This window comes from Copidosoma floridanum, unplaced genomic scaffold, assembly GCF_036245765.1.
Source record: "Copidosoma floridanum isolate Cflo_tuat_1 unplaced genomic scaffold, Cflo_Japanese_pri ptg000013l, whole genome shotgun sequence".
NCBI lineage: Eukaryota > Metazoa > Arthropoda > Insecta > Hymenoptera > Encyrtidae > Copidosoma > Copidosoma floridanum.
Genome location: NW_028321890.1, coordinates 20588188 through 20855782, shown reverse-complemented (window position 1 = coordinate 20855782; position 267595 = coordinate 20588188). Strand labels below are relative to the sequence as shown.

At 44.7% G+C, this 267595-nt stretch overlaps 2 protein-coding genes across 2 annotated transcripts; both read left to right on the top strand.

Annotated features, from left to right (window-relative positions):
• The first annotated feature begins 7569 nt into the window (after nucleotides 1–7569).
• Nucleotides 7570–8899, top strand: LOC106636168 (uncharacterized). Its single transcript, XM_014348488.3, has one exon. It carries the CDS (start codon nucleotides 7643–7645, stop codon nucleotides 8897–8899), a length of 1257 nt encoding a protein of 418 aa, XP_014203974.2. The 5' UTR covers nucleotides 7570–7642.
• Nucleotides 8900–93842: 84943 nt separating this feature from the next.
• Nucleotides 93843–242416, top strand: vn (membrane-bound neuregulin protein vein). Its single transcript, XM_089590743.1, has 6 exons — nucleotides 93843–94608; nucleotides 94642–94836; nucleotides 189467–189629; nucleotides 210396–210538; nucleotides 221847–221955; nucleotides 242279–242416. Exons 1-6 carry the CDS (start codon nucleotides 93924–93926, stop codon nucleotides 242403–242405), a joined length of 1422 nt encoding a protein of 473 aa, XP_089446869.1. The 5' UTR covers nucleotides 93843–93923; the 3' UTR covers nucleotides 242406–242416.
• Nucleotides 242417–267595: the final 25179 nt, after the last annotated feature.

The following is a 267595-nucleotide window of genomic DNA, read 5'->3' as shown; positions in this document are numbered from 1 at the left end:
TTGTGTCAATCGTGTAGACAAACTGTGTAATAGCTCAGATCGCGTACAATTATCGAGCATTGATTTGGTTCGCGACAAATTGACGAAAAACAAAATTACATCAAACAAAAATTCGAATATCAGGTTTTTTTTTGACTGCTAATGAAAAACGTATTATGATTCACCATTAACGAAAAGAGCAGTTAAATGTTACAAGAGGAAGACAAAAAAAAATGTTTAATTACCTGCCAACTATTTTTCCTGAACTTGAAGGAAAAAAAAAAAAAAGAAAAAAAGGTTGACGAAGCAACATCAGAGCACGTAACATAAGGAGCCTCCATTGAAAGCTGATAAACGAGCGCGCCAAAGTCATGAATAGCAACGCTGCGCCGATCAAGTATAATATATGCACACACGTACACGCTGGACTGTATTATATGCAAAGAGAACTCAGCTGCGGGCCCGACCCCCTCGGGGGTCCCAACAAGTGCCCGTGCCACGATATCCAGACCGTATGGACCGCAAGTCCTGTGTACACACCGCTTACAAACACACACACGACAGCAGTACATGGTACATCGATAGCAGGTTGCGTATTGTTCGCCGCTGCACAGAAGAAGAAGGGGTGGATAAGGGGCACCCCCCCCTCCATCCGAGTCTCCTCGGACGGGCACAGATGGGCCGTTAATCTCATTGGAAACTCATGAGGACACTTGCTGCGCGCTCCCAAAGATCCCCCGTATCCCCGAGATGCGTATCGGCCACACGAGTAGTGCAGTAGGAAAGGGAGGTTTGCCAGCGTGCCAACTACCATATGTCCCGCGTACACGCACTGGGCGCAATAATACAACAGCACGTGAATACAGAGCACGGAACGACAGTGGGTGTTTTCTTATACCCCTCCGTCTCTTTTTTCGCTTTTGCTCGGTTAGGTGCGTCGTCGATGGGAGAAAATCAGCCACGAACGCGAGATAGACTAGCCATGCGGGAAACGCGCGTTTAACTCCGGGAATATACATGGGGAAGATAGCTATCGAGGAAATCGGACGCCGTGAGGTACATCCTTTGTGGCTGGTGCTGACGAGAATAGACGTGTGGGCTGTGGTATTATCTTTTGGGGTGTAATAGTTCAGAGGTAGCATTAGAGAATTTCCAAGTTTTGACGTACATCATTACTCGTGATAATGAAGGAAATGTAACAAACGTATAACTACTTTATGAACAGCAAAGCCAATAATTTGATCAAATTTAACGCGGTAATTTCTCAGCTTAACAACCAGCAGCACCATCATCGCGCGTGTCTCACTCGAGCAATGAAAAGCGTCGCACTTAAATTCAACGAGGGAGGGGCCCAGCCCGGGCAATCTGGCCGAGTTTCGGCCGACTTTCCGAAAGCCGTCACTTGCTTCCTCAACAGGAGCACAATCGTCGTCGCCTTACAGCGAGCCAAAAACAACAACAACAACAACAACAACAACAACAACAACAACTCAGTAGCCGCGCCCTTAAGTTCCAACTCGAGGAGCAAACATTAAGATCAGCCTGGCGTAACTCTGCCTCTCTCCTCTACTTGGGCACCCGCACTCATGCATATTCCAGAGCTGCCAAGCGCAGCAGAAGCTGTAGCCGAAAGAGTCCCTCTCTCTTGGTAGCGCGGCATACCCCGGACATACGGGCTTGCTTTACGAGCGGACAACTAAGGTATGCTCTGATTGTGCGCTCTCTTTTCCGGTAGCTCTCTCCTTCTCTGGTGGTAGCCTTCTCCCAGGACTGCCATGCCCCTGTACCTGCTCCGTTTCCTCTTTGCGATGCTTATTTCTGTGCTCGCTTCGCCCGCAACGGCTCGGAGGTTTTATGTTCCGGACTTGGCAGCCGCGGGAGCACACACGGCGTGACGAAAGTTTCGTCGGCTCCCTTCGTTTTTTTCTGGCCTTTCGTCGGAATAAATTTAATCGCGTACTCGCGAAATCTTGTGTGTGTGCTTGTACTTTCATATACAGGGCGCACTATGACCAAAAAGCCTATGCACTCGCAATAATTCCACGGGTGACCCGTGTATATTTGTCCGATTGTTTTTTAATCACTTTTAGAAAGGATTTACCTACGCAGTTCCTAGAGTAAAAATCGGGAATCGAGTATAAAAATCCGGGAGGTGGTTACTGAGTTTTGGGTACTTTTTCAAATACCTTGCTACATGCAATTAAAAAAAAAAAATGATGCATCGTTTGTGCAAGTAATCTTTTTAGTGCTTATAATAAACACTTAATAATTATCTTAGTTTTATAGCAAAATTTTCATTGATTGTCGTATTTTAAGTGATGGTAAGGAATAATTTCAGCGAAAAATAGTGCATTAAATTTTCGGGGAAAAAAAATGTTGCTCTAGGATGTTTAAAAATTCGTTTGATAACTAAATCATCATTAATCCATGGTTCACGACTAGAACGTCAAAATCAATCCTCAAACGAACGAAACAAGATAAAAATCACAAAGCAAACCTGCGACAAAAACCAAATACAGTACGAGCACATTCACGTGCTCAGGTGTGGCTGCCTCATTCCTCACGTCAACCGTACAAAATCGAGTCCACGACAAATTACCAGGCGAACAGTTAATCTACCCCCAGGCGATTCTCGTGGGAATTCCGAGAGAAATCAAAGTCACATCTGTGTGATTCCTCGTGCGCTCGTTGGCCTCCCAGAAGCGAAGATCGATGAGGTGTCGCGTCTTTCGGGTGTCTCCACGCCCACTCATTCCTCCTCCACCCGTCGAACGAGCGCTTCCGGATTTTTCTCGTAGCTCGATCTCGAAAAAACATTATTACATACCCTACTCTCCGGAGCTAAACGGGGCATTCGTATGTACTTATCAACGTGTGCATTTTGATGGATGACCTAAAGTCCGCGAGCTGGGCAATAAATCACAGGCGCATCATAACAACCGAGTAAGATGGAAAAAAAACTCGGCGCATGAAACGTAAAAACTACGGCGCACCGGTAAAATACAGATGCCCCCCTCCCCTCGTTGTTTGTTTTTATCACCCACGCAAAGTTACGCGAGCGCCGAAAGCACTGTTCGATCGTCGATGATATTTCAAGCAATATTCGAGGGAATAAAGCGCGACGTTGATCGACGGGCTCTCCCAAAGCCGTGCAACCTTTCGTTTTCTCCCTTTGCGCGCGCATCCGTCGGGGCGGGAATTCACATTCGAGCAGTGCAGCATTGTTCGGTCGTTTTCCCTCCGCGTATGAATCGCACGCGCCCCGGTTTTGGCCTCGTGTATACTCTTACGCACACACTCTCGCTTGGCATCTCCGAGACGCGAGCAGCTAAGTGCGGGATTATGCAAAGCAGCGGCCATACAGTAGAAAAATACGGAGCGTCTCCGCGCCATCTTTTCCGGACCATTCTAATAACTTTGCCACTTCCTCTCGACCCTCCCTCCGTTCGTTTTCTCCTCCGTGCCGAACGTACCGCGCGTATATACACACGTAAATGGAAGAGGACTGGAGCCTACACGCCTCGTGCCTTCGCATCTGCCTGCAGATTCATTTTACGCGATTTCATGGCTCTTCTTCTTTTTTTTTCTTTTCTTTTATTTTTCGCCAACAGAGCCAGAAGAAGAAGCCGCCCCGCACCGAGGAGCGATTGCGCTCTAGTGTCATGTTAATGGTCCCGAGACTGCGCTCTTGTTTTTTTTTTTATTTTTAGTCTGCGAGGGTTTCATACGCGGGGAAGACAAGTGTCATTTGGCTGCTGTTGTTGAATTCTCGACTAATTTTTTTGCCATTGTATCTCGACGTGGAGAAAAAACAAACAAACAGATCCTCATTCCTCATCCACCGAGCACGGACAACGGCACGTCTCTTCCTCTCTTCGTCACCGACCCGGAGAGCCGAGAAGAAAAGCCAGGGTCCCAATCAGGCGTGCACCGGAGCAGCAACACAAGCTCGAAACGCTCGAGCGCCCGTAATTGTCATCATAAACGTGCACAGGATCGGGGACAAACGCGTCGCTTTAGCGTCGCGCAGTGCCAGTCACGGGGCAGCAGTGATGGATGGAGTATTGCGCGTTTAGACGCATCGTTAACTCGGCGCGAACGTGCGTATTTGTCATTCCGGTGCTGGGTAATGGCGACGGCGTTGCAGTTAATGCTTTCGTTTCGGATGCGTTAATTATGGAGCGTTTGGTCTTAGATCGGGGGAACATGATAACGCGTCGTGCTAGATTGATTTTTAATAGAATCATCGGATTGTTCCAGAGCTTTTGTTCAGCCTTAAAAGTTTACTTCATGATGCTTGAGGTGCACAAAAATAATAGTGTTGTACTTATTAAAGTTTTTTCACAAAAAATTACTTTAAAGATGAATCGAGGTATTTTTTTTTTTCAACAATGGTATTTAAAGTCGACAATGGTTTATAGTTGAGCTACACTTAAAAAAAAACTACTGAGAAAACTAAATATACTCCATTTTTACTTAACAACTTCTTCAAATACAAGTAATCAAAAAAATGTCGCATATAGCTAAAAGTGATTTAAATCGCAGAAATATCACATTATGTGTCCAGTAGTACAAACGAATATATGGTCAGACAAGGCGAAAAATGTCACTTTTGAAATAAATAAAGCTATCATTGAGATTTATTTTTTTGATAACGAGTACACAATACATAAAGCCGTCTGTTAAGCAGAAAAGCGCATGAAAAATCAGTAGTACAAATCAACGGTATAGTCAGACATAAACCAAAAATACACTTTTGAGAAGTTCCCTTATATTCTACCTTCAAAAGCAATTACGTATACCAAAGTAATGATCAAACATTTCTTGAAACACAACCCTTCCAAAAGTACAGTTCATCTCATTTGCCAATGATGGCAATCTCAAGCACAGGAGAGCGGGGCGGTGGAGGACTCTCCTAAGACGCTGACTGTTTCTCTCTCCTCGTGGCGTTATCTCTGTGCACACGGTGGCTGCGCTCCGCGAGTCGAGTTCGCTTATGTGTTACGTGAATATCTTACCGAAACGCCTTTCCGCTGGATACATGTATAATATGCGACTGCTACGCGTGAAACGTTGCGGTATATAGTGTGTTTGGTAGCGCTGCGATACATTTAGAGGAACGATTGCGGGCACACGTGTGCTCTGTTGCATATATATGGCGCGCATACGTGGCGTTGATAATAACCACGATTGAAATGCGTGTACTTACACGCAAAAGGGAGCCCGAGACCTCGTGGGCTCACATAAAGGAGAGACGGGTAGTCGAGTAAAATTGAAAAAGTCGTAACACCCGCCGCGGGCCCTCCTATTTGTCCCACGAAGCCATCACGCATTCAATTTGTCAGCGACTCAGGCGGAAGATCCAGTCTCGCGAGAGCAGGTGCGATATATTTCACGGCTAAATTCGCGCTTGGAATATGATACTACAGCGGCAGCTCTTAACTCGGAAAATATTCTTCACCCCGGAGTTATGACGACGGTAATACACTCGGCTGTTATTTTCAAACTAATTTTTTTTCCCTCTCGGCACCACACGGGGATGCTTTTATATTACTCTCTCGGGCTATCTCGCCGGCATCATAAAAGCCAGTGGGTGGGAGGGAGAAATTTTAAATCAAGGAGGAGGAAGAAGAAGAAGCAGCCGACGCCGGTAGTGGTCGTACGTATGCAAAGTATTAAGGGAAAGGGCCGTTTATCAAATATGCATTAACGCTCGCTTGATTAATGATCCCGGCTCGCCTGGAGTAGTAGAAACATCCATTTCTCACGGACCGCTGCCTTATTTCCCTCGCCGATGCCAGATTTTTCTCTTGGCTCGTCCTGCGAGCTCGGACGGTAAACAATATTGAATTTCAACGATTCACCGATAGTCACGAACGAACGGTGACCGTAGCGAGTTATCGCTTTGGAGGAGCGTATCGATGAATATACGTGGGTGCTGTGTACATCCTTGTCCCGGGAGGTTGATCCGAGAGGCGGCGCTCAAAAAGTCATTACAAGTTTTTGTCGATCCCATCGAGGAGCTTAATGTCCCTCAGCCCACAGGGGTGGGCCCCTGAAGGATTCCGCAACGGGAAACCAACCGACGGCTCTCACATGCCCCGGAGAAAAATCGATGGCCTGCGGCCGGCTTATGATTGATCACCCATTGGTTCCAGTTCATAATACCGCTGCTCCAACCTCCCCCTGCCTTTGATTCTTCCTTTTGCTCGCCACTTTGGGAAATTGTTATTTCTTTCTTGTTCCGTGTTTATGTCGATCTTGGAGCTTACAATGCGAGGCTTTGGTTAATCTATATTTTATAGTTGACTCACAACCACATTTTGGTTGAAAAAATGAAAGACTTGGATTGTTTTGAACGAGTATCATAACTACCCCTAATAACGACACATTGTAACCAAAGGCATTTGAAAAATCCTCCACCAGCCAAGTAAATCCACCATAGCGGAAAGACAAAGGCTTAGTAAAATTAGTTTCTCGGCGCGTAACAAGCAATCAGGTGCTCGGTTAACCCCCAAAGGGGGTGTAAAAACTACCTGGGAACATGAAACAAAACAAAAAATGGTTCCAGCAAAAGGCTAGAGGAGGCGGAGCTCTTGGCGCCTTTAAAACAAAAATTAGCGTAGCACAGGTATACGTCGAAAGATCGTTTTTCAGCGTAGAATTCACGCGAATCCCGAGCATCAGAGAGGAAACGCAGGAAGCAGATGAACAGAGTAGAAGGGGTGGGGGCCACCAGGTTAGCAGCGGAGCTTCGACAGGCAGCAGGGCAGAGAGAGGTGAGAGCCCATAATGGGCCGTAGCGGCCCTCTCCTGGTGGCGCGCGCATACACACATGTGTCGAACCTTAAAATATGTAGGCGTGGCTGCGTGGGAGGCAGCAGCACGGCTACCTACACTATACCACCACCGTAGGAGCAGACGCGACGCCGCGGGCACGAATATGTTCGCCACCCCCTCGGCAGCAGCTACCAAAGCGCGAGTATATGTACCCTGCGTGGGGGGACAAAGTCGTCGCTCCACCCCCCGGCGCGCCCCATTGGCGGGTCCGTACGGCTCGCCTCCACCTGCCGGTGCCAAGCAAGCTCCCAGTTACGAAGAGTGCCTTTGGATCGGCTGGCGCTCTAACCCCCTAAATACGGGGTCGCGCGAGCCCGAGGGCTCATTCGGTCGTGGCTCTCCCTGGCCGTCGCGCGTGCCTCGCTCCGGTTGTGTCCTGCGCGCGCATCTGTAACACATCCAGCAGCCGTTTGCTCGTGTAGTGCTATATACATTGTGCACTTGTGTATATGTTACTGATTTGACTGTTTCCTCGGATCGGGCGCTTCTGCTTGAGGTGACGGCGGAATTTAGTTGCTGGCACACTCGGCACGAGGTGCGACGTACGTCGGGCCTGAAGCTGTTTCCGCTGGATCCACGATGTTGCACAAGTGCTGACGGACGGTCCGTGATATTTCCCACTGTTCGACTTGTGGTATCGGATCTTCCTTCCCAAGGGTGAGTTTTTGTCACAAAAATACTTGAATTTTTCGCTTCACGGGTCGACGAATGAAACTGAGCTGATTGCCAACGTCTGTTTTAGCAGCTGAATAAATCGCGTCGTTCGAGAAAAGGGGAAAAACCAATAGAAGCTGAACGATCGAAAGCATCAATCGCCGGCACGATGACAATGGAAGAACGACCCAGCGGCATCGAAGACGGCTCTCCGGTGATCTCGACCGGCGCCCCGGTCAACTCGTCGACTCTCCTCCTCGCGAAATCGAGCTCCAAACAGTATGGGACAACGGACGCCTCGTACCCCCTCCAGCGCCCCGGCAAGCGGTCCTTCGACGTCGCCTTTCTAGTTGCGCCCGACGAGAAGTTGATCAGCCGCCGGCAGAGCGAGAAGCTCGCCAGCTTGCAGCAGTACTGCGCTAGTCGACTCATGACTGACGCGATCCGGTCGCACCAGATGGTCTCGCGCGACGAACACAGCGACGACTCCCGCGAGTGCGAGCTGAGTGACAGAGCGCCCCAGAATCTCACGATCAAGCACTTTGCGGACATCGAGCATCACCACCATCACCACAACGCCAAGTACGGCAAGACGGTCCAGAGTAGCCCTAGCCCGCCCAGCGCCTTCCAGCGCCGCAAGCTCTTCGAGGACGGCGAAGCCAAGGGCACCTGTGACGGTATCTCCTGCTCGGGTGATTCTAGGAGCGCGTTTACCAAAGTTAGCCTGGCCACCCAGAGGAGCCCGAATGGCATCGGCTTCGACGATGGAACGGCCTCGCCGAGATCCTCCTCGTCGGTCTCACCCGACGTCATAGCTTACCAGAACAGCCTCAGCCCGCCCATCGGCTCTGCCAATCCGGGAAACCACCTCAGAACTGCGGGTTGCTTTCCCAGCAAGATCGCAACGGCCTATCCCTTCCTGATGTCCTCGTCCCCCGAGAGACAACAGCAGCCGCAGCAACAGTCGCCACCACCCAAGGTCTCCAGACCCGAGCTACCGTCCGCGGTTTACCCGAGTCTGCCCTACAACCCACTGTCCGTCTTCCCACCCATCGGGGACGCCCTCGTCCGTCCCCGTCTCCTCGCTGCGGCGAGCTTGCTGCCCTCGTCCCTGGCGGCCCTCGCCCTCCCTGCCCAGAACGTCTGCGCCAAGTGCAACCTGTCCTTCCGCATGACCTCAGACCTCGTCTACCACATGCGCTCGCACCACAAGAGCGAGGGCCAGGGCGAGGCCGCGCGCCGGCGTCGCGAGGAGAAGCTGCGCTGCCCGGTCTGCGACGAGAGCTTCCGCGAGCGGCACCATCTCACCCGGCACATGACCGCTCACCAGGACAAGGAGAGCGACGCGGTCCTCGATCAGGCAGAGGTGGCCAAGAGGCGCGGCGCCGCAGCCGCCACCGCCGCCCTCGTGCACTCGGGCAAGTGACGGCAGCGCAAAGCGCTCGAGGGCCTCGCTGGCCTCAATCTCATGGCCCGGTTCGCCGAGAACGGTGAGCACGGCTTTGAGTAAATGCTGCTAGTTGAGATCGGCACCTGACCCGATCAATTTCTCCTTCAATGATAACATTATTTTATTTTATTTTTACCTCAAGTTGCAGTCTATTTGTACTGTTGTAAATACCAAAGAAACGTCTCCGACAGACACTCTCGCTCCCTCGCCCAAAGGGGGCCCATCCCGTCTAGTCAATATTAGGCTTAAGTACGCGCACACTGTACATAATATACATATTTATATCCAAACTAGAGGACTTTTTTTTTTTTTTTTTTTTTTTTTTTTTCGAGCCGATCGGTAACGAAAACGCTCGATGACACGTGATAATTTACTCATAAGCATATGATGTAAGTGTAACGATGGATTATACAAGCGACTTCTAAATGTAAGCGTAGTATTTTGCAAAATTACCTATTGTACTGCCGGGTAACTTACGCATATTATCGAATACGCATGCACGTAAGCTAAGAATATAAATTTTGCTCGAAAAACATGGGATGGCCTCTCAAATGCTTTCACGCTGTAAAAATGATATGTAATATGTCTTCCTCACCCCCGACTAAATCGGCGATTAACCCTGCGCAAGCAAGAACTGCATCGGTGGGCATGAGAGACGCGCGAGAATCCGATCGTCGGAATGCACACACCCGGAGGGTCGTAGGGGGTGGTGGGAACGAGATCAGTCGCGCGCGCACACGCCTAAATGCACCGAGGCTCGCGAGTGCCGTCGGATCGCGCGCGCCTGGCAGTAAATAGATCGTAAACCATAATAGCTACGGCGATCCTCTGGAGCGCGCATAATCGAGGTATAACACAAGCACCGGGAAACAATGAATGCCGTAATCGGAAACAGGGCCGTTGGCTTCGTTATCTGACGTTTACGCTCCATTTAACTTGAAACGCCGAATCGGACGCCCAGCGGACTTTTAAACAGAGGCGCGCTGCTCTCGAGCGGGAGACAACGACGGGAGCCGCAATAAGGTCTACCGTTGTATACTTTGCAGTGTCGGGCGAAAATTACTCCCGGCAGATTTCGACCGCGACCGCCGGCTGCTGCTTTCCCTCGTCGCTTGCCGTATTCTTTCGTGAATTAAAATGTTTTTCGTTGCACCGCTTGGCTATTGTTATCGTCGTCGTTATTGCTGGTTTTTGTTTTCCGGTAATTTTCATCGCAAGAGGCTCCCCGTCGTTTCTTCAATTGTAATTTTACATCTGTGCATTGTACTTATCTTTCAGAGGAGTCACTTACACATGTCTACAAGAATATTAAGCACACGTGAATGAGATTCGAAAATTCACATTTATATACGTGTTAGGAAATTTAATAATTCAACGTCTTTTTTAACAAAAACAAAAAAAAAAATTTAATCAAACTCGTAAGGGGACATTCAATCCCTCGGTGTATTTCACAAATATACAATATTATCATATGCGATAACGACTGTAGGTTTATAGGAAAAAACTTTGTAATATAAAGTAACGTACGAAACTTGTAGCGTATACACATTAGTATGTGATATGAACTTTTAAAAAATTTTTTGTTTCATTTAAGAAATGATTTATCGCTAGATCGAATTGTTAACGTATTTCAAATATAGGTATATGAACATTGTTATCTCTCGCATCCGTGTAAATATGTCGCACCTGTACATACATGTATGCACTCACAACAACTGTATTGTATTCATTCGAAAAACTGTTGTTGATTATTAATGATAAATAAATAAAAAAATAAAAAAACCGAAATATCAATCCTCAAAATGACGTATCGTTTTACTTTCTTCTTTCCATACATACATCCCAACAAAACAATTCATTTTCCACGAACAAGCCAATAGTATACGTACGAGGCGGCGATGCTAAAAGTTCCATCTGCGCGAGCACTTCACGTCGTACTACCCAAACTTCCGGCAAATCCTCGAATATCGAGCAAACGTTGAAACTTTCTCTCCCACTCCCGGCTCCTCGCGGCGAAACAATAAACGCGATCCCCGAAGAAAAAGCTGCTCGGCGCGCGCTCATCCTAATTTGATGCCCGGGCCAGTATGGTCGTGCCCCGATAAAACTTATTTCTCTCGGTCATTCGTTAGCACGGCAGAGAGAGAAGGAATACACTTCTTTTCCCGTTTGCGGACGCGTCCTTCCACCCGCCGATCGGTAGTAAATCACCGAAAGCCGATTACGAGCCAGCAGATTAATTTCCCGAGGAGCTGCCCGTACCCCCGTCCTTTTGAGGTCTGCTACTTACGGGGGTATGGTCGGGGGTCATTGTATTAAGAATATCATAAGCTCGCGCACCTATAGCTACTGTATGTGTGTTGCACGTAATTTCGGCCAACTCTTTGTGGTACGTTCGACACGTGCTTTTGTTAATAATAAATCGTGTTGCTCGAGTTATTGGAACGAGAAATTTTGCACGTTTGTTTCATTGGAATAAAACAAAATTGTTGTTCGGTTGATAAATATTTTTTATTTGCAAAGTGTGTAATTTGGGTCATTTTTTTTTTTTTTTTTTTACAAATATCCATGACTTTTAAACCTCAACACCGCACTACTTCTTAGTAGGTCAGAGGTGAAAGAGAGGTACAAATACGCTCTACTGAGACCTCTGGGAACTGTAAGTGGGTTCTAACCTGTGCAAACTGAAGGTGTAATAAAGCTTTTAGCCCATTGTTACACAATGATACAAACGAATACATAATAATAAATTCAAGGGGTGTGCTTACGATTCCTCCATAACACATTCAAATTTTTTTTCTTTACATCTTATATAACTGTAAAATTTAATGATACAGAAAATTAATCCATTTTTTCTGTGTATAACAAAAAAAATTTTATCTGTACTTCTCTATTGTATTTTCTGACTATTCGTGCTACTCATTCGATGGACATTTCAATATCGCGTGATTTTTCTTTTTTCTTTTTTTTTTTAAATCTGATACTTGGTAAATAAATGTTATTCTGCTGTTTGGAATATTCAAGTCACTGTACCAATTAAATTTTTCAGAATCCATATAATTTGAGATCAGGTGAGAAGTCACTGATTATATGACATTAACTTACTAAAGATAGTTTAAATCGCGAAAGAAAAAATTAATTGGTATGTTCAACGAGATACCTTTAACCGAGCCTAAACTGATATTTTGAGATAGGAATGAAAATAAAAACTCAATTGAAAAAATGTGCGAAACGAGTGTTACTCTTTTAGATAATTTACTTTGGAGATATGAAGACTCCAAGAAGTTTGCCTGAACGAAGGCATTTTAAAATTCTACATAGGCCAAAAAAAAAAGTTGAACCACATCTACAGTCAGCAACATACATGAGTAATAAAAGTAATCACAGTCGGCCACACGACTCGAAGAAGATCTCATTCATTCGCCACCGAAGGGAGCAGCCGCGAGCGGCAGATCAGCGCAGCGCCGATTTTATCGCGAGCGAAGAGAGAGAGAGAGAGAGAGAACCTCGTAAGTGAAATCACGTTTCTCGCACAAGTCAGTCGCGAAGGGATTCCTTATACTCGTATCCCCCCTTAAACGGATAATACGTAAGCCGAACGTAGGCCCTGGAACCGCAGCCAATACGACAAACAATCTCTTACCGCGCCCTCGACGAGGCTTAACTTCCAGCCCCCCACCCCCGCTCCTCGGGGGCCGAATATAAGTGTACTTACCCTCTGCCCGAGGTCCATAAAGATAAATAACACGAAGCACCCGGCACGCTGGATCCCTTTTAACCGAGGCTCTCGAAACTTTGCCCGCTCCGTTCTCCCGGCATTCCTTCTTACTCCTAATTTTTCTTCCCCCGCTCTACTGCTGTCCTCGTCATCGTCACCGGCTATCTCTACTCGGGGCTCATCTTTGCTACTTTTCTTGCTTACAAAGCCATCGCATTGCTTAATTTTTAGGGAAACTTATCATTTTGGAAAGAGAGGTCAACTTGGCTCTGCAATGAAAAGAGAGATGTATAAACTCGGACTTTTCACCCAATACGGTAACAACAACTTTTTAGTTGTCCTGGTTACCTGAATGAATAAGTTGACCCCTTTTCGCCTCGTGACTCGAGTTTGCCGTTTCTTCTTCCTGAGCGGCAAAATCTCATGAAACTCCTCCCACAACTCGTGAATTATATGTTTACATTATGAAAAGGTATGGAGGTTTTTTTGTATTTTCAATGGTATCTTTACATCTCTTGGATGTATTCCTCGAGTGTCTGCGTGGAAGAAAAAGATAAGAAAGTATATACAATTTAAAAAGAAAAAATATGGCTGGGCGGACAAATGACTTTGAGTCGGCAACATTTTTTGATCCTAAACATTTCAAAGGGTTGCAAATCACATTGTATGGTCATCCCAATAATTTTAAAGGAAACAAATAAACCCTAAAAGAATGTCAATGTTAATCCAGATGAAAATCGGTAAATGAATAACAAGTAATTGAATACCCATTCCAAGTATAACTAAAAAAGTGCCCTCTGAAAACACGATGATGGCACCGTCCCCGTGTTTTTATAACCACCGACAAGAGCGCAAATCTCCTTAATCCCTTCCGACTCTGACCTTACCCTCGCTCCTGGCCTCTCTGTCTTCTCACCCTCGTTAGCGATTCAACTTGGCTCTCATCGTGTAGGGTCGCAAGTCCTAACATACACTCACACACATATACATATACACAGCTGGCCATTTAATGTATAAATAAGCGAGAGATATGTATATGTACACGAGGCGAGCAAGCATGCTTGTTCTGTCAGTAAAATCATGACGATGTGATGTAGCGCCTAGCGCCTGTACCTGCTTATATATATATACACACGTATAATACATACAGGGCTGCGTTTCGACACGGACGCCAGTGCCACGTGGGCGACGATTGGACGCGGACATGCTAATATGGCGTCCGTTCCAAGACATTAAGCCGATCTCCTCTTGGGCCGACATGGGACTGCATATACGTGTACACACACACTTGGTGAGTATTCAGTGTATGTATGTCATCTCTCCCTAGCTCGTTCGATCGAGATAGAGACATGGCGAGGAGCATTGGTACCGTACGTCAGATTTGTCATGCGACTTCCCTTCGAGTTTTTTTTTTTTTTTTTTTTCACAGCGTATCGGGAATTTATTGAAATAAGTTTCACTATCGCGGCTTGCGAGATTTCTATTTGATTTAAGACATAACATCGTTATCGATATAAGACATAAAATCCACGTTTTTAAATTCACGGGGGTTGTTGTATTTTTTTTGTCCTGCGGAGGGATCAAGCGTTTTTTTGTTGATTCACATTTTGGTTTGCAATGTTTTTTGTTGAGCTATTATAAAAGAGTTTGATTGAAAATTTTTTTAGTTAATTACATTTAGGCTTGACTGTAAAAATATGTAGAACTTTATTTTTACTTGTACAGTAAAACCAATTCATGAGGTAAAGTAAGTCTATAGGTACTCTTACACTACAGTTGGTGATTTCTTACAAAAATTTGTTATTTTCCATATATATTGTAGCACAAAATTTTTAATGATGATAATAAGCATATCAAACACATCAGACAACAGTAATGATAATGCGTATTTATGTCCAAGAAGCATCTGTTTAAATACATGAAGATATTAAAGAAGAAAAAAAATTATTTTCTCGAGGGTAGCATGGGTCAAATTAAAAATTTAGTATTTACTTCTGCGAAATATCGTTCCATATTGTGACACTGCAGTCTCGTGTGATTTTTTTTTCAAGTCACACTCGACTACGACGCGTTCGAGGAGACCCGGAACAATTACGCTGCATTAAACACTGTCCTACTTTGTGCGACGGGAGCTAGAGTACGCAGCCCAACCCCCTGAAAAAAAAACGCGATTCGTCTCGGTCTTCGGGAATAAGGACGAGTCGACTCGCAAAAGTGACTCGACTGCGAACAAGCGGCTAACATCGGTCTCACGATAATCCCCTCATATTTCGGACCCGAGTTTTGTCCGACAACGAGCCGTGCCTAATACGATTTGCGCTGCTATACGTATGTATTCTTTCGGCGCTGCCCATCGCTATTCTCTCCCTTCGCTTATACGACGCACCGCACACTGTCGGAACAATGACAGTCATATTCTTATTTGACACATCGACAATTTTATGTCGACTATATCTTGTCCCTCTCGACAAAGGATATGGATTTCACTAACGATGAACAGATCCAAGCGTCTTATTCGAATTTCTACACATTCATCATATACGCATAGCATAAGTGCAAATAGCCATTTCATTAACAACCAAACCAAGCTATGATTGACCTGTACAGGATGCAACTATTTTCAGCGACACACAGGATATTTCAAAACACCCTTTCACATATTCAAGATACCTACAGTAAAGCCACCCAAAAATTGTTCAAATCGATGTAGATGTAGCCAAATAACATGCTAAAGATCGATTTGATTGTTTATCAACAATTTCGATAAAAAATGTATTTAAACAGACTTGAGTTAACAATCTCTACTAGTTGTGAAAATTTGGCTGATAATCCACCCAAAAGACAAAAGCTCGAAATTTCGTAGGTAACCACCTTTGCGAATAAATATACAATCCAGCGTCAAAAGTATGACAAAGCAACTTGGTATTGCCGCGTGTAATCTGCTTTGTTCGCGTACACACACACGCTTACCGTTGAGCTTGGCTGGGCGCTGAATTTAACACAATCTCGCGGTGAAAACTCGCGGGCAGTTATGCGGCCATCCAGGCGCGTGAAAGAGCGAACAGGAACCACTGCACAAGTCCGCGGCAGCCGACAAAAGAGCCGTGAAAATAGGCTGAGCTTACTCGTACACGGGTGGCTAAAAAAATGGGAGACAGGGGAGGGTGAGAGAAAAGCTCGACGGGCAAGTTTGCGGATGATAAAAAAAAAAAAAAAAAAAAAGCTACGATCCACGAACGGACGGATGGACGAACGCTGTGCATAGAGGCAGCGCGAAAAGTCCATCTTTCTCTCTCGGTGCTATAGCAGGGCTGCAATAATTCCGAAAGGAAGTGTCAGGCGACAGGGCCATTGTCGCGGGCAGCGCTCAGCCTCGCGACGAAATATCGCCCAGTAAATCAAGCTGCTGTTCTGCTCTGCTCTGCCCCGGTGAATGAGGGAGCAGGAGAGACAGAAGAGTTTGCTCGCTTCTTCCGCGGCTTTAATCATCCTCTGGTACCCCTTTCCCCCCTCCGCGCTTGGATCATAAATACGGGCCTGACCTGTGTACACATGCACGCGTAGCTCGCAAGCTCGGCTGCTGTTTTTCAGTTGCATGTGGATGCGTGTGAAGACAAGGTTGCACGTTGTTAGGCTCGAGGTGAGGTCACGGAGAGGCTTCGAAATTGTGAAATTCATTTATTATATCTCATACTATCAATAATCATCCGAATCATCAAAAAAATAAAATTCATTTATGTCAGATATCAAGTATCTCATGCTCCACGCAGATTTTATTGACCAGTACTTGGATTTTATTAGTAAAAGTCTGTGATGTGATAACAAATGTAAGCTAGTCGTATTATGCTCAATCGTTTGTTTTTAATTATAGTGTCAGAGTTTTAATTAAGATGTCCACACTAATTTTTGTTTAACTTCCTACATATTGTACAGAACTTAAAAATATTTTTTACGGTTCATTGATTACCCTGAAGGGTGAAAACAACCCCTAAAAATCTAAACCCAAAACATCATCAATATCATAATTTGTATTCGGTTTTTTCAATCAAACAAAACATAAGTTACATCTCATCACAATGTATTGAATATTCCACGTTCAAGCAAAATTTAGGGGTTGCATCCCTTATTTTTGTTAAGGTTCAACCATTATTAATTCATCATAAACTTTTATTTACAAAATTTACGAGCTTACTAAAAGTTAAAAATATAATCTCAAATGATTGTAAAATATAAAACAAAGAAAAAAAATCTTTTTACGTATATAAGACGAGGCTAAAAAATAAAAATATCCCTTAAGTGAGTAAACAACCCCTAACTGCAAATAAAATGGTGGTTGCTTTCAAGTTTACTCTATTCGTTTGCTCATCAAACACTTATTTATATTGCTTTGGTACCATTTTTAAACATTACATGTTACATACTTGTGTTGCGAAACAATAAAGTTGTAAACAAAATATTCATGACGTATACCAAAAGATATCACGATATAGAATGGCATTAAAACTATAAAATAACACGACAAAAGGTACGATATCTCGGACGAACCGCACTCGGCAATCGTTCAAATCTAAATCGCCTGCGTCTTCCGATAAAGATATCCATCGGCTCGTTCAATCAGCCGCACGCATTTCGCACGCCCATTCGAAATTCAATCCAAAGCGGGTGGCCCATCAGCGCCCCGACCCACATCGTCCGTCCCCGGTCGTTTAACCCCGCGAGCCATACGCGTGAAGAATCGCGTATGCCTGCGGGGCCTTTTACATGTACATGCGCGCCACCGATACCATCTCCCCGCTCCCAGTATCGCTAAAAAGTTTAAAGGCCAAGCCCCTACTTAAACACGTCCGACCGCTAGCGGGGCAATAAAATATATCTTTATCTCTCGGCTGGTCGGGGCCCATTATCCCCGGCGTGCGGTTGATTCGTGAAAGAGCGCCCCGGCAGACGAGCAATTTACATTCCTATCGGGAGCTTCGGAAAAGATACAAGTACATTTAAATAAATTAGTAATTCTTATCTGGGCCTCGCGATTCTGCACCCACCCCACCCCCCTCTCAGCTCGGCAAAAGCGGGGGGGATGCGAAACACATAGACAGCGCTTTTGGATTAAATAGCGCTTTATCAATTTTCGCCGCGATTCGTCGCGCACGCGCCACCAGAGACTCCCCCCCCCCGCTGGGTTGTACGTAAGCGCGGGGGGAGACAGAGGCTTGACTTGCGACCTCCTCAATATGCGCAGCACGTGCAAAGCGACTTTCTAATCTCCTCTCTCTCTCCTTTCCCTCGCGTATTATCCGCTGACTAATTGCCAAAATGTACATACATATATATACGTAGGAATCGTACATACTCGATGATGATGCGCTCACCGAGAGGGGGTGGGGTGTACTTGTACGCGTATTGCGGTGGAGATTGTAGGGATTGACGCAGCGGGAGAGCTCGATGAGAACCAGGAGCGTGCGCGGAGGACTATCGGGATCCATAATTCCTCATTATGTTACGCGGCTGACGGAGCTGCTGCTCTGGTTTTCATTAGATGCCAAGAGAAGAAGGATTCGGGGTGCACTCGCCGCTTGGTACGCACGACTTGCTCACAGGAAAAAAACTTGCTCACGTAGTTTAATAAAGTACTCTGTCTGGTAAGGTGTAATCAAATTTATTCTCAATATCGGAGCGCGGAAAATGAGATTCGGAATACAAAGTGGTGGAGAGTTACGGGCATAAGTTAAAATATACGTGGCGTGTAAATCAGAGGTAGTTTGGGGTGTACACGAGACTGGAACGGGAATGGTCCTCGCTCGGCCGAGAAACAAGATGCGAGCGTGCAAGATGACTATTAGCATTTTCGCACACGCTCACGCCAACAGGGAAATAAAAGAAAATTCGGTTGTTGCCCCATTGCGTGTATATAACTGTATGCACATTGGCTGTGTGGTATTATGTATGTGTTTTTGTGGGTGGGCAGTGGCACTCGGGTACGTGTACGTATGCACGGGACAATATAATGGGGCATAACAACGGTGTTAACACGCGGCGGTCCGACCCGGACGACCCTCCCGTCGGTGAATTACGCCGTTGATAATTACTAGGGATTAATGCGCTTTGGCTAGGTGTGTAGCCCCGTGTGTTTCACAAGGAATTTTTACGTATGTGAACCAAGCGAGGAGCATTTTATCTGATTTTGTTTGATGTAACGCTTTGTTAAATGTTTTGTTTTTGAATAACATTTTTTTGTTTAATTTAAAAGCATTAGTACTTAATGTTTGTGTGGGACGGATGGTAGAGAATCTTAAAAGCTTCGATAGCTGAGTGATTAGATTAAAAATAAAAAAAAAATAAAAAAAAAAATCAAAAGGTGCCAGAGGATCAGGACGATACTGAAAATGAGCCGTAAGCATCAAGTACACGCAATGAATAAAGTATGAATAAACAAACAGTAAAAGTTTTCGGCTTTATAATCACTCCGTATACACAGAGCGCATAGACAACCCTTCCCAAGTTCTAAAAACGAGAATTGTCAAAGTTGTTTAATGTATAAGTTAAAGTGGATAATATTATGGTTTCGGTCATTGATTTTCAACTTTACATTGCTCACATCTAACAATAGAAAAATACTGTATTGACATCTCAAAGTGTATAATTACTTCGTACTTAATGTCCATTACCGTAAGAGTACAAAAACAGAAATCATAAGAAAAAAAAAAGTCGGTTGATTCGTCTAATTTTGTTTACAGTGCAACCATCAGCTTGTCGGTTGCAGGGTGCATGAAGAATGTTATCATTCAAAGTGAAGTATCCATTCCCTTTACTATATCTTGTTTTCTATATGAGTACATTCACACCAAGATAAAAAAAATTTTGAAAACAACACTGGGTATACGTAGTCACGAAATATATTGGATGATCAAGGTAAATAATGTTGGTAAATAAAAAAAAATGTTGTTTAGATTTATGATAAATGATTGACGGTCTCCAAAAGAGGGGTGCCGTTTGATTTTTCACCCTCGAAAATCCATACAAACATTGCACCGAGCCTACACAGTAGCTGTGAGTCATAATGGCGACGTAGAAACATTAGTTGATGAAATTTTGTCTGGCTGCGTGTTATTCGATTGAACGTTCGGCTACGGCGGAAATAAGCTTTGGGATAATTTCAAGTGTGCTTTTTCCTCTCACGTAAATGTTGCTGTCAATTTCAATGCTCAAACTGTTAAGCTACTAAAAAATACTAATTGCCACAAAAAATTTATTTATTTGAAAGATTCAAAAATCATGAAACATAAATTTGCACGAAAAATCCATCAAAGCTTTCGTACGCGCTGACCCGTATTTTTTTTTTACTTCAACAAACTGATGATAAAAAGTGAAAGCTCCCGGAAAAAGTGATTCATAGGAATGGAATAATTATAGCGTAATCAAAGTCGACATGCGGCCTGGCGTGGGAGTTATATAACCAGCGGCGACGGCAGAAATCCGCAGGACCACCACCACCACCACCTCCAGCCAGGAAGAGAGATAGTTTTAATGTGAATTTATTGCCATCTAGATTGGATAGCTCGGAAAGTGCAGTCAGAGGCACACGTCTAGCGTGTGGCTCTCGACTGATACTGTGCACCCCCCCCTCCCTCTCTTTTCTCGCTCAAAACGCGAATGTATAAAAATCGAGTGCGCTCAGCAGTGCTGGAGTATGCTTCCACTCTCGGTCTGGCGAAATGGCATTTTTCACCCACATCGCGCTTTTGCACTGACCGAGCTCGCGTAGCATACACACCCGATAAACGAACATCTCGTTCGTTATTGCTAAAAAAGCTTTATTCCGTTGATTCTTTTGTCCTCTCGTGAAATGTGGCCTCTCGGCACAGTTGGTTTTGCATCGGAATGGGAGCAGATATTCCAATTGATGAATTATGTTTTACAAGTAACACGTATCGAAATTCTAATGATGGCCTCTGTTTTACACTCTTTTATCAAATAGCTTACCCCTTTTTATAGTTTATAAAATGTAATCGTATGTTGTATGATTATAAAACTACGTAGTTATACATGAATTAATGATTTTGACAATTTTAGTTACTGTTGTAATAAATACCTCCAACTGACGAGACTAGCACAGGCGAGAGCACAGGTTGCTCAGTAGAGTAGAGTCTCGTGATTATGTGCGTACTCGGCTCAAAAGATACTTGTGGCCTGAAAAAAAAAAAAAAACATAATGACTATTAAAAGGACTCAAATAAGCCAAAACGATGTAAACTAGTGGTAAATGATACTGTGACCAAAAATTTTTTTTCACTGTTTACAAATACTAGACATCAATCATCTCTGAAATTTGATGCGCAATTATAAGAAAAATTTTAACAGTACACTAAAACTTGTTGCAAAGAGGCCTGTTGGGCGAAAAATTCAATTTTTCAAATAAGTATGATAAACCTTTGAAGTATAGTAACAAACAGACCTACACAACTTTTTGTACAAACGTACATTTTTATGTTGTAAGTATTAAAATTAATTACCATGGGTTAATTTATATACGTAATCGCTCAAGAAAAAAAAACAAGCCTAGCAGTATTGCAACCGAATGCAAGTAATGTCTTATCATGCTATGTGAAGGAAAAATTTTATTTTTCAATCCATCAAACTTGCGTACATTTTTGCGTACATTAAATTTATTCATGGATATTTCCAAATCTCTTCCTTATTTATTTCCAATGCCGATTTTTTTCCATAGCCTCCTTATGTCCTCTATAATAATTCCTAGCCATGTATTATTTATTAATAGAAGAAAGGGAACCGTTAAAAGCTTGAATGGAAGCTCAAACCTAATCACGACCATTAACGCTCAATCATTTTAAAACAGCCCTGTATATACGTCCCAACAGCCATAAATCCAAGCTAATAATCAGAATCACAATACACGTCAACCGAATGACACGTGCAAAAAGTATGTGCTACGATCGCCCGTTCACGTACTCATTCGCGCGTAGTACAATTTTTCCTGGCGCACCTATATCTTCAACAGTCAGGAAAAGGCGTCGCGGAGTTTCCTCGGGCCGTATTTCACATTATACTTTAATTCATATGGTAATATCCCGAGCAGCAGAGCAACACAGCTCGGCCCGAAAACTTTTCGGGAACAATACCGAGGGACAATGCCGGAACGAGCACAGCGAATGCGATGCGGTATTGAACTCGCTCAGCGCAACCAAACTAGATAGAAGGTGGAAAGAGAGAGAGAAAGGACACGTCTCTCTCCCCGTCGTTATCGACAATGTCCGACCGCTGGACCGGAAGCCATTTGGCCCAAGCACTGTGACGAAATTTATGAAACTTTTCAGCCGCTCACGGTATAATTATTATATTGGTAACTCATCGCCCACTGCGGGTCCAAAGACCTATTCCCACCCTCTCGATGCCCGAGCGCCACCGTGTTGCACAATGGATATATGCTCTCCCTCTCTCTCTTTTTTTTCTCGTGTCACTTAACAACATACTGCAAATGAAGAGATGTCAACAATGCAGGGTCTACAGCTGATGGATGCGCAAGTGTTTCACGAAAGAATCATTCGTCATCGCGTATGAGGCGCAAGTATATATTTTATGTCATTACGCTTGTGGACACTGTGGAACACGTGACAAATCACCACATTCGTACGATGCGTGTATATGAGGATATTTGTTACACTCATCGGTAATCGGTGAAAGCACAACACAGAGAAATGTAAAAACTGTAAATCCGTCGTGAGCGAGATTTTACGACCGACTCCAAAACCAACTTCCGCGTCGGCGTTTGTTATAAACAAAGCGCGCTAGAGCATAAGGATGGAGCTCGTATAAAACTTTGGCCGCGAAACATCTCGCCGTAAATTTCCCTCAAGGAGCTCGAAGCGGAGCCGTAAAAAAAAGACACAAAAGCGCGTGTATATATCGTACGCGCAAAATATGCATGTACACCCTCGCCCACCCTTGCGCGAGTTTCGAAGCCAGATCGAGATACGATCAGAGGCAATGTTTCCGCCCGTCTGCCGTCGGACAGGAACCGTATCTCCTTGTTTTTCGCGCTCTCCTTAGCCACCGCCGACCGCATTTTTCATACGTGATAGTAAGTAGCGGCTGACTTTCCCTCTCGCGCGCGAGTGCACGTCGGCCTTGACAATATTGGCCCGTCCGGAGCCGGGCTCGGTGATATACGCGGCCGCATTTCATATATTCCATTGTTTCCAAGTTTTCGGATCCATTTGTAAGATTAAATTTGTAATGCGCCCCCGATGGCTATGAAAGGGGGGGAGGGAGCTTTCCCGCCTAAAAGCTTCGTCGCTCTTGTTGCCGCGGCGCGAGAGCAGACGCATATGGCAGCTCGGCCAATTTTGACACTCCAGCTAAATATCGTCGCGGGAGGATCGCGTTTGCGAGAGGGAAAGCTGAGGAAAATACCCTCCTGTGTACAGTGAGAAGAAACTTCTTTTCTCGAGTGTAGTTGCGGATTATGCGCAACATCGTCCGTTCGATGTCCACTCCTTGTGTTATGAATGGTGGTCCCCTTTTTTTTACGGGGAACTCTATTTTATCATTTGCGATTCTAATTTTTTACGTGTGTTTTATTTTCAGACAGATTCAAGTGAAATTTCACTCTTTTCACGACTGTTTTGACCAATTAATTTCGCACATTTTGATTTTTTCATTGTGCACGTCTCTTACGGTCTTTCGCAGATTCTGTGTTTTTGATAATTTTGAAGTCGATTTATCAAATTGCGTATTAAATAAATATGAAACTTTCTGCTGCACAATGCTTTGTATTTACATCGTTATTTGTTACAAATGTTATTATATAATATTTCATGCTCCAATTAAGCCATAAACAAAGAATTACGTTATTACGCTACGATTTTATGACTGTTTTATTAATAGTGACAACATATTTAAGAGAATAATTTTAAGATAAGATCATTGCTAATATTTCGTGTAACTTATGTGTGTGATGTACATTTAAAAAAAAAGTGGTACTCGAGTAGAAATTATTTGATCATATTTTCATACTCAATGGCAATCATCCGGATGAGATCATTCTTTATGATACAGGTTTATAAAGTAGTGTAGCAAGAAATTAATTTTATTTATACTCGGACTCAAATCAGAGTACACACAAATCCTTGAATATATATTTCATTCCCTGTTTTAATCGACCCCGCAGTCGTTATACTGTATTAATTTACACACGTAAGTCAAAATATTAACATGAAACGATAAAAATTTATAAAATCATACTTCTGTTTCTCAGAAGAAAAAAAACCTTTCGCAAAACAAAAGGTATAACTATCATACACGAATAATCAAACAAACAGCCTATTCACCAGTTGAAAACCAGAGCTCTAAATTAAGCTCGAACAATGCCACTCGGGTCGCACGAGCCCACCTTTCCTTTCCCTTTATCATCGGCAGGCAGGAATACCCATGTATACTCCAGCCCCTTGGCAGCAAGTTATTCCAGCTGACTTTGCACTCGACAACTGCACTTTGTCCATACGCGGATACAAAGACACAGTTACGCCAAAAAAGGGGATGCAGCCACTTGGAGGACAAACCCACGAGAGAGTCAAACTTTCACGGAAAAGCGATATACCTACATGCGCACGAATCAACGAGAGCTACAAGAGAAAAGAGGATGAGAGATCGTGCACGTGTTCAAGGCTGTGACAGGCCGCGAGAAGAGAGAAAGGGAGGGGGCACGCGTGGCTCTCCTCAGATTAGCATAAATATGGCGTCTTGGAGCAGGGGAGGGTGGCTCGTTTATCATCGTTAAGCAAAGCACACGCTTCCTGGGGAGCAGTCGTCTCCGCAGCCGGAGAAAGAGAATCACGCGAGCCGTATACGCGCACAGACCCCTCCCCCCCCCCCGGTACCCACCCATATCCGGGAGAATCGCACTTTCTATTCGCGCGCGACCGAGCCAGGAAGGAAACGACATCGCGCGACTCTGTGTGTTTTGTTGAATAGCTCGGCGGCGGTCTAGGTCTAAAGTAGACTACCTAGTTATTGTTGCCCGCCTACGCGTCAAGTATTATTTTCCTCGGTGTGTACCATTCTCTTCCAGCGCACACGTGCCTATATGAATGCGACACCCTCGGGTATTTAGTTGGAGATATGAGGCTAAAGAATATGATGATGATGATAATACTGTTGTGGGTGTATTGTTCGCGTGCTCGCGACGGAAATACAAAGAGTAAGTATGAGCGTCCGGAGCTCAAGAGCGACGCGGCTGTCTTCGCGCTCGACAGATTGGCCTTGGATTGTATCGTGCCAACGTTTAATGAGACAAATATTGTTGCATTGTTTTGGTTTATGAGAAATGCGAAATCTATACCTACTGATTTTTTTTTCGTGAAGGCTTACTAAATTTTTTTTTTTTTTTTTTTTATAGGTACTTGGATTTGTTTGACGTGTATTTAATCCTACAAAACAATTAGTACAACTCGTGGGTACTCCGCCCACTGTACGATACCTCCATGGTATCGTTTTAGTGTATCAACGCGATATAAAAAAGCTTGCCAGCTTCGCGTTTTCATTCGAATTCGATGAAATCTGCGTGTGTTTTCAAAAAAACATTGACCATCTTTCATTTGGTAAATTGCGCTGGTGTCAGCAGCAATCTGCCGAACTCAGCAATGCGGCGCTTAATTATAATTTGTTTCCATTAGCGGTGTATAAATGAGAGTGCCCTTGTGCATACGCTGTGCCCCCCTCCCGACTCTCGATACGCGAAGTGCGCCGATACTTATGGAATTGCGAGTTGCATCGATTCCTAATTTAGGCTCGCGTACTTACTCTGTTGGATTAGAAATTTTCATTTTGTAATGACATTTTAAACTCGTGAAGGTTTATTAAATCACCCAGTGAAGTTCCGGCGTCAATCGAAATTGTTACGTAAAAGTGTTTAATTACATTCAAACACGCTAATTACTTGTAAAATTTTACAAAAAGGTGAACAAGACAATTGATACCTGTGCTTTTCTGACGCAGTCCTTAAAATGCACTTTGACACGTTAAATCAAGAGTTATTTAATAATAAAGTTGAGTAACTACAGGTGAGCCAAGACATGACAAGCAGAAATTTAAAACATAACTATATAGTCAATACAAGACTGAATCATTTGATAACTGAAATTTTTCGGTTGTTAATGCATGCATACATGTAAAAAAAATCAGCGCTCACAAAATTTCCAAACGACTACGTTTATAAATGTATTTTAATCAATTTTTTAAGTGTTCTAAGGTAGCTCGAAATAAATGTGTACATCTATATAAAATGAAGTTTATCATAACCTCTAATCATAACATATATGTATGATACAAAGGTTCAGACAATTTTTAAAAACTCAACATTCAAGAAAAATCCTTTAAAGGCAAACAATGGAACATCCATTTGGCGATCACCTAATATATCAAGCTTTTTCGTGTTCCGGTAAAAAAAAATTCACGTGACGCAACACCCAAACAACCAACCGAAAAGCCATCCGTAACGTCAAATCGTTAAAAGGCTAAAACTAATAAGAAAGAAAGAAAAAACTTGCTACGAACGAGATACAAACTCGACTCTTCAGAGGAGCGCCGTTTCCCGTCTCTCTATCCCCTTCTCTCCCGCACTCCCGAGGGAGCGTTTACCGCGGATAATTCATATTTATGACCGAGCGCTCTATCAATCCCCTTCTAAGCTCTCGCTTCTTGTATACATTTAATTGAGTCGTTCGCGTTAGGAGCAATAGGGTGCGAACATCGGCCGGGCAGCCGTTCTGCGAGACAGGGCGTATGATGCATCATCCTGAATCGAGCGTACAGATTTTTAGGACTAGAGTTTTTTTTTTTTTTTGCTTGCGTCCACTGTCGTTTTCATACCGTTGAGTATGAATAGACTAATAAATTAGATGCTCACAAGTGCCCGTATCGAAAATTAAAGATGGACAAAAACGCCAACTTCTGAGTGGATGTTATCTGTGTATGAAAAAAATCAGGTAAGATTTAATTGATAAACATATTAGTGTTTCACTATGGGCATTTGGTGTGCACTGGTGTGCAATAGCCAAGTCAGGGGTACTACTACTCCACGGATTTTGGTTTCTAGTGTAACTCTACTTATGGTACTTATTCGGAGTATTAGCTGTTTCTCACATTTGTTTTGCATAGCGTTTTTGCCACTGATGCGCATCCGTTCACGGCGATCGCTGGGTCTGAAGTATACGAAAAAGATGCGCACTAGTGTCAGAATCTGATGTTTCATTCCTAGGGCGTTAAACACAACTCCAATATCCAAATTCTGTTGATTTGCTGTTTGTCAAGTTTACGCACAGTTGGTGTGTTGCTTTAAAAACGTGCTCAAAGGATCGATGAATAAATAAGACTTCGTATAATCTTTAGATTTCGAAAGTTATAGATTTCTCAACTCTTAAAAAATGTATTTGTTACAGAATAACAATATAACAGGGTATACGTAAATCAAATATACAAGAAAACAAAAAATATCTTAATCACTTTCACGGTGGTTTCATAAAAATATTTTAAACTCATTTCTAGAGCAGAAAGATAATAAATTCCAAGTTAACCGAAAACAACGTTTACAAAGAATGGATCTTCTTGCACCCATAGCTCCAAACATCTTCGCGGTAACCAAAAGTGCCCGACCAGCGTCTAGCCGTACACAACCGGGGGGAAAACAAATCACGAAACGCACCGCAAAAGGGCAAAATGAAAATTGACAAGCTGCCGCGCCCGTGTACTGCTAATAATTTAAAAAATCCTCAGCACCGTCGGGCTGAAAGCTCCAATTACTTATATCTATTTTCGCGCTCGCCGAAAGAGCATCGGCCATTAATTCAAGTTTTCCCCGGTTCTTATTGGCCCTCTTCGGTAAATCGCGACGCGCGCGATGGCTCCTCTCTTCCTCTCTCGCGACCCAACAACCAGTGTGATTAATGAGAAAGCTATTAAGTGAAATATTGCCGGGGCCAGCGGCCATGGCGACTTTGTTACTTTTCCAGTCTTTTTTCTTCGCAGCCTCCCCTTTCTCGAGGGCCTCCGGCCGAAGGACCACGCGGCCGGCAGGCTGACTGCAAACTATTAAACACTAATTCCATTAAAGGCACAGAAGGGGTTGTGCTGCTGCAGTGTGTGCGTAGGTGTACACTTTGTCGGGGCTTCCCCGTGGCACGCAGTCATAACTCATCGTGGAAAGCTTTTCAATCTGAGAAAATACTACTTACGCCTTCGTCCCTTTCCCCTCGCTTCTCTTTTGGCGAGCAGCGGAAGAGAGAAAGGGAGGGAGAGGTGACAATGTGCGAGAAAGTGGGTGTAAAGTAACCATGTATACTGTGATCGCAGTGTGTACGAAAGCAGAAGAAACAACCAGTCGGGCCTTTTCGTCATTCGCCTGCCTGCGTCTGTACCTACGTGAGCTTATCGCGCTCTAAAAACTTGAATTACTTTTTTTCCCGGGAGCGTGTGCCAATAAACGAGAATTTTATTGGCCCAAGGAACTTTCCTTTGAAATATGATAAGTACTTTACGAGGCTCGCTTTCGTTTCTTCTGAAAATTCAGTTGCTTTTATATTTCAGCGTTTGGGGTTGATTATTGGGGGAAACAGTACTTGAGTCAAAATAAAAACTTTATCTTATCACACAATAACATCTATATACAGCTATTTTTAACAATTAGTTGAAACTAATCCCTCCATATGCTTCACTTTTAAATAGAATCAGATATAGATGACCATGAAAACTGGAAATTACTAGCTACCGATGCTTAATATAACTATCATGTAATATTAGAATGTATATTACTCTGTATTTTTTAAAATTAGTTAATGATATACTTAAAAAAGTATCACGAGTCATACGCGTTTAAAATGAAAAAGTTTGTTTATGAATTATTTACTAGTGACAGAGTACATAGAACATGATTAAAAAATATGACATTATAAATGGCACAAAAGATTCATTGGGCAGATGTATTAATTAAAAATATACAAGCAGTATGATTAAATGTGAAAAATGATTTTTTTACTCTGTATCAAGTAAACAGTGATGTTTGTAACGAGATAATATCTTATACTTAAGTATTTTTAAGGACAACCAACATTCCTAATTCATATATGTTTTTTTATTCAAATTTTATTTTAACAATACAATGTCAATACGAAAAATTGAGTTAAACCTTATTTTTATGGATTATAATACTGTGAAAATTGCAAAAAGACAACTAAATACAAGTGAAAAAAGTCGCGTTAAAAATGTTCATTAATATACCTAATATTAGCAGTAGAATCCAATTTTGAGAATCGATATCAGCAAGATTCCACATAATGCTGAAACTTTCTCGGTTTTCCTTTGATTCTCTCGCAACCCGATCAACTAGAAACCCAGGATAATAAAGTGAATTTCAATAAATCAAGCCAACCATCCCGGAGTTGTTCTTCAGCGACTAATTATAAAACTGTCGAATCTACGAGGTCATTAATCACAACTAAACCTATTCAACTTGCACACTTCTTACGACATTCATCATAGAAATGCGAACTAACTTTCTGGCGTCAAACGGAAAGCTCGACTGTACGTAAAAAATTTATAGTTCGTATGATTTACGCACACACACACACACTGTGTCTGTAAAATCGCATATTTGTCCGACGAGAAAAAGTAGGAGCTAATAAAGATTCTTGCAACCTTAAAAACGTATTAAGTTGAAAGTTTTCGGAGCCTCTTATAATCGATCGCAAGAGTCGGGTATAACTCAAGTACGGCAGATACACGACTTTAATCGCTAAGAGGTTCTTTTCTCTTGGACGTTTCAAGGGAGCGAGGGGAGACATCGAGTTGCGACGGGAATGGCTGTGAAAAACGATTTAGTTCTACAATATTGAAAAACGTCCGTACAAGATAAATATTTTTCAGTACCATGCAGCATAAGTTTAAAAAAATGTATCGAGCGAGTTTTTTAAAATTTATTTCCTATTATTTAAACTAACAAAGTTGTTGTAACTATTGTACAATAATGTTTTTTAAAAAACCTGTTGATTCATGTTGCAGTGTATTGTATCAAATAATCATGACGGGTCGAATTTTGTACTAAAAATTGGTATCCAGCAGAAAAGTACTTTTGAAATTATAAGTAAGAAATGCTAAATTTTGTTTGATCGATATTTACCAATCAAATCTGAAACTGTTCAAACAAAGCCAAGCAAAGGCAAAAAAAATGATAACAACGAGTTTCCGCAACAAAACAAAGACCAAAGCATACTCCTCCAAGGACGCAACTGGAAGCCATTAATTCGCAAGTTTACAGCGCAGTTTGCAACCCCACGATATCCGTAATACCGTTCGAGGACATAAAGCCAAGTACACGTATGCACGGGCGAGCTACAGCGGTGAGCAAAGCTCAACGTGTGAACAAACATACTACAGCGCTACTTAGATGTATACATACGACACAAGCAGCACACCCGATTCCGCATATTGGGTGCTACTGAGAGCCGCAACTGAACCACTGCGTAGTATACTTGCGAGGACGTGCCTATATAGAACCGCAGACGTCATGCTGGCGCTTTAACGTTTGCACTTCTGGTTGTCCAATAAGCGCAATAAAGTCATTCGGCGGTTTACTGCCAATCGTTTTACAACGCAGTCGCCGACGTCGTCGCCGCCACCGCCACGACGATGATAATAAGGGGGTGGTGGCGGAAAGCTAGTTATCCAAACTGCGCTAGTTTAAATTACGAGCCCCGGCGCTTACCCTTCCGATTTATATTTCGGAGATTGTTCGCGCGGGAGGACGAAGGAGCTCGTCGATGAGCTGTACGAGATGTTAATCTCACGATCACTGGCTGGCTCTTTTTTATCGTGTTTTTTTCACTCCTTTTATTCTCATCTTTTTTTTTTTAACTATTTTTTTATTGCTCTCTAAAAATGCAAATGTTGCATTCCCTACATTTTTATACTTTTGTAGGATCTACTCTGGTTTTATTTGATGGTACGCATATTTGTTTGTATAAATTGGTTGGGCTCGATTGAAACCCAATGGAAAAAATAAAAACCGTTCCTTTACCAAAAACTAATAAGTCCAAGTGTAACACTTGAGAAACGAGTACTTTGATTTGTTTATTTACTATATCACCAATTCTACTAAACTGATTTTTCAAATAATTCATAATAGATAGATTTGATTGTTTATGGAAAGCTTATTAATATTGTTGCAATGCATTCAACACTTGAGTTTACAGTTAAGACCGGTTAAGTCGCTTGTTATAAAATTGTTTGGCAACAATCATTCATAAATTAATCACCTAGCACAAAAAGTTGTTGCAATTAAAATCGAAACAAGCTCGCGGAATTCCCGCGGATGAAGCTCGTGCATCCTCAAAGTTAATCTCGCCCCTCCCCTCCCTCCAAGCCCCTCTCTTGTGATGCTGAATCTTGTCCCAAGTGCCTCGAACGCGTTGGATTTACATGCTCCACCAGGCACGGTACACCGCAACAACAGCTACTCCGACTATAGAGTACAAGATAGATAGAGGCGGCAACGACAACAGCAGCAGCAGCAGTGGTAGTAGGGAGGGAGCTGCGCCCGAGGGCAGAATCGAAACCACCTCATTACTGGGGCGCTGCCACGGACTAGCTGGAGAATCCGTTTTGCGAATATTGGAGGTAATGTCGCGAGCGGTTTTATACGTGTATACAACACACAGCGAGAGCAACCCCGCCTCCACGTACATATACACCGTGAAACCTGCCCACGGCTATTGCCTCCTCCCTCTCCCCTGCCTTTCTATCTACTATCGTTTTCTCTCGTACGGCCGCTATTATAAGCGACGCTGATGAAAAATGGAAATAGTTATTTGTTTTGCCAGTCCCATCCAGAGAGCCACGGAGAGGGACGCTGATTCGTGGATGGTTGAGTGGCCTGGCTGACAGTAGGCAGCGGGCTTTTATATTTTATTTTGCTCTCCCACTCGGCCTGCGGTTGAGAGAATTATACGGGCGCTTGGTTATTACACGGGCATTGTCGGTCCTGCTCCGAAAGCGTTTTGACACTTTTGTAATTGCATTGGCACCCGCGTGATTGGATTCTTAGTTGACTCGGATTTGCTTCTCATTCGCTTTGGTGGGTTTTTTTTGACCTGCAGAGCTTTTTGGTATTTAGAACTGGGTTGATCATCGGTGTGGTTCGATAATGAGGCCAATAAGGCTAATTGTAAGTACACTTGGGAATATTAGGAATTATGAAAAAGGGGTTCCGGAGTGTATCTGTTTATAGTGAAAGTACAAAGATGGAATGATTTTCATTGAAATTTTTTTCATCAATTCTTCATCGTATTTTTGATGAATTTTTATTTTTATAAAAGTTGAAATTCAATTTTCGATAACTTTAAATTCATGAAAGGTGATTATATATACTTAGTATACGTCAGACGAAAATCAAGCGAAAATCTGTCCCAGTTACGGAGTGAGATGTCCTAACAATGGAATGTACATGTGTTATTAAGAAGAGTCTGAGTGTTTCGACACTCGACAATTGTACAGGTATACTACGATACATGAAAAAATCACGTACTATTTTTATCGATTGACATGTACATTATCTCTTTCATTATTCGTTTTATTTCTATTGTTTATATATTTTTTGTTTTAAGTATCGACTTAGTAAAAATAATCGTTCATCCGCACGAAAAACCAGCTCAATTAAAAACAATCGACATCAGCCATTTGTCCAAAACATCGTTCAAGACGCAATCAAACTTGGCCGAAAACCTCAAGACCGCTTGAACCAACAGCGCTCTCCGGGCGTAAGACCCAAGACGAGCTGAAGGGGTAGGCGAGGAAACATTCAATTAAAGTTGTTACGCCCCATGAGGCCAAAAGAGAGAGAGAGAGAGAGAGAGAGAGAGAGTGTCGGGGGAGGAGACCGTGCAGACAGATACTCCTTCGAGCACTCTTGTTATGCGCGCTACGTAGGAGCGCTTACGGCCGTATCACGGTGTCGTAAAGACGACGACTAGTGCTGCTCTGCTTTGCCCCGTAATGCGGGCATCTTCGCGGAGCGTGTTACAGGGGCCGCGGCGTTTCACCTTATCAGCGGCACTCTTGGCGAACGTGTCATCTGCTTCTTCGCGGGCTTGCTCCCAAGTGCGCCAAGGAGCGGGAGAGCCGACCCCCTTCCATTTGACGTGAGGAGATTCGCTGCTCTAATTAGTCGGAATTTTATCTGAACGTCTGTATCCGAGGCAGCAGCAGCAGCCAGTGGCTTTTGTAATTGCTCGGGAGCTTCCTTCTCTCCATACAACGTGCGTATATATACTTGCGGCGCTCAAGGCAGTGTTGTGGTGGTTGAGCTTGCCACGAGGCTTGATTGCGATGTTAGATGCTGGTTTTTCGAAATGTTAATTCCCCCCTCCCATTTGTTTGAAAGAGTTTTTTTTCTCGATTGTTCATGATACAGGACAGAAGATGGTGATGATAATAATTTCATCGGACAAAATTCATTGTAATATCTATTTTAACAAGGATGCTATTGGTTGCGTGAATTTTGAACAACTTTTTGATAAATTGTTAAAGAAAATGAAAAAAAATTCGCTTAAAAAATATTAAACTAGAAACCTCCAAGAGCCAGTACGTAGCTACAATGCGGAATATTTCGCGCAGCGAAAAGCCGAGGCGCCAATATTTGCCCCATTGAAATAGATAAGAAATTCATGTACACATTGCACACGCAGCCGAGGGAAAAAGCGAGAGAGAGAGAAGCCAAGGAGCAGAAGCACATTTTACGGGCACTATCTCGCCCGGTCAAGATGGCGTTGCCAACAGATATATGTATATACGGCTATCACCTTACCTTACGTATTGCACCTCCCCGCTGGCACATATATACACATAAACCCACACACGCCTGTATGCACGTACGTGCCATTTGCATACATAGTGTTAAAGCTCGATCTCCTCGGGAGAGAGCCGCAGGCGGGGACCTCCCGCATTTTGATTTATGTATTAAATATGCCTTCTCGCGGCCCAATCCACTACTTGAACGGATCGCTTGGAGGAAGGGAATAAAAAAAGAGAACAGCCTGCCACCCCCCGTGTGCCCCTCCACGAATAACCACTGAGGATGTTATTTATTTCGATGGCTGGAGGGTTCGATTGGTCCACTTAGAATTTAGGGTAATGTTTGTACAGCACGGCTATTTGAGTCACTTGTTTCGCAAGGGCAATTTGACTAACGAGTTTTCGCGTATCATTGGTTACGTTAATTAAAAGTACCGGATTTACATGTAGGTGTATGTTAAAATGTAAATACAAATGACGGGCAAAAAGAAGAGGATGAAGGAAAGCTTGCGTTGTCGCGAGGATTTCGTGCTTGCGTGTATGTGATGTCACGTGCGCAACTCCCAAAAGGAAGAGAATCAAAACACGGGGATTTAAAAGGACGGTCGATTCGTGCGTCGCGATACGCATGGTAATGTTTTTTTAATTAAAAGTCCGGTAAGCCGGTAATAATTCAAGATCCGCGTGGGTATATCGCGGGTAATAAGCATAAATGAATAATTGCGCGATAGATAATTTAATACTCGCTGTTCCGTTGGCTCTTCAACTCGGAGATTTTTAGAGCGCTGGGTGCGGCTTAGTAATTGGACAATGACAAAAATGATCAAGTACATTTTTAAACTCGTATCAGTGTGTGTGTTCTTTTTTTTCACGCAATCGTGTGATTAGGGTACTATAGATTTGTAATTTAATTAATGTTTAATAAAATTGAGCTGTGAAATCAAATAAATTTTTACTTGAAGGTGTTTGAGTGCCTTATTAGTGTTATTACGATATCAAATTTTGCGAGTTTTGTAGTAACCATATTATTTTGTTATTGGATGAAACAACACATTACTTAACACCTGGTCTTTCCAGATAACATCCCCTGCAACTGAGATGATTTTTTTTTTCTTGATTTCAATTTAATAATGTTATTGTAATGGATGAATATTTTTATCGTACGAATATTATTATAACGATAGTACGTAACTAAAGACAATAAAATTGTTAAAATATAACAACTTTAATAGATAAAGCCGGGTAAAGTATGTTATTTTGTTACAGTGTATCACTATTGTTGAAATATTAATGCAGTGACATTAAAATTTAATTGTAAACGTGGAAATGGCATAGTAACCGCTGTCACGTATCTAAGTCGTCTTTGTATTATTATTATTATTTTTATTATTATTATTATTATTATTCAAAAAATTTTATTCATAGTTGTATTTTACTGTTCATAACTTTTGTTGCTAATGTTCTATAATAAGTAGAAGATAGTTCAGTCACGATGTGTTTTAAATTGACTTACATTATAATTTAAATTATGATTTTTGAAAGTATATTTGTTATTACAGTTGGTCAGGTCATTTGACTTTAAGAGTAGTACAAGATTCCTTGAAAACATTCTCACGTATCGCAAAAAAGGACAAAAAAAAATTATAGTATATTAAACGGTGTGATGGTTTTACAAAAATTAAAGTGACTTAAACCTGTCTAAGGATATAATATGAAACAGTTATGAGAAAACTGAAAAGAAAAAGTTTCAGGAAAGGAAGAGCTAATAATGAATTTGAAGACTCGAATCAGTAGAATGAAGGAGGGGAGAAATTTTTAACAAAAACTTTGTATAGAGGGTGGAATCGGTCCTGCTTTGGGTTGAATTGATAAATTTTGAAATCGCAAACACCCAAGAGTTGAAAATATTTGCTATGCAGTAAGAAATATTATGTAAATGAATATTTGGTAAGTTCTAAAATTTCTTTTTATACCAGCAAATCTTTAGTCTTTAAGCCTTAATTACGACGTCACACTGAATAGACATATACACTATAAACAAATTTCCAAATAAGTACACAGTGAGTATAATATAAGCATATAATAGCTTACATTGGGCTGAATTACACAAAATTTTTTATATTATTGACAAGATACTCGTGTCAAATATCACTTATACAAAACGTGTGTAGTTTGTTTAGTATTAAACATAATTTTTCTGCTTAAAATTGAACAGATTTTGAAAAGATACATCAAATAGTCTTTCGTACAAGCCTTAGCACATCGACCGACAATTCTGTTACAGCTGGTACACAACGGAGATTTCAGTAACCGAAGAAAATGCGTGGCACCGCATGGACTTTTGTTACCGAATAATCATAAAAATCACTCTTGAGCGTATGCGTAAAATTTACTGTGTGTAAAAGACAAATGAGGAGGAGAGAGGGGGGAAGGCTACACAACGAGAGAAACATTTTTATGCGATTCACATTAATTTGCATAATCGAATATAAAATTTGAATAATGCGTGGATCTCTTTTGCCAGCCGAAAGCAGAGCTGCTTTTTTTCTTTCTCGTTTGCCGGTCGTATGTCATCTGAAGTTAAGAGGTAATACAAAAGTCGCTAAGGTTTTGTGGATGTTGGAAAATATTGCTCGTTGTATCGGATGTAATTAGGATTACTGCTTCTATTTATGCTCACTTTGTGGATTTCGTGCATATGATGTTTTCACAACGCTTACGTACAATAACACAATTTTTAGAGATATGTACAAATACATGTGGTATGATTATTTCTGTTGATATGAATAAAATGTACTATTACAATAAACAAAGTAAATCGTATGATGCTATAAAATATATATAAACAAATCTTTTTTGGCATAAGGTAATTATTTTTCGAGGAGCTTTATGAGTCTTCAAACGATAACATGGAAATTTCAAAGTCATTTCAGGACATACCTTTTGCCGTTACATACTGTATTATGTGCCATCTGATCATCCCTCAATCAATTTATCCGTAAACATTATCGTACAACGAAAAAGTGTACTTCTACCTATCCAAAGTAGTATAAGTTACCATCAGAGTATCTGTGTCCTGTAGTCCATGCTCAATACGTGCATATTTCTCTCCCCATTGATCTACCCAGTGTAGAGCTTCAATTCGGATACTACAGAGGTCGTAACTGTAGATTCATAGCTATCACGTCTATGTGTGGGCATGCACATCTAATATATTTTTAATGTTACGATTGTTTAATATTTGTAGTTTTAATTTTTTTTTTTTTTTTTTTTCATTAAGAAGTATTACAAATTTTCTCACCTTACAATAGTAAAATTTTAATTTATCTCAGTAACTTTTTACGTGTTTCATTTGTAAATAATTTAATTTATGGACAAACTGAAAAAAAGTAAGCAAAAAAATAGAATTTTTAAAATTTTTATCAAACGCTATCACCAAAACGTGTCACCAAAGAATCGAAAATACTCAGCAACATCAAATAATCATGAACGGATTCCCAGCAAATTGAAATGTCAAAGCTCCAGTCCTCAACATCAAACATGTAAAAAACGTAAATAAAAAATCCGATGGGGCCAAAATAACCTGATTCAATGTCAAGTTAAGAAACTCGTCTTCACTTCAAAATAAACTTTATCTATTCAATAGTTTGTTTTTATACCACGAGTGCATAATGTATTCCTACAATGAAGTGAGCGTCCACAAAACAAAGTTAAAAACAGTGATGTGAAGATACAAATTTTTAGAAAGTGTCCCATTATAATTTTACTTTACTACAAAAGAACACTTATGAAGCCCACTAAGAGAATGAGAAGGCTCACTAAACATTTTTTCAAGTAATATGTATAACGTCACCTGAATACAAGAACTCATGAAATCGTTACTGAATTCCTGTGACGATATGATTAACAAATTAACTCAATACAAGTTAATCCAAAGAAAATTTAAAGCAAATTCAGTTTCTCGTCGTATTTGGATACCACATGGGAAAGGCTTGGTTTGCCACTGCGGAATTGCGATCAATTTGACCAATTTGCGCTATACGTATACGCAACAATAAAATTTTGCATCATGAGTTGAATATGGTGTTATCTTGGTATTGACCTCACTCACACATGCACGATATATTTTGACGTGCATATCACAAGGGGAAAAAGCAAGTTTTAGCAACATTATTCTCTTGAGAAAATAAACAATTGTTTCGTAATCAAATATACGTATACATGCGTCGAATTGGATTTCAACGAAATGAAATACCTCAAAATTCCGTCTTAGAAAATCATACATATTATGCGGAACCTCGTGCGTAACACGTCTTTTATCATCGCTGTACAATACAGTAGAGCGACAAAGTATGGGTCTCGCATATCCAAGCAAGCAGACTTTTAAATCTACCAACAGGTGTATATATATACGAGAAGCAAAACCCGATGTACGTATACACACACGATGGAATCGAGTTGCTCCGCAAGCGTCTCTTCCCACATAATACCCAAGTGAAACGCACGCGCACCACGAAACGCGGGTCCACACGCACAGAAGAGCAAGTATTCGGGTCCTGCACGTACGCACACGTTAATTCGCCAATTTAAAATCCCCATTACCGATAATAAAGCAATGAAATGCCGCGCGCCGAATTCCTCGAGCGCCCGAGCCCGTGGTGGACACACACGCAGCAACGGCTGGCCGGCCGGGCGAGATATATGCCGCGCGCCTTGCATTTCGCCCATCATCTGGGCCTACCCCGCATACCACGTACTCCTCCTCCTCCTCCTCCTCCTCTGACTTTTTCCTGATGCTTACCGAGCAGTGGTGGCGGCAGCGCGTGTGTCCTCGCAACCGCACACGCGCACCTTACAGACCTGCACGTACGCGCGGGTAAAAAGTTTGCATGTTGAAGCAACATCGTTATCTCAAGAACCTTACTTGAACAGTCGGTGTAAATGAACGTCCAATCGTCGGGCGTGCACCGAGGAAGTTAGTTTCACGACTTTTATAAGAGCATTTTATCGATGTATGCTCACCGTAACCTACGCCGTCTTACTTCTCAGTGAACACACAACGGTTTGATTTCATTCACACTGACAAGACGTAATTTAAGTGATCTCACAATTCTTGTATTATGAACTGAGTGGGATTGTTCTTGCATACTGGTGATTCGCCCCAACTAGTTTATGAGGGTTGATTGACAATATGGGTACACCTCATATCTATATAAGCACGCACGTACACGCGGGGGATGGCCAGTTAGAGTCATCGTTGACTTTGTCCGTTTATAGGATGGTCACTGGAAAAAGTGCTCTCTACTCTTTGTATTTCGATGCTTGCACGTATAATACATTCGTTCGTCATCCGTGGGTATACATCACTGCAGTGGTCCGAAAAGCAGTCCAGGTGGTGGCTTCTTGGCACGCGCCAGCTAGATCCTCGTTCGGAGTCGAGTGCGCGATATCCATATTAATACGCTAAGAGCGCGAGCGTCTCCCAAGGCGGAGCCCCGCTCTCTTCTCCTTTCTGCTTGATTTTGTTCCCCAGGGCTCTTTAAGGGGGGGTTATCCCGACTTTTTGATGCCGGGGAATCCATCTCTGAAAAAAAGAGGCACGCTGCACCTCTATATGTGCACTGTACGGTTCGGTACCTTGTTCTGCCCTCCCACGGTGCAGTTTGCTCTCGGTCCTTTGCTTCATTTCTTCCTTGTTTCTCTTGCTGCTGCTGATTATGATTATGGCGATGATGGTTGGATGCGGTTACCTGAACGCGCTTACGTGCACGAGTGTTTACATTGGTATCCGTAGGGGCACGTGTATGTATTTCTGAACTATGACGTTGATTGAAACTTGCCGAGAGATTGGGATTTTAGGTATTATGTGTGTTCTGTTTGGGTGTAAGTGAAAATGGTCGCTCGTGTTACGTATAGGGTTTGGTGATGAATCGATACCTTCAGTCAAGTAGGCCTTCAGTAGGCCAGTACAATTATATTGGGATGATAAGAAATTAAGAATTTCCAATATATTGAAAGAATTTCTTCAAGTTTTAATATTTTAATATATTTTCAATGCTTAATGTAACAAATAAACTCGTAGGAAATATTGCTTACTGTATTGAAGGAAGGATTTATATAAATGATAACAATTTATAGTTTGGCTTATCTGTTCTAATATTTTGGACAAAATCTTTTATAAATATTGTGACCTACTTTTTGTAATAGAGAAATAAATAGTAACATCTCTTTAAAATACAGAGATAATAAGAGGAAAACAGCAAGAATAATAAAGAAAAGTCATTTTTCTTTATATGAAAAGATTTTAGCAGATCATACTACAAGTATTTCAAAGACCTAAGAGTTAGTCTTAGCTGAAACTTTGACACATTCAACATCTGTATAACACATCTTTATCAAGATGCTAAAGCATAACCATAAACTGGAGTTGAGTGATGACTTAATTCAATATTAATTAACAGAAATAAATAAAAATAATTCGCCAAATAAAAAGTCGAAAAATAATACATGTAATACTAAATCAATGTAATATTAAATCAAACAAAGATTTCATTATTCAGTTAGAATTTTTCTATATAATCAATTATATTTCTGATAAATAGTTTGAATTTGTTTCATGTTCAACGCCGACGAGAATCAGGTGCCACTAGCGAAGTTATTCCAGTACCGTAGTTTTTAGTTAAGTGTCGGTCTTTACTCATACTATACAAGTTGGAGTATCGGAATCTTAAATAATACCAAAATTGAGAAGTACCAGAAAGATAAATCTTTGAAAAAAATCTGACAACATGATATACCGTCTTCAAATGCACTCTAGAAATCCTGTCTGCGCTAGCATACCTACTACATCTAGTGCGCCAAGTCGCAGGATTTCAAAGCAGAGCAGTAACGATGTATCTTCTCGCGGATTTTATAGCCGGCTTCAAATTACGACACTTAACTCAAACATTAGCATAATAAAAGCCACTTGGTCCCGCAATCCCATACACTCCCCTGAAATATTAAATCGCTTAATCTCCTTCGCAAGACAAGACCCCCGTGGAATTCCACTTTAGCACGGAAAAAGAGAAATAACGGAGGCGCAAGAAAAAGCAAGTACGAGATATTTGAGGGGGAAAAAAAAGAGAAAATGATCCAATTTAAAGGGCTCAAGACGACTTATCGTCCTGACGTGCGGACGAACTTGGACTTCTCGCAAACTGAAGTTGTTTCTCGCTCGTAGAGATTTGTCCCAACAATACATACAGCAGCAAAAACTACACAGAGTGGACAGAAAGAGGAGGAGAAGATATCTCTTTCTCTATGAAATGTTTCCAGGTGCAAGAAAGCCAAACTCCCCGGACGCAACACGACCACGAGAGAGCGAGGAACAATCGGCAAACGTGGCTGAACGGAATAATACTACACGGATGGAAAACCAACGAGGCAAAAAGGAAAACTCTTGCCTCGTGTACACCACGGCTTTGTATATGCGCGAGGATGAAGGCCGGGGTAAATAATTCATCGGTACCCTTAACTGATTTCGCCTCGGCGCCAGCGTTCTTTACGGCGTCCACCTATACTCTCGATTTTCCCTTTTACCACTATCCTTTCGTTTACCCTCCATCTCTTTTGCTCGTGTTCTCGGGAAAAGCATCACCACCGCAGCCACCGAGTCTGTGTGTATATATATGTGCGCAAGGATGAGCGCGAGGAAGCATTACGCCGAGAGATACAACGCTTTTCCATCCGAGCCGAGTGGGGGAGGCGAGTTGGTATAGGGATAGAAAAACACACATCTCGCGAGCCTTATTTTCGCGCTAAAGTGATCCGAATCGATTTCCACGAGCCGTCTCCACTCGTCCTGCTCATTCGCAGGGAAAATGTTTCCCTTCTCCACCCCCCTGGTGTATATCAAAGACAGGAGATGTATAAAAGGGGGAGGAGAGCGGCGTAACATTGGTAACGCGCAGCGACAGGAAGTTTTGCGTTATAGCTCGCTCGTCTGTCTGGCCGGCTTAAGATCATGCTCTTGCGGTTTTTATGATAGGATTCACCGGACTATAAAATGACTGTAACAAAGAAGTGCGATAAAGCCGTGGTATACGTATATATTACACTCGCTCGAGGACTTGTACGTCTCTCTACTCTCATCTCGTCCTTTGTCTCTGAGACTACGCGTCTGCCAGGCCGAGCAAAACTTTTTTCCCTTCGGAGCTTTCCTGGCTTCCACTTCTAACAGCTTTTGTGTTTTTTTTTTTCCTTTTTATTACGGGCGTCCTAATGTGATCAAAGTATTATCTCGCTCGGCCAATAAATACAAAAGGGATTACAAAACAGCGTCTACTTTATATTTTGGTCAGGATTAATTTCTCAGTGCAAGACGTGTGGTAAAGGGTAGAGAAAATTTTGATTTTTCACGAGAACGAGCGAGTAAATGTATCGATAGCTTTGGGGAAAGTGATTTTGATTGTCGGTGGTCGCTGGGGAGACCCCGAAAATACCATCCGCCTAATGGATTGGCCAGCCAATTCCCCGGGCGCAGGGGTATAAGGAAGTCGATCGAAGCCCGAGACTTGCTCCCTCGCAGAGAGGAGGAGCAAGCCTCCAAGGAGTACCTCCGAGCGAGTAACTCGTCGGATTAGAAGAATACAGAGTGAAATTTGCCACGAGGCACGTTCCCTGGAAATCAATCACTGGGTATATCAATTAGAGAGCAGATACACGCGCTTCGATTTGCAGCTGAGTTTTTCAAGGATCTAACTGGCAGGTCGCACTTTAACAGTGGAGGAGAAAAAGGCTGAGCAAAGTTGACGGAGTAGCAATTTCCATTAACGATTTAGCGCTTCTTTTTTTTTTCAATCCATCCCTATACACCACTACTACGGCAAACAGGGACGATAGAGAGGGGTAACTTTGGCTACGGAGTGGCATGCTGTCTTTTAACTGGTAGAAATTGCTCTCGTCGCAGAGGCGAGTAGGAGGAAGAGGAAAAAAAAAAAAAAAAAAAAAAAAAAAAAAAAACTAAGATAAATAAAAGAGAGGGCCGGCATCAGCTTTTCACTCGCTGGTGCATAAAACCTCATCAAATAATGAAGAAGAATCCAAGATGGAGCCAGTCCGGCAGCAAATGGCCTTTCAAACGTCCGGAAATCGTCGTCACCGAGAAAGCTGCGCAGTACATCAACAGCGATGAAGAAAAGCTCGCGACTGCTGCTACCATAGTACTGTACCAGCTCAAGAAGCAAAGAAAAAGGTAATTCTATTTACACCGTCCTTTCTCCCTCTTCTCGCATTTCCACGCCCCTCCCCTATTCCTTTGCATGTACACCGTACGTATATACATATATATACATATCCGAGTCGCGTGTCCGTCTTCGTCTCATTCCTCTTCGCCTCCTCCTTCTCCTCCTCAATCTTCTCACTGACTAGCACTGCCATATACAAATGTGCTGCCGCGCAGTTGTAAGTTGGGATGCCGTAGTCTCTCTCTCTCTCTCCCTCCTTCTCAAAGTAGCGCAAGGAGAGACTGGAGCTTGCGCTGAGGCAAATAAACTTAAATAAGTAACACTCGCGCTTCGCCCGGCTTCTGCCTCCCTTCCCGGCGTAACGTCGAAACTTGCACTGCACGGCTCCTCCTCGGTCGCTACTCCATTTTTCATTTCGAAAAGTAGCTACGCCGGCTGCATTATGCAGGTATATACGGCAGCTAACGCTCCACGACGACGACGGAGCTACAGATACGCAAGCTCGTCTTATCTTCCAGACCCACTCTCCTTTGCCCCCCCCTTTTTTTTTCTCTTATCTGTACGTGTATACGTACATGCACCCGCACAGGTAACTCTTCCGGGTCACTATGCGTGTATGTGTCTCTTCTTACGTTCAGCTGTCGTCCCCGGGAGTCCCGAGTTTAGCCGTCCTCCCGTTTTTTCGGGCACCTGCCCCGTCTACACGTATATACATACACATCGGAAACATTATTCGTAAAGGCTGTCGACTGTTAAGCTCGCAGGCGCGCGAGAAGCTGCTGGACAGATTTACATAGACAGTTCGCACTTTCCTCCTCTTTGTTCCTATATATGCACATTTACGATATAGAGAATGCGCGATTTTCCGGCTCTGCTTGGCTTCCCTCTCTTTGCCGTTCGACTTTTCCCGCCTGGAGTATTTTTTTTTTTTTTTTTTTTTTTTCACCTTTTCCGAGTCTCTCCACGCTCGAGAGCACAACTTTCGCTCGATTCTCTGAAAGAATGGCTTTTTTCCTTCCCTTTCTCCAAACGATAAAAGAAAAATGTACGATACGAAGAAAGATTTTAATCATAATTCTTTTTATTACATCTCTTGTTTGATCTTCCGAAACTTTTTACGATGGAAGTTGATGATTTAGTTGGTAGGAATTTGTACGGGTGGGTGGAAAATACGTAGAGTGGACAATAAAAAAATTACAATTCCTCGTTTGATCAAACATCTATTAATGTGTATTTTTCAGCAGAATGAAGGCATTATAAAACTCCAATTGGCAGTACATGTATGTTTGATAACGTTTGTTACAGAATCTTTTACTTCAATCTCTTCGAGTGTGAATCTCTTAGTTACGACAATTTTAGCATTTCCGACATTAAACTCATCAGCAAAATTATTATTTAATTGTATACTGGATGTACAAATTTTTCTCTGAAGTAAAATTAAAAGTTTACTCTGTCAAGAAAAAGATATATTAAATGATTATTCTAACACTTTGACCATACGTAAATGTTATTGACACATCAACTTTTTAACATTTTGTTTTTGTAAAAAGTGCCATTCTGTTGTAACGATCCGAAAAAAGTACAGGGGCATACAGCATCTACAAACCGCACATGATCAATCGAGTGGCAACCAACATTTTCACTTCTCTGCGTTACATGGTTCTCCTCTATCCATTGCTGCAGTGGTAAGTGCCGAATTTTTTCTGCAGAGTCACTTCCTGCATCCCGCAGGGCTGAGCGAACGATGGCGCATTTGTTTTATCGACACTTTCGAAATGGGAAGTGGTTATAAGCTCACTCCGGGCAGAAAAAAAAAGGAAGATGTACGTACACTCACATATGTGCGAATGTGTTTTTCAAACGTAATCCTCTCCTTGCCGGCAGCGCCAACTCATCGTTCACTCGCTCAATTTCTTAGACGCGGACACGGGACTGCGATAAATCTGTCGACTGCAGCGGTGCAGGGGACGGAGGGAAACAGTCCCTCCTTATCAACCCTTTTCCACCCCCTCTTTTGACCCAGTGGAGATCGATTCGGGTGCACGAGCCCGGCTGCCGCGCCTGTTGGGCTTAACAAGGCAATCAAGGATCCATGCCCGAAGTACTGCGCCGAGTATCCGTACGTGTGTGGGTACGTGTACAGCACCCGACAGACAAGCATAGTTAAGAAGGAGGTGGGGGCGAGGCTTAACTTAATTAAGGATCGTTCTACGTCTGCCAATAACAGCGATGCCGGGCTGAATGTAGTTTGCGCAGTTTCCCGTATAAGTAGACCGTGGCACTCTGGTTCGGCATAATAAGGAGATGTACGTCAAGTTTTGCTTTGGGGAGACAAGTTGGCTAACTCCCGCGCGAACAATTGCTCGGGTAAATAATAGAAGGGGAGTAAGAATTGATTTTCTGAATAGATTACGGCAGTTGTTAGCGGGACTTGGGAAAAATTGCAAAAGTGTTGAGCAAAAAAAAAAAAAAAAAAAATCATCACGACTCTTGTTGGAATCTCACGTGAACTAATAAAGAATTATACACGAGAACTAATTCTTTAAGCAGCACAGAAATGAGTCGCAATAAACATTAATTGCTTAACGAAGATTTCTTGATCGATTAATCGACTATTCAAATATCTGAAACATCACAAATAGGCATACGTAACAACACAAGTCGTATCGATTTATAGTACCAACGTTGGACTTTGAAAAGACCACGTGACTCGTCTAATCTACGGTATTGCTAATTTTGCTACATGTCTAACCATATTACGAAAACAAACAGTTTAATATCTGAAGTTAAAGTTATTGTGCCTAAATTAACTAACTTCGATGCTGTTAAAACGTTTATTCAAAGTAACTTTTGATAGACATTGTAAAATTAGGTATGATTCATTTGGAAGTTAAATTACGTACACGGCGCCAGAGAACGACCTCGAAAAGTTTTGAAGCTGCCAGAGACACGTTATTAAAGCTTGTGTATGATGATGTTTTGTGTACTTGTCACCTACATATACGAATCGATGCAGTCGACATTTTAAGCTGACTGTTTCGTCGAAATCAATAATCTCGTAATATTGCACCTGTTTTGACGAATAATATTAATACCATTATGTTATCAATCCAGCACGATTATCAAGTTAATTAATTTGTTTCATTCCATTTGATCAATAAAATTTATTTTTAATTAATTCTTATCGAAACATCATACATAGGGTTCAAGCATTTTTTCATATGGTTAAATTTTTTTCAGAACTTTTAACTATAAATATTGTTATGTGCGATTAGGAATATGCTCCAGAAACAAAAACAGCAATTTGACTGGAGTTTTTAAATTCTGATCAAAAATTTTAGGAAATCGCTTTTTTCACTTTTTTATATTGGGTTGGCAATAATTATGAGCAGAGTTCTATAGTCACAATAGAAAAAGCTTGATACTTAAAAAAAAAAAAAAAACGTTTACGTTAAAAATTTACAAAACAAGTTCAATATATTATTTTGGGACACTAAAATATGTTTAATAATACATGTCCTTTTTTTACACGTTTTGTAAAAATGATATATTATGTCTTGTACATTAAGTATCAGATGTTTTACATTATTAAAGTTTATAAAATGTAACGAAACATGTTAAGTGTAACTAAGTAATGTTAAATCAATAAATTTTTCCAGTTTATGTTGAAGTAAGTTTTTAGTTGCGATTATATTTTTGTTTGTTAAACTGTTGCTGTTAAAAAAAAAACACAACAGTCAGTTAAACAAGCCATATTCCACTTTAATCGTTGATCTTACGTCAATTTTGTCCTGTCATATGGATAAAAAAAAAAAAAAAAAAAAAACTGATATACAGCCGATGCCCAACTATATCCAGTCTTAATGAAGTGATCCCCATAAACGTCAGTCCCACGGGATTCGCGAAATGTTAAAAAGTTTCGCATCATCGTTTATTTTCACGTCAGCAAAAACTTTGACGCAAAAAAGTATACGTCCCTCCCATCGAAAGGAATGCAAGTAAGAGAAGAAGAGACCTCGAAGACGGTGAGAAAAAAAGCACACGCACCCACGAGAGGGGCTGAGAGAGGGATAGTAAATCCCAAAAATCCGTCAGCCACGAAAATTTTCATCCCACGTGCATTAGCGGAATTTCAATGCGGTCCTCCTCCAGCTACGCCAAAAATATTCACAGCGCGCAAGAAGGAAAGGTGAACGAGAGGAAGAGAGAGGTGCTCTTCGATCGCGTACACATGAATTCAGGAGCTCCCTCCCGCAAGTAAGCAGAGCATGCGCCACAAGTTCGAAGGTGTTGTTTGCCTGTATACCGTCAAGAACATTCGCATATTTTATACACGCGTGTGCACACATGGTTGCAGGTGCACTGTAAAATCCAAGGGTTTTAAAATACACGTTTGAAAGTGTGTAATAAAAATTTCGGTTTTTTTTTTTTAATGCATTACAGTTGTGTTGACAAACGTTTCAAGAACAACCAAATCGATGATTCGTAATCTGTTTCTCCTAGTGTATTAAAGTAAACAATTTTTTTCTTTAACGGTTGACATAAGAAGGCTCTAGAGAGTAAAACATTTCTATCACAGATTTTACACTCTTGTAAGCGTATTAAATCTGTGACAGCCAAGTGTTTTTTCACTCTACAGCTTTTCTCCATTGGTTTTTTCCATTCAAAAGTGTTCAAGTTTAGTGAAACTGGTTGTAACCACTTGGTGCATCATAAATTGAGTTGTTTATAAAAAAAAAAATTTTTAACTATATATACTTTAAACGTGTACTTTAACACACTTGGGTCTACAGTGTATATACGAAAGAAGCAAAGGAGCAGTTGAATTACACTGGAGGAGCTCGAGCTTTTCTTTGGCAACAGCTCATAGAAAAGATTTCTGTTTTTCTTTCTCTAAACGACACTCGAAATAGAGGCGAGTTGTCATAACTCTAGTAAAAGACAGTAGCCGACCAATTATCGCGGCAGTGGCCTCCGCGACGAAGAAACGAAACGACGAAGCAGGAGCTGTGGTTGGAGAGTATGGGGGAGGAGAAGGTAAAGACTCAGCAGCAGCAGTGCACGGCGAGGGCGGGCTTAATAAGGACGAAGGTGGTTTCGGCGGTGAGCAACGGCGCGGGCCCCTCGATTCGAGCGACTATACTACCACGGCAGCGGCGGCGACGGCGGCGGCAACGAGTCCGAGGACACAAAGAGGAGGCCGATACAGGAGGTCAAAAATGCGCTCAAAAAATTGCCGCCAATTTGAATTGCTAATAGCCCATGCACGCGCCGGCCGACCGACCAGCCGAGCGCCCGTTTGCTACTCGCTCGAAACGACAGAGGAAGAGAAAGAGAGAGAGAGAGAGAGGCTATACTACATCGGTGGCAAAACAATGGCTGCACGGCTCCGGCGTACCTGTATAGCGGTATACGTGTATAACGACGACGACGAAACGAAGCGGTGACGAAGTCCATATAAGTGTTTCGTTTGGCTCTCGCTCCGCAGAAATGCAGTGCGTGCGGGGAAAACAGAGCGGATAAAAAACGTTCTGCAGCCTGCACACGACGAGAAGAGGCCCACTCGGCGAGAGAAAGAGGGCAAACGAAGGAAAAAAAAGTAAAAGTGCATATACACACACACACACCATTCTCTACTTTTGTGTGTAGGGAGAGAGATCGCGAGAGAGCGCACCCTAAATAATTAGTCACTGCCACGTCCGCGAGTTCCTCGCATAGAAGAAGCTGCTGCTGGTAGTGGAGCGCGCGACGAAAGAGGAGAACGACCGTGGTGGAGAGAATGAGAAAACAAACGAGCCCGGGAGTAGCTGCTGCTGCAACGATGACCAGAGAGCCGTGGGAGAGAGAAAAAAACTTATGGGGTGGGCCCCTCCCACAGTCTCGTCGCCGGCAAAGGATGCGCTGTCCGAGCTGCGGCCGTATATATATACACCACCCCCTTTCGCCGTCGTCGACCCCCAGGAGGACGTCCGAAAGAGAGCTGCTCTGCGTTCGCGGGCGATCAAACGGAGCCGCCTCTTTGGTCAAGTGCATCCATTGTCTCGCGCTTAAAGCCAGGCTATTGCGTCCCCCACCCCCCGCTTCCTCGTTTCGGCGAGCTCACCTAGTCCGCGCGCGATTGTCTCTCGCCGACGAGGCTCCGAATAATATGGCCCCTTCGGCTCCTTCCTTGCTTTTCTACTATCGGGAGGCCCTCTAACATTCCGCGATACGTTAAAACTCTCCTCTGCCCCCTTTTTTCTTCCCACGTTGATTTTCGTCCGGGAGAACCTTTTCTTCACGATACAATGATTTATTTAAACGTAGCGTATACCTATACTCAGTGATGCTGAAATTTACCCTCAGAGATTTTTCAGCGTATGTATATTCACCCTAGCGATTTATTCTCCGAAACATTATTTGAAGCCATTTTTATGAATCTTTCCCCAAGTATCGTCCAAGGTTTAAAAAAAATCTGTTAAAAGCTCACTTGATACTGGCACCCATTTTTTGACTAGATCATTTGTAACTTAATTAGCATTTATTTTTTAATTATTTCTTTCTTTTTATGCATCTACTTTTTTCACAGAATCAGCTGTTTTTTTAACTACAATTTTTATTTGGCCACGAGTCTTTAGTTTAAATAAATGGACTCAAATTCAACCATTTCAGCGAGTACAGGAAACGATTCCCGAATGACAATAAATTTAATGTCTCGAACGAGTTCTTCCGATTATTTTCCATCCGATCGAATATGCAATTTATGCAGTACAACGAATTCGCGAATCAGCAGGTGAAGCACAAAAAAAATAAAGAAAAAAAGAGCAACGGCCCTCGTTTCTCAAGCATATTCACCCGATAAAAATTAACATATCACTCCAGATTTATGTAAATCATCGGAAAGTTTGCACCGAAAAAGAAAAAAAAAAAAAAAAAAAAAGGTACATTAGAGCCGTGCCGCTGAATTCCTCGTTAAGAGAAAAAAGATGCAGCAACGGAAAAAAACCACGTCCCCAGCGTTTCCAAACAAAAAATGAAGCAAAAAAAAACAAAAAAAAAAAAACAACGCACCTCTTACTCGGTTTATTTTACCCCCACGAGACAAGTGCTGTACATACACGTGCAGCCCCGCTCGTACACGGGAGCTGAAAATATTCGAGAGAGTTGTTGTACTCCTCGGTGATGCTAAACACGATATTCACTGTAAAAATGCAAATGCCAAAGAGGGAAAAAAAAGAAAAAAAAAGAGAGCGCTCAGCTCGCTCTATCAACAGGTCTACGGAGACACAAAAGTTAAGACTATATATATGTATATTCGCCCCCGAAAACCTAGAGATTCGCTCGCGCCCCCCGAACTAAACGACGGGGACAGTTTTATGATGGCGATTCTCCCGAGGGAGGCCGTCCCACCACGCGCTAAACCACTTCGGCAAACTAATCGGGGTTTGTGGCTCCAAAGTCCCCCTTGAGCTACGGGGCTAAAGCTCCCCACCCCCCCTTCTTCTTCTTTATGCGTCGGCTCCTGTTTCAAAGCGCTTTTCTACTCCTGATCCTGCCATCGAATCCCATCGGCAAAACTCGGACTCTGCGCCTAGGCTGTGCTTTTAACGATCTTCCGTCGGTAGCCCCCTGTAATTAATGATTTTAAGCGTCAACCCTTTGACGGATGCCTGGGAGCGGCGACTGCACCGGTGAAAAGTAATCCATTGTTGAGGTGTCGAAGGGATGGTCAAAGGGTCGCGAAGAAGTGTATCATTGACACGATGACGATTTTTTTGTTTTATTTCGTAGTAAGGCCGCGAAGCACATAAATCAGATTTTGCGCATAAAATATTGTAACGATTCGAGCTACTTTTCCTGTAACGCGTAGTCCGGAGAGTAATATAGGAGAAGGAGCGGAGAGGAAAGGGGGAGCAAAGCCGGAGAATAACTCACGCTCGAGAGTCTCTTATAAATATTGATACTCCTTTTACTTCTAATGAACACATTACTGCCGTCGTTAAAAAAGAATGATTGTGCCTCCGGCGTGTGTTTGTCTAACCCGGCACGGCTGACGGCTCTCCGCAAGGCTCGATCCCGATAATAAACACGAGTCGTTTGCCGAGTCTATTGATGAATGTAAAAAGAAAGAAAAAAAAAAAAAAAAACTTTCTTGTGTACTTATTAGGCTGGAGGTCGTAATTTATAATTCAACGGGTTACGCGTTTTTTGTTCCTTAGCTAGTGCGTTTATCTTTATTTACGGAAGCAAAAGTTACGCGGGGCTGGTACACGGGGAATGGATTTCGTTATTTACAACATCAGAGAGCAATGAAAGTAAAATCCGCAAGATGTAATGATTCGTCATGCAAAAATGCTAAATTTTCTACTCTTTAAACATACAATCGAGTGAAAAGCATCTCGATTCCAAATTGTAAATTCAAGTTTTTCGTTAACATTTCTACATGATTAAAAATTGAATTATGATAGTGACAAAATGATAAAAATAGTTTGAGATACAATCAAATCAATTTTACAGTTTCTGAAGATGTTTCGTACTCTACAGTCGTTTTGCATACGGTTCAGTTTCGGACTTACTCGCACCACTGTTTTTTACTTAATGAAACAATCAATATTAACCACACGCTCTAAACCCCTGGCTCAACACGCTCGGATTCCCGGGGGTAAGATGGCTTTTTTCAATTCCTAAGCTGCACGGAACAACCACTCATCCACCCCCCGTTTAACCTAACCGTAAGCGGAGTACTATTGTTTGCATAAGCCGATCTTCTTCGGGCTAAATAAGCCAGCTCAGTTATCGATGCAGCAGAGGAGAGAACGTATACATGTAGTGAGGCAGACGTGCAATATTTGCTCGGCACATGAAGTCTCAGGTATTGCGTGGTACGTGTACGTTGATTGACATCCTCACGGGGGTGCATCACATCGACGCAAGCGCAATCCACATTGATACTTGTATGGCACGCAGCTCAAAGTAAATCAGACCGAAATTACAGTCAGGGGGGCGGGTCTTGGGGGGGGGGGGAACTGTGAGTATTAGCTGGGCATGTACACATGCATATTTACACGCATGCAGACGCTAGGCAGAAGCTACAGTAGCATAGAATGTTGTGTGCCGTCGATACTAATCAATCTCATCTCGAGTCTCGTCCTTTTGCCATTCCAGTGGGCTACATGGGATTCATACGTGGTAAGAGAAAGAGACAGAGTAATGTGAGTGTGCGTACTTGCACGTGGCTTTCGAGCATCACGGTAATTGCCCGACTTATTGGCATCGCCGATAACGAGTTTGTAGTAGAGTAAACTTACACCAGGATAGAGGATTGAGACATTTTTTGTACCATGCAATGAAAAATGCAAGAACAAGGAGATTTATTTCCATGTATTTTTTCGTAGCTTTTTTTATTATTTTGGTAATTCCAATCTGCTTATAAAAGATTCCATCGCTGTAAAAACAATTTCAATTTTGTTGTGAATCCATAACTTGGTGTAAGCCCATACTGTCACAAGAAAAATTTGTTTTACACTGTGCTTTAATTTTGATAAATATATTTGGTGAGTACCTTGTAACTAAACAGATGACACACAAAAAATATCTCTGTTATTAGGATCACTACTTAAAACCAACGACTGTTCGCACGTGATCTTGACTTGATTTTTGTGTTTCTACATGACACGGCAGTATTTACTTTGTAAGGGCTCGTGTTTGAAAATTTTTCGACAAAAAAAAAATATAAAAAAATTAAAATATTAATAATAATAATAATCAGCATTCACTGTATCATGGAACATCGCTATCATCGTCCTGAAAACAGGGTTTCACTCTGTTAAATCAAAAGTAATGAAAAGTCCTCTAAAAAACGAAACCCGGGACACTCGATCCTGTAACTGATTCGCCCATAAGCCCCTCGGGCAGTTTTCCCTGGCAGCCTAAAACTGAAAGCTCAGGCCGGCAACTTTCCAGCCACCACGAGGTGGAAAAATTAGCCGACGAAGCTGCTCTGAAAACTTTTTTCGAATTCCACCGACCACGTCCTGTCGCAGGTGAAGAGAGAGAGGGGGAAGAACTTTCTTGTCCTCCTCGCCGCAGCGCCGGTTATGGGCAAAAGTGATTCCAATTATGTTAATTAGTCGCGAGCGAGCGCCAGTCTTTTCTTCCTTCGGCGCTGAAGTTACCTCGTTCGCGCCGTCTCCTCACCAGCTGCACTTGCGGTCTCCGTCCGAGTCCTCCCTCCCCCGTTCTTTCTTCGCTCACAGCCTGCGCGAAATCTCTTCTCTTTAGCGCTTTCGTTTCGCCAATGCCCCCGTTCCGCTCCTGCCTCGGATTTTATTTCCATCGTGCCTCAATCTCATTAGGAAACTTACGCGCAATTACACGGCCCGTGTACTCGTATACCGCCGCCCCCGCATCGTCGTCGAGTTTTTTCTCGCGAAAATTCTTCCCTCCTCTCCGCTGCTTCTCCTTGTTTTTACGCTCCTTTTTTTCAGGGTTGTAGGGACAGTTGGAGGCTGTTATTCGTATTTAACTGCAGTTTTAGCAGAACTTTTTTATTGTTCTCTCGCCCTCTAAAGTGAAAAACACCTGCGAAGAAGTTTGCGGCAGCTGCCTCGTACCGCGGAAGTGAAAATGTGCTTGGAATGGCATTTTTTAGCGCCCGAAATATTTAATTTACCTTTCCTTTCGAAACTTTATTTTCGTACTTAAATTTTCCGTGGACGTAGAGAGCCGTAACATTGACATGGTCAGCTGAGGTGGAAGACATTTGGGTTAAATCTCACGAATCAAATATCCCAAAAAGCTTTCCGTGCACATCAGATTCAGAATTTTTCGATCCCACGAGAGGACACCGAATTTCCAATTCACTCGATTCACACACAATGCAGGCGAAATTCAAAGAGCTACAATAGGCGAAAAAAAGTCACCCACTCCACTTTATTATGGTAGAAGGAGCACACTCGTTCCAAAAAGATCCACTTCTGAAGGTCGAATTTAATCGAGCCGCGTGTAGCGCGATATTAACTGAAATATTTAATCACTGTCTCTCCCTCCCCATCTTCGTGGCCCAAAGAAGCCGGAAAAAGTCCCGTCCTGCAGAATAGCTAGGGTCTCATCTCCCGAGAGCTCGGCAGAAGACGTCGGATAACGAAGTGCAAAGAGATTAATGCGCCAAATTAGTATTCGTCGCCACACGCCTGAATTACCAAGTATATATTCCCTCCTCTCTCTCTGGTTTGGAGCACGAGGGAAAAGGCAGCAGCTCGCCTTTTGCCAACTCTCTTTTTATTATACCCGGGGATCTGTATTACCAGCTCCCTTTGAATAATACACGCCGATTTATTTTTCTCACGTACTCGTCGTCAATTAAAACCAGCAGCAGCAGCGGCGTCTCTCCTCTCTCGCAGTTTATAATTAGCGCAGAAATTCATAATTATCCAGCGAGCGATATTGAAGGTAATAATTCACAGCGTGATTTGTTTGACGTGGCCAAGCTCAAGTTTTAATCAATTACAAACGTGTAAACGAATAATTTAGCTCCCCCCTCCCTCGACTCCCCCCCCCCCCAATTCATAAAAGTAGGGTCTCCCTCGTCGCATTGCTGCAAGTGCGTGTGCGCACAAATCTCTTAATTCGACCCAGCGCCCCCAAATGAATCAATGCCCCGGTAATTATATCGCCCCACCGTCGCTCCCACGTGTATAATAATCATGCACTCGGTGAACTAATGCAATCGCACTTATGCTAATTTCCAATCAAGTATGCACGCCGACGCGTAAACAACGCACGGGGTTGTATTAAATTTATCAATTCACTCGTTTCCCGTGCACCACAACGCCCCCCCCCCCCTCACTGTAAGCGCTAATGCGACGCTGGAATGTGTTTTCGGTCCGCGGAATTTGTTTGACGAACTCCCTTAATCCGACTTTGTTGGGACACCGGGGTGTTTGAGTGGATTACACGCGTGGGGCTGGTGTTTTTACGTTTCGATCAACATAATCTGAGTTTTAAATCGGCAGTTTGAAGGACAAAAGTAGCTGCGTCGAGAAAGCTCTTGAGGAGGTTCGTCCCAAAAATAAAAATAACAAGAAATATAAGTAAAAAAAAGTTATTAAGTAAAGTTGTGTTGAAATTCTAAAGCGAGTTGCATCGCAGTTTTTGAGAAAATTAGTGCCAAAGTTGCGACTTTATACCCACAGGCTTTTCTGGAGATAACAAGAAACTTTACATTCAATTTAATATATTCTTTTTTCTTTTGGCAATAATAAACATCAAGTAAACAATGTATGATGGTGAATATTAAAAAAAAATTCGAAAGATTGAAAAATTTTAACGTTTTATCCTATATATTTATTACACATTTTTTTTTGTATGGTAGAGTGTATCAATAAACATAATAATAATAATAATAATTAGGCATGAATTACATTTTCAAATAATTAGATTAGTTTGAGGGGAGCGTACCCGTATAAATTTTTTCCTTTTTTCTTTCATCTTGACTGAACAACCTCGGCTACCCTCCATCACTTAATAAGGACGAAATGTGCCCAAAAACCATATAAAAGCAAAATTTTCTCCCAGATTTACAATCCCGAACGATTTGTTCAACTTTATCAAAAGTTTCTCGCAAAACTGTTACTTAGACAAAGAGCCACTAGTGGGCAGGTACTTACGGGGTGAAATTGAACATGTTCATAAGCACAAGATGATGGACAGATGATGATGACGATAAAGCTAGGGAGACGTGCGATTGAAATGCTCGGCTGCAGTCCCACTGCAGTGGAGAGTGAGAAATTGCTTCGGCTCTCAAATATATAGGTAACATCGATCGAAAACACGAATCGCAGAGGGAGACGGTCGAAGCGCCGCGTCCGTGTGTTTGCCACGGTGGAGGCAGGTCCGCGGGATGATATTTACCCGTCGACGACGACTAAACACGCGCAGCAAATTAATGGCTCGTTGTTCCATAGGGGGGGAGGCGAGAGGGAGAGCGTGTGTGCGGAAACTCGGCTACAGGTAGACCTTCTCTAGGGGTACACGGTGTATTGACCGACGTGGTAATTGAGTGACGGGCGCCGCTTCTCCCGGCTCCGTGGGTATACCTATGCGTGCTCTACCCGTATATATACGGTCGGTTAAATTAAATATACGCCGCCTCTCTCTCGCTTAACATAGAAATGCATTTATAATATATATACACGTATGAATGTGCATGTACATAGACACGAGGGCTTTAAGCTGTGTACGGTTCGTGCCACGGCGGCCAGACTTGGGTATACTGTTATGCATAATATGCGTGGCTCTGTGAAAGCTCTGTTTTGAGGTGTATGGATCCAGAGGACGAGGGAGGAAAGGAGAGAGTACAAGAATCCCTATCCACGATTTTTTTTGCGCTAAAAGGGATTATCAAAAACAAAAAAAAACTATTTAGATTAACGTTTTTGTGTTGTTTATTTAAATATAATTCAAAACTATACCAAATCTGTCTTTCATACCCCAACAAAAATAAACTCGAAAATAAACAAACTGCTTTACAAGTCATACAGCTTTTAAGAGTAATTCAGGTGAAACTTGATAGTATCACTGGAGACATCTAGAAATAAATCCTGTAAAATAATAAAAACGAAGGTATGAAAATGAGTCGCGAATGCAAGCACTATTTTTTTCACCTGCACATCCGGCTCTGCTCGAAATAAATCGGACTACGAAAGGGGGAGCATTAAAAACTTACCACTTCAAAAATGTTCCAGTGGTGGGTGGCTTTTAAAAAAATGTTCATCGCGACCGATAAATCTCCACCCCCTTCCCCTATCCCGAGGGTCGATGAAAGTCTCAATAACCAAAGTTCTCCGCAAAAATTTACATCCGACGGTAACGGGGGGCTAGCGCGGAATTCGCAATTTACACGCGGCGCGCGTATACATCGCAGCCGCAACGTAAAATTAGCCCAGCGAGAAAGGGCGCCCTGTGCTCGCTCAAGAAAGCCTCTTACCCCCTTTGGCGAGCGCGTACGTGCACTACCACTGCCAGGGGGGAGAGGGAGGGGAGCGTTTGATTGGTACTTTCGGGGCTCTTCGATCCCCTTTGATAGGACCGCCCGCGGCGAGTTACATTTTAATCGGAACGAGTGCGCCCACCGCCGCGTGCCTCTGCTCCCGCTCTTGTTACATATACTCCATACATATACGCCTCGCCTGCCTCTTTCTCTCTCTCTCTCTCTCATCGGCCTTTGTAGCTGTGTGCGTAATACGTATACCCTCTGTTTTCTTGTGCCTACGTGTACGAATACGTTTCAGGACTCTGCCTTTGCATGTATACCGAGGCACTCGCGCGTTGTTGTTGATGTTGGTTTTTTTCTTTTTTGGGATTGTCTTTTTGTTTTTTTTTGTGTGCTTTGCATACACCGTATTTACGTGTACGTGAGCGCAGTTTGCTCGACCGGTGTTTTTACTGTCGCATGGTGTATGATTACTTTTCAAGAATCCGCGTTGTTTTCTTTCTTTCTTTTTTTTTTTTTCCAAGGATTTTACTATTTATAAGTGTTTGTCAAGAAGATTGAGCATCATTGATAATCAAGAAACAGTTTTCTTTTCTCAATACATGAAAAGCAGACTGTCAAGAATCTTATTTTACAAGGGTTGAAGATGTCCACGTGTAACTCTGACCGTTTGTTTTCATACGCATCATACTTTTTGCTATTTTTACTCTACTTTAGATGAAAACATTTTAATACAAAGTTTTATACATCAAATTATTTATAAAGTACGTGCAATTATGTAAAAAATACTCCATAGTAATCTGTTGACTTATTTTGATGCCATTTAATATGAAAATCACTGCGGTGTGCGGCAAACGCTGATTAAGTTGTATATAAACATATATAAGGCCGCTTCGCTACGTAATGTCTGTCATTACCTGGAACGTGTATCGATTTGCCGCTGTTGCGTTGTGGACTTTTTACAACATAATACAAACTCTGCCACGCGACGGTCTAGTAGATTTTTTTTTTTTTTTTTTTTTCAAGAACAGCTGCTATGTACTTTCACACGTCAGACATACATCAGTAGATACAGTACGTTAACGTCAGACATCCATGCCTTGAAATGTTTGAGCATCACTAGAGCTTTTACAATTTGAGAATTGTGTTTAATTGAAGATTTTTATTTTTTATATAAAATAAAATGCTTACTTTTCATTCGTAAACAAAACTTTGTGTAAATAAAGTATTATTTTCCGAGTAAAGTATTATCTTCCACAGAATGTTAAATATTTACTGTATTTACTCGTTATGTATTAACTCGTCGAAATATGTTACATTATTTGTTTGATTTATTTCTGGTGTTTTTAAAATTTGGAAAGAAATATTCAAAAAATTGTACTGTTATTCTCTCGGATTTCGCGTGTTGTTTGTTTGAACAACAAAAATACGTGGAATTTTCCATTTGTACTTCATACCGTTCATCCGCATATGTATTCAGTTGTATCTTTCAATGCATCAAACGTAAAAACTTTGCTGTTATTTCTCCAGTCAAGACTACTTAAACATTTTCGAGCTCAAACCTACGCATGTCCTCTTTCTCCCCGAATAAAAGTTCGCGTTGGAGTAACAAAAATTTTCAATCGGTAAAAAAATTAACCATTTTTTTTTTTCGCAAACTCCCTTTAACCGCAACGAAACTTTTCCAATATCCATCATCGATTCCATCAGCCCCGCTCGCAGAGTTACATAAAACACCAGCTGAAACTTTCCAGGCCAAACTCGGGTCTGACAAATTCATAATTGAATCCAGAACGAAATCTGCGCTCCAAAAGTCAAAATGCACACCTCAACATGTATATACACTATGAAATCGCAAAATGACACTGCAGGCGCGAGAAAAGCACGAGCAAACAATTTATCGCCAACGAGATATGCTCGAGACCAGGGCTGGGGCATCAGTTTTTACACAGCCGCAAGCCACTCGACGAATAAAGAAAGCGAGCTACAGCGATTCTCGCGCGATAACACTCGTGTTTCCCTTCCGCAGGTCGAGCTTTTCGTCGGCGAGAGAGAAGCAGGCGATAGAATGGAAAGGGGGGTTGGGAAGGGAGAGAAAATAGTGACGTTTACTCTGACGTCGCGTGTCCTCCCTCCGCTTTCCACTCTCCGCTCTGCTGGTTGCGCTGTTATATTATGTGCTTGCCCGAGACTCGAGGCGCGCTCAGCAGCAGTGGCGATAAACGTTTATCTCGAACTTGTGTACAGCCGGTCTCTTCTATTTTCCTCCCTTGCCTCTCTTTCTCTCGGTAAACTACGTACGCCTCGTGGCCACCCTCACGTGTCTCGGCCGGACGAGGGATATATTTATGGGGGAGCTCCTACAGGTGCTACGTGGACTTTACAAGTGCCACGCTCACGTGTGTGGACGTGTATATGATGCGCGTGCTGCAAATGCCGTTGTTGCACGGTAATGGCTCGGGGGTGCACGGGAGGCGTTACGACGTGACTCCCGCGTCCCTCCGTCTCTGCGCGTGTAATTCACTGCCACACATATACCTGACCCTCCACCAAAGCTGCTGCTTTGTATTAACGCTTCCCAAGGCTAATAACGTTTGAAAGATCGCCGAGCAATTACGCCCGAGCTTTTAGCCCATACAATCTCGCTAAGTTGCGGTCGGTGGGCTTGAGTACTCGCGATTAATTGACCAAGATGTTTTTGGGGCCGTCATGCGGTGATCAATTTCACGCGCGATTTGCGCCTACATAAATGCTCCGCGAATCGTACACAGTTTCTAACCAGTGACACTCTATTTACTTTTTCATATTGTGTTATTGTATGTGGTCACGAAAAAAAAAAGGAAATTGGGCATTATTTCTGGCGTGGCAATTTTTTTTCTTTTTCGCTATGATTCAAATTCAGATGGGAAAGTTCCGTACGGAAAGTTTTGGCTCACGTAACGTGAGGAAACAAAATTCGACGGTGAAAACTGGGAGCTCGTTTTTGTGAGCGTGAGTTCGTTGAAACAGCCAAAGCAACGGTGGAGAGAGAGGGAGACTGTTGTAGTACTTAATTGCTTACGTGCATACAGGTGTTTTATTCGTGCTATCTCGGCAATGTCGAGCTTGCATGTTTATTTTCAGTTGTTTTTCGTGCCCCTTTAAGCTGTTGTTTTCGTGCAATAAACTAGTTGAAATATGTTTTATTCAAAAACTATTTTTTTTTTTTTTTTTTTTTTTCCATAGACTATGTCGAAAGATCTTCTTTTTATTTATCCTCCCAAGTGTACGGTTTACAACTTAACCGTATGGCTTCAATGAAACAAAGACGTCCACGTTTTGTGCCCCATTTCCATGATACTACCCCCCACGTATCAGATCTAATCTAATCTACTCAAATATCACCGCAGTAAAGGAAGGAGGGACGTAAAAAAAAGGTAGCAACAAAAGCTCGCACGCAAGTGCCGATAAAACAAGCAAGTTACGCTCGATCGCTTTATTTTACCGAGCGGTGTACGCGTGCAAAGGCAACCAGCCGGCAAAGTTGGAGTTTTTTTTTTTTTTTTTTTTTTTTTTTTTTTTTTTTTTTTTTTTTACTTTCTCAGCCACCTTTAGGACTCTAGTAGTTGTGCTGAAACATATTTTTCCGCAAACTGTAACCTAGAAAACTTTTACAAGACAGTGGTTTTTACTAGGCGAATAAAGAGATCGGAAAGAAAGCTCTTTGGCATAGAAAACAATTGCCAAAAAATGAGTAAATTTATGTTAAAATTGTGGATTTCTTCCTTTCAGTGCAGCAATGACTGATCAAAGTTTAAACAGAAAAAAATTTTGTATTTTGACGAGGTGCGCTCTTTCTTGTCTTCTCATTCAACGCTTCACCGTGTCATCAATCTTTTCGAGCCTCGTTAACTTCAGACTATTGTACACAGCAGCACCAAAAATATTCCAAAAATCGGAAAACTGCTGATGTTTTAGAAAAAATGATAAATATTTTACGGTAAAACATGTAGTGTAACTCGGGGTTTCGAGTCAAATAGCGAGTTATTATGAGTCTGGGCCAAGTGTCGCGCTCATTACGTTTGAACTTGTTTCAGCAGTGGCAGCTGGCGCGTAGCGAAACTCCAGTCTAAAGTCACGTACTTGAGGTTACCCGTGTACAATATGCACATGCATCGATGGTGTCAAAAGAGTTGGTATTCCGCTCGTGCTTTTGAAACAGAAGATGCAACATTTTTTTGAAGCAAGTGCACGTTTTCTGTCCGCCACATTTTTAAATTGCACGGATGAGGTTTTCAAAATCTTTCTTTTTTTTCAATTTCATAATGAGCACCAGCCCACTAAAAATTCCTACGAATAACCACGTCCGAAAAAGATGATCTTTTTAGGGCACAGTAACGTATTTCGCTCCAAAACTTTCCACCATAGAGAATAGCTCTGTGCAAGTCCTCGTGAAAATAAAATAAAAGTGATAACAAAAATAGTAAAATCCTGACCTAATTCCCAGACACCTCGACTCGGTAGTTTCAAAAGAGTTAAGCCATCTCCCATGCAGGTGCGTATAGAGGAAAAAAAAATACAAAAGCTCCTCCCGGAGCGTAACTTTTCGACAGCGAAAAGTTGGCCCTGTTATGAGTAGTTGGGTAATCCAGTTGCGCCGAGCCACCCCCCCCCGGGATACTAGTTGCATGCGTGCCACCAAAGAGAGACAGACGGAGCGAAAGAAAGAGGAACAAGGCTGGTTTGTCTTCAACGTGGCCGGCCAAAGAATGCATTTATATAGGACGTCAACAATGGGCCTCGCAGCTGTAGCGTGCCACAGTCGATCTCGGTATATGCACTTGCTGCCACGACGCGGAAAGGGAAGGAGAGCGTATAAAGGAGGAGAGAGAGAGAGAGGCCTCGGTAGCGCCATTAGCTCACCCACGTTGCAGCCGCGCTCTCCGGTATCAAGAGAGTCCCGCCGCCGTTCTGCTCCTGCCGACGACGACGACGTTTCTCCTCCTTTTCTCCCTAGCCCTTTCTCTCTCGCTCGTTTTGTCTTTCGCGGACGGCGGAGACTCCCCCGGCCCGTTGCATATTCGCTCGAGCGTTGCCCCTTGTAAAAAATGCTTAGGTTTCAATTTATCGCTCGCCGGTGGCTTTTTATGGGAAAACACTACCGCGAATTCCGAAAAAGAAGGGCAACCGCTGCTGCTTCTGCAGTCCTCGTCGTTTGTGTCTGCCCCACTGTAAAGGAGAAGGAAAGAGAGTCGATCACGGACGCGATTGATGGAGCCGCACGAATAATGCACCCGGAATATCTCTTTATTCCGCGCACACCCCTCCATACATACACGTGGGCTTAAATGCAGCTCTATTTTCCGTAGGTATGTGTATATATATATATAGGGGAGGTGCGCTGTGGCTTTATCGATAATTTACTACGAGAGTTATTGATAACTGGGGGCTGAAAGGCGATGAGGTACAAGGGATGAAAACTTTGAAATTTACGCCAAGTTTATCAGGGATGACATAATAATTATCTAAGAGGGTAACGGAGTGACAAACAGCGAGGATATTGTCGACTGAAGGAAGTCGATATCGATTATGCTTGTGCAATTGATAGTGTGCTGTGTATTCGTAGATAATAATAAATTTTAATATTTTATTTTTATTTTTAAATCTCCAATAGTATATTTGTGTATGTTTTGCTGATTTATTCACGCCTGTACTTCCAAATTTGTGCATCAATCTTGTTCTTGATATCACTAAATATGTTTATTTTCTATTTCCTTCACTTCATCTTTACATCTTGTCTCTTATCCTTTACATCTTCGATGCATCTACACTTATGTCTTTCTATGTTTTCATCCCCTAATCTATATATTGTCTTCTATTTCCATTTCTCTATCAAGACTTGTCCATCTTTTATCTGCATATTTTTGTGTTTCAGTTTCTATAACTTTGAATCCATATATAAGTCTGACTTTTTCCAGATCCTTTATTATACGCATCTATTTATGTGATCTAAATGAGTCTCTATTTTTCCTGCATCGAAATATGCTTCTGTATCAAAAGTACTAACATCAGAATCACATGTATTGATTTATTTCGTTCTCTTTATTTTGTCTTTATTTCTTCGATTCTATTTTAATAAAGCTTTTCTGAGGTTTTTTTGTCAAGAATCATTACCTTGCCTTAATTTCTCTACAACTTTACTCGTGTATTGTTTCTTCACTGTAATTTTGTCTGTATATGTAACTGCTCAGATGACTTTGAGTCAATCCAGTTAATATAATATGTTTTGTTACTGTCCTACCTCTACTCTGGTGTTGATATCTCCAGCGTTGTTTATGTGCATCTGTTTTATTTCAAAGTCATTGTCGTGTCAGCACTCCTGTACGGCGTTTCTATCTCTATGTCTCTATTTTCTATCCTTGACTCTTTGTTTTCGTGTTCATAACTTCTTTATGCTTTATATTTGTTTCTTAAAAAGTGGGTCTCTGTATTTGCGACCGAGTTTCTGCATTTAAGTTTCTGACGTTACCGTTTTGCTGGATATATTTGGCTTTGCTTAAATGTCTTGTTCCTGTATTTATGTTCCTACGTCTGTATCTCTGCCACTGCATCGCTTTTTTTCATTAATTTTTTTTTTTTTTTTACTTTTATTTGAGTCGCTTTTACTTTGTCCAGTTTTTATGTCTGAATTATTTCTCTCATAGCCGTTATCGCTTCTTTTCTTTTCTTATTTTCTTTCACTATATTCTTATCACTACGTCATCACTGACTTGTAATTTTTTTTTTTATCAATTTCCACTCTTTTTTCTCAATAGTGTGGTATTCATATTATTATTTTATTCTATCTCTGTGTATTTTTTTCGTACCGATTGCCTCTATATTATCTATAACTTTTCCTCTGATGCTAAATATTGATAACTTCGTATCTCTATTTGAGCTTCTGTTACTATTTATGTGATAGGGACTCATTATTCATGAATGTGTTGTTGCTTTTATCTCTATATGTCCCTCACAAATTATTCGTGTGCTCACACGTACCTCTAAGAGTCTGAGACTTCTTTTATTAAACAACAGTCATTTCATCTTTATGTTTATCAGTTTCTCTAATAATTCTTTTTTTGTTTTCGTTACATATTTTTTGACTGATTTTTATTATCAGTCTCTTTCTCTAAGCTACGCTTTCTACCCACTTCGAATCGATAGTATTCTCTTTTTTGTCTTAGTTTCCGTTTTATGTCTTTATTTTCATTTCAATGACTGTGGTTTTTATAAATCTTTGACTGTTACTGTAATTTTCGATCTCTGGGTCACAGTCTCTATGTCTCTATCTTCTCTAAATCTCTCAAATGTCCATCATTCAGTACACTACTTTGGAGTTTCATTGCCTTTGTCTCTATCTTTTACTAATTTTCATTCATTTTTTTCGCATATATTTGCATTTCTTGGCTTGCATTTCTATTTATAAATAAATCTTTTTATTTCAAGTTTCTGTCTTTGCGCTTCCAAATAAGTATCTACGCCTCTATTTCTGTATCTATTCATCTTTAATTTATTAAATTTTTTGTGTCCTGAGTATCTCAGTATCTGCATTCAAGCTTTTTTTTTTACTCTGTCTCATACAATTTTTATTGCTCTTCTGTGTCTCCATTTCTGTACTCATGGTTTGTCGTCTATTATGCCACACACTTTCCTGTTTAAATATTTATGAATTGAATCGTACATAGTTAAATATAGTAAAGATAAACCATGCAGTACTCAAAATTATAGTAAAAAAAAAAAAAAACTTTTCCATTCCAAGAAATTATTCCACGTATGTCATTACTTTAGACGTTGAATAACGAAAGCATATCAATAAACGTAAACATATGTTGATAGCCCCCTTTATTCCTCCTAAAAAAAGGGACCATTACCCTATCACCCCTCGTGAAAACAAATTTCAAGCTTAAAACAACATCATTACTCGTTACGCGTGAGGCACGCCATCACTCGTACGCGCGTGCCTAAGGAAACGAGCAATCGGGGAACTACCCTTTTCCAAATATGAGAATGAGATGGCATTGTCGAGATTAGCCGTTGATAAAAGAAGAATAAAAGCACAAGAGACAACCGAAAAAAACAAGAAAAAAGCGAAGATAGAACTCGTGTATCCCTTATATATTTCTCCATAGCGGCGTGTCGCTGATAACGTCCCTCCTTACGCAAACCACACGGTCGTAGATTCTCTCTCGGACTGACTCTCACCTTCTACAGCTACGTACACCCCTCGTCTCTCTCTCCCTCTCGAGTACTCCGATATCAAGATGCTCGCAATCTGCGGGAAGACAAGTTGGGTGCGATAGAAGAGCCATAAAAAGGAAACTAAAGTAGAAGGAACGAGCATGAAAAAAAAAAGAAAAAAGAAAAAAAAAAGGAACACGAAAAGCGTATGCGACGCGGGAGGAACAGGAGCCGTGGCAAATATAGAAAGGAGGAAAGAGAAGTTGGAGTGGGGAATCGCGAGAGGCTTTTATCTTTGAAATGCTAGTCATGAACGGAATGAAGATTTTTCCGTGCGATAAGGAGTTTTTTCATACCTTGGCGCGAGAGAGAGAGAGCGGTGTAGGAGCTGCCTGCAGGATCAAGGAGGCGAGCAGCAGCATCAGTAGGCAGTAGTAGTAAAAGGAGCGTAAAGAAACGACGAGGGGGAAGGAGAAAAAAGAGCCGCGGCAGCAGCGGGGACCGTATTGGGAGCCTAACTTCTACATAAGTCATCGGTGAAATGAAGACATGAGGAGAGAGAGAGAGAGAGAGAGAGAGAGAGAGAGGAGGGGAGATAAAGAATAACGATCTACGCCGTGAGAGAATCCTCAGCCCCCCGCCTTGCTCTTCTTCTCCTCCCGCTTCCCGTCCTCCTTCGTCCTGCGTCTCTTTCTCCCTCCCCTTTTATTTTTAAATGCATTCGCAAGACACGCGGGTGGCCGCCGTGTTTTCCTAAGTCGGCGCAAAATTACACACTGGCCGCTCCAAGCGGGCGGTGCGCGGGTCCTTCTTTTTTCTCCTCCTTCCTCCCCCCCGCCCCCCTGCCACCTCCTCTTGCTTCTCTTTCGAAGCGAGGCAGCCAAACTTCGTCTCTCGCTCGTTTTCTTCTCTTCCTCTTCTTCTGCTGCTCGGACCCCCCTTTCTCTCGTGTGCCGATGGTCAGCGGTTGCAGAGTCAGGAGGAGGAAGTCTCGCCACAGTCTTATTTTTCGGCGGTCCTTTATAGCCCTCTTCTGCCCCCCCCCACGCCCCTCTCGCTCTACCTCCCCTCGCCCAGCCTTCCCCTTCCCGCGCCAATCAAAAGCAAGTAAAACGTAAAAAATCACCGAGCGAGTCTCTCGTGGAGGGTCTCTTCTCGTGGCAAGGAGCTCGATAAAGTATTGGTCGAGAGCCACCATTTCTCTCTCTCTCTACTTCTTATTCTCCGTCTTCATCTTCCTCCTCGTCTTCGCGTCGATCGACTTTAGCTCTCCGCTCACGGTATACTCGTTATACGTACGTACACATATGGACCCCCTCCCCCCCCCAAACTCGAGAGGCTCAGAATGCCACGCCAATTTCCACGAGAATACACTTCAATTACAGGAAGCTAATGCGGCTTCCTTCGACCAGCACCACGTGTACATATGTCCGTCCTTCTTTCCACCCTCTATTTCCTCATCGCGTCGATTATCGCAGCAGCCCCGATTTTTCGCCCCGTTTAATCGACCCCCCTCCCTCGTTAACCATATAAATTCCCCACCTCACGTATGTTCGTGCAAACGAGCGAGAAAGGAGAGGAGCTGCGATTTTCGCCACCCGTGGGACCACCCCGGCGCGGAACGTACAAGTATATATATATATATATATATATATATATATATATATATATATATATATATATATATATATATACACATAAGGCCGGGGAATTTCTCCATCCGTCCGTGTTTCCATCGGCAGTGGCGGTGGCTACTGCCTTATAATACACAACGACGGGGCGTCAGGGTCAGCGTACAGCTATATACGGCTCCGAAATAGATATTGCAAATCCTACGGCGCGACCCGATGATTGTGAAGCTAACGAGAGTACACGGCCGAGGGAGAGGAGAATGATGAACGAGCGGGGGAGGGGGGACTGACTGGGCGAGAAGGAGGATGGATACGTGTGTCCGTGTATATGCATGTGGGGTCTCTCCAGCACACGGGCGTTAACGAGCTGGTAAATATGTTGACAAGCCTCGCGTCTTCCTGTGTGTGTTGGACAGACTTTTGTGAGAGAGTATGCGCGTCAAGGTACACACCGTTCAAATTGTGTGGGTTTTTGCGCGAGGGTTGGGGGGGAGGGCCCTCCTTTTACTCTCCCTTCCTCGCTCTGATGCCGATGTTTCTCTCTTCCGCGCCGAAATGATTATTACATAGTGCCTAACCGAAGGGGCCGCTCATCTTAGAACTTGTGGAAGCCGCCGTATAATTTTCCACCCACTAAAATAGCCCATCGGGGGCCTGGATCCGCTGACATCCCATCCCCGAAGGAGGAGAGGGCGGCCCCAATCGGCTCGTCATTATCAGCAAATAAGGTATAAGGGTATTGCGAAAAAAAAAAAAAAAAAAAAAAAAAAAAAACAACTCGTGCCACCGCCAACGCCGCTGCGCGCCCGACCGACCGAGCGGCTATGGCTTTTTTCTGCACCGTCTCCTCCTTCGTCTTTCCTTTGCCCACAGAGAAATTCAATCAGGCTTAATGCGTACTTTACAAATCAAATTTTATTTATTCATGGGGATCATTACATTTAAAATAGAATACAATCGGTTGTATATATCCATTTTTTTGTGTATCATATACGATTACGGTTTAATTGACTCGTCCGATGAATAATTAAAATTGGCCAAATTGTTTGTGGCACCCATTGAAGAGATAAACAATCAGTAATACGTACATTATCTGTGGCGTAAAAATGAATTATTCCGTTGGGAAAAACTTCGATATCGGGGGCGTGTTTGACGATGAAAATTTCAAACTTAACTCCCAAGACCAATTCCAGGGGCAACTTTTCGCGCAAATTCGGAGCAAAGCAGCAGAGCAAAGTTCTTTCGAGGCGCGCAAAATTCAGGCTCCCCGGGGAAGGTAAGAGTAGCGCAGCCCGATTCCATTGGCCCCCCGGGGTGGGAGGGAGGGAGGGTGTGCTACACGAGTAGCAGAAGTGGTATATAGGTATCTGGCTGATGCAGCTGCAGCATCACCAAAACGAAAGCACATATACACCCATATACTTGCACGCACACACGGAGTGATATCCGGCTTCGGACGGGAGTGGTGGTGGTGGTGGTGGTAAGATGTTAGCGCCTCGGTCAACACGAGCTAAGCCAGCGGGCTACAAAATTGTGTTTGGTAAATCTCTTAGGGAGCCCCAGCAGCAGCAGCAGCAGCAGCAGCAGCAGAGCCTGGAGGAGGCAGGCACAGAAGGGGGGCAGAGGAGGAACAGAAGGAGGTGGAGAAGAGCGACGGAAGCCTGCACAGGTAACACGATTCGGGTGGTGCTATAGGTCAACCGGTGGCGAAGGGGGGGGCAGGAACGGGGAGATTCCTTTGATATTTAAATCCTGCCGCGTGCATGGACGAACTTGTCGCGTTGGCACACACATAATAGGGACTAGGAGGCCAGTCTGGCAGGCATACGGTGACGACGACCACACGGGATCCGCTCTCTCTCTCTCTCTCTTGGATCGTCCGGTCACACTTTTACTTTTTGGACTCTTTTAGCGCCGCTCGCCACCTTACGTGGTAACGCAATTATCGCTCCGGCTGATCTCGCGCCCTGGTTGAATCAGAGCCCATTGCCTGCGCAGCCTGTTCCGTGAGTTGGTTTAGCTGCTTGTCTTCCCCCGACTCCTCCGATCGCTGCTCTCCCTCCCTCTCTCTTATATACCTATTTCTTATTCGAGCAGGCCCGATGGCGCCTTGGCTAACGAGTTCTCGTTCGTAAGGCGCGCTTAGTAATTTAGTCATTCTATAAATTGTTTGTGTGTTTTATTTTGAGGGTGTGTTTCTGAAGAATTTAATGCCTCGAGGCTCTCGTGGGGACACACGGAATTTCATTTCAGAGTTATTTATCAGCTAACTAGTTATTCTTTTTTTTTTTTCTTTTTTTTTTTGTGTGTGCATTTTTATAAGTCGTTTTATTTTAGATTATACCACAAGATTTCTTTTTCTATCTTTATTTTATTTAAGCAAGACTACATTATTAACTAAGCAAAAAGTGTTATTATACATAAATTGTTTATTTTGGATAACAATAAAATCTTATCCATGGATAATTTTTTTTTGCATAGCATGTGATAATGATTTTTTTACTCAAGGAAAATAATTTGATAAAGAAAAAAAATGTAGTTTTTTTCTACTGTAACTCTATAAATTGATCCAAGAGAAATTTTTAGGTACTGTAGAATTTGAACTTGTTTGTAACATGAATTTGATCATAAAACGCTTTAGACACTAAAAAATAAACAAAAAATAGCGAAACAATGGATGGATAATTCATTGGCGGACAGCTCGTAAGAAATAAAAAATATAATTGTATAACAAAAAAATAAAGTACGAAATTCAGATACTCTGTAACGCAATAAAATATTTTATAATTTTCACAGAAAAATCTACATTTTACGATAAAGTGTTAGTGTAAACATAAAAATTGTAGATCTTAAAAAAAAAGACTCTACTTGTATTATAAATTTTTCTCTACAATTTCATTGTAACGGACACCATTTTTAATTAACCAAAAAATTGTTTTGCAGAACTAAATATGTTAAGTTAATGTTTCAAGGACAAAGTATAAATTGAAAATCTAATATATCTCAAAAAAGTTTAATTCTTGTGTATAAAGAGTTTTTGCATTGAGGATGAAGATAATTATTAGTTTTAGCTAATATGCAAAAGTTTAGCCTTTTCCATAATTCATGCCGTTTTTTCCCGACAATAAACGAAATTTAAAATGCATAGAGCTCATTAAACGTATAGCTTTTTATTTTAATGAAACTGCAAAATTTATAAAATTCATCCCTATACGATAATCATAAATTTTACATGCAATTTAAATTCTATGAAATTATACTTAATTGTCGCCATTTCCAAGTAACGAACTATAAATAAATCACCTGATTCATTATTCAGGTGGATTTCAAAGTAAAAGGCTCTTAGATTCAATCACAATTCCAAAATAGGGAATTGCCGTGGAAATGCACGTGACATATGTGTAATATTTTATTACCGACGATGATGCACGAGTTATTAATAATACTCATCTTGACTCTACTTCATACTACTCACGGGATCGTACATTATTGATGTTTTCGAATTTAATTTTCCGATGGGTATATTCAGAATGAAATTATAGTACGCGACGAGTCAATTTTGGATCGCGTTAAGAATTGACGTACAACCAACCAACACGGTTGCACGATTTACGAAAGCAGGTAAGGAAAAAAAAAAAAAAAATTGTGTTCCGGGTCCTAAATAAATTTACAAAGTATCGGAGCCAAACGACGCCCTTCCTGCTCGTCCTGTATAGATGTCAAGGCTCCCAAAGTTGAAGCCCAAAGCTCCTCCAGACAATTCAGCGGAAAATTCCACCGGTGCCCCGCCATACCACACCGAAAACCCCGCTGATGGAAAAATCATGCGGATCGACGCTTAAATAAAATACAAGACCGCAGGCGCGCCTTGGCTCGCCAAAAAAGTTACCTGCACGCGTCCCTACACTTTTTCTCCCCCCTCCCCTCTCGTACACTCTGGCTTTTATTAGATCGTTCCGCGCCGATCCCGAGGCGCTTGCACAGTATTACAGTTTCGCCGGTTGTAATGGAATTGTGAAGCACGAACGAGCAGAGGAGGAGGAGGAAGGGTGTCCGTCGGCTATTTTTTTTCTTTTTTTTTTCGTCTCCCCTTTGAGATGGAGGGCACAGGTGCACTGTTACACGAGTAACGAGGGAGAAGGGGTCGGCTTCGTGGAACATCGCACCGGCTTCCGGTTCCCCTCTGCCTTTGTGCAAACGCGCACCTTTGCACGTATCTGAGAAATGCTTATTTCGCGACGGAGGGATGACCCCTTCGTTGCTTCTTCCTCCTCGGGGTGAGTGCGGCAGCTGACTTATCGCTGCTTGCAAGTGTTGATAGATCGGAAGGGGAGAGGGGCACAGGGCTCGTGTAAGACGAGTTTGATGCATTCCTAAGCTTCGATATTAAACTGCGCGCGTGACAGCCGGTGACTTTGAAAAATAGTTTTTCGACGATGACGCACCTGGTTGGCTGATCGAACCGCAAGGAGAAGTATGCGGATTTGTCGGCGCTGGTATTCAGAAAGGAATATACGTGTTGGGGAGTTTTTTCTTTTTTATTCCTTTTTTTTAGTAGTGCACTGGGAAATCTGTTTATAGGATCCAGACGGACAATGTTTTATTGAAGACGAAGAAGAGCAGGAAAAGGTCTTTCAATATTCTGAAGCTTTTATCGGTCGATCGAAATTAAATTGATATAGTTAGGGGATATGATACCAATGGTGACTTTTTCAAATGGAAATAATCAAGTTACTACTGGTGGACGATGAAAGGGTTTTCAGGTTTTCGGGTCTAAAAATAAAGTTTGCCGAGTTTAACTATTAGTGGAAAATAAGCGTTTCCTGTACTGACTTATTTTAAAAAAAAGTGGCAAAAATTTAGAACCCAACATCATTGGATGCTCATTAAATATCACTGAGCGACCCAAATCTTTGAATCAAAGAACATTTTTTTACCCTCATTCCGTTAAATATTTTCTTATGAACAAAAAAATTTAAGTACATTAAAAATAAATGTTTCCTGAAATACGAATTTTTTATTTAATTGTATGACATGTTTTTTTCGATCAACTAAATGTTTTTCTAAGTAAAAGACAATGCTTCACAGAAGGAGGGTAAGGAAATGTTCTTCGATTCAAAGAATAGGGTTGGTCAGTGAACGAGAAAATGGGATTATTCTATAAAATGTTTGCATTTTTTCACGCATACAAAACATCGTAGATTTTTTTCAATACCCGAAATAAAAAAATTAAAAAACTAAATACGAAACGATCACGTTGTCAAAGAATTTTTGTGCACGATCAAAATAAATTCGAAAAAAAAAAAAGGAAAATTGCAGGAAACTCGTGACTACGAACAAAGTCCCATCCCTCGCCTCGAGCGAAAACAACTTCAACTCTAGATCCACCGGATTCTCCTCGATCAACAATATCTCCTTCAGGAGCAGCAATTTATTAGCGCCATCCGATTCGATTTCATTCGCAGTCGCGAACACCCCGATAATATACACCCACTTTTTCTCGCTCTCCTCGAGGCAAGTCCGAAGCTCCTTTCCCCACGAGCAAACAACCACGAGTCCCAATACACACACACACACACACACACACCTACGTGCTGATGTAGACAGAAACGAGGCACTCGGAGGCCGCGCCGAGAGCCAAAGGAGAGTCAATCCATCAATAAAACTGCCCGATGGCTCTCCGCTTTCGGCGCGCATCGACTCCCACGATCTCCTTTCGCGATCCGGCTCGCCGCGCGGCGACAAGTGGGCCCCCCTCCCTTTCACTCGCTCCTGCTGCCCGTGACAAGCCAAATATATATACACACATATATATGTATACTCATAAAAGCCGTGGGCCCTTCTATGCCGGAGGGCGGCGATGCGGAGGAGAAGAAGAAGCACCAGAGGAGAACCCGACGCGTCCGCCCGATTCTCTGATTAACACATCAGCCCCACCCTCCTCTCTCTCGGGGCACATGGGCACCTGCCGTCCGCATCTCCCTCCATTTCCCTTGGCGCGTACGTAATACACTTTATCTCGCGTCGACTGTGTTTATTTGCTCGCAGAGGCACATTTTTACAAAGCCAAAGGAAAGAAGATGCTCTTTGTCTATAACAAGAAGCTGGTTACTCCTAGCAAATGCAAGTGAGGCCCCGCTACCTTATGCTACTCCTCTGCGAGGTGTGTGTGTGGTTGTACGTAAGCTGCACGGGAGTCCGTGGCATCGGGAGGAGGAGGAAAAGCGAGCGCGGGGGTCCGGTCAAGAGAGAGAGAGAGAGAGAGAGAGAGAAAGGCGTATATAAGGAGGTCCCCGTTGCTGGGTATACACTGCCCGGAGGCCACTGCGTCGCCGTATGCGTGAGAGCGATTACGGGCGTGTGTATATACCTACCGGGGGCCCTCTTGCCCCTCCTTCGTCTCGTTCCGCGGTGCACGCACACAGGTATATACATACAAACATACGCTCCCGTGGTCCTGCTGGTGATGCTTGAGGAACGAGCGAGAGAGCGAGAAGGATTGAGAATGATCGAGGGCAGGGGGGGGGGAAGAGGCAGTCGGTGCTGGACCACCCGAGTTCCGAGGTGAGACCTGTAATCACAGCGCCGAGCCGCGAGCCGACAAACCAAACCAAGAGAGAGAGAGAGGGAGAGAGAGATAAAGATAAACAGAGAATCGAGCCTACGAGCTGATGGGGGCATAATACAACCCGAGGAATATATAAGAGGCTGCATCGGGCTACCTCCCCCACCCCCCGCGCCTCGTTAAGTATGACGTGAGATCGCTTCCTTGACCGCGTGCTCCTTCTTCCTCCCTCTGCAGAGATATACTGCCCAGCTGCTCCACTGGCTCCTGATGCTGCGTGTATGCCTCGTGTGTCGCTCCTTCTCCTTGTGCCTCTCTCTGTGTATGTGCCTTTTTTTCTTTTTTTTCGCCACATATGGGGAGATTGCGCATCGTGTGTTCTGCTGCTCTTACGGAGTTACGGTTTGTTTTACTTACGGAGTTACGGGTAAATGGGTTTCTTATCGATACGGACCTCTTTACTCCGATTACGCTATCAATATTTTAATTTATGGTCTTTTGTTTTTGGCTTTGCTTTTCAATGCATAAGTGGGTCGTTCGTTTTGGTCAGGAAAGTTTTGCTTTTTCAATTGGGAAGATTTTTTAGTTGGTTGGTTATTTAATTGTTTCATGTTTCATGAAACAATGTCATGGGGGGGGGGGGTGAAGATTAAGTTTAAAAAATCGGTGTGAAGGAAAACTCTGAAAATCTTGAGGTTATTGTTTTTTACTTATTTATCTTGAGAAATGAACGATAGAATATGATTGTCTATGATCAGAAAGTTGAAACCTGTAATTACATTTGCAAGAAAACCCAGAGTCAAACTTATTAGCAATCAAATAAAGAAAGATATTATTACGAATATTCGCATTTTTATTGATTTGCAGCTAGTACATTGGTTTTCATGCCATTTTTGTCATTTACATTTTATAAAACTATAAAAATTTACATTTTAACAAATTATACATTATTCGGTTTAGTTTACAGGGCACAATCATTATTCTGCCCCGTAAAAAAAAAAAAAAAAAAAAAAAAAAAAAATGCGATGGGACACAGATACCATTCATCTACACACAGCTACACAGAGACAAAAGAAGTAGATGATTTTACACCCCAAAAAAAAGAAAGATGTCATTAAAGCTCACACGCCCTCCACTCGTTCTTCTCCCCTGCTCCCCTATTCCTCCCAACTTTCTCCTCACCAGAGTGTGTACACACATCATTATCACTCAACAGGATCTTTACGCGTGCCATGTGCGATGCCGGTATAATACACATAAGCCATCGCTCCTCCTCCTCCGAGACTTTTCCCCGAGAGTGCACGTTGTTCTTTCCCTCGACGCGCTCGCCGCGCTTCTGCATGTAAATCCACATGTATATGCAACACCAACACGCAACAGAGGAGAGCTCGGCGAGAAAGACGAGGCGCTCGACTGCAAAGCGGAAAAAAGAGGGTGCGACAGTAACGGCTCGGCAATTATCACCCTAAACCCCCCCCCTCTTCCTCTATAACTGCGTTATCTCCCGTGCATACCTATACACATTGTACGCGCACCCTCTCGAGAGCTCGTTCCTGTTTTCCCCGGAGAAAACGCTATGCGCTCGTCGCAACAGCCGGCTCCCGCGCTAATATTTATATATACCTATATATAGCACAAAAAGCCCACTCGAAGGAACCGTCGCAGCATCTCTCCTATCTGATACGCTGCTCATTTCTATATAAACGATTGATGACCCCTGCTGGGACCGCCGTACATCTATACCATATCTATTATTATCATCATCAAGAGCTCAAATTTATTTTTGTACGTCGTGTATACCCCGAGATTTTTTTCTTTTTTTTTTTTTTTTTTTTTTTTTTTTTTTTCATTCTCACTAATAGAATATCAGCATTCGCACATCGGCATAAAAGCAGCATTGACGTTGGAAGGTGGTAATATAAGAGGGAAGATCGCGACGACGTCGGACGTGTATAATTATCAGCCGAGAACTTGGGTTTCAGTCCCTTCTATTCATAAAACTCGCGCTACCCCGAGAAGTCACCTTTTCCCCTTGTTAAGTATAAGCGTAAGTTTGACATTTAACTACGTTTTGCATCACAATGAGAGCGCGTCCAATTAGTGCGAAGCATCGAGCGATTTTTACCTAATTTTTTTCCAACAAACTTTCTACCAAAGGAAGACGAGGGGAGTAATTAAAGTAACGAGAGTTTCCGCGATTTGGGCTATATCTACTCCCCTTGTATTGTGTATGTGTACGTACGATGATATGGGTGCCGCACAATAGAGAAAAGCTCCCTCAGAGGGTACATTGTACTTATTTATATCATTTTGCCTTTGGACGCGGGGCAATTGAAGATTGGGTATTAGTATATATTGTCGAGACACGCGATGAAAGGGAGAGAAATAGAAGAGAATACGCGAGAGGCTCATTGTTCCGAGTTTTGCGAGGGTGCGGATGCAATTTAGACCCAAAGGGTGCTTAAAGACGATGAGGGTGCATTATTGCGATACTACGGGATTAAAGGTGCAAGCAGGACGCACTTTTCTCTCGGATTACTTAGTTGTTAAACTTGTTTAATGATGTGCCAGTACACTGTTGACCATGTGTTTCATACATATAGGTACTTTCGCTAAATTTAGGAGAACTAGTACCCCAATGTACGGAACGAGGCATATGGGGTATGGGACGAGAAAACAACAGCTCACGATAGTTCAGCCAAAAAACATTACAATAAACAATTTGGGTTAGCATCTTTCGAAATAAAAAGCTTGGGGGATGTTTGTCATCTGTAATAATGATTCAACTTATGTATAAACTTTTAGGTGCTATATACAATATACTTACTGAAAATTGAAATACTGACTAATTAATAAACTTGCACAAATGATGCAAGCCATGAAATAACGACTTATTCAGATAAACTTATTTTATTGACCAAGCAATTATGTAAAAAACCTTTTTGTACAAGACAGCCTCTGGGCATTAGTTTAGATGACTTACCGTGTGTTTTTACATGGTGTTATTTGAAGTCTGTGGCTTAACTGTGAGCAAGACTCCTGATTGTAGTCAGTGCTTTGCATTCACAACTACACATACCAGCGAAATTGTACCTCACATCAATTTGTTGTTCTACTTAAAATTATTCCAGATTACCCTACTTGGAGTATGATAATTTTTATATAAACAAAGACCAAACGGTTTCTTAAAAACTCAAAGTTACCATGGCATTTGTACAAGTCAAGTACAGCAGTGATTAATTTGACGGGAGTAATTCATGATATGCATGCATATATGCATCCCTCCTACCCTAATCTTAATCATACAATTATAATTTAATTATATACAAAGGAGTGTAGGAACAAAGATACTTATTAAAAAAAAGGAAGCCAAAATGAGGCACATGATTGACTACCAGGCTTGTGAGTGCCCAGGTGAGTTAAGCTCTTCTTACCTATTTGCTGCAAGCTCTGCTGTTTAACATTATGGGAAAATGTAATATAGAAAAGGGACAGTTTTGCACAAAAATTTTGTAAGTGCTTTGCCCAAAACTTCTGATTCACACACCTAAAGTTTTACAATTGACATGATGCTTAAACTAGTGTAGTTGCACAAATTAAAATTATGTTGTCTGGTAAAAACATTATCTTAGAGAGTAAAAATAAAATTATAATAATAAATATTTAAATTTTTCAGTTACTTAAATACATACATACATGCGCACTTTTTAAAACTTAAGCTTTTAACTATGATTATTGGATCACTTACACTAAATCGTTCAAATGATGTTCACACAAAACTTATACACTTACTAGGCAATCACAATAAAACTGTAAACATGCACAAACCTTTTTAGGTGCAGTCCCTGAAATGAGGGAACGTGAGCTGCTTGGCTTTTACAAACATGGCTTCGCCAGGTCTTACAAACTTTGGTTTAGGCTCAATTTCTGACTGAAGTAGTACTTTTTGTACATCCTTGCTTTACTCATTGTGGCTTCCTAATGCTTTGAAATAAAAATCAAGTACCTAGAAAAAATACAACATTACGTTTCATCTATTTAAATGATGAATTTAAGAGAATTCAGTCTGACTAACTTTGATATCAAAGTCAGTTTGTGGATGAAGTGATGTGTGCCTTGGTTATGCAACAAAAGGACTTATTCCTTTGCACTTAGAACCAGGTATCTAGAAAAATCCAAAATAACATCTTATATATATAATGATAAAAAATATTATTGAAGTAAAAAACAAAAAATTTTGATACATTTTATACTAATAATAACTTCAAAAATATTAGATAAATACTATTAAACAGAATGATCAGAAGTTAAGGGTACAATTGAATCAAACTTGGAAAAGATTGAAAACAAGATTTTGAATCAGATGCTATAAAAGTACCACAGAGCAACTTTATTTCCATCAAGATGCAATATTAAACAGAGACCTAACGTTTGAAAGTGTAGATGCATTGTTGGCTTGGCAAACAAAAATAAACTTTCTGTATAAGGTATGATGTAGTATATTGATTGATACAATAATTTTGTTTATCCATAAATTAAAAATTGCATCGTTATTTGTTAACACAATCACATTTAATTCAAATGTGTGACACATGGCCATTCTCAAATTTCAGTAACGTGTTGTGTAAAAGTGCTCAAGAGTTTTAACGAAACAAAGAGGTCAAAGCTTTACTTGAGCAAAAGATAAATAACAAAACTTCTCTGTCCAAGGAGATAACTCCCTTGTCGAAGAAGAAGTTAAGAAGTTTCTTCATTAAAAGAGCTAAAAAGCTTTGAGTGGACAAACTCAACACAGCCCTTGCACACTGATAGATATCTTACTTAGATTCAACTGGGAATAACAATGCAAAACGGGATCTTGGTAGGTTTAATAAATCTGAGCATGTAAGAATAGTTTAGAGTATTGTAACTGCAATTGTAGAATGAAAAAATACATTTGATAAGTGAAAGAGCTCCTGAAAACGGAAGTCCAGCCCAATCTCTCCTCTCAGCAACACTCCAGGCGTAAACTCGGACCACTTTGATGGGCCTGGTGACCTGGTTTGAGTCATTTTGGAACACCAGAGGTTCATACGTATCTGCTATCCACGACCAGTCATAATCCAACCCTCAGCCTCTCGACAATCAGAGGCCTGATGTTCCACAACCACCGATTTAGATGTTCAACAAAGGTCGTCCAAGTACCTGCGTAGTATATCCCGATGAATCTAAAACGCCGTGGCAGTTTACCGGACACTGAGTTCGGGACAATGAGCGGCGCGGTGGACATGGACAACGGTCCCACATCCTCGGTAGACTCCGACCTCCGACCACTTACGTTGCGCATAACCTCAACTTTTAGTTTGCCTTATTTATCGCGAGAATAACCATACTTGTACATAGAGAATGAACAAAATACGTGCATGTACAGATCATAACCTATATTTACGGCTTTTACGGGCTATAGATCGCACTCCGCGCGGAACTGACCGGAACATGTACACGTACACCTATACACATATGTGTGCAATATGCATTACAAATCTCTAACCCCACTATACCTATATCTATACCGAACTCGTTAGAGTTGCGCTACCCTATAAAAATGCATGATTAAATGCAGATACTCACAATTGAAGTAGCTCATAGCTCTGCAGGTGATGATGATTATCGATCATACGCACTCTTTTATTGGTTATGCGTGGCTGGACTCAAGCTGCTCGAGCCGGCTATATGCGGCTGCGACGGAAAGACTACGATTTACAGTGTCCGTTGTAAATAGCATGTACTTATATGTGTGCATGCAGCATAAAAACTGTTTGTACTTACACTTTGTAAGGAAATGACTCCTGAAACCGTAGTCTCTCCCTTACGTAGTTATAACGTCAGCTCGACAGCAGCACGTACACGTATAGGTACGCGAAGCGACAACGACCCGTGGCCGTAGCCTCGACCTGGGGCTTTTCTGCCGTTGCTCGACGGAACGAAACCCTGTAGGAGGCGTCTCAAGTCCGCGAAACACCTCTAGGAATATGCCCACGTACCTTTGCAATACTTCTTAACACAACCAAACGTCCCGAGAGTCCAGCGCCGATTGAACGCCGCGATCCGCGATGGCGCCTCCCGCCCCCCCGCGTAGCCAGCCGTTGCGTTCAAAAACTCCTCCTTGCGTTCTTTCGATGATTGTTCAAAAACTCATTGATGGATTTGAAAAATTCAAGCGGCATCGTCTTCCTCGTTCAAAGACGCAACTTTTTACAATAATCACGCGCGAGGGATTAATCGCTTTACAGTACAAAACGCAAGTTGAAAATTTTCGGTTTTCACCCCCCAAGCGTATACCTTGTGATGCGGCTATCTTATGGCCCCCAGTCGGCCGCCTTACAGCCTTAATCATTTTTTAATATACCTCGCGCCTCGTCTTTTACGTTTCAAGGGATTTAGTGGCATTTTTTTTCTTGTATAGTTTATTTCGTATGATAACTTAGTATTTGTAACGAAGAATGCACAGTTGTTTTCAAATTAAAAATGAAATGGCATGTAGAGAGTAAGACCCCAGGGGTCAAGAGTCGCTCTCTAAATTTTGAGTATTTTAAACAAGACAGTTTAAAATGAAAGAAGCTTATTGCAGGAAAAAGCCTTCCGGCAAAAAACCTGATTTATTATGTCAAAGGGTTGTAACGTTAGTAAATCATGGGTGAGAATAACAAAATATACTCAAGTAAATTAATATTTGTGTAAGTATGTGGCGTTTAAAATAATAATTGTACTTTGTCAGGAGCTATGGTTGCGATGAATCTGTCGCTTCGATTCATTTAACGTGAACAAGATTGCGAGCAAGGAGCTCTGCTTTTTCGGGTCTGCTGGCCAGGCAGGACCGCTTCTTTCGTTACCACGAAATATCGTTAATGCCTCGCTGGGAGACGATGTTTGCTCACGATTGACGCAAGCTTGTATAGTCGATCTCAATTTTCTGTTTGGAGTTAAAAACGAGAGTTAAAGCGATGTGCGATCAAAGAGAGAGAGTTTCGCGAGAAGTTGTATGCCCAAAAAATCGGAGATTTTTTCATATATTCTGATCGTCTTTTCTTTACATTATTTTGTCAATTTGCGCGCACGAATCTTACGACTTTTATCAAACACCGAAATTCGTATTTTTTAAAAGAATGAACTAAGTATACACAACAGTATTGGTAATCGTAAACCTATAAAAATACTAATAGCTGGCCGTTGTTCCTCAAAAAAAGCTTTTCATTTTGTTCAGCAAATATAACGATACATGTAGTACCTGAAAATTTTAATTAAATCACGTACACAGCTGCGTGTAAGATCCACAAAAAGGTTTGTATCGCATACTTAAAAGCTTAATATAATTTCGTAATTGCAATTTTACAGGTAACATTACTGTTGCACATACTTAATAAGTTTACAATATATACGTTATGACGTCGTAAATCATTGCGCAAGTGCATGTAGTGATTGCTACACATCTGTTTTACTTTCTTAGTTCTTTTTTAAGATCGTTGTAATTTTGCACGTTTAAAATGTTTAATTTCACCGAGTGAGCATAATTTACGATGAACCAGTGGTTACTTTTTCGTGTAATCAATCTTTTAGCCAACGTTTGACAAATCTCGAGTAATGATCGATGATTTTCGCACACGTGGTGTACCTACACCATATGTTAGTAAAAAAAAAAAAAAAAAAAAAAAAAAAAAAAAAAAAAAAAGTAGCAGTGAGAAACACAAACACATTTTCATAAAAAAACAACCCACCAAAGTAGTCCTCGAATCATATTTTGTAAACTCGATACGAACTATACTTGCTCCTCGAGGAAGCAAAACGCAACATAATTTGCTTTTATCTCCGCTTGTAAATACACCATTTTCTCAAACCCTCTCTTTTTCTCTCCTCGCTGGCTTCGATCCATCTTTAATTCACTCTCCTTCGCTCTCGAATCCAAATCCCTCTTTTTCACTTTGTCCCCCCCACGACCCCTCGCCACCCTCGTATCTTCGCGTGCCGGCGTCTGTTCCTCCCTATCTCCACCCCCAACGGGTTTCAACAGCTGCTTCTTCGCGCGTTATCTCCATCCCGCACCCACCCTGCAAACACACCAAAGTTATACATTGCACGCAGGTATACATGTTATACATTGTAGAGTTTGGCTTGTATGAGCATATATGCAACTCCGGCATACGTATACGTTACAATAATAGTACACAATACATTATTTTACAGAGGCAAGAGTCGCAAAGTGCGAATGCATATAGATGTGTAACATTTCGGCACTTTGGCGAGTTACCTCTGAATGCCAACCGGCCGTCCATCGGGGCAAGATGTATATTCTGCTTTGAGTTTCGCACGCAAAAGTATAATATATAGGCTCTTCGGCAAATTCAATACTCGTATACGAAAATTCCCCGCGACTCTCTCTTTCTCTCTGTGTATAGCGAGCTTTTAATAAATTGTATGTATATATGTATACGTGTATACACAGGCGCCCGTCCACCCAAAGCGCCTTTGTGTCCACCTTTGCCCCGTGGAATTTAACTTTGTGTTTTTTCGCTGTACGTGCACGCCCTTCAACAACGCGTGTATACGTGGAACAGATTGGTCGAATTGTTCATTACGGTTTACGCGGTGCCGACGAAACGCGGGTCTTTTTCCCCCCCCTTTTGGCAATTTGCAGGAGCGCATTGCAGGATCTATATATTGGACGTAAATGAGGATTGACGCGCGGTGAGGTGAACTTTTTTTTTTCTGCCACGCTACGAGCGAGAGGAATTTCGCGCAAACAGCCGAAAATCTGTACACGTTGGTGTACACGCACCCTGTCGGAGTCGATCAGAGGACCAATAACTACTGTTGCTGGGTATACATATATGGGTACGTTTTGTATGCATGCAATTCCATCCGATAGATACGTGGTAAGCACACCGTGTCTCCTAATTGATTATTTTTAGTACATATCGTAAGTTTTTTTTTTTCTCCCCCACACGTGAACTACGAGTCCTCACTCTTGTTTTTACATAAAGATCGATATCGATGAAAAAAAAAAAAAAAAAAAAAAAAAAAATTGCAGTTTACAGGTAGGGGAATATGGAAGGGGAGATACCAACCATACTGGGGGATACAGGTAACACTATGGGAATAAAAAAAAAACCATACACAAGTTCTCGCGGTGGCTTTTTCACCGTGCATACATGTAAAACCAAAAGGCACGGACGGCGCAAAAATCGAGAGAGTCACTTGCACGTGGTTTTGATAATACAATATCGAGGGATTTTTTTTTTTTTTTTTTCCCGCCCATAATAACGTTACGTGTCGTGTAATAAGGCACTAGTGGAAAGCTACGCACATTTGTCGGAGAATCCGCGCGAGGCGTATACGATATTGTCTCTCGTCAACGTTGGACAAACAGGTGCGCGCGGAGGATGAGGATCCATTATCCTCTCCCCCCTTGTATTCTGTACAGTGCAAACACGGAGACAGAAGAAGCCGATGTACCAAACGAGCCTTCATATATACACGTGCGGATATATGTGCACACGCATCACCGAGTGTTAAACTGTATATATGGCTCTTGGATAGAGAGAGAGATGTACGTCTCGCTTGGGTAATACATACGTACGTATTTATATACACACGATTCGCCAGGGGCACATACGTTCAAGGGTATACATGTATTATACGAGCGGGGCGCGAGCACTCACTCCCTTCTGGAGTTCCTTTAGTCGTACAACCTACCCGTGTCTGTGTGTTTCAACGTGAATTCGAGCTTGCGAGCTTTTCTCTCCCTCCCTTCCTGCGAGCAGTGTGCGCCTCGTGGCAGTACTTGCGAAAACACGATACGACGGCACATACCGGGGGAAAGTAGTAGCAGTGCAAGTGCACCGGGTCGTCGTCTTCGTCTCGGATCGACACTTGGAATCGTAATTTGGCTGGTGCCGGGTGCATACCTATATGTACACACACACCCGGGGCCGCCCGAGGGGAGAGAGGACTCGGTGTTACTCTTGCGCTTTCTGCTCTCTGCGGGGGAGATGGAGCGGAACGGAGGAGGAGCTCCGGGTGCCTCGCTCGAGGGAGGCAAATACACATACGTGCCGCTGTGTAAATTTGGGGGCGAAGTGCAGTTGAGTCGCGAAAAGTCGATGGTATAAGAAGACGGGGATGAGATGCGATGGCACTGCGCGCATGGAAGGGGGTCGACGCGGGAGGAAAAGGAGCCAAAGTGTGGATGGAGCTAATGGATGCGTTAGCAGGTTGCTGTCGCGGTTTGAGCCAATGGACTACACCTATGGATGTTACTTTCTCGCTGCTCGTGTGTCTGTTTGGTTTTCAAAACTACATCGTAACAAAAAATATATTTACAACAACATTTGTGACAAGAGTGTGACATTTAAAGCGGATCTCGTTCATTGGTTCGCCTAACGCGTGGAATTGACGAGCACGAGGTTAAATCGAGATTAAAGATGAAGTAAAATTCGTACCGAGAAAAACATTCCAACACATAAGAATATTGCGTGATTAACTGTAAAAGGATCAAGTGACTCTGATGAACGTTGCATTTTTTCAATGGCCCGATACATTGCATGGAAAAATAAATCCATCCAAAAACCATACGTTCATTACCACTCCGTTTGATTAATAACCAACTTTGGTCCTCGCCGATAAGGAATAATCCGAGACGGAGGGCGATTAGTTTATCCGTCGAAATTCCGGGCTTCGGTGATAAATACCCGCAGTCTCGGGGTCCACCAGGGCAGGAGGTGCTTTTTCAAAGCAATAGAGACGTCGCGGTGGAATAGTCGGCGGGCAAATTGGTCCGTGGCGCACAGCAGCAGTCCATACGGCTCAGCAAGAACGGCAAGGGGAGAAGCAAACACACACATACGTATGTACTGGGCATGTAGCGACCAACACCGATAAACTGCAGGGCAGAAGACAGAAGGAGGAGGAGGAGGCCACGCGTGAAATTGCAAATGCAACGTAATCGTCCGCCACCCAGCACGTGACAAATCACGCGCCAGGAGCCCTGCTCTCTGTGGGTTGTGCATACAAGCATGCACCGATCGAGGTAAAAAAAAAAAAAAAAATACTTTGCGAGGGCCTCTTTGGGCGCTCTCGCTCGCGCCTATATACCCGCGGCTTCCCACGGTTTTCCTTTCCGTCTGTCCCTATTCATCTGCCTCCTTCTCTTGTGTATACGCGATTCATTGCGCGCGCACAAGTGTAACGAGCACCAGAGTACCGCGAGGATAAAACGCTTAGGTACGAGAGTGTGTGTATATACGTACACGTGGTCTCATCCCCTTGTTCCGTGGCCGCGGTAATGAGCCGCCGAGAGAACTATAGGTATATGTGTAGCGCGTGTTTCGTGGAAGCCGAAGAGCTTTTTACATATATGCTGTACCTTCGCGTGTATGTGTATACGGGCGCGCGGATCTCGTTATAAATTGAGCTTGATTTTTGGCGTTGCTTTTGCGGAAACGATGCGCAATCTTATACGTATACGGTTGTATTTGTGGGTTCGCGTTACTCCCGTGCATGAATGGCTCCTTTGTTTATTAAAGGGCCCCTTCGTCGGTAGAGAAAACACGGAAAAGAGAGTCGATGCCGGACCACTGCCCGTTACGTTTTACTTCTCCTTTCTTGTGTATAATAATATATACGCGCGTTAAGTGTACACACGGAGATGAAGACCTGGAGGTTTTGAGCGAGATTGCTTGTTTTTTTTTTTTTTTTTTTTTTTTTTTTTTTTTTTTTTTTTCTTTCTCTGCGTGTCGTCGAGGGTACGGGACTGTACTGTCTGGCTGGGATCATGCATTTTTGATGGACTTTGACGCTGTAGTACCGTACGTACACAATATTTCCAATAATTCACGTTCATACAAAAGCACGTGATGCAAAAACTGATTTTTAACATGTAGAACTACGGTTTCAGGTGGAATAGCCCGAGTTGTTACTTAATTAGTTACCTTTACTCGTTGAAACCATCAATAGTTTCTGGATAAATATTATTGTCCTGATTTGTGAAAAAAAAAAATGTATAATGATTAAATGTTCCACACCTTCTGCCTCTAAAATATACCTGGAACATATTAATTGCGTATGTTTTGAATGATGAAAGTTAATTTTATACCATTAAGACTTTCAAGTCGTACTTAGTGTTCCAGGCACGAATTAAGAAATTTCGTCACCGATGCGTCGTATCTTCTCTGTATACTTATGCGAACGCCCTCGGGCCTATACCATTTTGAAGAGAGATAAAAGAATTATTGACTCATTAGCGGGGAGTAATGCTTTTCCTACGACAACAAAGATCACAGTCATTACGCTCTGGGCCATAAGAGTTCGATCGTTCGGATTGTGCAGTTCGACGCTACTTACTGCTTAAAAATACTGGGCAAGTGTATACGTACAAGTTGGGATAATCGCATACACGCGAAAAAATGGGTGAAATTGAAGTGTTTGGTGGTAAAAAGCAAAGAGTTTACGTGTCAAAAGACGGCGGAGGGAGCAGCAACGGTCACATATTTGCAGATAAATATATTCCTGGTGAACTGATCGTCCAAATTCTATGCGGAGTGGACTGCAAAGCGTTATTCAACTGTCAATTGGTGTGCAAGAGTTGGAACGAATTGATAAAAGATTACGTGTGGAGGAAAAAAGCTGAGGTGATGATTGGCCAGTCACTGCTTGGCTACCGCACGGCTCCGTGGACCCTGTTCTCCTCGCTTACGTATTGTACAAGTACTAAAATGTTCAATTGTAACTTGATAAAATATCCGTTCTTTGACCGGATGATGAGGGATACGCCACGTCCGCTGAATCGAGCGTTAAACGATGTCTCCACGTCAGAGGGAGATTGTAACGATCATCACCCAAGAGTGGAAAGACATCTAGTTGTGGATTTGATCAATGAAGGCTTTCATGCGGATTTGTTGGACTATGTGCAGCCCACCATTCAGGTAAAGAAAAAATATAATAATTATTGATGGACAAAAAAAAAAACCGCATGAATTGGAACGGTTTCTTGAACAATATGAAAAATAAAATCATTATTTATTATGTGACGAATACGCTGGAATAGAAATCGTAAACCTATTGTATAATGTAGGATATATACGGAATTAGTAGCTAAGGCTTTTAAATGTTTGAAATCTTAATTGAAGGAAGATAAAAATGAGACGATAATGGAAGCTAGTGAAACATTGTGTTTTTGTAATGCTCTAACGACAGTTATGTGCTAGTCGTTAGTTACGGTAGAAGTTGAAGAAAAAAATACAGTATTCATGGAAAGCGTGAATATCACCGGCTAATTCTTGTACGTGGAAAAATGTATACGTAAGCTCCTGCACATATAACTTTGAATATTGTATTGGTAACTTAATTATTTAAATGTGGCGTCAATGATCTTTTTTGTAAACAGAGTCAGTTTTCTGGGCCAAGAGTAAACGAATGTGCAAGCAAGATGTAACAATTACTGGAAAAATTCAAGTTTTATTATAAATTTAGAATACCGTCATTATCCTAAAAAGAGAGCTTCAGAAATCATAGTAATTTATGCGAGAAATTTTTTTTTTTTTAGGTGAAAGACAAGTACAACACCCTCGAACGGTGTTCAACTTACTATTTTTTTCGAATTGACTTGTTGAGAGAAAACGATGAGATTATGAAGTCGTACGGTACCACGGAGGACAGCACAAAAACCGCATACTGCCCTTCTTGGTATAAAGTAAGTCAATACCTATAATTTCTAAATTTAACATAATTTGAAGTTGCGTTGACAATCAAAGCATAAAATATACTCGACAATTGCAGATAAAAGAAACATTTTCTGGATACGGCCCGGGATTAAGAAAAATTAAATTCACTCATGGAGTAACTGACAGAGAACACGCACGCACGGGTGCCAGATTTGAAGTATTAATCACAAAAACTTGTATCAAATTAAAATTTCCTTGTACCAACAACAACAATGTTAACAAACAACCAGTTCAACAGTGTTAAAAAATGTATTATTAATTATTATATCCACATGCAGATTCAAACTATAAATAACGTATTCCAATTGATAATGATTATAATTTTTCTATGCTACCTCGTAAAATGAACAAAAACCTTTTTTTTTGCTCTTGCAAAAATACTTCAGTGACTCAGTCTTACTTTGGAAAAAAAAAAAAAAAGAAATTACGTTGAACAGCTTGTTCCTTGTTCCGTATTGGTTACGAACACATCCGCAATCGCCGGTCATGACAATGGAAAGCGACATTCCAACGTCCGTCATATTAGTTTGATTTCCAATCTTTAAAAGACGCTCGTAAATTTTTACGTACATGCACGCGTTGGGTATACAGCATATAGAGTGGGGGGGGGGGGAAGGCGTAGTAAATTTTATCGCAGCAGCCCCTGCAGAGAGCGGTGCCCGTAGAAAAACGCCCAAGAAAGGAGCAGCCGGTGGAGGAAGGAGAGAGCGGAAGGTGAAGAATGGAAGGTATGCATCACGGACACACGTGTGGAGACCAACCATCAAGAGAGAGAGGGAGGGGAGGTCCGAGTTTTCCGGTGAGTAAGTAATAATATATGGTGCATATAGGTGCCTAGTTAGTCGGTGACATAATTGAAAAAGATAAACGAGCGTGCGGAGAGCGAGCCCATAAAAGCCGGGAAGGATATGCGATTGTGCGCGTCTTCGCACGTGTTGGACTCGGAAGGCGAGATCAAGAGAGAGAGAGAGAGGGGGGTAGGGAGGGAAGAAGGGACGAAGGCAAAGAAAGGAAAGGAGCAGGAGAGGCGGAAAAAGAGGAAGAAGCGAGAGAGGCTGACCCTCTCTCCTTCCGTATGCCAAGCGGCATAAAGACGTCTCAGGAGTCGGCGCGTGCCAGGTGCTTCGAGCGCACAAAAGCATCCCTGTGCCGCTTCTGCAATGTGTGCGCTCTTTACGTGTGTATATAAATATATACAAGGTACACATGGGAGGCGTTAAGGGGGAAGGAGAGAGAGAGAGAGATCAGGGAGCGAACGGATATTTGCTCGGGGACCCGTTTGCAATGGTCTGGTTCCTTATTAAGGAGTGTTGCGACGGCTACTCTGGTGCATGGCGGTGCCACAAAACCCGTGCGTGCTCCCATATATGTATACGCGATACCTACACGTCGGACAAATTTTGTCTGATGTTTGCTCGTCCGTGTGCGTTATTGGCCGAGTCCCCATGTATCCCCCCTCCCGCGGCACGTGGTAAAAACGCTACTTTTCGCTGTAAGGCCGTTGTTGTTGGGGTGCGGCGAGACGCCCCTTTATACAGATATTATTCGTCCCTCTTTGGATCTTGCCCGTTTCCGGATCTATATTCCTCTGTATGCTGGAGTTTTGCGAACCAGCTGCGAGTATCCGAAGTCGGTCGATGGGCATTTTTTTTTCTTCACTTTGCCTTTTTCACGCGGGTGTACGGGTTGTTTATTTAGAAATACGAGAGAGTCCCACTTTCCATCGGGAAAAATACCAATTTCGATGATACATTAAAAATTGAAACTCCTCAGTCAGTACTGGCACCGCATCGACAACCCATTGCCGCATTATTTATGATCTTCGAGGTTCAAAGCAGGGACATGTCCAAGGAATCCGATTGAAAACCTTCCTATACGTCCCTTTGGCGAGGTCTCATGAAATTTAATCGTCGACGCTTATAAATGCATAAAATGTGGGTCGTTGGCGCTCGCAGCTGATATTATTCCATAAGACCGAAATTTCGGAAATATGAAGGAAAGAAAGAGAGAACAGTGTAGGTTAACATGCATAATGTAAGTCGCGTGCCAGCCACGTAGCCGTGTATGAATAGTCGGGAATAAAGAAAAGGGAGGAGGAAAGGAGAGGCTGCCACCCTATACCCTCCTCCTGCCTTTGCAGCAAACGTTGTATACCACGGCGTTGCAGTGCTTTTACCTTTCGCCCTCCGATACCATCCCCCGACGAATGTACACTGTATAGCGTCTGCCGCCTGGGTCCCCTTTACTTGGCCCTTTTTTTTTTTTTTTTCTTTTTTTTTACTCCTTCGGTCGAGTTGCATCTTTAACCCGTGTCCCGTGCGCTCGTGTGTTTTTTATTCTGGACTACAACGCATTTTCGTTTCTCCCTTCGCTGCTACGAAATTTTTCATTTCAGCCCGAGTGTTTTTCAACAGTTTTAATCTTTTTTTTTTTTCGTTACGAAAGTCCCATTCGATGATTGGCTCATTTATTGACAGTTTGAAACGATTGCATTGATGTGTAACGTTGGAAACGGAGTTGGAAAATACGAGCATGAAGCAGAATTAAAAAAAAAAAAAAAAAAAAAGAAAGAAAAAACTGTATCATTATTTGATTACACAGCAATTTATCATGCGCATCCCCGGCTGGAAGTATCGAATTTGACTTTAAATCGCGTCACTCGATAGAACTCCAATAATATTGTCGATTTTTTTCATTGTAAACAATCATCTCCAGAGTATGCTCATCGAAGTGATTGTTTATCCAACAAAAATGTACGCTGTCGACGTGGCTGCATTTTTGCATTTTTCCTAAAAAAAAAAAAAAAAAAAAAAAAGGTTGAAAAAATCGGAAATTCCTTCAAAACGCAGTCCCATCGGCTTTCCCGAGTTAAAACCGTGTCCCTCAAAATTATACTGCCGGTGCGTGGCTTTTCTCGCCCATATATTTTATATATACACACACGCGCTCGTTATATATTATGTGCGCTCTGGTGCGTGCGTGGGCAAAAGGCATATATACACACACGTATAGGCACACGCTGCAGTGCGTTAGCCCGTCGGCCGATCCATAAATACCCTTCTAATGGCTCTAAACTGTCTCTTTTACCACGCCGTTTTCAAATTCACCACGGGGTACCAAACTCGGGCGCAACTCTATGTTTACGGAGGTGTGTGTGTGTGTGCTCGCCGGGTGTGAACGAGAATCTCGTTCGGTCATCTTGCCATATAATACTTCCTCTCTCCCCCCCCCGCTCAGCTCCCTCGTTCTTTTTTTCCTGTCTCTGGACGTGTGTATTATCCAAAAAGGTCCGAGAGATCATTCTTTCCTTCCTTCCTTCCTTCCTTCCTTCCCTCTCCCTTCGTCTGATGCTGCAGGCTCTAAGAGAGCAAATACCCTGGATCTGGTTATCCCATGGACGAGGACTGAGTTTTACAGTGACTCATTTAGAGTTTACGCTGCTCGACTCTGGAATCGCTTACCAATTGTTATTCGTGTGCAGTTTGATCATCCCTGTTTCAAGAGGAAACTGGCCGAATTTTTACCGCAGGACCACTTCCGTGGTTCTTAAGGGACGTGCCTGTAAATTTTATTTGTGTGTGTTACCTGTGTGTACTTAATTGTTGCTTTTAAAGACTTGTCGTCTGCCTATTTGGCTCATTTTAATTTATTTATTTATATGGTTAATTATTATTATTTATTTTATTGTTGTTTTATATTTGTTTTATGTACAGTCTCCTTGTTGTTGGTGCATACGACACCAATGTCAATTAGTAATTAACCTTACAATTGTATTAAATCATATGTAACGAGCCGAGCTATAAAGAGCGCTCTGCTCTTAGCTCTATAACAATAAATTCAATTCAATTCAATTCGTCGCTCTTTCATTTTTCGCGCTCCCAAAGCCCCTGACATCGTTTTATAATTTTCATGTGTGCACAGTTGCTCGCGTACGCCCCTTATACCTTTTTTTTTTTCTCTTTCTTTTCTTCATCGTCTGTCAAACGGTGTTACAATAATTAAGATCGATTTGATGGAAAACTGAACTTGAAATCGTACCAAGACTCGCAATCGGTAACATATTGGGTCAAGAAATGTTATTCTTCACGTGGATGGATTTCTTTAATTGTTTCGATTTGTACATCACGATAAACCCACACGCCCAAAGGGATGGAGAGATAATCCATTGGTTTATAGAGAACAACCATCAAAAGAAGCGAACAAATTGATTCGCGAATAGGTATAAGTATACTTTGCGTTAATACCTCGCATGGAAAAATCCGTCTTTCCTCCGCTTGTGCTCTCCGAATCGAATTCACGAGAATCGCGTCTGCCACCGCATATAATGTAATACCTCTATATTTTTACTGCCTTCGAATATATTCGCGTGCAAGACAGCCCCTACCCTCTTCTACTTTATTCTCCAATTCATTCGATTGCACAATTAGTCTCGAGAAAATGGGTTTTCCCCTCCCCGACTGTTACACCCACCCCTTTTTTTTTATCTACTTCGGGGCAAAACAGCGCAGCCGCATCCATCGATAAAATACACTAGTATCCACCCTATACAAATAAGCACATAGTCGTCCACCAAAAAAGTATAACTCGCTACTCACCGGGAGAGTTGATTACAAGCAGTGATCGCTTGACCCCGCTATATACCACCGTACTTCATACCTATACCCCAACTCCCCCGGCAATCGTGTTACACCCAGGAAATAAGGTAAATTAAAACGTACAACTCTCTCCCTTTTGGCCCCGATAAAAAGCAGCCGCGCGAATCGCCAGCTAAAGTGCGAACACGCGACAGCCCCATCAGATAAGCCCCCGGCCGGTGTGGGTATATAGGCTCTTATTCCCTCCTCTTTTAGTGGTGTATACTGCATCACCCATACCTCCTTGAGCCCTCTCCCACACGCAAATCAAAGGGCGCACGCATGCTACGTATATACAGGGAGGGAGAGAAAGAGGAATCAAAAAGCGTGGCCCTCGAGGGGAAAAGGGGGTGGAGGAAGAAAGTGGCACCCAGGCTGGGACAAAAGGAAGAAAGGGAGGGAGGGAGCGCGGCGCGCCGAGCAAGACCAAGACGACGTACCGCGGGTATGGGGCACTTATGGCTCGTACGGAAGAAAGTGGGGCGAGGAGACACGCGCTCCCTGTGCTCGCGTTGAAGGAAAAAAAAAAAAAAAAAAAAAAAAAAAAAAGAGCGCAGAGTCGGGGCGAAAGAGAGCCCACAGATAGGACGGAAGGGAGAGGCCGGCTGCTTGTACGTATTATACACGCGTGGTCTAGCCTCCGTGTGTTCCTCTCTCGGGGCAACATGCGTCTAGGCTATTATATATGGTCGAGGGAGAGCCCTGCTGCAGAAATAAATGCAAGACTAAGCTTGCAGTTGCCCCCTATTTACGGTACAGCCAAAAAAGAGAGCCGCATCCCTCTATGACTATCCTATATATACGCTACGCCGTACTACGTTACGTTACGCTACCACTACTACTACCACCACTTTTGCTATATATACATACAATATTTGCTCTGCTTTACTTTACGGCGCGTGTGTGTTGAATGGTATATACACGCCTATATAATAAATGCTACTCTATATGACGCGGGGCTGGTTGGTGCGCGCGCAGAGGTTCTCGCGGTTACCGCGCCAGGCGCTGCCGGCGTGGCCGGTCTCGGCCGTAAGCGAGCGGGCCGCTCAGTCTAATTTGAACCGCCGCGCGCGCCCGAGCCTTCCTCATATCGTGCAGCGCGTCTTTACTATTATACATACATATATGTGTATACATATATTGGTATATTGTACGCGCGTATGGTTTACGATCATTGTGTACATGTTACGTATAATGGGTTGTCTCTCGTTGTGCCCGTCGTGTGCTAATTTGGAGTACAAGTGCCGGTAGTTTGCCGGTGGTGCGGTTCACCCACCACCCCTAATTTCTATTCTTTTTTTTTTTTTTCTTCCATTCTTTCTTTTTTTTTTTTCTCCATTTCAATAACCAATGTGCAGTTTTTACCTCATACTCACTCTCTTCTTTCTCGATTCATGACTTCGCATGTGTGCCATGTAACACGATACGCGCCAATGCCCGTACAAAGTTGTCGGAAAGAGCGCAAAACGTTGTGTAGTTACTCGCGTGTTGCAGTTTTTCATTTAATACCTGTTTAACGAAGATCCAGAAGAAAAGACTACCAGCACCGCCAACAACAACAACAACAACAACATACACCCACGTGTATAAAGTATGGGCGAGGATAAGAGGACGAGGAGCACGTGTGCCGCGCGTCAGCGGTATCGGCAGCTCTAGACGCGGGACATTTAAACATCGCCACCTGAAAGGCTTTTTATCAGCGACATCATTGTCAATATTCCGTTCCCAGCCGTGGCGCGTGGATGTACACACGTGTATTGAAAGTAGCCATAGTTGGTGTACCGTTTGAGCCGTGAGAAGCCCGCAGCCGAAGAAGGGTAAACAGAGCACCGACGCAGAATAACATAAAGGAACAGAGGAGGAGGAGGAGGAGGAGGCGGTGCGCGCACGAGAGACCATAAAGGGTATTGTTATCGGCGCGTGCACGGCGCGTATATGATGCTACCGGAGCGAGTCGGCCGCGAGGGAACAACGACGACGGGGCCGACGCGGACTCTTCCGGTTGTGCCGTCGCGGCAGCCTGTGACGGCTCGATTGTGCTCGGCCGGGCGCTGGCAGCCACCGCTCGGGGCCGTCGAGGTCGCACTGCGATAAAGAAACCAATAAGGAGCCATTCTAGGACACGTACGAGGTGGATGGATGATAATTGCAGTTAGTCGAACGAAAGAGGGCGGGCAGCGGGGACGACGGGGGCAAAATGAGGCGCAGGCCGGTGGCGCTCCGCGGGATCAGAAGCAGAAGCGGCAAGCCGGCGGGACAACCCCGAGACCTCAACCGCCAGCAGCCCGGCCGGCGAGTCCCGCTACTACTACAACTGCCCGATAACGCCTCGTGAATGGGCCGTCGCGGCGAAGCGAGCGCACCGACAAGGGAATCGCTACACCTACCGTCGTCCACCCATCCACGACCCTAGTCGCGACTACAGTTTCCCCCCCTCCCACAAGGCTGCCATGTGGCGGTCGTGGTTGCTTCTGGCCGGTCTCCTCAGCGGCTGGTGGGCCGTCCTATCCGCGTCCTCGTCCCCTATGCGCTCGGACCGGCCCGAGCCCTTCCACTGGAGCCGGTCGCCCGGACAGGCCCACCGGGACAGCGGGGCCCACTACTACTACGACAGCGGGGGTGGCCGTGGAGGCGAAAAGGACGGGGCGAGGGGGCACGAGAGGCAGAGCTGGCCGAGGCGGCGCAGGCACATGGACACCGGTGAGATGCCGATCGGCCAGCGCTACGCGAACGAGTCGGTGGATTCGTCGAGGCGAGTTAGATCGCCGATGGGTGCGAGTCACGGTGGTGGCAAGGCTCCGGCGAGCCAACAGCAGCGGCCGGGCGTGAGGAACCGGACGAGGAGCGAGTCGCCGCGGGAGCAGCGTAGGCGCTGCCGGGTGAGGAACAATTGCCGGGGCAGGGAGTGGTGCCCGGACATGGACGTGGCCAATCGGGCGTACCTCGCGCCCACGGTGTTCGAGGGCAAGGCCCGGAGCATGTCCTCGGCGCGGAAGCCGGGCTCGAACTACGCGGTGACCTTCGAGGTGCGCCAGGTGTACAAGAGCCAGCCGGGCTTCCTGCCCCTGCAGAAGAACGACAGCGTGCGGCTGCACTTTCGCGACAAGGCCGCGCCGGGCAAGTCGACGCTATGCGGCCAGGAGGCCGTCGCCAGGGGAACTACTGGAGGAGGAGGAGGCCAGCAGGAAAAAACGGGAGATTTTAGTGGTGCCGGAGTGGTTAGGGCCAATATCAAGCGGGGTAAAGTGTATCTTGTGTTTGTGAACCGCGTGGGACCCAGGAACTTCACGATCCTCGGCGAGCCGGTCATACGCAGCAAGAAGAACGAGCAAGCCGTGCAAGCTGTCATTCGTCCTGATTACGGTGAGTCGATTTTTACCTACTATTTTCATCCTTGAAACTAGAGTTTGCCAATGGTACTCTGGATTGTTTCTGCAAGTGTAGTATAGTAGATACGCAAAGAATTTGCGAAAATTCGCGCATTCGAGCGTAAATATTTGTTGGACGCTCGCTCGTGTTGATGGAACTTTTGTTATTTCGTGCTACCCGCGAGTCAATCGAGTTTCGCGCACTGGAATGCCTCGTAAATGACCTTCGATCGCGACGATCGAGTATAATTATGGGCTGCTTTGTTCCTTGCAGCTTTGATGATTTTCGTGCAGCAGTGTATAATCGGCGCAGGTCTATCCAAGGGTCTTGGAAGTAAAGACTCGAAAGTTTAAAATAAAACGTGTGTTTCATCGCCGGCTGTTTGAAATTCACAGGCGTACGGTGGGGCTCGAAATCTTACGGAAATGAAACATTGCGGTGTTTAGTTTTAAAATAGTTACTTGGATCCACGGAGTAATTAGCTGCTGATGGATTTGTGTTGTTTACCCTATCCAAGTTACGAATAAACCAAGTTGCCGTAACCTTATTCATTTCATTTTTAGTTTCTCATTAGCAAATGATTACTCGAGCAAAAAATTGTATCTCGATACTTTTGGAGATGCAATAAAAACACAAGATTTTAACCCATAAAAAGACAAGCATGAATTCTCAAAGCTCTTACCTATTGTGCACATCAACGATTGAATGTAAAAATCTCATGCAACGAGAGACGCCTTTTGGATTTAGTTCGTAAGGCCTATAGCCTCGCTTTGCGGGGGCTTTACTAATTGGGTATGTCTCGTACGGCCCTTACGAGCTTCCATACCACCAATCGGGTGCAGAAAGTTAGTCGGAAAAAAATCTGGGGCATCAAGTTATTTTTGGGCGGTTCGGCGTGTCGGAACAGTAGACGAAATAAGAAAGGGAGAGAAAGAAAAAGATACACTCTCACACGCGGAGAGCCGAGGCAGGGCAAAGACTTGTCGACTTGACGCGAGATTCTTTTTTTTTTTCTCTCTCTCGTGGCACTTGAAAAGTTTCGAATTAAAAAAAAAAAAAAAAAAAAAAAAAAACAAGTACTCTTAATCAAAACAAAACATAATATGTAACGATTCCAATATTAATTTTGTGGACCTCGTTTCGATCACACCTTTTCGCACGATGAAAGTGTCAAAGAAAAAACAAAGGAAGCAGGGTCGATTTAAGCATTAGATTTGATCAACTCCACATGATCATTAGACAACGGCATTAGCTACCATTTTTCACACTTTTCTTCACGGGAACTCACCCGTCTTTCGAACCTACAGTCCTTATCGACTCGGTCCGCAGTTCACGGGCTCTCTGTGCCACTCGACGACGCGTTTGGAGCTTTTTCAGCTTTCGGGAAAACTCGCACCCAATATGCGCTAACAATAAGAAAAGCACCAAACAAACATCGGCGGGTCCTTACGGTTTTCCCACTCACACGCGAATTTTCACGATGAGCACAAAAGCACCCGCTCGCAAGCTCTTCCGGGACATGAAATTTTACAAAGTCAAAGGGACACCCCCGCCGAGCCATTTATTCATCATCGGCCCTGTAAATAAAACAACGAATGGACAAAAAATAAAACAGCGGGAGGTAGAGGACAAAAAGAAAGAAAAAAAAAAAAAAAAAAAAAAAAAATCACACACATACATCTCCCTTTTATCGTTAACGAGGGCGTATTGGCGCGCATTATACATACAAGTGCGGAAGGAAGGGAAAGGTACACACACGCGCTTAGTTTTCACGGTCGGCGTTCGAAATTACCATTTGAATCTCTGTCGGGCGCGGTGATGCAAAATACCGCCACTGCGACTACGTATTATAGGTGTATGTATATACTGCACATATATAGCATAAATGCAGGTACCGCACAAAGCATGCATGCATGTGCACCGTATCGCTGCTATCTCTCCGCGGCGCGGCGTCGACAGTGCGCGTCGATCTCTCCTCGCCCGTGCATAATTTCTGTCCAAAAGGGGGGCTGGGAGATACGGCATCGAGCGACACCAAGCTTCGTGTTTCGCGGAGTTGGCGATTACCCGTACGTGTGTGTCGCGTAATGCACAGTCTTTGGGTTGCGAAAGCTCCTATGCACGCATTGCGTTTTCCGGCTTTGTTTCGCGAGCTACAGCTTTTTGGGGGCTTGCAGTGGTGGGAAAAGTTGTGCCGACACTTTTGGGCGGTAACGTCGTACCAGCCTTTTCTCGGTGCAGCGGGCCAGTACAACGCGTCAAAGTTCGAGAGAGCGACGTCAGATATTTCGTGCGCCGGCTCGTTTTATTTTTGGCCGGGAGAGCTACTCTCGTTTCGGCTGCGCTGGGAGATAGCGAGGGCGCCCAAAGAGCAATGGCCGCTTGATAAATAGAGACAACCGAGTGGATTTTTTTTCTGGGGGGGGCTTATCTTTTTTGAGTTTTTGGGAAATTCCAAACGGACTGTAATCCGTTCCCGTTCGATCGGAAATCCCTTAACTTTCATCTGGTTACACCGGCCCGCGTAGCTTTTTACCTTCGCATCATCGAGGTGGTTCTCGTAATTCACGTCCATCGATTAATTAACGAGTTTCAGCGAAGGAGCGTTAAAACTTTGCCATCAAAAAAACAAAAAACCAAAATTACTTCATCGACCGTGCTTGCGGGAAAAACGCTGCTATCGACAAAGCTTCAACTCAGTTACGTGCAATTTTGTGAAATTAACAAACAACGTTGCAATGAAGCGTGCAAAACTGTATCGTTACATAAGAGTTGCAGAGGGGAGCCGTCATCGCGTGTCTCTGCGCGGTACACCCCGGAATTCGACGAAAAATCTGCAAAGCCGGGGAAAATAAAACGTAACAAAACGAGGCAAGCGAGATTATAACGTTTTGCGCAACGTCACTTCATCGCCACGACTTTTTATTACCCGGTTGTACCGGCATGTGTATCACGCACACGCCACTCTACTCTGCAGCTTGGAAAAAAAGCTTTATTTGCACACTTGCGCTATTAACTGGTCGCGTGTGTGGGGGTTTGTGTAGATGTTGGTATGCGATATCGGTAGTTTTTACGGCCGCATCGAAAGCCCGTAGCGCCGATTCTTTTCGGAACAGTGAGTCGTTACATCGGAATTTGCAGGGGGTGTTTTGTCAGCCGGTTCATTGATACGCCGTGTTTTTCCAGGGTGAAGGGCCAGCGAGCTTGCAAGCTCCCGTTTCGAAACTCGCGGGCCTTTTACCGATTTTCTTTGATGGAGAATAATACGTGCTGTACACGCGCGAATTGTCGGGGGGGATGGAAGTATTTTAAAAATGGCCCGTGGCGCATCGGATTTTACGGTCAACGCAGATGGAGCTGTACGGCTGTGCGTCTGAGTGAAAGCTCTCCGACCGATACGTGGAATAAACAGGAGATTCCAGTACTGCGCTCGGAGAATCAGTGGATCGGAAAAATCGATTTTTTTTTTTTTTTCTTGTATAGCATTGAATATGTGTATGGTTTCGCTTGAGCGTTTCCTGGCTTCGTGTACGATGAAAATTGCAGATACTGTGTGCTTTAAAAATTGGGTGAATCAATTAACGCTGAAATGCAGAATTTCGCGTAAAGTTATGAAAAATATCTCCCCAAACTCCATCCAATATCAAAAAGTAATCAACATCAATTCGTCGAAAATCTAGCCGTAATTAAAACGTCACACCGGTATACAAGAAATGTGTAAACGAGAACTCGGTTAGTAAAGAGTCAAACGACGACTGGTGCTGACAAGAATTTTTTGGCAAAAAGGAGGTGGACTGGAAAAATACTAAAAATAAAAAAAACTCCCGTCAATTGAATGAAAAATAATGCCACGCGAGTGTCAAAAACGAGTCGACAAAGATATATATTCCCCAGCGATCACGTACACACGTATAGGTACAAGGGACAAAGACAAGAGCACATACACAAAAGGCCGTTGGTACCGTAGACAGCTTTCCGAAGTCGTTATACGTGGCGCAGAGACGCGGAGATGCAGATAGAGCCGGGAACCCGAGACTATTACACACACCGCGATTCCCTCATTTGCCTCGGAAACAGCAGGTAGCACGCACCGGCGTGTATATCCGATGCACCGCGGTGGCACTCGGAACAAGGCAGAGCGCACCATCATCCCGTGGAAGAGGATGTGGGAAGGGGGAGGGGCGTCTCCATCAATTCCCTTACAAATCGAAACGGTAATACCAACATCAGCTTGACTCCTGCAAGCTCCGCACGGTGCAGCCACCACGCGCGCTTAATGAGGGACTTGATGCCTCGGAGCACTTAGCCGGCTCGGGTACTACCTGCTGCTCCCAACTTCTCCCGGGCAAGTCCTTTATCTCGTGGAATCGGGTGAGCTTGCACGCGTGCGATTACCAGGGGCGTTACCGCGTGCAAGCACAGACGATGGAAGGATAAGGTGGCACCGAGTAGAGCAAAGGGGAGGAAGAGGCCCAACTGATGCATTTCTGGGAGCTACAAAGAAATAGGACTTGCACGTGTTGCACGTATATATCATATATGCAGTTATTGATTTTATCGCGCTCGGTATAGAGGCGCCCTGCGCTTTCGGCCAAAGGGAAAAGCTCCGTACTCGTGTGGGCGATCGAGGCGTAACTCGCCTGGCCTACTTGGTCTTGACGGATTGAAATATTATCGATTCTGGCTCGCTCTCCCCGTAATCCTCGATCCGACAGCTCTACTTTGATTGCGAGCTTTCGCGCGCCCCCGGAATCATTTTCCTCCTTCCGGGATTGGTTTGTTAAACGCACGCGCGCAAATCTTCACGCCGATCGCGGAATGTCGTAAAGTTTTTTTTTCCACCCCCTCGTCTCTCTATTGTACGAGAGATCCGCACCCCTCCCAGGTAAAGTTTTACCGTGGCCCGCGCGAAACTTTTATTCCTCGGCTGTCGCAAGCTCGATCTCGGTCGTGCACCCTCCTCTCCGTCAAAACGACAAACGACAAGTGGGTGGGTGGATCGGTATAACAGCGGAGAGATAATAAAAAAAAGGAAAAAAAAAAAAAAAAAAACAAGAAACGTTCTGGCAAAGAGAGACGAAAATCACGAGGAGAAAAAAAAAAAAGAAGAATAAGCGCGCGTACGTGTGCAAGTCGTCGGGCGTGATCACGACCCCGATGAGCGCTCCTGCACTCGTCTCAAGAAAACTTTAGCTCTCTTTCTCTTCGCTCATTTCATCGTCGTCGTCTTCTCTCTTTCTGCGAGGGAGGGAGCGCGAAAGAATACTCACACACAAGTGTCGTGTCGTATATGTTTATGCGCGCGAGAGAGAGAGAGAGAGGAGAAGACGGATATAGAGCGCGAGTCGTCGTATATACGTCTCGGTCGGGCGGTTCGTTGATCCGCGGCCGGCGGGCCACGTCTGTGTGTACGTGTGCACGCAGCTCGCAAAATACCTTATATACCATCATCAGCCAGCCGGCGGCATCGCTGCTGACTAAGCCTCACAGCTACTACGACGACTCTCGAGTGTATATATACATATATATACAAGAGAGAAGATACTTACCACGTATATATATATACATGTACGGGAGAAGCGCGAGGAGGGGCCAAAGAGAGACTATGACGTGCTCTCTCTCTCTCTGACTTTGCTGTATAGGGGCGAGACGTCAATTATAAGGCCTTAATCGGAAACCCGTCCTTACTTCTGTGCGCGCCACACGATGATACTGTTGCTGCTCCTCGGCGTGTATAGGTATACAATGCGCGACGACACATACAGAGAGAGAGAGAGAGAGCGCCGAGGAGTTGAGGATATAGAGACGCGGAGGAGAGCCATTCGTAATCGAAGCCCATAACAGAGCGCCCGATCGCCCGAGCCTTCTCTCATTATGCCACCCGTATCTTTCTTTCTCTCGTGCGCTTTTGTTTTTTCCTTTTCCTTTTTTCTTTTTTTTTATACCTTCCTCTCTTTTGCTCCCTCTCCCCCCCCCCTTGCGCTGGCTTCCTTTTTGCGATACTTTGTTTGCTATGCTGCCGCGCTATCTTTTCGTCTCTCTCCATCGGCGACTCCCACGATGCCGTATCTCTTACGGACGTGAGTCTCTTTGTCACCTGCAGTAGCTCATACGTGCATATGGGCAGGCGTGGCCGACATCTACATTCATTTTCATTCAATCATCGAAACATCGTTTGTAACGAAACGCAGTCCTCGAGTCATCCGTCTGAGCCGATCCTATTGTCGAAGCTCGAATCACCTGATGCATATATATACCTACACTCCTCATCACCGCCAAGTGAATGCGACTCATCTTTTCCTTCTCCTCCTCTATTGTTGTCTGCCCCCCTCCCCCCCCAAAAAAAAACACACGTGTGTATAATAGAGTTGTGCGTCTTTGCTGCGCTTCTCTTTCCGTCTAATTTACGGCCTAGAGTGGCTGCGACGATAACAGGGCGTTCGCCAAGCAGATCGATGTTATCCAGCTCCAAGGGAAAAATAACGATGTCACATTTCGGTTGACCGGAATATTCGATCGTTGATTTGGAGAATACCCGGGGGCGGGGCTCTCGTAGTGGGTTATTGGATATCAATCACGACATCGAACTGCCAGGCACACTGCTAAGCTCTCCTTACGCAATTTTCGGGGACGGCGATAAATTAATTGGCTCGGGGTGAAATTAATCGCTTCGCGGGAAAAGCTCTCTCTTGAAAAAAAAAAAAAAAAAAAAAAAATCATTCAAGGGGTCAATTAAAATCACCAAGAGTTCAAAGGCCGTGGGTGTAATTGCACCTGCATCGCGAGCTCTCAAACAGCATACACCCACAATCAGCGATTGCAGTCATCATCATCGTGTTTCGGCCTCATTTGATTTTCATGAGAAACAAAGCAGAGAGTCTACTGCATCGGTCGCGCGCCTCTTGGCCCCCTTTTCGCGAAAAGATGCGCAACGGCCGTTCCCCACCCACCCACGCTCCTCCTCCAGCTTGCGTCCATCTCTTGTGCGATTTCTCGGAAACGGGCCCGCTCTCTCGGCGCAAGCTCTTCTTTTAATTGCTCCCCCTTTGGACTGCGGCACTCCCCGTGTACCGCCACTGCGATGCGATCGATTTCAACGCCGGGGAGGGTGTTGCATTGGGGAAAAAAAAAAAAAAACAACAACAGATTTCCCGGTGGAGGTTGCCTCAGTTTCCGCGTAACGAGAGTGGGTGCCCTACCAGGAGGTACACACCTCCAAGAGAGAGAAAATAAATCCTTATTATTTATTTGCGTTTATCGTCGCACACGCGCTAAATCACTCGCAATGGATGATCGATGGAAATGCAAACTACCTTTTCAAAGTAGGACTCAACGAGCTCTCGTCTAAGTTGTTGGGAAATTAATACTTTTAATGGCCCACGCGCTCACGTATTTACACACACATATTTCCAAGTGATCGAAGCGTGCCACGCGCCCCGTACATGATTAATTAGCCGATGCGTGGCTGGGGGGGGGGGAATACTCGATGAAAAGATGAAAATCCGAGTGGGTCGTTACGATAACCTACTTCCTTTTTTTTTCTCTCCACCCACCGGTTCTATAATAACACGATTTTCTGGATGTGTATGGTGGCTTGCGCGTGACCGACGTGAAAAAAAAATCAACCCGTCATCAAAAGCCGCTTTTCAGGAGTACGTCACGAAACGCGGCACGGGTGCAAGTGTGTTGACTCTACACACAATTTATACTGCACGTATACTACGTAACGTTGCGATATTATATCAGCTGGTGGTATTTAATAACCGATTGATTATTCATAACCAAAGTGTTCGCGTCCAAATGAGCTGGATTACCGCGTGCGTGTTGCGTTACATATATAGCGGGGACGACGAGCGCGCGATTCCCGTGGATCGCGTGAATCACGGGCTCTCGTTTCATATAATATGCGACAGCCGATACTTATCGCCGGTGAATTCTTCTTGTGGAAAAAAAAAAAAAAAGAAAAAGAAAAAACAATTGATACATCATCATCGACGCCTGCATTCCGCGAGCGCTCAATGAACGTCAGTCTTTATCAATCTCGGCGCTAAATTAAAGCACGCGCGAAAAGACCTTGGGCCGTCGGCGTCATTGACACTGAATGTACACGTAGTGTATACACACTTGTCGAGCTCCGAACAAAAAAAAAGCCCACTCACTTCGATTGTTGAAATATACATGTGTATGCGCCGCAGCTTCGACTCTTCGTGTGCACTTGCTTCGGATTCCTGGGGCGTCGATTGGTCTATGCATCAACACAGGTCCCTGCGAGCTCGCGCGGTATAGGTGGGTATATGTGTACGGGAGAAGTGCGCCGGTGATGGCAAATTACTATTGAAATTAATTGACGTCAATTATCGTTTTCGTTCGCGCTCTGGTGAGGGAGAGAACTGATCTGTAAGTACGTGATCGGCAGTGGGTACGTTGGGCAAGGACGCGCGTCGTCATTTGTTTTTCGGACTTTTGTTTTCTTCGGTACAGTGGCTCGATTGGAAAGTTTTCTTTCGTCGTCGCTGATATTGACGCCGATCGTATCGGCGGTCAAGCTCGCGCGCTGATTGACGCGTTGTTCCTTCGATTGGATCTTGCAGCTGAGGCGTGTGGTTTCGATTGTCTTTTCAAATTGATGAGCTTTCACCGATTTCTTTTGCACTGGTAGCTCTGATAATTGGGCTATTGCGAAGCAGCCGTGGATAATGATCGATTTACAAAATTTACTGTATCATTTTCTTACAAACATGCAGGAAAAATGATTTTGGTGCCAAGTATCACAGAAAGATTTTTAAAATGAAGACTCGCGGTGAACGGTATACGTTGGTATAAAATACCGCAAGAATTACAACGATACGTCGAAAATTTGCCTTTACATTGTTACACGGAATTCTTGTAATACGTTAGCCCCCGTTGGTTGGTATTTTCAAAGTATTCGAGCTTGGGGATCCTAATTTGTCGGTTATTTCTGCGCTATTAAACGAGTAACTTCACAAAATTACCTTAAAATACGTCTAGGAATGACATGTTCATACTGTACAAAAAAAAACAAAAAAAAAAAAAAAAAAACCAACAGTTGTATCGTACTACGATCCATCGAGTTAATAACAATGAATAACCCGCGTCGAAAAAACAAACGCAAAAACCCCCAGCAGCCAGCGGCACTCGTCAATACGCTTGAAACAGTTTTTAATTCACTCGAGAGGAGAGAGCACAGGAAGAGAGGAAGATACCGCGCGCCCGCAAAGCGCAAAGGAAAGAAACAAAAAAAAAAAAAAAAAACCACGCACCACCCTCCCCCCCCCCACTCCTATACACTCAACCGGCCGCGATTAATTCCGTGTCAATTATAATATTGTTCGTGGGCAGCATTTCAAGCGCGTGCTCTCATGAATAAAAATCACTTGCTCGAAAACTCGAGCCGAAAAGTTAAATATTCATGCGCGTAACGAAAAATAAAAAATAAAAAAATTACTCGCCACACACACCCCACTTGTACCGCTCGTAATTAAAAATCGATTTTATTTTTGTTTTTCATTTCGCTCCCATGTATATGCCGTTGTTTTTGTTTTATACAAACACACACAGCGCGTACAGATAGATCCCGAGATACGACCAAGACATTAGGTGGCGTCGATCGGTGCGGCTAAGCGGCGCTCTCCCGATGCATTATACACACACCCGTGCACCCTCTGCGAGCCTACGCGGACAGCGATAATCTGCCAGTACCCCCCCCCCTATATCCTGTAAAGCCCACCTATAGGTGTCGTCACAACCGAGCAGGTCGCATACGGCTCAAGAGAGAGAGAGAGAGAGAGGGCGCAAATCCATACGCACATATGTATAGGCACGCGTGTAAATGTACACGGACGGACTCGAGGGGGATGATGTTAAGCGAGAGAGGGTGGAAACCGCTGCGACGACGTTGCGTTACATTGCGTTACGTATGCTAGATCGCGACGGCCGAGAAATCGAATGTCGCAGTGAGAGAGCTCGTTTATATATATATATATATATATACTTAATATAGACAGTGCACAGGCAAGTCCATCGGGTATATAAACCGGTACACGCGACGCACGCGAGGGGCAGCAGAAGGCGGCGCGCGCTAGAGTATATAGCTGCACACACGGGGAGGAAATCGGCGGGGCTATTACGTAGCCGAGGCACGTAAGGCCCCGCGTGCCCATACTCAGGACGCGCTCCGATGGACTCCGAGGCGGCCTCCCCCTCCTCGCCCTTATTCGGACCTCGTGCAGCTCGCCGTCGACCGAGACCATCTGTATTTGTATATATACACACATCGTGTACGCGTGTGCTCTATATAATATACGGCGAAGCTCTTGCCCGGTCTCGCTGGACACGTACGACTCCGCACCGGGACCTAGTCGCTATATGGTGTAGTGGTACCTGCTGCAGAAACAGAGATAGAGAGAGAGAGAGACACACACCAGATGCCGAACGTACAACCTATGTTACGTCGGCTCGAAGGAACCGAGCTGCTTTATTTTTTGTTACGCGAGCACGCGACGTGCTTCTCCGTTCCGCGACCTTAGATGAGTTTTCTTTTATTCCTCCTCCCTCTCTCTCTCTCTGGTCGTCGATATCTGTACTGCAGATACCGAGCGGGCAATACCGTTTCCTTCGCAAAGGAGCTGCAGTCGTTTCGGATAAACTGGGGGGGTTCGCCCCCCTTTTCCGAAAATTACGTTTTATGCAAATGCCGATTATGGGGGAGCAAAGGGGGGAGGCCGAGCACGTTTTATGCTAATTGCCGATTACACGCTTATTACATGGGACGCGGGGAGGAGGGAAACGGGGGAGGAATTGCTGGGCTTCGCGTCGTTCTTTATCGGCCTCCCCCCCCCCCTCGTTCGATCGCGGCTGTGCGCGTAATATACGTGTACTGCGAAGTAAGGTATTGAGAATAATCGTAGGGGAGTGGGTATTTATTTATTTATTTGGGTTATTGGCTCGTACATTGCGTCGTTTGTTATTATTGTTACTATTATTATTATTATTATTATTATTATTATTATCGTTGTTATTCGCGCGAGTTGAGCGTTTTAAAAATGAAAGGGCTTGTTTAAAAATTCAAATGATTGTTTTTTTTTTTTCCTTACCACGCTCGTTCCGCAAAATCCACCCAGTATATACAAATCCAAAGTTTAATCAAAACTCGCGCGACATACACAACACACACGAGTCGTACACACATTTAACCGAAAGTATCCGCGTAAACTTGCAACGATCCCATCGGTGCGCATCCCGATTCTCCCGAGGATCGTGGCATTTCCTCCCCGAGACCCGGCTAGCTAAATATCAATCGACTCAATTAAACCTGCCCCCCTCCGCCCCCCCCACGAGCAACATTCTAAACAACAAGAACAACAACAACAACAACAACAACAAGACTACAAATAACCCCAGTAGCATCATCGTATCAGCGATAACTACACCGACTGCTGCTTCGCTCCGCGAAACGCGCGTATTTATCTTCGTACAAAAGCGAGGAGGATTATGTGCATGTGGGTACACAAACTCGGAACGGTATCAGCATCATTTATATACCGTGCATATATAGCTATGGGTGTAGATATATATATTTATATTTATGTATATCCGATGTATCGACTAGCGCTTCGAGAGTACCACAGGTATAGACTGCTGCGTGTGTGTTCTTATGTATATATAATATGTACCACGGAGAGAGCACGATCAGCTTCCCTCCCGTGTGCCTACCTCTCTCTTCCTCTTTTGGGCGCAGCGTGTGCCGGCGCTCCCCCTATCCGTCCCCGTATCGCCAAGCGTACAAGTACACCCCAAGTAGCCGTCCTTCGTCCTTGACGGTACACGTAGGTTACACTGGTGCGGCCGCGAATCACTGGGCTATATTCCCAAAAAGGAGCCCTGCGTCCTTGAGACTATCGATTTGTTTTCTGCACGAGAGCTTGCAAGCTCGCTGACAAACGCCCACACTCCCACGACCAACGCCAATTATTTTCAATTAAATATATATTCTATGCAAGCAGCTCGTGTACACCGACTTGCGGAAAATTGAAAGTCATGCATCGGTATATTCGAAGCGTCCAATAAAAATTTTCCATCGGTAGGAGCATATGTATGCAGTCGAGTAGGTACAGGTGGGTACACACAATATTGCTCTCTTGCGGAATGAAAATTTCCCCCACTACCCCCTGTTTGGCCTTTAGCTCGTGCTTCTTGGCAGCCGAGGGAAAATATTGCCCCTTTGTACGGGAGCAACCCCTCAAAGCGACGCGCCCCCCACGCGTTATATGTTAACGCGTGCACCGAGTGCGTATGTATAAAAAGGAGAGGTGCGCGTACGCACGCGATGGATAATCCGTTAAGCGAATCTTTGCTCGCTTTTCCGCTGCTTTTCTTCCGCGAAAGCCGCTTCCCCGAAGATGCTGGTCACGAACACGCTCCTTCTTCTTCTTCTCCGGCGACACGAGCCGTCGTCGCGTGCGCCAAGCTCCGCAAGCTCTCGAATTCCGATTCGAATTCTCCGGACGAAAACGACTCTCCTCTCCCTCCCTCTCTTACTGCTCGTTGGGGGAAAAATCAAGTCGACTTTGTGCGCGTTTTTTTTTTTCCAACCCTTTAGCGAATGGGGGGGGGGGTGCAAACTGCTGAAACAGTGTATACCCTTTACGGGTGTGCGTGCTCGAGCGCCGGAAGAATTGTGGAACGAGAAGGGACCTTTGGGTGGAAATTTTGAAAAAAATTCATTTCGCCGTCCCATCTCTGAATTTTCGAGGTTGCGAGGAAGTCGGATGGAAGGAGTAGTTTTTGTTTCGTGACATACTCTGGATGAACATTTTGAGGAACCAGAGGAAAAGCGAGCTTTGTTACTCAATTTTTTTTATACGTTTTGCTAGCGCATACGCGAGTTTTCGAGGAGATGGAACGGTTTTTTTCTTTATCCTATCGTTGTAAGAACTGTAGTTTGTAAATGTTTGAGAGACTTTCGAGAGTCCCATTTTTCACATCGACACAGCAGTGACAATTTCACCTCTGCGGAGTATTTGCATAATCAAACACGCAAGGGGGAGGGTTTATATCTTCGTTCCCGTGCAATCCCGTACGTCAGGAGTAATACCAACGCGAGATGAGGCCGCATTGATTTTCAAAATTAAAACCAATACGCCGTTTCCTTTTCCTCCTTCAATCCCTCATTTTCGCCGTGTTCATTTTGTCTTTGGGATAGGGAAGGGGTAAGGCAGTCGCGACGGGACGATTGGTACTTGAATAATCAACGAGCCGGTGCTGGAAAATCGATCCGCGTCTCCCGGCGCTTTTAACGATCACTTGAGCGAGCTGCAATTGACCTTGGCAGGATTATGGATTAGTTCAGCTGTTTGCGATTGCCTCGCACCCCCCCTCCCCCCGACCGCAATCTGTATCCTTTTCTTCTTCCTCCTCCTCTTCTATACTAATTGAATTACGAGTGCAATTCGCGGGAGCTTTTATTTCTCCCCTCTTCCTCCTCCTCCAGTTGCCCTTTGAATTAAAAAAAAACAAAAAAAAATTTTAAACACTAGCTTCCTCTCGTTTCTCGTATACACCAAGATAGTCGAGCAGTTTTTTTTCTTTTTGATTTATCCCGAATGAAACGGCAACGAAAAAGAAGAAAAAAAAGGAGGAGGAAAAAACCAAAAGATACGCGCTCGTCCAAGTATTCACAGACCGTCGAAGGTTGAACGAAGAGAGTGTATTATTTCTGGTGTAGAAGCCTCTTTGCGCACAAGAAGCAGGTACGCATAGGCCGAGAGAAAAACTGCGCGAACGAGCCAACAGGAGTTAGAGAGAGAGAGAGGAGGCGTGCGACCAGCGGTCTGATCGTATAGTCGCGTAGTCACAACACGCCGCGAGTTATTGCTCCCGCGATGATGTTACGCTCGCCCCCCCCCTCCTAAAACTCTTTGGCTTCGATTTCTCTTTGCTCTCGGCTCCTCCTTTATTTTTCGCTACTCTTTGGGAAGACAAGCCAAAATAAAAAAAAAAAGGCCCAGCAACGGCTCTCCCTGGCGAAATGCGAGATATATTAAAAGCCAAGAATAACAGGGAGTCCCCCGCGCATTGTCCGTCTCCGGAAATTTTCGACTCTCCCACTCGTGCCGATACACGTGTTTCTCCGTACACCAACTCGATGCACGTATTTTTAACCGAACCGGCCGTCACAACAATCGTTTGCTGTAAATGTACATATACCGTGCAACACGCATTTGCGTGAAAATTACACTTTTCACGATTTTCTTCAAGGAGGGAGGAATCGGATGAAACCATCGTAGCTCGGCGGAGACTTTTTTTTATTTTTTTTTATTTCGAGCGGCGATGATTTAACGCCGAGATGTCGCCCGCGCGCGCAGTAATCGAGATTTCCCAGAAACACTTGCCCCGAGAGTTATTTTTATTTGTCCAGAGAGCCGAGCCGTTACAAAACAGCGTCTCCTCGTCGCGCATGCAGAGACGACGCCTGTTTTTTTTTTTTTTTTTTTTCATTTTCCGAGTGAAAAGTGAGAGTAGCGAGCTTCGAAAAAAGCTCGTATCACAGTGGCCTTATCTCTGTGGGAAAAAGAAGCCATATCCCAGCTGCGTCTCCCGGGACGGCCTTTCCGTTGGTTCTCCAAAAAAGCTTGCATATGGAAGGAAAAAAAAAAAAAAAAACACTTTTCACAGCGTATGGCTTACCTCGGCGCGTGCAAGCCGGGAAAAGTACACGTACAAGGTCTACTTATCGTATAAGGCCAGCAGCCGAACCCGCGCTCTCTCGCGGAACTGTTGGCGTGCGCGGTTCTAAGCGAGTCTCCTCTGCCCCTCCCGTGTGTACGTACACACACCCGTGATGCACCCGAGCCGCTGTCGCCGCGTCACGCACGCGGATCGTTTTCTTTGGCCATCCATCTCTCTTTCCGCGGGCATAGGTGCGGGTTCGCGTTCCACGGGCACGTACTTATCTGTGTGTATAAAATTGCCTTTTTCTGTGTACCATTTGCGCGAGGGAGAGAGGGAGGGAGGCGCGTTGTGGGAAAATTGTAGAAAACAAACTCGTTTAGCCTCCAGTGTCCAGTTGGCGGTTGATCCTCTCGCCTCCTTGTACCTTTCCTTATCGTATATATACATATATATATACATGGATAGAAAAAGTCCACGTCTGGCCGCTCGATTTTTCTCTCCCCCTCCCCAACAGCTTCAATTGCGACGACCTATGACGTTCACCGATATACCGTCGACCGAGTGTATACTCACGTTTACTTGTTGCCTCAAAGTTCCTGTGTCACGCGCGCGTGCACGGATTTCGTTTTGGCTCGTTTCCCACCCCCTCTCCAGTTTTTTTTTTTTTTTTTTTCCCCCCCCAAGCGCAATAATTGCACCGCACAGGAAGGACGGGAGCGTGTCGTCATGGACACAAGTGCGTGCTTCTCCAAGGACGTGGTTACAGGTGCAATTGTATACGACGAACACACGTATAATATATATATGTGGATTCCGCGGGCCCGGAGCAAAAGGATCTGTATTGGAAACGCGAGCGTGTGAATTGTCAATGCCCGCGCTCGTGCGATCTCTCTCTATCTCGGTGGTGGTACTTGCTTCGCGAGGAGAGAGATATTGGAGTTGGTGTATATTACTTATATATATATAATATACAAGTGCACCGGAGTTGGGAGTGTTATTAGAGAAAAACAAGCGCACGCGATGTCTGCAAGTATATTATAAGGTGCGCTGTGTAAATCTCGGGCGCGGTGTGTTGGTATACACATACGTGTTTGTATTTGGTGGTGGTAGCAGCTACCGCTGTTGCCGTTGAGAGTGAAAGTGAGGGCTTTTTAGCCGCGCGCCGACGGCGATTCTCTGATACGCCGCGATGATTAACATATACATATATACGTGTATACATATCTGTGGATGTAATACGCTCTCGTTTGATTCACGGCAGTATTCCTTGGAAGGTTGATTTTTCCTTTTTTTTTTTTTTCTTTCCTTTCTTTTTTTTATTCAGCGCGTGTGAGAAAACCCTTTTATCTAACATCTCAATATTTCTATATACCTACCTACCTGCCTCCGGATCTTTACACACCTCTCTCTCTCTCTCTCTTGGTTGTACCTACGTGCAATACAAGTTTGCTGCATACCTCATTTGCGCACGAAAAATTGTTGAAATCCATTGCTTTCGGTCGGAGTATTTGTGCGTATTTTTGGTACATATATATTATATGCAAGCGATGGAACAATTCTGCTTTGCTGGTCGTGTGATCCCGACAACAAATGACATACCCATGGCATCCAAATCATCATGTACCCTACCATAAAAATTTCTGTACGGTTTTACCACAAAAAAAAAAAAATAATAATAAATAAATGAAAAGAAAGGGGGTAAATTATACATGACCGTCGCGAAAGCTACCTAGTATCGTTGTCAATAAAGTGCACCTCTATACGTACATGGAGGAAAAAAAAAAAAATTTCATTTACGCAAGCCTGGAACGCGACAGTGGGATGTGGCCCGAGAGGCCTCTGGAAAATCCAAAAATACCCGCCCTGCCGAAGTATTTATTCTAATTATACAGCTAAGGGGGGGGGGTGGAAAAACAAAGCTTCAATATAGGCCCTCTCGCGTACGATTCATCCTGGAAACGAAAACAAGAGAGAGAGACGGGAGATTTGGAGCGGAGTAAAAAAAAAAACCAGGGTCCACCCCCCGCCCACCCTTCCGCGAGATTTTCCTCTTTGGCGCGAGAGCGCGGAATTCTCCGTGTGTTATCCCCCATCTCCGCGACTCCACACACACACGTGTGCATCTTTTCGACTAATATTCCCTCGGACAGCCGCAGGGAGTTCTCGCGCTCTCTTTCACCGACTCCCCCTCCCCCTCCTCCTATACTTTAGCTTCTTCAGAGCGAGCGACTCTGCTTTCGTCTCCGAACGAGCCGACGGCTGTACGACCGTAGAGCAAAGGTATATACCCACACCAACACACAGACGCGCGCGATAGCGTATACGCGTATATACACAGGGTAGATGTATATATATACATATATACGGCGCAAATGCGAGACGACGAAAATATTGGGTCTATTTCGAAATTCTATTTCTGGGCGCGCTGCCGACGCCGCCGGCCGAGGGCCTCGTTCGCTGTACTTACAGGCCATTTCTCTCTCGCTTGGCCGTCGCTGGTGTGTGGCAAAGGAAGATGAGACGACGACGATTCTACTCCCCGGAGAGATAAAGAGAGCCAGAAGAGAAAAAGGGGGGGAGGGGAGGCTCCGTTACGCACTTCGGCACGCAACGATATATATATATACTTACGTCCTCCCCGTCGACAGTGCCGAGCAAATGGCCGTGTGTGTCTGTACGAGGGCGATTAAGGTGAGCCAACCAGATGAGTATACGACCGATGGGTGAGAAATCACGATGCGCTACATCGGGCTCGTGTATATACCGAGGGAATATCACTTTTTACTTTTGCGCGCAACAGCTGCTGGTCTCGCTATGAGGGAGCTTTCGCACACACACTGCGCGTGCTCTTCTGCATTCAGGTGTATTATACGCGCGTGTGATATATCCCTCTCTCGGCGAGTACACAAACAATCCATTCGATATGGGGCCCCCGTTGTGTTGAACAAACAGACTTTCGTCAAAAGGATCGGTGTCTGTGCGTATGCGTGCATATATATAATACCGAGCTTTCGGGCGTACAAACAGAACGGCTTGTTGTATGTTTATCCAAAGCGAAGGGGTAACGAAAGCTCTCGTACAAAACCCTATACGGCTCTGCTGAGTGCACGAGAGTCCAGGGAAAAAAAAAATCACAAACACTTTTTCCTGCAATCGTGGGCTGATTGTTCTCCCAGCCATCCCTGATACAATTATCTCACCCCCACCCCCTTTTGGTGGTCCTTTTTTTGCTCCACGCGTATATGATCTACTGCATACGGTAGTAGCTCGGGTCTCTCCACAAATTATCAGTACGAGTATGTATGATCGATGCCACCCTCCGCGCGGGAGACAAAATGTGTACTTGCTGCACGACACGGTATTACATGGTGTGTATTATATCCGTGTTTGATTGAAACGAAAAAAAAAGAAAAAAGAAGTGAATAGAGGAACGCTTGTATAGGTGCGCGAGCGCGTAATCCGAGGATCCGAAGAGCTGCGGTACGGGGCTAATCTACGCCGTACACTTGCACCCGCTTGTGTACTTTACATACGGTAAAAGGAAGAAAAAAGAAAAACACGACATGCGATCCAAAGAGCCGAAATTTCTCTCCACGCTTACTCATTTACCTGCTCCCTCTCGCTGGCGCACGAGCTGAGCTTTTGATTCCCGCATTTGTACGTGTGTATACTTACTTGCAAGCTCTCTCTCGCTCTTTCGCTCTTGTTTGTGTATAAATACACACGCACGCGTGTACATACCACAGTCGGCGATCGCGTGTCTGGCGTGTGCATGGGCATGGAGAGGAAAAAGAGGGGGGAAACAGAGAGAGAGCTTTTTCTCCGTGTACGTGCGATAAAGACCGTGCAGCGCTTGACGATGGGTCTGCGATCGCTTTCGGGAAAACAATCGGTTATGCGCACCTACACTGTCTCCCCTCTGGTACTTTTTGTACGAGAGATGCAGGGGGCCGTGTGTATGGGAGGAAAGAGGGTCATTGATCGAGGATTTGCGGGTAAAAACGTATTGACCCGCTGCTTGACGCCACTGTGCTTTTTTTGCCTTTTGAGAAACTTTTTTCATCCAAGCGCGTTATTTGCGTTTATAAAAAAGACCACCATGGAGTACAAGAGAGTAGTCACCCTATCGAAATTTTCCAATCCATAGAACCAGTGCTGTATACTGTTGTGCGGGAAATATGATCATTTTAATAACACGCTTTAAAAGTGTACGGTGACACAATTAGATTCACTGTGTGTTGGTTTCATAGTTACGCGTATCGACTTACTCTATAGAGCCAGCCGATCGGTGACCGACTTAATAACATCTCGAGTTTTATTTTTACCGCTCAGCGAGTCAATTGTCCGCAAGCTCAAAGTGCGGGGAGAAATGCCGAAAGCTTCTTTTTCGTTGACCCGCGAAAATATACTACGGGGCCCATCAATCCCAACGCCTCGCATGCTTTTTTTTATAGACATTTGATGGCACTCCCTCCCCCCGCGTACTCCAGAGCCGATCGATTTTTCACGATTAATCGTAAAAATCTACTGCTGATAATGAAATTCCGATGGAACGACGAGCCGTTAAAATTTTCGATTGCTCGTAAAGCCAATCAATTAGCCGACAACGCGTATATAAAGTACACTATACCGGCCTATGGGAGGAAGAGAGTAGGAGTGCGTAAAGAATCAGGTGCGAATGACGAGCTTTTCCCATGTCTCCGCGATGTCGAGACATTGCGGTCGTAAAATCAAACCTTTGCGGCCGCCGTGATATTAGGCGCCACTATATACATTGTTATGTATGGATTTCATAAAAATACCCGGTGAATTTCTCATTGTCATCTTGACGAGATTTTTTTATAACTCAACTAAAAATTAATAACAAAGGTGTAGCAAAGGAAAAAAAAAAAAAATACACGAAAAAGCTAACGATGCCACGACGACGTTAATTAAAAGTCACCAGACCGTTGCGTAAGTATATTATATACGTGCACCGTATGAGGGCGCGAGCACCCGTACGCACGCGTTTCCCTAATATATCATCAGACGAGCCCGAGACGAATATTATATGAAAGCAAATGTGCAAAACGCGCTCTCGTTTTCGGGCTCCTTCACCGCCAGCCTAGTAAAAGTCATTGCGCCCACCGCATCCCGTAAAACTCGTATAAACGCGCACCTATACGTCCACGGCGACGAAGATACGTATACAATATTTATAAAGAGCATATAATATCGTCTTCGCCGTGTGTGCACGTTTGCACGCATGAGCGCACATATTTATACCCACACACATGTATATGTATAATATACGAATTGAAGCAAGGGAGGGACAGAGTTACGTTTCTCCATCTCTTTTGGTGCGCCACTCCAATTATGTGTAATTTTGGACTCTGTCGAGGAAATGACTTTTGTCTCGATCCGTCCACGCTCTCTCTCTCTCTTTTGCGCGCCCTTGCGTGTATGTGGGTACACACACATACACGTGTAATATGTATAAACGAGCGCGCCTTTAAGAATCATCAACGGGGCTGCCGCCGGGAGTTATGACGATGGCGTGCGTTCTACTTTTGTACACAGATATATGTACGCGCGGACAGGGAGGGACGGAGAAAAAAAAAGGAAACACCGTACTGTGTAGTTGCGTCTCTGTTTTTTTTTTTTTTTTTTTTTTTTTTTACCTCCAAAATCGCTTATTTTTTTCGAAAACGAGAAACTTGTTGTTTCGTTGCGGCAACGAGATCGGTAGCGCGAAATCGCGGGTGTTTGGCAAATCATTCGTTATTGATGAATTCACCGTTCACAACGTACACTTACCCGTTATAAGTACATAATAAACGCTATCGGCGTTTCATTGTTCGCGCGCCCACGCGTTTTCCAGCGAGTGAAATTTCGTGTATACCCCCTCGCTCGTAACAGCGCGATTATTAAATTCAAAACGCTCTTATTTATTTATTCATTTCCCTTCCCCCCCCTCCCCTTTTTTTTACACAAACTCTCGTTCGCGTGTATAATCACAGCGTTTACTCGCACGTATATTTTCTCCCCGAGCCGAGATTAATATTAATACATCCACGTCTCAATTTTCCGGGAATTCGTTTGTTTCACCAAACAATTCGCATTTACTTCCGCCCCGCAAAACGCACCGCTTTTACACAAAAGCTACGGGTATACGCGTCATCTAGTCCACGCTGTACGTATACATATATAAAGTCGTAATATCGAGCTCTCGATGTAGTAATTATTATATGTTTTGTATACGTATCGCGCAAAGTGCACATATTTGCCCGAACGATCGTGCCTGCAACGTAATGATATTAATTGTGTACGGGTCGTGAGCGCTTTGAGTGTGTTAGTATCGATGGCTGCTCATTTATCGGCTCGCTTTTGTACACCGCAAAGGGGACAGGGTATACAACAATACGTGTATCAAAACACAATCCCAACGATGACGCGCTTCGGCACACCCCATCCGTATCGTCGCAGGGAGGCGTGAGCTCGAGTAATCCCTTGGAGCTTTCATTTTCCGTCGAATCGGTAACGAAGGAGGAGCGTAGAGGGGGGGCAGGGGGGAAAAAAAAGGTTAGCGATCTACGGGTGAATACTTTCCAGCAGCGAGTGCTCCGAATCACCAGTGGCCCGCGAATAATGGATCGAGGCGCAACGGAGCGCGCCCATGTGGACCTTTTGTGTTATACGTGTGCTCGGTCAGTGGCTCGAGAGACGCGTAGAACCGCAAGGTGTGCGTGTGATTGACTGCTGGCCATTAGCGCTTTGACGCCCAAAGTCTCTGGATCGGATGTGTGTGTGTGTGTTGGCTCTGGGCGTGAAATAAAAGGCGGTGGCTGTCGTGCATATTACCAGAACTCCACTATCCATCTCCTCGCTTTCCTGGGCCTTTGTTTTACATTTTTTTTTTTTGCCCAGCAAAGCTGTAGGAGCAAGTATTTTGTGGTACTTGGTCCAATAAAACTTTTTAGCGGAATAATCATCGACATGGACAATTTTGTCGAGAAAAGCGTACGAGATAAAAAAAAGCGTCGTCCGATAGATAGAAAAAGCAGTTCTGTATTTACACGTACAGACACATTATATCAAGTTAACAATCAGACGTGCCGAATCGTATTCCATCCACTTGAATTGAATTTTCCACCTGCGCACGTAGACCCAGTGATTGTAACGAAGAAAAGCTCGAGAGCTTGCAAGCACCGATCGAAAACCTGACGCATCTCGTTCTCATGATGTACAGTCGGCTGTACTAGCTCTTTTGACGATTGCACGGGTCCATGAAGAAAGGGAGAGATAGAGAAGAAAAACGAGAGTGACACAGAGCCATAAGTGCCTCGGTGGACTCAACAGGTCGGTCGGACTTTTCCACTCGTGTGACCCACATGTATATATATGTATGTATATACATGTATACATGCAGACGGCAGAGACGTGCCATCTGGGCCGGCGGCATGTGTGTACTCTGGCGCGCGCCCGGAATTCCAGAGAGTTATCATCGACGTCGGTTCTACACACACACGAGCGCTCCGCAACATTCCCTCACCCACCCACCCACTTTTCCTCATTTTATAAGCATATCGTACACATATAGGCGCCCGATGAATATTAATGCCATCGCCCATAGGGACAACATTAGCGGTGCCGCGCGCGCCCGCTCGTGTATATTCTTTTCGCGTGTACATATATATATGTATATATATACGCCGTGCATGCGGAGGGAAAAGGGGAGCATCGAGCTTAGTCAGCCGGCAGAGCGTGTATATACACACACAACGGGGTACAGGTACAGCGCGGCTATTCAAATTCACCCTATCTCTCTTTGTGGCCCGCGGAATGAGAAAACTCGACGCTGCTATCACACGCGCTTTTTGCGTGTTGCGGAGGTATTTGTACATACACACGCGCGCATACCTGGTCGTGTATACAAGTATCGAATGCGCGAGCAAAAGGATCCTTCGCGGGGAGGAGTGGGGGGGGGAGTTAGTGAGCGCGCGAGTCCATTTTAGGAATGAAATTTAGCATTGTTTTGCCCGCGGATGTCGTTGAATTAATTCCGCTCCCGCCGGCTTTTTTGGGCTTGTTGATTCCGCGTGTGCACTACGCGGCAGGAAGAGCAGGGGGGGGGGTACGATTTATCTGATGGCGCGCTCCTCTTACGTAAAGTTAACTGTTTAATTGAAATATATATGGGGGGGAGCGGAGCCCGAGTGCACCGGCTTATCGGTATTAAGAAGCGACCATTGTGGGATTATTATCTTTCTTCCTACGTAGCTGCATCTCCTCCTTTACCTACACCGGCTGCGTGTTTGTTTCACTTGGTAGGTATAATTCACTTTTTGTACCACGGACATTCGGTATCGTGTTTTGGTGGGGCAACAGTTTATACCGCGCTTGAGTATCGAAAGTCATCACTCGGTTCAAGTAGTCACGGACGAATATGGTCGGACGTGTCATCGGACTCGAAAAAAAATAAAAAGAAAATATCCTCACGAGTTTTATTGCTCCCGTGGATACATTGTGAGCGCGTTTCGAATAAATTTCAATTCCAGAGGTGACGTGCAACCAAATTGATTCGGTTTATTCGTAAAACACGGGCTGAAACCGGCCCCACGTTAATTTGGCTGTTTCTACTTATTCGGCTGAAAAACCCAATTTAGGTACGCGTGCGGTCGTTTTATAAACTCAAACGCAAAATCGTTAATCACCGCGACATCAGCTCGGCCATTTTTCAAACTAAATCACGGACCCATTATGCTCATACGCGTGTTAATTTGTCCCCTCTCCCCAGCCTTTGAGTGCGGCCATCAATAACGCGTCCGACCTGGCCAACACCCGCAAGCTCGCGCGAATTTTCACGACCACTTCCCCGCCCCGAAAAAAAGAAGGGAGTCTTAAAAGCATTTGAAAAATCGTACCAGAGGCGATGGCCTGCGCATACGTACGTAGCTGCATACACATCGAGGGACCGTATATATATATGATATACCCACGGAGTATAAAAACGAGCGAGACAAGACCGGGAGGGGAGAAGGGAGTATGGCGGCGATGTTACGCTCGAGAGCGCAGCGATTCTTCCCACGTACGATAGGCGGGCTCCCACAATTCGCCTGTGAGTATAAACGCCGGCCGGGTCTCTTTATATAAACGCGAGCTGCCGTATATATATATATACTTACAAGCCCATTCCTAGTTACATATGTGCCTTTTTAGAAAGGCCTTATCACGGTAGCGTGTCTCTGCTGCATACACGCGAGAGAGAGAGAGAGAGGAATCCGCGGCGGATGGTGTATATAATGCCCGGTGTGGAACAACGGAGGATAAGCCCCCTTGCGTAAGAGATCACGTGTACGAGCGTGTATTGCGAGTACACGGATACGTACGTTTTCGAGTTCAAGGTGTTGCGTCGTGCGTCCGTGACGCTAGTTTTGCCGCGGGAAAGTGCACAAGCTCAACACTTTCCTCATTGGTTGGGCTTGCAATTGTGTTGTTTGCTCGTTTATGTAACGTGCCTGTACGTGCCCTTTTATGCGTATATTGTTTGTCATTGGTGAGGTCATCGGGGTTGTTCTGCTGCAGGACGCGTCTCTTTTAATTCAAACCATCATTAACAGTACCAACACTACAGATGGAAAAAAAAAAGTTGGAATATCGTTAATCATTAATATGGCACCAGAAGTACCTATAGATCGACAACAGGCATCATGAATCAACTATTGTATGAGCTAAAGTGCAGCATAAGCACGACGAAACAATCGCGATCCCCCGCGTTTCGAGAGGTCTCGGCAAACGCATACACCGGTGGGTATTCCAGGTCTCTTTTATCGGCAATATCGTGCAAGACCCAGCGGAAGGAAGAAAGCAAACTTCCCTGTGTAGTATTAATAGAGCCAACCTCCAGAGTCGGGTGTATACGGAAGTGCGGATAGCGAGTTTTTGTTACGAATGCAATTCAACGGCTAGGTGGAGCGAGCTTCTTTTGTGCCCCTTCCCAAGTAAAACACTCCTTAAACCCATACACTGCAAAATCGAGGTTATAACAAATTTATGCGCCAGCAGCGGTGGCGGGATATGTTTACCCGCGCACTAAATCGCGCGTTTGAAATATTTAAGTTTTCCCTTCCCGACGATTCTTCTCTCTCTTTCTCTGTCTGTTTGATTAAGCCAACTCGAGGGATCGCATAATATTCGGAATCGCAGCTCGAGTTCCCCTCGTTTTATTCACTTGCCACGCTGATGGTGCTCTAAAATGAACGTCCATCCCTCGCGTGACAATAGCCCCCCCCCCCTTATCTCTTTCTCTGGCAGGGTAGCTCTTGCTGTTGTTACCACCTCCTTGCTTGACGAGCGCGCATGGATCCAAAGTTGCCCTCTGCGTATAAATACATGGTGTATTTTACCTAAGCCAAGCCGAGTTGTTCTGTTACACGTACGACTTTATGTCGCGCTTCACCCTTTTCGTCCTTGACGCTCTGTCCGTGTTTTTATCGCCTTATAAACTCGCGGATATATTACGCCTCTCCGCTAAATTTATTCCGAGTACATCTCGCGCACCGTAAAAAGATCTGCCATCGACGTCCCCTGATTCGATTATCTCGCCTGTAGCGAAATGAATTTTCGCCCCCCAACGCCCGTAAACGATTCGCGGAGCTGCTAAGTGCACGCCGTTTCAACGGAGCCCCCATACCCGTTCGGATTAGGTGCTTCGCGCCCGTGTAATTTCGCGAGTCGAGGGGATGATGATTTTCTCCCTCTCTAATAGCCCTGCTCCTCCCATCCTTAAACAATTACCGAAAAGGTTATACACCCTCACCCCCCCCCCCCCCGGTATATATACGGTAGGTTCGTTGTTGCGCCGCGTGTCTCCCAATTAAGCCGCTAGAGAACGATACGCGCGGTGGGTTATTCGCCTCTGTGCGAATAAGTGTGCGAGAGTAAAGTTATTCCGTGGCGCGTTGGGTACTAAACTGGCAGCGCGACGGGCATGCTTATGAGGAGGGGCGCAAGGCCAGTGGGGCATTGGCATTCGACGCGATCGATCCTTCTTTGTTGCATTATTTTTTCGGGTTCCGGAGGATATGGGCGCAGCCTCCGAATCGTCTCATTTTCCGTGGGATTTTTTTTTTCTTTTTGATATACGGGCAGATGTTTAGAGGTTGCGGGTGTTGTGCATTGGCGCGGAATTTAATTTGCGCGCTCCTGTGTTTATACGTATACATACGATTGGCTCGTTGGTGCCTTTGAGTGACGTTTGACACGCTTTGGCGAAATTGTTTGGGCTCGAGTTTGCACTTTGTCGGGATGAATTTCCATTACTGCAGGCTGGCCAATAATGAGTTTGTCGAGGGGTGTTTGAGCTCTTTTCAAGTATATACATCGGACTCGTGTGTTTGGGATCTTTGATTTTTAAACACGAGGAAAGCCGACCGCGCGGTTTTATCGGGGGGACAGTTAAACAAGGGACGCTGGTTTCGCGCGGAAGTGGAAATATTGCTCGGTTGGGATTGACAACATTATTTGCTCCGTCGATGCGGACTCGAGTGTCTTTGTGCAATAATGAAGGCTCATTCGAATATTGGACGGGAAAAACGAAGTCGTCTCATTAGCTTGTTCATTTAGTACTCAATTATTATCGAATGTATTGTTTTTTGACAGATTGTTTTGTAAAATAACTTTTCGGTGAAAAAACTAATTTTTTTAAATTACTAATTATGTACCACCTTGCTTGAATATTTTTTTTTTTACTTGTAAAAATAGTGCATTACTATTCAAAAGAAAAAACAGTTTGGGAAAGTACAAATGGTTCAAGTTGAAAAAAATATTCAAATATTAGCTTTTTTTTTTACTCACTTGATTCAGGGAATTATCTTTCAAAGTCTTTAATCACACTGAAACGTTACATTAAAAGTTATATGATGATTGCAAACAAAGTTTTCTGTACCATTTTTGTTTATTGTTCCATAATAATTAAAACTACATATCTAAACTTTCTTGAATACAGTTACAAAAATATACTAGTTGGGCCTCAAGAGTATCAAATATATATATTTTTTTTTAAGATACAGTATAATTTTCCTCACCACCCCAGGTAAGTCACCAAGTCGCTCGAATTAAAAATCGAGTCCTCAATTTTACAAAAACTCCTCACTGAGGCAACATCCACACGATCTTTGATAGCCAATCGATGCTCTTTACTACATCATCGCTGAGGGAAAAAAAGAAAGGGGCCCATTGCAACCGCAATGCCACCCAGCCTTGCAAAGAAATAAAAAAAGTGCAAGCTTGAATCCATAAGCTAAAATCCAAACAATTGATAAATAGTCGCAACGATTGAATCTCGGTGGCCCTCGTGTGCGTGTACACGGGCATAGAAAGGGCGCGTCGTTTTTCACTCAGCTCGCGGGGCGTCAACTCGCTCTCTGCCTCTATTTTTTTTTTTTTTTTTTTTTTTTTTTTTTACATATGCGCTCGCGTATCGTGTACACGTATGTGTATATATGTATGGCACACACGAGGAGCGGGCCCCGCGCGTTTAATTCCCGGCCGAGGCTGCCTCGGCAAGATTAATAGCGAGAGCCTCCTCGCGCAAACATTTGCCGCCACCGCCCCCTACTACGCCGTAAATAGGCTGATCGATCGATGCCGTCGTCGTCGTCAGCGTCTCTGCGTTTCGTTGTCGGTGGTGGTGGTGGCTCAAGCGGTGACGATAAAGCGAAAGGCGTTTGCCGCCCCGCAGGTGTTTGCACACACATATTCGTCCCAACCTTTTTTTTGTTTTCTCTGCTCTTTTAGTGTCGTGTCGGGTAATCTAAAGCTGGGAGGGGGCGTCTTCAGATAAGAGGCGGTGAGTAAGTGCCCCCCCCCCCCGTTATTCCACCGGTCGGGGATAATTGTTCGAGCATTTGGCTTGCGTTTCTTCGCTCTCCGGAGCTTTGTTTCAGATAAGGCGTGTAGGGTGGGAATGGGGGGTGGGTGGAAGAGAAAAAAAGGGTGAAATAATCGAGTGGAAAGTGCAGGTTGGCAAGTGGCCGGCGATGCCGTCATATCTCGGCTTGTTGGCACATTGGCCGTTTTACGATTATCGCCGTTTGGTGAGTTTGCACAAAGTTTTCTTTTTTTTTTTTTCTTTGTTGGCATACACTTGTTTTATGTTATAAATTTTTGTTAATATATTTTAATAGGGTTTTTTTTTATTTATTTCTCCAATCGTTTCTATCTCGACTGAGAGAAAAAAAATTACTATGCTAGAATAACAATGTGGTACTTTTTATAGTTTCAAGAGTAATTATTTTCATCAGTACGGGGTTTTTTTTTTTTTTTTTTTTTTTTTTTTTACTGTTTGTATCAAATAAATTACTGTCCAAAAGGGTATAAAAATTGGGTAGCTAAACGTAAAAAGTCAAGCGCACCATTCTGGCCCAGTAAATTTTTATTATCATTTTTCTCTCACTACACCGATTCGCTATACGAAATGTAAAATCTCATCGAAAGACAGCAGAGTATCTTCAATAAAAACACAATGATTTTCCAAGCAGCGAAAACCCATTCGTACAACGTAGCTCCCACCAAGAGCCGAGACTAAACAAACGTCGATCGCTCGGCGTCTTCATCAGCCACTAAGGCCTTCCCACGTGTGTCTCAGCGATGCACTCCACCATGTACAACCAGTACAAACGCACGAGAGCGAGCAATAAGCCAAACTCCAAACATCTTGCTCTCTCCGTGCACCCATACATAGCTACATATATATACCATCAATCTCTCATCATCATCATCATCTGGCACGCACTTCTCGGCACCACCCGCTATCTCGTTTATCCCCCTCCGTGGCTCTCCTCGAGGGCAACAATTAATTTTCGACTTCTCGGCGATCGGGTCTGTTTAGACTCGCTGGCCGTCTCTTTTCATCCGGTGTCGGCTTTCATCGGGCGCCCATCGATCGCTCAACTGTCCGCGCCCGTAGTATATGTATATTATACACACAAGTGTACCACCTCATATCAACAGAACCGGCTCTGCGCTCTTTATCCATCATTTACAAATACACACGGCGCGTTATCGTATACCCGTGAACGGGTTTATATATATATGAGCTCATCTCTTGGAGCCACGCGCGTGTATAAAATATCATGGACACGTGATCGCGGTGACTCTTCTCGTGCAGGTTCGGACGCTGCATTTGTACGAGCTGTGATGAATAACAAAAAAAAAAAAAAAAAAAAAAAAAAGACAATAAAACGAGAACGAGAGGCGCCATGGATATAGATACCTAGTGTGTCCTCGTGAAAACGTTTGGCACTGCGTGGTATAACAAAAAAAGATTGTCGCCTTCGTTCTCTTACCTATAGATCCATACCGGCGTAAATATTTGACAAATCGGCACTTTTATCGCTTAACTCTCGAATTACCGTGACAATACGTTATACTGTCATACTGTACCCCATCCCACCCCCCCTAAGATCATCGTATCATCGTCATAGGATGTTTAGCGAAAGCTCGTAGTGCATATACGCATTAGGGGTGATTACGTATATAGGTATGGTGGAGCTGTATACGGTTACGGAGGGAAGGGGGGTCAAAGTTACCGCAAGAGCCCTTTACACGTGTACATAATTATAACAACAATAATAATAATACGCTTGACGCAACTCGCTAAAAGCTTTAATCTCGCACAAATTTTACTTACCTATACCCTACATATATCCTGCAAGTCCTCCAAGCCCCGAAATAGAAAACACCGAAGACTGTGATGAAATTATTTTCCGCAATTTAGCTGAATTCCGGGGGTCATTATCGATCGTAAAGCGAGCGCGCGTTTACGGTTAACTAATACGCGACGCTCATTATTAAACATCATGCTTGTATGTGCATGTGTGTATCGTGTTGTACATACATATACATTCGCGTATTGTGCGAATATTGCGTAACGGAGAGGCCCGAGTTTGCGTCGCGTATCATTGGCTTCCATATAATATTAGCGCGTGCAAGCTGCCCTGGATATATAATCTTTGGAGGGCAAATATTCCTTTGTACCTGTACACCATTGATGAAATAACAACAACAATAACAGCGAGGAAAGGTTGCAAAAAAATATATATGTGTATGGCTTAGTGTCGCGACTGTTGTGTGAGGAGGAAACACATACAATAAACTTAACACCAACCCGTGGCATTAGCTCGACCAACTGTATACGTATTTAAAGTTCACCGAGTCAATTCACTGCAGCTACGGCATTATACAACCGCGATGACGCCGCTCCATTGTTACTTTCAGACGTACATCAATATCGTCCTTCGCTCCGTTAATCCGTGCATCTCTTTGTCCGTGTGTAGACTTGTAACACCCTTGAGGATACATTGGCTTTCGTTGTTTTATGATACCGCAAGTTATAGTTGTCATCGTCATCGTTCCGTGTATATTACGGCCCTCCCTCTCTGAGAGATTCCAGAGCAAATTTGTACAATGGCCAATCGAGGGCCCCCACGATCCGCGAGCGCCTAATGACGCGACGCAAATGGCCGAGTTACAGCTCCCTCTCGCCTTTAGCCATCGCGATGCGCGCATGTACATTATATACAGAAGTATTATGAGCACAACGCCGCGATACGTATCTCGTTCCGAGGATGGGTGACGCTCTTTGCGAGCTATGTGTGCGTACATCTCGCACGCGACTTTTTCCGTCTTAACTTGACCCCGTTAACATTTTACGGCTGAACAACACGCGCTGCCATGACTGCAATAAAAGTGTACAACATATATAAGCGCGCCATTCGCTAATTGGAATTAATTTTTCGGCATTCCAAGTGGTTAATCAATGACGGTGATATGCATGCGTCAGTGCGGGGTGGACCGTAGCGCATGCGATTGCAGGGTTAAATTAATTCATTCGCGGCCTGACCCTACACGCCCCCGAATTCCCCCCCCCCCCTCCCGAAATCAATTAAACAACGGGTATAATGCGTACCAGCGGTGAATCCGAAATCTGCGTCTCTGCAGCGCGCGGATAGTCGCGTCAAGTACACATTCGTACGTACACGTGTATATTCGCATAAGCGAGTCAGTCCATCAGTATGATCGGAATAACGCGAAATATCAGCCGCATGTGTGTACGCCCATCGCGGGAAATTCCACCGCTGCGGAAGATCGATGGCCCCCGCGGAGCTTTGCTCGAAATATGCGTATATATACATATATACGGGGCAGACGCGCGATATCATCCGTAATCCGACAGCCGACTCTCCTGTATATTATACGTGCGACCGACAATTTTGCGTATATGGGTGTATGTATACAAACGATGCGCGCAGGACAAAGTATCGGGAGAGAGGAAGTAAGGTCTAGTGGATCCGTGCCGTCCGACCGAGCGCATCCCATATTCCCCGCGTCCCCCTCGCCAGAGGTATAATATATACGTACGCCGTTTGCTCTGCAAGAGTCAATCTACGCTCTATCGAGCTCTGGGTGGGCCTTCCGCGTTTCGCGCGAGTATATTGTATAGTTGTACACCGAAGCAATCGATGCGAGCATAAGGGAGCAGTGTTGCGAGTAGACATGTGTTCTCGCGGGGCACGGCCGAGCCGATGGCGCTGGTCAGGCGTGTAAGGAAGTTGTTAGCGAATGGGGTGCATTGGGCCCGCTTCTGAGAAAAATCGAGCGCACGTATGTCTCTTTGTCGCTTTTTACATATTAATCTCAACAAAAATGTTCTCCCCCCCCCGTTGAGTGTAAAAGATGTGCCCGTTATTTTACAAGATTACGGTGTATTTACGCGTACAACTACAAGTCACACGTGGGGATACGGAGTGTGCGCAACAAAAGAATGTTGTTATTAAGCGTGTACCACGTGTTGTGCACGTTGTGATGTTAGCCCATGTACGCGCGAGTATAAAATTTTTTAACGACTCGTTACAATCGTCGCTACGCGATCTCCTATGGGTGTATTACTATACGGATCTCGGCTGGTAAAAGTGTGTTTTACCGCGCGCCAACGAAGGCCGAGACGCCTGCAAGCTCCTTGAGACTGTAGATAAAATCCACGGCGCGGATCTTGTGTCTACTGATGTATATGTTATATCTTGTTGCTGTGCCCCATCGGTGATGGACAATGGGGGAGAGAGCGTGGAGGAGATAAGCGGCGCGAAACGAATGGAAATATTAGTTGGTCGCTGGCGAGAGGTGGTCGGGGCGACTTTGGGTCCAATTAATGCCCAAACGAGCCGTGAAGGTGTTGAATCGCGGCTAACCGGCGCCTCTCCACCCCTAGAAAGCAGCTCCGACATAGGCGGTGGGGGAATATACGGCACCTCGTAAAAAAGTTGCGCCGAGAAAAGTTTTCGGGCTTCCCTCGTTAGACGGTTTATTGGCGCGTAACTCCACGGCGGCCTCGGATTTGTACATAATATATGCGGCACTGTATGTGTCGGGCTGAAGAGAACGGGGGAATTGATTGGGTGGTTTTACGAGCCGACGCGCGGGCGACGTGCTTAGTTGGCGAGTTGGTGTACATATCGCTTTGATTCGGCTTTTAAAAGTACCTACTCTGGGGATCGAGTTGGGGTTGCCCACGTTTTCCCCGCTTTTTTTGCTTTTTGATATTTATACGTATTAATTTATCGATACGCCAATTTACCCGCTCACCCTCTGTTGAAAATTAATCCACGGGGCGTATTTTGTGTCAATTTGATAATTATTTTTGCGATTCCGAGCGGATTTCCGCGTCTCGCGAGTGGTTTGTCATTTCGTGATTCATTTTTCGATTTTGGACGTACCGACGGGGCGTGGGTTTACTCGTTCGTCTGGAAAACAATGATAACTCCCCTCCCCCGTTCCGCACAGCAGTGCTGATGAAATATCAAAAGGCAAAACGCGAAAATTTAATCGGCATGAATGTTTTTCTCTTTTCGCAAATACGGTATCCACTCGATCGATTCGATTGTCGAGAATCCGTGCGCGAGTATAGTAAAATACATAAAAACTCCCAAACTTTCGCCAACTACCCCCATTTCGGAGCGTCCATCACCACTAACTTTCAAGATTTCGTGTTGAATTCAACTTTGTTAAAAATTATCTCGCTGTTTTGATGTCCAAAATGAAGATCGTGGGTAGGGTGTAAATTGTGCTTTGATACTGTACTACTAGAGGAGCAAAAGTGGACTTTGATCCCATCCTGTTGGCCGATTAACGCAAGACAGTCCATGGAATCAATGTTGACCAATTTTCATTTCCATATCCAAGAGGTTCCTTGCCAAGAGTCGAATAAACACCAGGAGAGCTTTACTCCTACACTCCAAGGGAATCCCCGATTTTGTTCCATCTCAAACGTATCAATATCCCTCATATTTCGGCCATTAAGCTGGCTAATTTTCATATCCGTTCGCGTTAGTTCCACATTCATGCAGTTTATACAAATCAATATACCAAGTATATACTTCCCGTCACCAAGAGTCGATCGGACAAACACCCCGATAATAAGCGCAAACAACGAATATATATATCCATGTATGTATTGATGTGCCCATTATTCCATCAAGTTTTCGTAAAAACACCCACTTGTGGGGGGGAGCTGAAAATTAATACAAAATAAACAGAGCAAGCCGAGTGATCCACTGTTACAGCGTTGCAGCACCCCCCCCCCCCCGAGGGAATAATACCTCCCGAATGGAACAAAAGTGGGAGGCATCGGCATAACCGAGGAGGGAAAAGAAATAATTTGGGGGCAGGAGGAATGAGGAATCGAGTCAATAGCGAGCCGCGAGAGATGGGCTTTCGAAAGCACTCCACCGCGACCTAGATTATGGCCCCGTTCGGCGTCACCCTCGGCGTATATGTCGCATCTCGTCCGTCCGATCGACGCGGCTCGAATGATCGGGGCACGAGGACAGAGGGACAAAAAAAAAGCGCCGATGGTGGATAGGCGCGCGGAAAAGCGCAAGTTCTCCGTACGCTCCAGTTGACTAGCGCGAAGCTGCGTGCCTACAGATATATGGGTCAGATTGTAAAGGCACGGAACGAGAAGGAAAAAAAAAAAGGTCCACGTTTTTTTTTTTTTTTTCTTTCCTTCGCTTCGAGATGAGTGCGGGTTACGCCGCTCGGAAGTTGGAAGTCTTGGGATTTTTCTCGAGAGCTCGGGGCGGAAATCTCGGCTGGTGGGAAGTTGGGCGCGCTTGGGATCGAAAGGAGAGTCGTGCGGTGGATAATTTGCGGAGGGCAGCGCTGCTGAGATTCGGCTGTGGAGCTGTCGAGCTATAACCAAGTGCTGGTGATAATGGACGTGAAAAACTGGGACGCTGTTGCGTGTGACACTTTTTTTTTAAATTTTTGTAATTTGCGTTTGATTAATGTTTTTTTTTTAAATAACAGGTGTATATTATAACAATGTGGGGTGATTATGAGTTTCCGTGTGAGGGGTGAGGTTGCGTCATTTTTTACGTTGCTGTATGTGTTTGCTTTCATTGTTCCACTGTTTCGTTGTACATGGGTTGTTGCAAAAAATGTACATATTTTTTCCTCCTAACAATGTCCGTTGAGAAGAACATGATTACGGTGAATATGGAAAAATAAAAAAATAAAAGAATTTTCATGTCTTGGCTAATTAACAAGTGGAGAGATACTACTGTGATGCGCACGAGGTACGACTGCTACATTCATCACTGGAGATAAAAAAAAGCATAATTGCGACGCTCATGAGATTTTTTGTAATCCATTTTTTCATTTTCCGTTGCTTTTTTTTTTAAGCATTTATTTGTCCTCTTACGATAAAGCAAAAAAAATGTAATTTTAATAACATCTTCAACGTCAGTTTCACGTACAATGTAAAATACTTGGACGACACACTTATTTTAGGTTGTATGTTTTTTGTCACGTTAAATGTAAAAAACACAATAATCGTGGAAAAAACTTGTCTTCCTCCATCCTCTTATTTCCTTTCATTTCGTTGGTACACTCATTGATCCCATGAATGTCCCATAAATCAATCATTTCAACCATTATCCCGTTAAAAAATATAACCTACATCAATTTAATCATTGGTTCGCTGTACCATGAAAAAATAACAATTTCCACCCAACGCTCAACCTCCTCCCTTCAAATTTATTCGGGCGAAATATCTCACGATCCACCGCGTTTTTAATGAACACCTCGTTGCAAACAACCAGCCGCGCGTTCTCAGCTCCCGTTTTCATTTTCTCCTAACCAAGCTCGCTATGAGGATGCGCGCATTGTTCCCTCATCCACTAACCCTTCAGCTCTCGTCTTGGCTTATACCCCGCGCCGCGTCTTCTCACCACCTTCTTATTCCCCTGACTTGTATCTCCCCCCCCCCACGCCCCACTTTCCATCTGCCCTCGCTGCTACACGCGACACTTTTTCCTTCATTTCTATCCTATACGTACAGGACTCGCTCGCTCGAAGATACTCGTAGCCGATCGATGCCAATTTCAGTATATCCGATACTTTTAACTCTGTACTTCCCTTCTTTCTGGCTAACTGCACATTGATGTCATATTACAACAATATATCGCTACTGTTCATACAATAACTACAAGTAGGGTCCACTTGTGGGGCAAACAAGTTTTTCTACTCTGGTCTTTCTTTCCAATTTCTCGAGGTATCATGTACCGATAGACACCCATTCGATTCGGATGATGCAATTGTGGGTACATTAGCTAAAAATACACATACATCATGTACAACTCTTACCCGAAGAGCCCAAACGCGATGCGTCTTCTTTATACAACCGTATGAGAATTTATTCCCAAAAGAGCCCATCTGTCCGTCATTTCGTCGTAGCACCCAATGATTGGCAAAACAACTCACCCCCCGCAAAATACACCACCAACAATCGGCCGTGTACTCACGCGTTAGCTCGCCCAAAGTTTGCAATAATTGCGGGCACGCCTCGGCGTTACACGGCACAGCTGCGGAAGATGCTGCTCCACCCCCCTCGAACCTCCATCGTGTCCCTGTATACAAACAATTTGATGGCTTTCGGGAGGGGTGGGTGGGGCGGTGGGGGAGAAAAAAAAGAGACGGCCAGTTCTGCCAAAAAGCCCTTCCCAAACTCCAATGGTCCGTTTCTACCCCCCACCCCCACCCACCTCTGTATTACAGCAGCGCTTTTCCATTACGGCTCCTACCCGCGCCGGGAGGGCTAGCTTCGATTCACACCCATACAAATTGCCCGGCTGAGTTTCCTTGCTTAAAATTACGCAAGGACTCTTGAGTACATACCGAATCCCTATGTAGAAAAAAAAAAAAAAAAGTGTTGAATTGCGCCCTACAAGAGTGGAAAACGATGTTAAACGCGGTGCAGCCAAGTCGAGCCAGGGGGGCCGATCTTGCGCCTAATATCGAATCAAGCGGATACATCTCCTCGGCTCGTTTCTCTTTCAGCTGTACTCGTGTGTATATGCGGGGAGAGGGTGGCGTCGGGTGTATTTCCGTTTTCGAGATGCCGTCGTCCCAAAGGGAGCGCGAAGCTTTGAAAAGCGAAAGGGAAAGGGAAAACCTCTGGCAACTGTTCTCCACTCGCGCCGTAAATCACTCCGTGGCATTACACACCAGTGCAGCCGAGCCGAGAGACAGAGGGAGGAGGAAGGTCGGCGGCGCCTCTCGGAGCTTCCCTCCTCCCCCCGAGCAAGCTCGGAATAGTAAATAAATACTGGCACTCGAGTGCGCGGACACTCTCTCCCCCTCGCTCCTCTCCGTGTGTACTTATTTTGCCGCGGCAGATGCGCTGGAACTCATATACATATTATGTATACGTGTACATGCTTACTCGCTTGGCTGTTTATTTATGGCGTGTTTTGACTCTGGCCAAGATTGATCGGGCACGAGCGATGCAACTTCTTTCCGGGTAATCCTCGACCGTTGATTTAATTGTGAATAATCAGCGCGCGTCGGTTGGATATGTCGTTTCGGCGGATAAACCAATGGCTCGAGACTATCGAGAAAAACTTTTCATTCCGAGGCGAATCACGGCGCAAAACTTTGACTCGCTGTATAAGGCTGATGTGTATACCCCTCTTCTACAAGTGTATAATATGTATACTCTGCGGGCCAACCGCCACCCGGGAGATAATGAAAAGTTTCGCCAACTTCGATGCTGTTGCCGCTGCCATTATTATATCGGAACCATATAACAAAGTTCGGTGAAATAATTAATTTGAGCGGCAGTGCGTTGATACTTACTTCGTAGGAAGAGATACAAGGAGGGGAAAAAAAAGGAAGACTGTTATATACCGTGCGCTAATTGAAGGCGAAGGGAACGCAAGTTCTTGTTTGCGTTTATTTTGCTTTCTGCGCGACTTCCAAAGTTTTGCCGGTTCGTGATTGTTTTGGACAAACTTTCCGTGCAGTTTTTATTCATTTTCTTTTTTTTCCCCAGTAAATAAGGAACTATATAGATAAAACAATTTACATGGAGGCATCTTTCGAGTGGTCGTCGCGAAAATCAGGCTCCCCCCTAGCATCGGCGCGGATTTTCACGCGTGTCCAACATTCCCGGAGTTCCGATTAAACGTGATTTAAGAGAAAGCCGTATCCTCCGCCCGCATGGGCGCACCTGTACGAAGCGAAGGAACTTTAATCGATCGTAGAAAAGGGGGGTCGTGCAATTGGCGTCGAGTCTCGCGAGAGAAAAGCCACTATCCTCCTTCGGCTGTACGTGCCACGCGAGAGAGGGAAGAAGAAGCAGCCGAGTGATGGACGGGAGTCGATGAAAATCAAGGAGGAGGGAAGGAGGAGCCCCGGAACGAAGAAGGATCGCCCGAGAGGAGAGGGTGGGAATATGAAAGATTCAGCGAGCGGCGGATGCATGCACATAAAGGGGGTGATGGGAGAGAAAAAAAAAGGGAGGGGGGACGGAATTGGAAATTTAAGTTTCGGTCCTGCCTCGGGTATTTAATAGTACATGAGGCACTTTATATGTGCGCTAAAGTTTTAAATGGCTGGCGCTTACTTACTTACTCACTCACCGGCGGAATTGCAAAAGAAGAAGAGCCGCGGCGAGGGGGTGGGGGAGTCGTCGAATTTTACGAGTATATAGCGAGTGGGTGGTGCCTTTGCCAATATTTACTCGGCGGTGAGGGCGATTCAGCGGCGCGGAATTCCGGATTGGGATATAAATAGTGAAATAAGTCGGTCCGATGAAATATTTATGGGCGCTCGGGGGGTGGGGATAGCTTTTGCCGCGCGCCCTCGGCAAGGGAAAGAACTTTGGACTTTGAAGCGGATTAAGGAAGTGTGAAATTCGCGGCGCTCGGCTCGACTGCTTCGGCCCTCCTCTCTATCCCCGGCTGAGCCGGCTAATTGGTTTTTGTTTGAAATAGGGTTCTGCCTTGCACTGATGGTTTAACGGCCCTGCTTTTGGCGGCGCATAATGAGGTGTGCGACGAGGTCTAGTTTGTACTTCGAAGGAGAGTACAAGTACAATTTCATTCACAACGGTGACAATAAATGTTCCACTTACAAAGTTGAGCCATTGAAATGAGAGCGTGCAAGGTTTTTTTTTCCTCTACAAAGTTGAAAATACGAGGGTGGTTTTGAAAATGGTTTGAATACCGATGACGTGAAAGGGGGTGGTTTCCTAGGGTCTCCGCATGGAGTAAGTAGAGTTCTGATCCTCGGACGAATTGCCTTAAACTTGAATAATCATGTTGATCAAAAGATTGAATGGATGCCGTGCCCGAGAATGGACTTTTTTTCCATTGAGCACTTTTCCGATCGATAATACAATTGTTACTTTTATTCGTGCTTTTTAATTTGCAAAATATTTAAACGCATCGAGACCTGCGTGGAAGTAATGCTTAAAAATAGACGTCATAAGTTTCAATTGCGTAACCAAACGCAGAGTACATTTAAGCCGTGTAAGCCTCTGAAATATAAGGAAAATACCGATTCAAGGGGAGCTCCCTTGAAAGTAAAAGTCCCTTGCTAGCTTACACGTGGAAGAAATACACACTTGTTTAACTGTGCTTTTATCTCCATCTCAAGTTGAGTAAGAGGTGGTTTCACAAAAGGTACAAAGCCATTTGTATAAGGTACTGGTTGGTGCTTATCGTACTACTCGTACTATCTAAAATAGAGTATGGTATACAAGTTTTTTTTACACTGATGGAAAATTTTGCCAAGTAATGTACAGCATTTGATATTTTTCACTTGCGGTTCTTACAAAAGACGATTCACACTAAACTTAAAATAAAAAGTGCATCCAGATTATGCAATTGGTACAAAATGATTCAAAAGAAGACGATTCAATAAAATAACTAAATGAATGAAACGAGAAAAAGTATTACTTACCCAAACAAAACGAGCATACCTTAATGGTATTGTTGAACAACACAAAGGATTCCGCGATTTTTTTTAAATTTCAAACAACGATCCACACGAAAAACGAAAAAAAAAAGGTCCGGAAAAACCTTCCGTCAAGGAACATGGACGAATTTAATTTGTGAAACTCCCAGGGGTATATTAAATAAAGAACGGAATTCGAAAGAGGGGCCAGTCAAAAGGGGTGTTAATTGGCGTTATAGCGCGTATCGCGCACGGGACGCATTGCGGCGCGAATATAATTAAACAGAACTTGCTAATTAAATTAAGCATCGACGAGTCGCGCGAATCCGTGCTTTTCGCCTCTCCCTTCTCTCCTTTGAGCGGCTCCACACTGGGAGAGCATCGCCGACTCGGAAGAGGACCGCCCTTTGCTTCCGCACAAACGAATGGGAGGGGGGGGGGATTCCAGGGCGCGTCTCCTTTTTCACGCAGCCAAGTATGACCTTAATTAACCCCACGCTTTTCCTCCTCCACCCGGAAACTTTTGTCGCCGCTAATTGATTTCCCCTGCACGCGCGACCCATACACTTTTCCGTCGCATCGGATTAATTTCCGCGCCCTTTTTCCCCTTTCGCTCGACTCTCGCGGTAATTTGTTAATCCATCAGCGCGCGTCCTAACGAGCCGCCCGTAACGTTATTTGTCACCATCCCTGCTAATACGATCGATTCCCCTCGATCTGCTGCAATTTTTCCGTCCCGCCTCTCTTTTCCACTTTCACCGATGTACCATCCAGAGAGAATAATGGTGTTCCAAGGATGGAGAAAAATTTTCCCTCGATATTCAGTTTTATAACTCGATGTATAACTTGCACCGTTACTTAAAACGCGACCGTGGATGGGAGGGAGGGAGAGAAGTATTGCACAAATGACACTGAAATTGAATATGCCGGGCAGCAGAGCAAACACCATCGATACACCCACAACGCGCGCATTACTCTGCATATCCCAATTAACTTGCAAATGCCCACATATATTCTCGCGTCCAGGGTTAATTTTCCATTCGATTTTTGCGAAACATGGCCGTATTGAAATTTTACGGGCGCTTAAAATTTTACTCCCGATGACTTCATCATCGACATAGTGGGGTCGTTTATTGAAACGCACACCCTCCCGACCTCGATATTCTCGTTACGCGGCTAATACAAACAAGAAAACTTTTTCCTCGGCAATAATGATGGCTTATCGATTAATGCCAAAGGCACTCCCTGTGTACCACCAAAACTCACCTGTTGCATTGAAGCACGTCGGAAACGATATGATATACATAGATAATACCTGTACTGATTACAATGAATATCAGTTTTCCACGTACATTATGTCGGGGGATCGCAAATATATTCCGAGGCAGCAAACACCGTGAATTCCAGCAGAAACATTGTGTACAAAACTTTTCTCCCCCAAGTAACGAGATAGAGAGGTAGGAGCCGTACAGAAGCAATTTCGGGGCTCGCTCGGAAACAAACGTCTTTGTCGATTTCGCTCAAAAGGTGGTGCCTCTCGCGAAAATCAAATCTAGCTTTTCCGATTGGCTACGCGTGTGCGGGGAAAAAAGGCGCACGAGGGAGTAACGTACACGTGCGCAGAAGTAAGTATTGAGAGGAACAAAAAAAAAAAAAAAAAAAAAAAAGAAACCAGCTCTTCTCTCTTATTCGTTCATCCAATAATATTAGATCGTGTTTCATCGCGTGTCGCTACGACGAGGAGGCCCCTTTAATCTTCTCGTCTCCCGGGGCTTTTCCATTCTTTTCACGCTGTAAAAGGAAAATATATCGTGAAATATCGTACACGTGGGAATCCGGGGTACGAGATGACGTACATCATTTTGCATAACCGGTACGTCTACTATTTTTACTTGGCACGCGACATTACGTTTTTGCGTCTGATCGGCCGAGCAAAATCGAGTCCTCCGAAATATTATTAATCACGGCTCCGGCATCGGAATGTCGACCCGTAGTCCCCAAGTCGAAAAGGAGAGAAATACGCTTATTCGCATAACACACATCCGCGTGTGGATAAATCCTAGATCGAAAATATGGAACGCCTCCCTCGCGTCCCCTGCAGATTCGAGACGCGCTTGGTATGCGTCGCGCGGCACATTCCACCCTTGGCAGCTGTAACTGCATATTGTCCCTGTACAGTATTCCCCTCCTCTTTGCTGCTACGGTGAATGATATCGTCCAGGTCTCGCCAGCCATCATCGATCGCCGCGCGTACTCGTATTACCTTTTACCCCTTCCTCCTCCGCCACTGGGGATTTACGCAACAGCCGAGATTTCCGTCAAATCCGGATATTGTCTCCGTTTCTCGATTGTGTTCCTTCCCGCGGGACTCTCGAGTGTCTTATTTTCGCGTGATTATTCATCGCCACGGATTGAACCGCGGCAAAATCAAAGCCACGCTCCAGAGACACCAATTAAAAGGTAAAAGGAAATAGTGGTACCCGACAATCTCCCCCGGAAATCCGATTGACTCGGATCATCAATTAACAAAGCGTTCGAAAAAGGGGTACGAAAATCCTTCTTCGTCGATACCCCGGGCACAGGATGTATATAAAAGTCGTCCGGTGGTCTCCGAATAACATTTGGTAGTTGCTCGGGCTCTCGCTACTTTTCCTCTTTTCCCCAATGGCGCGCCTCCGGCCTTCTCTGTATATATTTCTCTAATAAGTTTCCGATTATCGATATCGGATTACGAGCCCCGGGGAGCAGTGGAAGTTGGCCAGGTATCTCCTGTAAATAAAAAAAGAAGCGCCGTAGCGGCGTATTTCCGATTCCGCGCGTGCAGAGCGTGGGGGCCCGTTTGGCCCTGATTATTCCATGAATTTAAATGGCTCGACTACTGCTCGTTTCGTCCCTCTTACTACTCGGCCAAAGTGTCTACATGAACCGTTTTACGAAAAACCATTTTTTCCCCGGGCTTTGCCGAGTATAGTAAAAACTGCCTTTACGGCTGACCTAATTTTGTTCGTACTACTGTGTGCGATAAATTAGGTAATCTTCAACAGCCAGTGTGACAACTTTTTTTTTTTTTAATTTCATGTCAAAGCTCTTTTTACCCACTTTATTAATGCAATTCATTTGTTTTTTGCACAACCAAGCCTTTAACTGAAATATGTCAACTTTATTGAACAAAAGCATCAGATCGGCTTCTTAGACCGACTAAAATCGTTCTCACTCGACACAATAACCAATAATTTTTCACAGAATCACTCATGTACGTACACGAGCTTAAGAGCCTACAACTACTCGATATTTCCATAACCCACGACTCCGGTCTCGCGAATTAATTTAACCGAGCACCCGTGCGGGCGAAAGAGGGCTCGCGTGCCCGGCGCGTTAACGCCAAAAGCAAAAGCAAAGATGCTACCCGCGTAGCCAAGACGAACCCGATCGAGGGCGCCCCGAATACCAAGCAACACTCGTATCAATTAGATTCCCCGTTGCCACTTTCTCGCTCCTCCCCCGGCACTTAACCCGCGCCCCTCCTTCGTTTACTTTTATTCCATCGCAGTGACGCCTGGTCGGCTTTGTGCTCGGCAAGCAAGAAAATAACCTAATGAAATTCTTAGCTCCTCCTCTGCGTGCAGATATATCTATCTTCCTTCGTCCTTTTATGGCTCGCAGTCCTTTGAGGACTCCCTTCCCGCTGGTGTATTTATGCGGGACGACTGCAGGGGAACCAATGCAAATTTATTCGCCCAGTCTACTCTTAGTTGTGCTAAAAACACAAAGTACCCTTATGTAGGTGCATGCATACACACGTATACGTTTCATCCTGTTCCGGTCACCAGCTCCACAACGCAACGTCTCGCCCCGTGTCGTCTCTTTGGCTTTTCTTTCCCCCCCCCCCGGACACTGACTCTCGCACGGTTTATCCGGCAGAGCTTAGCGCTGCCGAGCTCAGAGGATTGTCCTTTGCAAGCAGACTTTAAAAAGCTTTGCTATTGTTGTTACCATTAAGCATTCATCTCTCGAGTGTCCTTTCCAAGATTTTTCTTTTGCAGATCCTCCTCTCGCCGCCTGGCTTTGCATGGCTGCGACAATTAAATGGAAACTACTCGGTGTACATACGGCAGTCCTCTCGGACATGGATCCTCGATCTCGTCCCCCGAAAGTTAATAATCCAAAGTCCCCGATTTGTCGGATTCGGGAAAAAAACAAGCCACCCCCACTGGTATACACACGGTGTAGAGAGTCGGTAACTCAGCCCGCCTCGGCAAATTACTAAAACATCAGCATCGCTCCGGGGGGGTGGTAGCCAGAAGTATTCGCTGCAGCGAGCCCTCTCCGCCGTTACGGGCACAAGATTCACGGCAGCCGGCTGAAGTATCAACCGAAATCGTGACTCTTGGCCCTGTTACTTATTTACCGGAGAGAGCAAGCCCCCTGCGACTCTTATACCTACGTACTGGGTTTTCGAGCGTTATTCGAGTGGCCGTAGCGCGAGCCAGTGACGCACCTGTGCGCTCGACTGATGTGAGCTCGCTCGTTTGTGCATCGAGGCGTCACGCGTGCTCTACACGTATACGGAGAAAAAACTTCTTTTTTTTTAAATTATTCCACAGTGCAGGTATACATTTTTGTAATTTTGAACTTTTCTTTTTGAGAGAAAAAAGCAAAGTACACACGACTCTTGCTGAGATTGGGAGAGAGCAACTCGAGTCCATGCGTATATATATATATACACGAGCTTGTGTACGGGCAGGTACGCGCTTTGCATGTGAAGAAGAAGTATATATAGGAGGAGGAGGTAAGGCACAATCCTTCCGCGCGAGATTCAGCTGGAGGCGGAAAAGGAGGGGCAGGAGTACAGGGGCGTTTAACTATGAAACGCTCCACTCGATGCCGCTCGTTTGTTCTCGATCTCTCTTCCTCGGCACTTGTGTAGTTAACCCTCTTAGCTGCGCCAGACGAATTGTCGTCACCGTATCCCGGCTCTTCCAAGACAGGGCGGGAGCAATCGGGAAACGTGACAAATTGCGGAATTCCGTATATCGGGTCGGTGTGCGTGGTGCGTTAGCTGGGTTCAGTGAAAACTTGCGAAATGCTAATCACACCCCCTGTGGCTTCTCGGTTTATAGTCATCGAGCGCCCCCCTACGCGTCTTTGTGGACCTTAGTACACATATATATCTGCATTCACGAGGGAGCTGTAGTGTTGTAAGTGGTGATGGTACCCGTAAGGTCAGACAGGTAGCTTGTGTCACCTGTGGCGCGGGCACGAGCTCAGCTTCTCGTGGTAGGTACATATGTATATTATCTATCGATGGTGATTCTTTTTCTCCTCTTTTGATTTTTATTTACGGCCCCTCGTCCGATGCTCGACTCTTTGCTGACTGTCTTGTTTTTTTATTCCACATAACGAAAGATCTCGTAAACCTCGCGATGGGCCTGTTTTTTTTTTTTTTTTTTTCTTAAATTTAGACACGCGTAAATCACCCGGTGAATCTAGACGCCCCGTACGGCTGGGTGCTCTCGAGGTTTGACAGTTTTTTTGGATCCACGTGTATATAAATAGGATCGGCCAGAGTTACGCGCTCGGCTGGGTGTTCTTTTTTTTTTTTTTTTTTTTTTTTTTTCTTTTTCTTTACGATTGCAGAGTCGTTGAAACCTATTTTCGACTTTTTTCTTTTTTACTCTCTATTGCGAAACAAACACAAACGATTTCGACGAGCAACTGACGAATTTTTGAACCACCTCTCGTACTCGGCAGCCAAGAAACGGGGGCAATTTGTAGTCCCGCGTCCATGAATTTTTCGTTAACGCGCACACTCGCGTCCACGCGCCTGAATAACTTATTCGTTGCACTGTATACGTACGTGTACATATATATGTACAGTTGTACGCGTAATTTCTCTGTAAATATCTCCGTTTTTCGTGCCCTCCCGCTAAGACGTAGTTATAATGCGCGGCAGTTATGCCAAAGTACTGCAGTTGGTTTATTTATTTTCCTCCCCTTCCCTCCCGAAAGTACACTTCCACGGCAATTACAGCGAGGCACGATGAGCAATTCACACACGACGCGAATGCTTTGGAAAACGCGCGCGCGCGTGGATGTGTTTACGAAAAAAAAAAAAAAAAAAAAAAGAAAAAGAAAAAGAAAAAGCAAACACTCGAAAAGTTTCCGGGGCAAGTATTTTTAGAGCCCCCGCGTGCGAGCGAGAGTATGGGCACTCTGGTTGTCGGTCGGATTTTCATTTCCCTGTAAAAACTTCGTTAATCGCCTGCAAATTGCTCGGCAAGCGGGGAAAAGGAAAAAAAATTCGTCAATAGCATCGTTGCATTGTGCGGTGTCGTCTGCGTTTTTTCGGCATCATCCCGTTTCTATTTTTCGAGCCGGCGAAAAAGACCGAAACGAAGCGATGGTCGGTCTTTCTTTCTTTTCGTCGCGACGGCCCCCTCGGCTGCTCGTTTTAGAAGCCAAAGAGAGCGTTGGACCGCTGAAAAGAGCCGAGACAAACAGACAGAGCCTCGCTCTCTCTCGCAGATACATAGACACGCGTTTACGTGCTACGTCTATGTATATATATATATACATGTCTTTCAAGCGAGCGTTGAGTGTTTGATTAATTGCTCCAAGTGCAATTACCGGAATTAGGGACTATTGCCGGAGGTTAATTCGCGAAGCGCCGCGCTTGTAATCCGCAATTGGTGTGTGTGTGCGGCTCGTCGGTACATTACTGGGTCAGCGTTAAATCGAGCGAGGAGCAAAAGTATATGGACGGACGTATATAGCAGCCAGATACAGCAGAAGCGGGCACTTGGCCATGTTTACGCGCGGTTGGGAAAAATTTTATTTTTAAACACCTCGAAGCCGACTACGCTCTTTCTTTTTTTCCCCCTGCGACTCTACTGAATTACGACATCTCTATGGAAATAATGTCCGTTTCGCCCCGTAAGCTTTGACTTACAAGACTGCACGTTGTTAAAAAAATCAATCAAAAAAAATAATGAATATTAAATAAAATTGGAGATGTTAATTTTATCGTTTTTCGAGTTGATACCATCGCGCTACCGTATTTCCGAAACGTACATGAGCATGTCCAATACACCCCTCCAGAGCGAAATCCCGCGATCTGCGGAAGAGAATCGAAAAGCACAAGCGGCAAATATCCCCTCTTTTACGAGGCGCGAGGCAAAAAGTAGGGAGGGGGGTGGAAAAAAGATGCATCGCGGCAGCTCCAGAGAGAGGAGGGTTGGCTCCGCGCAGAGTCGAAACAGACGGAAGCTGTCTCCGCTCCTGGGAAAAGTTTTTGTAATCGCATCGGAGCGCGTGGGAGCGAGCAAAAGTACCCGGCGCCTCCTTGGAAATTAGATTCAATTCGACTTTCAATTTCGCCGGTACATGGTACGAGAGAGGTGGCTCGCGAAAGAATCGAAAAGACGCGCATAAAGTATTCAAAGCCCGGCGAAGGATTAACTCGGCGCTCCTGGACGCGAAACAGTTGGGATAAATAAAGCACTCTAGCCCTCCTCTTCAGCCGTGTGCTCTCGGATAACTGGGTCCTCTGTGCAGCCTCCGTAACGCGGGCAACGGACTCTTATCCTTCTCGAGAGAGCTCGCGATCTCGAGGGTGCGTTTGGCTCTCGTGTCGTCCTGGCTCCTCTTCCGTGCGTATCGTACGTGTAGTTTCTCTGATGGCTCTTCACTGTGGAGCCAGCCTCCGCCGTCGGCGTCATTAATACGAGAGAACTGCGGTTCTCAGCTTACCCGGGAAGAATTGAATTTTAAAGCGCCACCGCCCCATCTCTCTTTGGAGAGCGTCTTTTCCTCCCCTGCATCCGCAGTGTCACTGTTTCCCATCCCGTTTTTCCTCTCTGCTCTGCTGCATATACGTGTGCGTACATACCGTCGCCATCGTCGAATGTTTGCTGTCACCCTTGATTTTTCTGAAGAGCTGTGTTGGAGGGATGAAAAAAAAACAACAAAAAATGTACGAGCTACGCTCGACTGGGGTGCAATTTTTCCTCCCGTGCCGCGTTGCTCCTCTTTCCCGTTATACACCCGACAGGTTTCAAGCGCCGCTCGTTATTATATTGCTCGAGCGATGTGTATTTTTTCTCCTGCTGTACTTTTTTTCTTCTTCTTTTTTTTTTTTTTTAACTTGCTAATAATGAGACGAGCAAGCGTGACGATGCCTTTTTTTTGTCGTTATTAACGTCATCATCGGCATTATTATTATCATTTTTATTTTTATCAGTTAAAATATACGTGTAATCCTTCAATAAGGAGGAACACAAGTAATTTCGAATAAAAATGTGATTTTTAAGCTTTTGGATGGTTGTCTCTGGTAAATGTGAAAAAAATGAAGCGAAGAACTTCTATATTCTGTCAAAAAAAAAAAAAAGTTTAAATAAATACATACAACCGATATTTATGATGACATGAGAGTTCCAGAGCACATCTCAAATGTACAGAGATTGAGTCAACTCGCAACATCACTGTGACTTCCACGTCCATAGCCAACGAAAAATCGACAATTACAAAATTTCACGTAAATTAAGAGAACAAACAAAAGTAAGGGAGGGAAACCACCTAAAATTAAATCGATTTCCCTCTCAAAGACTCGTGAAACATCAAAAAGTCCGTAAGTGAATACAGTACGAAGGAGCCATGTACTTTTCACGCCGCACGAAATTGTAGGTCACAGACTCACAGCTGTACGCGTCGCACGTATACGCGTGCATGTACTCGGTCCCTTCGGAGCCAAAGTAGCTAGCGAAGAAAGAGGATGCACGCGACTAGAATCAAACGCGAGGGGAAGGAAAACCCCGAGCCAAAAAATAAGAGTGGGATCCCGCGGGAAATCGTATGGAGAATCTCTGCCAGTACAGGCGAGGGGCGTACAAGGGGAGAGAGATCGGGCCAGATGAATCCCGGCGCTCCGCGCATACGTATACGTGCGTTCGCCGAGCCGAAAGGGAAAAATAAAGCAGAAGAAGAAAAAGCACCCAGTCGCCTACTATACGTTAGCCGAGGGGGTAAGATCTATGCGAAGGAGTCGCTAACGTGCCACGAATTCACCTCCCACCTCCCTCCGACGCTCCCGTAATTCTCCTTTTCTCTTCTCGCCTCCTCCTCTTCGTCGTCGTCTTGGTTGACTTTCCTTTTTCGTCTGTCCCCGGAGCATACAGCACTCCCCCCCCCCTCCTCCACAGACATCTTGGAAACGCAATCTTGGATTAAGGCTCGTTCGCTCGTTGCCATGCGAGTCCCTTTCCGCGTCGCGGGGAGAAGAGATGTACTCGCTATCTCGCGCGCGCTCCGATGTATAAATCATGGAGGGAAACGAGTCGCATGGGCTTCCCCCTCTTTCGGGTGCAAAAGTCTTTGCCGACTTGCGATTGGAAAACGCGGGTGGGAAAAATATGGAACTGATAGTCGGATTGTCAGGGAGATATGTGCGCGTGATGCCTCTATGTATATGTAACCGCGTGTCCTCTCTTGTAAGCGAAACATATCGCAATTTGCGACGGCAGATTCAAGATGTCACCCATCGATCCCAAATAATCCGAAATTAACAGATTGAGTTGTGTTGTACCCTATAAGGTTAAAAAAAATAAATTGTAAAGAAATGTCTCGTAACTTGTTCATTACCAAATAAAAATTAATCGTGTAACGATTCTTACTCATCTGTTTAATCTGAAAAAAAAAATATTCCGAACTGTGTTGAAATTCACATATAAGTTGACATTTGTTGCAACAAACATCTTATTGGAACTTTTTATCAAGATATAATGCGTTTTTTCAATAGTTCAAAATTTCTCTCTCTCTTTCTCTCTACTTGTAAGATATTTAAACTACTAGTGTAATAACTCCGACCGATGTCACAACATTGTATACAAATACAAGCTCAAGGGGACATAACGTATTGTAAACAATGCGACAAAGTCATCGCGGACTGTTGTATTTATGAACATGCTCATGAAAGTTTTTGCGCGAAACAAAGGCTCTGTTTGAAGAAAAAGTTATATGACAGAGCGCATTGAAGTGGTTGCAACTTTTTTTAAACAATGATAAATCGGATAGCATGATAAAAATTGACAATTAGTTACTGGCTCGAATTATAAAAAAAAAAAAGTAAAAATATAGAGTACCTTGGCGAATATTTGCTATTGTGGCCAATCGGGGGCGTCCATACCTCGGATTGCGGTGTCAAGAGGCTTGATGGAATATTTTCAAAGCTGGTGCTAAGTATAATATCAAGTTTCCATAAGTTTGATTATTTCGAGTTAACTTTACTCTCGAGTTTACCCTATGGTGACGGACAGCACGTAGAGTTACTTGGACGTAAGAGCGACAAGAGGAAGTACTAGGGGCGGCACGTCGTAACAATCATAAAGCTATACGGACAATGCAACGAATCATTTTCGGAACATGTTGTACACTCTATCGGTGTAACTTTCGCAATATCTGCAAAACTTGTACAGAATTTGTATTTGAAACCTCTGGTTTTTCAAAACAATGACAATTAATAACCAAAGCATTATGTGCGTTAAAAACTAGATATTTATTTTATATCATGTAACTTTGCCTAAAAAATATTCTTCGGAGGAAAAATCACGAAAAAAACACTCCTTAAAAGTTTACTGTTATTCATTAAAATAAAATATCATCACTACTTGTTTTACGCGCAAATCTCACATTTTTTCAATAAACCCACGAAAATGTATATTCAATCGCACCGTGCACGACATTAGCTTTATTCAATTTTAAGCGGCGATACTTTATAAATATTCGTCCCACAGTTTCACAACTCACGCGAAATCGTCGCGTTAAACAGTAAATTTTTACGACACGCTGCAGCCATATTTTTCAATTACCTATTCAAATTCGAACGGTCGCTTAATCTGCCGCACGAAAAATCCGACAAAGCTGCGAATATCGACCACATGCGTTACCCCCATCACCAAGTGCGGGCTATTTCAAGCATTTTTACTCTTTGAATAAAATATCAATGAAAATCCAACACACGAACTTTCGACAAGCAGCAATTTCATTTCTCAGTGTTTGCCAATTCTCCGATTAAAAAATTTGCTCTCTATTTTCCCACTTACGTGCACTCGATCGTTTCGGTCATTAAATTAAGCCCTGGTATGTTTGGAGTTTTTTTTCCATGTTTTTTTGTACTATACTAAACGTTGGGGTCTCAAAGTTTGCTCCTTAACCACCACAGAATACATGGTTAAAAGGGTGGCGAATGTAAAGTTCGGATCTTATTACGGACTTTTTGCTCGACAGACCGTGTGGTGGCGTGAAAATGAACAAACACGCACGTAAATGCTATAAAAATATACTTTTATCGCTTCCGATTGATTAAATGTTTGGCATACCTCACTCTTGGTTAGTTTCAGAGTTCGGCAAAATGGTCCAATGGCTAAGCCTCGTTTGATTTTCCCTTTGGTCCCAAAGTGTAGTTACGTACGCGCGAAATTCGCCAACGCACCTACAGTATAATGCAATCCTGCAGGGAAGCGGTCAAGAGCTTTCCACGAACATGAGACGCCGAAAGGGGCTGGGAAAAGCGAGCATGAATAACGAACTAAGGGGGCGATGATGGGGGGGGGGGCAAAGGGTCGCGCTCGAGTGCCCCGTAACTGTTTGGATCTTATTACGCGGGGAGGTACGCGTTGTAGCTTCGAAATTTCCCTCGGCTCTTACTCGCAGCGTAATGCGGCCAAACCGTAATCGATGGCCCCTTTCGTTTTATGTACGTCTCCCTCTCCCCCCCCTCTGTTTCTCCTATTGTCCGAATGTTCTCTCTCTCTCGTTTGCTCTTTCGACCTTTGTGAGTCGTATTATGTGGTTTACTCGCAATGCCCCGCGCGAGATTCGGACTCGTTTGGTTCAGTTATACTGCAGCTTTGCAAAGTATATATACTGGAATTTGAACATCATTGGACTTGGAGAGCTTACGTGCATGCGCGTGGTATACTCGTGGGAGATCGTAGTTGAATTTGGGCTTTTGAATAGTAAAAACTTTGCCAGAGTTACATTGGAGTTTGGGGTTCGTTTGGTTGATTGACGTTGGCATTTTTATTTATTGTTTATGGTTTTTTTTTCAACGAGGAATAAAATTTTCTTCAATTTTAGCAAATGTGGGTCACGAATTCATTTAAAATTAAAACCATTTATTCTTCATTTGTCGTGATCGCTCAATAATTCATAATCAGCAGCAGTTCATGATGTTGTGAAAATTTAATATTCTTCACTTTATTATTTAAGGTTATAATGTCGTTAACCGATTCAAGTAACTATACACACTAAATTCACGCTTACTATTCTCTTGCTGACGTAAAATTTTATAATTCATCAATCAGGCCATGTTAAAACATGTTATAAAATTTTTATAAGACGCTCTATTTTCTGTGTACAATTCGGTATAGAAATTGTTTCTATATAACAGATATGTGAAACTTTAATAAAATTTTAAAACGGAACGTGTGCAAACTATTTTATAAAAATCATACAAGTATTGCATATATTACGCCAGACGGGGTAAAATAGGGCAGATTTGTATCACTTTCTTTTTTCCATAAAACATGACATTTTAATACTCATGAAAGTTTTTTTATATACTTTAACGTATTGTTTTTACAAAATGCCCGTCATAAAGAGTTAGTATACTTTCTATCTAAAGTTTTTGTAAATTTTTTGTCATTTCTCACAAAACCGAATATTATGTAAAATTTTATATAATTCTCCGTATAACCGTGTGAATTTCATAACGAACAAAAGAAAATGTCAAACATACAGTAAATTGATCAATTAATGGTCAAATCGTCCCGTGTGTACAATATATTTGCCATCAGCCAAAGATTGGCTGGGCAAAACAAGTTGTCTGACTATACATTGATATGACTACTGTGGAACTACCATAGGCTCATATATACCATCGATAAATGAGGAAACACGTGATACGGGTACTTGAAACCCGTAAAATCTTTTGTACACGGCATCTTACCTGTTCCCTAAGATTGTATTGTGCTGCCGCGACGAACTACCACGGGGGGGTCGAGTGAATTTTTAACCATCAGATGAACCACAGAGTTTGCGTACACTGTGTAGGTCCGTTTGGCCGTAGGTTAGTCTGGTTGGGTTGTAAAAGTATAAACAGCGGTTTCTTGATGCAGTATAGCGGGCGACCGAGACAAATGTGCGAGTTGCGGGGATTTCGGGAGAAGGGCCGATACGGTCGCTGCGGTGGGCGATGCGGAGGGAAGAGACGTAAAGAATTCGCCCGCCAAATTGCGTCCGGGATGAAAATTTTATGCAACTGACTGACAAGGGTGCGGCGCGGAGTCGAGGTTTCGCCCGTAGACTGCTCGGTGAATTGTTTACGAAGGAAGAGAGGTGGGGACGATGCGGCGGCTGCTGGGGATGGAAATCTTTGTTTGAATTATAAACTACGTTGATTGAACTTTGGAGATCTTTGCTCTAGGTTGTTGCTGTTTTGGTTTTTTACAACAACGTGTCTTTTAATTGTATGCAACTATTATTACGTTTGTTGTTTTTTAAAGGTAATTGGCTACAGGTCGTCTTGTGATAGAAGAACATGAGGATATCCTTGGCCTTGTTCCAGATGTTCCACTACCATTTTTTCCTCACACAAGTTAGATTTTTGATGACTTTTATATTGACGATTCATTGATTATTACGGATTTTATTTCAACTTTTCACGAGAGCGAGTAAGGTGACACTTGTAAGTAAACACTCAAAAAAATTTCTGATCATCAAGGTTGTAGCATTTTCAAAATTGGTTTCGGAGTAATCAACACTATTTAGTCTTACAGTACATACAGTATATTTCCCCTGATCGCTTTTGAGCTTGTCGAGCACGTTTAAATGTAAGTGCACCCTTCCCAAAAAAAAAAAAAAAAAAAAAAAAAAATCAGCTACTTGCACTCCACTAAATCCCCACTGATCCGAGGCCCAACGGTTTCTTTAACATTCCAGAAAACAATTTCACGAATCCCTCTCTCCCTCTCTGCTGGTACGCTTCCTTTTCCTCTGCATAAAATTACCCAGCCCGTCGGAAGCGATTTCCCCCCCCAAAAAAACACAAGAGAATCCGCTCATGCGCCCCTCCCCTTGACGTTGTTGAAAAGCCTTATCTCCGCTCGAAAGAATTTCCTTGTACCAGCTACTCTCTCTCCTCCACCCCGTATAACACACGAAACGAGCGGAATCTCGCGTATATCCGCAGTTCGGACAAATTTTTTCCGGCACATCCGACTGCACTTAACGCCGCATCAATCCCACTTGCCGAGCGATCGTCCGTCGCTCATATATATTACCCCCGGCTGTACTACACGCGCTCTGGTGAGCTGTCCCGTGCACATACATCAGCCGTTGGCGGAGTCGTCGGGGGTTCGATTTGGCCGAAGGAGGGAGGGAGAGAGACACATTGGACGCGTGTATCGCTCGGCCCCTTCTTTCCATCCGAGCGTAAACCAGGTCGACTGGAAGGAAACGATTTGTCGGTGATTTTCATTTTATTGGGGAATTTAGACATTGGCTCACGCTCGAGATCGCACTTCCTCTTCCTCCCCGACGACGAGGGCTTCGAGAGACTCTCGATACCGAAGCCGTGGCATCAATTGTAGTTGGCTGGATTTTTCGTCCGACGTGTCTAACGATGATTGAAATGATAAGCCCGTGAAATCCATGGTCGTTGTACCTCGAGAGAGCGCGCCATTGCAATGTTTACGCAGCAAATGCGCAAATCCACTCGCGTACGGTGAACATATCCGAGTGATTTCGAGGGGGTTGGGGGGGGGGGGAGGGTTAAATCAGAGCAAACAAACGATGACTCGCGAGGGAGCTGTAATGCGGGCAAATTTAATTTTACATCAAAAGCGCATCGCTCGTCCGTACGGAATGTCGGTGAATTTTGACTGCGTTTGTCAGAGGGGATTTATCGGGCGGAATGTACGCATCGATCGGACGTTCGCGTCGTGCGCACCGTTCGCTTGTTGTAACATGTGCGCCTTTGAGGGGGCAGGGAAAAAAGCTTTATTTGGGGCGATGGTGAAAATGACAGGGTGTAATTGACTGAAACGCGGGGATTAGTAAAACGGATCTTCGAGAGCAGCTGCGCCCCGTACGTTTTCGGAAATCCGATCGACCGTGATGCCCTTGCTCGTCGGGGTCGTGGCACACGTACGGTTACTAGAGCGCGATATTTTTTTTTTCTTTTTCTTTTTGAGCTCTTTTTTTCGAGAGGGGAAAGAGAAAAATCATTTCTCGATACACGAGGTGTGCCTTTGAAAAATCATGCACAGTTCTGCTTTTGCTCGCGCGAATACAAGCGAAATTATCCCATCGCGCGTGAAACGTTGGAATAAATCTTCTCCCTTTGACCGAGAACAGCCCTGGAATCACACCTCCGGTACCAGTGCTAACGCAGCCTCCGGGGAGAAAGAGTTGGCTTTTCCCTTTCGCGTGCACCTACTGTTGCCGCTACTGCAGGTGTTACCGTGAAAACGATTTTTCCACCGAAACAAGCTCTAAACGCCTCCCTCCTCTTTTTACTTTCCTCCTTGAGGCTGCCAGGCGCGGAAAAGGGGGAGTCGATGGAGCAAAGCTAGGAATATATATACATGTATACGGACCTTGGTTTTTCTCTCTTTTGTTCCAAGTCGCAAAGAAAATGGTCGAGGAGGGAAATGAGGGAGCGAGCAAAGCCGCGATTGGCAGTCTCGAGCAGAGGTGAAACGGCTTTGCGCCCTTGGAAAAGAAAAAATTGTCGGGAAATCGAGCTCCAGTGAAGACTGAAAGGTATTTCCAACTCTAACGCGGAGAACAGCTTTTCCGATGTAGGCTTTTCTCTCTCTCTCTCTCTCTCCCGAGATAATCATTTACAAAATCATCTACCATTCGGATATGGTGTCCAGTTACATCGACGATAGCCCAACTTAGCCATGATTGCATTAGACGAAGAGTATCAGAAGGGACGTGAACCATCTATGGGCCCCTCTCTTATTCTCCGTATACTCATCCGCAACGTTTTTCTCGCTCTCTTTCGAGATAGATTTATCGGAGCATTGTTCAGCCCCCTATAGTGACCCCACCATTGTCGGCTGGACACGCGTGCTTCCTCCACTAGTGGGGGAATCTCATCCTCCTTCTGCTCAGCGGGACAAAACTTCCGAGCCCAAAGCGTGAGAATCCAAAGGCGTGAATAAGTAGGTGCGAGGGGGTGAGTGGCGATGGCGATCCCAGGAGGGCTGGGAGCTTAATTAAACAGGCGATCGGCTTTTATTTTCCTCCATCGCCCCGGAGAAGCGGGAATATTTTAATTAAGCAGGAACGGCTCCATCGCGAAAAGCAAACGACTTCAGTTTTGTCCCTGTGCGAAGCGCGTGTTTGTTGTTGGGCTAATTAGGGACTCGGCGTGATTTATTAATTGCCCCCGAGTTAAGAATAAGACTGTGCGTTGGCAAGTGTTTTGCCGCGACGTGGAGTTGCCGAAAGTTTGAAGCACCGGGCGCTCGCGTCAACGGCCCTTATACGTATACATTATAGGTTCACCAAGACGTAAATTTATCGTTATGACGTAACTTGCGTACGAGTGGGTGTCTAAGTATACTTTATTGTAAAAACCACAACTGAAAGAAAAATAAAAACATGGGATGGTACACGTCTGCGTCAATCGGCACGAAATTCAAGAGCAAAGTGATTCACGACCGACTGATCCGTACAGCATTCCAAGTCGTCAAGTAGATCCAAAGCGAAATGACAGCGGTGTATGCTCGCGAAGCTACGCCCAGCACGACAGCACAACGGTGTATAATACATAATACCTGGTGCAGGTGGGCATCCTTCGAACAAAAGCAATATATCTGGTTCTCCGGGGGAGGTCCTTTGTCAAGTACCAAGAACTCCGTGCCGGGAGACAAAGTGAGGACGCGCTGCTGGCGCTGCTGATAAAGTGCTCATTGTTACGATAACCATTAGGATCTTGAATTGCGATCGCACACGCGCGAGCGCTCCCTTCCAACGCGAAATGGGTGAAATTTATTAATTACCCCGGAGTAGGCTGGATACTGTGTACGCAGCGTCATGTACAGTTGGGTAAGTAAATAAGCCAGGCCCGGGGGAGGGTCGTTAAACTTGAAAATGCGCGGTTAAAGTTTCACCATCGTCGTTATTGTTTACTTCTAACTTTTAAGAGCGTACCTCGACCTACGACACACCCGGGCTTTTAGGTCTTTGTTTTACACGGTAAAAAATGTTTCTTCTCGGATGCCATAAACACGGCCGTTGTAGATAAATGTGCAACTTTCCATCAACTTTATATTCGCGTACATTTTCCACGAGGTCTTTCAGAATCCATTCGGCGATCGAATGACTCATTCTCGGATCCTCATTATTCGTGCAGTCCATTGTAGGTAAATCAACCCTCTAGTTTTCACACGTTCAAACTAAACGTGGACTAATCCTTGTCACTCATCCCCCACAAGACCGCCAATTCCACCGTCACCACAACAGCGGTATCATTATTACATCAACGACGAGGCAAGCAAAAGGCAGCGATGTGAACGAGCAAACTGAAAAGCGAGGCTCAAGATATAATATATACATCTCCGAACCCTAGGTCCTCTCGAGCGACGACGACTGCACTTCTCTCATCAAAAGCCAAAAGGGATATACACAACGCGCATCGCACGAGCACTTACCACGATGATTAACCCTTCTGTATCCCCCTCGTTCTCTTGTATACATCAGCATACTTGGAGTGTGTATACATGTGTATACACGGATAGGTACATCAAAAAAATGGCACAAACAGGTGCATTAGCAAGCGAGACCCACACCTTATACTCTTCAAGTGCGCGTCATCGATCTAATAACGTTGCCTTGTACCGACATCTCGAGCGGCACATGGCGCATTAGCTGCAAACACCAGCAACTAAGGGGTGTTGGGTGGGTACTGGCTGAGGCGTTCTCCGTGAACGTTTGCCCTGTGTCTTGGTCTTGAAGCACCAAGCGTAAGGCATCGCTCCCCGTCTCGACGAGAGGGAGGGAGCAGGTTCAGGTGTGGTATACAAGAGACGCTGGCATCGATACCAATCCACACGGCAAAGTCAATACCTCCCGGGCCCCTCCGAACCTCACGTACACATCGCCACGGTAAGTGCCTCGGTATATACGCATTATGTACGTGCCTGTATACATTTCACCCAAATAGTGGCAGACAAGTTACTCGCACGCACAATCGTACAATCGGGCACGCGGTCGTGTACACACACGTATACGTATACCTGTCATTACGCGGGTGCAAAGGGGTAGGAGGGCCACCCGACAGCTAATACACGCCACGCGCGTATCCTGCACAGGTTGCACCGGAGCAGGTAGGAGAGGACACGATACTGTCCACGTGCGTATAGTGTCAAGTTTGCGGCCTCGAAGCTAGCCGCAGTATGGGTATATGTACCTGTGTATACGCTCCTCTTTGCAGTGTACGCATGTACACCCGTTCATATGAGCCGCTAACACGTAAATATATACAGCAAGTAGGATTATAGTCCAAGCTGCATGTTGCACGCGTGTATAAGGGACGCGGGCCTCGAATTACCGTGAAAACGGATACGCCGACAGTCATGTAATACCCCCACGTCAATGAGTCTCCGAGGGTGGCAGAAGAGGGTCCGGTAACCCCTTTCTCTTGCCGCGCGTTGTTTATTACAATAGGTGCGAGAGTATACACGAGAGGGAGCCCAACTCGGCCGACTAGCTCGCGAATTTTCCTCGAACTGCAAAGTTCCTCCACCCGCGTATATGGAGCGAATTAATTCCCGTCCATCGCGCGTATGTGCACGTCCGAGCGCGCACGGGGAGGTGTTGTCGGAGGCAAAAGCTTAAGTGCGAACTTGTGTCTGAATTTTCACGAGCGCGTAAATACGCCCGGGTCTACCGTGTGCCGGTGCGGTGCACTAGGTCGGCCACCTGCTTCTCTTGCCCTCCTGTGAATATACAGCTAGCTGTACGCCGCGTTACTCGTTGTAACGGCCGATACGTTGTACGGGTAGTCGATTCCTCCGTGGTATATGTATCGTCGTGGCTCTAATTGGTGGAAAATGTATACGACGGCGCATAGACTTTTGCCCATCCGCCATAATGTACCCACGCGGGTGGCACCGCACGATGGACGGCGCTCCTTTTCCGGGGGAGCCGTGCACGGCGTATACGGCCGAAATATGCAAATCGCGCTTTGCGACGTCCTCCTCGTCCTTCTCTGGCAGTTGCAATATAGAAATTTCGTTGGGCCGCTCTATCCGCTTCCGTGGGGCGCTGTCCTACTCATCGAGGGTGATGTAGGATCGGCCATCGCCATCGGGAGGGAGTTTATGCTGAAACCCGCTTCTTTGCTCGGTTGCCATCGAGTTTTCAATTTTCAGCGTGTGTACAGGGATCGCGTGGGGCTGCCAGTTTTCGGTCAGCCGGAAATTCGAAAGCTCGGGAAATTGAGGAAACTCGGCCGGGGATTTATCGCTTTTTGCCCGTGTTTGCCCCGGTGACACGCAGCCGCGTACACATCCGTGGCAAACGCCGCGCGCGGCTGAAATCAGTAGAACAGGTCCGCGTTTGGTCGTACATGCTGTATACACTTGTTCGCTTCTCAATTGTTCGAGAACAAAACTACAGTCTCGGATAAATACACGGAAAATAAGGTGCTCTTACACTCCTGATTGGACCATGTACGAGGGCAATAACGAGGTAGATATACCATCAGGGGGGGGGAGGGTGATAAAGCGCCGTGGGGTGGCATCGATTTTCTTCGTACACGTGTGTGGGTGGGCCGGCCTAGGGCTCGAATTATAGGTCGCATTACTCGAGGGGTTTGCAAGTATACTGACCACGATGGTAGTATGGCCAAGAGGGAGGAAGAAAAACAGAGGCAGTGGTGACAAGTGTATTTAAAGTATTCGTGGCTCTCTGCAGTTGACGCTGGCTTTGCCCTTTTCCCATTACCAGCGCGCGGCCCTTTTCTTTTTTTACTCGCAAAGCCCCGCGACTTTGAAAGAGCTCGAGATCTTTTTTTTTTTTTTTCCTTTCGACTCTCTGCTCTCCAGTACGGGGTGTATTTAGTTTCGAATGGCAACACACACTCCGCTCGCCACTCTCCGGTGCAAATTACGAGTACTTGCTGTGTACTTTCCAAAGCTAAGTAACAACGAGCGCCAGCGAGTCGCTTTGCTCGTTTGAAATCGGATTGCTGCGCATCAGTCGAAATGCACCCGGCGTGATTGCCTCGAGTGCCGCGTGTACCGTCTGATACGGTTATCGCGACCGAGGTACAACACCCTGTGCATTTTTGCGGACCCCGAGTGCAGCCCATCCCTCAAATGATTAAATGCTCCAGTGTCGCTATACTGTGTGTTGTTTGCGTGTCCTAGTCCGGTTAATGCTGTATATAGCTCTTGCGATTGGAGTGTGCTCCGGATGATTTCATTAATTACCGAAATGAAACGGGGGTTTGAGCGCGGGCTCCGGAAACTTCGCTACCGAGTGGAATCTGTCAATTGAAATCGCCACGCATAGTTGTCCAACTTTGCGCCGAACCACCCCCCCCCTCCCCCTCGATTCCCCTACAATTTCCCACTGTTATTTGATCTGCGAAATCTTGAAGTTGCTCGGTGCAGTTGGTTACACTCCGACTCTCCGCCGTCAAATTGACTTGGAGTAGCTCCAACTTTACTTTATGCGCCGACCTGTGTACATTGAATCCCGCGTCAATGTTGTTCCCGTGGCTGTTGGTTGGCGCTCGGATTGTTCCGGAAATCAAAGCAGATACCATTCATACGTCGAAATTTCAGATTAAATTGCTTCACGAATCGGCTCGCAAATGTGATTTTCTTTGTGAATCAAGCGTCAATAACCTGACGTAATTTTTGTTTTTTTTTTTGTTTTTTATCTCTGGAGAGCAAAGCCCGAAAAGAGCCCGGCAACAAGCCGGCGTAAATTCGCTTCCTCGCCGATGCGTTATTTCCCGCCTAAAGAGATGTCCTGACGTCTCCTCCTCGCGAAAAAGTAACACAACCCCGTAACGTGGGCTCCCCAGATTTTCCTCCCCCCGGTGATAAGTCAACGCTGGGACTATCCCCACCCTCTCTCCGGGCGCTCGGCTGCTTATCTCGCGGGAATAAATTTTCCGGCACGCTCGCCCCGCGGACAAACTCCCCCCTCCTCCTCCTTATCCTGTCGGGCACTCTCCCGCCGATATCGCCGATTGTACCCGTTACTCAGTCCCGCCCTCCCTTGGAGGATCTTCCACGGCGCACACTCTCGAGAGAGGGAGGATTTATACGCTCGCTGGTCCTCCGTCTCTACAGCTTTCCCGATCTTGTCGTCGAGGTGTTTACCGCTGCTTGGCTAATTTGTGTACCGATGATGGTATACGTTGATGGGGTCTTATTGGCCATCTGCAGAGTTTTCCTAGCTTATACACCCGTAAGAGTTTTCCCTTCCCAGGTTGTTCCAATCTCAGTGGAAGTTGCTTTACTCCCATTCGTTTTTTTTTTTTTTTTTTTTTCAAGCAGTAACATTTACTCCTAAGTAAGGGGTTCCTAAAATGTCATTTGATTGTGTGCACTCATCGATAGTGGCTTTTCCTTTTTTTAAAACTTAAAAAAAAAGAGAGAGGGCGAACGACGTATAATGTTGGAGAAACTGCGTCAGTTGCATTTCAGTTTTAATTAACAGAAGCAACGGCGAGAACAAACCCGGCGCGGAGCGTATCTAAATTTACGTATACGTCCCAAAGCATCATCCAACGGTACAAAGCCGCGCTTTATTTCAACGATGATGCCATTTCGCACTCCTGCCATTATGACGTGCCCCACGGATTCTCCGAGGCGAGATTATTCGACTCGAGGGAGGATGTATGTATATACAGGCGTCGTTATGGAACTCTCGGATCAGTTCCGCGGAGATGAAATGGCTCTCACCCACGGCATTCGGAGTTTAAATTTACCTTCTTTGATGATGGACGCGAGTTTCTCGTTGAGTTTCGCCTGGATCGAACTGTAATTACAGGTGTGTTTTGTTTCTCGATTACCCAAGGTGCATATACAGCCTTTTGATTCTATACGTGTCGGTTGCTTTCTGCGGTAGTGAATCATTGATTGGCCATTATCGGTGTGCCGTGCACACCCAAACAGAGTAAAATGCTCTTTTGATGCGAATGGTTTGCTTACAGTTTCAACCAGAGGCTTGATCCATGTATCTCGGAAAGATTTTTTTTTTTTTTTCTCAAGGGTTGAAGTTACAATTACACTTTGTAAAAATAAAGTTCTCGAAAGTAAAAAAAAAAAGGTAAAACACAATTTCCAACGGCTCCGTTTCTTCACCCTTTGGAAGAAAAGCAAACAAACAAACAACGCTGGAAAAGACGGACCGTTGCGCTAAGAAATCGATACGAATCGCAACGCGGCCAAGCAGGAGGAAAGAAAAAGGGGAACAATAAGCGCGCGTGTGACGCGCGACAAAGAGAGAAAAGGAAAAGGCAGCGGATTAAGGACGACGGCGCGGGACTGATTGGCCTGTCGACGGATCGTCACCACGTAGGTACACACACGCGCGCTCGCGCTTGAGCTCCCCGGACAGTGACAAAACTCGTCTTTCGCCAATCCGATTTGTCAGACCAGCCGAGCCACGGGCACAATTATCCGTCGTTTTTCCAAGGGGGGGGGAACGAAGGAAAAGGGGGGCTGAGCTTGATACACTTGGCGGTGGTGCAACGGAAGGGAAACAAAGCGCGCCCTCGGTTAAAAGCGACGATGGATCAACGCCCCGGCCAATCGCCTTAATTATAATCAAAAAGCGTTAACGCGCACACGAGGGCCCGTTATACCCCGGATCAGGACGAATGAATTTGTTTGGCGGGCGCCGGATGCACCATTGTGCGCGATATAATATTGCGTATACACACGTCGCGTATAATATACACCCGAGTCGTTTTTCCATCCCTCCCACGTATAGTGCACAGAGCCGCGGTGGAACGTCCATTGCTCTGCGCGTTTGTTAATTTTCGCTATCTTGCGGTGAAAAATTAGGGCACCCCCACGTACGAGAGAAAGATTGCGGCCGAGCCAAATTGGGCAATCAGAGTCCCCTTTTTTTTTTCGGCGATTCAGTGCGGTCCTTTTATCCGTATTTTAATTGGGTTGTTGGCACCGCGAGATTAATTGTTGCGCACCAGATTTGGTTCATAGGCGTTTTATGGCGGGCTGTTTTCATCATCGGCCATATTGCAAGGGGTTGCCCCGAGTTATCAATTAAAACTCGTCCCGATTGTTTATGGATGGCTGTCGCTCGAGTTACTTTTTGGAACTCCATGGTGGGTTGACGTTACGCCAAGTGGCCCCCTTTTTCCAGGGAAGTGCAAGCAAGTACGTCAAAATCCTCGAAACGAGCGAAAAGTTTCAAGTGGCTTTCGTTACTCCCTCCTCCCGCATTTGTCGAGCACGTTTTTTTTTTTTTTTTTCTTTCTCCCCCTGATTCCGACTCCACTACCCCCCTCATCACCTCACGGACGCGCACTGGAGTAACTTTACCGAGCGACGCACAAAGGAAAGAGTTTGGCTCGCTCGCGAGATAGTTAAGAATAATTTTCGAGTGACGCGAGCATCCCAGCCCTTGGGCAAAACGCACGGAAGTGGGGTGCACAGTTAGCCGAGGGTGGCAGAGACACGACATCTCGGAGCCGGCTTTTCCTCGTCCTGGCTGATCATAAAGTGAAAAGTTGAGTGCGCACCAAAGCCAAGGGAGTGGGAAGAAGGAGGATTGGTACACGGGGGTGTTACGTGCATGCGCCACACTAGCGTGTGGAGGGTGAGTAGGTAGGTAGGTACACACACGGGGGGGGGGGAGTTCGGGGGCAGCTTGCAAGGTATTGTTGGTTAACGAGGTAACTCGACACGTTCGAAGATAACGGAGTTCTCGTGCGCCCCGCGAGTAAGTCACGTGCAAAAACTTTGCTACTGCAGCGGGGCGCGCGCCGGGCGGCCTCACTCGGAAGGAATCCCGGCACGCGCGCGCGCGCGTCCCTTTTGCAAATAAGATTTATCGGGCCGGCGTGAGCTGCCTTTTTTTTTTTTTTTTTCTTTTTTTTTTAATTACCGTGAAATAGACTTGAGTCGAGTGGGTTCCGGCGGAGGAAATGAGATCCCGCGCCGCGGGTGAGCTTCGCGTTTGACAGGCTCTTATTTATCTTTGCGCTGGTAAGTGTATACGCATGCACTGTGCACTCAGGCGTGTGTGTATTTCCGTTTGGAGATTGCACGTCACTGTGAAGCGAAAACAATCAATGTTGGAGTTGAGGTTACTTTGCGTGTCTGTGCTGTCTGTCAACAATTTGCCGGCGCGTTTTGAAATTCATTCGCCGGACGACTCTTGCATCATCGGGTGGTCAAAGGTGGGCGCCGAGCTGCTCCGAGAGTGGCAGTTTCAAGCCTCTTGAAAAAGTTATATCGCGCGAAAAGTTTAATTAACTCCGTCCGAGCAAAGACTCCGTTTATTAACTCTCCACGAGCCTTTGCCGCTCTATCGCCGGCGTCATTGTTCTCTTCGTTTTCGCCCGAGCGACTAGCTGCTCGTTGATTTATATATATATGTGATGCGTTTTTTTTTCTTTTTCAAAAGAAATCGTGTAAAAGAGGCTAATTGGGCGTGGAATTCTCGCTCACGACTAGTTGGCTGTAAGTGGGTCTCGCGCAGGTTGTGCATTGACATTTTTCGGCCTTTACAGAAACCTTGCGTCAACTGATAGTTGTTAACATGATTTTTTTTTTATTTTATTTTATTTTTTTATTGATTTTTTATATATATCTTAAAAGTAATCGGTTCAACTCATTGTAACGTTTACTTCATACTTTAACGAGCTCTTCATCAGTTATTTTTTTTGAGAAAAAAATAACGTGCGTGTCTATTTGGCGGACCCAAAGGAAACCAAAACTATTTTTAAAAATAATCTTGCCCATCAGATGGAATTTTCAACAAACAGCAAAGAACTAAACGAGTAAAATCGTGGTGATCGTGAACCGACAACTCACATAGACAGCACCTTGGCGTTGGATCTTGGGGTATCGGATGAGGGATAGGGCGCACGAGAAAGAAAAACTGCGCCGGGCACACCTAAGTATCGCTCGCGAGAAGGTTGAGGGGGTCTCGTAGCTGTACTTTACGGACCTCGCTCTCTGATATATTTTTATTGCCCAAAGACGTAACTTTGGCCTATCCCTCTTTATTCCTCGGCTCTGTATATATATACGGTCGCGGGAAACTTTTCATCCTCAGCTGCCGAGTTTCGTATAAATTTCGCGCGATTTCCCAGTCGACAGGTACATTATACACGAAACGTTTGATTTCGGCCCGCGATTCATAAAACTACTCCGCGCGGACGCAAGTTCAGAAATCGAATTGGCTCCTTCTTTTTCACCTCGGATAAACATTTTTTTCCGCAGTAAGGGGGTGGGGGGGGGTGGAAAGGAGAAATTCATCCGTGCGTGTATCCGCGCCAAAGCCGAGTATAGTATGAGAAAATGAGGCTACGTACATTTATCCACGCGAGACAGCGGCAAGGAGCGTGAGAGCGCCGGTGGCATCTATCCTCGCTCCTCGTAAACGTCCGCGGCGAGAGAATAAGGGAACCGCAGCAGCGAGGAGGAGGAGGAGGAAGAGACGGCACAAGCGGAACGCGCGTCGTCGTCGTGGTCTCCCCTTTCTCTCTCTCTCTCTCTCTCTTTGGCAGCGGAGTTTCGGTATTTTCGTTTGCCGTCAACTGCGCCGCTGGCTGACCCAAAATGATTTACGCCAGTGACGTCGAACAATGCGTCGGGGATAATCGAATTCAAACAAAGAGGGTACCGCCCGCGGCTGTAGCCTCGTTGCCGTTGCAGCGGTATATTGCGCGCCGGGCCCTCTCGGAAGCATTATAGAAATATATATGTGTATGTATTATATATATAGCTGTAGATGTGTTGGGATGTTATACGTGTACACGTTAGGGAATGATGCATGTATAGTTTTTTCGGAGGCTATGGGAAAGAAAGTGCGAGTGAATCGAGGAGTGCAAAGTGTGTATCAATACTGTATACGATATAGAATTATAAATTTTTATTGTTTTAAGCTTTATTTTGAACGTCTTTTTGTATTATAATTGTTTCACAAACATAATAATAAAAATTAAGCTGTTAATACAGATAACCAATTACTAGCGTTTCAAGAAAATTTTCGTCGCATTTTATATCATGACTTGAATTTTTATTTGTTTACCTCGTTGATTACTTTATTTTACAAAGTGAGATTTACGTTACAACTTTAACTTTAAGTCAGTAAGTTTATTCGTATCGGAAACTTATTGAATAATTTCGTTTGGTAGAATATCGTATTATCTTTTGTTTTAATTTTTACGATCCCACAGTAAATTTTCAACTCTTGATTCTCTTTTAATTTCATCTATATTTACATCGAGACCAACCATTCGCTTAAAATATTTCAATGTTATAGGAGAGATGGGAAGAACTTCTAATTCAACATCAGCGATTTTTATTAAATTAACAAAATATCTTGTACATAATTGTGGTGGACATAAAAAAACAGAAAATTAGCACATGATATGCTAAAAGCTTTTAAGTAAATAATTACTTGTGAAAGTTGTAGTTCAGTTGCAAATAAAAGCTCCAGCTGTGACTGTTAATAAAATTTATTAGAATAATTATTCTGTCCTGTATGAACTTCCGCATCTTGTGTTTTTGTTACAGTCATAGGGTTAGTTAGCAATTCAAACTTTGAAACTAGCTGTTACATTGGCATTCAGAAAATATGAAAACTCACTGCGGTGCCACGACTGTCCTACAAATCATTCAACGACCCATTACACGTATAATATACGTATACCTATACGTCCGCTTACTCGGGTTTCTCAATTTTCTTTATTACTATCGGCTCGTTCGGTCCAACGAGGCAAGCCAGAAGTGCGCCAGATGCAAACGAGCCCTAACCGACTCGAGAAAGCCCAATTAAACGCCACAGAGGCGAGCTCGGCCCGACGCTCTCAAATCCCGTGCAGCTCGGCATCCACGAAATTAATAAATTCCTAATATAAATTGCAAATGCAGTGTCTTCGCGAGCCCCGCCTCGGCCGGCTCGAAAGTTAAAACAATAAAACCCGCTGCCGTACGCACCCACTCACTTGGCTGGAAAAGCTGCAGCTTTGAATTTATTTTTAGACGCGCCGCTGACATGGAGAACACTCGAAAGAGAACGAGAAAAAGCAAGTGATCCATTTCGCGCGAGTGTATACATGTACACGCAAAGTGGAATGCAACACGGAAGAGCCAAGAGTGGAACATCGCCGGTTTTGTATGAGTCAAAGGTGCACAGCAAGTAAGGAGTCCAGTCGATGCTTAGAACAAACGCGCGAGGGGAGGAATAAAACATCTAGAGAGTCAACGTGCATCCGATACCTGGTCGCTTCGTGTTTGTCTACTCCACCCCCTGATGCTTGTCTATGAGCACTCCGACCCGAGGACCACGCATGGTGTACACCACGAACTCGACTCTATAGCTTGGCTCCTCCAAACAAGAGGACATTTCCACCTTGAGGACCCCACGCACAAAGACACACAATAAACCTAAAAAGCTCGTTTTGTTCATCGTATATATATGTGTAAAAGGGCACCCAACTCGACGAATCGTGTACTTACGCGCGTACTCGAAATTCAAAATCAGAGTGGGGGTCGTTGAAACACACGAACGGCAAAAAGCTCGGTAATGTCAAATATTTCGAGAGCCTCCCCGAAGAAAGAATGGAGGGGGAGCTTTTGGTTGTCACATGGTGCGTGCAGAGGTACCGACACTGTGCGTACCAGTACAGAGCCGACGCGCGTATTGTACATCTCCCCCTCTGGCGTATAAATCGGCCGAGGGCAATGAAACTTGGCAACCCGGCCTTTTATTGGCGCTCTCTTCCCGTTACAAATTGATTTTCGATTTCCCGATGCCCCGTTTTGGCGTGTTGCGCCGAAAGAGCAGCGAATAAGTCCTAGAAAGACTGTGTGTATACACACTGCGTGCAGCCCGTCAAATGCCCCGTGACCCGCAAAAATGCTAGCGCGAGCAAACACAGCCCCCCCCCCCACCACCTTGGTGTCGCGTACAGAATCTCCCACTTGCTTTTTTTTCCCCCATTCTCGTATGCGCATGCAAAAGGGTTGGCTCTAATTTTTTTTTTTTTCTTTGCGCACGCCCACCGGCTTTACTCTTTCAGGAGCTTTTCGAGTCCCTCTTGAGTCCACGACCGAGCATATACTTTTACACAGCGTATACACGCGCGCAACACACTAGCCTCGGATGCGTCTTTACACCCAGAGAAGAGGTAGCAAATGGGGGTTGGTTTCAAGGGAAATAATTTGCACCCACACACACACACACAGAGAGAGAGAGAGAAATTTTTTGGGGCTCGCGTTAACACACTGCACACGGGAGCCCCGAGGATTGCGCAAAATTATGCGTGGGCGCGAAATCAAAGGGGATCTGGGTCACGAAACAGAAATTATTTTTAATAAGACGGCTCGAGCTGAGAGGGAAGAGGAAGGCGGAACGCAAGCTCGAGCGCGCGTATGTGTGTATATGGCGGTGGGAGGTGGGGGGGGGGGACAAAAGTATTATGAAACGCTGGCTGCAGCTGGGGAAAAGTAAAACACGCGGGAGCCGTGGTGTGGGGAAAAAGCGCACGAAAGAAGAGCAGAAATATACGGCACGTTAAAGTCGGTGCGGTAGCGTGGGGTGGATCTATGTATGTATACGTACACGCCGTGGGAGGAAAAAGCTGCTTATATGTGTAATGGCGCCAGAGGATGAGTAACGAACGCGGCCGGCTTAGCCATGCGTATGCGTGTGAGAAAAACAGTGGCATATTATACGAGAAGGGTACACGGGGAAAAAATAAAAGTACAGGTGGTAAAAAATCCCCGACGAGTGAGTCGGACCGGTGCAATTAAAGAGAAGGAGACTGGCAGCTGTTCGCACAATCGAGCGGAGCTTGTTACCTGTGTATACGCCACGGAAGCGCGCATTTATCATTTTTCGCGCGACACGTCCCTACCCTTTGGAGCTGCCTGTCGTTTCTCCGTGCACACCCTACCGTTGGATGTCTGCCACTTGATTTCACGTGTGTTTCTGCCCCATCCGCTCTACGAGTATCGACCCTTGGCTTTTTCATCCATCTTTTTTTTTTTTTTATTTTTTTTTCCAATTTCGCGTTCTCGACGGATGGCTCGTACGTGCCTCGCCTTTTTTTTCCCCTTCCCGATACTCCATTTCCGCCAACGACGCGATAATGAATCAAATAACCTTCTCGTATATGGAGCGTAATGCGCCCCGGCTCTCTTCGACACCGAGACTGCCTTTCACAACTACAGGGTCCGGCCTTTCTTTGCTGCTAGCTCTTCTGCTTTTTTTTTCCTTTTTTCCATTCCACTCTTTTCTTCTAAGTGAATGGCGAAACAAAAGAAGGAGGAAACAAGGGCGAAAGAATGCAAGACAGAATGAAGGGTAGTGGGGGGTGGGGTAGGGGGAGGAATAAAAAAAGAAGAAACACTCACCCTCCGCCCCGCGAGCCGGATTGTTCGTGCAACTTGAGCCGAACAATCTTACGTAATGAAGGAAAATTCAGGTGGTGCTTTTGTGCGAGCAAATTTCATCGGGCTTTTTTTTTTCTCTTTTTTTTTTGTTTCACCCGAGTAAACTCCCCGGGAAACGAAAAGTGCAGCCGAATAGTGGATTCCTTATCGCTTGAATTTAGAAACGTCAAATAACTCGCGACGAATCGACTTTTCTACGTTAGACAAAAAAAAAAAATAAAAACTGCTGCTCTTCGAGTCGATCGCAGAGGCACGCTCCGCCGAGCAGGGCTACATTATTATGACTCTCGCGAAAAATGATACGTCGATCAAAACCATCCCCGTGAAACGACAGCAAGCTAGGCTGGTAGTCCCGAATCGGCGCTCGATACACCAACGTTGCGCAGCAGCCAAAAACGCGATCGGGCAGAAGAAGACCTTCGTCCTTTCCCCTCCACCCCCCCACGGGTAATTTAAGCCGTACACTGCTGCTGAAAATTCACTCGACAAACCACGCGTATACTGCAGCCAGACAGGTAGTATACACGCCCTGCAATTTCCTCTCCCCCCCCTCCCCACTGCATCTGGTATGCGGGTACCTGTGCTCGACGCCAGAAACATTTTTCGCCGCGCATAAACTATTGACTGCTACGCCACCGCGACTTTGGCCTGTAGGTGGTACGTGAGCGCGATACGCGAGGGGGCCCTAGTGAATTTTGCACCGACTCCACGGCAGTGCCACTATATACCATCATCCCCCTTCCCCCAACCCCAAAGAGCCGCGCGGAGTTTAAGACATGCGCCTGTGTGGCACGCGCTATTATTTAACTATTATCCGGAGAGAGAAAGGCTCGTCCTTCCTGCGGGTTTACTGCAGTGGCGGCAATACAGCAGCTATTGTGCTCGGTCACACGTGCCTCGCTTTAAAAGAGTCGCTTTGGCTCCGACGTGCCCCACCCCCACCCCCACTAGTTCTGCGCACACATATTGGGTAAGGAGAAACAGAATGCTCGAAAGCTCGCGACTCTCTCTCTCTCTCTTTCCCTTGTCTTCTTTTCTCCATGTATTATTCGCAGGGTACTACTGCTCCTCTGCGACAACGACAGCGTAAGACCTTTTTTTTTAGGATCCTCCTGGTTTTTTACATTCTCTTTGAACTGTAAAAAGGTAGGATTGTTGAGAGAGGAAGACGCAGACAAGGGTACACTTGGAGTGAAATGGAATTTCGAAAAGTTGCTTAACGTGTCCTGAGTTTGGTTTTTGATGATTGATCGTTGTGATTGTGTCCAAGAATTTTATGCTGTACAATTTTACGAAAAAACTATTTCCAATGGAATTTTAGGGTGTTCGATACAAATGATAAATATTTTCATAAACAGGATTCGCTTGCGTCCGGCTAAATAATTCCCCGAGTAAATGTGGTCGAGATTTATGTTTTCGAAGCCGGCAGCTCGCATGTCTGCTACTCCAACGGATGCCAAAAGTGCCCCAAAACTATTGAATATTCAAATGCCAAGGTCCATTACGTAATGTACTTCCGTGGCTTTCAAACTTTACTCGATTATCACGAAAGTCCCTCGACTATTCGTACACACGCGATTCATACTCGGTCACTTTGCCGTTGCTCCGTAGGTACCTATATTGTCCCGCGTTACTTTTTTCGGACGGACAACCTGTATCTCTCGGTATCCGTTGCAGGAAGTATCGATTCCACCGGTGTACTTTATTGTCCGGGCCGGTGCACTTAATTTGCGCAACGAACGATCCCAAAACTTCTCCAATCCCGTCTTCGGAAACTTCACCCCGAGTCACGACCCAAAGTCAACAATAGAAGGAGAAGAACACACACACACACATGCCTTTTCGCCGAAGGGTGTGTGTAAGGGCAAGAGAATCCAAGGGGGCAGTTCCACGGTCGTTTGATCCGATGACATCTTTGCTGGCGTCGTCGCAGTCGTAGAGTCGTCGTCGCGTCTTTCTGGCGCCGAGCCGTCCAGACTTCTTATGGTCCGCGAAATCTCGGGAGGGATGGGGGGGGGGGAAAAACGAGGGAGAATAAAGTACGCATCTTTGGTGCCATTGTCAACGCGTGACTCTCTCTCTCTCTCCCCCGTAAGCTCACCCAACACGCTCCTCCAATGGCTCGCGTTGTTGTATTGCCGACTATCGTGAATTTCCTTTTTTCTTTTCTCTTTACGAGCCCTTTGCATGGCACTCGTATAATTGTTTACGAGTCCCGGGGATCAAATGCGTCCCGGAAGTGGGACACTTTCAATGAATTCCGGGTTGACGCGCGCGATGCTTATTTTCCTCAGTGATGGTGCTTGAATTATGATGTGGACTCGTAAACAAGATTGGATCACTGATTTATCGTTTCATGAACATCTAATTGCGGAACAATGATAATGTACTTGATTTACGAGCATAGGAACATATTTTTTTTTGTATGTGTTATCGAATATAAATGGACAAACGGTATTATACATGGGCTTTGGATACGTAGTTCCTTTTTTTATGCCATATACAATAGCGTACGATATCATCAATGATCGGACGATCAATCGGTAAATTATGATCGACCATAAATGTGTAGTACACGGATTTCAATAAAACTTGATTACTACATTTATGTTACCCTCTCACTCCTTTGTCGTACATGTAGTGGGTTTTTATTTAAATTTTTACATCAACTACGATTTTTTACCAATTGTATGAATAAAAACTATGCCAGTCCATCTTTTCGTTGTAAATTAATAATTTAAATTTTCTTCTTGTTTCAGGTAAGTTGCAGAGCTTTCTGGTGAAATGTAAATTCAATGACGTACACGTACGTAAGTGATACATCTAAAAATAATTTTACTTTGCCACAACCTTACGTATAACAATTTTCCACCGTAAACATGGTGTATTTTCATTAAGCTTGAAAAAATTTTTTCTATTACAACAAAAGTGACATTCTTCAAAAAATATACAATTTTTTGAGAGAAAGCCTTGTACTACGTTGTTATCAAAAAAGTACTCCACTACCAAGAAAAGTTTGAGACAACAACCAGAGAGAGAATTTGCGAAAAAAAAGCTTCTCAGAGGGTCGGATTACTCGGCTCCCTTTTCCTCTGAACTTTCCTTTCTTTTGAGGCACCGTTCCCTTGAACTTTTCCCCGAGAACGTAAGAGCAAGATGTACAGATTTCAAAAATTTCGGACGCCATTACCTCTTTTACGGCGAGCGATGACAAAGTCTGTCGCTCGTTAGCCAACCAAAGGTAAGACTAGAGAACTCGAGAGGAAAAACATAACTTAACTTACCCTTTGGAAGGCGACTTTCCGCCTGCCTCCATCAAAGTCCCCGGACGAGAGGGGTGGGGAAACGGGAACGCTGCGCCAGTGGAAAGAAAAGACCCGGGCGAAATTTATTTCAACGAGCTGTTGAAAATTAATCCGCTTTGTGCGATATCTCGCGATCTTGAGACGCGAAAGCCTCTTTTCGGGTGATCCAGATCTCGACATCTTCAATCCCGGAATACTCGTCACTAACGTGATTTTAATGAGATTCGAGTTTAGATCCTCGCTTTTGTTGCGAGAGTGTCGAGTAACGAGGCGATTATACCACCCAAGTCGTCGGCAGCGCCGAAAGTCGCGCTCCGCCCGGGAACAAGAGAGTAAGTAGTCTAAGCCGGTTTTAGTCAGACGCGCGATCGGAGTCATCTTTAAAAAACATCATTCCACCGTCCACCGACAATGGGGAGTCACCGGCGAATTCGCAGTTGAAAATTGATTATTCTTTTTCCCCTCTCCCTCCAAGGAGAGGGGGGGTATATCAGCTTTAAAATGTAAAACTGTACCGGAGGTTGTACGCGCTCGAGGTGGGCTTAAAATGCAATTAAGCCGCGCGTCGATGGCTTATATTTAAGCCGAGCGCGAAACAATTCATGCTCTTACAACTCGTAGCTCGACTGTCGTTGTACTGGCATAGTCCCGTGATGTGTGTATATATGTGCGTAAATGCGCTCGGTCGGGATTACAAGGACCGACTTTTATTTCTGTCGAGTAGAGCTCGATATTTTTCACGCTCCGCGGGAGTCGATGGCGCCGATTTGAATAAATGATAGCCGACTTAAACACAAGCCATTACCAATGGGAGCGCGGACGAAATTTCTCGTTCGATTTCCGCCCTTGCCTGTTTTCTCGTCCCCCGCTTCCCTCCCCCTGGCAGACGAGACGAGAAAAGAAAGAAGAGGAGGCTGCTGCCTGTAATTTTATTTTCTCCTGTTTCGCCCCAGCAGCGTCGTCGTCGGATGCTTATCGGGGATTCGAACTCGGCAAATTTCTCTCTCTCTCTCATTTTCCCGGCCTCCCTCCTGCGCCCATTCTTCTCCCGCTCGGAGCGTCTTTATCTCCGCTGCAGCCTCCTCCTCCTCCTCGAGTCGTTCTCGCGTGACTACTACCACTCCTCCTCCGCCCTCTTTCGGCTCCACTTCTTCTTGCACGCTGGACCCTCCCTCTTGAAGCACCGGCCCATCTTGTCCTGCTCCCCGTGAGTCCTCGTGTAGCCTTTACCCTCCGTCACACCCCTTTTTCCTCTCTCTCTCTCTCTCTGTGCTCATTCTCATTGTAGTTTCATACGATTGTATCCCTTTTCCTCTCTCCCTTTGCTCCTTGAGAAAGTACGAGGGGCAGAACAACGATGCAAGGGCGCTCTCGTCCTCTTGGAGAACGGGTATGAAAATGGAAAATTCCCCCTCGCCTCGTACCTTGGATACAAGAGCCAGGAGGGCTGGTTCGTTCGTGCAGTCTACGGGGAATAGGCAATGCATATTTTATGTTCGCGAGCAGCACAGTGTCTCGTTGCTTCCTGCCACTACCTTTTCCCCGCGCGAGTATAAAGGCCCTCGCGTGTTGCGAGCTCTCCTTCCTTCTTTTTTTTTTTTTTTTTTTTTTCTCTCTTGCTAAAAACCTTCATCCCTACAACTCAGCTCGCAGGAAAAATTTCTCAGTGATTCGCGCGTAAATCACATCTGGATGGATGTGTAGAGGGACGCCTGGGTCAGGAAAATATGTGTGTCCGTTTCGCCCGAAAAAGCAGCCCACGCGATCAGCCGCAGAACAGCCGAGCTTTTTTCTACTGCTCTCGAGAGATACTCGGTGTCGGTCCGCATCGTACGTCAGAGTCGGCTTCGATTTTTTTTCACCGCTCGGCTCGCTATTGACACTTTAGCGTGTCTTGCTTCGCTTGCTCTTGTCCTTCTGGATCCTGGTAAGAGTCCAATGTGAGCTGGAAGTTTCATAACTACGTAACTGTGTACGTACGAATAGACTCGATGAAATTTCGTGGGACGCGATTTTTAGCTCTATAGGTTTGCCATTCTGTCACTGTTCAATTCGACTTAAAATACTCTCGTAATGTGATTTTGTCTCTAGTTTAAGCTCACTGCACTCTTTACCCTATATTATGATGAAATATGAGCCGTGGGACAGGACTGATGTCGATGGAGCCGCTCAATGACAAAATAATAACCTGTTTAAGTAGTATAGCCTCGTTTTGGTCAGACAAGCAAACTTGAAATACATCATTTGGAGAAAAACATTTAAAACCAAATTTAAGAGATTAAATGATAAACATATGAATGATTCGGTACATTGTACATGTTTAGAAGGTATTATACACTACCTATGTATTAAAATTGTAATTTTATTTGAAAGCAACTCGGTTATTTCTTTTTTTTTCTATCTTTTCAACGAAAAATCACTTAAGGCACTACGATACACCGAACACGTTTCCCAAAGCATTTAGCCAGAGATCCATATTTTCTTAAAGGGCACACTAAATCTCTCGTAACTCGAGCTCTCCCCCCCCCTCTAGCTCCTGCAAATGGAAGCGTAATATAGGCATTAGTTTTATTCTCAAAGGTCTTGAGAGAGAATGCCTTGCAAGAACGGAGTCGAGAAAAGCACCCTTGGGAGGAAAAAAAACTTTCCGACCCAGCTTACATACACACGCGCGCGTGTGTATGTATACATGAGGGTTGCTACATGTATACGTATCACCATACGGGTCATCGGCCCTATGAGAGACGAGCGAGCGTGAAAAGATAAGAGCCAAATCTGAGGGCAGAAAAAAAAAGAATTAATGGGAGGTATGAATGATGCTAGTTGGTTTTTGTACAGGCGTGCGAAAATTTTATCATCCGTTTGAAGAAAATCATCCCACGCGTTACGAAAATTGTAGCACTCTCGTTTGTATCCCAATAGAGACAATCTTGCTGTACCTTCGTGTGAATTTATCTCTGCGTGTTAATTAGATGTACAACCCCACGAGTACAATCGGTAAACGAATTGAAGTCCATAACTTTATTGTTTCCTCGTCAGAATCGTAATAATCCTCGCAATGATTGCATTATACAAGTCCGAGGGATCGAAGGAACCATTTTTTTCCTTGAAATTTCAGTACGCGAAGAAAAATATAAGTAAGTTCGTCCGGAACTTAACTTCCTCCAAGAGTCCACGCGACGCATCGCAACCAAGTCACGAGCCGGGCGTATTTTGGCCTCCCCGTTCTCGCGTCGAAGAGCCCCCCCCCCCATGTGCGGACAGTCTGAGCTACTTTCTCCGAGGAGAGACACGCGTGTAGGTGTATGGAAATATGTAGTCTCCATTGTAACCAAGACGCGCGAATGAGCGCCGGTGATGGGGGGCTATTTTGCGATTGTGTAATTTACCAGCCGAGTCTACCGACAATTTCCCCGGGAGCCGGGGGAGCGAACGATCCGGGTAGTAATTAGCACCTCTCGCTCGTCTTTCCATCTCTACGTATACCCTCGGGCGCGAGATGCCGGCTTATTTGAATTTCGAATGTATATACGGGCAAGACTCGGGATTAGATGGATGTGCATATCACCACTACATGTATACACTTGTAGTGGGAAGGGGGCGGGGCCTCATAGTTTCGCCTCCTCGTGAAACTCGTTGTTGCACTTAACAAATTAAAGTGCTTTTTTTGTTGCTGAGTATGAAAGTAATTTGTCCATTGGCAAAAGGTATATATTACATATAATAAAAGCGTTAAAATTAGTGTCTTGGCGCGCCATAAGGGATGTATTTCAATCGTGTGTTTGAATAAATTGCCACTATGATGCGATGACTGCGCCGAGTGTTGAATTTACTTTCAGTGTTGGCAACACGTATACATTGCATACTAGCTCGAGTTCGCTGTACCGAAGCTGGGTGTAGAACAGTTAATACTTTGCTTCCCCCCCACCCTTTGGTCGTAAGAATCATGCAAAGACACAGAAATGGGGGATGGAAAGAAGATGGGAGGAAAGTATTTAACTCTATGGGTGAATCTTAAATTCACTCGGGTCGGGAACGTGCTCGACATACAATCGTATCCTCACGTCCGATACAGCGCAGTCGCGCGAAACTTCCCACTTTACGGTATAGGGTGATAAAAAAAAAAAAATATATTCACACGCACGCGGTGCCAAAGAACACAGCCCGATTCGCCGGGTGTTGTGGTAGGCATCGCGTTCAATGGAGTGCAAAAGCGCTGGTGGCAGACTGACAGGGACGCGCCTGGGATTTCAATTAAAATGACGTCGTCTATCACCTCCCGGGCCCGTCCGCCGAATAAAAATCCGCAACGCCCCTCCTCGTATCCTTTCCATACGCGCGCACAATCGGATTTTCAATAATACTCGCTCAGCCGTCGCTCACTTCCGCCGCGTGCGTGCGTCAGTTCCACGCCACGCCCGTTCCCCGTGTGTACATTAGAAAATCGAAGGTGCGAGGGTGGAACGACGAAAGTTTACCCGAGCTTTCTTTTTCTGTCTCCCTTTTTTTCATTCAATTTTCCGTGCGGGGCAACAGAGGGGTGAGAAAAAAAACGAGTGGATCGGGTACTCGTGACACACATATTTTTGTCATCATACGCCCGGAGGGAAAATTTAATGCGGCCGAAATGGATTTCCCTTACATTTTGTGCACGAATTCAGTAGAGGAAATAAGTACCACTGAAATAAATTTAAATTCAAAATAATCAGATACTTAGGGGGAGAAAAAAAAAACAGCAACCCTGCGTGCATAAGTGAAAGTGACGGGCAAAGAGAAAACAAACAGCAGCTAAGGCGTGTGCAGGCATCGCGAGGCATCAGAGTGCCGCCGTGATGAAGCGAAAACACGCCTGAATTCAGCTCAGACTGTTTGCATTTCATTAACTGCTCGTGGTTTCGATCAATGCGTAAATATTTGCCCCAGGGTCTGAGCCTACTTTTTCGTTCCCTCTCTCCGCCCCCCCCCTATTTTTACCGGTTGCCGAGACACGTGCCACCCTCTAATATGTGCACGCCTATTAGTTTGCTTGGTGGAAATTTTTTCAGCCGCTATATGTACTTGCACACTCGTTTGAACCATCTTCAAAAATTTTATCATCTTCTCTCGGGCAAACTGAAATGAGTACGTGATTTTCTCGAACACGTGCGTGAATGGATGTGTGTGTATAAAATATATATATGGAGCCAGTCGAAAGCCGAGAAAGTGCAAAATGCACGTAAAAGTCTAGCTAACGCAATATAAGAAGCGGGGGCGCGGCTTAAAAAGGCTAATCAAGAAAACTCATTAGAGAAGCACGAAAACCGTCTTTGCCAACTTTTCCCCGAGAGAAGGCTCTCTTTTTCCTCTTTTTCTTTTGCGCCGCCTTTCTTTTAATTTTTTCCCTCCACCCCACCCCTCATTCGTCTCCGTGCCAAAGCCTTACTTCTCATAACTTTGCCCCCTCGGAGAGAAAAATCAATGCGAAATAATGATATAACGCCCGAAAGCCAAATCACGTTACGGGAAAATTTGTTTTTTTTTTTTCCACGGAGCGATTTTCAATCACGGCTTCTCTGATTGTTCGTCATTTTCATCGTCGTTTATACGTTTGGCAAAATCAATGAACGATTTTAGAAAGTTGGATGTGCCTTAAACTAATGGAAGGATTCCTTAGATGAAATCATTACCAGATGAAATTTCCTTAAAGACTTTAATGGAATTCCAGCCAAAGACAAAGCAATTTCTCAGTCCCTGTAACATTTTGTCGTTTGAAATTTGCTTTAATAACAATACAGCTGTTGCAAATTGATTAAAAATTCAATTCACTGCTCCGTGTTCAACTCACCAAGTTATGACGGTCAACTTTTCTAAAAACTGCTCGGTATATTTTTCAATCCGTGCACACACGGACGAGCAATGAATTCGTAAACGAATAGGTGCGTCGCGCGACTAATCCGATCAATCCGAGTGACACGGACATCTCACTCGTGGCCCTCAACTCCGTAGACCGCAGCGTCCAAAGTTAAATACTCGCGATCAATTTAGCCGGCACCAGCAGCCCGAGATTCTCCAGATCACCGGCTGGATATCGTCCCCGGTACACGATGTATATATGTATGCATACACGTGCCAAGAAGTTCCGCGGCAGTAGCCGAGCTTGCGGGCCTTTTGCGCGACCGGGAAGCCGCGAAATTCGATTCGGCAGCCGTATAATGGATTCCCCCCTTTCCTCGGTTTGTCGTCGGCCAGAGCACCTATTACCAGCAAGAAACTTTCGGTCTTACTTTCAGCCGAGCTCCTTTTCCTCCCCTTCCTTTTCGACTCGGGCGGCGGATTTCCGCAGCTCAGGGATTTCGCGGCCGATGACTCGTGCTCGATTGCCACCCCCCGAGGAGCCGCTGATCCGTGCCTCGGAGATTGTCTGGGGGATTATTAATTGTCCTCGCCAACGGGAGGGTATACATTACTGTCTTTGTATACGCAAATACGTGTGTGGGGGTGGGGGGCTGCGATGAGCGAGCACTTTTTTTTTGTCTCCTTCGCCGATGAGTCGAGGAAACTACATACCTAGTGTTTATCCAAGTGGGCGAGGGTCGATAAACCCTGACGGCGTGGATCCGGGTATTCTTACTTTTTTTTGTTCGGTCGATAAATATTTCTTTCGGCGCTTTTTTCCCGATACACGTGTTGGTTCATTCTCGTAAGGATGTATGGCTCAGCTGGAAAACGCAAGTTTCCGGCTGGAAAGGGGTGGAAGCGAAATGCACTTCAAGTTTTTATGACCCTTCCAGTCGCGGAAGAAGAGGAATTCATTTTTCACATCAAACACTTTGCTTTTTATTGGATGATGTAAAAAAAAAAAATGTTTTTTTTTCCTCCTGCAACGCGGTGACTGTCGGGGCGCACTTTAAAGTATGAAGTTTTTGCACAGTTACTGTGAGTGAAACTGCTGGACCGAACACGAATGGTTTTCTGGTAGAAAAAAAAGGAAAACTTTGTAAGTGATGATTAATTGTTTGACACATAATAATGAAGTCGGAAGGTTAATTTCAATGGCAGACGGTCGTGGGGCGAATTTGGCGTTAAATTACAAGAGGAGAAAACACTACGACTTCAAATTTAATCAGAATTAAGCGAGTGAATAAAAGTATGCGTTTGGAAGACATTTGTCTCATAAGAATAAGAATTTATGGATATAATACTAAAAGAGAAAATCTTTATCTACTGCCGAAGGCCCATATATTTCCTTCAACCCGAACATAATAAGCCAAATTGCCCCCGAAAATTCACTCGGTTTGCCGAACCAGCACCGCATACATAAGCCCATACCGCAACGGATAGTTCGACCGCGCGTAACCTCCCCTCCGCCCCGGCACGTCGAGATTCCGCCTGAAAATTCCATTACCCGCATATAATGCAAATTGCATTTCCGCCAGTGACGACGACGCCGGAACCGACTTCCTCCCCCTACATGTGTACTCCCAGCCTCGTCGTCCTCTCCTTTCAATTACGCTCGCACGTCGAAAGCGATAGCCAAGCGCAAATATGCCCTGGCGGTCGGTGACGATCTCGTCTCGAGTCGGACGGAAACTTCTCGTAATCCGAGTCTCCGCGCGTGGAGGGACGAGCCGTGTTGAGTTAATGTTGGCCCCGACGCGGATTTCCCGCCAGCCATTTCGAGAAAAAGCTCCGAGACGCGAGATTATTATTTAAGCGGATCAAACGTTTTTTACGCCCCCCAGTAAAAATGCTTTATGGCCTCGCTCGGGACGTAAACGCGTTCAACTCGGCTCTGGTGCACACGCCTGATGGAGTAGGTAAGTGGGGGAGGGAAAAAAAAATTAACAGAGTACAGTCCGTCGGAGTATGTGTGTGGCTTGAATTATTTTGCGATACAATGCACCCCGCCCATAAATATTCATCAGAGGAGTTTGCAGCACACATGAGCTTTTCAATATTTATATTGCTCCCATGGTTGTTTGATAACCTCGGAACGAAGCACATCTTTGAACATGTTTTTCGGAAAAATTACTCGTTTTTGCAATGGCTCACCCGTGGGTAAAACGGACGGTACCCTTTTTTTCGCTCAAGAAAATGAACAACCTCGTGTAATGACGCATCGTACCCCGGAAAAGGACGAAATAATGAACAAAAAAGAAAAAGGGGCCACGCAGCAAGGTTTTAAAAAGTTCTCGTTGTACAGCTCGTTAAAGCTCGCGGACTCGTTTTCTAACACTCGCGTATATACGTCACCGCCAACCTAACCGCTAAATATACCCACTTAGCACAAAAGAAAAAAAAAGGAAGCGTCGGGCAGGGTGGGAAGGAAGGTGCGGGAAATTGCTCTTAATGCGCTGGAATTCGCAAAGCAGTAAAGCCGCTAACGTAATTAGCAATGAAAGTTTAACGGAGTCACTGCCACCGCAGCGGGAATTCGCTTACCATCATCAGCGGCAAGCTAGGTAAAAAAGAAGCGCGCCAGCAGCAGCAGGACCGCACTTACTCCGAGCGAAATTAGGGAGCTTCTTTCTTTCATTTTTTTTTTCTTTTTTTTCTTTTTTTTTTTTTTTTTTTTGCTTCTTTTCGGGCGTCCCATCCTTCGCTGATGCCACTGTACGCGCACACACATGCATGTATTCCCGGCGCTCAAAATCAACTTGCCAGCTCTCTTTACTCCGTTGCTGGCCGAGTCAAGTATACGTATACGTTGTCCAGTGCGCGCTCGTATAATGAGCGGAGGAAGTCCGGGGCTGAGCTACCGCAGCCTGCGGTTTAATCCGTCTATTCGAGCTCAAAAGGCTCCATCTCTCGACGCGCCACACACACGTGTACACAGGCTTTGTGGGACACACGTACGTTTGCAGTGGCTAGGAGGCTTATTAGCAAATTGCGCGTATCTAAATTTTATGCGCACACCCCAACGCGCGGGCTTCAAGTTTTGTAACTTTCGCTGCTTGTGACGGGCGCGGTTCATTGCACCAAAATAATTACATGGTCAGTGGAAATAAGTGAAGGCTTCCTCCGAGTGACCGTCCAAACGTAAAAGTCCTAATTTTTGTAAATTACAAAAAATCAGGGGAAAAAAAAACACGAGAGGAGCACAAAGCACTTGCAAAATTGGCTTTCAGAAAATGTCTCGCGAAAGCGGCCTTTCCGGCTTGTATACATTTTTGGGACGTATTAAAAGGAGAATGCGCCGAAATTGCCTCGGAAATCATACCGACGCGAAAAAAGCTCCCTCCAATATACTATTCGTTCACGAAAGCTCAAGTTTGAATCTCTCGCTCGAAGCATGTCCATACACTCCGAGTCGAAAACGAAGTTTCGGGCACCTGTAAACTTTTCCTAGAGGGCGGGGGGCAACTTTGTCAGCCGCACCAATCAAACCGAAGCGTTATCAGGGCCAGCTTGATAAAAAATTCACACCGGGATGATGCGCGAGTGGAAAGGGGGGAATTTATCTCTGTGTTTGCTCGTCGTCGCGGGCATTCAACACCAGACCGACGCGATAACGACCGAAAAAAAAAAAAAAAAAAAAAAAAAAAAGGCATCTCTCAACCCTGCAAACACCTTTGCTGGCGTGAAGGCCGAGACGCGGCTCAAGGAGATCAAAAGGCGTCCGATTAATGAGATACGATACGGCCTAGCATCGGGCAAAGATATCGCGCGGGGGAGACCGAGCGGGAAATAATTGCAAGAAGATGCCTCCTAAGGGGAGAAGAAGACGACGGAGTCGCCAAAAAGACGAACCGAGCAAAGAGGAGACACGAAGGAGGAAAGAAATAGCAGAGAGAGAGAGAGCGGGCCCCTAATGGGATTCTATTTATGGGACTCACGCTCCGGCTACCCAAACATTCCGGCGTCCCCGTGCACTCTCTTCGCTTTGATTTTCGCCACATACCGTATTTTTCTCCTCATCCCCCGAGCACGCATTCCTGCCAAAAGCTATTGGGCTCCGCGTGTATGTATATATTATATCGAGAAAATGACGATGTAAGCTGTGTTCTTGCAAGCTCCCCCCGTTCCGGAGAGCCCCGCTGCTGGGGAAGAGGCAAGAAGCTTTGTCGTGTTTTGCGCGACGCATAGTTTACACTTTGTATACGGTGTATTAATTAACACGGCGCCCCGAGGTACGTGTATTCGGGACATCTCGTCGAGCTTTCTGTACAAGGAAGTTTCCTCTCCTGGCTTACGATGATCATTCGAGCTGAGCGTGCATAGTAATTACAACGTCGGTACAACGTCGGCCAAAGTTTTACACTTCAAGAGAGACGCCATTTGACGGTGTAACTGACAAACTGTCGCGTCTACCCACTCGTGACGTGTAAATTGGATATACCTGTACATGTGTTTACAAAGCGGGGAGTTTTTTTTGGCTCTACAGCGGTAAATAACGAATTCGGACGGATCGAAAAACTTTGAGCCCGCGAATCGAGTGCTCGGCAAACCAGGCTCGGGTAAATAATCAACGGTACGTGGAAAAAAAAAAAAAAAAATAGCACCCGTGGGTAAGCATCTAAATCTGCAAATTCCGTCGAAACGAGGTTGGCTCGCGACGAAAGGAGCGGAAAAGCCCTGCTTCTCTCCGTGCCAAGAAAGCTTATCCCTTTTTCCCTGTGCTCCGAAACAAATTGCAACACGACGGTCTGACCGAAGCGAGATATACTCGTTTCTCTCTGGGTAAACCCATGCGATACGTGTTGCCGGGCCAGCGTTATCGAGACCATGTACACGTTGTTTAATAAAGTCAACGCGACGCGCGAAAACTAACAAACGCTATACGTGTGTGCGCGCATGTTTTTCCCGCTACCGGTTGTCGCTCTCCATACGTGGTCGCGTGTGCAACTTGTTTTCTCGTTTTTTCCCCTTTCTATCATGCACGTGTGCTTTTTTTATTTCGGTTTGATTGCTTTTGGGGGACATTTGCGAGTGCCGTCTTTTTTCCCGATTGGTGTATCTTGCGTCCCGTACGCAGGGCGTCAATCGCCTCACCTTTGATCGCACACTTGGTACAGTTGGGTGTGACGATGTATGTATGTATATTTTTTTTTTTTACTCTCATCCAGCAACTTATACGATAGCATAGAAAATAGAGTGGAGTTTGAAACGTATTTTTTCCCGAAGTGCCCTTTCATTGGCTCGTGCTTCAAAAAAAAAGAAAAGAAAAAAAAATCTGAACTAAACGACACTGCGCGACCAACAGCTTATTAAAACGCGCGTATACAGCACCCATTACAAATGGAGCACTCGAAGAGCGAAAAAAAAAGGAAAAACGACTCGAGTGGCATTTAAATTCTCGCTCTTCCACCCCCTAATTAAAGCAAACTCGTAAAATACGGTTCTCGGGAGGCGGAGCGTCGTTGGCGACGACAATGGCAGCTATCGTGTATATCTGCTGGGAGCGACGAGACACAGGTAGCCGGGACTCATAATATCGCACAAAAGGTCCCTAGTGACGTTAACTTTTTTCGCGAGTTGGCTCCGTCGTCGCGAGCAAATAATTGCCGAGTTAATACTTGGCGCTCCCCTCCCGCAGTTTCCGACCCGCGTCCACGGGACTTGGCGCGTAAATTTACCCCTCGCAAAGAATCTGTAGTCGAGTCAACACAAACGCCAACAGCTGCTCCTCTGTGCCGTATATATACCTTTGTATTTCATAAAATTGGATTACCGAGAGAGATTCAGATGAACGGGAGGTTGAAAAGTTACAGGCTGAAGCTTCTCTCTCTCTCTCTCCCTGTATACCGCGTGCCTCTTCGAATGTGTATGCTTTACCTTTCAGAGAGAAATCAGCAACCACCTAAGCCTTAAGTAAAGGTCAATGTTACTTGCGTGCTTTTCCATCATATAATCTTTCCACTGCGAGAAAAAAAAAATTACCGTGCTAGAATGGTAATTTAGTACTATACACTGTTCGGTCGTCTAGAGACTTTTTACTATTTAAACAATAACTTTTAATGTTTAGAAGCGTAATTTTTGTTGCAAGTACAGTGTGTGTTTTGTTTGTACAATAGAAATTACTGTCCAGAATGGCATAAAAATTAGGTCACCAAAAGTAAAAAGTCCCCAAATGGAGATCCTCTCGATGGTAAAAGAGCTCCTCTTCGGCACTTGACGAATTTGCAAAACCGCTGGCCTGTAATCTAATTTTACAGTCCATGAACATCCCGGCGAACGGCACACCCCCCGTAAGTCAAACGATCGCAGCGTACGCGTGTGTACCAGAGCTCTCTTATTTCAGCTGTAAACCGCCGTATAAACAGGTTGCGCTTTCAACGTCCCTCTTTCGTATGGAGGAGGAGGAGGAGGAGGGAAAAAAATAAAAACGTCTTTGGGCTGAAGCGGGCCGCGATAAATCAAGAGCGCGCAGTGCCGGTGGCGCGCATTATCACACATAATCAGGCTGAGTGGGCTCTCGAAAAAGTACAAGTCTCCCCGACCCCTCTCTTCCCCCCACCCCCCCTTAGCCGAAAGAACTCGAGTGCCACTATACGCGTCATCGTCGCGCGCACTTTTGCAACCACTCGAGCGTTATTTTTTCTTTTCTTTTCTTTTTTTTTTTTTTTTTTTCTCTCAAGTCGCGGTTCTTACAGCTTTCAATCTTTACGTTATAGGTACGTTTGATAGTACATCCTTTTTATTGGATAACCAAGTGATTTTTACCAAAACCCATCCTACACCGTGTATGCGATATCGGTGCAACAAGTCGCCCAACTGGTGCATATGGTAAGGGTAATGGATCAGCCGTACACATCGCGTTCCCAATCCATACGCGCGAGTCCGTAAAAGATAAGAGCCGTGTGGTTTGTGGTGGATACATATATATATACGTACACTCGTGCTCGGGAGTAATCGATAGCTCTCTTGCGGGCAGATATCAATGGCAGACCGTGGAGTGGGAGGAGGATGAACGAAACATAGTGGCCCGAGAAAGTAAGCCGGGAGTCCTGAGCTACGCTCGCTGAGAAAGTATGACGAAACAGAGTCGATCGTCCGTTTATTGTTTTACTCGTCGCTTTGTAAATTAAAATTGAAATTTGCATGGAAATGTAATTTTAGGTATATTCCCTCTGGTATTTCCTTTTTTTTTTTTTTTTTCACAAGTTTTTAAACACCCACCCTATTAATTACCAATCCCCTAATGACACGAGGGCCAACGGCTCTTTATTAAATTCAGTTCGCTCTCGACGGTATACGTGTTATTTCGGTGCACTGTAATTAAAATTTCCATGCATTCGTTATTGCTCGCCGGCTCGTGATATTACATGCAAATATAAACACGTCGGCGATACCGTATGCGCGCGCGTGTGCGATTGTTAACGAAATACGATCAACCGGCTTGAGTCTCGGCGCAGTTTGTACGATCAAATATTTACACGAGCAAAGTGCCACGACAAAAACAATCGAGCGTCTTCCACGTTGAATTATATGATGCTTCGAAGCGCAAAACACGTAGGTAGGTATATACCTCACGTTTTTACGGACAGTACAATATTACCGGAGATCCAGTGATACGGAAATAATTGATATATACCTAGGTACGAAGCAGAGAGAAACATAGAGACACAAGTTCTACGACGACTGCACCCAGTAGCACGATCAAGATAGTACGCGCATCTTCCTCTGTATACAAGTAAATCTACGGCCCGTCTGATTTATCTTTGTGCAAACCTACATAACGTGAGCATTGATAAATGTTTGGCCGTTGTCGAATAACGGATGTACAAATTGCACAATCACCCGTTAAAACTTGTTTTTTGGATCAGTAGAAACAGTCGAGTACACGTCAGACGCGTTGATGAAATTTAATTACGATTTTTCACGCGAATAGTATTATACACCGGGCGGTGTGTTATAAATAGTCCCGCGTTATGCACAACGTTTCCGCGAGAGCTGAGAGCCGAGCGAATTATAATTAGCCCCCGGTTGTTTACCGAGCGTCTAATTAAAGCTCCCAAGGCCTACATAATGGCCACGGAGTTCATTCGACTCTTTTTTTTATTCCGATGGAAAAACACCCCCGATTCTTACAGACACAAGTAGTCCCGGTGAAAAATTGTTCGTGATCGCAGTGGTGGCGCATCGAGCTCGCACGCGAGGGGCCCGAAGTTTTGGCAAAGCCGACCGCAAACGCGTCATATGTATACGCGTTGTGCAGGCTCGCGAGGCGCACCAAGATAACGTCCTTCATTTGTCAGCCGCATCGGAAAACAAAACACCAGCGCCACGGAGTTCAATCACCCGCCCCCTTCCGGCACTCTCGCTCGCGCAACACTTGTACACACAACGCTTTTGATGAATCCGCGATTCGGCCGCGTGCCAGCTGAAGTGAATATTCGCCGGACACGCGAGAGCAAAGGTGTTTTCTTATTTTTTGGAAAATTTCGAGCCGTCGATCGGGAGGATGAGCCTCTTTCTTTCGAGAGAGAGAGAGCCGCCGAGTGGGTATTTTTAGGGACCGGCGCCGCGGTGTGATGTAACTCGAGACTGTGTGTCTCTCTCCGCGCGTTACATTAATTTTAGACCCATCCGAGTGGCCGTGCGTCTGACTTATTATTACGAGCGCCTACATATACATATACGTGGCTCTTTCATACGTGCAATACGCAGTGCGAATGTAGTCTATACACGCATGTGTAGTATAACTCACGACGCGAGGGGCCATAAACAAGCCGCGAATCGCTGCGAAATCGTATGATTGCTCTTCGTCCTCGCATTGTCGCGTATTATGTTTGCGGAGGCGCGACTCTATCTCTCCGATCGAAAATGACGAATAGCGCGGTAATGCGTGTAGGGGGGTGAAAAAAAAATGGCCCCCACAATAACGATTTGTCAAGCGCGACTCTCGTCCGAGGCGATCGCGAGATAACTCGTTGGGTTTTTAATCGCCGCATCAGAGCCAACCAAACGGAACGAAATCGACGGAGCACGTGGTTACTCGGAGCAATCAAGCGCACTCCCGAACCCGTTGAGGTGTAAACATCGAGTGTGCGGAAGGGCCGCCACTCGCTTAATCGCCGACACTCCAGATTATCCCGATTACCCATAAGTGTATACGTGCGGCACACAACGGCGCCAAGCACGTGCTTCGAAAGGCCGACTCGATTGCGCACTTGGCCAGCAATGCAACGCCGCTTTGGCACCTTGTGGTTCATTTTTTTTCTTCATCGTCTTCCTCTGATTGATCGAAATGATGCGTTTGAGGATCAACAGTATCACCAGAGTAAACGATGAACAACAACTCCATTAGTCACGGTTCAATCAATCAGCCGACACAATCGCGTTACCGCACTTATTCGCGCACTTTGTGTATACATATACATGTGGAGCAACGCAAAGTGTGTGGGCACGTTATCTGGTACAATGACGTACTACGACTCGCGAGAGGGAGACCATGGGGGAAGGTCTAAATTTGGAAATTCACGTTTGTCGCGCGTCCCTGATTTTTTCGCCCCGCTCGCCACCACCAGAAGACGGAGCGAGACGTGTATATGTACACACTTGCACGGGAAGTCGAGTTGCGTAATTTTGTTGCACGTCAGGCGAGACGGAGCGTATCTACGTGTATGTATGTATGCGTGGCAGCAGCGTGTGGTATATTCCGAGCGGCGCCGGGCCCTGGTTGGATTTATGGGCCCGGCCGAGCGTGTAGTGTTACTTGCATCCTCGCGGGGCGAAATTTTTTTTCCCCAAAGGCGATTACGCCGAACGAGACGGTACCGCGTTCTATTTCCGGGGCTCCTCTCGGGATATCGTGTTTTTTTTTACCCACCGCTCTCGTTTTGAGTGTATATTTACGTGGGCTGTGGCCACGTTGTTTTCAATGGGCGCTTTCGGAAACACCGAACGCTTGAATGAAGCTGCCGGTGAACGGCGCTTTGGAAACGCCTATTTGGATCCTGCGAGGGTATTGCAAAAGTAGGTAATGGCGTATAGCGAACACAACGGGATGTCAAATCGAATTCCCGTCGTCGAACAAAGTCGCCCCGAAACCCCGTAGTGGCAACCCTCAGACTTTCCATTGATCATCGAGATGATTTCGCGCTCGAGAGTCTGATGCAAGCACGGAGGCAAGGAGGGCATTGTCCGTGATTAATTAAGCGCCGATTCAAGTGCTCCGCGCAACGAGGGGGTTTTTGAGCTCTCTCGCGTGCGTGTACACACAAAGATCGAGGGGTCGATTGTACCCGTAATCCACTTGCCGAGGTGGTAAATAATAAAAAATAGACCGCAACACAACTTACTCGTATACGGATTAGCTCTTTGACTAATTAAGCCACTGGCTAGCGGTGATCTCGAAAGGGGGCCGTTGAATCGATCGAGGACCTTGGGTCGGTGGCCGGGACGTGCAAGACCAGAGATAAGGGCGCCTCTACACTCTCCGACAATGCGCCCTTTCTCGGGCCCTCCCCCGTCTGTTTATCGGACTTTGAGAGGAAAGCTTTGACGCCGTCCCGCTACCTGGTAATTAATCATCCACTGCGCACTGGAGAGCTTTTCTTACCACTTTTGTCCGCTCGGAAGAGCTTTTTGGCTCATGTACGCACCGTTTCAAAAGCGTCGAATCGGAGTGAGCTGTACACCTACGAAAAGAAAAAAATCTTCGTATTTGTAAGACGCAATACGCAACGGGCATCGTCTTGGAGAAGCAAGCCGGGGTCGCCGAGCTCATTCGAAGCACACCTTTACCTCGGTGTAATAGCCAACCCCGTGTTTATCCAGCCCAGCTATGTTTTCCTCATCGCGCAATGCCATATATACACGCCGTCGAAGCTGCGTTTGCTCAGCCCTGCAACCTGCATGTACATACATACACCCCACTACAGAAGATCTGGTTCCAAGTCCACACCATTAGGCTGTGGGCGTGTGTGCTCAGAAGGAGGGGGGGGGGATAAGTTGAGTACCGGTCGACTCCGGGGGTGGATTGCAACCGTTGTCGGTGCTTTTGTCGTCTGTTTGCCCTCGCGAGAGAAAGCACGGGACCCCTGCGTATGCGCGGAAAGATTACTCTCCCGTTAATTAGGTCTCCTTTGAGTTTAATTACGTATACATGTATGCATGTGCGTGCGTGTACGCCGGTTTGTTGCTGATACAAGCACTACTCGCGGTGCCTATACGTGCACGTACTTTGGCAAACTTATCGATTAACAACGCGCGCGATGGGGCTGATGGGCTTATAATAGTTCCAAAGTGGCTATTACGCATACTTTGCAAGGGAGGGAGAGAACTCGTATTTCCAAGTTATAATTACTTGTGTGTGCCGTGCGGGACCATCGGTTGGACTCCGCGCGTACATATCCATACGAGCCGCGAAACGCGGGGACATTAGCGCGGCAAAGTTCGAGAAAACACACACCGATTTCCGGCGCTATTTTCAAAAGTGGACAAACCCGCGTTGTTATTTTTAGATTACCTGCCAAACGCGATCGTCGCCTGCGCGGACTTTATGCCTCCCCCAACGGTTACGAGTTTTGCAACTTTGGGGAAAGCTCACCTGCCACTTACGGCATATTACTCGCCGTAAGTGACATTTACGTACACAAATGGCACGAGCGAAGTATTTGACCTACAGGCCGACTCTTCTGGGGCACCAGTGACACCGTATCCGATGGAGCGAAACCTCGAGCGCGCAATACTCGCGGAACAAGCTGTTGCGTTTCAATTAGGTCGTCGAGGGGGACGGGGGACACGCCAAAGTTACGGCCGAGTTTTCCGCGTTGAGCTAATGTCGCGCCGTTGTTGTTGTCAGCGGCACTTGATTGTTGTTCACAAGTTTCGATTGCCGCCGAGGACAAAGACCAGGCGTTTAATTTTAATTGAATTTCCGCGCGCTCATCCAACCGAGTGCTCTTCCAGTCTCTCGATGAATAAATTACGCGCACGGCCGGAGGAAAGCTCTCCCCGAGTGTATAGGGTGGAAAAATAAAGGGGAGTAATAATCATCGAACCGGCCATCCCCGTGGTGGTCTAGACGCGCACACTTTTTTACGTATGTGCGCAGTAGGTCGCGTGCCGAGCGATAAAACTAGCGATATAAACCACCAGCGCGTGTGCGCCACGTCGCGATCGGGGAGTATGCACGGACGTGTCGCTTACACGCTATTTGTTGTTCCGTGGACTCTTTCGCCCCGGCCACTCTCATTAATCAAGCCCAGGTCCCTTGTATGATCTTCGCGGCCCTTCCCTCGGGGCATTTTTCACCTGTCCTCGGCTCTTACGTGAACGACCGGCGTTGGTGAATACATGCGCGTGTGTGCCGGGTGGCGTGATTCCAGGTGGGGTTAATGGGATTGCGCTCCCCACTGATTGCGGAAGGGGGTTTATTTGAATAATGCGACTGGAATGTGTTAATTGGAGCCTTCCATTTGGCCGTTTTTTTTTTTTCTTTCTTTCTTTCTTTCGTTGCTGAACACGTTGCTCATTTGCTTTATCCGCCCATCTGTTTTTCTCAACGTTTACTCAAAGTACTGGTTGTTTTTACAAATGTTACAAGCAACAATTACGTCGTTGAGTATATGTTGAAAGTACAAGTAATTAACTACGGACTCGTTAACGCGTACAGTGACTGGTTTGCCGAATAAACGCATACAAATGGATTTTCAAAGTTCGCCAACTCGTTAAAAAAATTTTCGCAGCAATTTACAAACAACCCCATGGTACGGCTGATCCAGTAGATTAGGGCAGAATTCAAAAGCCCACGATAATTAATTATCGTTATTTCCTTGTAGGAGAAACCCGCGCGCCGTAATTAAACCAGTCACTCACGCAACAACAAGTAGTACGATCAGCGTGTGGTCAGCCGTGCGCTGAAAACTTTGCTCCGGCGTGCCAAGTGCATTAAAAAAAAAAAACCTGCGTAGCATTAGAGCTACCCCCTCGACCAGGCCAACGTCAATACACGAGGCCGCCAGTAACCAAGCACGCGACATAAGGTGCAATATCTCCTTTTTTTTCGTCCTGCTCTCTCGTTCATCCGCTTGCTATCCTGACCCATCTATCCCCCATTTTCACCGATCGTCGATATGAAATTGCTTACGGTCACAAGTAGACACTCATACACAAATAGCACCTTCAGAGGAGGAGGAGGAGGAGGGTGAGATCGCGAGCGGCACCCTGACAGTGACAGCTGTCTACGGAACTCCCGCCGATATGCGATAGATAACGCCCGTCTCTCTCTCTTTCTTACTTCGTGCTCTGTGCTTACTTTACTCCTCGTCCCCCTCGTCTGTCTGGCCCCTTCATCCTCCTCGGACCTCCTTCCTCCTGCCAGACGCTTATCGGATGCCGATGTTTCCCTCCCCTCTCCGAGTCTTAATTTCCGTGCTGATCATTATTATATTGCACTTGTTATTATTTTTATTCCCTACCTGCAGAGAAGCGCTGAACTGTTTTTAAGTGGAGTAAGTACGGCATCGATAACAAGAGGGGGAACCAAGGAAATCAGAGCCTATCGATCGCAGCTCGTCTCTAACCGGAGCCACCCCCCCCCCCCGGTGTTGCTACGAAGCAATTTGAGTCTTTAAAAAAAAAAAAAAAAAAAAAAAAACGGGACGAACCGGAAAACAGCGATGCATACGACGGCTAATACAAGTCTCAGGTTTACGTAAGTAATAATCGTTACCACTGCACTCCTGCCTTTTTCGGATCCCTTAACCCTGTGCAGCCGAAAAAAAAAAAAAAAAAAAAGAGTGGGACGTTTTTTCGGTGCGTCCTGGACCAGCACTGGTGACTCCCGTGGGCGAAATTTGCATCGGAATTCGGCGCGAAAGAGGAAAGGGAGAAAGCTGTCGCTAATCGTTAGATACAGCGCTCCGCGAGGTGCCGCGTCCTCGGGGATGTCGCGCGAAACCACAGCCCTCCGCTTCCATGTGCCGCGACGTGAGCTCTCTCTCGTTTTTTTCCTTTTTTTTTTTTTCGTGCCCGATAAGGCGAAAACTCCGCCTCCCCGGAGGGCTTTGTACGCGTGTGTGCAAGAGAAGCCCATCCATCTCTGGCGGGCGCGTTTTTTTTATTTCATCTCGGGAATCCGGCTTTTTGCGCGCTCACTTGACCGCAGGAGTGATTTTGCCCGGAGGGGGGGGGGATATGGACGTGGAGCCGAAATGGGGCGCTCGAGTCGCGATGGGTGATTTGGCAGTTTTTTCGCTCGCCGAGTGCTCGGGCGTTTAATTTTTCATCGACGCTTTTCACCGAGCTCTTGAGAGCCGAATGTGTGTTGGTGTGTGTGTCGGGGTGCGGATATTGGAATCGGGCCTTTTCGGACGCGGCTTTTCGCGAAAAATATTTTATTTCGCAGTCGGAGGTCTCCTTGTTGTCGTTGACTTTTAAATGAGTCCGTGTCCGAGCCAAGGCCGATCCGCTGAATTATGGCTTTTATTGCAATTGTGCCCATGAATGTTGAAACACGCGTAGTTTTGGTAATCAATATAAGTGGTAGGTTGTACGGGTCGAAAAATAACAAGAAGTTAAATCTAATTCAGGTAAGATTCGCATAAGGAAGGGGGAAAATCCACTTAAGTAAAGTCTGGGCGAAGTTTATGTGTCCCGGCTCGGCTCAAACTTTGCGTGCGCGCGTTAAATCTGTCAAATTTTACTTGGCTTAACTTGACGCGCGAGTACACAAGCTTTCAAAACTCGATGTCGCGTGTTTCGCACGTATGCCGGTGTACGCGTGTATTTTTAACGTCGCTATGAAAATCTTTCGAGTATAAACGGTTCTGTCAAAACACCAAATGAATCGCGAGCGAAGAGCTGGTGACATATATGTATAGCGCGGCGCGCAATTAGATTTACATTTCGTAAAATCCTCCGTCGTCCTACCCGAGTAATCTCAGCGTTTACGTGAAATCTCATTATACCAATGTTAGCTTAATTTCATCCCTCTGCGCGCTAGTCATTTCGCTCGCCCACCCAATCTTGATTTTAACGCGGAGAGCAAAGACAGCTGCGTGTATTCCCGGGAAAATCACGGCCGGAGATATGATGGTCTCTCGCGTAGCGGGGATGTTTTTCTTCAATCTACTTGGAGAAGCGAGGCCGTGGGAGGGTAGCCTCGGGAAGAATTTCTCGATGATAATCAAGCGGAGGCAAGATAAGGGCTGCTCCGTATCGGTGGTATTTTCCGGAGCGCCGAAAGATATGGATTTCCATCTTGTTTGTCGACGTTGTTTTTTTCTTTTTTTTTTTCTTGGTGTCGATTTTTTTTTTTCATGCGTTCCGAGGAAAAACGCAACTGAGCGCTTGCGAGGGTAACGATCAAACTTTATTCGATCGAATCGACGCAGTTTCTTTCGTATCTTCGTTGCTACTGCGATTTGAAAAAGTTTAAATTGCGTTTTGGTTCTTGCACACTGCTTTTTTACACCAGGTTTTCCAAACAATTTCATCGGATGTAGGTCGAAAGAAGCGTGGTGTAACGCAAATTTTGCAGAGTGGGCTTTTAAAGCTGTAATTCGCAAACAATGTATTTTCAGGAAAAATTGGAGCCTATAAGCTCCAATTTTTTCAGAAAATGAAGTCTAGGCGGATCATCGGCTTTGGTGATGAAAAACATGGCTTAAAATTTTTTTTTTTTTTTTTTTTTTTTTTTTTTTTTTTTTTTTTAATCATCGGAGCATCGAGCTCAGCCACGCGTATAACGATCAATAAGTCTATGATGCAAATGTATATCCAAATATATAGTGGTGGATGTACGAATGGTAATAAACTCTGTACTTACGTGATTGAGTTGATCAAAGCGCAGCTCAAGGAATTTCCATCCAATTGAGCTGGATATTTCGGAAAAGCCGATAAATAACCACCGAAACGCGAGCACGAAACATAGTGAAAACCAAATTCCCGGTAGGAGTAAAACACGCGAAGCAAAATTCATGAAATCAGCGTTAACTAATAATACGTTCAATTATCTTGCACCACCGTTCCCGTTATACATTCTACCCGGTTGTTATTTTCGCGCGCCGTGGAGCTTGCAAGCTCGAAATACATCCCATCTGCCTACCGAGCGATCAATTTTATCGACTCGAAAGAAAGGGGGGGGAGAGAGGGTGCAGCGCACTGCACGATACGTACCCAAGGGGTGGGGTGGGGTCAGAAAAGCTCTTAAACAACGGGAAAAAGGAAGAGGGGCAAAAGCGAAGCTCCGGAATCGTGGCTTGAAATTAAAGCTGTCCCAAAACGCTTGCTCGGCGCAACGTTCGTGGTGCAGGGAGGGGGAGGACGTGTAGGTGTATTACTGCCCCGCACCCTCTGTACGTCCTCGGGAGTAATATCGTTGTCAGTCTCCTCGACGTAAAGCATCCCTTATCACGCCATTGCAAAAGCGAGAGGCGCACCTGCCCGCTCGAGTGGTAGGCAGCTACTTTTCCTTTTTTTCCCCTCTCCACCCCTTTTTTTCAACTACACGGGCCTCGTTAAAAAAAAAAATAGCAGCTGGGTCAGGGGAACAAAGTTGATCGATGCATATCGGAGGAGCCGAGCAATAATACCGGGCGTAGTTAATTGTCTGCCAGCTGGCAGCTACATGCCACGGCAAAAAAAGCAAAGGGCCCAACAACGGTGTGTATTCGTATGTGTGCATGGAGGAAATGGCAAGGAGACGCAAATAGGCGTGGTAGAAAGTAGAGAGAGCGAGGCAAAGTAAAGCAAAGTAAAGGAGCATTCGGTGTGTTTGCTTTGATGTTTCAGTGCGAGAAGTCACGTTATCCGAGCTGAGAGACTCAGTGGCGAGGTACCGGGACAGAGTTAAGCTCGTGTGTCGAACGAGGGGCTCGCCACCTCCGAGAGTGCACTGGCTTAAGGACGGAGTTCCTTTGCAACCGCGAAGAGGTCTTCGGATCCAACACAAACGGTAAGCCACTGATACACACACACATATCTAACTTGCACGTGTAAACACACACATGTATATGTATATATATAATTTGCATGCACGTGGATGTATACACATAGGGTTGGGGCACTTGGCCACGCAACGGTGCTTCCTCCACTTGCACTTTGTCGGCCACCTGCCGGGGCCCCCTTTCCTCCTACACTTTTGGTTTTTTCTACCCCGAACTCTCGTTCCTCCGTACTCTTTGAGATAATGGCACCCAGAACGGGAACGAGTGCTTGTTTGTGAATGCAAATGTCTGCCGAGCTATACCCTTTTGCCATTTAGCCGGAGCCACGTGAGCTGACTTTACGGACTTTGCTTTTGAAAAAAAAGTTGCCACCGCCCTGAGGACACTCCTAGTATTTACATGTAGGTGTCGCAGGATGAGGTGCTTTTAAAATTCCATTTGGCTCCAAGTTTTCTTTCTTTCTTTTTTTTTTTTTTTTTTTTTTTTCATGCACTTGCACATTGATTTTACCTTGGTGAGATTTTCAATCATCCAAGGAGCTCGCTGTGCAAACATCCTGATACGCTAGAGGTATGTGGCGGACACGACTCCGATGTCATCAGCACTAGAAGAAGGAGAGGACCTTCGTCTCCGATAAACCCTAGCGCGGAAAAAAAGAAAGTTGATCCCGACGGAGTCTTCACCGCAGGACCATCCACGCAATTAGTTTAAAAGCCCTCCTCCCTCCGTACCATCAGCGTCGCGTATCACGTCCCCCGCCCGACGGAAGCTTCCCTAGCTGTCGTCGGCGAATCCTCGGGACGGCAATTTCCGCGGCTTGTCCCTCGTAAAAAGCTGGGCTCGCGTAAATCTGTAAAAGAACGCCGCTTCGGGTGGCCTGATGATTTTTAGATGATAGCCCCCCACACCCCCGTCGCCGAGCCGATAAGGGACCGTCCGGGTAATTAGAAAGTGCCAAGGAGCTGGTGGTATCTTTTTTTTTTTTTTTTCGAGTCCAACTCGGTTGGCTTTGGCCGCGTTATTTTCAACTCCGGGTCCCTCTGTGGCTAATTACGGAGAATCGATCGGGCTTATTTATAACCGGCGGTCCGTGGGTCTACGTACAATACAAATCACCCGCGGAGTATAATACACAACCGAGGACGCGTCATTATGCAGATTACTTTGCAAATTGAAAAACTTAACGAAGAAAGTTTTCGAAAGTCTTTTTCTTTTATTTTCATTTACGGTGGATTAAATAGAGTCGCGGGGAGCATCAGCTTCACAATGCGCGGACAAATTTAATAATGCCGGTCCGATATGTCGTGATTTTAATGACCGCGGCGCGAAAAATAGGAGGGAAGAGAGAGAGAGAGCCGATGGGTAATTTTCATCATCGGCCGCTTTAATAACGCCAAAGTGCCCGTAGGGCGGGACGCGGCGGAGGTGGCTGGGTGAAGTGTAATTAAAAAATTAAATTTTTTTCTGCCCGACGCAGCTTCCGCTTGAACTATTGTTGGGGTCGCGACAAAAGGGGAGTGGGGGGAATTCCGAGGAAGGGGTCAGCCGCGTGTCCGGATGGAGACCAAAAGACGCGGCCGAGGGGCACATAATGAAAAGCAGAAGCGCCCCTTTCGGCGTATCTACTGCATATAACAAAGCCGTCCCCTTCCCTGTGTGTGTGTGTGTGTGTGTGTGTGTGTGTCTCTTGCCTGGCCAGTGGCACGATAGAAAAGTAGTGCATTCAAAGCAGCGATGGTAAACATGTCACATTCAGGTGGTTCGTGTACGCGCGCACGGAGTGTACAGTGGATGCATATGCTCGGCTGATCAAACGCTGACTTGTACCATTGAGGCGCAGGTCACGTATAGACCGTGGCATAGCAGCTATACGGTGAACGTACCCCGAGCTTCTCTATAGGTGTATACATGTATACACACGTACAGCTGGGCGTATAATATATTAGCCACGTGCTCTATCTCCCTCCCTCTTTATGCATCTTTTCGTCGCGACTGTACTTTCTCTCGCTGCTCCTGCAGTCTTCATGCCTTTATGAACTTTGTTTAGTTTAGTTTTCGACTCGTACCTTCGTGCCTTCATACTCAGACGTTTGTCTTTGTTTTTTTTTTTTTTTTGTTTTTTACGCTACAAATCCTTTGAAGGCACGAATTTTCGTTCAAGAACCTTGTACCAAACTTAATTAGTTTTATATAATGGAGGGAGCTTTTGTTTTACCCTATGCACATTCACTTTAAATTAGAATTAAAGCAATTTGAAGCAAAAATTTTAATACGAATAAAGCACGATGCAGGCGTGTGACACCGTACCTTTTTTTTTTTTATGTTTCGAAAAACAGTAGTTTTAATTAAAACCGTACGCGCTAACACGTAAAATAATTAAACTGCAAAATTACGATGCGGAACAGTTTGATGACACACGGGACTCATCAAGAACCTTTAATATGCATAACGATGCTTTATCGTTTTTCGGAGGTTCATTAAAATAACGAAAAAAAAATTCAATTGAAATCGATAAAACGCAGGGGTAAAAATGACCAAAAATGCATTATTACATCGATAACGCAGCCACGCCATGAAGGGACTCGATCTGGTCCTGATCTCTCTCTATTTATCGGCTCCGGACATTTTTATTCCCCCCCCCCCCCCCTTCCCCTGATCTCGGTCGCTCGCAACACCGCTTACTGCAAATGCTAACAATACCACTGCGTGATATCGAAAGCGAAAGAGAGAAAAAACGGGGGGACGTCGAAAGTGATAAAAAAAAAAAAAAAGCGCAGGAGCAAGAGTCAAGATTTGCATACGCCCGGGGCCGGCGCGTTCTCGAGGCGATAAATATATTTCAAGCTGCGGGAATTCCCCAGGCCGCACCGCGACCGAACGGTAGAGGATGATGAAAAAAAAAAAAAAAAAAAAAAAAAAAAAAGGAGAAAGAGGAGATAGACGCGGAATAAGCGGAGGTCGAATGCAGATTTACGCAAAATAGGATTCTGCTCCGGGGAAAGCTGCACGGGGGTGGCCATTATATTGCAGCCGGACATCGTGGCCTCTCCGGCGTTGTCGGCACCGCTGCAAACGAACTACTCCCTCCCCGCAAAACATATAATTTACCCCCCGGGCGAGCGCCGAATTATTCAGAATTCCCTCCCACTGCTCCTCTCCCATGATTCTCGTTTTGCCCCTTCCTACACCTTCCGGCTCGTTCTCATTTCTTACGTATATTTATATAGACTGTTTTCGTCCCAAAATGTATTTCTTACCAAGCTCTATTTTTCAATCAACTACCCGACATCACCGCAAAAATGAGTACTCGAGCAAAAAAGAACCACTGTCATCATATTAAGTAGAGTAACCCGAGTATGGTCAGACATCGCAGTAACTTTTACTTTCTACTTGAAATCCTCGGCTCTATCCCCGATTTTTTTCATGTACGCGCATCCTCTGTTTGTCGGGGTAGCTTGGCAGTGCATGCAACCCCCAGAGAGGGTGGGTGTGTGGGGTTGGCCGGTTATTATATTCGCTACGTGCTTCCGCACAACTCGAACTCCGGAAGCCCTCGCGCTGCTCTTTCTCCGCGACATGGGCAGATAAAAAGCTTACCTACGACCGATCGGCCCCTTCCCCCGCCGTGATAAGCGTCCAAAGGGGGTAGTGGGGAGGGGGATAAAAGCCCCAGTAGAAAATAAAGTTAAAAAAAAAGGAGGAGCTAACGGACTGGCGGATCGTAAAGTGAGAGCAGCGGGAGGAGTATCGCCCACCCGTCTGGGGGATGAACATTGCCTGTGGCTGGAATGCCCAAAGCTCCCCCGTTGCACTTGTTTTTCGCCTGCAGTCGCACGTTTTTTTATCTGCTCCCTTTGATAATATCGAAAGATTTATTTACACGGCCCGTGATGGATGGACGCGAGGGATGGATTGTTCCGCATTACTGGGATATTTGGGAGCTTTTTTTCTTTTGCTCGATAGTAACGAAATATTTGTCCAGTTAGGTTTTTCCTTTCATTCAGTGGAAATATCCATCGGAGATGGTATTTTGTGAAGAGACGGGGCGTCGCGCATTGATGTAATGGGAAATCCACGCCGTAACGCGTCATAATCCGCCCTCGAGAGCTTTTTCAGCTCGCACGATGCTCCCCGTAATCTATTTAAGGGGGCTTTCGCATCCCGCGCCATTAGTGGCTTTTGTTCTCTTTTTCAATTTCCGCGCGTAAGCTCGTCATGTCGCCAGTTTTGCTCGGCATTTTAATGTCGTCTGTGAAAGTTGAATGGGGGAGGAAAAAAAAATCAAGATTAACATTGAGCTTTTTTTCGAGATTTTTCATGAAACATAAACGCGATCCTTGCCCTTTTTTTTGGCCCCAAATGAAAAATAAACTCGAGACTTTATGGGCACTTGCCGGCCCGCATGTCTTTGAAGCTCTTTTAATCACCTTTCCAGCCCGTACTGCGCTTCAACGTCATTTTAATTTTAATACCCTGCATGGAAAAAATACCGAAATACGTTTTAGCCGACTCACGCGCTCTTTTTTCGCTTCATCTTCATCAATTTCTCCCTACTTTGGTAAACCCAATATGGGGATGTAATGAACATTGCGCCAAAGTACGGCAAATCCAAAACACCCTTGGATTCCCATCTACGAAGCAAATCGACGTGCCTCACGTAATAATCGTTGCGTAATATCCTCGAGATCTCGCAACTGATTGCTTCATTTGTTCGTCGTGTGGATTAATTCCTCGAATAACCCTCCTCTGCAGCTGAAACCGACATCCAGCTTCGTTTAATCATCCGAGCACACGAGCCCTCTTCCGAAAAAAAAAAAAAAAAAAATTACACGCACGAAATGTTATCCCCGTAAATATTGCAGGGGTGAAAAACGTGAAAGCAAAGAGCGAAGAAACTACGCGAACAATTAATCTCCCGGCTCCTTCCCCACCCCCTCTTCGTTCCATCCATTTTCGCTAAAAGAAACGACCCTCTCCGTTCTCCCGCCACTTTTCACAACTTTTCTTTCCTCTGCAATAAAAAAAAAAAAAAAAAAAAAAAAACAAGCAACGGCAGCTTTCAATAAGCACTGGCTTGTTAAGAGAACCGATGAAGAAGGGAAACAAAAAAAAAAAGGATATAAAACACCCCGTGTACAGCAGCATCCGTTCATATCTCGATCCTCTTCGCTTGAGGCGGTAGAACCGGAAAGGGGCAACGGGCCCTCGCTTCGTTTGACGGCTGTTTTTCCTCCCCCTAAAAAAAAAAAGAAAGAAAAAAAAAAAAGAAAAATTGTAACAAAAACGAGAGATGGTCCAATCGAGCAATCAACAAACGCGGGAGTACAATGCGGGAAAGCGCCTGTAGGTAGAGTATATATATATGTACCCTAGGGGCCGAGCGTAGACGTTTGCGGAGCTGGCCAGCGGCCAAACGCGATTAAGTCGCCCCTTTGCCCTTTACTACGGAAGAAAAGAGCATACACGTGACCTTTACTTAGCGGCGCCTCGGCGTGCACCTGTTCCGCTACTCTTTCTCCAATCCGTCTCTCTGGGCGATTTCGAACGATGCGCTTTTGGAGTCAGTCCAACGCCTTGCATATTGCTCCGATTTGCGAATTCACCGGCCAATCCAAGGGAGATTTTTTTTTCCCCCAACTGGCATGGAAAAATTCCGTCAAAGGGGTTATTTCGGCCTTTTTGCCACAGCACACACACCGCTGGCCTTTTGCCCCACGCTCTTTCATATGGTACTCCCGCGCGGGATCTCTGCGCCCCGATCGCACACGGCCAAAAAGCAGGTTACCGCGCTTTTCCCCCATTTCCCTTCTTTCCTCCCCTTTCGTTGCAGGGTTTTTCGGCTTTCGCAATGTAATTTGTCCCCCATTTACCCGTTAGGCTGAGTGAAATGCAAACATTTCCCGCACAAAGGAGAAACTGCGATGATCCGAGCTCGTGAATCACCGCGCGTGACGATCCGCACAAATATTACCCCTCGCTCGAGCTCGTCCGTAAAACTACGCGCACATTTGTATATAAACGCTCCCTTCCGAGCTGCAATTAGAGTGTATTATCGTGTTTCCGGGTTTCATTGCTCGCGCCCTCGTAAACCAGGGGAAAAATCCGCCCATCAAAACCCCCCGTACAATCCATATTTTAACGAGCGTCCGTAGTAATATCGTTGCTCGTTTTGTGATGTACATGTACTCCGTTAAAACAAAAATAAAAAAAGGGGACATTCAAAGCCGTGATCCGAATCGTATAAATGCGCTCTTCGTTAAATCGAGTGCTCCAACGGTACTCCGGGTGTAATGAGGGTTTTCGATAAACTTGACCGTAGGTAGGTATGACTAATTAGCATCGCGGGAGGGCGTTAATTGACACACACACACTCCCGCGTCCAATAGTTGCTTGGGTGGGTCCATCGTTTTGAATTAATAAGCGCTAATGGCCTTTCTAAGTCTCGCGGGTATATACGCGACACGGTCCTGCACTAATTTCATCAGCCACCGCGTTCGCGCACATAACGATTATTTATTATTATTCATCCGCGTCGGGGTTGAAATGGTGTATTACGAGAGAGGGAGAAAAAAAAGTGGCTGTAAATCCCGCGTCATTCGCGGTAAAAAGTATACGCGCATAGGGAGGGTGTATGAATTTGAGCTTGCGAGTGTGCCGATATTGCCGGGCTTTATCGCAACATCAAACGCCGCGATAAACTCAAAGGGGGGGCGTTTTTAATAAATCGTCGGTTGTTTTTTAAATTTTCCTTTATTTCTTTCTCCCGCCAATGATTCATATTTTTTCCCATTACGATGGGGTAATGCGTTTTCCTTCATCCGCGCTCGGCGTGTGGTCCATTATAATTATCAAGCGTGAGATATTTTCCGGCCACTTGATTCTTGTTTATTTGAATTTACTTTTTCCTGCTGCTCCGTTGGAAAATCGTGGGTGACGCTGTGTGTTAACGGGCCGATAATTTCCACGCTTTGAGGGAGAAAAAAAAATTGGGGTGAGGTCGTAAACACAGTGCTTTTAGCGCTCAAAAGGTTTTCACTAAATTACTAAGCTTTTGAGTAACTTTGGCCGGGGAAGGAAGGATTTGGAGATTCCAGGGAAAAGCCTGTTGAATTCGCTTTCCATCGGGAAAATACGTAGCGGCGGAAGAGACGTTATCCTTCAATAGCTCCTTCTTCTCCTTCTTTTTTTTCCCTCTCTCAATACGTCTTGGTATTCTGAATTCGAAATAGGTAAATATGTGCCTTCCACCGTATGAATAAGAGGTGGGAATGCAGATTGGATTTTTCAAATGGAATTTGAATTACCATGGAGCGTGAAAGTGGAACTTACAGAGACAAAAACTAATCATTTTCATTGTTTTTTGTATCCTTTAGTTGGGATTACTGAAAGTACACCAGTTCTAGGACAATTTCCTGTTTATCAAGCTTAAAACTTTTGTACTTCAAAGCAAGATAACATGGTTCAATGAATATATTTATGTCCTCAATTACTATTTTAGTTTTCCATCTCGAGCGAACACACAGGAGCACTAGCACTACATGAGGTTGAATAAAAAAATACCCTCCAAGTTAGCACCTTGTTTCCCGGAGATCAAATAGAGGCTGTATCAAACGAAGTTTATGTCCATCGCTTCAATCCTTGTATCTACATAATTCTTCGCTAAATAAGCAAAGGACAATATTACGGGGTGCAAAGTGGACTCGCGATGAATCATCATTCGCGGGAGTAGCGAAAAAAAATCACAAGAATCCCTACCACATTCCGCCAGCAGCTGTGGCGGTATCGCGCCAACTAACGACATAATCTCGAGTGATGAACAGCCACTGTACACAGAGCACATGCCTCGACCGCGCCATTGTCGTTACGCCCTTGCGCGCGCGCAAACATTTACATTCACTCCCCCACCCCTCCTTCCGCTCCTTGGAAAATACTTTGGACAATAATTCAGCGCGAGCACAAAGGAGGGAGGGCACGGGATGCCTTAAACTCTCTGATGCCACACACAATTAGCGAAATCCTCGCGTAACTTGGGACGATTATTGCCTGCCTTAACCCCCCCCCCCTCACCCTGTACCTTGCGTCTCTTGCATAACTGATGTAGGGGTACGACAAACGGTGCAACAGTCGGACACCAAGAGACAAAGCTGCGCTCTGTGTCAACCAACCCATGTACGTACGTACATTACGTGATCCTACTTATTTTGTGACAATTTTTGTGTAGGGTCCCTTTTTTTTTACACAATATATTGTACTATTTGTTGTACTGCAAAAGCGATACAAGAAGTGTGCGTAAGTGACTCATACCTGCCAAGCCTCGCCTACTTCCTCGCGACCGGGAAATTTAATTATTCCCAAGCTCGAACGCGAGAATTTCCTCAAAGTTTCCGCGGAGATTCTAACGTACTCCCCCCCCCCTCTTTACGCGTGTCGTTCTGCCTTCCGCGTCTTGTTGGCTCTTTGCTCCCGACAAACGCTGTTACATGAAAGAGTTTGCCGGGCGTCTTTCAATTTGTAAACGAATCACTTTGGTACTTGTTGTCACTTGTTGGCAAAGCCCCCCAGCGATTCCTTACAAACTCGACGCTCGCTTCGATGGTTAATTTTCACGTTGGCGCGAGTTCGTCGCTAAATGAGCGGTAAGACGAAGCTTCTTTCTTTCTTTCTTTTTTTCTTCATCCAGAATAAACTGACTGGTGAGTGCAAAACAGGAGCTTCCGATATCGTTAGCGTATGGCAAAGAATATCCGATGTACGGTAAAACAGGTGCACGTATACCAGTAACCTTCTTGCTCGGCTCGTCAGCGATGGGGGAAAGTAAAAATACGGGACGACGGAGGAGTCACGCTGGGAAAGGGTATCGGTATCAGCGGAAACGAGACAGACAGCCGTAGCTCGTGAGATGGAAAGGGAAATAATATATGATCGGTGGCACGCGAGTTCATCATGCTCAGACCGTGAAATAGGCTTGGAGGTGCAACCGCCAGGCCGAATGAAATCTGCCGGTCTCGATGAATAAAAAGCTCGCCGCAAGCTCTCGCCGCGTTTTGAGCGCAAAGTTTTATGGAAAATGCGGGAGGAAAAATAAAACCCACAGGACTCGCGGAAATTCGTCCCGGCACGTGTCCCTTATACCCGTACTCCTCTAGCGAAGCGACCGAGAAATCGGGGGAGAGTTTGCGGGTAGCTGCGATCGCTTTTCTTTTTCAAACTCGATGCTCTTTTTCTCTGACTCGAAGTTTGGTCTTTCACCTGCTGCTTTTTTTTCCCCACCTCTATTTATTTGCTTTGCCCAGGGTCTTGATAATCGCAAATGGAATGTTCTACCCTTGTGGAGTCTCTTTGAAAAGACAAGACCAACTGGTGAAAAAAAAACACATACAGCTCCAATTGTTTACCCCAACGGGAGGTGTATCATTGTGGTTCACGTTGTGATCATATATATTTTCTTCCATGCGCCCCTTCTCCCTCTTCTCATCTTCCAACTTCTCCGTGCACATAGAGCGAGCTTTCGAGCTTATTCCCTTTTATAAAAGTGGCGGTGGTGGTGGTATCGATATCCGAAAGATGCCCGGAGCTTTCATCGAAAACGAATCCGAGAGCTCGTCATTCCCGCGCTCGAGCGAATTTTCCAATCTTGGCCCGCAATGTCCATCATTCGCCGGTTTTAATTCATCTCGGTGATTTATTTGCTTTCATCCCCATACTTTTTCTACCGCTATTAGTTCCTTTGAGCTATTCACTTTTACATTACAAGTATATCTGCGCGCTGGGGGAGGGGGGGGAAAGATTACTCAGCCACTCCAATCCGACGCTTTTACTCTCGTCGAATGGCATCGCAAAATAATCTCGCAATCGTTTCATCCAAAAGCCAAGTGCCCCCCCCCCACCCTCTACCTTTTCGTGTCTACATTATGTATGTATATGTATGGCTTTCCAATACTTTACCCCCTGTTTTCGTTCCCCCAAGAGGTAAAAGATGTATATGTACATGTGTACCCGGAAACGAGCACGCGAGAAGTGCAGCGCCAAGGCCCTCTCTGGAGGACCTCCCTGCACTCCACACCCCTCGATTCTTCTTTTACCCGCCCTCCTCCCGTCTTTTCTTTGTTCTTCGCGCATACGTACACCTACAGGCAATTGACAAGAAAAAAAAAAAGCTCGAAAAGAGGTGCCCGATGAAAGAGTGACCATGTAACGCTCAGAGCTTCGGTTATATATAGTTTTTCCAATGTAGCCAATAAAGCTCTAGTTTGGGGTGAGTGGTAGCGGAAGCCCCCCCCCCTTTTTTTTGTCCAATGCAGCTTGGGAAAAGCCATGGTGCTCGCTCGTGCGGAGCGATCTTACGCGGGAGGGAGTTGAGCGTCTCTCTCTCTCTGTCTCGATACACATAGCTGGTAGTTCTGGCACTTTGGTTCGTTAAATGATTCAAAGTCAAAGTGAAGGAGGTGCATTTGCACGTCGTGCGGCTGGCGTGGGAAATCGCTCGACAATTTACCCTCGCAGGGCCCGAGGAGCAAGTTTTCGGGGGGCGTGACTGGTCGCACCCTTCCCCCTCGTCAACTTTGGGGTGGGTGGGTCCGAATCGGGTCCAAACTGTTCGCGTCAGCAGCAAGTTTCGCGGGTAACCGCGCGGAGATTAACACACGCCGGAGACGCCCGGGTTATCTCGCCCCCGAGATCAAAGGGCCATTTTTCATCGAGATTTAACGCGCCCGGGGGCCTCCGCTCGCCTTGATTTGTCTTTGGCCCCCAGATTGGCACCGAAAGTTTCTTCGTCCGAGAACATTGATAAGGAAGTCGGCGTTACCCTCGATTTGCTCCCCCCCGGTTAGCTATCTTCTGCCTCGGACGCTTCAACGTCACTGCGAGGCTGGAGATTTGTGTTTTTCATACTTTTCAAAAGGGGAAGTTCTGCAGTTGGTAAGCAACGATAAAGAGTCTAATGCCTTGAGAGATTGAAACGTGATGTAGGTAAAGTGCTCCGAACAACAAATCAAGTCGCAACGAAAGCTTCGATGCAATTGCCTTTGTTTCGTTTTATTTATTTTGTTTTTGCAACTTTTACGTCGATAGTTGCGTTTGCAATAAAATTTTGACTGCAGGGGAGGATTCAATGCACGGAGCTGGGGTTGGAGTTTCGAGCCGCAGTTGGTGAACTTTTTTAATACAAACCGTTGGTTTATTGTTCTTTAGGTTTCGAGATTTCATTGTTTTTCGTCCATAAACTTTACGAAGCGAGACAAATGAAACTGCAAGAATTCGGAAACCAATTTGGAGCTTGTAAAAAAAACAGGGAGACTAAAAATTTCAAAGGTCGCTAATTACGATCGGAATATCTTTTTTTGAAAACAAATATCGAGTAATAGTTTTTTGTTGAAAAAGCCCTGACTGCTCGACGCTATTGAAAACAGAAAAACCGCAACGCCCGCCAAACAAGGAACAAAAAAAAAAATCTCAATCAAAATACATTGAAAACCTTTCCCACCGACGGCAGAAGCGGTCTTTCTTCTCTGGTGCTGTGTTAAAAAAAAAAAGGGGGAAAAGAGGCCTCCTTTCGCCGACATAAAAGCTCGCGTACACTAAAATATCGAGTGCTATCGCTCGGAAAGTAGAAAAAAAAAAAAAAGGAAGGAAGAAAGAAAAAACAAGGCCAACTTCACAGGCTTACCACACCGGAATCTCCAGTGGGACACAAGTGCCCCGGAGATGATAAATCAAACGCGCCGGGCTCGAGCGATGATGCTTTGTATATACGTCCACGTGTATAGCATGTACACACGTACAGGGTAAAAAGTGGCTCTCTTAGCTTTTTTTTTTTTTTGTTTTTCGCTCGCAAGAAAAAGCTATTCAAGTCGAGCTCAGCCCCCTCTTCAATGGAGTAACCCACTCCCGGGCTTTTCGAGTGAATTCTGATCTTACGGTGCATCGCCTATACATAACCGAGATTTTCCCTGCTCCCGGTGAAAATCCGACCGACTTAAAGCCAGTCGGGCACACGAGAACTTTTCATCTCTGCGGCTCCTGTATTTCGTGGAAGCTGGGGGATAAACCTTCAGAGGGCCCCTTCCCGCTGCTACACACTGATGGGCGACTGATGGAACGCACATGAGTTTATTGCGTATTTATCACGATTGGCTAGCCACGAAGAAGCTTTTCGAGGGTCTACGATTTTTGTAAGCTATTTCAACCCTTTGAAAAAGCTCGAGGGGCTGTGCAAGTCAATTAAAAAATATTGCCCAGACTTTCAAGTCCATTTGAAGTAACAAGACTTTTAAGTCTTTCAAAGACTGCTAAAAGCTCGAAAAGGTGTTGGACGTTTTATCGAGACTTTGAGGAGGTCAGCTTTGCATATTGAAAAAACTGTGATTAATTATTGTTTAATCTTTAAGTAATATCGATGGTGATTTGCCTTGATTTCCAAAGTAATTCTAGATGAAAAAAAGTAATAAAAACATTAGTGTCCACCTATGCTAATGGTATGTCTTAACAAAACTAACTCCGTACACGATACCATTTCTATAAAGTATCCAAGCGTACGTATATATTCCACTCGAATGTTTGAGCCCAATCGTAGCCCGCAGTAATCAACTGAGCCGCCTCGCTCCGTCTCGTACCCCAATGGCACCGACTTGGGTCTATAATTAGCCGAGTATACTTATACATACATTTGAAGCAAGAGAGAGAGAGAGAGAGAGCCGTCGTCTTGTCTAGCTTCGACGAGCGCGTGCACGTATACTCGAGCTGCCAAGTGTGGCGCACGATCGAGGAGTCGTCGACTCTTGAGCGCCTTTCCCGCTCGATTGAGCGTATCCCTCGCGAGATCGCGAGCCAAATAACTCATTTCCTACGATTTTACCATCCCCCCTCCCTTGGAGAGTCGTTTTCCACGTGTGTCTGAGGGTACGAACGAACCGTAACTATGCACGAGACAGATGGATTCGTGATTATTTAAAACAATAAATATGGGTAACATGAGTTTTAATGACTAGATTATGGAATGCTGATGATTTATGCACTCGGATGTGAATGAGCTTAAAAAACATTCATTACACCGAGTGTTTTAATAGCACATATTTTTTTCCGGAAAAGAGTATCGATGGGGGATATTTGTTCCACTACACAGTAAGTTTAGAGATTTTTCAAAATCCCATGTTTCTTTCGGTTTCTATGCTTGATTTTACATTGAAAACACCCGAGAAAAGTAAGGATTGGATGAATATAGTTGTGACGATTATTGGAAAAATCGTAAATGGGTTAAAGGAATCATACCAATATTGAATGATCTACCGTCTACTTGCAGTCGTTGTACGCCGTATTCATTAATCATGATCAACACGAATGGCGAAAGCAATGGTAACAGCGTAGACGGAGGATCATTCAATCTTAACATTGATTCCTGGCACTTCGGGAACAATGTATACGCAAACTGTCTGTTTCTTCTTCTGTAAGCTTCATCAATCTTGCAGCGCATCCGGTGTACGTAAGTGCACAAATAGCACGTGTGTCCGTGCCACGGGTTGTCTTTCGTCTCGATGCTTTTATGGCAAAGTAGCCAACAACGAGCAGTGGGAGGTCGATTGACCTGAATCCATAAAAAGTTTTCCATTAGTCATACATACGGAGCGAACAATGTCTCGCAAGCTCGACAATTACAAAGTGCATCAAATTGACGAATCGCGCGTCAGCATCTGATTTCACGAGGGGACAAAACAGATGAGTGAAAAAATTTCTCAACGCCGATAAATCACAACGGCTCCCCCCTCCTCGGGCTTACGAGTACTTTCGATGAGGAAAATGAGTTCCCCGAGGGTCTCCTCCGCGCGAGACTTCGCATCCATCATTTCGCGCCTCGTCTAATTTGTACTTGTGCACTTTGCAGCCTATCAATCGGAGGTGAGATCACGATGTGTCGTAAAGGTCATTCGCGCGATGTACCACGTGTGGACTCTTGTCAACCACTGCGTCAATGATGAATAAAAGTGACCACCAATCAAAGAAAACAAGCCGTGCCGAAAGAAGACAATAGCGGTGCCATTGGTTTTTTACAATAATCACTCGGAGGATAATCTGTTTCTTACATTGTGTTTTGCCGTGTACGTGGCATCCATCGCTCGAGAATCCCATACGGTCGCCGTCATTGTTTGTTTTCTTATTTCATCGGCGTGCAATGGCCCCGGCACGATCTTCCCTCCATTCGTGCGCAACCATCTCTCTTTCCCGAGAAGAAAACCATTAACTACTTGTGCTGGATGGAGGAAAAACAAGGCGCGTGCAGAGAGAGAGAGAGAGACACGTACACGTAGGTACAGGGTGTACAAGGGAAGAACGACGCGACGCTGTGCTCCCGTTGCAAGATGGATCGCTTACGGCTTGTGTATACACCGGGGGTGCTCGCAACTTTGCCGGGATGTCATTAGACATCCATTTTCTCGGGCGTCTTATTCTCTTTTTCGCGCTCCCCGAGTGTTACCTTAGCTCCCCCCCCCCCTTTTTTTTTGTTCCCCCGCGCTTCTTTAGCCGTGGAGCGCAGCGGGAAAAGAGAGATACGAGGGCCGTGGATTCAATGTTTCGGGCGTTGGGAGCGCGAGAGTACCAATATTCTGTCCGTTTGCGCGGCGCTTTGGAGGGAGCTTCGAGTGTACGTTTCCCCGAGCTTTTTTTTTTTCGTTCCATTTCATCTTCTCCGCTGGAGACCGGGGCTTTTCGCGAGAGCTCGGTTTGATGAGCTCTTGAAAGTGGTATTTATTTGAAAATAGACGATTTTCTCTCGGCCGATCGTGCCTGCAACTGCTACCGGGGCTATTGTTGCTTTCGTTGTTTTCGCTCGGCCGGTGTATGTGTGTACTCCCTCGTGAGCTTTAGCTCGGAGCGTTGCGAGAAAAATTGAAATCCTAAATGCCCCGCGTACCACTCGTGCTCTGTTTGTTTTTTTCTTTTCTTTTTTTTTTTTTTTTGTTTTATCCCGTAATTTTCTCCGCGCGCTCGTTCGTATACTCTGTATGAATAAGTTTGTTTGAGGTTTTTTCTTTTTTTTGTTTCTGCGGACTCGGTTGGATTTTCAACGTTTACGCTGATGTGAGCTTGCAGCCATGATTGCGCGGGATTCTAGATGTCGAGTTTTCTCGTACTTTTTGCGCGAAAGGTAATGTGGTTTGTGATGCTCGTAATTAAATTTTATCAGCTTGGGAAGATTATTCCGAAAGAAAATTCCAACTGTTGGATAAAACAAATAAATATATATAACAAAATCGTGTTTCAATGCTTTTTCATTAAATATCACAATCGTTGTTGCGTTGCAAAATTTGCCAACAAAGTGATGGTAAATTTTCATCGGAGCATCGGGTGTAATTGATCGATCAGTGTTCATGGAGACAACGCGTGTGACGGAGAGTAAATTTAAATGTAACGAATGGAAGCTTTGAGTGAATGTATTGTACTCGACTGATCGATTTTCCAAACGCACCCATCGACCATTAAATGTTTTATTTTAAGCGCCAAAAATTCCCCACCAATCGCCGTCCCATTCAATTCCCAAGTACTTATATAAATGCGTGGACAGCAAGAGAACGTCGATTGTCCCCTCGGCAAATTGCGAGCGCGACTTTGTTCCCAGCGAAAACGCTGTTCGAGCTTAAAATTCGACCGCCCCGTGGTAATGAGATTTCCATCAACGGTTCATTCACCAAATGAATTATTTCGTACAAAAAAACAGGGGTGGTCGAAGGGGTGGAAAACGACGTGCAATCGAGCATCGCTTATTTCGACGAGATGCCTTCGAAGCGTGATTCTAATGAAGCCTTTTTACATAATCCCCCGCGGCTGAGCTTGCGCGAAAGCTTTTGCAGCCCGAGTCCGAGCGAGTGCCACATGGCTCCACTCCAAGCTCGGGTGCAGCGTCCGCGCAAAAGTCGTTTCGAGTGCGTTCAGGTGCATCGTCGGGATCTTACGTAAGACGCGCGCGAGCAGGAAATGAGCGGGTCGTGCCAAGATACGGTGCTTTTTCCGCGTTTGCCACATTTTATCGCGAGTACGTACGTGTACAGGTAAGTTCTCTCGACTTGAACCGAGGATCCCTTGGACCCCAAGTACGGTCAGTCGTGATTTTTTTTTTTTTTTTTTTTTAATGGTATGATTGCATTAAGAGTATAGGCTTGAATAATTTGGTAAGTTAGAGTAGACCAAGACGGTGCAGGCAGAGCAAAGGTTTCGGTAACTGAAGGTAATTAGTTTCGAAAGAGCATACCAAATGTTGTTAAATGTTGGAGCAAAAATAAATGATATTAATGTTTTAATTTATTTGAAATTGCTAGCTTTGTTGTTGAATGGAGAAAAAAAAATAGAGGGAAAAAGAAGCTACGCAACCACTCGGAATTTTTTATTTAAAATCCCGTTTTGAATGATAAAAACTCCCGGAAGAGCTTAAAATTGTAAAAACTTGATTTAATGTTTTAATCCACGCGGACGGTGCAATCCGACCTTTAAGGGATTAGAGCACTGGAAATTATTACTCCAAAATTTTCACAAAAAAAAAAAACTTAATACTTTATTAACGCAGCTTAAAAAGTTTTTTAACTCTATGCGCCAACATATTAGCGTTTGAGCACGTCAAATGTAGTCTGTAAGCCACGTGTAAACCAAGTTGACCGAATCACGCGAAAATGGCTACCGAGTGAAACAGATCCACCGCGCCAACGAGAAACGAAAAGGGCGAAAATCTGATTTTCATTTGTACTCTTTTGCCATTCCCTTTGAAGACGGGCACTTTTCATTAGTATACCCAACCGCGGCAAAACGCATCCCCCCCGGCCAACTCGTGCCCCGCGTGGCAAGGATAAAATATAGACGGTATGAAAAAAAAAAAAAAAAAAAATCCCAACACGTGCTCTATATAGTCCTGAACGTCTGTGAACTCACGCGGTGGTATAGCCAGTGGTGACGGAAAATTGAAAAAGACAAAGAGTACAGAGGACTCTGCCGTGATGTGTACACGGAGAGACCGAGGGACGGCGAGTTGTTTCTAATTTGGTATCGCGGTAAAAATCGACGCTCCGTCTAGACTGCGGCTCCGCCGGTCGCGCGTCACGGCAAGAGCCGGGAGGGAAGAATCGGGACGGAAAGAAAGAGGGAAAAGTTCGCGGTGGAAAAGAGACGGAAGCGCGTGAGACGGCTATACGTGTGCCATCAGGGGAGAGCTTTCGCAGCGGCTCTCGAGCGAAACACACCGGAAAACGGGACGCATCAATCTATTTATGTATTCCGCCTCGTTGATGCGAAAGGGAGAGGGATATGCAGCTATTCCGCCCGCTATGGCTCTACTCTCGTTTTTTCCCCCCTCGCCCTGCGAGCTTTGCTCTTTCATCTTGTTCCGTTTCTGCGGACTCGCGCTAAAGATTATACCTGTACCTACACCGAAAGGTCTCTCTTCGTAACATCTCCCTCTTTTTGGCTCGTTTTCACTATGTTGCTGTGATTATTACGTTTTATCGGGGCCTTTTTTTTTACCATTTGTCATCTAATGAGCTTAATTTTGGACTGCGCGTTCGTGTCGAGCTGAATGTTTGACGATTAAACTTTTTTTCAAGTTTTCTTGTTGATGGGTACATTGTAAGAAAATAAAACAGTATATCTGATATTGAACAGCCCATGGTTGGTCAATGAGAGAATTAATATTGGTGCGAGGAAAAATAACGTGACCGATAGGTACCCTTTGAGAGCTTTTTTTGGCTGCGGGACATTGCTTTGTCGCTGCAGTATTAATCAACGCATGACATATTGTACGCGTCGAGAGAGCTTAGAAATATTGAAGGTACAATACAGCTAAAAAAATTACGTGGTATTTTTTTGCTGTCTCCATTTTGAATATAAAATCACCGAGTGCGTGAAGTTAAACGGAAAAAAAAAATAAAATTGTGTCATCGTACTTCAAACCAAGACAAGTGTATTTTTTGCAACTTTAATACTTTTCCAGCTAATTTTTTGTTGTGAGATTGAAATTTCCAACTATTCCCGGATGAAAAATTGGCTTTTTTTTTAAGGAAATCTGTGCCTTTGTTCTGGAACTCAATTGTATAAAACATTGGTACACAAATTAATAGAAAAATAATAAAATCTCTGTACCACAAGTTATCGTGTTTTATTAAGACGAAGTTATCTATACAAAAGAGTTAATTATAAACGTAATGTAAGACAACAAAAACTACACTAATTACGATGAAAATCAAAAATTTAAATTTTACAAGGGTTCGCTGTTTATGCATTCAAATGAAATTTAAGGTATACCCTAGAGCACACAAAAACAGCGCATAATGAAAACCATCTCATTCGGGCATCCGATGTGGTGTCCACTTCCGATTCACATGTCTCGGACAAGTTTTCTCCTCGTGCATTTTCGCCACAGTGATGGGGAGTTCAGGGCGGCCCAACGGAGCGAAAACTCCTGTAATGCTGTCTGATGAAAAGTGGTCGGTCGAAGAGGGGGCCAAGGGAGCGAGACGCGGATTTGAATGCAAGAAATAGACGAACGTGAGAAAAGTATGATTTCAAACACCCGTTTTTCTCGTTTTGCTACTGTTGCTGCCTTTGCAACGCAAGGGGGCTTCCACAGGGAGGAAAGTAAAGTGAAAAGTTGCACTTTTTTCTCCCCCACGTAGCTCTCTCTCTCTCTCTCCCTCTTTTTAGAGTCATTTTGTATACATCGAGTTTAATATTGAAATGGCCGCTCTTTGATGTGTATACGTAAGCGCGTCCATGGGCTGACCCTTGATTTTAAATTAAAATACCAGCTTTTGCTGGTTTCATTCGGTAAATTTACTTAAATTTACGTTCGAGTATTTTAATTTTGCGACGTACGTGCATCGGGTACTTTTTTCCCCACAACGCAACTTGTAACCCAAAAATTTTACGCGAAAAGATAAAAACCATAAACATTTACTTGTTCGCAAACCCGATACACCTCCATTTCGTAAATTGGAGGGCACGAGCTTCACACTACAAGTGTTATCTCTCGGTGCTACCTCGTTGAAGAAGATGTGCACGGACGACCCAGACGTACGCTGTAAACCCGCATAAAAGAAGAATAGGCTTCACGCGAAAGTAAAAACTTTGACGTCACCTTGCAGGGGGGAGCAAATTATTTTCCCACCCTATTTTTTTGTCTAGGTTTCCAGTACTCGTCTTTCACCCATGTAGTCTCGCTTCTACTTCTTTGATCACCTGCATGACCCTCTGCTCTGGAGGGTAATGTAATATTCCTTTGTAACGAAATAGGGCCGAAATTTCAAGGGACATATTTTTCTTTATAACAGTATACTGTTTGTCACGTTGGGGAGATATTGGTATTTTCTTCAGCATTTCTTCGGAGGGAGGAAAAAAAAATTTTTCATTGGACTTGATGCAAAAAACGCTCGTTCCTTTGTGAAACGTACCTATCGCATTCTGTTGAACAAACTGTATACTCTTTACACCCGACGATGCAAAATATATTTTTTTTTTTTTCATCCCCGTCCGGACAACACAGTCCGAAAATAAACACTTTTATAACTAAGCACATTACAGTCGTCACTCCATTTCAGCGATTAAAAACAGCAGCGAAATGTTTTCAATGGCTTTTGTTGCCCCTCAAAAGACAATTGTTTGCATCAAACTGCCCCATACCTCGAGAACGAGTCAATCCTTACAACAGTTATACAATTGTAAAAACTCGGCATTCTTCTGACTCTGTTTGCAATCTTCCGCATTAACAATTTTTCCAAAGAAAGGAAGGGAAAAGATGGTATGAACACGAGAATCTTGAGTTGCTTTTTCTTTCATTTTCGGCGATATAGTCTGAAAAGTTCACTCGAGCAACGGTAGTAGTAGGCCCAATAAAGCCGAGGGAGTCGATTTTTAATTCCCTCGGTGCACGACGAGCCAAGCCGAAGCGCAAAGGCATTAGCGCGCGAAAAAGAATTTTCAAGTCACCGAGGTAAATAAGAAGAAAGTTTCAGGGAGAAATCGGAGAGTAAAGTCGAAGAGTTTCCGCGGACTCTAACCCCTTGGTGAAAAAAAAAAAGGTCGGAGCTCTCGAGGTAATTATTCGCGACGGCCGCGCACAGCCGAGTTCAATAGGTAGCCGTGTGATCGAGGAGCAGCCGGCCTCCCTCGGGAAAATCTCTTCTTCCCCACCTCATCCCTGAACAGAGAGACTCGACGAAAGAGGCCCCACCCCTAACTACCCTGGCGCTGTACCTCCACGTGTTATCCTCCCTCCGGTGTATAGGAATGTATGTAAGGAGTGTGGGGGTAGGATATAACCCGGAGGAGGGGATATGCAAATGAAATGAAATCCTTGTTGAACCTTTTCGCGGCACGAGCTCCCTGCGAAGCCTCTATTTTTATATTCGTTTCCTTTTCCTGGTCCGGGGCTCCTTGCCTCTGTACACGGGAGGAGCTCCGAATCGCGCTGTTAACGCTGCAGCTGCTCGGCTGATGATTTCTAATGGGCTCCCACGTACGGTGGCCCGGCTATTTCCTCGGCCCTTCTTTTCCAGAGTGGCTCAATAATACCCGCGTTATCGGCCCTCTAACTTTTTATTTTACCGGCGATTGCCTTTTTTTTCCTTTTACTTCGCGCTTTCCTTTCTTCTGTTTGTGCATAAATGGCCGTAGAATCGAATCGTCGTTATGCTAATTCCCAGCTGGAGGGGCATGGACTTTTATCGTATGGGGTGCTCTATTGAAAATTAAGATGAGTTTTTTTTTTTTTTTTTTAAGAAAAACCATTTTTTTGGTTGCAGGCGGAGATCAAAAGTGGTGATATCGGCGGCACGACCGGAGGACAGCGGAAGGTACGAGTGCGTAGCCGAGAGCACTTCCGGTCACAGGGCTTCACTCGCGGCCCAGCTTCTAGTCTATCATGATACGAGAATTCCGGAGACCAGTAAGTATACGGGCCTATTTATATAACGTACCAACATTTTCTTTTTCTTTTTTTCTTTCCATGATCGATTTTTAGTGGATTAGTCTCTTATGAGACGTCAATTTAACAATATGGCAATTTCGATCGATGGGACTCTTTGCAGATACATTTTTCTTCCAGTTCACCGGGTATTCAAAACGACGATTAGCGTGCGATGTAACACTTTGGCTGTTCTCGAGGCCGGCAGGGGTTGGTTTTACATGCTGCTTTTCTACTTGCGACCCGAAAATTCAAGCTAGTGCTCGCTGGTGCGTGAAAACGCGTTCCCTCGTCGCATGAGTTGTTTTCATTTTTGGCTCGATAAATTTGATCTCCCACGCGAAAAAGGAGGGATTAGTTTTTATTGGAAAAAGAAATGAAAATTCATCGATGAGGAAGCGAAAAATGTGTAAGCTTGAAAAATAAAAGCTCACCCTCACGCTTGTATTTACTCAGCCGTGAATACATAAGCCTGGTATTCAAATTCACGGCCCGAACGAGTATATATATATGTAAAAAAAAAAAAATCTCGAAAATCGCGATTGTTAAACCCGTTCCTTCAAACAAATAATCAAATATCCGGGCACTCGTCGAGAAATCATCATACATTTGTGCTTTTGATAATAATCGCTGGCTCTTAATAACTTAAAAATCAAAAGCTCCGATCAAAATTTCCCCGACAGCTCCGACAGTGGAAAATAATCATCGCTGCCCGGACTTTGTGGGAGAGTATTTTTAAAAAAATCGTTAAATCATCGAGAAATGCCCCGAAACGCGCTTGGAGTGTATAATGCGTTCCCTCGTACGATGGGGGAGGCGGTCGATTGGCTCGTTTCGGCGTGACGAGGAGAAAAAGAAAAAGCCGGCAGCACAATGAGGTACTGGGAGCCAGCGGATGCAGCTTGACCCCTAAAAGTGCAGAATCACTAACTCCCTCCCTCTCTCTTCGTTCTGAACGATATTTCCCCGAGCTTGCGTATATACACACGCGAGATCAGGCCGAGCCAATTTCCCAGGATACAATTTATCCTCCGCTCTCGTGTATCTCGTTCTGACTAGCTGGCTTGGAAAATTTTTTTTCCCTCCCCTTTTTTTTTCACCCTCGTTCGATCTCTTGTCTAGTGTTTATTTTCCTCCACCCCGGCCGCGCGTTCTTTCTATTTTTCCGCGCGGTGGAAAATTTATCATCATTAGAAATTAAAGTTTCGCGTTGTAACTTTTTTTTCTTTTTTTTTTTTTTCACCCTCTCTCTGACAAAACCCGTATATATACCTTTGCAGTGCAACTCGGGGGGAAAAAATGGGAATTATGCACGCGGACGACAAGCATAAAGAGAATTTAATGTTATTTTCAGAATCGAGCCTCCACCGCGCCTGGGCTTTTAATTAATTTTTCACCGGGCTCCTTTGTCAAACGTATTTCTTTATTAATTTCCCGAGTAACGCATCCGCCGGCTCCCTATTGAACTGCGGATCGTGCAGCGTCCGCGTTTCGTGTGCACGGAGAGAGCCCACCTATTAGAGGGAGCTGTGTGTATCCGTGGGCGTGTCGCCTCCTTTCCCGTGTCTCGTCTCGTGTGAAGCTCCGAGCTTTCGGCTTTGACTTTTCCCCCCCCCCTTTTTTTTCTACCTCATCCCTTTCGTGTCAGTTGTTGTTGCAGGCACGCTACTCCCGGAAGGGATCGGGTTGCGAGCTGGCTGCTCTTTTCGCCTCGATGAACAGAGAGAGAGGTAATTTTGTTTTACACACGTCGATACGGGGGACATTTTAATTAGCTCCCATTGTTCGCCAGCTTTTGACAAAGAAATCGAGACGGGGATTCTTTGGTTGTACGCTAATAAGAGAGCCATGACTATTAAAAAAATGTGTGTTTCGTGCGGTACGGTTTGACGAAATCAGTCGCAAGCTCGGGTCCGTGTAAATTGGCGAAACGAAGGCGAGGCAATCTCGTAATGGCACCGAGAGGCGCCGGTATGGAAGTGTCAAGTGTGGAAGTGGCGTTGATTTGAAAGCAAAGTCATTGTTGGAAAATACGTGTCAGTAAGCCGAGGCTGGAGCAAGCTCAGGGCCGCGATTTCTCGGATGACGGGGCACGTCGACGGCAACGTTTTTTCGAAAAAGTATACAACAGTCTTACGACGAATATTCTCATCGAAGGAGCTTATGTTTTCCAAGCAAAGATGTAAAAGCGGGTCACGAGTGATTTCACGCGAGGTCCACACGTGTATGGATGTAGTAACATTTTTAGTTTATTATAGAAGAGAAAAAAAAAAAGATCGTGAATGAGAGAGCACAATTAAATCAAGCATCCGGTTTAATTATAAGAGAATCCCGAGCGAGAGCACATTCGAAGCCGAATTAGCATTTTAATGAAGTGCTACCGCGGAGAGCGGTAAAGCTCCCTCGTATTAGCCGAAACGGAAGAGAAGAAAGGCAAGTATATGACCAAAAATCCGCGCGAGCGAGACAACTAAAAATAGTAGCCCAGGAGGGTGAGGCAAAATAAAACGTGTCCAGTTTGCGCGGGCAGATGGGCGGGGGGGGGGGGGTGGGGGGCGGTCTCATTAAAATGTTCATGAATAAAAAAGCTCCGGTCCACCGCGACTTCTTCATTTGTCTCGTAGGGCACGCTCGCTCCGTCGCTCCATAGAAAATAACCCCCTCTCGCTGCGCTCCCGATGTCCATGCGCGCACACACACACACACACACGCACACGTGTGTACCGCTTTTGCATACATTTTCTCCCCGCCCCTCTCTTTCTTGAGTCTATTGCTCTCGGAGTCGTAATAAAAGCGGCGTCGTCGCTCCGTGCCCAAGTTACGCTACTGCGAAAATGCTCGAGCGGTCACGCACCCCTTGCGCATTCCAAGCTGCTCGTGGGTGCTAGCGCATAAGAGGCTGGGGCTTTTTTTTTCTTTTCTTTTCTTTTCTTTTTTTTTTTTTTTTTTTTCTGAAAAAAAGGGAAAAAGCAGCAGGGGGTGGTGGTGGTGGTGGTTGTTCATGCAACCCTGGACTCGCCACTTTTTACCCTCGGATCTCTCCACTCAGACGGCTTTCGCTGTTGACGAGAGGCGAGTTGCTCTGTATATTACTGGGCTACGGCGTATAAAGAGAGAAAAAAAAAAAAAAAAAAAAAAAAAAGATAGGGGGAGAGCCGAGGGCGCAAGACTCGAGTGGATTTTCTTTGCGAATCATTACGCGGAAGTCACGGCAAACACGCGCTCTTGTGTCCTCTTAAAATGACGATTGCCCGACGATATACCCGACTTTCTCCCCCTCGGTGACTACGACGCTTTCAAAGATTTATCTTTCCTCGCGATCGCTCTTTTAATTTTTCTGCACCGCAGCTTTGGATTGACAATCAAGTTTGAATAATTGTGCACGAGTGATATGATAAGACGACGTGTCAGCTGGATAGTATGTAAGACGCGAACAACACCGCATCCCCTTGATGACAATTAGCCTCCGTTTCCACGGCTTTATACTCGTTGACGGTATAGCTAACGAATCCAACCCCGATGTGCATACAGACGCGCATTCTCGGATGAACCTTCGTGGCGACCCCAATAAGAAATACTTGCACAGCAACGATGCACCAAGTACAACCAATCAGAGAGAGAACAAATGCATATACATAACTATGATGATGATGATAGTCAATGTGAAGCTATGCACCCCACTGGTGCACACACCCAATTCATAATACGCTCCGTTGAGGTTGTATATACACACAGACCGAAGCATATAAGACCGCTCATCAATGCCTCAATTACAAGGAGGATAACGAGTAGGTGTGGAGGTGAGGGGGGGGGTGAAAGTCACGGGGAGAAATGCGCCCCGACAAGCCACTAGTCTATATACGCACCATATCCCTAGAAACAAGCCATCTCCCCCCGTTCATGAACTCGTGCTCATTACGCGCAGAGAGGGTCGGATATCGGTCTCTACCCACCACCACCAGCAGCAGCAGCAGCAGCAATAACGACCCGGGAGTCGCGAGCGACAAGTGGATTTAGTGCGCTGCTGACAATTAATCTCATCAAGCCGGCCTGGGCCACCGGCTGAATTATTGTTATACATCGACTGGCCGCCGATAGATGGGACGGTCCTGGCTCCCTTGGGGGTGCGCGTGAAGGATGAGAAGGGCAGTGCCCGGCCATTGTTGGGTCCGAGGAGACTGCTGAGATCTCTCCCTACCCCTCTCGATGTACAACTTTGCCTTCGAGTTCTCGGGAGGAGTTCTGATTGGGCCGATTGTGCGAGGGAGGCGGACCACCGGTTTATTTGCGCGTTTTCGGGAGGACTTTTGTAAATTATGCGCCGCATTTTACGCGATATCACATTGCTAAAGCCTCGGTGGGGCTGACGAAAATATATATGGAATGTACTGGTTAATGTAACTTTGCTTTGTTACTGATTGTACGTCGAGTCCTTTTTTTTTTTTTTTTTTTTTTTGGAAAAGCACGTAACGAACACCCCATGAAAGTTACCCCGTACGAACTTTCCCAACGAGCAGAACAGTGGAAGAGTCAAGGGGAAGGTGAAGAATGTAGCGCGGCGCGCAATCGACGCTCCAAAGTGTCAACAGCTCGGCGCGCATTGTGTTCCCAGGCATTTGGCAACAATGGATACCACACACCTTCAAGCCCCTGCAAGCATAAGAACGCCGATACACCGAGCCGCCGTGTAGACATTACCTCGATATCTCACCTTCGGGGAGGGGGGTTGGGAGACCCGCCCACCGCAGGAGCTACTTAGGGCCGTGTTTAATGCACGAGCCCCAGCCACTGCATTATTATCGAGGCTGGAACCAGAAAAAGCACTTAATCTTCGATTTACTTCGCTAACGAACTTCGGGGGGTTTACTATACTCCTGATACCCTGGAAACTGGAAATTCTCGCTTATTACAGTATACGTAGTAGGGCTTCGATGGAATATATATATATTTTTTTTTACCTATTGGATAAGGGATTTTGATTAGCTTTTACCTCGGCTTTCACACTTTTTTATTTATTGCAATTTTTAAATGCCCTTCATGAATGTGAAGCATGGAAATGAGCACATTTCATTTTTGCAGAGCTTGAATATTTTATTTGACCGATAATCCATTTTGAAAGTCACTTCGTGACGTTCTACTTTTATTATATTTTCATGGTGAATTTCACTTGAGTATTACCAGACATCGAATCAAAAAGTAATGTCTACTGATTCATTACATTTCTATGAAATATTAATACCCATTTTCGCGCGCAACGGTACATTCACGATGGTGATGTCGATAAAATGTTTATTATAAATCCGAGTAAAAGCAAAGTTGTCTTGGTTGGTATTTTTAATAAACCCAAGTGTCCCTCCAGCTGTCCGCCGAGATAAGACCTCGAGGCGTGAGCTTTCTCCAGATCACTTCCTTATGCACGAGTGTTTGCTCGCTTTCGCCCGACGCGCGCCCACGCAAACTCGCACACGTACCCGAGTCTCGTCAGTGGAGAGTTTGGCAACTTCTTGCGCGCGTACGTATACGTACACACGTACATGTATACGTCTGACTGCGAAAATACGAGGCACGCTGGAAACGTGCCTTTCGCGTCGCTCCGAGGCTGTTGCAATTACTTTGGATGTTTTGCGGGGTAACGCGAGCTTGGCTGTGGTAAATTTTCAATGGCGCTCTCTCGGCGAGCATCTTGGGGAATTATCTTTAGTGCGTATCACGGGGTTTCGCGTAAGCGATTACGTTATAAGCGCAACCGCGTCGAGGTATTAGAATGCACATTTAGCGCGTCTTACCGATGCTTGACTGTATCTACTTAAAATTTCTGCGGACGTCGTATACAAGCCAGAAAGTAATTGTTTTTAATTATTTTCATTGGAGTCATTTGACTGTCATCATAGTACCGTTATTTGGTAGATCTTTGAAATCAAATTAATTATTGGATCTTCGTTTAATATGTGATTTTTTTTCGTTGCGCATAAACAAGTGCCCAAACTGTACATGCGTTTCAACATCAGGTTAATTTCCACATTATGATTATTCTTTGTGACTTTATCATTTAAAATACGTACCTTTTGAGATTAAAGAATTTTTTTAAAATCCCCATTTGTGCTACCATCAATGAAATGTTTCAAAGTATGCGTCTCTATAATAAACCACGAGATGAACCTAAGCTAATAAACTTTCAATTAAAAAGTCTTTCCCTCCCAATACACGTTTCTCAACCTTTTATCAACTTAAAAGTACAATGACGAGAAAGCGTAATAAAATACTGCGTACAAGAACCGCTTTGGAGACACTCCAAGAGATACAGCAGTGACCGAACTATACCAGATAAAAAGAGCGAGCCAAGAAACGTTAAAAACACACACTCACCGAGACAACTCACATGGGTACAAGCGTTGGGGGAGAATATTCTTATTCACTTAAATCGAGCTTATAATACGACGCTTTGGAACTTTTCTTCCTCTCGGAACGCGAGCCCGAGAATACGCTACGGCTACAGCGACTATTCCGGTGATGTATGGGAACAGGGGGGAAAAAAAAGCCCGGCCATTTGCATTGTTTCGTAATAATTCTCTCGTAACGCGTATATGAGTTCAAAGACAAAAGAAATATCGTTTTACGGTCTCGTGGTACGTGGGTTGCTCTATTTTGCGTATGAATTATTTTTTACGCCCCGAGCGCGTATGTGTGTGCGTAAATTTAACATTCAATAGCTTTTTTTTTTTTTTTTTTTATTTACACGAGTCCCTGAATTTTTCTACTTGTGGAAATCATAAAGTCACGTGAATGAGATTTTAGTTTCTACAACTCTGGGAAAATTTAACGAAGAACGATGACAAGGAGAAAGGCAACTAAAATTAGGGTAATGATGATCGGTATGAGAGCCTTGTATTTTCGGAAGAGCAAAAAGTTTCTTTGTTTTTTTTTTTCGAAAAGACGAGGAGGAAAGACAATCGTAGTTCATACTGCTACGTGTGACCCTAAAACAGTAAAATTTTAGATCACATGAACAATGCTTTCCCGTACGACTGTAATATTGATAATCCGAAAAAAAAAATTTTTAAAGATGTAAACGTGAAAATTCAAGATCTTAAATATGTATTTCACGACTATGAAACTCGAGGAGCAGAGCTGTATTTTTCAGTTTACACTTTTGGAAAAAGTATTAACCTAAAAGCTTAGAGATTAAAAAAAGCCTTTCGTCATACAGAACGTTGCACATGTCGCAGCTAAACTTTTTGCTGTGGCGATAAATACCTATGCCGTGCCTTTTGTGCTAAAGTGCAGTCTATTTCACGAATGTAGCCACTATTTTTATTGTTTCAATTCTGGGTCAAGTCGAAATTCGGAGCTTAAAACTTTTCCGACGTTCGGCAACAAATACCCTCATTCCAGGATAAAGGTTTAGCACAGAAGTAAACCATATTGTCTCTAAAGTATGAAAAAAAATTCCATTCGTTTGCAAAATATTTTTCAGTAAATGATATCCAATGAGGAAAGAAAAAAAACGTATTTACAGATGACGTTGCGTAAATAATCTCTTTCCCCAAACAAAAATGCACGTCGTGCACGTGAAAACGCGTTTTTTTCGTCCTCGTCCGATTGTTGTGCAAAACCGCGTTATTTTCACTGTTTCAATCCACCAAGAGAGAAAAGAAAAAAAGAAAAAAAAATCATCAGAACGCGTTTCACGAGCCGTAAATGTATCGCACGTTGAAAGCAATTTAAAAAAAATAACTCGCAACGAGAGCGTATTGTCGTATTATCCGCCACTCCAGAGTTTCGCCCGCGCGAATTTACAGCATCGAGGGGCGGGCGGGGGCAAAAAGAACACGCATTAAGGGGGGGAAGGAGCGCTTTTCAATGAGTGCATTTCACGCGCGCCCGATATAGAAAAACCAGCGACGCTACACTCGACCGGTGGCGCAACTAAAAGCCCATTCTCGTCGAGTTTTTTTTTTCTTTTTTTTCATTAAAAAACACGAACGTCCCAGTTCCATTTGAAAAAATGCGTCTCCCCCTGCGCGACTAAAATTATTTATCATTCCCGTATTAGCGAAGCGAGCATGTAATTCAAGCTGAGCTTTCAATGGAGGGAAAAAAATCACGCTCGCTCGTAAAGTGTATACATATTACCGTCTCTTCGCCTCAAAAGGGAGCCCAAAACCTCGGCGCGCCGAGAGAAATCTGGTACGCGCGCTTGCTCCACTTTCACCCCTGAATAAACAAAAACCGATTCGTCGTCGTTTGTTTTTGGCCGGAGATCGTCACATATTTTTTTTTACTTCGCAACACTTCCACGCATCCCCTACCCCCGCAGCTGTCCTTATTTTTCACGCTCGTGTCATCACAAGAGGTGTCGCACGGCCCTTTGAAGAAAATCCCTCGGTCGTTATAGCTCGAGAAAAAAAAAATCCACAAGAGGGTGGATGTAGACGGATTACAGTGACACAGAGGAGCCGCGTGTTAACGAGGAACACGAGACGCCGTAGAATCCTTCGCTCCTTGGGCGTCAAATATTGTTCTCGTGAAGCGTCGATCTGTTCAACGCAAAGTACGTAAAGGGAGGGTGAGTAATAATGGCAATCCAAAAGGCCATTTACAGTCGCTACTGCCGAGGGATTGTTTATTTCCACGCGGTAAGAGAAAACCTCGGCAAACTCGTGGCCCCTTTGAGAAGCGACGAGGAAGAAGATTCGGGGTGGCGCTCAAAATTTGCTCTAATTGTCCACGAAGGGAGGGACCGTCGGCATACGTGCACGAGAAAAGAGACGATACAATTCACGAGGTGGAGAAATAACCCGGGAGTACTTGGCAGGTGGTTACGACGGGCATCACAAAAGCAGAGAGGAGGGAGGGGTATACATACGGTCGCCAGAGGAGCCATTTGTCCGGGGGCCATACGCGTAGGGGTTCCTTTTCGATATGAGACAGTCGGCGACGGTGCATAAATTATAAACGCGCTTCGGACGCCCGGGGCTTTTGTACGCGATTCCGAGTGATATAATCGCCGGACGACAAGTAGTCCTTTCGTCCTCGGCTTGTTCTTTTGAGGGCAAACACAGACAGCCGCGGGTGAGCTTTTTTTTCCCTCCCCCCCATGTAACCGGTCGGGCGAAAAATTATGGCTCCCCGGCAGCTGTCATTAATCCACGTCTCCTCGCGTTACCCCACGCGCGAATGGATCACCCCCGGACACGGTGCTCTGCCCTGTTTTTTGCGGCTCGCCCGGAGATACGGGAATTTGTCGGGGGCTTCGCGGAAAAAGTTGGCGCGCCGAGACTACTTTTTTTTTTCTTTTCCACCCCAGCTCGGCTCGCTCGTGTTTTTCTTTTGATAAAGTTTGCCACTACCTACACAAGTATTTACGCTCGGGTTGTATCCATCTGTCCTCCTCCCCGACAACTGCGAGCCACTTGGGCGAGATTTTCCGCTTTTGCGGGGGCCAAATTACGTGCGCCCGCGGGCAATCGATAGATCAAGGGGTGGGTGCATTCAATCGGTATTATCGAACATCGGGGAGAGGAGCTCGTACACAAACACAAAAGACATGCCGCAGGAGCGCATTGAATTTCTCGGGGGGGGGGGGGGGGGATTGCATTGTACGAGCTGCTGTCGTGGTGTCCTCGTTGACGTATCCTCGAGGTTGAGGGGCAAAGAAAAGGGTAGACTAATAAGGTCGATTGTCCATCTCTGCTCTTCGTTAATGATGTTCGAGCTTTCGTTGTTGGTACTCTTGCAGTGAATTTTACATTTCGGACGGTGATGACCCATTTTTCTTTGAATCTCTGTGTACACCGGCCTTAGATTTATTTAGGGGATAAAAATCTTGGAAGTGCAGGAACAGCCGATTGATCGATTTCTCTAATGATTCGTGATTTATCATAGTCGCCCTCTGCCTTTTTTAATTCCCGTACTGTGTAGGTAGCGGGAAAAAGTCGTCGAAAAAATATAGCTGATGAACGATGTACGCCAGCGATGAAAGGAAACAGTATGGGACACCCACTCCACGGGGTGTCCATACACGCATCGATTTATGGGACGTGGCGGATAATTTAAAATACGCGGCTATAATTCAACGTAATGGGTTTTCCCCGCTAAAATCCTCTCCTACGCTCTATACGCGCTTGTGTATATAAATACTTTAGATTTGGCGGGTGATATTTATGAGCGGCGAGCGTGTGATAAAAAGCGAGAGTATATATTACAGAGTTTTTGGGGGCGAAAAAAAAAAATCCTTTACACAATGGAAATCGCGATAAGGAGCTGATTCATTGTTGTAAGAGTGACGGATGCGCCGTTGCACTTTTTGATGATCCATTCATCGGGGGATTTTTATCGAGCTTATGCCTCCGGAAGTATAAATACGTATACCCACGTCCCAAGAGACTCTACGGGGGGAAAGGGGTGCGATGAATGGGAAATCGAAAAAATTGTTGAAAAATGTGACGTTGCGAAGGGGAAAATTACGGCGGAGCATAAATTGTGGAGGCGGAAGGCGCGGACTGCCTTATTGGTAACGTGTTTCCGGGGGGGGGGCTGGAGCGACGTCGTATCGCGTGTACTGTAGGAGGAAATGGTCGGACTGGCGATACGCCGAGTGGCCGCAGCAGGTATATTTCAGCCCCTTGCGAAATTGAAATTTCCTCTCGGCGCGAAAGTTGTCGCGCGCGACCCCCTCCTTGCTCGTTAGTCGTAACGAGAACTAACAGGGCATTAGGCGCTCGGGGTAGAAAGTGGTTCGTGGTTTTTTTTTCTCCCTCCCTTAATGCTAAAATCCAGCGACTGCGACAAAAGCTGTGCGTGTTTGCTCGCCTGTCATGAGGCAAGAGGGGGAGGAATCTCGGGAGGAGAATCCAGGGGACTGCAAATTGAAAACGAAGCTCCTCGAGCCCCAGTTACCACCGCCCCGAGTCAAGGCGCTTAGGTATCGAGATGAGTTTTGCTCGACTCGAGCGCGCTTTGCTCGTCGTTGCACGTACACACACACACACACACACCTAACATACGTTGCATTGTGTACACCCCCGCTTTTGAGAAGAGCTGATTGTACCTCGAAGAGTCCCCCGAGGAAATCGTGTTGGCTCTGATAGAGTGCGATTTCGATTCAATCGTGCGTAGTTTCTTTTTTTTTTTTCTTTTTTTTTTTTTAAATGTTTACTCTAGAAAATACAGCAGCAATAATCATTACTGAAATTTTTTATGAAAAAAAAAAAAAAAAAAAAAAAAACCCCACCAAATAACGCTCTGAAAATATTTCCTCGTAAAACTCATGATTTGTTATTATTTTCAGCGACAGCGGCGTGGTTGAGGCAAGAGCAGCCCTGTCCGATCACAGGCGACTTTTGCATGAACGGTGGTACCTGCCTCTTTTTCGAGACGGTCGGGGAGCCAGCCTGCAGGTAAGATCCATCGACCCCCTTAAACATGTTTTTTTTTTTTTCCTTTTTTTCACTTTAAATTGTTACTATTATTATTTAAAGTAAATATTTTATTAAAAATTTTCACTCGCCAACGAGGAGTTGAGCTTTAACTTTCTCAAACGAGGATACACTGCCCTCAATGGGTAATTATTCCTCGATTAATCAATGCATCCTCGATTTTTACATTCGTTTAACGAGCTAAGGGTGGGAAGAAAAAACCACACCCATTTTTCCACCCCTTCCCCCCTTATGCATCCCTTTTCTGTTCAGCCGAAAGCCATTACAAAGCCAATTAAACTCTCGTGTTCTCAAAAACTTTGCAGAGCCAATTTCAACTCGGGCTAAGCTGCACTGCTACTCTTGCCCCGTATATATACATTTGCGCGCAACCTCCCCCCTCTCTCCCTCGCTTTTAACGTTTTTCGCCGAAGTGGCGCTTATTCTATATAACGTCTGTTCGTTCGAATTACTCGGCAAACACGGAAGACGCTGCGCAGCAGCCGGCACAAAAAGAGAAAAAAAAGAGCGGGAGCCATTCGAGAGTCTCCTTCTTTTTTTTTCTTCCTTCCGGCAGGAGAAGAAGAAGAAGAAGAAAAAAAAAAAAAAAAAAAGAAATGGCCTGCCGAACGGAACATTGACCGTTTTCATCTCCAACCCGTTCCGAGAGTTAGTCCGCAGTTCCAGATATTGACTCCGGGAGGGGGAGCCTGCAGGAGCGCTCTCGCTATTTTTATTTACTGCTGCGCCTCGCGAGTTTTTCCGGCATCCCCGAGCTGCTCGGGGGAGGACTCTTATTCGGGGGTTCGTGCTTTTCCGGGGATTTTCTCATTTCGGACCTGGCTGTCTGGGTGCGACCCCCCTATCCTTACCTTCTCCTCCCCTTCTTTCTCTTTCTCTGGTTGTACACGATTTCTTGAATATTTCAGAAAAAAAAAAAACCTCTCTCGGGCGGTGTTATTTGTTAACTAATGTAGGATTTGGTTTCTCATTCTGTAAATTCACAAACTCAATCAAGTACTACAAATTACCATTTGTCAGTCCCATAAGTTCACGTAATTAAATACACGTGAGAAATTGTTATTGTCCTATTGCTTACTATCTCAGTTACTTCCTACGATAAAATTGAATAAAATACCGACCTGATTTTGATGAATCATATATTAACAGATTTAAAAATAATATAGCATCCACCAAAGACCTCTTTCACCAACGATCAGTACAAACGTACATTGTTTTAACCAAAAGTGTTTGTTCAAACAAAAGCCCCAACGACACAAGCGCCGTGACAGCGAGTTACAAAAATTCCAACGGTATCCGAAAACCACGGAGAGGTGGCGTGTACACATGAATTTCAATGTTTTTCCTGGCACCACGCGTATTCAGATTCGCGAAAGACACCAGCAGCGCTCTCGCATGCAATTATTTCGACATCGTTGTTTGCAAATCTATTTAATTTGTGGGGTACGCCGCACGAGCCTGACGTTTAATTAATTTGCGTCAAAGTCACGCATTACCATTAACAAAAGTGACCATGAGTAGAGGGGTGGGGCATGAGGATCATGCATATATGTGAGTGCAAAGAATCGCGAGAAAAAAAAGGCCAAAGTTCGCTTTTTGCGTACACCCTACGCCTACCCATCCTCGAGCAGTGTATAAGCTTCTTCCTTGACTCTTCCAACAAGGAATAACTCGCTAAGGGGGGCTCTTTGGCTACCGTACGCCAAGTACACACAGCCAAAGTAGCTGGTAGGTGGATGCTAAAAAGGCCTACAAGAGCCTCGTCCGACGAACAACAGCGACGAGGGTCAAGGCGCGCAGTCAAAGAGGGACAGCTACCTTGCCATACCGTCGAACCGTTCATTGTTGGCTCGCACGTGTGCGGATATTATCTCTTGGTCCAAGCACACGGCCTACCATGTGTGTGTCTATGCGATGTATCTAGTTGAAATTTCGCTCAGCAGCTTATTCAATTTATGACCTCACGTTAATGAACCTCTTCCTGCACTGCGGCGGCCTTACCGCTGGACGAAAGGGGTGCTCTTGCGGTTGTATGCTGTTTCGGGGCTTTTGGAAAGTGCGCTCGTTGTGTTGGAGCAAGATGTAGGGTGGTTTAGTTTTTTTTTTTTTTTTTTTTTATGACTAGAATAAAATTTTTCAGCTCAAACGTAAGTAATCATGTTTTAAGAGGTTCTACTCACTTTGTAAGGGTCGGTGCGTGGAATAGATACGTGTAGAAGAACACAAACTAATGTTTATTTGATTGATGTACATATTAAAAAACAATGGAGTCGACTGAAGCAGTGAAAATTGTCAGTTGTACAACGATAAATGACGAATTATAAATTTTCAGTAGTAAAGACCGAGTTTGGTCAGACGTGGGTCGAATCGGGCAGACATGCTCACCTTGCGTCAAATAAACGCGTAATTTGTATTTATCAACTCTATTTACGAATAGAGTGTGTGGATAGATTCGCCACGAAGTTTATAAAACTGGAGAATTCCAAGAGAGCGACGAAACTGAGTAACGACGAGCCAAAACCTCAATCCCCGATCGGCGTCATTAGCAAACAATCGCCTCGATAATGCAGAGCCAAGACTCCAAATGAAGATTGAGTACAGGTATACACGTAACAACGATCAACAGAGGAAAAAAAAAAAAAACAGACGAGACATCCCGACCCAACGAGCCCACCCACCCAGTGACAAAAGACCTGGAACGACGACCGTCGTTATTTTCGCGATACGTCAGTGTGGCATCGGCTACGGTCGATCTGGCCCGGCTATCCTCTCAATTAGTCTCCTTCCTGGTGAGAAAAGATAAATGGACGAGCCGGCTCACCCGAACTCGATCACGCACGTATGCGCGCGGTCTCCATGGAGGGCACCCCCGACGAAGGTTCATCCGTGCGCGAAGAGTCCACCACCCTATCTATGATTGGACACGCGACGAGTTTACCTATACACCGACAGCATAAGGACGGTTATATAAAAGTATACACTGGCACGGAGCCACAGGGATGCGACGCTCGGCCCATTGCTCGCTGATACCGAGGTATCGAATAATAAAGTCCAGGTGACGCCCACCCCCGCCGGCGTATATATACAATGTGCGCAAGACGGCGACTCCAGACGTGCAGCTGGCGCGACGTGCCGCAATATCTCGCTCCCAAGTGGGATGTGTATGCCTATGATTTCTCTCGCGTGTTTTGGCGCAGGTGGTGCCGTCCACCGGCCAGAGCGTTTCGGTGACGGGTTGATGGCGTAATTAAAACCCGCTGCTCTCGAGCGGTCGGTCCTCTTTGCTGTGCTCCCACGCTATGCATCACACCGGAGTTATTTTGGTTCCTCGGGTTTCCGTTCCAAAATTAATTGCATTGTCGATTCGCCCGAAACCATTGGGCCTCGTTAGACCCTCCCGCGTGCACACCACTCCTCGTTAACGCACAATCTCCGCGGGCCATCATGCCCGTGTTTAACCTTTCGTTACCCCATTTTACAGCGCTTTTTGCGGACAGACAAATATTTGAGGGCTAAACGAAGAAAGAGCGGCTCGCGTTGTGAAATATATAAAGGCAGAGAGCGGAAAATTAGAAAGCTCGGCGCTCGGGTGAGGGAAAAAAAGAGCAGAGGCCACGTGCCAATCACCTCCCGCAACCACAGTGAAAATCGATCCTTTAACCCGCAGCTGGAAAGTTTTGTACGCTATGTACATCTTTGTCACGCCGCGATGGCAGGAGAAATTTTACCCCGAGATTCGCGAGCAATTTTCCTGCTGCGTATCGTCCGTCTGTCGGAATTCCCCCCCCCCTCATATATCTTGTACTCCTTCCTTCTCTCCGAGCATCCTGACAAACTCAAGTTCCACTCGATGCAAACCTTTCGTCCAACTTCCGTAACAGCTCCCAAAGTACTCGATACCCTTTGCACTGTTCTCGAACGCGGAGCGGCAGAACTTTTATGAATTTCCGAGTTGCGCAATTATACGCCTGGCTGTGTTTGCACCGATGCTATATGTACATGCTCTGTGAAACTGCAAAGCAGTATGTCGGGGTAAAAAGGCACTCGGGGCAAACCAACCGGTTATCAAAGTATCGACAAACCCGTAACAAAACAATAATGCACAGTGGGTATAGGTAACAAAATTATCCTCGCGCTAGTCAATAACAATCGTACAGCAAAAATACGCACGACAATGACAGTGCCAGCTCAGATATGGATCGCCGCGTCGGATCTTCCAAATGGTTTTCCACGCAGTCGCGTTGCACGCCGAAGTAATAAAGATTTTTCCCCTTCGATTGCTTCCGTGCAATTTGAGTTCCGCTTTCGCGTTTCTGAAATATCGGCGGGGGAGAGAAGAAACGCGCACGGAACGCGCATAATGTTACAAGCTCGTGGGAGGGCCGTGCATGAAAATGCCCGAGCGTGAAACACGCGCTTATTCCCTCGATTTTTCAGAACACATCCGGATGGAATTTTAATAAGTAGGTATATCCATCCCCCATTTTTTTTCGCGAAAAGCCATGGGGCGTTCAACATTGATTTCCCAGCGAATCAAACGCTCTCTGGAGTGACGTCGATCTTCGAAAACCAATATTTTGCTTTTTCACAGCCACGCTCGTCGAGTTATCGGGTAAAATTTTTCGAAAAGCTTTTCAAGAGCCGCAATGCACTTTCCAACAAACTTGTCTGATGCGTTTTTTTTTTTTTTTTTTTTGCAAAAATGGACTCTGTGGGCGGTATTTCCATCTCGAGTCGCTCGTAACCAGCTCCTCCGGAAGTCGCGCGTCTTTTGTCCCCTCCTCCAGTATTATATTCGATCTTCGAGCACAAAAAAAATTTTACGTGTCACGTGAAAGCTCTCATTACAGTCCCAAGAAGCGGCATTACTCTTCCCACCCCTTTAAAATCCAAGGCTCCGTTTCGTATTGTTTTCTCGCGTACGGTGAAAAATATCAATTTCAAAGTTGAAATCCCCCCCCCCATCCGATCAATCCGAAAACGAATCCCTAGGCTTTCCCGCGAAATCCTGCTCCGCCGAACTTTCAGACCAGTGCACGCGCGCACCCCTGTATCATACGAAATACCGAAACCATTGCGAAACTTTCAGGGGCCCTGGAATTTTATCTTAACTGCTGTTGCAGCGCGCCCAGCCCACATACGTGTATACGCAAGCTCGAAAGCTCTCGTCGCCGAAACAGCCCGCATCTCGTGTCTCTTCCTGCGCACCATGTGCATCTCGGCGATTACAAGTTCCAGGAAAGCTCCTCCTCGCCTCAACTCTTCAGAACGAGGAAAAAACTAAAAAATAAAAAAAAAAATAAAAAAATCAGGTTAAACGCTCCTCTCTGATTGTCACCGCGGGTGCTGGAGAGTTGCTTTTAAACATCTCTAATTACGTGCTTTGAAAAGCCAGGGCTCTTTTGTGTACACATAAAACATTTTCAACTCCGAGCTTTAGCGGTGGTGGGGCACATTGTCGTCCGGAAAAATAGTTTGCCCTTGAAGCGAAGTGGATGCTTGCAAGCTCGTGTTGGGGCATTGTAAGTACCTCGTGTGTGTGTGTTATTTTCCGAGGTAGAGGGACAAACAGTCGTTGTTAACTTGAATGTACCACAGATGAAGAGATACATACATGTTACAAAATAGTGTAAAGGTTTTTTTTTTTTTTTTTTTTATTGAAAAATCGATGAAAGCTGTTCCTCAGTTCATTTAATTTTCATCCCACGTGCGACACCTGCTTTGCACAACTTGGACGAAAACAAGCAACGAGGGTGTCGCTCTGCTGCTGAAGCGCATGTAATACAAAACCAGCGAAATGTGTCACGAGACTCGCTCGTAAAGTGAAAACGCAGAGCGACGTCGCATCATTCACCTCGCGCTGGGGGGGGGGGAGGGTGTTAGCCTTTTTGTTCCTCTGGTATTTTTCAACCAGCAAAGTTTTACTTTGAAATCGCTCGTTGCACAAAAAAAAGCAACAAATTCCGCAAAACCAAGGCGAAAATATAACGAGGCCGGCTCTATTGAATCGGCAAAAGCCCTCCAGTACAGAGGGAGAACACGATCATTATTCATCATCCCGGAGTTAATAGCACCCGGTTGGCCGGGTGATAAAGTCGCGTGATCGAGAAACAAAGCATCATTAAAACAAATCACCGGAAAATCGCAGCGACGATCGCCCGTTTCCGAGTGATTATCGAAAGGGACTTTGCCAGGGAAAGGGGGTGTCGGGAACGAGCTCGCAGCTAATGCCCAAAATTTTGTGCACGACCTCGTAAACGCGCGAACGTAACGTTCGCTATCAATTGCCAGTCCACGCGCCGAGCTTGCGGTCCTTTTCGACAACACGCATAGTTTGGAAAACCACCGAATAAGCACCCCACCTGTGTGTACAGCAACTTGCACTACACCCCCGCAAAACGTAAGGATGTAATCAATGGAAACCAAACGGTCTCTCTGCGGTAAAAGGGGTGTACATATATATTGTTACCCACGAGACGTATAGGGGGGGGAGGAGGCTGCGTCAGCTGCAGACCACAGCACTCGTATGTACGCACGACGCAATACAGCGCGGGTTCTTAAGGTTACGGCCCAGGTGCGGCCGCGTAATCGGGCAGTTTCGCGGACAGTGTATTGGCAGTTTAGGGCGCAATTCGGCCGCAAAGTGTTGCCAATGAACGTCGCCCGAACGGCTCTTTTCTCTCGGGTCGTTCTCTCGGATACACCATCTCGGTCTCCCTCCAGGAGGAGTCGCTCGGTGTTCGCGTCGATAACCCAAAGTACCTACTCTCGGAGGGGCCCGAATTTAGAGCTTGCGCGCGACTCTCCACGACACACCCCAATGTCTCGAATATTGGATGTACAAAACACCACTTCTTTTTTTTCATATCGGTGGCGCGAGAGTTGTCCCGGTAAAGTATACTCCACTGCCTCGAAAGAGTGATAACTCTCACCTTTAATAAGTGTACTGCGAGTCTTTTCTCGCCCTTTGGTCCACCAGAGCATCCACGGAGGAGAGATAAAGAGCCCGTGTGTGTTCCCCGAGGTATCGGCAGCGCGTGACGGACAATGGCCGAGAGTATATCTTCCTCCCTCCACCAGAGGGGAACGTACACTCCCCCTGCGTGCTCCATACGCCTCTTCGAGGAGGGGATTAAAAATCTCAGTGGTAACCGTGTCGCGGAATACATCCCTGGGTACTTTTTATTTTCAACCGTGTGTGCGTATATTGCGACTCTGCTAATTAGCCTCTCGATGAAGCGCGGGATCGTGAATCGTTGCGTTGGAGCTGGTCGGCTTGATTGACTTTTAGCTTTTGACTCGCCCCACTCGTTTTTTTTTTTCTCGCATTCATTAAAATTTCACCTGTCAAAGGATGTTGAAACCCCGTACTTTTTTTTTGCGAAATACCAACGCTACCGCGGTGCAATCTTTCATACATCTGCAGTCTGAAAAAACGTATTAATTAAAAATTTCAATTACAACGAAAGTTGGTATACGTATACACGAGGAGGGAGTACTGTCAAAATTACACGAAATAATAATTGTTTACAGCGATAATTCCAGCCAACACTCGCCGATGTGAATCTGACAGACCGTGTCGAGAGATAATGATGCATCAGTTTTGACTCTACGGGCAATTACCCGCGCGTCTGTGCGTGTTTTGATATAATATACACTGACTTGCTCATTCGAGCGTAAACGACGAAATCGTATCTCTATTATGTTGTTGCACGTCAATTAAAAATTAGGCCCTCCATTTTGCCGTACGTCTTACATCTGGTAAAACGCATCTCGTTGTCTGATATGCGCGCTCCCAACACCTGTACACAATATAATTAATGGCAAAGCGATCGGTAAACTCGACCAGCACATATATACACTCGGCTCTTCTTTCCTCTCTTACTCTCCCGTGCCTCAGCAGCAGCAGCCACGTGAGTGCTTATAAATAGTCAATTAATCCAGGGGTGGATGTGGGGGGGGGGGTGGTATAGTCTAGCCGCGTCGTTCTTCGTGCCTTCGCGCTCCGATGGTCCGGCTAAGCTCGCGTAAATCCAGCCGCCATCGAAACTCTCTGGATTATTCAGCGTGTGTGCACGTGCAGAGGATGTCCTCCACCCCCTTCTCCCTGTGAGCTGCGGATAATGATTTATTTAGGTGTATATAGCGCGGGGGTGTGCGGGAAACGCGCTTATCGCCCTCTCCGGCCGAAAGAATGCCCCCCCCCCACCCTCACTTCTGCGGGGGGACAAAAAAAAACGTCGACACCGCAAAGTCGACGGACATCCGGTGCACGAGAGAGGGCTCTTCAAACGGCTGCATGACTGCTCACTTTTTGTTTCCTCCCCCCTTCCCCTTCGGTCTTACCACGACCTCACTACTGGTGGTGGTGGCGCTTTTTTTCACGGGGGAGCCGGTCTATTCGAAAAGTAAATTTAAAAGCCAGCTCGGGGTCCGCGCGTGCATAATTAAAGCAGACGTGCAGGCATATGGGACTCTTTTTTTGTTTCGGTACTCTATTACGGACGCTTCTTGTTTTCGGTCGGCGCGCGAGAGTGAATTATTCACTCGAGGCTCGACGAGACATTTCGTGCTAAGCCGATCTACACGATATAGCTCTGGAGTAGATAAACTGCGGGATGATACAAGGCGTTTTGCAAACATTTTACTGTTATATATTTACCTATTTTTTACTTTGTTCCTCCAAAGGCGAGCAAAGATTTTTCATCTTACTTCGAGATCGGCAGTGCTTGGAGTTACGTGCGAAAGAAAAATTGACCACGACGAGGAAGCAAAGATCGAGTAGAAAGTGATTATTCTCGGTCTCTTCCCCCATTTTTCGGAATCGATGGTTATTGTTTAGTGCAAACTGTCGCAGAGGAGAGACGAAAAATCGTTTGATCGGTACTCGATTTACAAGTAGAAACAAGCGAGTACACGAGAAAAAAAAGGGGTGGATCGGTCGATGGGTGTGCAAAAGAAGGAGAGGGAGGAGCATCAAAGGGCATAAAAACGAAGTGAAACGCGCTTAGTAAGGGAATGCGGGGGAAAAAAAGGAAGGGTAAGAAAAGGGTGCACGCGTCAGAGCGGCCGTGAAAGTTTCAATTTTAAACACACTTGCGCGGGTATATTCCCCGGACTCGCTTTTTTTCCCCTCCTCTGCTAATTTCTTTCGTCGGATGGAGTTTCTTTTGTAAGAATAAACTTCTTGAAGCTGCTCGCGGCACCAGCCCCCCCTCCCCAGTTCCTTTATTTCTTTCTTCTATCTCTTCTACCCCCCAACCCCTGCACACCTTTTTCCTTTTGCACGGCACCCGGGCACTAATTAAACACGAGACCGTACTAAATACAAGTGTAATCTCTTGTTGCCCCGATCTCTCTTGTTTTTTAATTAAATATGCTCTCTTCACTTTCAGCTGTTATAAATAATTACCGTAAGCGCCCTAGAGCTTTTCATTATTACTTTGAGAACAATCGTCGCTCAACCCGTGTATTCCCTGATGTTCCATTTCTGATTCGTTCGCACTTTTTTTTAACAATGAAATTGTTTAGTTCGGTACAAAAAGCAGTAGACACATCTATTTACGTGAACACTACAAGTTTTTGCATAGCAAATACATTAGTTGGGTGCATTCGAGGTGTGGGAAAAAAAAAAGATAAGCTCACAAAATTAGCTGAATAGCTGATTCGAAAGACCGAGCGGGTGTCTAGAGGCCCGCAAGCTCTTCCACTGTATATATGCATACGGACTAACGAACGCGTCTGTTTGCAGGCAAATCGATACGAGGCTTTGCGTGTATACGGTTGTAGCGGATCTTCCTCGATCAAACGCTGGACGCATACTCGAAAGCTCGTACGATTCGCGCGGCCATGGACGAAAGCTCGGGCTTTTATTGGATCCTGAGCGACGACGGTCGTATATTTTTTACGCGTAGTTCGGGCAGTACGTTTACGCAGTTGAAACGGTGGAAAGTTAATCGACCGAGCTTTAGGGTGCTTTTATGACGCGTCTTAAAAACAAATTGTATCGGAGGCAAAAAACAACGGGGAAAGGCGAGTGTTGGAAGCTCAGAAATTTAGCTGGCTGTTGCGAATGATTTACCGTGCCCATTTGTTCGGCGCGTTTTAAAACAAGTTACACGTGGGGTGCGAATTTCGAACTAAATAACAAAATTACGGGAGAGCTTTCGAGAAAGAGGTCGCAGTGCTAGTGTATACTGCACGTTCTTTGGTTCCACTGCAGTTGATCGCCCTGATTTTTTCATTCTATTACTCGACATAGATGCTTGTATGGTATCGTTGTGGACTTGGGGTACGGTTACCTGAAAATGGATACCCACGGGTTTTGGAAATTTTTTGAAGCAACCACAATGCATTAATGTTTTGAAAAAAAAAAAAACAATGTAGGACAAAAAATAGTATTTAAACATTTGATTTCAAGTACTCGACAATAGGATTTAATGCATTAAAATGGATAAAAAAATGTTATCGAAACTTTACTGTGAATAGTGATGAGTTAAAAATTATTTCAGAATAGAGTATGTTCTTTGTTTCCAAAATGTTCTTTTTTTTTTCTAAATGGTTGAAAATTCATAAAATAATTATATCGAAGTCTCAGGCGCGTTTGAATAAAATTCTTTGTTACAGTTCGAAATATCTCAAAATTGAAAGAAAATTTTATTTAGAGGCACCTACGGGGCAAATATTTTTATCTTTGACATACATCTGGAAATATACGAAAAAACAAAAACTGGTAAACAGAAATTACGTGACGCATGACACACTTTTCGAATAAGTTTTAAACGTGTTTACGGCTGATTTAAAACACTTTTGGGATGATAGAAAAAAAGAATTGTTGGGTTTCTTATTTCAATGAAACTGTTCTTCCATTTGGAGAGTTGAAAAATACAAAAGTATATCAAGTCTTACCCAATAACTGCCAACATTTCCTTGGAAATTAATCGTATGAAACAAACATTTCCGCAGATATGCTAAAAAAAACGTTGGAAAACTTTTATCTGCTCCAAGTTGTGCATTTTAAAAATGCATCCCATACACCTCATTTCGATGAAAATCCACGATCCCACCCCACGAATAAATTATTCAATAAAACGATCCTCAAATTTATACCCTCGAGTTAACTCGACTTTGGCTACAGTCGATAAATAACGCGCTCAAACTCAGCGATACCGCGTCCCCCGTTCCATTGGTCCATTGTCTGATCATTATTAATTTCGTAGCACACAACACACAAGCAGAGGCAAAAACCTCTTAAGATTTTAATTCCCCCGGGAATGCCTCATATTTATCGACCCTCGGCGAAACTCTAAATACCTACCCCTCGAGCTCCCGATAAAAAGGGAAAACCCGGATATCCCTCCCCTTTCCCGCGAAGTATCGAGTCAGCGGGAATTAATCGCGGCGGGGAAGAAAAAGAGGCCGACCCGATAACCGATACATATATTTGAATAAGCGTCCCGCGGCCAAAGGCGGTGTACATACATATATACACAGCTGGAGCAATAATTACTTAACGGATTTTTCAAAGCTCCCTCTTGCGCGTGCATACACCTGAGGCAGCGCTGATAAACTGCTTTGAGCTTTTTCCCGGCTCACCCGAATAAGAAATGGCAAGTGGATTAAAAAAAAAAAAAAAAAAAAAAAAAAAACAATCATAATAAACAAACAAAAACACACACTTTGACGCTGCAGGGGTTGGGGGGGGCAAAAGCGGGCAGAGAAATTTCCGCTCGGGAGAATCTTCCATTTCTCTGATAAGACATTTACGCGGTGCCGAAAAAAAAGGCCGGGCTCTGTGCGTGTATATACGTACGTGACCCGGGGGGGTTGGGGGAGGGAGGCACCGCAGTGGTTGAGGGAAAACAAGAGCAAGCCATTTTATTAGAGCGCGAAATAAAAGAGCCGGGAGAGGCTGGAATAAGCGCCCACCTAAAATAAAAAGCACGAGTTAACGCGCGCGCGTGTACAGCTGCGAGTGATTTCTTCGCGCGTGTCATACGGGCGCTTCTGCTACGTTGAAGATTATACGAGCAAAGGGTGTTGTACAGAGAGAGGGAGTGAGCTCGGTCGGGCGAGGGTTTCGGGAGACTTGACCACTTCCGCTACATCGGGATCTGTCTCTGTTTGTTGGCGCGTGTGCACTTAACGCCTCGATGAAGAAGAGCCAACGGGCCGATCGTGCAACCCCGGATATAACATTATAACGTAGGGGCGCTTTGCACTTCGCTACAGTGTAATTAAATGAGAAACAGAAAAAAAAATGAACGTTTAGAGCGACAGAGGATGGAAAGAAGCTATACATTGACAACTTTTTTTCCATAAGTAAAATCTATGAAACGCAGTATTGGCTCTCAACAAAAAAAAGCTTCCAATTTTTCAACCAGCCCTACGTACGCGTACTCGCGCTTCCTCGTCAAATCCGTCCAATCAGCTCTGCTCAAACTCGAGCAGCGACGAGACGCGGGTTCTACCGTGGACCCGTATAGGTACGGGGATCATGATCGGTAAATATTTCGCCGATCGCACACACGCGCAAAGCACTCAACATTCCGGTGATCCCGTTAATTTTTAATCAGCCGGTGATTAAACAGCCGGCGCTTGTTTAGGCCCCCACGCACGGATCCTCTCTCTCTCTTTCCCCGGGTTTTAATTATAATACTACACACCGAGCGCCTCTCCGGACGAGAGAGCGAGGGGAAAGCTGACCCGGTTTTATTTTCGCTCGCGTGATGGATCTCCGTCGGCGGGAACAGCGCCGATTTTCTTTTCACCGGCGTTTTTTTTTTTTTTTTTTTTTTATATTTTCTCAGTCCCTTATGTTCTCTTGCGACGCCTTAACTGCGCCGAGAGTGATCGCGAGACACATATACTTACGGGTGATACCCCGACTCCTTTGATCTTTATTGCTCGTTTATTTCCTTCGTTTCGTTTAAATTTAGAAGATTATTCTAAAATTTTTTATCGGGCCGCGGAGAAGAGCGTTTTTCGGAGGGGGGGGGCAGAGAAGAGGGGAACGGAAGATCTACGTCGCGCAATACATCAAGACAAATGACGAAAAACAAACACAATACAAGTATATATATATATACATCCTTGCCGCCTCTTTTATTTTCGTTTAGTCTACGCGAGCAATTATAACTCGGCGCTCTCGCTCCCCCGTGTATTTATACACCGGACATATTTTTACGCGCTCGGAGCCTCCCTCGGTATCTCTCTCTCTCTCTCTTCTCGGCTCTCTCGCTCACACAACTTTCCTTCCTCGTTTCGGTGAACTTTGACACATTGGTGCACAGGTCCGTTCTTATACACCCCCTGTATATAATACACTGTAGACGTGGATACATACGGTGTATGGGGAACAAGGGGAATTTAGGTGCTCCCGGAGGCGGAAAACGGCCAGACAAGCGAGAGTGAATGACTGAAGCGAAGATCGCCGGCAAAGGCTGGGAGGAGGGTGTACCAATTTGCCTGGCCTGTCCCACCAGCCGGCGCCCACTCCAACATCGGAGTAAGTAGCTGCGGCGATCCTCTACATCATCCATATGGTATATACCTGCGTATGTACGTGACCGACGAGGCTTTCCGTTCCAGTCGTCCCTCCGTCTTTTGTAGCCCCGCATAAATTCCGCTTACGATGTGTAGCACGCGACCCCGTGCACTGCTTTTTGCGCCCTTTGTGTCCGATTCTAAAGCTTTTATTAAATATACCCGCACTGACGCTCCCGCGTATGGAAAGAGGAAGAAAAAAAAGTTTGCTGACTCCTTGCCAGGGGATGGGGATGAAAAAAAAAAGCAGCCTCTCCTCGGTCGTGTGCAAAACCCGATGTATATACAACCCACTACGCTTACTTGACTCTTCAAGGTGTCACCTCTCTTTGAGTCCTTTGAGCTTTACTTTTTGACATTTTGTGGAACCTTAAAGCAAAGCCCCCAAATGTGTATGACGAGAGGCCGGCGTCGTTGCTTTTCATTTTTGACACTACAAACAGCCCAGGAGGGTCTTTGGCCCCCTTGTGTTCGTCGAGTGGACGCTGGTGTTTCATTGACTCCGAGTCTGGCTTTCCATCGATTTTGATAAAAGTCAGAGCACGAGGAGACACACTCGGTGGGAGAAGAAGTTGAAAAGCGACTTTATTAAGACCTCGGAATCGCTTTCGCCTCCTGGTCCTGGCACCTCCACGCGCGCATAGAGTACGGCGAGAGAAAGGGACCGGGGGTTGAGAAAAGACACTCCCCGGCAGAGAGAAAAGGCTACTTTGGGGCTCTCGAGGGAAAGAATTAGCGGCAAAGTGCGCGAAAACCAAGGGGTAGGGGGTGGGGGAGGAAAAAAAAGGAAACCTTTTACTCCGGGGCATCAGCCCACCACCGTGGAGAGCTCGTGTACGCGCAGCTTCTCTCTCTCTGTAACCTACTTTGATCGTTTGACCCGTGCGTGTGTGTAGGAGGAGAGTCGAATCAAGCTATTCCGCGCAGTCGCGTGCTTAACGGCAAAAGAGTCTCTCAGCATCGACGCTTTCGCAAAGTAAGAAAAAGCACCCTCCCCCTCCATGTACATACCTTTGGCCGATTAAAGTGCATTTCGGGATATCAGCCGGATGACTGATGTATAAATATGCCGTTGAAGAGTATACTTTCACCCAACATGAATGCAGGCACATGATGTGTGCATCCTTCGGCAACGTAATAAGCGGGTGAGATCCGAGAGAGAGTTATGAAAATCGCCGGGGGAACGGGTAATTAGCTAAGATTAAAAAAATGATGAAAAGCTCAGGCAAGCGAGAAAAGAGAGCTGTATACACATGTATCTATATTGTATTTACATGCAAAGGCATAATATACACAATAAGGTATAATGCACGATAACGACGCTCCCTCCCCTATTTATATATCTACTCTCGGGGTGTTTTCTCCTTCCCCCCTCTAATTCGCTCGGGCCTTTTTCCCTCCCTTATGCAATCCCCAGTGTACCCACACAGGCGCGCGCGTGCTTCCGCCTCCGTATCACCTAATTTTCTCCCCCGCACTTTTCTCCCGCCGGCACTTGGCCAGACGGCCTGTTCCACTTCTCGCTTCCTCTATACCGAGCGCGTGCGTGTGTGTGTGCGCTTTGCCAACAGCTTTTCTCGGCCCACCTCCTCTCTTCGACGCCTCCGGCGCTAAGTGTTATCTTTGAAATCGCGTTTCGCGGAAGCGTTATTCAATCAAGCCGGCCGGCCACCCGCGGAAAAGACCGGGGCCTCTGTCTTCTCTCCTTGTCGGTGGTTCCTGAGAGTAGGAGGGGAGATCTAAAAAAACGGATGTGTCATTTCTCGCCTAGCGTCTGTTGGGTTGTTTGTCGAACAAACGCGGGGAAGTGGGGAAAAAAAGCGTGGAGAGCCTCGAAACTTTTGGGGAGAAGAGACTAAGATGATAGAATTCGAGGGGTTTAACGAACCGTGACAGTATCCGGAATAATCAATTTCAATTGGCAATTTATTTTGCTGTCGCTCGTGTTGTTATTTACAACAAAATTTTCATCTTTCATTCCAAGATGTTTTTTTTTCTCTCCATACGCGTTCCTTAAAATCAAAAGACGTTGAACGAAATTTGGAAAGCAAAATTGGAGAATTCGTTTTTTCGACTTTGCGAAAGGATCAATTGCACAAACTCTCATTTAAGATTTTTGGTTGAAAAAAAAAAAAATTTAGTTAAACTCTACCTTTATCCACTAAAGAGCTTTGTAACAGTACACCTTTCTACGTAATTTCATCGAACATTCCGTCCTTTTGCTCATCTGACGAAAATTTATCGTCTCTCTACTCCTAACATCTTGGAGCAACAAACCCCTCCATGTAACCCCCTGGACCACGCAGTCAGCTACGTGAGCTTTTTTGTAGAGAAAAATCATCTTACCAATACTAGAGTCGTCAGAAATGTTCCTATAATTGTTAGATGCAATTTATAACATCACTAATTATACAAAACAAAAAAAAAAAAAACTTGCAATTACAAATAAATCATGCGCTGAAAAACGACGACTTTTTATTTCAGTGAAAAATCTAAAAAACATAATATGGCTCACGTCAAAGTAAAATTACAAAGATTCAACAGCACCACTCATAACTCCAGTGGGCAAATACGCTCGTCACGAATAACGATAATAATAACAATGGGTATGACGAAAAATAATATTGCTCGTAAGTACCCAAATAATCTCTCAACGCCATGCAAAGCGAACGAACGAAGCCACCTCATGTTTTGAGGCAAAACACGCTCGAAGAAAACCCCCCATCAAGCTCGATGGTGCGAAAACATTGGTTTAGACCGAAAACCGAGCTCATTTGGAATTACGTAGCGACAGCGTGATTTTTTTTCCAGGGAACAATATCTTTGCGCGCTCCAATCATCCGTATTTATACGAGGAACCGCGGAGCGTGACTCCAGTATGGGTAACTCGAGACCGTTCCCGACGCGTACAATCGAGTTAGGCGGGACTAAAACAAACGCACGAGGCGCAGGTATCATCGCCGGGGCGGATTGATCCGCTCGCGACCTCGTCGCTGGGACGATGTTGACTGAACAACTTGCACAGCGGGTAGTACGTATAGGTGCGGGAACTTTGCGAGCCTTCGGGGCTGGGTTTACGTATGGCCGCACCGCGATATGAAGAACACGGAGAAATGAAATTTCCCGGAAGCCAAGTAGGTGGAAGAGAAGGAAGAAGAAGTTCCAGTCGGTGGTTTGGAAAACGCGAGGGGAGTGTATAAAGTGGGAGTGATGGAGAAGAAGCTGCCGGAGTAATTTGCGACTGAGCTTTCTTCGTGCTTTCCGGTGCCTTTCGATTGATTTTATGGCCAACAAGTTGGGCCAACTGCCGTTCTTCTGGTTTTCTTGATCTCTCTATCACTTTGGGTGTACCTTTTCAAGTCACGGCTAGTAACTATACAGTACAGGGACCATCATATATGAAATAGAGGTTCACGGTGTTTCATCCATGCGTGTTTTTTAATGAGATTCATGACAAAGTAAACCAATTGGTTTGTGATGTAGTTGGTTCAATCAGATCGAAGAATTTGTAATGAAAAAAATTAATGTGCACGAGCTTGTAAAACATAATCGTATTTATCAGAGGTTCCCTGCTTCCTCCACAAAAATTGTGCAGTTTGGTAGAGCAGGTGGGACCATCGTTTCTATAGTGGGTTTATCAACCCGACTGTAATAAACTTTATAAAAAAAAAAAATAATAATAATAATAGTACTTCAAGTGTATGACACAACTCAGCACTTGTACCCTCAAAGTATCATGTAATACATATCCCGACTCTCGGGCCCCCGTGTGCAGTCATACTAGTAATCAAGTTCACCAGCGTAATAAAACAAAATCTCCATACTTTCAAAGCGTGTAAGTAAATAATAATAGTAAACGTAAATTGAAGCAAAATCATGAAAGAGGTGTACAGAAGGGAGGTAACAGTACTTACACCGGGTCATCGGTACGCTGCAATTTTTCCTTTGCGCCCTCCTGCTTCGTGTATTATACGTGCGTCTCCCACTTCCACTTTTATTCTTTAGCGCGAGTTTGCTGGCGAGTGTTTTTTCGTCCGTGCTATTTTTTTTTTTTTTTTCTTTCTTGTTTCCCGCGCGGTCACGCGTTAACTTTGCGCGTCACTTTTACCGAGCTCAATAGATATAAGCCCGATATTCGTGGATACATCGCTTCGGAGTGTTTTAAAAAAGCGTTTCGTTTTCACGTGTGCTCTCGTGTTTTTTTTGTTTTTTTTTTTTGTTAGTTATTGAAAAAGTAGAGCTTTCAAGCTCGGCCAGTCGTACGGTAAAATGCGTAAAATCAACCCGAGTTGGTGCGCCATTGACGGGAAAACAACCGCGTGTGGACTTTTCGTTTGATCCTAAATGACAAAAAGTGTCCCCAGTGTGTATGTATTATTATCACTAAAACGGACATTACTTTGTTGTTCTTGGGGGTGGTTTTAATCCCAAAAAGCTCGAATTCGGACGTGATGACATTTCAATAAAATCTATCGGATCAATCTTTTCGTTTTACGTACGGGCAAATCTATAATCAATCATATTTATGTATACACAACTGTTCCACAAAACCGAGTATTCGTCGAAAGCACGATAAAATGAGGCAGTGAAAAATTTATAGGGAAGAAGTAACGACTAGATCCGCAACACCTGGTCCGACCGGTTGGCGTCCCTTTTACTACTGCTGTCTGCCCTTAATCGCACTTGTACTACTGTGCACCAGTCTAGCGCTGTCACCCGCCACGCGGCCGTAAAATAACGTGTCGCATCAGCACTGCAGTGGGTAAAAATACACAAGTGTCGAGAGAAAGTCGGAGACGGAGATGCGGTGTGATTTTTAAGCAGACGAGGGATGGTTGTTATTTTTCCGAAAAACTCTTTCAATAACGTTTAATTGGCACGATCCGTGTATGCTGAATAAAGTCGCACGTATATACGCACAACGTAAAAAAAAAAAAAGGTAAAACGATCGCCTCAAAGAAGAAAAAGAGAGAAATTCGGGGAAAGATGAGCCAGCGCTGCAGGCGGTCCTCCCACCTTCTGTTCCAACCCAATTCTCCCGATACAAAAATAAGATTCGTTATGCCGGAGGGACGGCTGGACTTACAACCCAGCAGGCTTTTTCATTATTATTATTATTATTATTTTTCGCTGTACAGCTCTCGTTCTCGGCTGTCGCGACTTTTTTTCGGGCTGACTTGTGTCGTTTCTTTTTTTTCTCCGTCGCGATGTACGTCTGACTTGTCGAGCTCGATGTCGTGAAAGATGTCGGAGTCGTTAATTTGTAGCTCGAACGTATCGTACGCGATATTCCGTTGGTAAAGGGGAAACGTATTTATACTTGTACTTTTTTTTTCACTCGCTAATTAATTAGAATGTACCCTCCTAACAAAGAATAATTGATCCGCTTTGCTTTTAAAATATAATCAATCACAGGGCAATCGAGCGGTCCCGGTTTTCCCTCCGTTTCCTTCGTTGTACTGTGCGTATTTTTATCCCGAATCCCAAGAGCGGTATGCGTGATCGTGATTCACCGTCCACTCTTCCGCTTACCCGTCAATGTATTTTTTTTTTTTTTTTTTTTTTCATTTGTCTCGAAACAAACGCATCAAAGAAAAATAATACGTCACTTGATCGTCCCCCGCGATTTACCGAAAATGTATGTATATTTTAGTCCCGGCGCTCCAAACTCATCAATTCTCTCCGCGATGATCCAAAATACTCTTCCATACCAAAACTCGGTGTGCGTAAGAGAAAAAACTCGGCAACGGCGATTAATTTAATTTAATTTAACCCTCGTCGTCATCACTCCTCGCCTATTCTTCGAAGAAATAATCACACGTGATGGTGTAAGCAGTCCCCTTCCCACTTTTTTACACTGCGGATCATATATTTTGCACGCCACCTTCTTCTCAAGATAGGAAGAGAGAGAGAGAAATGTATCTTCCATCTCGTATAGAGGCTCTGGTGTACGCCCACCCGATTTTTCTACCGCCGCGAGTTTTTACTTGCACAATGTGCGTATATACGTAAACGAGCTCCTTACGCTTTCTCGAGTCCCCGGTGCCATTATACGTGAGAGCACATAATTTTACTCTTCAACGCATGGGAACAGAAGCTTTGGGTATGGTTATTTTCCAGATTTGTATTGGGCTTTTTCTGTTTGCTCGACGCTCGGGAGCGTGCGAGTTTTATTTCCCTCGCTGGACGAAAAGTGGGGTTTTTTTTCCACTTCTCTCGTAAGCAAAATAGACGAGCGAGATTATCCTCGGCATCTCTATCGTGACAGACTTCTTTCGTACCTACCCGTATATTTTAGCTTTGTGGGAGAGCGAATTTTGCGATGGATTATTTTTTTTGGGGGCAAGGGAGTGGTTTTATATACATTAAATATAAACTATTTAAATTATTTTAATGTGACTCCACTAGGTGTATAATAGAAGCAAAAAGCTGATATGATGATGAATGTATCAAAATTTGTTTGTGGAGTGGAGTCACATTATACATCTAAAATATTTTTCACATAAAGGAATGGGGGTGCTTTTCTGGTTAACATAATGATGGGCAATCGTCTTATCAACACAAACTGAATCTATGCAATTTATCCCATAGTAAAATGTATAAAACCTGCAAATATTTATGTAACTTGTTTAAAATTAACAAACATACACTGTAATTATTGTTAAAATAAAATTAAAAAAATATAATTAACCACGACGGAGCCGAAAAGACTGATGTCGATTGTTTGACGTTGTTTCAGGTGTGCCGAGGGTTTCACGGGCCTGAGATGCGAGACCAAGGACGTCCTGAGCACCGGAAGTGTGTATACCCGTCACAGAGCACCTTTCTCATGCAAGCTCGGACTCTCGACCTCGTACTACTGCTAGCGATAGTTTATCGGGGCCCTATGAGTTCGTTGTCTTACTTGTGGCGTTTCCCCGATCGTTTATTATTACTAGTTTTTTCGTTTTTTTTTTTTTTTCGTTTTTTTTTTCGTTTTTTTTTTTTTTTTGATACATACATATATAGTTGATATTTTTAATATTAATTTTTACATGCGTTTTCAAAAATAATATTATCAAACGAGACACGTACATATGAATACATAGATATATATTTTATTTGCATGCAAAACGCGATAGCAAAATATAGGAATAAAAAAGATAATTCACGCGCGGATAAACACGTGGATTCGAGTCAAAGCATAAATTTATATATACATATTATATTATATTATAACAATAGGTAGATAATGGTACACACACACATATATATATATACATACATACACTCGCGAACGGACGGCAGATGCGTGTATATAACACTTAAATAATATACTCACGCTACACAAGGCTACTTACCCTATAAGTATATATATACACATGAATAAACACACGTTTACACATATTTACGCGTGAAAGAAGCGAGAGTGTGCAATGAGTTGCGTTAATGTAGAAAAAAAAAAAAATAATAATAATAGCCACTCGTGCGTACAAAAGTAACATACATATTGTGTAACTAATACGTATTAGGGCAGCCAATAGACGATACATACATATACACATATATTATAAACACGTTTACTACGAGCCTCTGGGACATTGTATAATTGCAGTTATACTCGTGTGAATGAATTCTTGGGTAAATAATTATATACACGACACGCGCACGGAGCGATTTTTCGTACGCGCGCCAGTATTCGAGCGTGCGCGTCAAGCGTGTGAAACTTGGATGGTTTTTTTTTTTTTTTTTTTTTTTTTTTTTCCGGCCAATAACGATGCTTTTCCGCGTTGGGCATTAACGAGGATGCAAATTGTGTGCGTGATTGGTGACGACGACGGAAATTAGAGTTTATATAAATATAAATGTATATTGTTTATTTGTAAGACGCGCGGCCTTGGATTTTGGTCGTCGATTGATTGATTTCGCGTACGTAACTATAGAGATCGGCGTTTCTTTTCTTCTTCCTGAATCGATATGAGACTGTAAGCACATAAAATCAAAGCAAAACTATTTTATCCTTTCAGTTTCGCGTGAGTCTCTGGTTAGACAAGAGCGAAGGTTTTTGTTTTTTCCATCTCAGATCAACCATTATGGTGTACATAAATTATTCGACTTGGAAATTTTTTTCTTTTTTTATATAATAATTAAAAGCTTGGCTGGTTTTTTGAAAAATTCGAATAAACCAAGAGAGACTTGCGCGGATCTGGTTGCAAGCGCGCCATGTAACATTCGCACATCTTGATTGACGCGTGTCGGCAATGCCTGTACATTTTTGTAATTAATTTCCTGCGATGGCCCAAACTCGAGCGAGGTGGTATTGAAACGGTAGAGCCATAATCGTTACACGGCCATATGCGACGAACCAAAGTCACCTGCATTGCGGTGTATCGAAACTTGTTTTTCTTTTTTTTTTCCCCCCCTGTGCAAGGAGGAGAGCTCGCACTATTTTATTTAGACCCCGCCACGACACACTTGGCTTGGGCTCGGCCACCGCAGGAATCTAATTTTACGTATACACTTTCAAGTTACCTCCTCCCACTCTCTCTATCTCCCTCTTGTTCTTCTTTTTGCCACTAAAAGTTGTGATGGAGTAAAGAGAATTTTCCAAGCGGCAGCTGCCGACTGTGGAAGGGACGATCTTCACGAGATGAGACGAGAACGCGAAAACTTTCCAAACAGCCCCCGTATTTTTTTTTTTTTTTTTTTTTTTTTTTTCTTCTTTACCAAACAAATCTTGGATTTCCCGCACACCTTCTCGCGGCATGCAACATATATTTTCATATACTTAATCATACACGAGCCGTTTCTCGAGACGCAAGGAACGATTCCCCCCCCGGCAAGGGGTAAGAAAATCTCTCCACCGGTCATTGAAAATTTATGATAACCAAAGGATTCGTTTAACCCCCCCCCCCGTTTGGATACACGCCGCAGTAAAAGTGTATTTCCCACCTTTACGCGAGCGAGGGAACGTCCAAGGGGGATCTGATAAAAAAAAGGCACGAGTGCCTCGCCGTAAATCGCCGCGTTCACGGTAACTAGAGGTGCTTTTCTTTTGGTGCGCGGGAGGGAGGGAGGGGGGAGGTATCTTGCGCCGAGATTTTGAATGCGCTCGAGTACAGCACCGGCCGTTCAAACTCGGCTCCAGTGGCCCGGGGACAATAGAAAACGGGGGGGGGGAGATAAAATAAAACTACGTGCTCGAAACCACCCCCCAACCGCGCGTACGAGGGGAATTTTCGCGATTCTCGTATTTATACGCGCAACGGCGTCCACGTCTACCCATTGTGACTTTATATACGCGCACACTTGTTCTCCTCCTTTCTCTTGTACTTTTTCTACGATCAGCAAAGGTGCGCGCTCGGCGGCTTCATTGAAAAATTGGAACGGCGCTTTTAATCGCGTGTGTATATATATATACGCAGGGGAGGAAAACGCGTCTCCGGGGAGCTGTTGGCGGGGGGGGAAAGAAAAGCGCGTCTCTCTCTCATCAGCCTGTCTTCTCTCTGTCTTGTCGTTTCCACGAAGAACCATACCAAAGAGTCCCGGATCTCGATCCCGACGCACAAAACCTCCCCCTCCTCCCTCTTTTCTCGCCGCCAACTCGGACTGTGCGAGCAAAAAGGAAAAAAGCTCTCTCTCTCTCTTTCTTTCTCTTTCTTTCTCTCCGGGCAAAAGTTTTATGATAATTATTATTTTTACGATTACTATTATTGTAACGCGCGCGCGTAACGCAAGGCCATTGGGGATAAAACCGAGGCGGTGACAACTGCGGCCCGGACGACGTGACGGCAATGTATACACGCGAGAGCGGCCGAGACGGGGATGGTACCGGAGGTTCATTTTGCGCTGGAGCGCGAACGGTGGTGACGATCACGTGGGTCGCGCGCTGGCCAAGATGTACTTATACACACGTTTGTTGTGCAAGTTCACGACGGTGCGCACGGATATGTACTTACTGGTGTTAGCTGGATGTGTGTGCATGATGGTTGAGGACCGCGTCGATGACACACTGTATGCGTTTGGTTTTTTTTTTTTTTTTTTTTTCCACTCACCTCCCAAGCGCACTCGATCTCTTTCTTCGGTTAGTGATCGGTAACTTTTTGAGTTTCTATTTCTTACATGAAACGCAGTTAAGCAATACACGGGGGGTGAACAAATTTTTTTGTTTTCTTCAATTTTCATCGTTTCGCAGTCCAAATCAACGCTGAGTATGTTGACTTTACTTGGAAGTAAAAAAAAGGTATAAATTGGAAGAAAAAACAAAAAATGTAAAAGGGTACGGCATAAAGAGAAAAAAGATTAGTTTAAAATCTCGAAAGGACGAAAAGCGGGGAAAAATCCGTATTTGGCTGGAAGCTCGCAGTGAGAGAAAGAGATCGGGGCGAAGTCGGAGGGAAAAAGTTGATGAGGTTTGCAAAAAAATCGGGGGGTGACAGGGCCGACGATTCGCCCGTGTATAGCGAGCGTAATAAGTTGTGCAACGAAAGAGAGCAAAAAAAAAAAAAGGGGGGGAGCGGAAAAAGTTGCCGCTGTCCCCCTGCGGATGACTTAATTAACGAGAACAATAAAAAAAAGGAGGGCGGAGGCAAGCGAGAAAGGGAAGAAAATTGGTCCGTGTAACCGGTGGAGCGAAGCTGCGATGATCCGAAGAGGAGGAAAGAAAACTCTGCGAGCGAGCAAAAAATGAGGACTAAGTATTGTGAAAAAGAAAAGAAAAAAAAACCGAAGGAAGCTGAGGATTCGACGACTACACCGGAAGCGGCTACGTACAGCAACGAAGACTTCTGTGCGCACCGGAGAGAAGAAAAAAAGCAGAGGGGGATAAAAATTTTCATCCATACGTGGAAAGGGGCGGAGGCTGAGTATGTCTCACCGCCCTCGCGCGCTGCGCTTTTCTGTACACAACACGACGTCTCACCTTCGGTGCTCTTTTTTTCAAACTTTATACTTGTTTTACGTTTTTTTTGGTCTGTCTTGTACGCGAGCGTGCGTTTACATTACTGTGCACGAGGACCACGAGACCGAGCGAGTGACTATTTTCCGTTCGTTTTGCTTCCGGATTCGTTCCTTAGGTTTTTTTTGTTGTTGTTGTTGATGTTGTTGTTGTTTTTGTTGTTGTTTAGAGCTCACTTCTTTTTTTTTTTTTTATTTCTTTTTTTTTTGTTTTCACGCACTGCATTTTATTTTGTGCTCGAAGTAAAAGTATAAAAAGCGTATAGTATCAAAAAGAGAGAGGGTGGGTGGGGGAGGCAAGACGCACCGAAAAAGTCCTCGCGGAGTATCGTCGAGTCCTCGAGGATGGGGCGGCGTAAGAGCGGAGGGATGATTCTGGAGGCGAATGCGCGCGCTGTTGTATGATCCAGCCAGTCTCGGGACCCTATTTATGTTTTATATCAAATTATATATATTATATATATTATATATAAATATGTGTATAAATTTCTAATTTATTTATTTAATTGATTAATTTTATTGATTTTATTGATTAAAACATCATCATCACCATCACCTTAAAAAAAAAATGTCTTGTTACTTGGTTTCTTTTTTTTTTGTTTACGTTTTCCACACATCACTGCACATTATTATTATTATTATTATCATTTAAAAAAATGTGTTTTCCTTCGTTCATTTGTGTCCTTCTCACTGTATCCCTGATGACTCACGATTGCATGCTGATTTTTTTACACAGGTAGGTGTAATTATTATTATTTATTTTTATTTGATTATACTCTCCTATTTTTAATTTCAACCCGGGCGATTTTAACGAGGCTTCTGTCTATAAACATACCATACAAAAGCTATATTGAATTTCTACGAAATGTATACATTTTTTTTCAATCCATTAGTAACTTGAGATTCATGACCTTTACGGCTCCCATAATATTCGCTAACTGATATTGAACAATGTTTGAAAATATGTTGAATTTTTGTTGTTGTTTTTTTTTTTTATGAAAAACGGGTGATTGTTTTTTCATCAATTTTCATCAAAATCTTGGCATCGTGGCAGTACCATCGATACGCTCAATTAATCAATGCAACACAAGCGAACGCGTATTGCTACACATTATCGGCAAAAATCAAAATGAATGTAAAAAAAAAAAAAGCTATCCAAAACATTCAATTCAATTTCCCCTCTTAAGTGACCCGGTAATCGCGCAAAACAATTGAAAAACTTTTCCTATTCGCAAAACACTCGCGTCTCTCTCTCGAGCACGAAAGTCCGCGGGGGTAATTTCCCGCACGAATGTTTTTTTTTTTTCCACCTGGCATTACTTCTTTTGAAAGATTGTTTTCCCGGAACAACTTTTCGCGACCCCCATATACAGGTACACGTGGATGCAGCGCTTACGTGGCTCAAGTAGACAAAACAGGTGGAAAAACAATGAGGTGTACATATACCTAGCCACGCGAAAACAACAAATTGCAAAATATACCCATTCAAACCGAGCCTCGTTACGGTCGCCCGCCTTTTTTCCCTCGTCCCCTTCTCTTCTTCTAACTTTCTCTCTTTCTTTTCCTGTTGGTGTACGTGAGTATCTGTGTGCATTTGCGTAATATAGCTGTTTCTTTTCCTTATTATTTTCACTCTGGCTCGCGTCACGGGAGTTACGCGAAAGGGCAAGGGGGGGAGGGTTCATGCTAAAAAGGGCATACGACCGTACAGTTTTCGCGAGTCGACAAACGAAAAAAAGGAGCAGGAGAGAAGATAATCAGCGGCATCGCAGGGAAAACAAGGAAGCCTGCACCGGAAGAGGAGAGACGACTGGAAGCAGAGTTGCGTATGCATTGAAGTAACCCCGGTGATTCGGCGTCTAACGTAAAGCGCTGTTTTACGCCCGTCGGACCCGTTTCATCATCTCGGGCTTTTTTTCCCCCACGCCAAGCCGTAAACTCCCCTTTTCCCCCGTCCCTGCGCCTCCTACTCGCTACCGTGTGCATCTACGTATATATCTCTACGGTGGCGTAACGAGGGCTAAACCGTGCACTACCTATGTGTAGCGTCCGACCGACTGATCCACTGTACGCAACCCCCCGTATTTTTTGACGATACCTCAGCTATACGAGATCGAATGTCATCTGCACCGATGAATCGTAGCCGTTACAGCTGTACCGGAATGTCGCCGAATCTTCATTTAGAAAGCGCAAAGGTTGAATTCTTTTGTCATGCTTTATTACAAATTATGACCACAAGCGCAAAAAAAACATGTTTACACCCGTAAACTCAGTGGTTCTTTGACTCCCGGATCATATCGTTGTGTAATTAAATTTTGGTTGCAACTGGTAGGTTTTATTTTTATGTTGGATACAATAATAAGAACCATTTGATTTTGCGCTTTTAGAAATGAGATTCGGTGACTCTTTATTTGTCTTTGTTTTAGGTAATAAAGAAATTATAAAGATGTGAGATAGAAGAAAAAAAATAAAAATTGTGAAACCATCTCAGCGAGCTTGACCAAAGGGAGCTTTTCACAAGTATTGACTGATGGCGTTCTGTTAATAGCTCTTTTTCAACCTTATGCGCGATTTGTAAAGTTTAAATAGTATCAACGCGCAAACGATACAAGTAGTAAAATTTTTTTTCTCTTTTAACATGTATATGCATAAGCTTACATCTTACAATCAGTTGCGAATCCATATTCCATTTGTTGTTTGTAAAATTAATTTTTGTACACAATTTACGTGATTACACAATCATAGCCCATGATACGCACACAAAAGACTCGAAAAGCCCACATTCGACCAAAACACACTGGGCACAACAAACAGTACATACACGTCGCGAAAAACAGTATTCCCGTAAGCGGAGTACCAAAGCATCATAATCATCCCGATGGCATTTAATTTTCATAATGTTAAAAGCACACGTACCTAATAAAAAAACGAAAAGAAAAGAAAAAATGGCCTCGAGCAACGTGTGCATAAAAGTCAAAGGCCGAATATGGGAGAAAGTGAGGGGGCGGGGGAGGGAAAAGAGTACATTATTAAAATTTTGCGCGAGCGCCAGATATTGCAGTGTACCCTTCTTCTTCCTTTTTTTTTTTTTTTTTTTTTTTTCATACAGAGCACACTTCGATGCGATACGTGTACGCTCTTGCTATTAAAGGCCGCGTTATCCTTCATTTTTCTTCACACACACACACACACACATAGGTATATATATGTACTACACTCTGCCCTTCATGGTATTTCATGGTATAAATATACGTAAGACGCGCAACGCTAAACCTCAGGCTCCATTAACATTACATCGAATATACAACCAGCAGCGGCCACCACCAAGTAGGTATAGTATATTCTAGTTTACAGCGTATATATAGAGGAGGTGAGCGTGCCCCAGCTTCTGTACTGCAAAAACATATATATATATATATATATATATATAAGAGGAGGAAGGAAAAAAAAATTCCTGGATAAGTAGAGTGGAAGCGGGAAAGGAGTGCAGCAAGGCTCGGGGCTGGGGAGGAAAGTCTTGCACAGGTATATATACGTATATACGTGTATATTCGCCACTAAAAGGCTGAACGACGGATGAAAACTGGCGCCACTGCTGGGGAGAAAAGTAGGTTTACGTGTACGTATACGTGTATACGGATGATACACGCCCTGCTGTAATACTCTCTCATCTCCCTATCGATTATGCCGTAAAGCCTTTCTCTCGGGCGTGTGTGTGTACCTGCATACTATATTTTTTTTTTTTTTTTTTTCTTTCTTTTTTTCCTTAATATTATCGTAAAAATCAGTGCTTGCCTTGAAAAACAAAACAAAACAAAAAAAAATACAACATTCACAATAAAGAGATAGATTTTCACCCTTGAATCAATAACTGTGTAACCGCATCGGCATCGCGCTCAAAGTACAAAGGACAAGGGAGGGACAAACTCGCGATACTGTCGTGTATTATGCACGGAGGGTCTGCGTGCCCACATGCTCGCGATATTAATATCGATGCCGAGGGTGTCAAAAGTTTGGAGGAGCCACCACCGCCACCACCGCCGGTTCTCGAGTGGTTACCCCCAACCCTCCTCCCTCACAGTCGATACGCTCTTCGACTCCATCCACCTCTCCCTTAATTTCGTTATGTCGTGCACGGCTGGAGTGAGCTTATATCGGGGGGGGGGGGGGCAACCGGAGAGCCCTTGGAGTGCATAACGTACGAGCACAGGCGGCGATACAAAGTTGCGGGAGTCCTGAAGTTTTCGCGACTCCACGGGGATGAGGATTTTTCGCTCCCGTCACTCCTGGGGAGTGCACCCAAGTGTTTTGCTTCCATTCCGAGTTTCACTGGGAGAGAACGCTTTTCGCCACCCCCCAATTATTTCCTGGGATACTTCGAAACAGTTACACTTACTGCTTTTTTTTCTTCTCTCCGCCAACCCCCCATTGATTTTTCACCCTCGCGCGCAACATTGGCTCGGATCATGAAAAATTCAGAGCCCCGCTTCGCCCCGACAACCCTTTTCGGCGTGTATCGAGCCCGGGTTTAATAAATTACCTGCTCGCCACGTTTCTCCGGAAAAACACCGCAATTGTATCGGCATTGAACAACCCAACAATAAAGCACCGACACACACAAGCCGCGTAATGAATGTTTAATGCCCGGGCCGAGAGAGCGTCCCGATAAATCATTGTAATCTTACTTTCATCGCCTCCACCCCCCGCCCCCCTCGTTGCGCAATAAGCTTGGGGGGGTTTTTTTTTCTCACTCTCAAGGGTGTGCGTGTACGAGGATTGGAGAGGAGAACAAAAAAAAGAAAGGTGGGTATGGGGCAGGTGGGGAGAAAAAAAAAACACAGATGTCATGAAATACCGCTACGTCACCTCCTACCCCCTCCCCTCTGGTTTTTCCAGCCTCCCCCGCGATACTTTGCCTACTACGCCGAGTTTCTTATTTCTTTCTTATTGTTTGGCGGCCAGCTTCTTCTTGCCACTTTTGTCCCGACAGCAGCGGAGGGATGGTTCTTCGCAAAACTTTTTTTTTCTCTTCTCTTCCTCCCCGGGAGTATATGTATACACGTGCCACTCGAAGACTTCAAACTTTCCGCGCGTGCACCGGACGCATACCCTACATACATACATACATATATATATATATATATACTCTCCGATCGATATTATACATGCAACGTGGCTCTTGCGGGAGAATTTCGAGTGCGGCGTGTCTCTTGGCCCCCCGGCAAGGGATGGTGGAAATATTTTCGTATTAAAAAGTGTTTTTTCTCCTTTTTTACGTGCGATGACAAGCTCTCGGTTTCGCAAAATGCTTCTTTTTTTTTCTTTTTTTTCGAAGATGTCTCGAGATAAAAATATTGGCTTTTACTTTGGTTTCGAGAGCTTGTCCTTGCCATAGAGGCGGTTTTTTAAAAGGACTCGGTTTAAAATGTTCTTCGAGGAGTACAGCCAAGGATCGATAATTGATTTTATCTGATTTCCTTTTCAACTTATTTCAGTACTGTACAGTATCGTGTCGCTGTCATTCATTATTACGATTTCATTATCCGAGAGTCTAGTATTTTCTTACTTTCGAGAGCATCGAAGGTAAAAACTGATATTGGATTAATAGTGACGGGCGGATAAGGATATCGTGTATAGAATACCCATTTCTGGTGACTGGGATGTATTATGTATTATGCAATTTTTCTCCCATTGAGATTACGCCATTGAGTTTGTCAATGTGAATTGAAAAATCTTCGTTGCCAAAAGATGGTTTATGGATGATTTTATTTTTTTTTCTACTCGTTACGAGATTGTAATTTCTTTGGGAAAATATATCCGACAATTAAACGATTCGTTTTCTACTGCAACGAGGTTAATCAGTTGCTTGAAGAGTATTTAATTAAAATTACTTTAGATTTACCTGTCGTACTTCAAAAACTTACGGATTTTACGTTAAAAGTGACTCTTTGAACATTTTTCCAATGTAGGTCATGCAAGAAATCAACCTATAAATGTACATTTGACTACGTGCGCTAAACATGCGGGCTCGTAAAAAAGAATGATGAATTTCAATTAAATTTCAAAAGGAGGGCAATAAAAATTAAAAATTAAAAGAAAAAAAAAGGCAGAAGAAGAAATATAAGTTGAATTTTTCAAGCCTAATATACGTATAGTCGTAAAGCTTATTGTATGAATTTATTGTCACTGGTGTCTTTGCTCATCAATCCGTTGGTCTCTGTACACTTTAAACATAAACCCGACAAACTCGTCAAATGACACACATAGACAGAGGAAGTGATTAAAATTACGCCAGGGCATCTTCAAAACGACTAGTCAACGAAGCAGAGCTTGCGGCATCAAAACCCAGAGCTTCGAAAATAAGAGAAAACGCTATACCTCGTGAAAACTCGCTTCGCGCCAACTTCAACAGGCAAAACTCGGCCGAGCTAACTTCCGCCGTTAGCTAGTCGAAAAGGCCATTTTTCAGAGTCAGGCCAAAGCTTCGACTCCTTAGGCTGTACAGTATATGCAGAGTAATGTCGCACAGCCGAGGCAAACGAGCTATAACTTGTACACTATATGCATAATGGGTCCACACCCCCACACACACATGCCGTACGAGTGTGTGTGTGCGTGTGTGTAACATATCTTAACCGCGACGGTGTATAACTTGGCGGAACGAATTGCGCCCGGGATACACCTCACCCCCACCCCCCCCGATAAATCTCCCGTTCGGCAACAGCTGCCTCGGATGCGCGCTCGCGTGTGTGCGTTTAATGCATAAACGGAGAACAACCGTCACTCGGCTGTATCGTAATGCGGCTGTCGTCTCGGAGGCTTGTTATTACTCTCAACGTTATTTGCCCTCTGAGTTATTTGTCTTAGTTCCGTGAATTTTCAATGTTTTCGAGCCAAAAGACACAGAGAGAGAGAGAGAAACGTCTTGAATTTTACATTAGAAAAGTAACTCTCCGTGTGAATTTTGTATTTTCGTTGATTTAAAAATTGGCTGTCTATTAATTTAGGATATTGGTTTGACTCGAACACCTAAAACGTCCATCATCGTACTGAAAACCTGAACAATTGAAGTTATCCATACTGCTGACTGTCTTTTCTCGCACAGTACAATAATAGTAAGCCCCTTTTCTTGCAATCGTCAGCGAAGCTCCGACCCTTTGACGAGCGCATCCACAACATCAGTAGAATAGTCAGCGATTGGTCAGACCGGCCGTGATTTCCCCCTCGTAGACACACCATGACGAGGGTCGTCTCCCGTCACACGAGCAATCAAGAGTGGCAGGTTGGAAAAGGAAGATCGAGTGTCGTCGACGACGAGGCTATGGTGTACAGGAAACACCCTTTCTCTCTCTCTGGCGATGACTTTGCGGGCTCTCGCCTCATTAATTTCGACCCTCGGTGCTACCTGGAGCCGAACGAAGAGGGTCGAAGTGCATCAAGGGTCCAATGAACCGTGAGCCGGTTCGCTATATGGTTGCGCTGACAGCACCTGATAGCGAGGAGTCTTCAAAGAAGCTTAGGGGAACCAAAAGTTTTGGCGCACGCGTGTGTGGAATTTGAGCTAGATGGCAAGTGCCACTCGGTCCTTTTTCACGATATGGATTTTTTATTTTGTCTCTGGGAAATTGTTGTCTTTATCGGTAGGCTGAATGTGGAAACAGTTGAGGGTTGTGCCAGTTCAGTATACTTATAGCCTATCGATGCAAGTCGAGGATGATTCTGGAAAATGGATCAATTGTACGGTGATTTTTGATACGGAGACGGGAAAAGCGTATTTTCAAGTATTTTTCAACCAAAAGACAATGGTTATTAAGCAGGAAAATAAAATTATGATCCACTGGATATTCCGATTTCTTTTTTCTTTTTTTTTTTTTTTTTGACATGGGTACGTATGAAACAAGGGTAGAATTTTCCGCACACCCGAGCCAGCTTCGTCTAATTCAGCGCTCAAAACTGTTGATCAAAGCGAAACGCTCCCTCGTGCCCATAATACTATGAAATAATCTTTCGAGCGCGCACAGCATTTTTCCGGCCCGACGCACCAGCCGAGCTTTTCCATAACCCCCTCCCCATTTGACGAGCGAACAAACAGCAAAAGAGAGGCTGGAGAAAATTATCGCCCCAGCGATCCCGTAGCCCGAAAAGCTCTCAAGTGCGTATCAACGGATTTTCTTTTGTCGCTCTAAACTCCGTTGTCGCGCGCTACACGACACGTACCGGTCACTGCAACACGAGCTATTAGGGGGGGGGGTGGCAATCGGATCCCGTCTAATGCGCTCCGAAACCCGCGGCGATTCGCATCTAAATCCACGGTGCTCGAAACACCCGCAGGCCCCACCCTCTTCGGGATATTGGATTTTTTTTCCAGTCTCTCCGGCCCATAAAGTAGACAGATTCGGACAAATCCCTGGGGATCCCCCTTTTTTTTGTTACCGATGCTCTTTGTACGCCTACGATCGCAGGGTCCGATCGTTCGTTTGTGGGAACCAGAGAGAGAATTGTAAATAACGCGATCGAGGCACCCCGGGCTTTACGACGCGCTACGAGGCCGAATGACTCTCTGCTCATTGAAACCCCCCTGTGGTGGCAAAAGTTTTTTATCGTTTGCAACTGAAGAAAAACGAGTAAAGAGCAGTTTTCGGGGGTGAGAAATACTTGGGAAATTTTCTCTTTCACCGGGAACACATTGATTGGTGACACGCATCTTTTAACCCAACGCTTCGCCTAAATTTTATTCGCAAAGATCTCATTATTCAAGAAAATGCCTCATAATCACACAAGAGGGTAATTAAATTCCTTTTTGATCAGCGCTAAAAATAAATATTTTCCCGTCCAGGGGGGGGAGGGGGTGAGGGTTAATGATAATTATGAATTTAATTTTAATTAACATTGTAATTGAATTTTCACGACAAAGAGAGAACGGCAAATTGGCTTGCTCCAAAGAGGACAGTTAATCACCGCTTTGAAGCTCCTCATCCGCGCCTAATAAGCTTAAAATATAATTTTAAAATGTACACAAGGCCTATAAGTACGTATATGTACGGCAAATAAAAAAAAAGGATTAATCCGTAAACATTAACAAGCTAACGGGCGCAAAAAAAAAAAAAAAAAAAAAAAAAAAAAAAAACCCTCGATACTAAATGCATAAATGAACAAAAACGAAAAAAAAAAAAAAATATATATAAATGCATACACTTTTAACGTGCGTATGATCCTGTTGCGTTTGCACCGTTTCGATTGATTCGCTCAAACGGCGATTAAAAAGAAATTTTATTGTTCCATCACCCGCGACGAACTCGTGTACAATCCCCGAAGTAAATAAATGTCGAGCGAGAATATTTTCCCAATCGGTGACAAACGGTAGAGCGGCTCGATTGAAAGGGCCACCGCAATTTTCCATCGATTACGAGGCCGCATCCGCCCGCAAACCGGAAAAAAATCCGTGAAAACAAACAACGACAACCGCGAAAAACCCCACTATTTCCCACGTGTGTGTACACCCCAGCATCAAAGCGATTTCATCAGCCGCGTGTGTTGTACGTAACTCCTGCAATCCACCGACACACACATCGAACAAACCAACGTAACGCCGCGACGAAAGATCATCAGCGTGCGCCCCGACGCTTTTACCATCGCCAACCGACGGGGGTATACACGCGCACAATAGTTATACGATAGTCGAGAGCGCAATCATTCGGGGATCGTTAATCGGGCGGGTACGCGCTACTAATTTTCCGGGGTGCCTCCGCCACAAACACGCAGATTTCCCGCACTCGTTTGCAGTTGGCGCATCGGCCGGTGCCGAAATCGCGCCCAGCCGGAACCCGAGGTCCGCATAAACACGGGCGAGCGGTGCTAATCAATCGACCTCTCGGCCTTGCTTCACTCGCGGGAGTGTACATAGTGACTGCGCCCCCGAAGCGTCAATGTATACACACACACACAGGGAATTTTCAATGTGGGCCCCTCCGTGTGTGTCTATGCACCGAAAGAGAATGGAGATTGACCCTTTGGCGCGATTATATTGCGAGTGCCAGGGATTCACGGGCTTTTGGCACGTGCTCGATTGATTGTTTTGTGTTTTCTACTGGTCTTTTCGTCACATGTCACCCAATTGGATTGCTCTCATCGCTATTGGTGTTTGACTCAATGACGGCTTAGTTTTTTTTTTTTTTTTTTTTTTTTTTTTTTTTTTTTCCGGTAATGTACTTTAACGTGGGTATTGTCAAAACTACGCACTTTACGAGCTGTCGTTTTGCCCCTTTTCTGAAAATTAAATCTACCAGATTTTCCTTTCAATCGTAGAGTGTTGTAAACTTGGCAAAAGACGCACGTGTTTGAATGTGATTTACTTGAAAACCTTGCGGGTCCTCCTCCCAAAAGAGCAACAAATGATGAATTTTCCAATATTTTTGAGTGCAAAAAGTACGAAAATAAGTGAAAAAAAGGGTTTAAATCACTATCGAATTTCGCGACTAACTTTCATCGACGCGTCTGCAATGCAGGCATCAGTATTACGAGTCGCGCTGATTGCCACCCCGTACCAAACACGAACTCCATTTGTCGGGCGCGCGCTTAACTTTCGCTCGCGAGGGCAACTATACTAATTTTTCGCTTCCCTTTGGGCGCCCCGTGTCAACTTGTTTTCTCACGCTGATGCGCGCGTGGATTGAATTTCTGATGAGCATCGGGGCTCGTTTGCGCGAGAGCACCATCTCGAAAAACCCATGTGCACCGCATCTCTACAATTTCGCCCTTTTATTGCCAAGTTATCTCTCGACAGTATAGAGTGCAGTCCGCGAAAAATTAAAAACCGAGCATATTCGGATGATAACAAAGGGGTACGTGTAGAAAAAATGGAAATTCACAACAGTATCACGTGACTGGCTTACCAACGCTGTACACCCAAGAAAATTAATCTAGTATTCACTGGTTAACCAAATAGATAGTTAAAAATAAAACCAATCCTGTCACGGTCTTTTTGCATTAACTTTATCCCTTCTAAGTGCATTTTGTTTCAAGACGTTTGAATGAGGGGTGAAATTTTTTTTGCCAACATTTTTGTATGCCAACATTACCGTATGGTTGCAAAAACGAGTGAAATCCCCATCCGCGTGTTTCAGATAAAACAACTTGCAAGCTCGCTTCAGTGGACACGGGCTTAACAAATCTATGCTCGCGCGTATCATGTTGTACGTACGTATATATATATATACATACAAGAGTAGCAAATGCGCAAAGTTTGTTCTCCAGCTGTGTTTTTACAGCATCAAAAACGCACGGAACTAAAGTCCCCGAAGTGCAATATCGCACTTACGCCGACTTTCATGCGAAGAGAAACAGACAGAGAGAGAGAGAGAGGAATGGGATATCAGCTCGCGAGTTGAGCTATGTGTCTCGGAAGGCTCGTAATTGCAATTTCAAATTTGAAACTTTAAACTTTGACAGCTCGCGGAAAAATGTCATCATGCGCTCTGTGTATGTACCTGTTTTTTTTATTCTGTTTACATGACATTTTTTGTAAATGTACTGTTCCATCGGTGTCTATTCGTCCACTTAAGAAACAAACAAAACAAATTTGTTCAAAGGGCACTTTAACCACTAAAAATTTCAATATTTTTTCCAATTTACTTGGTGCACAAACAAAAGGTAATGCTATTTTATAAATTTTCCAGTGGAATTATTATTGCGGTTCGTCCCCCGGCATTCAACTTGAATTTCAAAAGCAGCCGTCCGTCCCTTCGTTTGGTCCCACCGTTGGATTTACAGTGGCAACGTTCGAAATGGATTATTGACACTCGTTGTACAATCGGGGCACGTCTATCGAATAATGATTGGTTTGTTATACAGTATCGACACTTCATTCGAAGCGCCTCGGTGAAACTGTCGATTTGAATCAGTGGAGGAATAAAGTTTGCACAAAGTTAAATTGCTGCAATTGACGTGGATGTACGCTTTGTTTTGTTTGTGCCATTTGTTGTTGGATTTCGTTGATTACTGTTTTATTATTTTACATAAACTTTCTTCAGACGTTGCTTTCCTTTGTTGTTGGAGCAACATCAAGCCACTACATGCACGGGGCTCATTTAGCAAAATTTCAAGTATAAAAGTTGATTGTTTACAAAAAATTTTGTTAATCGATCAGTAAAATACTAATGGTTTGTATCAGATATTTGCAAAAGCATCTGTAATAATGTCTTGTTAGCACAAATTAATTCAACTTTTTCGTTAATGTTGGAAGCAAATTTTTACTCAAATAAATTTCTTAAATTGACTTTAACCCCCTCCCCCGATATCTTCAGTTGAAACGGAGTTTGAAAATTATTTTACTTCATTCCAATAGAAAACACGATTTTTGTTTTTTTGGATGAAAAATTTACCAATTGTCACATGTCGTTATACTCGAGACATCTTCTCATAAAATTATTCAACCAAAACAACTTTCGACTATACTGAACACCCCAAAAATCGTACGAGCCGATTTCTCGACTTTTGGTTCCACCCCAGCAGTCCATCCGTCTCCAAACAGACGTACTTACGACTTACAATTAGAAGCGCCATTGGGCAAAATTACACGAGAGAAGCGAGTCAGTCAGTCGCACGGTGCACAATATTCTCGCGATCGCGTTACCCGCCAAATTTACCCCAACTCCCGACGTACATACGCCACTTATACCGCGCATCAGACTCCATGCTTGGTCGACGGCGGTAATACCCCCACACCCACGTACATACAGCACCATATACCGATAATTATATCCCGTCAAAACCAAAAGGGCCGACTCGTGATTTCGCGTCAATATCAATTTGCATTGGATCCGTCGCTACTCCTCCTTTCCCCGTATGATCGGATAGACGCGGGAGGGGTGGAGACGAGAGTATACTGTCCGTCATGGATTGTACGTGCATATGGGATGTATATAAATGGGCGCGGGGTATAATTACTCCAAAGCGCGTCATTTGGAACCGCAATGCGGCTTTATCACGTATTAAATGTAGATGTGCGATACAATACTTGTGGCGCGCATTATCGCACTTAACGATCGTGGGCCCAAAAATAATGCATCGATCGATGGACCGGTCAATTACGAATTCGGTGGGTGTACCGTATACCATGCTATACTGAGAGCCTCGGGCCAACTTTGCCTCCCCCGTGTCGATACGTACATTATTATCAAAGTGCGAAAGCAAAGGGCATTGCAATACCCCTCAAAGCTGTTGGACCGATCCTTCGGCATGTCTCACTTTCTCTCGGTTTTCGCAGTCCGTACAACTTGGAAAGTCGACTCGGTGCAGGGTTTAACGTTACCCAGAGTAAAACCCGATCAACTTTTAATTTCCCGCGACTGTGGAAGTCGATCAATCCCAAGCACCGTTTGCACCCACGACTAAAGCAACTACCACGCATGTGTGTCACATCGGAGATCAAAGAGGAAAGGAGAGAGAGAGAGAGAGAGATTGGACACGCATATATGTAGCTCGTGCTACCGGTGTACCCTATTGTGTATATACATGTAGTTGAGCTTGGCCGTGCATGGGGTCGGTATTACGTGCAAGGCGTGAAATTATGCTCGGCGTCAGCTGAGAGTTCCGTGGCGCGTGTTTAGGCTTGGCCCCGTCAGCCACATAATCGAACGAAAGCACGCACTGATATATATGTGTGTGCCACGGTGCGCCCACGTGATTTGTGTACCTGTCTAGGTAACTGGGAGCCACCACCACACACCGGGTTCTGGGCGTTTTGCATTTTGTCCTCGCAGGACTGATTTTCTGCCGTAGCAAAGATAAACAATGAGAGATGGCCACTGCAGCGTCTCTCCGGGGGTGCTTGCGGTTTTGGGGAGGAGACAAAAGCTTCGGAAAGAATTAAAGCTCGATGAGGGACTTGAGTGTGAAATAATAGGGATGTGACTGGAGAGAGTCCGTCCGTGACAGCGGGAGTCTTTTTCTATCATGATCGGGATGGTTGGGAGGGGCGATTCCATCGTCTCGTTATCACTGATTTGTGCAGATCTGCTTGCTGAAAGGCCAAGGATACGAATTCAAAGAGACGCGAGGGCATCTTGGAAAAAGTTAGCTACACACGGGAGAAGAAGAGCTTTTGGAATTTTTTTTACAGCCATCATCGCCCCGTGGTAACGGGGGGTAGTGGTGGGTAGGTGCGGTGCTTATACCTCGACAACCTCATAAATACATGGGCCAGAGTGGACCGTTCCCTGGAAAATCGTGGCGTATGATGTATACTGTATGTGTATACGAACAAGGGTGGGGAGGTAGGACTTTGGCTCGCGGGATTTGATGACGAATATACGTGTACCGGGGCGTGCAGATTACGGCCACCTTTCCCATTTTCCTCCGCCAGCAGTGTTGCAGGTTATCGCTTTTTTGTTTATTTTCGCGCCTCTGCAGCAGTGTGTTACAGTGTTTTTTTTTTTTTTTAATTTTCCCTTGTTTTTTTTTTTTTTTTTGTTTTTGTTTTTTTTTCATCAAACGCTTCGAAATTGAAATCGCGGCGTGTCGGGCGCAAAGCCCGTGTTAGCCTTCGGATTGGTTTTCGCGCTGCGTTTTTGGGAACGATTTACCGGTAAAACTCCCTTGCTGCTGCATCGGTGTAAAAAATTGAGTCTTTTTTTTTTTTTTTTTTTTTTTTTTTACTCTCTATTGCCAGGCGTTTCATAAAACGAGCGGGCGCCCGGTACTTAGGTGGGTTTACACGCGCGTGTGCATGGCGTTACGAAAATATTTACTCGCATCAGAGGCACTGATCGAATATCGGTTGGCAGATTATCTGGGGAATTTTCTTCTCTATTTTGATCGTTTGTTTAATCATCATTATTGTTATTTTTTTTAACAAACAGTCAAGTTCATTATAACTGGTAATTGCGAGCCCGTAAACTGTATGGAAAATCAATGAGATTGGAGTGCGTGCTTGTGTTTTGTTTTTTTTTTATTAAATGCGCTGCAGTGTTAACAAATAAATGTGGAATACAATGCATATCAGTGATATATTTTTCATACAAATAAAAACGCCTCGAGTCTACGTGTTTTTTTTCTGGTAGAACTAGTTTATTGGATGATATCGGATTGTCTTGTTTTTTTTTATTTTTTTTTTTTATATTTAATATTATACATTTTTAATAAACCCTATAGAGATGAAAAGTAATGTTGGGAACAAAAGTTAGTACGCGTAGTTTTTAATTTGTATAATAATATGCGTCTGGAGTCAAAAGCTCTGTACGTGTGCTTTTCGAATGTCTCTCAAATCGATCGAAAGACTATCACACTGTAGCTTCTTCTCTCACCATGCACGTATTGTACCTTTTCGAAGAAACAAAATGAGACCAATTTATTTTATTTTTTTCCCGAAACCGCCCAACGGCAGATAATTTTTTTTTTTTCCCCTTGCACACCTGCCCGTAAATACCCGGGCGCCGAAGCCCTCTGAATTATTAAAAACGAGTTCACCGAAAGGAAATCGTAAAAGGTCGCGAAAGCAATTTTCTCCGGCCGTACTAGACAGCCGGCAGCCGATTCGCGTGTACGTTTATGCACCTACGCGCAGGAATGAGACAGTGCGGTTTTAATGAAAGGAACAAAGTGTATATAATATACGTATACGCGGGTGCAGTGTAAAGCGCTGAATTTTCACGGCGTCGCGAGCCTTTCGGCGCTCCAGTACTCGGTGCACTGTACATTCGCACGTGGCATTCCGGAACACGTAACCCTGGGCACTGACACTTTACGGCTTTCATTAAAAACCAGCGGTGGTCCGGTCGTACGGGTGTAAGTCGAGACGTCTTGTGGATACGCGCAAAAGGAGAGATATGCCCAAGAGGTTGGCGACGTCTAATATGCAGCAGCCAACACTGTGTAAATGTGGGTTTTCGCGCTATGGAAGCTCCGAAGGACAAAAACTTTGGCTGTTGCATTTCAACTGAGATTCAAATCACTGACCCAAAGCTCAGAATAGATCTCGGAAAAACGGCAACGATCTCGAGGAAAATTCATTATCAAACAGAAAACCGTAGTCCCGCAAAGTGATAAAAAGAAACAATGATCCATTCCGCTGCAGGTAAAAGTATAAAGGAAAAAGAAAAAAAACAAAACGTAAACAAACTTCCACAAAAGGCGACCGCGAAAGTATTCCGTGGCTGGATGTTCACGCGCGTGCGGGCGATTCCACGGGCCATTAATCAACATTATACCCACGACGTATTAAACCATAAACGACACACAGAGGGAACTCCGTGGTTCCTGACCGAGCATACTACCGGAGGACCAACAACGGCCGGGCGAAAAGCCAGTGTCCCGAAAGAGCCTTTAAATCCTCGGTGGCTTTTCGCAGGAATTATCCGACGCTGTTTCTCCCCGTCTTTCTCGCAAATTTGAATGATCGCCGGGTGCTCGGACAACCCGCGTCCTCTATCTCCCGGAGGGAAGAATTACCGCTTGAAAACGCGCCTCGGCGGACGAGCTGCTTTTTGTTTCCTTCTGTTTTTCTCCAGAGAGGAAACAAAACCACATGGAAATCTCGTGAAATTTAAATACGAACGAGCTCAAATCCAAAGCACGTTTTTAGGCGCTGATACACCTATAACATGTTTGTTACATTCGAAAAGGTTGCACATACCCCCGGGAATTAAGTTACATCGACGAGGGAGTGCGACAAAAAGCGTACATTTTCATCTTTCTGCGCCAACTTTCCTCGCCCGGAAGCTCCAGCAAAGAAAGCCGATTAAGCACTTAGCGGGTGCGATCCTTCATACTCTCATCTCCAATCTCGAGCGACCCCTTTCGCTTCTTGCAGAGCGCAGAGTTGAACGTACCTTTTTTTTCACCATCGGTTATATAACTTTAGTCGCTACAGTTGAACAATACAAAGAATGGGTTGAATTGACTTCGACGCGCTCTCCGCGAGCTGAAATTGCTGCAGGTGGTACTCGGCGATGGAAATCGAGCAAACTTTCCGAGTCGAGGGATTTTTAATTTTCAATCGATTTCACGGTTATTACCCTTTCGCGGGCGAAATAGTCGAGAGAGAGAGAGAGAACAGACAAAGAAACGGGGTTTGGTTTTATTTTCCCACCCCCCTCCCATTTTCCGTCGCTCGCTCTCGAGCGCGGTCGATCGACAGGCCAGGCGCAATTATGAACATTCCTCGAAAGTGCCGTTCGTCGACGTAATGCCCGGGCAAAGGTAAAAACTTCAATTACGCGAAAATTTCAAACGCGAATTAATAAACGGTGAATGGAAAATGATTTAAAAAGGGGGAGGAAAAGTGCTTGCCTCACTGCAATGTATTATACAATGTGTATGAAAGCTCTCTGCTGTCGGGCGGTATTAATTTTAATTTTTCTGGGAAAAAAGCATAAAAATAACGAGAGAAAGAGAGAGTTAAGGAGAGGAAAAGAAAGAAAATCAGAATTTCATCCGGAAAGCTGGGGCACGCGAAAGAGAGAGGGATAACCAGCGCGTCTCAGTTATTCTTGCAAAAAGACGTTTTTCCCGGGGAAAGAAAAGAAGAAGAATAATAATAAAAAATGATAAACTTCCCGGCTGGTTAATGAATCTCTCCATTTGCATAACTATCGCACGGCCTTTGATCAACCCCCCTCCTTGTTTCCCTCGCTCATCTTTACGGAGAAAAAGACGGAAAAGCGCGGTTGTGTACTCGTCTTCCAGCGAAGATTGTTGTAATTATGATTATTACCGACATGTCTGGACTTTAGTGGGGCCCGAAGATTGATCCCTTGCGTCTCTTACCTGAGCACTGCATGTATGACCAGCAATGGCTGATCAGTGAAAAAAAAGGGAGGAATAGCTACCGCGAGAAGGATGAATCGGTGCGGCTGAACGGCTCACCAACGTAGCTTACGAAGCCGTACGTGCCGAGCAGACCAATCCTCTTGTCTTTCGGCGACAGTCCTGTAATAAGTTTCGCACAGCCACCCGGAAATTTCGAGCCATCAAAGTGTGGTGCCCGAATCGTCAGACCCCGATGGGTTTCAGTTTCTACTAGTGGACTACCCCCCGCTTCGTGAGACGAAAGGTCCCTCTCCCGGAGCAGTATGGTGAAAAAGTTTTTTGGCTCTGCCCGTATAGCGTCCATGGCTCGTCTTATCGTCTTTGTCTGTTTCTACTTAAACTTGCATCAGACGTATAGGCAGTTCCTTCTTTTGGCGTAGTACGGTGAAAAACAATTTTTTTTTCTGCCTGTATAGCGTCAATGGCTTGTCTTACCTTACTCTTCTGTTTCAGCTTAACTGTGCCTCAAAGTGTGTAGGCAGTTACTTCATTCGGCACAGTATCATGAAAAAGTTTTTTCTTCTTTGCCCGTATACTGTCAATAGCTCGTCTTGCCTTACTCATCCGTTTCTACTAAACTTTTCATCAGGCGTTTAGTCAGTTTCTTCTTTTGGCACAGTATTGTAAAAAAAAATTTTTTTTCTCCGATACAGCATAAATATCTCATCTTACCGTATTCGACTGTTTCTATTTAACTTGGCATCAGACGTACAGGCAGCTTTTTCTCTTGGCACAGTATGGTGATAAACAATTTATTCTGCCTGTATAGCGTCAATAGCTCGTCTTACCTTACCTTACTCGTCTGTTTCTATACTTAACTTTGCCTCAGGAGTATAGGCAGCTTCTTCTTTTGGCGCAGTATGGTGAAAAACAATTTTTCCTCCTTTCGGGCGGAAAGTGAGGGCCGAAAGTACTTTCAGTGCCTATTTCACGGGCGGAAAGTGGAACCTCCCGCCCTAGGGCGGAAAGTACATTCCTGCCCTAGGGCGGAAAGTACATTCCCGCCCGCAAATAAGAAAAATTAGTAAATTTTGTAGTTGGTGCTGTACATTATCAATATGTTATATGCGACATCTATCAAATATCTTTCTTTATACATCTTCAAAACAGGACTTGATTATTTTATGAAATTCTATTATAAGTATATTTTGTGTATAATTTCTTAAGAAAAAATATAATATTACAATAAGGGAGTATTATATCTCTGATTGCCATTTTTTGATACTCATACTCTCATTCCACCAAGTTTTTTTTTTTTCGGGAGATTAGATTAATTTAATTTATTTTTTTTTTTTCGGGAAATGGTTGTAAATTTTTTTTAATCGAACGATCAATTGATTTTTTGGACGAGGGGGGGGCTTTGCCCCCCCTACCCCCCACCGGGGGCTCCGCCCCCTGGACCCCCGCCGGGGGCTTTGCCCCCTGGTCCCCCACCAGGGGCTGCCGCCCCTGGACCCCGCACAACCTTTGATGCGAACTTTCGTTTATTAACAATTAACTCTTACTTATTTTAAAAAATTCCCTACCTTACCGACTACTTTTTTAGACTTATTATTTTATAAAAATAAAATCATACTCAATTTTAAATAATTGATGCAAAATACGAGTTACCGTTCTTCTTCATGACATCTCAATCAATAAACATAGTTTTATATATACAACACAATTTATAAATAGGGAAGTTCACTAATATCTACACTGCAGTCAAGATATTCTAGCATACCAGCTTTAAGTTTTTGTTCGTACTCAACTATTCTAGTCAATACACTATTCGAAACACCTCCGTTATTTTTTAACAGAGGTTGCAATATCTTAGAATTCACCGTAAATATTTTTCATTTTTAATCCTGTAGTTAAATTTCTATTGAAGTGATCATTAACCAGACAAAATACGTTCTCACTTTGCGCCCTTAAGGAGAAAAATAGGATACGCGACTCGGGCGGAGGCCTTCCCGCCCTTGAGCGCACTTTCCGCCCTTCGAGTACTTTCGGCCCTCGGGCGGAAAGAATATTCCCGCCCTGCGGGCGGGAATCATCTTTCCGCCCTTGGGCCGAAAGTACTCGGCGGGCGGAAAGTGCGCCCGCGGGCGGGAAGAAGCACTTTCCGCCCTAGTGGCGTAATATACTATTTTCTCTGCCCGTATAGCGTCAATGGGTCATCTTACCTAACTCGTCTGATTCTACTTAACTTTTCATTAGATGTTTAGGCAATTCCTTCTCTCGGTGCAGTATAGTGAAATAAGTTTTTTTTCTCTGCCCGTATAGCGTCAATGGGTCGTCTTACCTAACTCGTCTGTTTCTACTTATCTTTTCATTAGACGTATAAGTAGTTCCTTCTTTCGGCACAGTATGGTGAAGAACATTTTTTTTCTATGCCTGTATAGCGTCAAAGGCTCGTCTTACCTTATTTGTCTGTTTCTACTATTCTTTGCATCAGACGTATAGGTAGTTCCTTCTTTTGGCACAGTATGGTGAACAAGTTTTTTTGGCCATATAACGTCAATGGCTCGTCTTACCTAACCCGTCTATTTCTACTTAACTTTTCATCAGACGTTTAGGCAATTCCTTGTCTCGATGTAGTATAGTGAAATAAGTTTTTTTTTCTCTGCGTGTACAGTGTCAATTGCTCGTCTTACCTTATTTGTCCGTTTCTACTTAACTTTGCATCAAACGTATTGGCAGATATCATGCATGCATTGTCGTACACACACCTGCGGCGTGTAACCCTTGTACATTAGCAACATTATTATTTGTACGACTTTTAAATACATACCATGTTTTTTTTTTTTTTTTCATGACCAAAGCAATGTGCGTGGTAAAAAATAATTATTTTTTCATTCCGATTAATGAAAACGAGGGTCAACATGCATAAATAAAATAACTTGTCAATTCTTACATACACATAACTTGATCGACCTCGTATGCAATAAAAAATACAAGGTACTATACTCGAGGACCAAGCTCCCGTTAAATTCGAAATTGAAGAACTAGTGGTTCACACTTTTATCTCTGACAAAAAAATACATAGCTCTCCCTTGGTTTAACATTGCACAACAATATCCACGGTGCAGCATAATTTTGAAACGCCCCCAAATGCTAGTCGGACGATGCAATATTCACACGTCGGATACCAAAAGGGGAGGATGACGAGGAGGTAAAGGGCTGAAGGATTTGCTTGCATACTAGATGGGAATCATTAAGAGAAGAGCGCGGGGGTAGGGGATAGAACTGCATCTTGGATGATACTATTACGATACAGACAGCGAGGAGATGGCTGCAGAAGCAGCTCAGTATAAGCATCAGATCCTCCAAGACT

Bases quoted from the DNA above. Each gene is read 5' to 3' on its own strand.
- LOC106636168 (XM_014348488.3), top strand. From the start codon at position 7,643: ATGACAATGGAAGAACGACCCAGCGGCATCGAAGACGGCTCTCCGGTG.
- vn (XM_089590743.1), top strand. From the start codon at position 93,924: ATGTGGCGGTCGTGGTTGCTTCTGGCCGGTCTCCTCAGCGGCTGGTGG. The intron at 94,609-94,641 runs GCCAGGAGGCCG...GAACTACTGGAG, and splicing joins GGGCAAGTCGACGCTATGCG to GAGGAGGAGGCCAGCAGGAA. The intron at 221,956-242,278 runs GTAAGATCCATC...ACGTTGTTTCAG, and splicing joins GTCGGGGAGCCAGCCTGCAG to GTGTGCCGAGGGTTTCACGG.